The sequence below is a fragment of the Podarcis erhardii genome, assembly GCF_964252035.2.
Source record: "Podarcis erhardii genome assembly, chromosome: 8".
Taxonomy (NCBI): Eukaryota; Metazoa; Chordata; class Lepidosauria; order Squamata; family Lacertidae; genus Podarcis; species Podarcis erhardii.
In genome coordinates this window covers 53,725,990-53,969,782 of record NC_138499.1, presented here as the reverse complement: position 1 = coordinate 53,969,782, position 243,793 = coordinate 53,725,990, and the positions used below count along the sequence as shown (strand labels likewise).

The 243,793-nt window shown below is 40.6% G+C and overlaps 3 protein-coding genes across 5 annotated transcripts; 2 read left to right on the top strand and 1 right to left on the bottom strand.

The window, feature by feature from the left end:
* Positions 1-255: 255 nt before the first annotated feature.
* Positions 256-99,656, bottom strand: CCDC102B (coiled-coil domain containing 102B). 3 transcript variants are annotated; one of them, XM_081875117.1, is made up of 9 exons: positions 97,725-99,656; positions 82,930-83,069; positions 62,655-63,258; positions 62,334-62,551; positions 60,386-60,494; positions 51,980-52,096; positions 45,128-45,337; positions 16,864-17,034; positions 256-1,980 (listed from the first exon to the last, which is right to left on the bottom strand). In XM_081875117.1, exons 3-9 carry the CDS (start codon positions 63,228-63,230, stop codon positions 1,924-1,926), a joined length of 1,458 nt encoding a protein of 485 aa, XP_081731243.1. In that variant the 5' UTR covers positions 63,231-63,258; positions 82,930-83,069; positions 97,725-99,656; the 3' UTR covers positions 256-1,923. The 3 variants fall into 3 exon arrangements, with proteins under 3 accessions (XP_081731243.1, XP_081731242.1, XP_081731244.1); XM_081875116.1 differs by lacking the exon at positions 97,725-99,656 and having other exon boundaries at positions 82,930-83,336; XM_081875118.1 differs by lacking the exons at positions 45,128-45,337; positions 97,725-99,656 and having other exon boundaries at positions 82,930-83,336.
* A 106-nt stretch (positions 99,657-99,762) lies between these two features.
* TMX3 (thioredoxin related transmembrane protein 3) lies at positions 99,763-125,458 on the top strand. The gene is made up of 16 exons (XM_081875120.1): positions 99,763-99,929; positions 101,008-101,062; positions 103,517-103,556; positions 104,357-104,480; positions 105,619-105,664; positions 106,003-106,083; positions 107,514-107,613; positions 108,545-108,622; positions 111,317-111,383; positions 112,969-113,067; positions 113,815-113,872; positions 115,156-115,209; positions 117,251-117,307; positions 119,217-119,346; positions 119,680-119,748; positions 122,100-125,458. The coding sequence occupies exons 1-16, from the start codon at positions 99,875-99,877 to the stop codon at positions 122,364-122,366; spliced, it is 1,380 nt and encodes a 459-aa protein (XP_081731246.1). The 5' UTR covers positions 99,763-99,874; the 3' UTR covers positions 122,367-125,458.
* Positions 125,459-145,655: 20,197 nt separating this feature from the next.
* LOC309349289 (protein-glutamine gamma-glutamyltransferase 5-like) lies at positions 145,656-163,333 on the top strand. Its single transcript, XM_081875093.1, has 13 exons — positions 145,656-145,688; positions 148,896-149,075; positions 150,023-150,265; positions 151,338-151,456; positions 152,887-153,015; positions 154,740-154,917; positions 157,853-157,985; positions 158,375-158,478; positions 159,414-159,656; positions 159,754-160,080; positions 161,365-161,525; positions 162,556-162,689; positions 163,097-163,333. Exons 1-13 carry the CDS (start codon positions 145,682-145,684, stop codon positions 163,272-163,274), a joined length of 2,136 nt encoding a protein of 711 aa, XP_081731219.1. The 5' UTR covers positions 145,656-145,681; the 3' UTR covers positions 163,275-163,333.
* Positions 163,334-243,793: the final 80,460 nt, after the last annotated feature.

Below are 243,793 nucleotides of genomic sequence, written 5' to 3'. Positions count from 1 at the left end.
AAGGGTCTGAGGATCAAGTCCATTGAGAGCTTGGCAGGGCTTTGGATCTGAAACCTGTCTTTTTGTGAATGGAGACTCTTTCCAGGAGTGGAAAGGCAACTTTGGAACAAACAGTCGAGAAGGAAAGAAAAAGAAGAAACACAATATCTTGACAGATGTTATAAATTAGTAGATGCACATTTTTCAGCCTAACTGCACAGCAGGTTTACAAGACAGAGCGAACAAAATAACACAAACATATAAAGGAACTACTAATATGGCTACCAAAATATTTATTTTCATGTATTTGCAGCTTCACAAAAGTCTAATATATCCTCAGGAAAACTAACACTTCCTGCCCACTTACAAATCACTTTTGAATATTTTAGGGGCTCCATTCCAGTTACTTTATTATGCCATAGGTGTGGAAGCAAAGAGTACACAATTAGCTCTTTAATATTGATATAGTTTTTAAAGCTTTTATACAAAAGTATGTATTTAAAAGAAAAGTTGCTTCAATCTCATCACAGTCTGGGATTTCACTGACCACAATGGAAATTACTTCTAGGTAGACATGCATAAGATTTCACTGTTAATTTGGCTGATGTATGATAATTGCAAAAATGATTATTCTTATTTTACAAAAATGTTACCTCTCAAGATACAGAGAACATCTGTCTATGAAAATACAAAGAAATAATCAAGACGACAAAAGGTGTACGCTAACCATGTTGGTAACATTTCGTACATATTCCAGTTGCCCCCTTGGGTGAGGTTAAGGTAAGTGATACCTCACTGCAACATTAATTCTGAATTATTTGGTTACATTTCAGAAAAAAGTAATTAAAATTTAATATACAATCTCAAAGTTCATTCACAAGACTTCATTACATCTAATTTTTATTTTAATTATTTTTGTTGCATGAAGGACTTGGGCAGCAGGCCACAGAATATTTCCCTACATTTCAGTATGAGACAGCTCAAGCAATAAAAATTGGGGGCATTTTGTCATTAAACGTGTCAATACTTTAGCAATGAGGTGGAATAGTGACCTTTTAATGATGTCCGGTTCTTAGGTTACCCAGAATAATTGTATTCATATTTCCTTTTTGAACAAGATTATAAAAAATGGCCACTTTTAATTATAATAAAATAATGAAGCTATTTGCATTAAAATAATGAACTTTTGTGAATTCTTGAACCTTCCTTTTTTTCTTTCTCTTTTGTATGCTTCTTAAATTTGGTTGTGATGCAAATGTACATATCAACTGGCAGTGGTGATAAAATGCACGGATGTTTTCATCTATCTGCTGTGGAAGACCATGGGTGATGATGTTCACACTTTATTTGCAAACTTGTCGTTAGCTGGTTTATGGAGACAAATACTAGATTCTAGGAAAAGATTGATATTCAGCAGTGCCTCCTGTTGCCCTCCACATTCATTTACTGTAGGTATGGGGAATCGATGGCTCACCAGATTATTTGGAATCCAACTCCTATCAGCCCCAGCCAGCATGGTGGCCAGCAGTCTGGGATGAGTTGTAGTCCATCAACATGGAGGGCCACAGATCCCCTGTCACTGCAGAGGAAACAGCAGCCTACTCACTCTAAGGGCCAGAATGGTGTGTGTGTGTGTGTGTGTGTGTGAGAGAGAGAGAGAGAGAGAGAGAGAGAGAGGGGGGGGGCATTGCACCACTCCTTCACTTGTCCTTTAAGAAGAGGCCAGAGATAATGTGTTTGAAGGTATAGCAGTGATGCGATGCAGTTTTTCTCCTCCGCTGTTCTCCATTCTGTCTCATTTTGGGTTTATTTTTTTGACTGGGCAGTAGAACAGATAATGTCATCACGGCAAGATGAGAAGGTGACGAGGGAGAAGGAGGCCAGGTGGTTTGGGAAAGTGTCGCGAACCCACCAGCTTCGGTGTTGTCAGGAGGAATTATCAGTTCAATGAGGAAATGGATTGTGGGTAAAACTTCTCTCCTTTCCTGTCTCTGAAGGTTTCTGTTAATGAAAGAGAAGGAACAAAATAATGTCTATGTGTTGAATATCATTCTTGGCTCTTTACTTTGAACTAGAACGTGCACACTGGAAAAAATAAAGTATGAAGCAGAGTCTCTGCTTCTGAAGCAAAAACCCACATTATGCTTTGCACTGGAGTGGACAGTTCATTCTGCTGTTAGCTTATTTAGATAACTATAATTTTAGAGTTATGAAAATATATCCTGCAAAAAATATCCACTTGAGCCACAGCGACAACTTAATTGAAGGAGTTTGAGCAGATTCATCTCCTATTGACCTCACTCTTGGTAGAATATTTATGTCCCCTGCATAACCGTTCACTGTCTGAACCACATCTGCATATGCAAAAATATAAATAAATAAATAAAACCAGTACTTTCTCTTTCCTTTCCCTTTTTTTCTGCCATGACCCTGAGTTGAAGGAAGACTAACACTCTAGGGATCACTTCCAAAAAATAAATAAATGCTTGGTTATTATACAAATGTCAGGGCAGTTGGCAGAACAGCACCCTAAAGGGAAAAATGAGAAGGCAAGGTTTTCAGGATGATTTATGGTCTGTGTCCTTTCTGAAGTGAGATAAAATGCCTAGGGAGATATGCAACCCACTTGCTGACCTTGCTGAGATATGTCAGAACAGCAACAGGCTCATGAAGCAAACTCTCAAATGGCAAAAGAGTAACTTATTTATGATTTTTGTCAACCTTCTTTAATACTAAACAATCGATAAGCAATGATACCGTCCTTGCTTACCATCACAGGCTGGGGAGGTAGCTAAGGCTTCCCCCCCCTCTCTCTTTCACACCCACCCACCCACACCCACCCACCTATAAAGAAAAGTTATCTCCCACTTGAAACTTGACTTCTCAATATAACATCTGGTCAGCCTCTCCACAGCCTAGTGCAGGAATTCTGCTAGCAGAGAGTGACCTTTGGATCCCACTCAGGATCTGGAAACTCTATTACAGGATCTAATAAATGGTAACACAATAGCAATGGTTTGTTTACTTGCATATTTTCTGATATGGTCTTCTGATATGCTTTTCAGCAGTTTATACAAGGCAGACAACCTCTGTGCAAATAAGTGAATGGACACAATCTGGACGTTAAAAATAGAATCATACAAAAAAAGAAGAAGAGGGGATTGCTGAATCTTCCAAGACATTGCATCTGTGACATTTCTTCCCCCCTTTAAACTGGGAATAAGAGGATAAAATGGGTACTGATTACTAAACTTCTGAGTGTTTCTTAAGGCTTGAATAAGGATTCTCTCACTAACTAAAGTCATTATTTAGCACTGATGCTTTAATGTTTCAGAAACAATGTACACATATTTTGTGAACTAGCTACTCCTGATATAATTAATTCTTACCTTGTTAACTAAAGTGTTTGCGCACCAGATCTTTCATCTGAAATTCCATCCTTTATTCATTTTTTGCACATTTGATCTAGTCTAATATATTCATATTTATCATCACTACTTTCCCAGTCCATAGGCATAGGATAACATTGTCCATAAAAGCATAATCACAGTTTCATTTCCGTTACTGTTGAATGGCAGGGTCATTATCTCAATATAATGGGTTCACAGTGGGCTCCAAAATCATTGTGTTGATCCTGTACATTACCTTTCTCTTTCAAATAGTACAGGTAGTGATTACCATGCATTGCATTGCAAAAGTACTGTGCATCATTAGGAAGGCAGCTTGAGTTGATATACTTGGGCCAAATGGAAATTATCTTTTTGAAGGACTCTTTCTAAACTACTTTTCTTTGTATACGGGTCCCCTTCCCAGTGGTAGAGCACACACATGGCATGCAAAACATACCCAGGACCAGATTCCACATTCTCTGACCACCAGCACTAGCACTGTTGTGTTAGTGTAAGGACAAGAATAATGGTTGCATGATATGAAATCCAGTGCAACAGTTGCACGAGAGGAAGCTTGTTGTGCAACAGGTTGAGCAACAGGAAGTATTAGGGCTACAACAATCTCATATCATGCAACTGTCCTGTTTTGAGCGGGACATTCTGAATTTAAATAAGTCATCCTGCTCTCCGATTGGATTTCGGAATGTCATGGGATCCATGTGTCCTCCCTTGGGCAGCTGCTGCTGAGGAGCGTAACTTTCTGTTCTTCTTTTTGCAGTGAAAGAAGGTGGCCTCAGTGGCTGCCGGGAGAAGCTGGACTCTCCTCCAATCAGTGTGTGGCAGGGAGCAGAGAAACGTTGATGGGATGGGATGGTGCAGTAAGGAAGCAAGGACAGCCGTCTGCTTCACCTTGCCCAGCACTGCTGGAGTGCGCAGAACGCAAGGCCCTATGAACTCAGTGAGAAGGTGGTGGCAATGCACAAAAAAGGAGTGGGTCTTGTGGACAGCAGGGGCGTGCCACCACAGAGGGAACAGGAAGCAAAGGGGCTCTGGGTGCTCTCTGTCCTTGACTGTTCAACAGCGGCTCCCCCCCCCCCTTCTAGGTTGGCGCTGAGGAAGTTATGGCCTCCGCTGCCCCCTCATGTGCCAGAGCCCAGAGGAGGAGAGGTGCAGAATGGCCACCATTTTTTCTCTTTGCCAATACGACCTCTGGATCAGGCCTCAGCCAGAATTGGAGCTGTGGCCTGGTAGCACTGGGCCGACGCTGCTCCTCCCCTCCGCTGCTTCCATCCCCAGCAGTTAGACTTGCGCCCATGTCCCGGATCCAAAGTTGAAAATGTTGGAAGGCATACGATCTGTTGTGCAACCCGCCACAAAAACGACACTGGCTTCCTGGATGGACCTTTTCTTGCACAACTAATACACTGCTAAGGGACTGTAACTTAGCTGAATTCCTTTCTCAGTTTCAATCCCCGGTATCTCCAGATAGGGCTGGGAGAAAATCCTGTCTAAAATCCTGGACGATCAGTATAGACAGTACTGAAAAGGTGGGTCAATACTCTGACTCGCTCCTCAATAAGCCATCATGTTCTTGCAGCTCTTCATGGTTTTAAATAATGAAGAAGGTGCATGGCGTTTTGCTAAAAAACACAATCAATATATTACTTATAAACAAGTGAGTTTTTAAAGATAAGAGCCTATATAGTATAAGACTTTTTACTCCATGAAGTACTAAAAAATTTTTTGCACCACCACTATTGCATATCTTAAATGTACGAAGGTTGCTTTTACTGCTCAGTATACATTTGGTAAAACTGACTACAGCGATGCACACTGTAATACCAGCTTAGACTCCATATGCTTGTTACCAGGGGAAAATGATGCTGAAGTTATTTTGGGCTGCAATATTTTTGGGCCATCTTAATTGCCTACCTTTGCTAAGCAATCGACACTCACTTGTGATTTGTTTGTTGGAAATACTTCTGCTTTCACCATCTGTACATTGCAGCAAATGATGAGGACCATAAGAATGCATTATGAAACCAAAGAGTCTAGGGAAAATCTGTCAAAGTTACCTAATCACGTATGTGCAATCGTATCAAGCTGCTTTTGCAATGTAAGCTGCGGCAGAGCTGGGGGTGGAAGAAAAGTTAATGACTGAACAAGGAACTTTGACAAACTTGTATATCTGCAACTTTTATTTAGTAAGCAAGTCATGCATTTTTCTCTCTGTGTGTATGTATATATATATAGACCTCGTCGAAACGTCGCCTAGACACCCCAACTTTTACACGGGAAGACACCCGAGGACACCAAAACCTGCATATATATATATATATATATATATATATATATATATATATATGTGTGTGTGTGTGTGTGTGTATATGTGTGTGTATATATATGTATATATATGTGTGTGTGTGTGTATATATATTTAGGATGATTGTTAAAACAGAGAAAATTGAACAAGTTTTGGTGGTTAGCATGTGAGGCTGCAAATATTAGCCACTTCTCACATCTGCACCATCTCCCTTGCCTTTTGTGACTTTCCATGCACATATAACCCTGTGGCTGATGCCTGGGCTTATATAAGGTTCCCAAGATCTTTCTCTGGCATTGTGGGCTACTGAATCTCAGGTAGTAATGCCATTGCCTGAGACTTCAGAGAACCACTGCTACTTAAAGGAGGTGGTACTGGGCTATTTGAATTGGCTTGAATATAAGCCAGTGCTACATGCACATCTATATCCCTTCTTTCACACACTTCCTCATCCCTCATCACACACACCCTTTATACACGCACCCTTAAAACTCTTGTACCTGACTGCTAGCAGGGTCCCCCCATACCCTCCAACATTTATCTGATGAAAATAGGGACATCCCATTCCATAACAATAATTTTACTATTTATACCCCACACATCTTACTGGGTTGCCCCAGCCACTCTGGGCAGCTTCCAACATATATAAAAACATAATAAAACACTAAACATTTTAAAAACTTCACTATACAGGATTGCCTTCAGACGGCTTGGGGGTTGGATAGCTCCATACCCTCCAACATTTCTCCAATGAAAATAGGGACATCCTAAGGAAAAGTGGGACATTCTGGATCAAATCAGAAACTGGGATGGCTTTTCTAAATCAGCGACATCCCTGGAAGAAAGGGGCACTTGGAGGGTCTGTTCCCCTGGCTGCCTTGTAATGGAAAGTTGTTTAGGAAGTCCAAGCCAAAGATTGCCTCTGGTCTCTATAGTAGCCCTTTGTGCATGAAATCTGATAATAATATTACTGCTGGAAATAATTTGATTGCTAACATGCCTACATGCTTTCTCCAACTCAAAGGAGAAAACTCTGGCAGAGGGAGGAAGCGTAATAATGCAGCATTTATCGCACTGATGCTGTAAAATTATTACAGAGTGATGACAGTGGAGGCCTCCTGGATGTGTAGTTTTTGTAAGTTATTAATGACCAGCTGTGTCTGCTTTAGCTGTGCTGTTTTATGGTCAAGCCAAACAATAGTTATAGAATCCTAAACAGGATTTTGTAAGCACAGGATAGTTCTTTTATAGAACACCTGTTTTATCCTGAAACGAGAGAGAGAGAGAGAGGGAGAAATGCAATGAAGGAGACTTAAATCTTCATAAAAACATTTTGGAGGTGGCTTGCTGAATTTTGCTAACTCAAGACACATTGGTTTTGGAAAGGGAAGAGCATCTGTTGGATTTTATTATATAATGAAAATGTTTATATTGCCATGACACAGTGAGATTTTTTTCCTGGCCTTTTACAGTCTAGTGTACAGAACATCCATCACTGCCAAGAACATGCCATTAGGTTTATTAGAATAAATTCAGCATTTAAAGGCAAGCACTTGGGTTTTATTGAGATAATCCACCAAAATCTCATCAAATGTGCCTCTGGAGACAATCGTAGTCACAACATCAACTTTCGTTTCAAAGGGCATGGCTAATTACGAGAGGATCACTCAAAGAGAAACTAAATCTTGAGGGATATTGGATGTGTTATTAAATCAGTCTTCATACATTATGAGCCACATGTTCAATCAACACAAATAAGGAGGGTGGTATCGTGGTGAAAAGCCCCGCCCCATCTATGACATTCATTGAACTATTAACCAAGTGCTGGCCCCTTCCCTTTGATCTATTCATATTTACAGTACAGCTGTACAGCTGCATACACAGCTTTGCTGAAGTCTTCAGTGAACAGGCGTAGGTTGGGGTGGGGCAGAGTATTCATGGATTGAAAGCCACCAGGGAACTTTAGTTGTTAGTATACACATATTTACAATAAAAAATATACATATGGATCATAAGAAGGGCTGGTGCACAGCAGCTTCAACTGATTCAGTCACCTATTGCATCTTTCTGACCCTTGAGAGAAGCAAAGACTGCAGCTTGGGAGCTACCCAACCATTGAAAATCTAGAGTTTAAGTACTATTGGGAGCCAACTATTCCCTATGGAGCAGGAAGAGGTCTTCCTGGATGAATGGTTTTTTTTCCCTTTCTACCTTTGTTTATTTCCTGCAAGTTTCTCTCTGCTTATAATTCTGTTTATTTCACATAGTTTGAATTTGAGAAGACACAACCCCAGTGAGAAATGGCTAACTGGTTATCTGAATGTTTCCTGAATCATGAGTTTACTTTCAGAGGAAAATACTATTGTTTATGTGAAACCCAATTCTTTCTTATGTGTGATAATTAAACTTTGCTGGTAACACAGAATTTGTGTGTTAGTCTTTACATTAAGTATTAGGAGTTCAGGGTATTTATGCATGCCTTTCAGGTCACATTATTTAAATAAAGACTAGTAGCAGGGTCAAGATAATTCATAATGGAGGTCTCTTTTTCTATCAAGTTATGCCAACCACTCTGTTGCTATGACCAACAGCCATAAACCATGCAAAAAAATTTCCAAATTGGCACAAACAATTACAACTGAAATACAGTGGAATATAGTAAGATTTCGATGCCTATATCAATGCACTTTTTTGTCTGAAAAAAGTGAAAGACATCCTTTCCAATATGATTTGCCATATTTAGTTGAAATATATATGAGCCCTAAGAAACAAGGAAATTGTACCACACACAGCCAGGATAAATATTCTAGATTACTCGATGGAATTTGCATACTGCTTCCAATAAAATGCTAGGCAAATCATTGGAAAAGCAATGAAGTCTCACCATGATTTAAAAGCCCTATTAGGAATTGACAACTGAAAATCTGGAATGAAATCTAATAATGGTAAATCATTTATAACAAGCACTAATATTCTACCATGCACATTTTTTAATGGGGCTGCCACAGCATGTGTCCCCTTATGGCATCTTGCACAGCACAGGACCCATAACTAAACATTTCTGAGCACCCTGCATGTTCAGGGTGCAACTGAGCATGCATGCTAGTGGCGAAGTATATCACAATGCTGTTTTCAATGACAACTGATACAGGTCTGACTCTTTAATGAATTAAGTTGTTATTTATCCATTTTCTTTGTGCTCTTATCCTGGGATAGTCTCGAAATCTGATGAGATTACTAAGGCATGGTTCCTTGCAAAAACAGAAGCTTGTGTTTGCCAGCAGATGGAAAGCAGTCTGAGGCTTGAGAGAGTGAGCATAATGGATGACTATAACTAATTCAGGTCTGCATCACTCAGGATGCCCAACCAGCAGATGGTTAGCAATCCCCATGGTTTTGCAGTCCCAGGAAGGTGGTGTAGTGAAGTATTTGATAAACCACCATACATGGCTGATATGGCATATTGAGCTTAACAGATCACAAGTGCAGGGTTGCCAGGGTTCAAACAGTGAAAATCTGGACAGAAAAGTTGTTGAGCTCTCCCCCCCCCCGACATTTAGCCAGTTTCTACCCAGACACTGCAGCCGACTGCAGTATTCTGGATATGTCTGGGAAATTTCAGATGTATGGCAACCCTACACAAGTGATGCTGGCCTCACTGTAATGCAATACACTGGAGAAGTAAATTCCATAAATTGCACTCTGTTATGAGTATACCCTATATCTCATTTTTTGTCTGTGTGGAATGTGTGTGCCCTGTGCTTCATGTATTTCCTATTGAGGGAAAATGGTTCCAGAAACAAAGGCTCCCCTCCTTTTGGATGCTTTGAAGAATTGGAAAGCAGAACAAAATACCATTTCCTCCAGATGAAGGATTTAAAGTGATGAGCAGCACAATCTACCTTAGTTGACTGATTCACAGTAACTAGCCCACTAGATTCCATACCATTTAGATTCCATACCATTTAAGGCTATGCACACATAATACCCCCAAAACATGACATGATAGTGCCATTATTGCCTGCAGTATAAGCATTATTTCTTACGTTGTGATAAAGTCTGTGCTCAGTCAGGTCTTCCTGGTTTAGATAGCATTCAAAAACTGTGAGCCTGTTTGACTACAGATGTTACTGAGAAAGCAAAAGCAAAACAACACAGTGGACCAAAGACTATAATGATTCTATATTGCCATATCTCTGAAAATCTATACACAGCTCAAAGTAAAGAAACTGCTTCTAGTGACTTTTAAATAACAACAACTACTCTTACATAAGGCTACTCAATTGCATTGTCCTCTGGATGGCTCACAAACACAAAATATTAACACACAATAACATAAAAGAATCATATAATAAAATAGCAACTTGTGACCTAAAGATTTCCAGCAGAGAGCAGGAAAACAACCAGATAGCTTAAAAAAAATTAAAAAAATACACAGCACATAAGCAATGGTTCAAAACAAAAATATCACAGGTTCTGTAAAAGACCTGGGAAGGAGAAAAAAGTCTTTAAGGTGTTTTTAAGAAACTGAAATTGATGTACTTTAATTTAATTTTATGTTTGATGTACCCCATGCTGGAATTGTTTGTCTGATGACAGATAAGTAAAGAATAAAAATATATATAAAAATAAAGAAAATAAGGAAGGTGTTAGGTGAACCTATCAGGGGAGGAAATGCTACAACCAGGGTACCAACACCAAGAAGGCCACTTCCCTGGTGCACAGCTGCCTCACTTCACATGCTGAAGGCTCCTGGATTGGATATCCTTCAGATGATATCATGGTTTGGATAGGTATATGACAGAGAATGCCCTTACTTTTAAACAGGACTTGTGGGCTATCATGAATAGTAAAACCTTCCTGTCTTTTATTCCATATTATTGTGTTTTATTCCATATTATTGGGTTTATTTTTGGGAGGGATATAACAGCAAACCTGCAATGCATCTCATTAGCTGCAATTTTAACAAGTTTACAGTCACAGAAGCTTTTTTAAAAATGGCATTGTTAGTGGAGTCCCTAAGAAATAATAAAACATTTCCCAGCCAGATGGCTCAGTCACACTAAAGGAGTTGAGAGAATAAAGCTCTGCAAAGTGGAGCAATTAAGAGAACTGCCAACCGGCATGCTACCTATCCTGTTTGTGACCTCCCAAATCTCTGAGGTTATTGAGAGAATTTGCAAGAAGCTGCGTCTAAATGGGACCGGCTTAAATCCTGCTTTTGTTTATTTACTTATGCATATGTGCATATTATATTTAAATGGACACACACACACACACATCCTTGCAAATTTTAAACTAAAGCATCCTAGGAAAGATAGCTCAATCATATGGCTTCAGCGAAAGTCCTGCACAAATGTATTCTGGCCTCACAACATTTTTAAAGAAGCACAATTAAATATTTGAGCAGAAATAAGGATTCACGTCAAAAGCTGTGAAAGTGATTAATTTCCTAGACGTGCCTGCTGTGCATTCGAGCTTCATAATTTGTCAAGGAAAAAGGACCATTAGGTGTGATTTATGAATTTAAAAAGAATTGTTCATTTCAGCTGCATCAGGTACAGAAACGTTGTTGTGGGGAATCTGCTAAACTGTTCTCATGTACGCACATAGGAATTTAACAATAAATGAAAGGTTAAAAGTTGGCAGAGTAAGCCCATGAAAGATTACCACGTCTGCCCCGCAGTAACCTTGTGGTGATTCATGAGATAGCCTGAACGGTTAAGATTTTGCTGTGAATCTAAGAGATATAAATGGTTAATATCTCTAAAACTTCAGTACTTTAGCATGGTAACACTTCATAGTACGGGGAGAGACATGCTAATGGATCTGAAAAGGTAAAGATGCTCCACCCAACATGGGATGGAATACATAACCTGTAGAAGGAAGAGCAGTAGAAGAAGAATCTGAAGAGCCTTATCTGGAATGGATGGCACAACAGGGACATAACAAGGGTGCACAAGGCCCAGAAGTTTCTGAACAATGTGGGCATATTACACATGAGTGTGGGCATTCCACAATTACAGTAGGTTCGTAATAACATTGGAGTGCTCCTGTGGTTCAGGCATATGTTGAATCCAGAAAGGTATCCACACACGAGAGATGTGCTAAGCAGAAATAATTGGTGATGTGCCAGGTTGATTGAAAATTATCAAAAATTCTCTGTTCTATTCCCAGAGATAGGTGATTCTTAGAATTGCATGCTTAATAAAGATCCTTGAGGCTATGAAGAGTGATTGAGAGAACTTTGAATCAAAAATGCTTGTCTATGTATATAAATCTGAGAAAGGGGCAGTATTTTATCTGATGCTTATGTGGAAATACATGTCTTGGAGATCCAGGGCCAGAAATTACACAACAGAAGGATCATGGGCCAGAGGGAGAGGGAGCTTTCCTCAATGTTTCCATCTCACAAGGGAATTTATACTGGACCCTTAAGGAAAGAAGAAAAAGCCCTGGAGAAGAATAGCTGCAGAAATTAATGGAATATGCAGAAATGGTGAAACTTACCGAAAGAATAAGAAATCATGATAACAAACTTTTTATTAAGAAATGAAAATGGTTTGTTGAATATTTACAAACAAATTGCAAACAGATTAAGAAATTAGCAGGACTACTGGAAAAACCTGCAGTTTCTTTGCTATCTATCTATATATCTATCTGAATAGATTGAGACAATTTGGGATTTGCAGGGAGAGATGAAAACAATTTTAAGGAACTGCAAAAAGAGAGGGAGAGAAGTTGACATTCAAAATGTCAGAATTACTGTTGATTGTTTTCTGAAATGTTTTCTTTTTTGTTATAATTGAAAATTGTAGATAGATAGATGATAGATAGATGATAGATAGATGATAGATAGATGATAGATAGATAGATAGATAGATAGATAGATAGAGATAGATGATAGATAGATAGATGATGATAGATAGATAGATAGATAGATAGAGAGAGAGAGAGAGATGATAGATAGATAGATGATGATAGATAGATAGATAGATAGATGATAGATGATAGATAGATAGATAGATGATAGATAGATAGATAGATAGATAGATAGATAGATAGATAGATGATAGATAGATATAGATAGATGATAGATAGATAGATAGATAGATAGATGATAGATAGATAATTGATAGATTGATAGATGATAGATAGATAGACAGATAGATACTGAACCTTTATTCACTTGAATGAGTTCCCCACTCTCCTTCATTGAGAAGAAAGTTGCATGAACTGTTTTCATCATTGAATACCCTCTCTTCAATTTCTCACTCCACTTCCAAGATTGAGGAAAGACAACAGCAATGAAACCAAAACTATCCAACGTCCCTTGTTGGTAGAGAAGTGGTTCCCATGGGATTATTGACAACTTCTGCTGGAACCTTTCTAATATGGATGTTTGTTCTGCCAGGAGCTAAAGCATGTTTAGCCTTAGATAGAATAATCATGATCAGCAGGACCAGGTCTTGCTTCAGGAGTCAATGCTGATGAACAGCCTTCATACCTGCCTTTGTTTTGGCCAGCTTAGAAAGCTTGCTCAGATCCCCACACATTGGGGATTTCTTAGGCACCTCCTTATTGGGCTTTATGGAGGTTGGGGGCATTTATCTGAAGGAAAAGATCTGTGCACCTTGTGATCTCAAAGCTTCCCAAAATCTAACAAACTGTAATGCCTGCTCATTGTGGGTGGGAGGCAGAGTTGTAGTGCTGCTGAACTGACCCTGGGAAATACCTTCAAATGCAGGAAAGTAGGCCTGGCTGATTTTGACTCAAAGCCAGAATTGAAACAGCAGCGTCTTAAGGATTCCAAGAGGTCTCCCTAAGAGATTGATCCTGGTCCTATGGGCCCTGGGATGCTAGCTGTGTAGAGGGGGAAGGAGAAGGAGAGGTATGTTGTTTGGAGAAGCAGAAGAGAAAGCAAAAGAGTGAAGAACATCAGGTTGAAGAGAGAGACAAGAGAGAGCAGCAGAGGGAAGAAGAGTGATTTTGGAGGAAGGCAAGGGGAAGCAGAAGAGTGGAGAAGGCAATCAGGAAGACAAATGAGAAAAGGAAAAAGAAGGGACAAATAGAGCAGCCTCCACCACTGAAAAATAGTGAAACTCACAGCAGGGAACAGGAGTAACTGTCCAAGGAACTGTGAAAGTGACTTTATGGTACTGACAGACCTAAGTGAAAGTTAGGATCAAAACTTATATTGCATTTGGCCTATATAACTATATTTGCTATTTGGTTATTCATTTCTTGTTATCTGGGGAACAATATGAAACACTCCACTTCAGGAGCCTATGCTGGCAGTAGATTCCACACAGCTGGGCAAGGAGTCACCTCCACATCTTATCCAAACACCCTCCTGCATATTGCTCTGTCCATTAAATATCTGCCTGTCTATAACTATATATTTGACCCTCACCTTAGTTACTAAACCTTATGGCTTTACAGCACCTTAGCAGTTTTAGAGAAGGACATAAGAGAATAACTTTAAAACCTGGATTTTCTCTCCACCCTAGCTTGCTTAGTAAACTTTTGGCAAACTGTATGTGTCCCTAAATCTATAGTAAGTTGGGCTGTGGTGGCATCATCAAACTGGGCTTCTTCGCCCCACACTCTTCACACTTTCTTAAGATCAGTGGCGTAGCGTGGGTTGTCAGCACCCGGGGCAAGGCAAGTAATTTGCGCCCCCTAACCCATGGATTATAGTAGGGGCAGAGAGCTGCGAGTGCGAGCGCACCCCCCCCCCAGATCTTGCGCCCGGTGTGGCCAGCCCCCCCTGCACCCCCACGCTACGCCACTGCTTAAGATGTCCCACTACTTGAATCAATCAACAGCTGAATATTGCCTCATGATGAGAAAGAACACAAATGAATTGTGATTTTCACTCTTGCTCAGAAAAGAGAAGACACAACTCTTTGTTCCATAGTGGGTAAAGATGAAGTAAGTGGACAATGCACCAAGTCTACCCCTTGACTGAGATGCTTTACCTCAAAAGATCCCTGTCAGGTGAATAAGAAAGAGCACTGTGGGCACCAATGCTCCAGAAGGTTCTGGAAAGTGGGCTGTGCACGCACCGCCTGCACACTGTGAGTCAATACAAAGTCCATGATGGATAACTTGACTTGTTTAAGGAGCAGAATAAATCAAATTTTAGTATAAACGGTATAAAATAATACTGACAGTATAAAAGCAGCATGGGAAATTAAGTTAGGCAGAATTAAATTATCCCATCTGAAATTAAGCCAGATTCTGCCCTCAATTAACATAGCACAACCCCCAAAATCGATGGGTGGAATTTGGCCAGAATTTGCTTGAACCCCTAATGCCATAGGACTTAATAATTAAGAGTGGTCAGGACCTCAGTTTTGTGCATCATCCAAAGACATATTAATGTACTTTCTATTATAAAAAAACAATCAATATATTATCTTTAAAATGCTGACTGCTGCAGAATTGCTTCCAGTTTTCTAAATTCCAAGAAAGTAGCATCTGACTTCTCCCTAAGTCTAGAACAAACACCAATCTTTCACTTTTTGGCCAGTCATTGGATATGCCCACACTATCAGAACTTTAATTCTACAGTGAACAAATTTAAGTGAATTGGTAAACTAGTGGCTTAAACTGGCTTAATCCAAGATGTAGGTAACAATCCTGCAGGTAGTTCCATGTGCTACAGTCCCGACTGAGCAGTTCTGAGTATATTACAGCCGGAACAATGGTAAACCTGAGACTTCTCTTAAGAAAAATGTGTCTTGAATCTAAAAAGAAAGTCTTCTTACAATTAAATGATGCATTGTAAACACCTAGCCATCTTTCTCCTCCCATCCACCTATAAGCAAGGGGTAAGTAATTATGCTTTTGACATTTTCAAGGAAGTCACTTGTCAGTAGGTGTTTTATTTCATAGTAATAAGAAGCTCATGCAATTTACCAAACATACATTTTTAATGGATCTAGATATAAAATTGCACTGGTTATTTACTGTCATATCTAATTGGAATATTTTTTTAAACAATCAAGTGTTTTCTAATTATTGTCTATATTGCTCTTGGTATTAGTTTTATAGATCTTTAAGGCTTTGGGACCATAAGGCCTAGCTAGCTTGACCATAAATGATTAGCCCTTTTTTTCCTTTTCTTGTGAAAACCAATTTAAGTGAAGATGTGACCATGCCCACAGGCCAACAGAGCTGAATTAATGAACCTTAAATGAATTGTAAATATTTTTTTTACAGGCAAGTTCTGAAGCATGCCAAGTTTCAAACTACAGAGAGGTCCTGAGGCAATTTTGTACTTGCAAGTGAGTGAATTACAGAAGCTGGTTCTGGTTGGTCCAGTCATCCCTTTGCAAGGACACCACAACAAGATTTAGCAGAGAACTCCGCTGCTAAGGGTGGGCACTGACAACCATTTTCACTTCTGAGTGCCATGGGCATACACTTACTTTTTTTTTTTTTTTTACTAATAGGGGTTTGTGGATGTGTCGTCACAAGGGAGGCCCTGTGGAGATTGCCACTTTTCCTAGCATGGCTTTGTGCTTCTATAGCTGCCTCACTGGCAGAAGGTGGTAACGCATAACCTGTTAAAGGTCTACCTGTCATGCAGCTGTTAAAGGTGAAACAAACTAACTAACAAACAAACAAACAAACCCCCGCATGAGGACCCCAGCTCAAAAGTTTGTGAAAACCGTTCATTAGACCATTCCTCATAGAAGTTGCACATGAAGTGGCCCACAGTTCAATAGAATAGAATGAACATCTTCTAGCTGATAATGGTATTTATTCATTAAAAGTAACAGAGATTTTTCAAACTGAAATATTATTTGGCCTGGTTGGGGACAAAAATTCATTGTGGTCTAAAATTATTTTCTTCTGGGAAGGGGAAAAGTTAACGTGTACAGGACTTTAAGATTGCTGTCACATTTTGCAGGGGAGTTCAGATTAATTTTTGGACAACCGGTTTATATGCAAGAAATTAATCTTACAAATCCAGAGCATTTCTGAAGCAGACCTGAGTACACACAGCGATGAGAGAAGGTACAGGTGTGGAGAAGGGAAATAAAATTGGTCAAACTATGGCCCATTTCTCTAGTAACCTTGATAACATATAAATGATTTGAAATGCATTGTCATTTATTTGCATACTTAATGTTTATCTGATAACAATTACAATCTAAGTACCTTGCTTTCTGCCTCTTTTAATTTTCTTCTTAGATCTTCAATCCGAATGCTCAGCTGCTTTGCTTCTGCCTTATGCTGCTCCGCCTTCTTTCTTGTTTGTGTCAGTTCTGCCAATATGTCTTGGTCCTGCTTGTATAGCTCACCATCACTGCATGGCAGATCCACAAAGTCCTTATAACAAATCCAACATAAACACTGAATCAGTGGGGAAAGTAAACATGTTTTGGTGACTACATCCTCCAGTTCTGATAATATGGTGAATTGCTCAGGTGCAATGCCTTACAAATCAGGGTAATTACACTTCCATACGCATTTGCAATGGGAGTTTTTGGAGGCAAGCACCCAATTCATATGGTTAAACATAGACATTCACACATCCATCCATTTCTATATGGGTTGCTGCTAAAGTGAATTTTGCATTACTCTGACCAATTTTGAAGAAAACCCTAAGAGCTTTGATTTAAAAAAAATACTGGCAACATGTTTCAGGAGAGTATACAAATGGAATGAATGTGATTCCTATTTAGGGACTGTGTTCCAAAGTATAATGATCGTAAAACACTGTTGTGAAGAAAAATATTGGGGTAGTTTATAATGGTATTCTATTGGCTCTGATGCCGGCAAAGGAAACATCTCCATTGGTGTCTAGCCTCTTCTCCTGCTGTAGCTGCAGGGAAATGTCAGGGTCGTCTATGATAATGTCAGGAGTACAGCTGTGGAAAATTAAATGACATTTTAATCAAGAGACACCAGAGCTGTTACAGTTATACTGAAGAATCTTTCCATCCATGCATTAGAGCCTCTGCAGTTCTCATTTCAACCCAATATTAAAATAAAGTTCTTCTGCCTCTGGAACATTTTAGTAAATGAAAATCTGTGCACACACCTGCTTTCTTCAGCCAACTTCTCATTTAAGTCAAGTATGCACTTTCATGACTCATTGAGCCTTCTCCTCAGTATTAAAGCAATAATAATTTCTTCATAAATTGCAAAGGGGCTCCAACCCAAACAGTGGAACAGCTAGCTCAAGGATAACCAAGCTAAAAAGTTTTGTTCTTGATAGTACTAATGTGCATGGTATCTTCCAATCGTGATCATATTTAAGTGTTTTCCTCCTGCTGTTTTTAAGAATTCCTAGTGAGATTGCTTTGGAAAGGCATAAGTGCATTGCATAGAAGGATAGTAGCCAGAAGGAATTGGGGGTGACGAGTTATCATCAGAGAATCAGCTTACAAACTCAGGACATGGACTCAAGCATTTGTAGTTAAAACATCAGGGGTGTGATGCAAAGTGGACATTAAGGGCATCGCCTAGTGTGTTAGAATGTGGCCCCTGTGAAATGCCTGTGTGTGTGTGTGTGTGTTGTACAGGGGTGAATATTTAAAGCTCAGCCTGGATAGGATGGAGAAAAAGTCAAACATAAAGGCAGATGGGAAATGCAGTGGTACCTCAGGTTACATATGCTTCAGGTTACATACGCTTCAGGTTACACACTCCGCTAACCCAGAAATAGTGCTTCAGGTTAACAACATTGCTTCAGGATAAGAACAGAAATCGGGCTCTGGCGGCGCAGCAGCAGCAGGAGGCCCCATTAGCTAAAGTGGTGCTTCAGGTTAAGAACAGTTTCAGGTTAAGAACGGACCTCCGGAACGAATTAAGTACTTAACCTGAGGTACCACTGTAGCAAGTTAGGAATGGATGGATCAGGCTCAGCTTGGTTTGTGCAGGTTTTGCACACTATCAATAGTATGGTCTAATCCACATTACCACCCAGATATTTCTGCTTCTTGCTTCCTCATGTTTCACATGACACATGTCTAGCAATGCCACCACTTTTGCTCTTAATTCCATGATTTCTCAGACCACTTATAGGAGGACTTTTTAAAAAAACAAAACTGAGATTATCGCTCATGAGCTATACATTTCCATGTGAACCACCCAAACACTTTTATTGCTATTTTTAGTGCTTTTGATTGTTCATAACATTTTTAATGCTATTTCTCAATGCACACCTCCATCTGTGCTTCATTGGGAAACCCTTCCCCACAAAACCTCACTTTTAAGAGGGATTGTTGGGAGAAATGAGTATGATTGTGATCTCGTTCTTTTTGGCAGCACAGCTCCCCACCTCAGCCAATATAGCCCAAAGTGAGTCCTTATTGAGCATGAAATGCTGGGTCCTTGTAAATGGCTGGGGATGGGGCCAGAAGCCCACCCTTTCCAGGAACTCTTGGTGTAGCTGGGCCATGGGGAAGGTAGATTTCCCCTCAGTTATTTAACTCTCACAGGTTAATGAGATAGGAATCTTGCCCTTAACTTGCGTAAGGAAAAATATATTGGACATCTGAAAGTAGTCTGTGGAGAGGGGGACCTCCCCACCCCCACCACTAGTGAACTTAGGGTAAAAGGGTTCTTGCTGTGGGGCGGAAATCCCCACAGGCATTTATGTGGGTCTAGCCTCTTCTGTCCCCCTGTGCAAGTTCATGAAAGGCCAGCACAGCTTTCAGTCTCTCTGCAGATGTATTGTTTAAAATGTTGATGAAGTTGTGACGCTCAGTTTACGTGCTTCTTTTTGCCAGGCTATGGGTGCCGTCAGGCCTGTGCAGAGTGGTAAGGTGGGGGGGAGGCAGATGGGTACACTTGCCCCGGGCCTCAGAGAACTAAGCCAGCCAGCCCCCCCCCCGAATGGGACAGCCATGCAGTTGACACTTTTACCAATCAACATGCCATAAATATTCATGCTGATTTGAAGAATTCACTGAGCCATCTAGTACACAAATGCAGCAGGTGAGGCAGCAACAAAACGAGACAGTGAAAGCCACCATTTCTCCAAGACACCATGCAGAGCCATGGAAAACAAGAAACAGGGCAAGGATAAAGCAATGATTTTGTTTTGCATTATGCTCTATAGTCTAGCAAGCCCTCTTCCCCATTAGGAGCAATCCTCTGGTCACAGAAGGGAAGGTGAAAGATGACATGATGGAACCAAAGCTTTTTTGGTAGTAATTTACATGAGTAGATGGAACATTTTTTGCTCATAATTGACATGATTGACAGCTGTCAGCTGAAAACAGGTAGTCAAGTTAGCACATCTTCTCTATGGCTGCAGCCAGAGCACTGCCATACATGGCGGGTTAATATGCATGTGAATAAAAGGGCATTCACTTTATAGAAGACTATCAAAACTTTGAATATGAAACAAACAAACAAAAGCCAGAGCAATTCAAATGTTCATGTCAAACATAACAATAAAACAGGGGGGGTACAGCTGTAGGGGAGGCGATTTAATAATTAGATGTGGAATGTGTTTGTGTTTGGTATCAAAAGTCTTAAAATATTCCTCCTTTTTTTTTTTTTTTTTGCTTTCAAAATGGGGGAGGGCAGAAAGCCCCACTACATCCTGAGCCGTACCCACTACAATGCAACAACTGCTGCAGCTCCCTCCATAGTTACAATCAGCGTTAATTGTGCTGTTTTTACAAAGGCAAGACACAGTCGGAAGACAAATAATGCTCCACGGCTCAATAAAGGCGATGGGACGACTCAGCTTCTATAACTGGAAACTGTTTGATTGCTTCATGCTGCTAAGCCTTGTTACACTCCAGCTGTGTTTAATAGGGAGCACTCACAAGAACAGTTATTCTTGCATGGAAACAAGTTGACTTGAGTACTGTATGTATTGACACTATAATCCAATCTATGGCTTTGGAAAGAAAATGAGCTCAAGTCATCAACTTCTGCCCCATTTCCCCCTACCCCAACTCACAAAGAAAATACATAAGCAGGAAGGCTTGGTGCTGCTTCTGAGTTTTCTGCAGCTCTAGTCAAATGGATTAAAGATGCTGTTGCTGCCTGCAGCCAAGAGGTCTAGAAAATATGCAGAGTGGCATTCGACTGACATTTGACATACGTTGCAAAATAGCCCAATACGTATTTTTCAGCAAACTCAAGACAGAACTCACAAGGTACTTCATGGGGGGGGGGGTTAAGATTGCTAAACATCATATAATAGATCTAACTTGGTTCTGAAAAATGAGTCAGATCAGAAGGACACAGAAAGAGATTGGGCTGTTTCTCAAAGCTGCAAGTCTAATCTTGTGGCTGGTGCACACTCCTAAAATATAACATTTCACAACTGTTATTTCCCAAAAGAGATCGTTTTACCTTATTTTATGCACTTTCCTTCTCTCTAATTTAAATGGAGGTCACCATATCTGCAGCCTGGATCACCCCTACCAACTCTATGCCAGCACCTCAATTCTTCCCTTTCTTGCATTGCTGTGTGTCTCCTGCTTCCCTATGGCTCGAAGCGCCCCCAGTGAAGCTTGCAGTGAAGAGGCTTCAAATATACAGCTGCTGGATGTTCCTTCAAACCATAGGTGTAGGCAATTTTAGCTTAGTGAACCATCATGTGATTTTATTACTACCCTAATAAATCCATTACCACGTTCTGAAACACATTACACTTGCCATTTCAAATATAAGTGCAAAGGAACTCTTATGCTTTTGACATTGCTCTTTGGAATGGTTTCCTTTCACCTAAGCTGTGGCACTTAGAATCATAGAATGAGGATCATCTGGTCCAACTCCCTGCAGTGCAGAAATACACAGCTGTCCCATACAGGGATCAAGCCTGCAACCTTGGCATTATCAACAGCACTTATGGTGTTTAGCGTGAGAACACTTCGTTTTAACTTCTGAATATTGCCACAGGACAATTGCCATTGTTGACATTTCCATTCCACCTTAAGGAATAGACATGGGATTGTTGCGTGTCACATGTCTGTTTGCATTCCAGCACAGTAAGCTGGAAACTTCCATTGTGTAATAATAATAATAATAATAATAATAATAATAATAATAATAATAATAATAATAATTTATTATTTATACCCCGCCCATCTGGCTGAGTTTCCCCAGCCACTCTGGGCGGCTCCCAATCAGTATTAAAAACAATACAGCATTACATATTATAGCTTTTGTATAGCTTTTGCCTTTGCATTTTCTCTCTGAGACAACATGAGAGAGTTGACGTTTCTTTGTCCCAATTTATGATTAATAAATCTGTAGTTGTAGTATGCTTCCACAAGCCTCACGCCTATTCTGTGTGCACAGTGCGATCTGCTGATAGCGTGTCCTGGCTCAGAAGCCTGGGTCACTGATTTACGTCGGAGAAGAAGTGATGGTCTTCGCAGCGGGACGGCTGGAAGGGAATGGCCCAGCTGGGCCTTGCTAGCTGGCCTCCTGGCCCTCTGCATGTTGACACACCATACAGCAGAGTTGAGTTTCAGTCTAAATGAATAGTCTTTCTTAATGTTACACATATGCACTGGTAGCTTACTGTCAACTGAAGAGGTAAATTTGAACTGATTAGCAAGAATTCATTCTCCCAGTTGTTCAGCACTAGCAATAAAATGTGTCCCCAACCCCGCATCTCCATCTTACTTCTAAATTAGGCTCCTGAGATTAAGGAAGAAGGAATGAATTTATATGGAACTAAATTTTCGATCGGGACGCGGGTGGTGCTGTGGGTTAAACGACAGAGCCTAGGACTTGCCGATCAGAAGGTCGGCGGTTCAAATCTCCGCGACGGGGTGAGCTCCCATTGCTCGGTCCCTGCTCCTGCCCACCTAGCAGTTCAAAAGCACATCAAAGTGCAAGTAGATAAATAGGTACCGCTCCGGCAGGAAGGTAAACGGCGTTTCTGTGCACTGCTCTGGTTCGCCAGAATCAGCTTAGTCATGCTGGCCACATGACCCGGAAGCTGTACGCCGGCTCCCTCGGCCAATAAAGCGAGATGAGCGCCGCAACCCCAGAGTCGGTCACGACTGGACCTAATGGTCAAGGGTCCCTTTACCTTTACCTTAAATATTCGACCTGGGCTGAGTATGTGCTGGTGGTTCCCAACTCTAATGTAGAATGAACATATGGCTTCTAATGTCAAAAGAGATTATTTTTTTTTTAAGATAGAGATCTCCTACCTTATTCACTCCAGAATATTTCATGAAAGCAGTTGCCTTCAAACAGTTTATTCCTGTAGAATTATGGGCTGTAATTCTTTTTACAAGGATCTCTAGGGTTCTTGTCAATTTTTGCTATAAAAGTCATGTAATTTGTGACAGAACATCTCTAAATCTAGGATGTCTGGCAAAATCTACTGCAGAGGAAAGCATCTAAATATAACTTACAAGTCAGCTCTGTGCTCTGGGCTTAGGAAACTATGCACTGATGGAAGGGACACCCCCCCCACACACACCTTCCTTTCTTTTGAAGCTGAAGATAAATAGTGCTGTGCTGCAGAAGGACTGTGGAAGACCCAGTTGCTTCCAGACAACTAGTTTAATTCATCAATCACTGATTTGTTTGTGGGGATGCTAGATGATATTGCAATGCAGATACTCCACAACCATGCTATGGTTCTTTTCACACTCCCTTATCTGATGGCAGATAAAGTGAAAAAGGGCGAAAGGGTTAAAAAAACCCAGAATATTAATTTAGGTATCTGCAGAAATATATTGCTTCACCTTAGGAAATATGATCCATGAAAGTTGTGAAGGTTGAAAATCCAATGCACTTGAAAAATTATGCTAGAAAATGCTGATGCTGGCTACATGAAAGCCAATACTGTACTGGTTTATAATTTTACCAATGTTTAAACAAGCTAATAGTTTTGCTGGTTAATGCATTTCTGTTTCAGTCTCATTGACAAGTTTTTATGAAGGCAGGAGGATCAATATTTTAACCCCAATCCACAAACATGTTCAACATTATAACTTGCCTTGCAACATATTCATTCCCAAACAGTCATAGCAGAAGGGTTTTGAGGTTCCTGCTGAAGTTAATGGGACTGTCGGCTTAATTGAAATATTTCATTAATATGATATGGGTCACAACACAAGAGACTGCAGCATGCTATTGAACTAGAGCTTTTTATAACACAGCATATTTTGATATACCAAATGCTAGTGCATAGCACTTCACCTCCAAGACAGAGAAAAGAAGGGTCCAGTTCACGTGAATTGCAAGGATGAATCCAAAGGTGAAAAGTTAAAAATATTTTCATTGAGGAAGTCAGGAGGGGTGAGGAAGGAGCTTCAGGTTGGAGCCAAACAAATTTAGAGCACAAAACAATTATGCGAAGAAACTTCAAAAAGAAGTAATGAATATTCGGTATCAGTCAATACCTATCCCAGCCAAAGACTTTCTGTATACTCAGATGTTCTGCAGAGGGCTCCTGCTGTCTGAAGCAAGGTAGGTGACAAGTGAAGGGTGGGCTTTCTTGGCGGTTTGTTTTAGTTCACCATTTATGGATAAATTCTCACACCTCAATTGCTAGGCAAACTGTAAAACAAGTGTGTAGTAACAAGGATGTCCAAACCTTGTGGGTTTTCTCTCTCGTGAGTCCAACAGGTATGGCATTGACATTAAATTGTAAAATAACAGCCAGGTTCAGACATCATGTTAAGTCAAATTGTGGCTTTCCAGGAATGTGAGAGGCTCTTACATCCACAACGATCCTCTTCAGCCCCCACCCTTTTGATCTCGTGTTACAATGTGCTGAACCAAATCTTGGATTATCATCTTAGCTTAACCTGGGCTCATGGTTGAACTCTCTCCTCACTAACCATGTGTTATATAGCCAAGAACAAATCTTGGCTCAAGAAAGCACTGGCATTTCTTTTTTACATAGGTATCCCTAAAGCTTTCCACGACATCAGTGATATGCCAAGTTGACAAAAGATATCTTATGACATGTTTTCATCCAAGAACATAAGAATTATTGCCACACATACCACTTAACAAGGGATATTGTCATGCATCATTTAAAAACATAAACATGGGGGGATGGACATGTAATGCACCGCCTTCCACTGTTTCAGTCATCTAAATATGCAGTTCTGTAGTCAATGTGAAAGAAGTAATAATAATGAGGACTGCCTACTCCGTAAAAAGAACTTACTGTTCTAAAAGCATTTGGGTTTTTTTAAATACTAGAATAGCATCAGTTGCTTAGAGACAATGTCTAAAACCCTCTAATGGTATTTGAAAAATCAATATTAGAGATGCCAGAAAATCAAGCTAAAGATTATGAAATGTAACAAATAACACAACATCCACAGAGAAACAAATCACATTTTAGTGACCCAGGGGCCATTTCTCTTATATTCCCTTGATGACTTTGTAATTACTGTCTGCCCACTGTTGAGCCCCACACTCCTTAATCTCCCCTCAAAAACCATTGGGCTGGATTCATACGGCTTCATTTTCTTCTGCCATAAGATTATCATTTCAGTGCAGGTAGAAGGTAGCATCTCTCAAATTCTCTCTCTCTGTGTGTGTGTGTATGTCTTCCCCGCTCCCAGCCGTTCACATCAGCAAGGCTTAAATTTGCTTCTGTTTGGGTTCATACCAGGGAGTGTTGACAGGGCGAGCATGTCTTTGCCCTGTGAGAAGATTTTCCCATCTTGGCTGGAGATGAATTAGGAACCTCTTAAGGACTCAGTGTGAAGCTGGTATGAGGAACAGCACACCCAACATAAGTATCTTATAACAATACTCCCCCCCCCTTTCAGAATAAGTTCACTTCACACTTGAGCTGGCTTTGCCATGCTGATACTGCAGCTTCTAAAAAAGAAGATCAGCTGAATGCATTCAAGTAAAGAAGTTTAAAATGATCTCAGATCATAATGCTGCACTATACATCACAGTGTTATATGCCTTTTTTCAAAAGGCATGCCACAGCTCTCACTAATCTATAGTATCTAGAAGCGGATGGCATTCAGCAGTAAATGTAATAAACTTTTGTGGAACAACAACAGCACCGGCAAAAAGAAAAATGGACATGGAACTATTTTCCCAGAAAAGATTCTGATTGACTGAAAGGATAAAGAAGCCAAAACATTTCCTCAAATAGGAAATATGATTGCATAGACATGTTTCAATAAAGCTGCATTGTCAGCATATTCTAGCAGGAAGTGTTTACCGATTAGCAATAAGGGTTTGATCAAGTATCGGGGGAAATGAAATCTCTGGAACTTGAGAGAGATTGAAAGGAATTGGGGGGGGGTTATGATAAAAAGGATTGCAAAGAAAGAAATGGGGGAGGGGGAAACAAGCAACAGATTAGGAATGGGCAAAATTTGTTGGAGAATTCCACAGATTAGCTCCTTCTCCAGCCGACTCTCCACCTAGGTCTCACCCAGAACTCAGTGAAGCTACCTGATAGCAGGAAGAGCTCCAGAGGTTCCCTAGAATTAGCTGATCTCCTTAGGCCACTGAGATCCTGCCTGGTGGTTGAACTAGGGTGAGGAGAGCCAGGTTTAATTACTGGGGCAGTTACTGTACTTCAGCACAAGCTACTTAACATGGCAGGGCGATGATGATAATAAAGTGAGTGGGGAATGATGATTCAGCAGTACCCGATCTTTGCTGTTCTGCTTTATGCTAGAATAGCAACCTTGCTTCCAGCCTTCTAACACCAACATTTTTGCTCCTGTGGGCACATTTGCAAACCAAAGAAACTGTCACAAGCAGTACAGACATACCACAAACACCAAGCAACCTATTCTATCGGCTACAACAGAGTGCTTCCTTGAAGCCAAATTCCAGTGGGTCGCAGCCAGAGAGGTGAGATCCCATGGACATCATGTAAGGCCTTAGTGAGCACATATGTACCTCAATTATATTTTAGCTTAATTTGCTGCATGCAGTTACTTATCTTTTTTCGTAAATTAACCACAGCTGTCAGAGGCAGGAAGCTGTTACTGGAATCCCAGTATACAGCATGTGGCTGATCTCTTTCCTCCCCAGCCACAGTACATCCTGGAATAAATGGCCCTTATCTATACAGTTACAAGGGTTGGTTGAAAAAGAGAAAAGAACAAAAATGGCCATTTGCAACAATGGGAGCTTCCCTTCTGAATCTTGTAGCTGCGTGCTGGGAGAAGTGCAGGTTCAGGGTGCCATGGCTAGGGATGAAAGGATTAAAATCAATGGCTGTAGTTCATTTAGAACTGTAACTGCACAATATGCATTAAGCATAATGACCCTAAGCTAGATTGTTTGCTCCCTATGGACCATCAAAAGAACACTCGCCCAAAAGAAAGGACTCCAGAAATCCTTTTCCTACACTGTAAGACCGCTTCCATTTCAGAATTTGACTCTGAAACATTGATCCTGTAAAACTTGTCACCTTTCAGCAGCAATGAAAGCATAGCAAATGTCCTGTAGGAGCTGTTACAGTAAGAGCTTGCTTCTGTAACAGAAGTGATATATTTGATAGCTACAACTGAAAATACATGTAAAGATTGGTGGAGAGAGAGAGAGAGAGAGGAAATGGAATCTGAATCTGTGCCAAGCATTTTACAGACTTCTTCAGCACATAATGTCAGTTTCTATTGGCTATGAAGTATTATTGAGAGAGTATTTGGATTGGTGAACAAAACTGACCACACTGATGAAGTAAAGGCACGACATTAGGGAGAATTAAAATCCTGACATTTTGAAAATCAAAAGTGACTTCATAACCAGAGAAGCCATTAACTAGGGCAATGTCAGGCAACTTGAAACTGCCCCCCCCCCATTTTTTTCTTTAAATTGCAAGGGGGGAAATGTCATTAAATTTCACAATCCTGGTTCAGAATATGAATTTACCCTGCATGCAATATGTGGAAGCATCTTCTGAATATGTTTTCTATAGCTTGTAACATAAAACAAGACTCTGCAGAGGCATATACAGTGGATTTAATGAAATCTACTTTAAAAAAATAGCCTGAGTCACAGCTCAGTCAAAGCTAAATAGGGGAGGAGGAATGGAGGAGTGTGCTGCTATAAATCATGGTTTATGAAGCCTTAGATGATCGTCCAAATGTGGCCACAAAGTTTATTATCTCTAGGTTTATACGTTTTCAACTCAATCATTTGTCAAACGTGTAGTCAGAAGTGACCTCTTAGTGAGTATTCTCATTATCAGTGGAAACCAATGAGTCTGAATGAGAGAGAAAAAATTGTATATGAATATGCTAAAAGGGTGGGATAATTAACTAATATTTACCATAGCAACTGTACAAGTCAACAGCTAACTGCAAGATAGATATGCTAAAAGATTCCTTTAGATAAGCATATTTTACGCCCACGAAAAACCACTACCCTCTTCCTGATACATTACAGATAAAATATTCTTTCTTCCTGCACCATCTATCTATCTATCTATCTATCTATCTATCTATCTATCTATCATCTATCTATCTATCTATCTATCATCTATCTATCATCTATCATCTATCTGCTGGGGTAAACTATATGCAAAACATCCTGGAACTGATTTGCATTACTTAAAATGCAAAGTATTAATTAGTTTTTTATTCAGTTTAAAGCACTGATATGCTGCTTTGTATTACCACTAAGCAGCATCTGTATAGCGAGGGCCAAGTCCTCTCTTCCTGGTTCACTCCAAACACCATTGGTGCTTGTCAAGCGTTCCTGTTGAATGCTTGAAAAACCTCTGGAGTTTTAGGGAGATTTTTTTAAAAGCATTTCCTGGGAATACTTGAAGCCTGAAAAGGTGACCTCTGTAAGTTTGCCCTCCCTTTCTCCCTAAGCAAACACACACACATCATCATCATCTTGAGAGTCACTAGGCACTACTCACAGAGCCTCTTCTCAGCTGAGATTGGTGCTCCAAGCACCTTGTCCTGCCACAGATCAGGGGGCTTTTCAAGCTTTGAAAGCTCCATTTTTCAGTGAAGTAAAACCTGCCCAACCTTGCCAGCTACCTGTTTTCTGCTAGGCAGGGCTCTATTTTGTTTGAAGGAGGAGGATGCTGAGTTGGGCAATGGCGGGGACAGGGTAAAAATCCCCTTTCAAATTGGGCCAAGCTAGAATGAGACCAGGCTGATTCACAATACAAGCGCCCCTCGTTCAAAGTCTTGCACCATCTCTAATTTGAACTTACAATTAGCAAACAGCTAAAATGCTTGACTGAATCCATAAATCAAACAGTCAAGGCAAGACTCTTTAAGATAATATTATAACCAAGGACTTATTTCACCACCAGGCTTTTTGCTACAGGGTGACCTTTCAGTATGTTTTTCCATCTGCTTCAAGAAGCCCTGTTTTCTGAAGTATCTCAATGTTCCATTATAATATGCAGGATACATACCACATTAGATAGATAGATAGATAGATAGATAGATAGATAGATAGATGATAGATAGATAGATAGATAGATAGATGATAGATAGATAATAGATGATAGATAGATAGATGATAGATAGATAGATAGATAGATAGATAGATAGATAGATAGATAGATGATAGATAGATTAGATAGATAGATGATAGATAGATGATAGATAGAGATAGATAGAGATAGATGATAGATGATGATAGATGATAGATGATGATAGATGATAGATGATAGATGATAGATAGATAGATAGATATAGATATAGAAACCTTTTCCAACTCTACCTAGAGATGCCAGCAATTGAACCAAGAGCTTTATGTGCCAAGTATATGATTTACATTTCTGTCCATGTATGAATGGGTTGGAGAAAGTTATATGACACTTGCCCAATCCATTCTCCAAGTGCTTATTGTTCCCAATTGCTAATTTCAAATTTGTCAGAGTTAAATAAAAGCAATTTCCATATGTAAAGACTGGCTATTTCTAAACAGTTAAACTTCAAGGCAACTACTTATATAGTGATCAAAATATATAGTCAGAGCATTCAGGAAGCGTGTGACTCAGTTCCTACCCTGTTCCTATTGTTTTTAACTTCCCTGTGATCTAGGGTCCTTGTTTCTTTTAGATAGCTTTTAAGGATTTTTTTTATTGCATTTGTAGTTTGTGTTGCATTTGTGTATTTTCTTTCTTTCTTTTGTGAGCCACCTTGAACTTTTTAGGAAAGTTGGGATATAAATAAAATAAATTCTGTTCCTACCCCATTACACATACTGATCACTTGACCCCAGCTACTGAAGCTCCCTCTGTTTCTAACAAGCCTTCTCTGGCATCTTTTAGAGACCTGCTTCCCAGTAAACATTATCCAAGTAGCTGAGGTTTGATTACAGAATTGATCTTTAACTAGTTTCATCAGTTTTTGTTTGATTGACATGTGACCTTCTGCATCCCGAAAACGCAGCACTTTTTGCTGAATAATTTGCTCCATGAGAATGATTTATGGAAATATGCTAGTATGCTTCATTTAACATGATTTTTTAAATAATAATAATAATAATAATTTAAAGGCTACATTGGTTGTTCAACAATTCTAACTTACCTGCATTTTTAAAGATGCTACTAAACCTCACATGCACACTGTGAAATGTGTCTCCTTGCAGACCTCCTGAGATCTGTGACCATATATTTGGGTCACTAGTAATAAATCCCTTATAATTTATTTATAAGATGGGTCTCTTGATCTGTAACATTTTGGAAATAGCAAGCACCTGCATAGAGATTGCTGCTGGGGTAGGTAATAACAAAAACTGTGAAAGGCAGACTTGGAATTTTAAACGTCTCAGCTGACTGCCTTTCTACATTAACCTTCTGAACACCTCAATCTTATAGTGGCGGCGAACTACTTTTTGCCCACATGGCTTTCCTTTTCTACTTACCCTCAAGACATCTCCCCACCACAACGCCCCCGCCCATCTTCCTGAATATGCAAGAACATGTTATTTGGTGTAGCATTCTGAACACATGGGTTTTGATCCTATGATAAATTTCTTGTTTATTTATAGTGGGAATGAGATACAGTTGGGGCTTTTCTTTTCGGACAGAGCTCACCAGAACTCTGCTCCGGCACCTCTCAGGTGAAAGAGAACAAGCCAAGGGAGAAGTTCATGGTGAGCTCCGGCACCTCTTTTTCTAGAAAATACATGGGTAGATCTACACACAGGAAAAAATGCTATAAATAAGTCATAAATTAAATCGTTTAACCAAAGGAAAAAAAACGCTATGTGAAATCACATGGAAAGGTTTTGTGCTCTACATCGCCATCTGGTGTTGCATGCTTGTAATGCATTCAAAACACCATTTTATTTTTTTTACTACAGTAATGTAGCTGAGTCCCATGCTCACACTCAGACAGAAGCATTAATCTGCACTTTTAGCATTAAGCTGCACAATTTCAGTAAGAAAGTAACCTCACATGGATGACCACAAAGAGAGGATGGTGATGTGCTATGTGCACATACTACACAATGTATAAAGGTTCTGAATATGTGAATGAATGATTTTCATTGACATGAAACTGAAACTGGGTGGAGATCTTGGCCAAGTTCTAGGAGTGTAACTACTGAAACACAATTCATTTTATTACATTTTATATCCACCTTTTGTCCATGACAGAACTGAACATAGTGTGCCACATAAGGTTCCCAGTGGCTTCCCATCCAGACCATGGCCAAACTCAGAACTGTTCAGCAGCAATGAAGTGCCTTTCGAACCTAGACCAGGTTGACTGCCAAATAAACCCTCCTGTTTCTGCAGACGGTTTTACCAATATGCATGGCCAATGGCCATGTGTTCAACCTGACACATCACGGAATCATTATTTATGTATTTATAGTATTTATACTATATTGTCCACCAATTCAGTATTTCCATGGCACCTTACAAGTAGTCTATCTTTAATAAGAGGGAACTTTTATAAAGTGAGACGTGCTTTAAGTTTAACCTTTCTTTAAAGCAAAAATGTAACCCAATTCTATGCCTTTGACTCCGCAGATTTCCCCCCTCCCTTTGCTGTAAACCACTGGAAGTAGACTATAGACTGTGACACATAATTTTAAAAAAGAGCAAGGTTTTATAGGAGTTACTAAATGTCCCACCAAATAATTAATGGCCATGTGCTACTTTAATGAAAAAAGGACACCGTTATATGAGCACATAATTCTGATGTTGTACAGGAATTTCCTCAACATTTATGACAAATACCTTGAGGCAACATTGTATCAGCATGCTCCGGTAAGCCACGCTATTAAAATCAGTTATGAACCATTATCTAATAGGAAGCAGCACCTGTACTATAAACCAACTTGACTGCATGCACAGCATAATGATACCAAGAGAATTGTGCATTCAGCTGGTGCATTTTCCTGTACCGTTTTACTAGGATAAGGCATTTGTTAAGGCCTTTCCTTCCATTATTTCTCTACTGGTGCTGGCAACCTTCAGCAATAAGGTTTGCATCAGTATGACCTGGCAGGGCCTAGGCAATTTGCATGTAATAAATACAATGCATAATGGCTTTATGGTAGACATATTGGGGTTATTTAGCAACATTTCATTCTAAACCTGTTACCGTCAAGCCCTTGGAGACCCTGAAATATGGATTAGAAACCTTCCAATTATTTACCTCCATGTATCCAATCATTTTACATCTTGGGTCCTTTGTGTGAGTGCATTCTTTTTCTCTCTTTCTGAAAGCATGAAGGCTATGAATTCAGTCTCAGGTATTCTCTTTTTCAATGCTCTTTTAAGAAGGAAAGCATGGTCGGTTTTAATACGTTTTATGAAGTGTTTTCTCAGTAGTGAAGAGAAGGGACAAAGCTGAAGTTAGCCCTGTTCTTTTAAGGAAACGCTCCCTGTTTTCAAATAGCAAGTAGTCAGGGATGGAATTTGGTCTTTCAAATTTCAGTGGCAAGGCCTAAATTTGGTGTCGCCCTTTGCCTCTCACCTGCTGGTCTGCTCAGTTCACTACTTCACAGTTGTGGCACCCTGTGGCACCCCCTAGGCTCATTCCCCACTGCAGCAGAACCAGTCACGTTTCCTAAAATTTTCCTATGATGCAGTTCACTACACATGCCATAGATCAGGCATGTCCAACTCCCAAGAGACTGTGATCTACTCCCACTATATAAAAAATCTGGCAGTGATCTAACCATTGGATTGACCAAAGTTGTTGAGCTCCCCCCCTCCTTTTGGCCGATTGACCCAGATCGACCAGGGACCTTCCGCGACCAACTGGTAGATCACGATCGACCGGTTGGACATTCCTGCCATAGATTATTGATTTACTCAGTGGTCATCAAGATTCTCTAGAGATGACTGGTTTACTCAGCATTCATCTTGATTTGCTTGCAAGAAGCTTACACAGAGGTTAGACTATGTCTTATCTTTTATGGAGCATTAATTCTGATTTGTTTGCAGAGAGATTATACACCAGTGACTATTCATCCAGAATTGCTGGGGTGTTTACATGTTTTCCCATATGGAAACCAAAAGAAGCAATGATGGAGCAGAGTGCTTAGCCCTTTCCCTCTTCTCTGCTCTGAATTAACTCCCAGTTGTCTGCAAAGGAAGCTTCCCTTGTAAACATGCTTCTGTAACCACAAACTAAAACATCCACTGGGGTGTGGAGAAGGTATAACTTGAAGAAAAGAAACCCAGCCAGCATGGAAGGGGGGTAAGCAGGGATTTGGGGAAAGTTGCAGGGCAGAAAAACTTTTGACACTGAAGCCTCACCGTATTAAAATAATTTTATTGCACTTTTTCTTTAAATGAACAAAAGTAGGAGCTACACACACACACAGCCCTGTGTGTGCAAAGTTTGGGGCGGGGACACAACATATTAAAATATACTGTTGGGAACCTGTTGGCTTGCTTTGGGAAATCTAGGTTATTTCATGGCATTTTGAATGAATGAATGAAATTTTATTTGCGTCAGCCATAGCAACAAAAAAACATTGTGATATACACAAAACAAAACAAAAAGTTTAGGATCCTGAATCAGCAGTCAGATAGTGGACTTTTTCTGATTGCCCCAGCTAAAAGCCTTGCAACCTTTGCTGTCATCTGTTCCTCTTGATCTGCCAGGACACTGTGGCAGTGGTTGGGTGACCTGGAATAGACAATATTTTGTATTTTGTAGTTATACTAGAGTTGCCATGTGTCCAAAATTTCCTGGACATAGCCGGTATTCAGTTAACCTTTTTTTTTTTTTGAGATTTTACAAAAAAAGAGGTCAACAACTTTGCCTAAAACCATTGTGTCCACATATCTATTATTAGGAGTCTCACCTTTTTCATAAAAGAAAAGCTACAGATTCAGGAGATTTTTAGATTGGGGACGGGGAGCAACTAGGATGAGGGCTATGATTGCCACCCTGTGTTTCTTTGGGAGAAAGGGAAGGATTATCATCATCACCACCACCAATATGTTGTGAAGCAGAGTTTGTTGCTACTACAACTCTGTTGAATCCTATTAAACACTTTTTTAAAACTGCACTTCATTTGTCATATACTATACAGTGGTACCTCGGGTTACATACGCTTCAGGTTACAGACTCCGCTAACCCAGAAATAGTACCTCAGGTTAAGAACTTTGCTTCAGGATGAGAACAGAAATCATGCAGCGGTGGAGCGGCAGCAGCAGGAGGCCCCATTAGCTAAAGTGGTGCTTCAGGTGAAGAACAGTTTCAGGTTAAGAACGAACCTCCAGAACGAATTAAGTGCTTAACCCGAGGTACCACTGTATAAACCTTATGTTTGTTAGCAATAATCTAGTAAGGATAATGCTATTACTAAGTTTATATTGACAATCCAGTTTATAGATAAGTTTCCACTTAAGTGCATCTAAGTGTGTCTCACATGAAACAGTAGCTAAGCTTTCTTTCCACACTGAGTTCTTGTAAGGAAAAATTAAAATAATGAGAAATTGCATCTCATCTAATGAGAATTCATTAGTTTGTACATCATAGGCTAGGTTTTTGAGGTGTTTTTTCCTTCCTCGGGGGCAATTTTTTTATATATAATCAAAGAGTTAGGAGGCATTTCATGTAATGAAGCATGAAATAATGTTGGCTCTCCTAAGATTAATTTTCCCTGCATACATTGCGGCCCATTAATGTAAAGAAACAGACGGTGCATAATGACAGAGTCATCTGTGGAAGAGGTTTCAGCTGTCACACAGGAGGGGGAAAATAAAGAGAATTTTTCTGCTGTGCTTGCCATAAATTTTGAAAATCTAACACATGATGACTGCAGAGCTTTTATTTGATCAAAATACCAGGCAACTTGTCTTTTACCCTTAAAAGACAAAGATTTCACCCATCACCCTGTGAAAGGAAACTAACACATGAGGAGTCTATGAGATTGCTGGTCAGGGAAACCTATTGGTGGTTGAGATGATGGCTCAATAGAATATTGTTAAGATTCTGTCTGCCATTGGAGGCAAAGTCTCTCAGACTGAAAAAGGTATATGGATTGGTATTACTACAGTAACAAACAAATAAGTTTCCAAACTCATGAATTGGCACAATTCCTTTTGTGTCCCTTTATAAGAGATGCTCATTCACATGCTCTTTTCCTCTCTCTCCCAGCCCTCGTTGTTCCACCAAAAGCCAGTAAAAACTCTTGTTTTTCCCCTCACCCTTCTCTTTCCTGCTTATAGTCTTGCCTGCACCCAGCAACTCCCCTTACGCTCTGCAGCCTCCTTGTTTTTGGATCTTTTTGGTCACTTCTTTTTTAAAAAAAGAATGGCTATGATCTCCTTAATATATTAATTAATAGTATTAATTGTGTATTTGGTTATATATATTTAATTAAATATATTACTTGTCTGTATGAAATAATGTTAACAATATTGCAAAATTCAATTAAGTGTGTGGCCCCGGGTTCTGTGTCAAAGTACTCTTGTGGCCCACTTGTACTGAGAGGTTGGATTGCCCTGGGTTATACTGAGAGGCAGTGACTATCCCTGGGTTACCCAGTGAGCTTCATGTCTGAGTAGGGAACCCTCTGACCACTACAACACACTGGTTTTCAACATAAGCCTTTCTGGAAATACCCATGTGCAAGTCTATTGAAGTTAGTGTTAGTTATGTACAATATAAGGCCAGAAAAAATCAACTTCCAGAGTTTCCTCTTTATCTATTTTCCTGACCTACATATTGCAAAATAAATTGCATGCACTGGCAAATATTCTCCGATGGAACATAATTCCCCCTTCCCAGCTGAGAAACAGTTTTAAACTATTGTTTGTTTGTTTATAGATTTCATAGGCTGCTTTTCAGGAAAACCTGACAAAATGATTTCTATAGAGCATCAAATCAATGAAACAGTAAAGGCAAGATACAGGAGAGGGAAAACCTGTTTGAACGTCATATTTCTTCTCCCTCTAGGGCAGGGAAGGCAAACCTTTGGCCCTTCGGATATTGTTAGACTCAATTTGACCAACCCCAGCTAGCAGACCCAGATGTGATAGGTACATCTGGAGAGCTACTGATTCCCCAACCCTGCTCTTAGGGAAGGACGATTGTTGAATAGTCTGATGGTGTCAGTTTGGAGAGGGAGAGGTCACTTCAGTTAGAACACCAGCAGTTTTATGGTGGGCAGTTCAGCAACTTCCCACTCATTCCTGTTATACAGTGGAACCTGGGATTACAGCGGGGATTTGTTTTGGAGGCCCCGCCGCAACCCGAAAATGATGCACATCAAAGTGCCGCGTCTATGCATGTGCGAAGCATAATTTAGCACTTCTGAGCATGTGCGAGTGGCGAACCTGGAAGTAACCCATTCCGGTACCTCCGGGTTTGCCGCAGACGTTCGGCGAAGCAGACGCAAATGGAGGCGGACACAGAACGAGGTTTGACTGTACCTATTATTTGCTGTTGAAGCCCTTCACAGAAATAGATCCATGCTCAGGAGTATTCAGCCCTTAAGGATGAAACACGGTCACCAGAGAGTCCTCCCCACTGCTGGTTTCTGCCCCTTTCCCTCATATGGGGAAATTTCCTTGGATAGTGGGGGGGGGGGGACTGGCAGATATATCAGGCTGCAGGTGAGCTCGGTATGAACTGGGCTTGAACTCTGAACAACTTTTAGTTTGAAGGGGAGACTAGATGCTGAACTCTCCCAATTTTGAAGTTGCTGATATTATAAATAACAAATCTCCAGCTTTCTACAAACACTAAGTATTCACATTCTGTCATTATTATTAACACTCTTCGTGATTTGTGAAGCAATTCATCAAGTTCATCTTTCATGAGATATTGCACTACTGTATAATAATAAATCTACCCATTTGTTTTCTTCCTCCTCAAATCCCATAAAATGTTATTACTCCTGCTTTCTTTATGCATTTCACAGCTTGTATAACTACCCACAGTACAATGCAGAACAGCTTACTTTACTCCTCTGCCCTTGCCAATCAAGGCCTTGGCTTAGTCATTCTTAGTATCTACTGTAAAGTTTGGATCTATCTAATTACTCATAGTTATCTTGGCAATGTAAAGTTAAACTTAACATCAGCTGCACTACCTCCATTGGTTGATATTTTTCTCTGTTAAAATGAAGCATATTTTGAGGTAAAATTGCAAAAGCATTTCCTGAGATGTAAGTCATCAGTTTACACACTCATGTGAAGACAAAGTCACAACCTTTCTGCTCTGCAGGGAGGTGGGACCGATTCATATGGTCCACCCCTGCCACTTAATGGATCCAAATGGTTTCCAAAAAGTGGTAGGGGATGTTTTATCCCATGCTGACGGCCTCTCAGCTGATTCCCTGGTGGTCCGCTGGAATGTGGAGTTAACCAGGGACATTGACTGTCAGGCTCCGAAGCACCCTCTCCAATTGCATGGAGCCCAGACAGCCCCATGGTTTTCCCCAGAGTGAGGGAGATGAAACAATCACTGAGACAGCAAGAGCACCAGCAGCAGAAAACTCATTCTGAATCTGACCAAACACGGGTTAGAGCTCAACATCGAGCCTACCAAGTGGCAATAGTGACGGCGAAAAGGACCTTCTTCACCACCTCTATTGCATCTGCAGAAAACAGCAGCAGGAGACTCTTTCAGGTGGTTTGCAATCTAACAGAACCACCTCTACCACCAGTGCCTGGTGAGAACCCCAAGATCTCCTGCAATGATTTTGCAAAGTTTTTTGCAGATAAAGTTGCTCAGATTTGGAAAGAGGTAGGTGCCACAGTAGGAGCAGGGTTGGGGCAGGAGAGTGCCAGAGTCCTGTCTAGTTAAGTTGTGTGGGATCAGTTCCAATCTGTTGCCTCCAAGGATGTGGACAGGCTGCTTGGATGAGTGAAACCGACCACCTGTCTCCTTGATCCTTGACTATCCTGGCTCATAAAAGCGAGCTGGGAAGGACTGGGCAATGGGCTTTGTGGGGTGGTGAATGCTTCCCTCTGTGAGGGAGCCTTCCCATACCCACTGAAAGAGGTGGTTATGAAACTGCTTCTTAAAAACTATCTTTGGACCCAGCCAATATGGCCAACTATTGCTCAGTCTCAAATCTTCCATTCCTGAGCAAGGTGATTGAGCGGATGGTCGCTGAGCAGCTCCAGACATGCCTGCTGGATGCAGACCATTGGATCCTTCCCAATCAGGATTCAGGCCTCATCATGAGACTGAAACTGCCTTGGTCGCACTGATTGATGATCTCCAGCAGGCGAAGGACAAAGTGAAAGCTCTTTCCTAGTTCTGCTGGATCTCTCAGCGGCCTTTGATACTATTGACCATGACATACTTCTGGACTGTCTAGAGGAGCTGGGAGCTGGGTGCACTGTTATACAGTGGTTCTGCTCCTTCCTTCTGGACTGTGTCCAGAAAGTGGGGGGGATGAGTGTTCAGACCCCTGGGCTCTCACTTGTGGGGTGCCTCAGGGCTCTGCCCTTGCAGTGCCCCACACTACCTTCCACAATGTCCTTGATTGTCCCCAATTCTCTGGAGCTGATTAGGGAGGCTGCAGATGTGGATAGGGAATTACACAGATACATAGTGATCTGTAGGGAGATATATACAAGAGTCATGTATTTTGCGCAAGAACTTACTCATGCATCCACTATTTTCAAAGTTGCCTTCAGGGAGTGGTAATGTATTTTCTTATCCTACGGGAGCATTTTCCGAAAGTTAGCAAATAGGGCTATAATGCACCTGTGAAGCATTTTTTTTTTTTTTAAAAAGTACAATATTAATATTAAATGTGTACTGGATATGTGATCTGCAATTTTGATTAAACCAATGAAGGCAAATGTATATATACATTAACAAACCAACTTTTCTACTGCGGTGGCACAGCCTACTTTCAGGTCATATTGCCATGCAATGTGTTTTATTTATTTATAGCCACTCATTAGAAAAGCAATCCTTATGATTCAGATCAGGAAAAGCCAAAGTCCTCCCCCATTCCACTCAAGAATACAGAGTGATCATTATTTCTTTTTCCTCATTATGAATGGCAGGCCAGGACATCCATTGTGGAAGAGTTCCCACACCATGCGAGTGGAGGAATATGCTTTCCTCTTCCTAAGCGTCTCCAGTGCCATGGATCAGAGGTTAGGATTGCACTTCTAACATATTAAATGTCCCTCTAATGCCGGATATATGAAATAAACAGGAAAAACTGAACAACAATTTCTAGCAGTATTTTGAATCAAGACTGATTTATCTATATTCAGAAGTCATAGATATAAATATATGCAATGGCGCTTGCATTTCAAAGAAATGTCAAAACATGAGTGATAAGCATAGATTTAACGTTTCCATTTCAGACAGAATTAATTGATTATCACAATGCCTCTGGTCTCCTTTTAAATATCCGTGTCCCGATCACTAGAATATAAATTGCCCATATAAACTTTCTACAATCTCACCTTCAATCCCCACTTTTGAAATTAAACTATTCTATTCACACATTTCAGAAGAATGTCTGAAAGTGGTTAGATTTAAATGTAAATGAGCTGGGGCCATCATAAAATGGAATTTCATCAGAAGTTCATGAAATAGACACCTTGGAAAGTTCAGTTCAGCTGCTAAAAATGATCACACTATAGTTTTTGATAACCAGCTTAACCACTAACATTGAAGCAGGACACAAATGGCTTTTAGAAGTCAAACAGAAAACATGAAACATTCTGGTCCCAGGAAAGCATGCAGCCATGACAAAACTGTAAAGCAGGCCGTATGAAGTACAAAATGTATCTAGCATGATTACTTGCAAATGAACTGTTCCTATATCTAAATAATATGTGTGGGCTCCAGGAGATGGGCGCTTGGAAGGACTGGTGAACTGGGAGAGCCTGCAATAGCCAGGAGACGAGAGTCAGAGGCAGGAGAAGCTGCAGGACTGGAGAGTGAAGAACAGGTGCAGGAGGAGGAAGAGACTGGTTAGACTGGTGTAGCATCAAGGGCTTCCACCCTTCCTTCTCCTGCCTCCACACATTGAGAGCCGGTGTAAAGACTCCACACATGTGCTTGCGGTCATAGGGAGGTGTCTGAAAAATGAGATGGGTGGGCACTGTGCACATGCGTATGGAGAGCCATCTCAGGCAGCCTTTCATTGTGGGAGCAACCTTATTTCTAGAGGAGCTGGGAGGGCCCTTGCGAATGCGCATATACGAGTTCTTCTTGGGAAGGTTCTGGAGCCAGTGCATGCTCCCGTTACTAGATAGGCATGTTTTCTTTCTGTCTGTCTCTCCCTCTTTCCTGTCACTCCTCCTCCTCCTGGCTTTGGTGAGCAAGACTTTCCAGAGAGCTCTCCCTGCTCTCCCACCTAGCAACCCCCAGAATTCGGTGCCCGGGTGCCCCGCACCCCTTGTCAGTAATTTGTTCTCTCATTGCTGGATCATGTGATCCTTATTTACATTCCATACTGTGTCATGTCCTATACAGGCTTATCAGGACAACAAATCATGCTTAGCTTTGCTTAATTCTGATGAGTGGACCCGCCCAAGATGGCGGCTGTAACAACTTCTCCTCCGTGAACCCTCCTGGATTACAAACCTTTTATAGCCTTTTACAGCCTTTTATAGCCGTTTTTATAGCTGTTTTTGCTAGACTTTTAATTATCTTACCTCTGTTAGAAGTTTTAACCGTTTTATCGCTACTGTTGGCCAGTCTTGGCCAATATACGTATTAACAAGGATATTCAAACCTTCTGCTGAGAAAGCCTGCTGCTGATTAGAAACGCCGCCTTGAAGACTGGGCTATGTTGAGCAGTGGAGGAGTGAAGGGTGTAAGCAAGGAACCAAATACTTGCAGATCAAGTTATGTCATGCAAGGGATTGTATCCACAGGGAGCTCATAAATGTGTCCTATATGCCAGGAAAGGAAATTCCTGCTGATTTGTTATCAAAAGTTGTTAACAAAGAACAACTGAGTGTATTTGTAAATAAGCTGCAACTCTGCTAAAGTCTGCAGCAATGATGTCATGAAATGGGGGAGGATGTCAGTACTAATTCATTCTCTCATTGCTGGATCATGTGATCCTTATTTACATTCCATACTGATGGAAGTGTGGGAACGGAAACTCAGACCAGAGAACTTCCATTCTTTGTGCTCTTGTTCTTCTGCTTTTTGTTCCCTACTCTCGAACAGAGAAGATGCATGTGTGAGACCCTGTTCACACTAGCCATGTTAAATAAACAAAAATTCGTGATGCCGCATACCTACACAGTCTCGCTTCTTGCGGAACTCTGCTAACGCATGCCCACAGCTCCACTGGATGTGGGTCGCAGTCTCTTCTATACCGGGGATGTACAGAAACACCCCCCCCCCATGGTAAAGATGGCACTGCATGTAGGCAGAGTTGTTCCCTGCTTGCATGCAGCCCAGGTGGGGGAGATACATAAGCAGAGGCTGGAGGCGGGGCCTCGCTGTTGCTGCATTGGGTGCACACCTAGGAGTAGCTAAGAGACCCGGGATTGATAAACATGCCCTTTCCTAATTTGTAAATGTACTTTTGACAATAAGGAGTTAATTCCTCACTATGGACAGGTCTGCTGGCTAAGAATGAATGATCTCATGCTATACATTAGGCTAAATGAAATTGTCCCATTTTAGGGAGGTGGGAAGTGTTTGCAAGTGAATGCATTGGGTGGAGAACAGGTATAACTGATGGGGCTGATGACCCAGTGACTCTGATGAACCTGCATGGGCTCCACTTTGTATCTGAAAGCAAATGGACCTCCTTACACTGCTTGTGTCCCATCCCCCCTGCTACCACTGCATCCCTTTTCTCTTTTCTCTCTGCAACAGCATACGGTATCAGTTTGTAAGCCGATTAGTTAGGTCATTGGAAACTTAGCCAGATAAACTCACTATATCGTTGGAAATTAAAATACATCTAATGCTTCTAGTCTGAATCTCCCCCCCCCCCCCCACCTTCCAACCATCTATTTAATCCAGATCAAATGATGGTAGTCATCAATTTGTTATTCTTGACATGGGAAAGCTTGTAACCCATATATGTATTTAAAGATAAGCTATGAGCTGCTATGATCGCAAATATAGTTTTAGGGAAATGTTTTTTAAAACATAGATATGAATTTCCATGTGAATGATATATTTCTCTGCTTTCAGCCTGTCATATGAGTAGTTAAAAGTTGAAGTATATAAAACTTGCATAGGCCATGTAAAGCATTTTGATTCCTATGTTTTATATCTCTAATAAAATACAGTAAAACCACATTTTCTACAGTCATACATAATATGTTTGAAAAAAACTGTAGGTTGTTTTTTAAAAGTTTCAAGTACAGTGAAGATTAGATTTGATACACATCTTTCATGCAATCAAGGCAGCTGTCTAAAAAACTTGGCAGTAGGGCTAAAGCGAAATATGATATATACCAGTCATAGAAACTGTAGATGGAAAGGTGGAAAAGTAATAATGCGTTATTCTATCACAGTAAAGGGGTCAACACAAAAGCCTGGTGAAATAAAACCCGTATTTTGTTTGTAGTATAGTCTAAAAGTTTCATGTAACTGGAGTCTCTCCATGGAACAGAGAAATGCACAGTTGGTCCAAATTCAGATATAATCTTGTCTCAACATTTATCCCCAAGGTATTGTGCTCATGATCAGAAAGAGAAGGCTACACACTTCTCTATTTTTCTTTACACACTTCGGCTATTTTTCTTTCAGTGACAACAAGAAACACTGCTAAAGCTAGGGAGGAACAGTCACACTAGTTACTTATTTAAGGGTGGGAGTCTATTATCTGAGGTATATATCTCAGAGGTAGCAACTCTGATATGGAATCATAGAATTGTAGAATTGGAAGAGACCCTGAGGATCATCTAGTCCAGCCTCCTGCAATGTCCATAGGCTGGTTCTTGTGCAGAAAACAGTGGTGTTGAAAAAGCTGGTTTAGAACTGTGTTTGTATGAATGGAGCTCCCATGACTGACTCTCTCTTTTCCTTTCCTTTGTAAATAGTTCTATTGTCAATCACTTGATTGTTGGCGTCCAAGTGGGAATTTGAAATCAAATGTAGGTTGGACCAGCTACAGGACCAAACTTGATAAGACACCAATCACACAATTACAAGTGTTGTTGTTGTTGTTGTTGTTGTTGTTGTTGTTGTTGTTGTTGTTGTTGTTGTTGTTTTAATATAAATAGCAAGCACAAGGGTGCTGATCTGAACTGGGACCCTGACACAGGATAGGGACCTTTTACCTTTTATCCTTTCCCTGGTTCTCAGTCTTGATCAAGCCCCAATACCTGCTATGTGCATAAAGGGGAAAGCTCCCATTCATGGCGTTATTTAAAAAGCTAATTGCTTGAATGGTGTCTCATTTAGTTTGGCCTTGAGGCAGCTGCCCAAGTGAGCAATAATGCATGGAACTACTACAAACATTGAGAATAATTGCTGCTCCTCCAGACCAGTGAATGCAAAGTTAGTAAGAACTTAAAAAATAAATAAATGCTTGCCTTGTAAATGCTACCCCCAAACTTTTTCCTTTGGCTTCTTGATTTTAGCTTGGGATGGATTTTTCCAAATCTCACATCCTTTTTGTTCTGTGGTGTCTCCTGTTCAAGCTGGTTCCCCCTTTCTCTAGACTTAGTTCCTTAGTTCTCCACTTCCCTTTCTCTTAGGTCTACAACAGGGGTACCCAATATGCTGCCCCTCAAATGTTGCTGGACCTCAACTTCTATCAGCTCCATGTAGCACAACTATTGACTAAGAATAATGGGAGTTAGAGACATTAACACCTGGAGGGCACAACACTGGCTATCCACCTATCCCAGCTCTATATCTTTGGTGGTTTCTAGCCTGCCTAGAAAATGGAAACCTAAAGACTTCTTTGACTAACGAGTAAATTGCACAGTCTTTGTACTTTGGGGTGTTGAGGGCTGGATATTCTGTTGTTTTTCTGGTGTACCTTTAAAGCCAGCCTGACTTAAACCCCACAAACCATTCCAACAGCAACAACTGGATCCTCGAACTCTTAGACTTGCATGCCATCCTTTGCATTTGGCGAGAGGGATAAATGCCTCTATGTAAATGCAGAATTCCACCCCCACCCCCCAGTATTGTATTGACAGTCAGCCCAAAGCTCCTGTGATAGCATCTGGCACTGTTGAGCACTGACACCGCTCATTTTACAAATTAAGCACTGGCAACACATCCAATGAAGATAAATGATCTTCTGTTCATGCTACATTATCTTGTCGTTTTATTTTATTTTTTCCCATAAGATGTGGTCCTGGTCTGGGCTACCAAAAAGAAGCAATTCAAAACAAACTCTAAACACACGAGAGGAATTTATTTGATCAGTGTCCTGATCCACTCTAACTCTATTGCTTCTTAATAGTGTTATGATCATCCAGATATAGCAGTCTTATAGGCTGCTATAGATATGCTTTCATGAATATCCTGGTGATTTACAATGCAAGCTATTGTCTGAAATCATGAATATCACATATAACCATAGCAGATCATGCACAAACAGCCAATGTGGATGCATCCTATAAAATTCTGTTTGGCTGACCCACTGCAAAAACCCCTGACTTTTGGCAGACTGCTAAAGCAATTATCTTCAAATATTCATTGAAAAATAAGTGCTTTTTTATAGCTATAATAATATTCCTTTGATGCTTATTTGTACTATTATTGTGTGAAGTATAAATATAATTAATAACATGTTTAATGCAGAAATCATGACCGGGTAATTGATATTTTATGCAGAAAAGAATGCTGATAATAAATTCAATTAAAGCTCCCTTCTGCTATGAGTTGTGTCAGGTGGCATCATGTGTAGAAAAGGGTCCCACCACTGGCTCCACCTCCAAAATTATGCAGCTTTTAGGCTCCACTGCAATGTTCACACATTAGGTGTAGAACTCTGTAGAATGTGCAGGTTTCTAGCTTGGATGCAGGTCTCTGTATAGGCACTTTCTCCATAAGAGAGCCCCATCTAAAATGTGGAAGTCAGGGATGAGGATGAAATGTGGGAGAAGTATGTGCTACAGCTCAAACTACCCCTTGCCGAAATGCTTGAATTAAGTAACTAAGCATCATACCTTATTTCCCCCCAGCAGTTCACTGTATGGCATCTTGAGATCTCCACACAGATGAATTGCAGGCAATTTACTTTTTCTGTCCAGAAGATCTTGAAGATCCTTCATCTTGGCCTTTAATCTTCTGTTGTCTATACCCAGTTCTTGATTTTCTATTTCAAGGTTTTTTCTTCTTTCCCATACTGATGTACTTTCAGCCTGTGGTATTTCCGTCTGGAAAATGGAAGAGGAGGATGGCAGAATCTGTGAAGACAAGAACCCTTTTCCTGGAAAAGACACACAGCTGTAGGCAAATTAAACTTGTGGGCCCATGCAACTATTATGCAGGCAAATTAATCCAGGGTTCTTAATATGCTTGAGATGTCAAACAGCTATGACATACAGAACAGCTCCCAGGATTCTGCTGGGATTTATGCATGGAGCTCCTAGCTCCTTATATACTGTTACATGTCTTTATGCTATATGGTTTATTTATACATATATATAACCTGACGCTACAGTGTAGGGCTTCAAAGCATTACACTGCAAGAGAATCCCATCTCGCCCACTGCTGCAGTCTCCCAATTCAAAGCAGGTACCGTAGTCCACATTGTGCTCTGGCCCCACTCTCTTACTTGCTTTTAACAGACCGATACCTTTCCCCCTTGATCATGCCACAGAAAGCTGAAATCCTAAAACTTCCTCCTAACAAAATTTCTAGCCTTGTCTACTGACTACCAATCTCAGAGCTCAGGGTGGAGCTCCACCCATTTGCACAGAGAGTCTCTGCTTTGCTGATGGCCCATCTCCTTGTCTTTGTTCTCTGTTAATGTCCTATCTGTCAGGTGATCTCCTAACAAGGGAAGATGAATCCAGCTACTAAGAGTCTGACTTCCAGTTTAACTCTACAAGCATTAAATAAATTCTAACACCTATTAAATCCATAAATTATAGGTGTCTTGAACCCACAAACTCATAACAATACAGAGAGACATACATACTGTCTTTTCGTAACTTGGTATCATCTGATGGGTCATACAGATGAAAAGAAGCAGTATCTGAAGCCAGGTTTATTGATTTCTTAGACTAGCTTGCATTTTTCATTGTTCGTACTATCAGCACAAAAGTATAGAAGATGTAAACTCTGGCCAAACCCAGGATATTTATCTATCTATCTATCTATCTATCTATCTATCTATCTATCTATCTATCTATCCCTGCCTTTCCAATATATTTTTTAATGAAGACTAGTATGGTGGCAAAGAGTAACCATTTAAAAAACAACATCCTATTGCTCACTAGTTATGGCTAGTCGAAGACATACATGGAGATGTTAGGAAACAAGTTAGGAAATGAAAAACAGTCTTGTCAGCTGATTAGTCCATGTGATCTGTGGATCCTTTGAAAATATAAGTACTGCAACACGAGGAGTACTCAGATGAAGCTTCTCACACCTTAAAAACATTCCAGAGGGACATTGCAGCTAGCGATGGACAACTGCCATTTTGGATTTTCCTCATTTTCTCATTTTTCCAATCTCATTTTTTGCAGCACTTTATAATATTTTTTTTCTTAAAGTCCTTATGGAAATTCACCAGCATTTCTTTTAATATATTCATTTTTATGCAATGTTACCTAATGCACATATTTTTACAAGCAATGTCCCTATTTTCTGTGTTATTTTCACTAATATATATGTGCTTTGTGCATATTTTGGGGTTGGAGAACTGAATTGCATAATTTGGAGAAGTGTGAAGTTTGAAGGCTAATGATTGAAGCTGGAAGACTGCTTTTCATAAAAAGCAAACAGAACTAGCAGGCAAATGTTACCAACATCTGCTGTAGAATGTTTAGTTCGGTCCTCAATTTCCATCCTAAGCAATTCATCTTTCTGCAATGCTGACTAATCAATGTAATTTTTATTCTTCACTGGATTCAGGAAAGGAAAGAAATTACAAAAGCACCCAAGAGTGAATCCCAGCCAAACTATTAGGCAGGTAGGACTGCCTGACACATAGATATGGGGTAAAAAGGCAAGTATATTTATCCTGGACATCTGAGAAATTTCAGTTCACATATCCAAAAAATTTACTTGAATAAAAAGATTTTTTTCTACTAAATGGATTTTTTCTATTAAATGGATTGCTTTTCTTCAGTTTGAAGACTGAATTGCAATAAAGTAAATACCTAAAATAATGCGGGGACTACATCTTTGTGTAGTCCCCACAGAACAAAACACACAGAACACACAAAGATTGGCCTAGAATTTGTGTACAAGCTTTGATATGATACAGAACTCTTTCCAAGGCTATATGTTTGGGAACATTTCGAAATGTTCCAAAGACATGTTCTACTTATCCAGGCTTCCTCAACTCAGCCGTCCAGATGTTTTTGGCCTACAACTCCCATGATCCCTAGGTAGCAGGACCAGTGGTCAGGGATGATGGGAATTGTTATCTCAAAACATCTGGAGGGCCGAGGTTGAGGAAGCCTGTACTTATCTATTACATTAAGGCTTTTCTTTATTTTTTGATTGGAGAGAGGACATTTTACTTATTATTGTAGCGGAGGCATGGTTCTTCAGACTGTAAAATGATGCCTGCTAATAATGATTTAATAGAAATGTTGTGATTAATACACAACAGCTTGCTTACCTTTTTATATTTCCAAGTACTTTCCCCCCAGGCAAGCTCATTCCTAATATCTGAGGGGAATAATGCCTTGGGGGAGTTGGGAGAGACTAAGATTTCATTCAGAAGTGGGGAATATTGTATTAGCATCTTCATAGAATCATAGAATCATGGAAGAGACCACAAGGGCCATCGAGTCCAACCCCCTGCCAAGCAGGAAACACCATCAGAGCACTCCTGATATATGGTTGTCAAGCCTCTGCTTAAAGACCTCCAAAGAAGGAGACTCCACCACTCCTCCACTGTCGAACAGCTCTTACTGTCAGGAAGTTCTTCCTAATGTTTAGGTGGAATCTTCTTTCTTGTAGTTTGGATCCATTGCTCCGTGTCCGCTTCTCTGGAGCAGCAGAAAACAACCTTTCTCCCTCCTCTATGTGACATCCTTTTATATATTTGAACATGGCTATCATATCACCCCTTAACCTCCTCTTCTCCAGGCCAAACATGCCCAGCTCCCTCAGCCGTTCCTCATAAGGCATCGCTTCCAGGCCCTTGACCATCTTGGTTGCCCTCCTCTGGACACGTTCCAGTTTGTAAGTGTCCTTCTTGAACACATCTTCATTTTGCTTTCATTTCAACCTGCAGTAGTGGTTGCTTTCTGGAAGTATGGCTTTCTGACCAATATACTAGCACATCATGCTAAATTTCAGTCACACCTATGAGTGTGCTGTGACACACAACAAATGTCATTGGGCAATGTTGCTACTCTCTCACCCTTTCCATATGTGTGTGCTTCTTTTCCCTGTATGCTTTCTCCCATAAAATAGGCAGGAAAGAACTGTATGCTCGTCTACTCCCCCTAATTTTGTCACTTTACCCCCGTAGTTTTCTGGGTTAATGGATTTGCAAATAATTTTTTTCCCCTGGAAGCAATTAACACGGAAATGAGCTCTCAACTTCCTCTAGATTCCCAGAAGTGGGATTTACATTGTATGAAAGCTCAAATATAATGTGGAAATTAAGAGTTAGGGCAAGCATCCCCAAACTCGGCCCTTCAGATGTTTTGGGACTACAATTCCCATCATCCCTAGCTAACAGGACCAGTGGTCAGGGATGATGGGAATTGTAGTCCCAAAAACATCTGGAGGGCCGAGTTTGGGGATGCACCAAATAAATTGCTGTGTGAATGCAACCTAGGAACAGAAGGTGGTGGGAGAAACATAGGAAACCGCCTCTTAGTGAGTTTGACCATTGGTTCATCTAGTTCAGTAATGCCTACCTTGATTGTCAATGGCTCTCCAAAGTTTTAGACTGGGGCCCCTCTCAGCTCTACCTGAAGTTGCCTAGAACCCTCTTGCAAACAAAGCAGATGCTCTATCACTGAGCTATGACCATTCCCCCAAAGGAAAGGTTCCATTCTCCTCATCCATGTGCCCCTTTTGTTCTAAAATTGTCTCTTGCTTTATAAATAATTAGGGCAGTTTTTAAACAAATGACTCTGCAATTGTCATGCATGCTTTGAACCATAACCACTTGTGGGAACAACACTTGTGTGTGTATATGTGTGAATATATATATATATTCTTTTTACTACTTTACATAATAGAGAAGCCTATTCACAGCAGAGGAGGTTTGTTATTATCAATTTACTATGTTTCTGGGGGAAATTTTACTCTGATAACCCTTAGTGAATAGTCCATTTTTAATGCTCACCCTCTTTTTCTTCATAAACAAGCAACCCAAAAATGACCTAAAGACTTCCTACACCAGGGGGTCATGAATCCTTGTTAAAGACAACAGAGCGATGCCTCAGGCTATCCTGAACAACTACTGGCAAAACAGCTGTTTTAAATTTAAAGAGCTCAACAAGGACAAAATAAAATCAATACAAGACTATTAGTGTTCAAAAGAGCTATGCTACAATTGCACAGGTTTTAAATGAGAGGAGAGCAATCATATATGGTTTGCAGTGGGAAGCTACTTTGAAACAATAGTTTCTGAGGTATCCTGACTATACATTGATGACAGGTTGCATAGAGCAAATGACATCCAGAGAGTATTTTAATACCATTATGCCCTTGATAAGAACATCGGATCATCCACACTACTCATTTTATCTCATGTTTTGTCTCCCTTAAGACTTTTCCACGAGCCTGTTACCAGTTTCCCATTTCCAGGTCCATAAACACGGCAAGCAAGCTTTTGGCAGTAAACTAATACAATGGTTTCATCATGTTAAAATGTCTGAAAACAGCTGCTGTTGAAAATATACTGTCTGGGATGCCCAGTTGTGATCCTGTAAATCAGGCATGTCCAACAGGTAGATCGTGATCTACTGGCAGATCACGGGGTGCTCCTGGTAGATCTCTGGCCCCTCAGCAATCTCCCCCCACCCAAGAAAAAGCTCAGTAACAATGATCTGACAATGGGTAGATCACTGCCAGGTTTTTTTATACTGTGAGTAGATCGTAGTATATTGGGAGTTGGATGTCCCCTGCTGTAAATGAATGCTACTATTCCACTGTAGGCTCCAGCTTAAAGAAGGGCAAAGTCTTACCTATTATCCCATCCCTACTGTCCTAGACACCAACTCCCATGCTGCTTGAAATGGTCTCCCATTCTTGTTCAGAAGGCACAAGTGATCTACAGGGGGGACTGGCAAAAAAACACCTTCCTTCAGAAACTGTTTCCTGTGGCAACAGTGAGAGTTTTTTCTGTCTTGTTTCTCCATACAGCAGTGCAATGGGTATAATTTTCATCAGGATCAGTTAGAGGCAAGGGAAACATATTAAACCTCCCTTTTCTCCATACTGTCATCCTGATGAAAATCACACCTTGTTGCCTCCCTGTGTGGGGTTTATACACAGTGTGCTGTGGTTGGGTGCTGTCTGTTGGGTGCTTTTTCACATTAGTGAAAAAGTGAGGGAGAGGAAATACTTTTAATTTTCTATGAAGATACGCTAGAGAGAGATAAGGATTTGTGGCCAAAGATATTACCATATTTTTTCGTGTATAGCACGCCACTGTGTATAAGACGCCCCCTATTTTGGGGGATGCAAAATTTAGAAAATGGGGGGAGATTGCCCTGAGTTGTTGAGCTTTTTTGGGGGGGTGGCGGCCCAGAGTTGTCCAGCTTTTTTGGGGGGGGGGTGCTAGAAAATGCACGTATTGCAAAAGCCACCTATCCATGTATAAGATGAGCCCAAATTTTTAACATAGTTTTTAAGTAAGAAAGCATAATCTCATACACGGAAAAGTACGGTAAATTTGTCTTTTAGAAATTCCATAGTGAAAACTGTATCTTTAATGATTAGGAGTTCATGGTGTCCTAAATGACAAACTTTTCTCTCTTTTGTGAATGCTCTTACAATAACATGCTTGTGCAGAACTCTATTTTTTTTTGGGGGGGGGGGGACATTTTCTATATGAGTGTATTCAAGAACTCACACCTAATCTTAATCTCACAAAACTAAGAGTCCTACCTGAACTTCTCTACTCTCAGATAGTCATTTTAAAGTTTACACAAAGAAACTAAGGAGGGAAAATGGGTCTCTCAAATTGATTCATCCAAAGAACTTGTACATGGCCCTTCAGTCATGTATATATAAATCATTCTCCACTCTACCTTTTTAAAACCCCTTTTGTAGCAAACTATTCAAAGACAGTTACAGATAGGTAGCCGTGTTGGTCTGCCATAGTCAAAACAAAACAAATTCCTTCCAGTAGCACCTTAAAGACCAACTAAGTCAGTTCTTGGTATGAGCTTTCGTGTGCATGCACACTTCTTCAGATACCAGATTCTTCAGATATCTGAAGAAGTGTGCATGCACACGAAAGCTCATACCAAGAACTGACTTAGTTGGTCTTTAAGGTGCTACTAGAAGGAATTTGTTTTATTCAAAGACAGAATTTGTTGTTCTCCTTTCCCTCCCTTAATATCAACATTTATTCTAACTTCATTTTCTACAGATTCCCAAAGACAAAAATAACTGAATTTATGAAAATGTTTTTTAAAAACTCTTCAACCAATAGTTTTCCAACCAAGATGTACTGAATGTGCTCTTCCAATATGTTTTTTCAGACTCCTAATAGTCTCCCATAGAAACCTTCACCCCAATATAAATACTACTTACATCTAGGGTCCCATGTGTTCTGCATATATTTAGGAAAGCATATTTAAAATAATTCTAAGGGATCTATAAACTTTTGTTGTGTAAACACACACTTCAGAAATATCTAAACATACCTCTGCTTGTAAGTCCCAGATCTTCACAGAGTTCTGAGATTTGGGTCCAGTGTCTTCCTCTAAACCTTCTGTGATTCTTGTTACTTCAGTCTGATGTACATCATTATGTATACCAAACTGAAAAATAGAAGTTGGCTCATCACTGAAATATTAGGATATCATCTGCAAGCATCATCTGAACGATATTCTCTAGATGGCTTAAAACAGGGGTAAGGAAACAATTTTTTAGCCCTGAAGGCCACATTCTCTCATAGGCAAAAACAGGTTTGCTACATCTCAGTGGTGAACAGGTCCAGATGCAAAAGTAAACAGAGCAATGGCTGTGATGCTCACCTTTGCCCAGTAATTACATTCCAGCCATATAAAAGCCAGAGGTTTTAGGCACACCCACACCCACATTCTCTGTACTTCTCCCTGACAAGCAAGCAAGAGGCACTGTCACAATGCAAGAACACATTCCAGCCAGGCAAAATCATTCAAGGAGGATGTAGCCAATAGGTGAGCATATGGTCAGGAGAGAATCTCTAGGGTGAAAGAGAGAGGCCTGGAGGACCAGCTTTGTTCCTCTGCCCGAGGTTACTCTCCTTGGCTTAAAATATGCTGCTAAATAAACTCACTGGATTGTGACTCTTTATTTTAGCACATGAGTGAGATGATTAGGGAAACAGAAAGGAATGCAACATCACGCTAAGGAGATTGCTCCATCAGCACAAGTCTTTCTGCTTGCTTGGTAGAACGATCTCCCCTCTCTTCACCCTGTGCTCTGTTCTGGGGGGTTGTGCCCACTCTCCCAACCTGACCTGTGAAATTATGTGGGGAGGAGGTGAGAGAAGGGGGAAGTCCCATTGTGCTAGTGGGATTTCTTATGCTGCCTTCTGTAGCACAACAGCTTAGTTGAATTCTGCTCAAAGGCTGTAGCTCCTTCCCTGCATTGCATCTGTCATCACCTTCCACAACCTGGAGCCTGAATTTCTGAAGGTAGAAGATACTATGATACATGAGGAGGTTTAAAACCTTGTTTTCCAGGGTTTTAAAACACACAAGGAGCTCTCACAAGTGTAGAACACTTAAATTCATACCACCACTGCAAAGCTTAGCATAGGCAAACAGAAAACTCCAATTGTTATAGGCAATTATAGGCTGAAACTGTCACAAGGAATCACCCATTCTAATGTCACAGTTCAGCATAAACCAACACTACAACAGAGACAAAGAGAAAATAATGAGTATTTTTTCAAGCACAATTTTATGGAAGGAATGATGATTTGCTGGCCCATTCTTCTGTTTTGCCTCATTGACTCACAATAGCAAAATCCACATTGATTTTAATGAATGTGGATGGCCCCCTTTGAAAAGAACAGATTGGGAAAGCCAATCAAAAGTGCCAGGAGTGAAACTACTGTATTTTATTGCAAAATACAACATAAGAACAGATGTCAAATGCTTCAGTTTGGGGCCTAGCTGTCTAAGATGGGCCAGTATAAAGTATTAGTCCAGAAATGCACTTAGCAATAAAAGCATTAAGTTCCGAATTCCTCTTATCAGCACTGGATTCTTCATTATAAAAACTTGTAAAATCAGTGTATTTTTAAATATATATATTTATTTTTAAAAGCTTTTAGCTTGCTTTGTAAACAAGATTTGCTTCTCAAAGTGGCTCGAGGCCATGTACAAATAGAAATCCATAAAATCTAGCAATAAAACTAGTTAAAACCATTAAAATATCCAATTCCACCTCAGGAAGATACACGCCAGCATACCACCAAAGTAACCCACCCAGCTCCACAGAACAGCATCCAATACCTTAGACTGAGCTCCAAAGGCCATTGGGAAAAGTGGAATCTTTAAGACTCATTTAAATTTAACAAGGGAGGGGCTCGCCTGAGCTCACATGGAATCCAATTCCATAACTGGAGAGCCACCGGTTAAAAGGGGTCAATATTTTTACTTTTTACTTTCTCTTTTTTGGACTGCATAAATACCTAGGTTAGATTAACCATTAAGCAAAATAAGCACATGCTTAGAGCATCAAAGGAAGGTAGGCATCAGAGGAATTTTCCATTGCCAGATTTTTAATGTTAATGGTCACATTGATGGTTTAAGAAGCATTGTATACATGATGCTTGCAATAACAATCCATATCTATCCTGTCATTTCCCGTGAACATTTCTTATTTTTGATGTGTCTGCTGCCAAAATAGCTTTGATCCAAACTGAAGAAATAACGATGTAGCAACAATGTATACACACCCTTAGTCTGTAATCTTGTGTGCACTGACTAAGCCTCATTGAACTTCCAATTGAAGCAAATTCAGGATCAGGCCAGTAGGGTGTTACTTCTATGTGATGGAAAGATACTGTGAACATACCCGGAACTGATTTAGTGGGGGTCATGTTATATATGCTATCAGGGATTTATCATTCCATTCTGCTATAATAAAGTTTTTCCACATAGTGAAGAGAAGAATTTCCATCACAGGAAAGCAAAAACCACAATCCCGTGTATCACCTTGCTTCATTTAGATTGCTTTTGAGAACTTTGCGAATTTAGATTCCACAACTAGGCAGGGAAAGCTGGAGCCCCTGATGTTCATTCCAAATGGGATTTTTAAAGACTCATTAGCATGCTTTTCTAGTAGTTGATTGGATTATGACAGAAGAAACCAGCAGGGGTGGCAGTGGTAATAGATTATACAAACTGTGTTCAAAACCCTATGTAAATGGCAAAAATTGTTTCAGGCAAAGGGATTATAGCAATTATTTCTTCTAATTTAATTTGAAGTCTCCAAAGGGCAGCTGCTTTGGGGCATTCTGAACTAGAAGATCTGACGTAAAAACACGAGCTTTCATCTCTTAATTTGCCTCAATGACATCCTAACTTTGCAGGAAGCAGAAAGAGTCTTTGCTAATTCCCACATGTGTTTCAAGGTTTCACAACAGATATTTGGTTTACATTTCAAAGGATGGTGCCGTGCTTCCATCAAACGCAACGTTTTAATGGTACTTGAAACCACACTGTATTACTGTTGTTCATTGCCCCTTTGCTGCAAAGGATGGGAATGTGACAGCGGGGTATGCTTGGTTTTCATGATTTGAAGTTGAGTTTGCTTGTTTATTATTTAAAGGAAGCAACACTTCACTACAATCTTCCTAACATATGGAGCTTTGACAGTCATTAGGGAGATTGGTCTGACTCTTGCAAATCTTTCCTCCTATCCAACAGCTGGTGAAAGTACTTTCCTTCCCCCTACACACACTTATTCTGGGCAACAAACTTCCATGTGGAAAAAAGGGTGACAATCTTGAAGACAGCAGAAATCTAACTTGCAGCTGAGCAAGAATTCTAACAAAGATCAAACAGGTGGAGGGAAAACTAGGGTGTTTCTGAGCTGCAGATACATAAAAAACACAGGAAAGATCATGGAGGTGTTTGAGATTCCCTGGAGAAATGGCCCTTGTCTTATTGAAACAATTGTTGGTTTTTGCAACAACCCCTCAATCAGTCTTGGGAACATGTGGATTGCCCATTGGGGTGGACGTGCTACACTAGGTTGCTGGAAGGTGGGCCGGTGATGCTTATGAGAGGGAAAGAGGAGACAAGGTGGATGCGTCATCACAGTGCAAACACATCAGCAGGAGCGGCATATTGGCTCTGCTGGTTCATTTTCACTACACAGACCTCCTTGCCACATCACCCCTCTTCCTCTCCTCCTTCCCCGTAAGCATCAGTGATCCACCAGCCTGGAAGCTAGCATAGTGGCACCACCTCACCCCCTCCCAGTAAGCAGCAGTAACTCACTTGCTGGGAGGACAGGGAAACACCTCTGCCAGATGATACCTTGTGTTACTGCTCAGCCTTCTTCAATCTGGTGCCCTCCAGATTTGTTGGACAACTTCCATAAGCCCCAGCCAGTGTGACCAAGGATTAAAAAGAATGAATGTCATAGTCCAAAATATCTGAAGGCTACCTGCTTTGAGGACACTTTGATGGAAATTGGTGTCAATTCCACCCTTTTTTTTTTTTGCACAATTCTTAAAGGAGCAGGAACCTTGCCCACTTTTGCATTTGGCCACACTAATAATTGGCTGGCAAGCCAGGCAAACACATTCATTTCCTGCCCCTTTTTTGTGAAAGAAAAAGCCACTGCAAAGAGGCATGGTATATTGGGAAAACATTTTCAACAAACATCCTTCAGGGGGGAAAACGTCAAATGTCAAATGTGAATGAATTTATCTTTATGAAGAAGATAGAGTTTAACCCCTTTACGTTTCTGTTGCTGTTACATTATTAAACAATCTAAATTACATGATTATTATTTTTTTTTTAAAAAATGGGTTGTTATCTAATGTTGGGTCTACTCAGAATAGACATTAAGTTAATGGATATGACTAATTTAGGACTATTAATTTTAATGGGTCAACTCTGAGGATAACGTACATGGATACAACCTTAAGCACAGATCATGTATTACCCACACATCTCACAGACACATCTATATCTACCAAGCTGGAAAGAGGTTTCCCCGCTCTTCTTTTAATTTTGCAGAGGAGGAAGCATATTGGTTCTCCATACAATCGCCAGCATACAGCTCCATAAAACATAAAGGCTGAACTAAATCAAGTTGTGCTTTAAATAAGACACAGAGAAAAGATGCTTGAATGAGTCTCTTCCATGCCCTTCTTTTGTTTCAAAGTTGATACAGTTCTGTTTACATTCTAACTTGTTTGATTTTTTTTTTTAAGTAAAAGAAATACATAGTTTCAGGAGCTGTATGGAAGAACAAATCTAACTTCTCTTCTTTCTACATACTTAATTAAGCAGGTGTGGATGTATGTTTACATTTGCAGCAGGTGTGGGTACTTATCTGAACACTGTACACAGAATTTCAATGCATGATTGTAGGGTTGTATGTTTACATTCTATTTGCCAAGTGGAGGAGAAAACTGCTTTTAAATTATCACATTACGAAACAGCCAAGGCTTCAAGATGGTGGACCTTTTGCACCCCCTATTGATTCAGTTTCATTCCTTAGTTTCTCAGCTTCAGGAGTTAGCAAGCCCGATTTGATGGCTTTCTAAAAAGTTCTATAATTCACACTGAAGCCTACTGCTGATCATGGTAGTAAAATAATATTTAACGCAAGCATGGGAAAACTGTGGCCTTCCAAATGTTGAAAGACTCCAAACTCCTACCATCAGCCCCAGTTACCATGGTCAAGGGTCAGGGATTATGAAAGTTGTAGTCCAGCAACACCCAAAGGCAGAAGTATAGGGCATGGTAGGGTAGAGATGCTTACCTGATCTCCTGGCAGGTGAGTTACTAAAGATGGTGGGGTGAAACACTGGGAATGGTGGCACAGTGACAATGGACCAGGAAAAGTGCTGGATTTAATTGACTGGTGCATTTGCACTGTAGTGACCTTGCCCCCACCTCGCCCCTCCCCTGCTAGTGACCAGCAGTGTCTCATCTGCCAGGAGGTCTGGGAAGTGTCTGCAACTCATCACACCCTCCACTACTGTCTGGAGGGTCACCAGTTCCCCACTCCTGCTTTTGTGCTAAGATTGAAGGGCCACAATCCAAAGTTCCATGTTAACCTTCTTACTGTATCTCTACCTGTTGCCTTGCTAGTTTCTGCAGAGGGGCACTCAGCTTTCTAAGTAAGCGGGGCATAAAGGGCTACAGTGGGTGGACATGAAGCAAAAGAGGATAGGGCTTCTGTCCTCTCCATTTAAACTACAAACGCTACAATCATCTTTTCTACACAACTACCAAAGATGCAAGAATCTGCCCCTGGCAACCATTTTGAATCTGGCACCCCTAAGTAGGAAGGAAGGTGGGACTCCAGACACTCAAGAAGTTGCTATGTTCTTCTTGAGCTTTTTGGGTGTCATCAGTGTGAGATTAAGCCCCCCCACCACCACTTTAACTGTTCAAGCAGTTATCTCGGGCACTTAGGACTCTATTAATCTAGGTCAGGGTAACCAATGTAGTGCCCTCCTGATGTCTAACATTGGCCATGCTAGCTGAAGTTGATGTGAGTTGAACCCCAACAACAGTTTGAATACAGCACATTGGAAACTTCTGATCTAGGTAGACATATAAACTTGAAAATAAATAAATCTACGAAAACAGTGATCTCTGAGAACAGGACAGAAATGAAATACAGTGGAACCTCGGGTTGTGAACGTGATCCGTGCAGGAGGCACATTCACAACCCACAGCGCCGTGTCTGCGCACGCACAGGTATTCAGTGCTTCTGTGCATGCGCAAAGCGCAATTTAGCGCTTCTGCACATGCATGAGCACTGAAACCCAAAAGTAACCCACTCTGGTACTTCCGGGTTCGGTGTGGTGCGCAACCCGAAATCGCATAACCTGAAGCACCTGTAACCCGAGGTACCACTGTAGACAGCTGTTCATGTGGAATAAAATCTTCCATTAATCTACTGACAGTGTTTCCATGCTCAAATTATACTTAGTCAGGTGCAGTTTTTTTATAAACTGGACCATTTTTTTTATTATGTTGGAAGCATCTCCAAAATCTCTTTTAACATTTTTCTCTACATTGGAATCCCAATCATTTGATCCTCTCATCATGTTCTATGACGGAGACATACCTAGGTTGCTTCAAACATAATTTAAAAACCGATTTAACCTTTAACAAGCCATATTGATGTAGATCTTGAAGATGCAATATTCTTTTGGATAAAATGAAGCATCTGAAATCACCCTAAGGAAGCATTATGGTGATTTATAGTTGCACCATACATTTTACAAGCAATTTATCCTGCAGCTGAAAGACCTACTGAACACACATGTCGCATTTCAAAATAATTTCCATCCATCCTTGATTAAACAAAATCCAGATACACTCTTTCTGTTCAGTCTGATAATTTGCCTTAATTTACCTATGTAACCTAGCTATGTTTTCTATAAGATTAAGAGAAAAATTATTATTGAGAACATACTATATCATCCAGCAATGCAATTACATGTAAGTGCTAATACAAATAGCTATATATTCAAATCACAAATACAGCCTTTCAAAAAAAAGAAAAGAAAAGAAAAACCTAACATAAAGCAATTTTATAATGAGCAAATACATTTTCTAGGGAGGGGAGAGAATTCATGCTATTGGCAACAAAGCATTTGCAAGTCTATACTGCTCACCAGTGGTCAGTGAAGGAACCTGCAAGTTTCTTGGACTAAAATGAACACTGTTCTTAATCATCACTTCCATAGGACTAGCAGAGAACAGACATATATTATAATATCTGGGAACAGCATCTTCTTTGCAGGTTAGTGTGTATAAGTTTGCAGCTTTCGATGGATGCTCACATTATTACTATTTTATATATGTACTGCCCTTCCCACCCTATTTCAGAAGGCACATAAACTCAGACCTGAATTCTAATCAAGGATAATAATATTATAACGAGACTTAACATTGAATATTATGTTTTTATGACTACTAGAAGCTGTGCATTAAGTGCAGTGGGCCCAAGACTGTCTCACAACTGAGATTAGACAGGCATTCCCCTTCATGCTCATGATTAAGGGCATTCTTGTTCCAGCAGTTAATTTCAAGGCAGTGTTCAGTTTTATGTTTATTGCTTTATTGTTTCCTTTTCTATGGTTTGTTTTGATGTCCACAGCTGAGAAATGTGAACGATTAATCAGCATATAACTGTCTTAAATAAATGATAGTATATATGAAGGTCTGAAACCTGAGCAAGTTCTCTGGAGAGGCTATATTTCTATCGCAAGATCCTACTAATTATTTCATAGGTTCCATTTTAGAGCATTAAAAAGTTAGTTGCCACTAGATTTTCATTATCGTTTCATTTTCTATAGCACACAATCTATACACAATTTGCTAAAAATGACCTTCAGCAGGTGCATTAGGTATCATGTATGGAAGTGTAATCTATTTTACCTTATAGTAGAACCCCATGGGATTGTTGTTGTTGTTGTTGTTGTTGTTGTAGAGCAATATATGTAAAAAGCTGTGTTCAGATGATCATATCTTGGTTTATTACATTTATATCCCAGCTGTCTTCTATAAGGGATCCCAATGCAGTGTACATATAGATCTGAGGCAGTAACTCTGACCTTCTAACTTTGATGCAGACACAGCTTCAGAAGGGTGGTGGACATGTGTTTTTTCAAACCACACCCTGGGAATAATTACTGAATTTTCCATGTTAAATCAGACGGAAGGTGGGTTGAAAGCAGGGTAGGGCCTAGTCATGGAAATGTAATAAAACATGGAAGATGTATTCATTTCTACTTCGGCATAACTCATAATCTGCATCTTAGGTTTGTACGTATGGGAGAGCAAGACAACAAAAGAGAAGAAATTTATTTATTTTTCAGTTACCCATGGTAACTGCCTTTTGCAACCTACCTGCTTTAGACTCTGCTGTTTGGACTTTCTTAGCTCCTCATATTTCCATTTCCACAGAATTTTTTCTGACTTCAGCTTTTCTATCTCTTTCTCCAGAGATAAGCGGATTCTGCAGTGTTACAAGAATGATAACAAACAATACTTTAAAATATTGCATGGGTTCCAGGACTATATTCTTCAAAATGCGGAAGGGTTTTGTTGCAGTTCTTGTGCTAGGGAGAATGGCATTTTCAAAAGCAATGGGCAGCCCAATCCTGCATCCAGGTGAGCTAAAGCATGTGCAGTTTTAATCCTAGTGGCTGCTGCTAGACCTAGTGGCTGCTGTTGTTGAAACACACTGGAAGAAGACAAAGGGCTTCTCCACACTTCCACTTGTCCCAGGGGAGCCAACTTGGGCCACAGGATGCTTTCCAAGATCTTGCAAAACCTAAGAAGTTGCATGGGGGCCCTGCAGTGTGGGTGCACCCACAACAATGGTAGGGTGCTCTGGCACCCAGAGCCTCCTATAGTTGGCACCCCTGTGCCTTCCAAGCAGTTTCCCACTTGTCCCACGCCTTCTGGGCATGGGTCCATGTGCTTTTGCCTTTGCCATGCCACTTTCCCCTGGAATACCTGCTCTTTTGCGATAGAGATCAGAACAAACCCAATCGCCATTTGTTCTGATGCAACGCTAAAGATCAGATTTCCCCATGGGATACTGAATACAGTCATACCTTGGTTTTCAAACAGCTTAGTTCTCAAATGTTTTGGCTCCCCGAACGCTGCAAACCCGGAAGTGACTGTTCCGGTTTGAGCACTATTTTTGGAACCCGAATGTCCGACGGGGCTTTCGGTTGGCTGCAGGAGCTTCCTGCAGCCATTCAGAAGCCGTGCTTTGGTTTCCGAATGTTTTAGAAGTCGAACAGGCTCACAGAATGGATTCCATTCAACTTCCAAGGTATGACTGTACTTACTTACACATTACTCATGTGAAGGGGCAACATGGATACAAAGGAACTGCAGGGTTGCACAGTTCCTTGTAGCCTCTTTAGTGTTGAGAGATAACTTCTGAAGTGGGAAGACATTTTTATCCATACAGGCTCCCTGCATGTTTTAGAATCGAGAAGGAAGGATGCTTTAAAAACTTGTATCCGTATCAGGGCCCTGGATGAGATGACCATCAAGGTCCCCTTCAATGCTGTCATTCTATCTGAATGGCATTGACTGCCAGTTGGATGTTTTTAATGTAGAATGGTAGCTTCAGTTCCATGATAGTTTCAGTTACATAGATTCCATAGGTGTATTTCAGTGAACAGACAAATCTGAGACTTGGGTCCATCGCTCTGCCACTGTCAGCCCTCCAGTAACTAGCAAGATAGGGGTGAAGCTGGAAATAATCACAGGACAGGATAACATGCCATATTGCTAATTTAATTTCATATGTTTGTGTGCAGGACCAAGCTGGGGAACAACTGTATGCAGGGACACTGTTGCTACACTCTTGAACTGGTTCTTAATATGATATTCTCTCTGGGTAAGAATGTCCTCTTGTTTATGTCTCTCATCCTTGCCCACTTTTGGTACTGAATAACTGAATAAATATTTGCCATCATTAGCAACAGCTGCCAACAGTACATACCAGAATAAATCACACTCAACACCACTGCTCTGTCAATAGTAAGTTCTTAAAATGCTGCACAGTGGAGCAGACAGTAGGATTTGTAAGAACATTTCATAAAGGCATGTTACTCTTTTTCCAGGTTGTTGACAGGCACTATCTCGCAAAGTTAATAAGAAAGATAAATGGGGGAAATAAGAACTAGTCCCCAATGAATTTGGCATTGGAACTAGACTTTTCACTACCTGCGAAATACACTGTAATTCTATTCCAAAATTGGCCCGTTAAAAGTTTTTCTTGGAGAAAAATGTGGGGATTTTTTTAACAAAAGGAAATATGTCATTAACTTACTTTTGCTCCTTCTGCAAGATTTTCCTTGATTCATGAAGATGCAAATGCAACACAGAAATATGTACTACTTCATCGTCCTGAGATCTGGTTTCATTCTCTTTGCTTGTGTTTGGATTTTCCAGAAAAACTGATGTGTGTTTGCCTCTGGAATCAAGAATCTCCAAATTGATTATTTTATCTTGGTGGTCTCCTAAAGGGTTTTCAGTCGCATAAACTTCCTGAAATGAAAAAGTGAGTAAAGGATTGCAGCCTCAGAATGTTTAGAACTGTGGTGGGAATTGGTTCATTTTTGTGATTTAAAAAAGACCCATATTTATTTACCTGACAGAGACTTTCTACTTCAAAAATCTTGTTGTTCTGGGCATGTTTAACAGGCTCTTTTTCCAGAGATGCTAAATGGTCCTCTGTCATCAAACACATTTCAGAAAAAGCAAAGCTCTTTTTCCTCACATTCCTGGCTTCCACATCTTCATTTTCTGTGAGTAAACATTGGTTTATTTTTTTCAGGGCACTCAGCTCTTTCATTGAGGCTTCCAGCTTAAGCTTCAGTTGCCTCCCTTCTTCACGGGCTTTATTTCTTTCAGCTCTGACTTTGCTCCATTTCTCACGCCAGTTGGCCGTGCAGTCTGACCACCAACGCATGGTCTTCTCCATTTGGGCTGCCCTAGCCTTGGCTTCTTCAAGCTCTCGAAGCCGTAACTCCTCACAAATTTCCCAGTCGCTGCTGTTATAAATATACACAGAGGGACGGTAGGATGGGGGTGGATGTATTCTTGGCGATACGACACTGAAGTTGCAGGTGCTACATGCTTTTGTACAGTTCTGTGCTTCAACATCATGGGGCTCCCTTAGTTGGTTTCTAAGGAGCTGCTTGTTACAGACAGAGTCAAAATTCATGTCTCAGGTGATTCACTTGTTTCCACACCTTAAGCAAAAAAGGAAGGCTAAATTTATAAACATATTGTAATGGTTCTAGGGGTTGCTCGTGCGTAAGCAGGTACCTATCTCCCCGGCTGGGTGCAAACACCTGGCTGGGTTGCCAAAGTGAACCTTTTTCTGTCCGGACAGCCACTCACCCGTGGCTGACTCAATCGCTGGCAGAATCTGTGAGTGGGCGTTTCTTAAACTTCTTCCAGCAAAGAAGTTCTTTGACGCCTAGTCTCCGCCTACCCTCTCTGCGCGGAAGCCTTCTGCGCAGGGAGGGCGTGGGCAACGGAGGACCCCTACTCTCCCCGCTGGTCCCAGGCAAGGAGTCATGAGGCCGCCTCGCCACTTCCCCCACCTGCCCCCCTTCTCCACTGGTGCTACGCTGATTCTCTTCCCCAGAAGATGGGCTACTCCTCCCGATACCTGGACGCTCTCTGGAATCCCTCTGGCTTTTGCTCTCCCCCTCCAGTACTGATGGCAGTTCCCTGACATCCACCCCCTCCTCAGGACCCCCCTCACCCCTGGCACAATCTTCCGATACCTCCTCCTCTCTCTCATCGACCTCATCTTCTGAGGATTCAAAACCAGCCTCCCATCCCCTCGTATCTCTTCCAGCTGGTCGAGCCTCCCAGTTTGATTCTTCTCCCTCGGACACCTCCCCCTCCCCCCTCCTCCTCGGAGGCAGGAAACCCCACAAAGTCCCCTTCGTCGTCTGTGGTTCCGAATTCTTCCTCCTAGAATCTAGCTAGTGGTTTAGGTCTATCCGGGAACAAACTATGAAACTCTTTCACCAGATACCCATCCATGATTGATTCCGCAGGGACCCAAGTGTTTTCCAACCTGGGTTCTCCCTCCCAGGCTACCAAGTACTCTACCTGGTGACCCCGCCACCTCGAATCGAGTATTTCTGTGGCTTCGCTACAGAGTGCCCTCTACTCTACCAGCGGATGGGTGGTAACCCCTCCCTCCCTTCCTGGGAATTCCCGCCCCTCCCTGTACTGTGAGAGTAGGGAACTATGGAACACCGGATGTATCTTCATGCTGTCGGGCAACTTGAGTTTGAACGCCACTGGGTTGACCTGCTGTATTACCTCAAAAGGCCCCAGTCGCCTAGGCTGCAACTTCTTGCACCCTCCCTTTAGGGGCAACCCTTGGGATGACAACCACACCCGGTCTCCCACCCATATGGCCTCCCCCTCCCGACGGTGCCTGCCTGCCTGCCTCTTGTAAACTTCCTTAGCCCTCTCCAAGTTCAGCCTGAGTTGCTGGTGTAAGGCCTCCATTTCTTCGGCAAATTGCTCAGCCGCAGGTACACTCCATCCTTCCTCCCCCCTCGCTGGGAAGGCCCTGGGGTGACACCCGTAATTGGCCATGAAAGGGCTCATTCCCATGAACACGTGTTCAGCATAGTTGTACGCAAATTCAGCCAAAGCCAATTTCTCTACCCAGTCGTTCCGCCTCTCGCTGACATAGCAGAGTAGGTACTGCTGGAGTATACCGTTCGCTCTTTCGGCCTGCCTGTTGGTTTCTGGGTGCCGTGCCATCGAGAAGCTCACCTCAACCTGCAGCAAGCTCATGAGCCTCCGCCAGAACCGGGAAGTAAATTGTTTTCCGCGATCTGAGATTACCCTCAATGGGGTGCCATGCAGCCTGAAAACGTGGTCCACAAACAGCCTGGCTGTCTCCTCTGCCGACACTGCGTGCGAACACGCTACGAAATGGCACATTTTAGTCAGCAGATCGACCACCACCATGACCGCTGTCTTCCCCCTTGACTTGGGCAGATCTGTCATAAAATCAATGGACACCACCTCCCAGGGCCTTTCCAGTGTTGGTAAGGGTTCCAGTAACCCTGCGGGGCAGTCCTTTCCCCCTTTGCCCTCTGGCACTGGTCGCACCCTCGTACTCCTCGTACTCCTCCTCATATTCTCGTACATCCTCCCTCACCTTTGGCCACCAGAATTGCCTAGTAACTAGTAGCATGGTCTTGTGCTGTCCAAAGTGCCCAGCTGTTGGATTGTCATGGAGCTGCCTCAGTATTTTGCCCCTCAACGTCTCTCCTGGTACATACAGTGCCCCCTTGTAGTACAGTAGCCCTTCCTTTTCCGAAAACCCCCCATTGTCTCCCTTTCCACCTCTGAGCCCCCTGATTTTAGTCTGAGCAAACTCATCGTCTTGGGTGAGCCCTGCTAGCTCTCGTTTACCTACCAACGTTCCCCCACATGCCCACCGGTCCTCGGGGAACACGTGCCTGGCCTCCAGAGGCCCTTCCCCCTCCATGCATTCTGGTTTTCTGGAGAGTGCATCCGCCCTAACATTCCCCCCCCCAGCACGTATTGTATCTCGAAATGCCAAGTAAATCGCAAGCAGTTCTCGGTCATACACGGTTATTTTTGCTCCGACTTACTCAACTTCCGGGAGAAAAAGCCGCACGGTCTTCAGTTCTCCTTGGACCCAGGTTGCAACAATACTGCTCCAATGGTGCGGTTGGACGCGTCCGTCTCCAGTCTCATGGGCTTCTCCAGATCCACGTGCAGGAGATGCTCTTCCGAGGCAAACGCCTTCTTCAATTTCTCAAAGGATTGCTGCGCCTCCTCTGTCCATGCGAACTTCTTTTTACTACTAAGACAATCCATAATGGGTGCTGTCAAGTGGGCGAAGTTCCTTATGAACTTCCTGTAGAAGTTGCTGAAGCCTAGGAACCTCTGCACATCCTATCGGTTTTTGGGGGCCTTCCATTCCAGCACTGCCTTCACCTTGCCTGGATCCATGGCCAGTCCCTTGTCTGACAACCTGTATCCTAGGAACTTGACCTCCCTAGCGTGGAATTGGCATTTTTCCAGCTTGACCCACAACTGATGCTTCTTCAATCTCTGTAGCACCTCCCTGATGTCCTTGACATGTTGTGCTTCATTCTCCGAATATATTAAGACGTCATCCAAAAAGGCCACGCAATTCTTGTACAGCAGTGGCCCCAGCACATGGTGCATGAAGGATTGAAAGCAGGCGGACCCCGATTGTAATCCAAATGGCATAACTAAATACTCAAAAGCCCCCAGGTGGGTGAACATGTTCATTTTCCATTCGTCCCCCTCCCGTATTCTAATCAGATTGTATGCCCCCCTTAGGTCCAGTTTGGTAAAAATCTTTCCCTGCCTCACACGTGTCATAATATCGTTGATTCTGGGCATTGGGAAAGTCACGGGTTCTGACACCAAATTCAAATGGCGGTAGTCCACCACAAGTCTGGGCTGATTAGTTGATTTTTTGTCTACAAAGAACACTGGACTCCCCCCCCCCAGCGCCTTCGATTCCCTTATGAAGCCCCTTTTCAAGTTCTTGTCAATAAACTGCCTCAACTCCTCCATCTCCCGGTCGGACATGGCGTACAGCCTACCCACCGGTAACTGGGCCCCCAGAAGCAGGTTGATTGGGCAGTCATATGGTCTGGGGGGGCAGTCTATCCGCCTCTCTCTCGCTGAACACCTCCTTCAAATCTGCATATTGTGGTGGCACCCACCCCTTTTTCTCCAGGGCCGCCCCAGCCACCCTGGCCACAGTCATTCTTGGTTCTTTTCCTCCCAGGCAGTGTTCTAAACAGTAAGCTGACCCAAAGGTGAGCGACCGCTGATGCCATGACACCCCTGGGTCATGTAGCGCCAGCCAGCTCATTCCTAGTATTATTGGGAATCCCGCCAGCGTGGCCACGTGAAAGGCCATGGTTTCTGTGTGCCTGGAAACACCGCATTGGCGGTGTCTGGTGTGTCACTTCCCCTCCCAATAGTTCCCTGCCATCAATGGTGGTCACCTGCAAGGGAAAATCTAGTGGCAACAGGTGGAGCTGGTGCTCCAGAGTGAAGTCTCTACTGAAGAAATTACACGAGCTGCCAGAATCCAGCAGCCCATCCACCTTGACTGGGTGCCCATTTGGGAGTTCTCGACCACTTCAATGGCTATAGCTGCCTTGGGAGGGTCAGGCCGGGGCACTTCTATTGGTTGCTGGCCTGGCTGCTGCCCCTGCTGGTTGACAGGCAGGCTTTCTCGTTTCCCTGCACCGGCCCCTCCTCCCCTTCTCGTTGTGGCCTGCAGCCCCCATCATGCCTTGCCAGGCCTTTCGTTGGAGACAGACCTTTGCAAAATGTCCTGGCCGCTGACAGAGGGAAGACTTCTTGGTAGTTTTCCACTCCTTCCCCTCCCTTTTCCGGCCTTCACTAGCGTTTGAAACTTCGTGCACGCTCCATCAATTTCCATCGGCTCTGCCACCTGGGAAGGCTCCCTTGGCATTTCAGGAATGCGTTTGCCATGGAAACATTCCCCTCTTATCTCCCGCTTTTCCTGAGCCCGCGCTTCCTGGCGTACACCAATCACAAGCACAGTCTTTGTGAGCTCATCCATCAACCGCGGGTGGGGCGCTCGGGACAACTTGTCTTTCACTTCGGGATCCAAACCTGCCTCAAACAGCATTTGTACTGGTTCAGAGTCCAGGTTCCACCCAAGCTTGTGCACTAACATCTCAAAACGCGACCAGTAGCTTCTGACGGACAGGCTCCTCTGCTTGCACCCCATCAGCTCCCTCCATGTCACGCTTTGCTCAATCTCGCTGGAGAACATCACGTCCATTGCCTGGTAAAAATTTTTAAGATCTTTCAATGCATCATTCCCCGTTGCCATCAAGGGCCTGATCCATTCGCGCGCTCCATCCTGCAGATGTCCAACAATGTACGCCACCCTCTCCCCGTCATCAGCAAAGTCATTTTTCTGCAATTCCAAAGCGTATTGAATTTCCGTTCGGAAAGCATTGTTGTCTTGGGGCTTTCCTCCAAACTTATTTACCAGCCCCGGGACCTTCCTCCCTATCGGGGTGGCTCTGACCTGTGCATCCTGAACCCGCCTCTCCTCCGGCCGTGCTGACAGGGTAGCGACATGTGCCTCCAGGTCTCGATTCCTCTGTCTCTCCAGCTGGCCCTGTTTGGCTCATCGTGCTGCCTCCCCGGGGCTGCGCACAAGCAACGTCAGGGACTCACGGATTGCTGTAATGGTTCTAGGGGTTGCTCGTGCGTAAGCAGGTACCCATCTCCCCGGCAGGTTACCCATCTCGTGCGTAAGCAGGTACCCATCTCCCTGGCAGGTACCCATCCTCCCCGGCAAACACCTGGCTTTTGCTCTCCCCTCCAGTACTGATGGCAGTTCCCTGACACATATTAACAAAACAAGCCCAGGTTCAAGAGGCAAAGTAAGCCCCAGATTGATAGAACTATTAATAATGCATTATTCTAATTCAGTGCAAATATTTCACTGCATCTAACATGACAGTCATCACTGACTTAACTTACAAACAGTGCTGGATTTATGTATAAGCTAAACAAGCTATAGCTTAGGGCCCCACTCTTTTGGGGGGCCCCCAAAAATGTAAAGAAAAAAACCCACTGGATGTACACTTCCAAAATATAAGATAAAAAACAAATAAAATAAAACCTACATACAGCAACAGTGTTTTTCAGTGTATTTCAGTTCAACAGTTCAACAATTACTTTGATGAAATACTGGTACATATTTTGTTATGTGCAAATGGTTTTAGATACCTATGAGGTCTATAAATTACCATATAGCTTATATTCAACACAAAAAACAGCGATAATTTGTTGTTGACAAAGGACAGCTGGACATATAAAGGGCCCCATTACCTTCAGTAGCCTAGGGCCTCATCAAACCTAAATCTGGCCCTGCTTACAAAGGCTCTTGTGGCACCTTAAAGGCTAGCACATTAATTATAGCAGAAGCAAAAACTTATTGTTCAGTCTTGTTGAGCTTCTGTGGATTAGATTCCATGTCATGTATAAAGTACAGTCTTCAGCTGGCAGTTGTAAACATGGGTGTAAAGAGAACAACATTTATAAAAGTTGGATTTAAATTACAATGGCCTGGATCCAATTAACCTGGTGCACTAGCGGAAGCCAGCACACAAGGGTCACCCACTAATGAAGTCATATTCTTTTCAGCTCTGGATAGGGGCAATAGCTTTCTGTTCTTCTGCAGTTATTGATTTACTAAGCATTCATTTGATATCACTGCCCCTAAATCCATGCTCAAGATTCAGGGAACCCCCAGAACAACATACAGGGGGAGAAGGGGGGTCATTCCGTCTGGCAAGCAGAAATGCTTCTGCTCAGAAAACACTAAATTCCTCCCAATGAAATGCAAAAAGTACAGAGTTGCATTCAGGGTTGTTTTTAATGCTAGGACCTTGGGTTGAAAGGCAGGTAACAACAACAACAAATAATAATAATTCAGAATGAATGCACTTAATGAATGCACTTAAGTTAGCCATGCCTATTCACTTCAACAGGTCTACTCTGAGAAGGGCTAGTCTGTCCATTCAAGTGCATAATAAGCACAGTGGCCCTTCACACCATCAGGAATTGGTGATAGCGCAATTGGTGATATCATATGAATGCTTTGTAAATTCATGCCTGCAGAAGAGCAAAAAGCCATTGCCCCTATCCAGAGCTGAAAAGAATAGGACCGAACTGCTTGAAAAGTGGTAATTCAGCTATGTTATGTTGGAGTGTTCCTTTAAAGTTCCTTTATTAATTTATATAGCCAAAGTTAATTTACTTTTTGTCTAAACAAACCTAATTTGATAAGACAATCTATTATGTGGAATCAGACTTGTAACTGCCCTTCTCTTCTCATCACCCATTAGAATGTGATTTGTCCTCCTGAGTCAAGTTTCAAACACAATCAGATTTTTTAAAAGTGTCCATTGTTCCTTTTTTTTTTTACCACTCCTCTATTGCCAAGCATGAAGAACCTTACTGATCATTGCATAGCATGGTCTGTGTGGCAGCTGTAAGGTCAAACAACTATTTGGACTATTTCTTAGAACCATGTCATTGCAGAATGAATGGAGAGGGGAGAAATAGCCATTTTAAGAGGAATGCCTCCTTATGTATCTAGTATTACACACCATATACCTACAGGCCATCAAAATATTTCATGTCTATAGTTTCTCTCCACTCTCAGTTTATAAATTACTGAGACAATGTGGTAGCCTACCTAAAGATATTTATATTTCCACTTAAAGTGTCCACGTTATACTTTATAGCCTAAAAATGTTTCCAAGTGTATAAGATCAGACCAAAAGCCAAAGAAAAGAAAATATATACAATTCCCTATCCAGAACATAGATAAAACTCATCCAACACTGCTTTGTTCTCCCACTGAGTTTGATAGATTCTGCAGCTGAGTTCAGCTGACAGCATTCACAGTCTGAAGACCACCCAGATGACTAAAGAAAGCATTGAGTTTGTCAGTCCTGTTTCCTGGAAATGTTGCCCTTGAGATTGGGGGACTGAAACCCTCCAAAGTCTCAAGAACATAAATATATTATATTAAAGTACACAAAATATAAAGGATACACAATTTTGAATTTGCAATTTTGAGGTTGCAAATTACATCTGCCCATCACCAAACAAAAAGACAGTTGTGAATGTCAAATGTCACACAATTTAAACTGCCCTTTATCAGCAGAAGGAAAAACTGCACACCATTATTATTATTATTATTATTATTATTATTATTATTAAATTCATACTCTCCTTATATGCCCAAAGGGTTTCTAGGCAGGTAACAACTATAAAATCAATTATAAAACAATCACACAATACACAATGACAATTCCATCAGACCATCATAACAACCTTCCTTAAAATCCAAAATTTAAAAAGTGAGTTAAAAACAATTAGAACTCTTTAAAAACAGCGAAAACAGTAAGATCAGAAGTTCAAATTCAGAAGCAGTTTACCTAAACAAATGTGTCCTCAGGAGGCAGAGGTACTGATTGGCACCTCTCGTATTTCAGCAGGGAGGGCATTCCACAACACTGGTACCACAAATGAATAAGCCTGCCATCGTCAAAACAAAATAAAAATTTTTTTCTTTCCAGTAGCACCTTAAAGACCAACTGAGTTAGTTCTAGGTATGAGCTTTCGTGTGCATGCACACTTCTTCAGATACACTGAAACAGAAGTCACCGGATCTTTCTATATAGTGAGAAGGTGGGGAGGGGTATTACTCAGAAGGGTGGTGGGAATGGGTGTTTGGCAGATAGCTGCGATGAGCCTGTTGACGACTCTTAACGACTGCAATAGGTCTAACAGGAAAAAGCAAGGGGTGAGAAGGTGAAAAATGGCTTTGTCATGTATAATGAGATAAGAATCCAATGTCTTTGTTCAAACCAGGTCTCTCCATAGTTTTAAGTTTGGTGATAAGTTGCAATTCAGCAGCTTCTCTTTCCAGTCTATTTCTGAAATTCCTGCCATCGTGTTACCACAAACCAGTAATAATCAGGCTGCAGGCAAACTAACTCGGTGCCATTGATTAGTTGATTGCAATGTCCTTACTCGGCAGTGCAGGAGAATATTTTCCCCCAGGTAACCTGGTCCAGATTTATTTAGAGCTCTGTATGTGCATATGCAATGTGTACACTGCGTGAACACCAACTTGGTGACTAACAGGCAGTCATTACAGATCCCTCAGCACTGGCATGATAGGAACCTGATAAGGAACACCTCTCATCACTTGGGCTGCGGCCTCTGGACCAGCTACATGGGCAGCCATGCTGCACTAGCATCACAAAGATCTAGCTAAAGCCTCCCGCTATCAATTTCTCATTTGCTCTCTTCCATTTACTCTTCAAAGAGCTTCAGAGCGGTTTGCAGTTTTTCTAGAAGGAAAAAAGAGGAGACGGACCCCCCCCCTCAAATAGTGTTGCAATATATCACAAACTTTGAGAGGCAGAGAATGCCCAACAGGTTTCTGTTTTCACCTGCTTTGTTGGCAAAGGGCTATAAATTGCTGAATTCTGGGGCAGGTACCCTTTGGTGACAGATATTCAAAGTCACAAAATATGCATCAGTGTAGAAATATAGGCTGTTCGACCTTTAAAATATGCCCTTGTGAGTTCCAAAACTCCTCTCTTCCCCTAGCATAGATAAAGACCACTCACTTGGTAAGTTAAAAATGGCTTACTTACAAACTTTCCAAAGGTTGGATTCATGGGTTTTCCATACAGCATTCAGAAAAAGTTGCACAGCCAGCAAAACTTGGCTTAGTTACAGTAATGAAAGTTCCTGCATTATTGGTGTGGGAACTCAAGAGTGACTTGTAAGAGTCATGGTCTGAGCTTCTTGGGTAGACTGAAGGCTTGATTACCTAGTCCCTCTCAAGGTGAGCTAAGCCTGGCAGAACAGCTTACTCTGTGGTCTTAACCCCATCATGCATTAATTAGACTTAAGCATGTTGGTTATATTAGACTGGTTATCCCACAGAATACAGGTTCAGTTTTTTATGTCTCTGATAAATACATTTTATACATCACAGCACCATTTCTGGGCTTTGTGTGTGATAAACAGGGGTGGGGGGAGGCACATATGGAAAAACCATAATTATGATCAGATGACTTTTCAGGGAGGGATTATGGTTTAGAAGGGAGGGATTATGATTATAAAATGAACCCACCAGGTGAAAAATGCAATTCTCTGTGCAGAGATTTGGCCATATGGATGAATTGTATTAAATGTTTTGCATTAGGAATTGTTTTTAATAACATACAGCAGATGAGATATTACTTCCCAATGGTTCAGTTCTACATAGCTGGAAACATTTTCCCCCTGGCATCGTGCACTGCTATGATGCTTCTTCCCATGCCTCTTACCCTACATGGGCACATGAGATAATTAAGAGAATGCACTGAATAAAATGCGTCATGCACTGTAGCCTAGAAGGGCTGCTGACACAGTCCATTGGTGATACTAGATATTTGGTTAGCCTGGGGCTATAGACCAATTATAAGCAGATGGGTCTATACTCTAGGGATTGTCTGCAGACAGCAAAACTTCTCTAAGTGCATTCTGCAGATGAAATTCTGTAGCAGTGAACTTGCATGTGCAAAAATTCAGTTGATTGGCATGCAGTGACTCCATGACAGCCTGTTTATCAGGGAGATCACATTATTGGCAAAACACCTAAAAAAGAGGACTTGTCTACCAAGGAAAGGCAAATCTGGAGACAATTTACTTAAAATAAATTACAATTGACTTCAGAAGCAATTAGTTACATTCCTGAATCTCCTCAGATGTTAAGCCAATAAATCCCATCCACCAACAATATGATTTCATACATTTCTCTCTCTCTGCTAAATCAGTAACCAAGGATAAAAGTTGAATGTACATGGGTCTTTGATTTAAAGTGGCTTTGACACATCCTGTGACAAAGGACTGCCTGCAAATCATCCATTGGTGGTGCTATTACTGGACTGTATTTAGCTAATTTCTACTCTGAGTAAGCCCACTGAAATGAAAAGACCTAAGTTAGTCATAGCCCATTAATTTCTATAGGGCTACTTGGAGTATGACCAATGTTGGATACAACCCACCTCCTTTGATTTGCCTTATTTTGAGAGCAGGATATAGGAGAATTGGCCAGATGAGATATTGTTCCTACACTGCATGGGGCAAGATTACATTTCAGTAAAGAGCAATAAATGGAAATCCATCAGCATACAGTTTTTGTTTTTAAAAAGAAAAATATACAGAGACAATGGGGCAATTTCCCAGTGCTTTTAGAATCTAATATTTTAAAGAGGATTAACACTGTTTCAAACTATGAAGGGGTGGTGTATTTTTATTACAACAATTAGTATAGCATGTATAGGCCGCCACTCTTTCCTCAAAGTGGCTTACAGTTAATAAAATCCAAAAACTATATATATTATACATCTCTCTCTCTCTCAATATATATCAATCAGTTTATTGGACTAGTCAAAGGCCATGAGAATTTCATTACCTAGATACCTAACTACCTACTCACTTATATTTTTCATTTATTCTGACTTCCTCTTGCAGCACAAGGTAAATGAGGAGATTGTGTGATACCACCTCTTACCTTCTCTTTGTGAAGTAGAGACAAAAGGCACAGGTTTTATACATGAAATTAATATGTACTCAGGCCCCAGAATAATGGCCCCAGTATGAGCCATTTTGGGAATGGTTTTCAAACCATTCAGCCTAGTTTGAATTGCATATGGTGAATTGTGTTCATGAAATAATTTGCGACATGCCCAGACAACCAGAAAACCTGTTACTAACTTGTGATACTTTTAGCATCACACTTGCATCTGGGCACATGAAAACATAAAAGAGGGAGCCCAATGTTAGGTCCAATTTGGAATGTACATTTGTTACCCAGCACTAAATTACTGCATCCATTTGTTGAAAAATTCTAGATCACCATACCCATTAAAACAGTGTTCAATGAATGGAATATAATTATAAAGCTCTAGCTTGTCAGCCTCTAGACCTGACGTCAACTGCTAGACGTCAGGTGTGTTTCTTGTGGCTGATTAGCTGCTTTCCCTGTGCAAAGGTCAGAGGGGGCAGGGTTTCTGTTGAGGCAGGTGATTAGCTGTGGGAGGAGCTTATCAGAGCTTGCAGGGCAGCGGAGTGCGCAGTTTGATCCATCTTTTAGATTTAGGGGAACTAGTCTCAAATGTTTGTTGGGGGAGACCTAGGGTTTTTTTGGGGGGGGGGGTTATTTGTCCTGTCTGCACGCTTCTTATGATGGAGGACCGCTGTAGCCACCCCCAACGACACGTTCTCAAGATGGAGAGTGAGGGAACAGCTGCAGTCGCCTGCGGTTCCTGTGCAATGTTTGCCATCTTGCCAAAGGTTGCAGGCAGCTTCAGAATTTTCTTATGCTTCTCTGCTTCATTGGGTTCCATTTGTGGGAAGTGAGAAAATACTGTGCATGATGTTGTCACAGCACATATTTTAATTAAATGGCACTGGAGATACGAGGGAGGAAATGAAGTGGCCATACATTCTCTTTAACATGTGGTCTTCCCATATCAAATTCTTTCTGGCCATCCTTTTCCCATTGGACTGTTAGTTTGATCTTATGCATACATTTTTTGCAAGTCAAAATAAAAATAATAAAAAATAAAAAATTGTCCAGTAGCACCTTATAAACCAACTAAGTTTGTTCTCGTATAAGCTTTTGCGTGCATGCACACTTCTTCAGATTTTTTGAAAGGTTTGTCCTAGCTTCTCAAGTGATGCAGACCCAAAGGGGGCCCAAGCCTCATGCTCAAAGACAGGAAGGGATCGTCCTTAGACTCAAGGAATATACAAGTGGGAGAAGACTGTTGCATTCACATGTCCTGCTTGTGAGCATTTCATAGATAGCTGGTTGCTCACTATTAGCGCTTTTGGGATCAATTCTGCCCCACTGGTATGAGTGGGGGAAAATATACTTATAAGGTGCTAGGGGTCAAAGTGCCCCTACAAAATGTTGTTTAAATATCTTTCTGCTGTGCCTGTTCTGTCCATTTTGTGTGAGAAAGTCACATATTAGGTATATAAAAAAATACTAGGGGTACACATTGTTGACAAGGTTTGGTTCCAGCCCCAACCCGGTCATTCAGGAAATCTCAATTCAATCGGGGCTGAAGGTGGGGCACAGGAAGAGGAGGAAGTCTCTGCACTAATGGGACAACTTCTTGGATACAATCCTAGGTGTATTGCTATTGAGCAGGATCATCCGCTTGCCCCCCAAATGGTATTTGTGTCCACCATGCTTCCAGAAAGCTAGATCAGTAGTTCTTAAACCATAGTGTGGTGGGGAACAGTTAAACAGTGTTGACGTTGTTTACCTGGACTGAACTGCTGTGGCCATGAGGCCAGGGTCACACAGCTTTCTAGCATTGTTTCCCAGCTACTCTAGCGTATTTTTGGCAGTCTACGGCATTTTCTTGCCTTAAAGTCACCACACAGATAGATGTTTGAAAAGTTCAAAATTGAAATTCAACTTCTACATTTTGATGTGATGTGATATACAGTGGTACCTCAGGTTAAGAACTTAATTCGTTCTGGAGGTCCGTTCTTAACCTGAAACTGTTCTTAACCTGAGGTACCACTTTAGCTAATGTGGCCTCCTGCCGCCGCCACTCAATTTCTGTTCTCATCCTGAAGCAAAGTTCTTAACCTGAGGTACTATTTCTGGGTTAGCGGAGTCTGTAACCTGGTGTCTGTAACCTGAAGCGTCTGTAATCCGAGGTACCGCTGTATATAGATATATGAGCTATAGACATGAATGGAAGAGAACAGAACACTAGATTGATTACTGTATTACTTGGAGTAATTCTGCTCTGTATAATGTTCTAGTGGTGGTTTTAGGTTTTACTGTATGTTTATGGGATGAAGGGCAGTTCAGAAATGAAACTAATAAGCAAACAAACAAATAAAATAAGAGGTTTCTTTGATATTTTAACTGCAGCCACATGTATAGCTGGAGAGACAACTGCTTTTTAATTTACAGTCCTAGTGATATGAGATGGAATGTTAAAGAAATCTTTGACGCTTTACCTTTCCCCTCTATCCTCCCAGCTCTCCTGCTATGGGCACAGTGACCATGTGAAAATACAGCACAGATCACTGGTGGTCTCTCTACCACAGGCTAAAAATCACAGAGCTAGCTTTCTTGCAAGTTGTCCAACAGCCACATACTCCGTTTCATGTTGGGCCACTGGTTCCAAACTGATTCCTGTCGAGCACCATTCCCCAAATGAACTATGGTGTGAATAATCCAGAGTGTATTGTGCTCTCACATTCTATACAACAAAATAACAGAACTGCCAGCATGTTTGGAAACTATGGAAATAATATTATGTTAGCATTCTTTCAGCAGAACCAGATGGACTACAGAATGCCTTCTGCAAACAGGAAAGAGATTTTCATTATTCAGGTCTTCTCAGTCATCAACTACTAGATTGAAGGCTGTTGTCTATCCTTCATAGTTCTTCTCAAACCAGGCATAAAATTGTAATTATTTCCAGAAGACTTGGAAGCTGTAATAGAGAAGACTTCTGAGATTTAATACATTCAATATATAAAGACACTTTCCATATTTATATTGTAATTACTTGCAAATACAAGACTTAAATAAATTAGGTACTAGTCAAAATATTCCTAATTGTTTCATAATTTAACCATCAAATGCATTTCCTGTTAGGATACAATTGTAAGTAGTTTAAAATGTCTAGTTTATTATCATGCAAATATGACTAATTTATTTGTATATCTATTTCCATTAAATTCATATCTTTCCTTCATTTATGTGAACAATGACAACTTTGATGAAGGACTAAAGAGAAGGGATGAGGGAAGAAAACCTTTCTTGCTGTTGTTTCCATAATGTACGTAAAGGAAAGGTAAAAAGTACTGAGAGGAAGAAGCCCGGTCAATTCTCCTGTTTGGAGAGCCATCTCCCTTCCCATTTAACTTAATAACACATGTTTAGATAGGCATGGTATGTAATCAGGGTGTGTGTGTTGTAAAACAGAGCATCATGGCACAATAAAATCTAATTTATTCTAAAAACAAAAGACTGTTCTTAATTAGATTTACAGTGCAATCTTTTCTCAGAAAGGGAAGTTCCATTTTGAACAATGAGGATTAATCCCTCGTCAGTGGGTTTGGGATTGAACCCTTCTCTGTGCTAAATAAATCATCAAGCTTGGCGACACTTTACAAAGTATTAAAGAAAAGGCCCCTGACCTGAGTAGCTTAGAAACTACATTCAATGCAGCGAAGAAAAAGTTGCAGACAGATGTAGACTGACAAAAGAACAAGTGTTTATCACATTTACATGAACATAGGCTTTACTATGGCTCAGTAGGGAAACTCAGGCCTGGGGCCAAAAGTAGCCCTCCAGACCACTGTATCTGGCCCTCAGGACTCTCATTGGACCAGGTGACCTCCTTAGATGACACCCCCTATCCACAACTCTCCTCTTATCAGTCCTGTTCTGCTATCACAAGTGTTTTTGCTTGACTGGATTGTGTCCTTGAACTGTGATCATACCTCTTGCTTTCCTCAATGGAGAAATATGTGTCTGTAGGTGGAGGAACCTCTGACTTTTACACGGCTGAAATATGGCCAGCTGTACAAATGCCACACCTACTGATCCATCTACTTTTGGCCTTTGCCCAGCCCACCGCTAGCATATGACCTCCCAGAGGGTTCCATGAGAGAGAGAAAGTGGCCCCCAGGCTGCAAAAGGTCCAGCCCCTTTGTGGTAGGGTATTAGATAAAGGGATTTGAAGATACGTGACACAGTTCTCAGGCTGAAGCTGGTCTCACCATTTCAAATGCCTCAATGAAAGACCACCTGGGAGTCATCTGTAAGCCACTTTGAGCTCTTTGAAGGAAGTATAATAGAAAAAAATTGCTAAAGTTCACTCTCAAAAGGAAACATCTGCATAGCAGAATCCTTCTGAAAACAGGTAGTGTCCAGAAATTTTCTGAAATATGAATCCAATAGCATCTATATCTGAATGTATTATGCACAAGCTGCTTTCGAAAGAAGCCACTTGGGGGGGTTGGCTGTCACCCATAGTTTGTTTATTATTTTTTTTAAGGGCAAGAAAGTAAAGGGGAAAAAATATTTTTTCAGGGGGAGGCAACTATAAGTGAATTAGAGAGAATATACAGCTGGCAGGAGGTAAATGGCTCGTGTTCATCCAGCAACTTGTTATTGAATTAAACTAATTCTGATATTATCTGAAATTGGAAACCTGTAAGCATTAAAAGGAACATCTGGTAAGCCACTAGGACTTGAAAATTCTCAATCCATTACAAATCTAATATAGAATCAATCTGCATATCATTAGGTTTGTGAAATGAGGCCCCAAGCTAGATATCACCTGCCTAGAGTTATTCCCTCTCCTCTTGGGACAACGACTTGTATGCAAAGAAACTAAGGTTTAATATAGAGCAGACTCATTGGAATTAATGAACCTAAAAGTATCCATTTCAATGGGTTTACTCAGAGAAAAACTAAGCTAACTAACTCTTCAAGCTTCACTTTCTATCCAACCCAAGTTCTAAGCATGTTGTTGTTGTTGTTTAGTCGTTTAGTCGTGTCCGACTCTTCATGACCCCATGGACCAGAGCATGCCAGACACTCCTGTCTTCCACTGCCTCCCTCAGTTTAGTCAAACTCATGCTGGTAGCTTCGAGAACACTGTCCAACCATCTCGTCCTCTGTCGTCCCCTTCTCCTTGTGCCCTCCATCTTGCCTAACATCAGGGTCTTTTCCAGGGAGTCTTCTCTTCTCATGAGGTGGCCAAAGTATTGGAGTCTCAGCTTCACAGTGAGCACTTCTAAGCATAGAGTTGTAAAAAAGGTTTATGGAACTAAAACTGCAATCCTATGAGCACTTATTTAGGGAAAGAGTCCACTGAATCCAATGGAAATTTCCTCAAAATATGGAACCAGATTTCACGGCTGTTTTGGATCCTATTCTATATTACTGGATCAAGATACCATTTTTGCTCGCTTGTTTGTTTAGCATCTCATATTTAGTGTGGGGAAATATTAGTCTGAAACTCACATCTGCTTTCCCCCATTATACTTTTCCAGGTGACCCATTCCAAACATATGTAAAGATAATGCCATTTTGTTGGCACTACATAGCAAAAATACATTTTCATCACAGGCCAGCTGAGCAAAAGATTTCAGAAATAACTGTTCTCTTACATCACCGGCAATGATTAAAGGTTAAACAAAGGTAAAGCAAGAGAAAAACTGCCCTACAAAAACCAGGCCTGTATGCTGGGCTACAGTCGTATAAGAGGTCAGTCCAAATCAGATATCGGAAGCAGTTGTACTGTTCCTCGCACCTTCTCCAATTACGACAAACTCTTCCACCGATCAAAACCAGACTGAACTTGGACACTAAGATACACCATTTTCCTCCACACGGCTTTTTTCTCTACAAAGAGGACTTTTTCCAACCTCCAACTCATATAAATGCAGTGAGTTTTCCTTCCTTTCAAATACATCGTTCAACATGGTGTCAAGTCTGATTAGCAGAAGGCAGGTTCATCAACAGTAAATAATTTGATGTGTTAAGGGAAAGTGATTCCATGAAGAAGTGACATTCTGTTAAGTAACTAGCAGGTCGAGTACTGCATTTTAAATCATATGCTCTACCCGAAAAGGGAAATGTACTGAGACATATGCTTACAGCTACAGTGAGATGAAATAGTCCTGGCAGTAAATCAAAAGTGTTGGGTAAAACAGATGTGTGAAGCACAACTGCTTGGGCTTCATATATAAAAAGAGGAGTTATTTCATTATTTTGATATGTATACAATACAGGATAAATTTCCTTTTCACACCCTGGAAACCCGTCTTCAGTATTTTTACAGTGCTAAACCATTTCTGTTGTCTGTGATACCAGAAGTGCAGAATATATATGCAACTGAATTTCTGAGTTACCGTTCCACCAGCCAGTTCTGATTTTCTGGTGCTTGTGTGTGTCTGCTGATATGCCTTACAACATGAGGCTGTCAAACGTGTTCCCTGCAGAGTTCTGAAGAGCTCTAGGTTTGTTTGGTTAAAGCAGAGCAACATAGATTTTTCTTTAAAAAACAAAACAAAAATACCTCAAATGAAGCTTCTAACTTTTTTTTTAAAAAAAACCTGCTTCTGTGCTTTAAGAAAATAAAAATCCAGAACTCTTCAGTGCTTCACAGACAAGAAAGTTCACTTCTTGCAAAACTCAGGGAGCTGGAGAAACATCAGACAGAAAAAATCATAGACATGGAAAAAGTCAGAGAAACAAAGCAAAAGAGACCTCTTGTGGGAGCCCTGATCTGACACAAGGTGGGTAGTGACATCTGGCTTCAACTCAAAAGGGGAAAGAAGATCCCACCCAAATCACCCAGTTATTTGGCCCACACATTCTGATGATCTGGGATCCTTACTGGAGATCACAGCCTGGAGCGCCATTTGCTGGGACCGTTCTGCTTAGAGTTTTCTGCATCAAGAATCATCTTGGACTAAAGGAAAACAGCACATAAGTGTACTACAGTATCATCTGCAGACAAAAGAACTCTGCAGCAGTGATCTGGTATCAAGTGCCCTGAAACCTCTAGAGCAAGTTATGGCCATCATCTTATGGGGGGACCCCATATGCATCCATTTCCACTATGTTGGTTTTTTGCCCTTAATATGGTCGTACAGCACACTGTGCGCACTGAATAATCAGTCAAATCCTCCTATCGAAATGGTAATTTGCTAGGAAGGCAGTGCAGCTGCATTCCAGACCCAGCAGTGCTTTCCAATATTTGTCTTGGCATAAGCTATGGATCTGATCTTCCCCTATAAATATTTATTTATTTGCAACGTATCAAAAAGATGTCATCATCGCTTGACAACCACCGGGGCTTTTACTGTTCTCCGAGGACATGATAATGGCATCCATTTACTAAATTTGAGAATGTGAGACATGTTCTCTACAGCTGTTCCAGAATATTGCGAAACTCCTCTTTCCTGGAAGCTTGCAAAACCTAAAAAGCAATGTAAGATCTTTGAAACTGGGCTGCTGCTCTCCCCCTGCCCTTCTCCCCAAGTGAGGGGGTTCAGGATTTATGAGACAGGGTTATTTGAGCACTGCATTTTCCCAACAAGCATGTAAATGACAAATTATCTATCAACCTAGGATTTGAGGAAAGATTACGGTTGCCTCTGAAAATCTGAAAGAACTTGCAATATGGCCCAAATGGTTTATGGATAATATGGAACATATTGTGGGAGAGTGTCACTGAAGGAATTTCCTGGTCAGATTTTTGCTGATGCCACCAACAGATGTATTCTCATTTAGTTTGGGATGATAGCTCTGTTCATATTATTGCATCAATTTAATTGTGTTGCACTACATCAGCAGGGACATTTGAAACTTTGCCCCTGCTTTGCAATTCTGCCCTACTATATCAAGGTAAACCAAATTTCTATTATTAGGCATCAATGGTAACTTTGCCTACTGGTGTCAACAGCTTATTCTCAAAGATCCAAAAGCAAACAGCAACCCTTTCTACTCACAGTCAAGTGAGGGCGTTGTTTTGTTTTGTTTTGTTTGTTGTTGTTATTCTGAATTGCTGAAACCAGCCTTTTTAAAAAAGGAAACAATTTAAAAAAACAGAGAAACAGTCTGCCTATAGTAATTTTTCAAAAGACCATCAAGATTTTTAGAATTACATGCTGCACATTTTAAGCTAAAAGCACCCTGCCTGCACGGTGTCCTAACAAAGTGCCAGAGTCCAAAGAGATCAGAATATGAGCAATATTCATTGAATATCACAAGCTATCCTAGATGCTAACACTTTTTTCTACTTAATGGAGGGAAAAAAGAACTGTGTGACATATTTTGTTATATATACATTTATAGCATTCTAGGTTGCTATTGCTTGATTTATAAAAAGGCACAAAACACTAAACTTTAGAAATGAGCATAAACATTAAGTACTTAATACCTAAAACATAAAAGGGATGAAAATTTTGCCAGGCACATTAAATAAACACTGAGAGTAATTGAGCATGCTTCAAATTTTAAACATTAAAAATAATTTCATATAATGCCATAAAAGTTATTACCAAGAGAGCTGAAACAAATGGGAGATGAAATCTAGTTAAGTCCAGTTTAATAATACATTCAAAATCTTCTCCCTCACTTGCACCACTCTCCTATCTTCTCTTCATTTCTGTCACAAACAACTGACAACATCAGTTTTTTAAAAAAGAGATATAAAGAGACAAACACCCCTTACCCTGTGGGTTTGAGGAGCTGTTCTTGCTTCTCAGTGTTACAGACATGAGTAAACAAGAGAATTTCCTGCATCTTTTTCTCATCTGCACGGCTCTGGGGGCCGGCCAACAGGCTTATTTCCAGCATTAAAGCCACTCCACACTAAATGGAAAAGAAATTCCTATTGGCCAGGCTTTATCAAAACTAATACCACAACACATTTCTTTTAATACAATGGCATTAAGCCAATATAAAAATTTTTCTGGTTCCCCTAGTCTACCACTAAGCTTTACTAACATCTCCTTGCCCTCGCTTGTGCAACGTATGAGTAAATCCCTATCACTTTACAGAGAATAAATCTCACAAATGGGAGGGGGGCAGTTATACACTCTCCTTTGTGTTACTTTTAATAAATGCCTACGTTTTACATATCCTCATACCACACTCAAGGTAGATTTGCACTGTATTGTGCTTATTTGTAAAGCAAAATAATAATGTATATGCACAGTCTTGCAAGTGTACACTGTAATATGTGAAGCAGAAAACAGTATTTGTAAATATCTCAAAACACACAGTAGACATGTATGCTTTAGGTCCCTGTCATCTGTCCACTAAAAGTTCACATATAACTGCTTTATTTGTAGACTTCTTTCTCTTAGCAAAGGATTCTATGCTTCTGAAGGACACACTAATATTTGAATTGCAGATCTGGGACAGCCACTTCTACAGATTTTGCCCTTTCCCTTAGAGGTGCCACACATGTACCAAAGAGCATACACATGTGCACTCATGGTGTAACTTAATCTGTAAGTTTCTCCCAAACAGTTGGAGATTCTGTAGAGGCCACATACCCTAGGAGAAGACTGATATTCTAGATCCACTTCAATCATGATTCAAGCCCAGTATTGATACAGAAAGTGCCTTGGTTTTCCTGTAAGATGACCTGTATCAGGAGAACACAACTGTTGATTCGCCTTGATTTTTCAGCTGCTTTGGATAACCACAACCGCGGTACATATTGTTATATATTTTCCTTAGTATCATGTGCTGAGGGAATAAAGCTTGGCGCATACTTTAGGGAGATATGTGGAGAGATCGGTCCATGGGGCTGTAATTTATCTGCTGTGTTAAAGAGATAAATATGTAACGTGAGACAACTACATGTTTTGTATCTGCAGTAATTGACAATGGGTAAATGTTTAGGAAGAATGCTCTATGTTGCCAGGGAGATTCAGAATTTTAAGTATATTTATGTTTCTATTTAATTCTGGTTATATATAATTTTATTCAGGTTTGTGTAAATTTGATTTCTTTTAACACTAATTCAAACCCAAGGGTAAATGCAATATATCTGGAACGTTCAGAATTTAAAGTTTGTTTTGTTGAACATGGTTTCATTTGGGTCTGTGTCAGCCTTATCTATGTTAACTTGTGTTACTTTCATATAGATATGTAAGTTCACTTTGTTAAGCTCTGGTTTTGTGATGGTCTGATGACTAGAGACAAATAGCGAAATCTGATTTGTTTAATGAAGTGTGTGGTTGTTGTTGTTGTTGCTTTAGCGTGCCTTAAGATTGGCCAGCAGGTGCCAGTTCCTGATTTATCTCTTTGTTCAGCTTGCTGAGAACCAGCACAGTATCAGCATCGCCATACATTCTCTTCAAATGCACCAATTGCACTGTTAAACTATTCCACAACCTCACTGCATATCTACAAGTGTAAGGCAGGTACTGGATCTCTGCTTATGTCGTAATAGTTTTTATTTTTAAGTTTTTCCAGATTTTTTTTATTGGTTTTCCAAATTTATAGCAAACAAATAAAACAAAAACATCAAAAACAAACAAACAAACATTTATCTTAACTATAATTATTCCACTTTTGTTAACATTGTTAGGTGACTTCCTCAAATCCCCCTGGCTGAGTTTCCATATCAATCATTGTAGCAGTTTTCCAAAACTATTTTCACACAAAATTTACTTAGTCAATTAACATCTTTCTTTCTTTTCATTTTAACTTTAAACATAATATTCTACAACTTCACATATTTAAATCGCAGGCTTATATTTGTAAGTAATTCTATTTAAGTTATCTTAACATATTTAACTAAATAATCTTTAATTTTTTTCCATTCCTCTTGATACTCCTCCTCCTTCTGGTCACAGACTCTTCTGGTCAGGTCGGCTAGCTCTGAAAAATCCATCATCTTCATCTGCCATTCCTCCACTGTTGGTACTTCTTGTGATTTCCAATTTTTGGCCAGCAAAATTCTAGCTGCAGTTGTGGCATACAAAAACAATCTAACATCTTTCTTGGGCAATTCCAAACCTATTATTCCAAGAAGAAAGGCCTCTGGTTTCTTAATAAATGTATATTTCAACATTTTTTTCAATTCATTATATATCTTTTCCCAGAAGTCTTTCACCTTGGGACAGGTCCACCACATATGATAAAATGTTCCTTCTTTTTCTTTACATTTCCAACATAAAATGTCACTTATGATAGATTTTTGCTAGTTTTACAGGGGTTAGGTATATCATTTTCATGACATTTTCATTTAACAGCGTACATGCAGTGAACTTGACCCCTTTTCTCCACAACCTTTCCCAATCTTCAAACATTATATTGTGTCTAACATCTCTTGCCCAATCTATCATCACAGATTATGTCGTAATAGTTTTTTAAAGATCTTAACATTGAGGGAGTGATCCTGGGCTGAAGTTTAGGACTTATTTCTGACTGAACCTGTCTGAGCTGAGTTCAGCTGCATCCTAAACTGCTCCTTAGGTTTGAAACATTAAAGTGGATTAAAGTGTTTCGTCACCCTAGTGCAAAAAGAATACAGTTGGAAAGTGATGGGGAAATGCACTGAAAAGTGTGGGATCAATGAATAACAGGAGGATATGCAAACACTCCACAAGCCAATCAGGATGAATGCTCAACCGGACATAGTCTAACCTCTTTGCAAGCTTTGTACAAGCCAATCAATATGAACGCTCAATAAACAGGTGATCCGGAGGAACCCTTAATGATTTGGGTAGTCTAATCTGCTTTCAGTTGATGCTGGTTTTATATTTTTTTAAGTTGAGGTTGTAACTATTATTGACATTTTAATGTTGATCTGGAAATGTTGTTGTATTGCTATTGTTTTAGTTAATTATTTATGTATATGTAGTTGTTAATTGTCTTATTAACAACTTATTGTTTTAGTTAATTATTTATGTATATGTTGTTGTTAATTGTCTTGAGAAGATTTTCACTTTTTAAGCAGCATAATTTTTAAAAGAAACACTGAGCCTGTGATTTTATGCACACTGTAAAATATTATACTGATTTCCCCCACTACTGAGCTTGTGTTATTTTGCAAAACACAACATAAAATTGGAGTACTAGAACAAGTTGCCTGGGTTGGTGTACAGCATCTATTCCTGGGAGATTTGAAAAATAGGTTAGATGAGCCTTTAACTCAATTAATTTAGGGGAACTGGCACCCCCCACAAGGGAGCTGTTCTCTGACCAGTATTATTTTCATAACCAGAGTAGGCATTTCTTTTGAGTTGTTTATAGGCATTGTGCAGAGCTGATGGCTCACACAAAGTCTCCTCTATACATCAAACCCCAGTTAGGCAAGCCTGTCACCGGTGCACATGCTTCCATTAGTGGACTCCCTTGTGTATTAGGTCTGGCCCTTTGTTTATTGGAAATGTAATTTTTGGGCTAGATGTACAAGGAAGTAATTGAGAAACATGAAAGCAAATGTAAAACTAAACGGGATTACATTCTCAAACAAATTCTTACAACAGACCATTACTCTCATATATCTTCTAACTTGCTCTCCCTCTCCAAAAACGCTGCATGTGCTCCTTAAATCATCTAACATGAAGAGGATGGTTTTAACTTTGCTGTTTTGTACTTTGCTCCTCCCTGAAGCTGTGTGAACTTAAGAAAAACACTTTATTTTAAAGAACATTCTCTTTCACCATGAACTCTGGACTTTTCAACAGTTTTGAAAAGCACAGACCTTAGATCTGTCTTGAGACACAGAGGACACGTTCAAGGCGTATACATTTTGGCTCACATAGGAAAGTAACATAAAATTAAGAAAACCATCCGGAGAGAAATAAATATTTGATCAAACAACATGCAAGACTTGTGTGCCAAGACCTGTACAATACGCAAAACAAGTTTTCCATGACTGAGATTTTTACAACAAACACAAACACTTCAGACAACAAGGCAATGTGCACTTAGACTCTTTATTTAACATTTCCTGTAAAATCTCATGGAATTGAAAAGCTTTATTCTAAATTCCACAAAGACACATTTGCCAGAGAAGACAACTGGGGAATCTTTACTTTAGAAGGAATCACTCATCAACTGGCTGATTAGAATATAATGTTGATAGCTCAAACTACATGGTTTGATGGATGGCTATTTCTACAGCATCAGTTGTGCTGCTCATCTCCTCACTAAAGTCAGGGTGGATTTCCTTCTGTTCTGGTACATTTCATCTCTGGCTATATGCCAAGCAGAATTTTACAGGGCAGTTCATATTAGCAGTGGGAGCATTAACAGGAAGGAGAAAAGCAAAACTCTGAGTCCCTTAACAGTAAAATCCAGCTCTAGGCAGATACAAAGGAAAAAGATGATTAATCCAAAACTTACAGAAGACAAGGAAAAAGTATTTAATTTTCCTTGGAGTATTAACCTAGGTCAAAAGTCACTTAGAACAGCAGAAGTCAGCATTTCTAAAATAGATGCAAATATGTTGCCATTTCTCATTAATATGTTTTTTTTGTACATGTCTCATTGATAAATGTGTCAATAACATGTTTTTGGTACATAATGTCATTGTATGATAACTCAGCCTTCCTACACTGAACACATACTCTTAAAGAAGCCCACATTTCATTTGGTGCTGGGATTGGACCCTAATCCTTTTATCCATTCTGAACATAAGAAAAACGCATATCTCTGTAAGAAAATGTGGTAGTAGCTGATGTGGTCTCTTGGTTTCTGCCCTGAACTCCACAACTGAAACTCTTGCATGTGAGCAGGAAGAAATCTTTATTCTAGGCTAGCAATAGTTCAGGTCAGACTTCAGGTGCAAAATGCCAAAGGCATGGCTAGACAGATCAAGAGCAGCATCAGGGGTCCAAGACTGGACAAGAGCTGCAAAGATTTGTTGACAAACAGGCATGCCCCTCCCGCCAGCCTTTAAAGATGCATCTTGCTCACTCACAAGAACTTCCCTGCAAGACTGATTTCCTTGGAGGAGCAGGCTTCCCTGGCGGGCATGGGTTTGTATCCAATAGCAAAGGTAGCACAACATTCGTGGTGATGAGAAAGAGGTCACCCTGTGGCCTTCTCCTTTGCCAACTGCCCAGCTTTCTTTGATGCTCTCCCCTATTGCCTCTGTCAACACCCTTGGGCTGCTCCCCACTAAGGGCATCCTCCATGCCCTCCGTCTCTGACAGCTTATCTGGCAGCAACTGCTGCCCCATCTTCTGGTCATTCGGGATTTTGTGACCCAAGGCAGTAGCTGCCTTTCCCACTATGATCAGGTGGCTGATAGTGGGGCACACAACCACATGATTTTGTAGTCCTATCTTTTTTCTCCTCTTTTAGCCATGTTGTGACAGGCACCCACAACATTTTCTGATAATTCAAAATGAGCTCACTGGCTCAAAAAAATTTGATGACCCCTGCTCTAGGTCTTCCATGAAACTGTGTCAAATGTCAATTTTTAAGCTCACAGGAAAAATAACAAATCAAAGCACATTCATTCCAGTAGGAGTTAGGCATCATTCGCCACTGAAAGCAATAGGACTTAAATTCACTTAATTTTCAGTCAGTTGTGCCCCATGTATTTCAACAATTGAGATCCCCCCTCACCAAAAACCTTCCCCTACAGACAATAAGTTCCCAAAGGGTTTCCCATTTTCATTCCAACAGCAACTCAGACATAATACTCATTTCTGGATGACTGAATCTAAGTATTGCTTTTATGTTTTCGTTTCATTCATGGTGGAGAGAATAACTGCAAAACTGAACCTTTTCAAAGGGCAGTCTTGCAAATCATTTTGCTTTTGAGTACTAATCCCTTTACAACATAAAATTTATGGGAAACTATTTGGCTCAAAAGATTAATGTAGCTTCTAATTTTGCATCATAGTGGCTTATTTGGTCATATTTCAGTAATTACAATCATATGGTATCCTCCCACACTGACAAAGTTTGAAACTGGAAATATTTAATCTAAAGGAAGAAATAAGAATCTATATGTCCACAATCAAACTATAGCCTAGGGCCCACCAGCACAGATGTTTAAAGTGGGAGTCTATAGCTTTGGGCTTGTGCACTCTCCCGCCTATTCCTTCATACACACTGAAATAATCCCTGTTCGGTTTCGAATAAACCACAATTTCCACTTACATATATTTGGAATACTGTGGCTTATTTGAATTGTGGTTAGTTCAGAGAAACCAGGATGCTGAGTGGTGGTCTGAGACATGAGTGTCACCAGGATTCTCTGGGCCCAGTACACTGTATGTGGAATGGGCCTCTGACCCACTCATCAAAGAGGGGACAGATTTGCATTAAATTTGCACATGCATTGTCTTTTTATCTTTGCTGCTACTAGGGATATCAAAGAAATTCAATTAAAATGGGTTTTCAAGCAGATTTCCATCAGTCTACCCATTCAAGCCCTCACATAGATTTGTGCTATGAACAGTTTTTTGCCTTAGTTGTGGTGTTTTTTTAGTAAATGTGCACATAAATAGATACATACTCATCGATGTATAATTGCTGCTCTCCTGAAAGGGGTCTCATTGCTTTTCTTTTTTTTTCTGAAACATTGTTTATTGAACCTGAGTGCATTTAACTTGTCGTGCTTTTCATATGGAAAAGATGTCAACTCTTTCGCTACCTGTTGATTTTATCTGTTCCCCTATGAAAGCTTCTCCTGGAACGTAAGGCGCTACCAGACTCTTGTAGCTTTCATTTTTACTGCAACAGAGTTAATGTGGCTGCTTGCCTGAATATCCGGATACTGGGAAGTTCCTAGTGACTCTACACATTCAAATGGGAGGTAGATGTGCAGAGTTTAAAATGTGTGACTTAGAAGCTGAAGTCAATGCAGAGTGAAGGACCATCAGCTGGAGAGAGACAGACTAATTAGAAGCAAAAACAGATGAGAGCGAATTTGAGAGGGAAGTTGTCATTCATATCCTCCGTGCTATTTTTCTGGAAAAAGAGCTGCCAGAACTCACCAGGAACACCTCCCTTATTTTCTTAGAAGAGCAATGGCGCCTACCTGAGAGGTGCCGGAACTGAGTTCCTGCGGGTTCTGGCTGAAGAAAAGCCCTGCCCATGGGGATTATACAACCCAGGACACAAAGAGTAAAATATCAGCAGGGTGCTAAATTATCATTCCTGATCCCTGGAATCAGGAAATGAGATGTAATTAAGTTAATACTGAATTTAAAATTGAGATAGCAAAACTGCCATCCTAGCCCACCTCCACAACACCCCTAGCAAAACTGCCACATTGAACTGGGATTAAGCCAAACTCAAACTATACAGAAAGGAGCTTTGCACAAACAGTCAATCCTCAGAACAAATACAGGAAGACCACATTGCTAACCTTTGACCTCAGGCAATGTCCATATTAATGCTAGAGGGAAGAACTAGTCTAGAAGGAATTAAAACTTGGAATTTATTCTCCTTATGAACTATGAAGGTCACTAAATCCAAATCCCTTGACATGAACACTTGATCACGTTCCCTAGTAAATTATAGGTCCTTAGGAGGCATTATAGTTTATCTGCATGATAAAACTGAAAGAAAATACAGACTACAGCTGGAAAGACTATTTTGCTATTTTGCTATTGGTAGCTAATTTCCACCACTGCCTTAGAGTAAAGTTGAACGTGGCACTCCTTTACTGAACTGAAATTTAAATATTATAGCTAAAACAATAAATAAATACATAAATAATAGGATCATTTTTCCTTTTCCAAGGAATGTTCAGTGTGAATAGAAGAGACTGTTGCGTCTTTATGATATATGGTTTATTTACACATATATACAACCCGAACATAATATGGGGGGGGGGCGGTTTCCCTGCAACATTAATCATCCAAAAGGTCTTGCTTCTCCCATAGTCACAGCCTTGGATCCAGACCCAATCAAGCATAACAATGAGGATGATAATATTTTACTTATACCCTGCTCATCCAACAGGGGTGCCCCAACCAGCATGGCTTGCAGCCTGCTTTTAGCTCAGCTGTCACACAACTACTCTCCTATTGTTCTTCTATCTGCCAGCCAGGTGGAAAGGGGAAAGGCCCACCCATGTGGCACCGAGCAACTTCTTTGGTTATGCTAAGCATTGTGCTGGAGGAGACTCTTGAGAGTCCCATGGACTGCAAAAAGATCAAACCTATCCATTCTGAAGGAAATCAACCCTGAGTTCTCACTGGAAGGACAGATCCTGAAGCTGAGGCTCCAATACTTTGGCCACCTTATGAGAAGAGAAGAAGAAGAAGAGTTTGGATTTGATATCCCGCCTTTCACTCCCCTTCAGGAGTCTCAAAGCAGCTAACATTCTCCTTTCCCTTCCTCCCCCACAACAAACACTCTGTGAGGTGAGTGGGGCTGAGAGACTTCAAAGAAGTGTGACTGGCCCAAGGTCACCCAGGAGCGGCGACGTGAACCCGGTTCCCCAGATTACGATACTACCGCTCTTAACCACTACACCACACTGAGAAGACTCCCTGGAAAGGACCCTGAAGTTGGGAAAGATTGAGGACACAAGGAGAAGGGGACGACAGAGGACGAGATGGTTGGACAGTGTTCTCGAAGCTACTAACATGAGTTTGACCAAACTGCGGGAGGCAGTGGAAGACAGGAGTGCCTGGCATGCTCTGTTCCATGGGTCACGAAGAGTCGGACACGACTAAACGACTGAACAACAACAACAACAAGCATTGTGCCTAAGTAGCCAGCTAAAGTCATTGTCTTAAGATTGCCTGGTTCAGCAATAGAATCTTTTATCAGATTTTAACCCCTACTGGGACCCCAAGAACTGGAAGGGAATCAGGACAGCATTCAGACTGACCCGCCACAAACTTACAACAGCATTAAAACAAACCACAATAGCAAACAAAACCTTCAATTCTAAAAATGGGTACAAAACAGGCAAAAACACCACTAGTTTCCCCTCTAGTACATATGTGCATCCTGAACACCCTCTGTTTCCCCCAAGGCCTCCCAGCTCTGAATTGGGTTTGGAAAGTTGGCAGAGAGCCTAGCAGCTTTCTTGAAAACCCATTCAGATGGGAGGCACATGCAGCCTTGGAAGGCATATGTAGACTTCTTGCTGACCGTCAGGCTGAGGAACTGAAACTGGACTCTTAAGTAGTACTCTCACTGTTTTCCTTAAACAAAGAGAATGTGCAATTGCTTCCATAGCTCACAAGATTCCAACTTCAAAGCAACTGTCAGAATAGAGCAACTAGTATCTCTCAGGACTGCAGTTCATACAGGAAAAAGAAAGAAAGAAAACCATGTGCCACAAGTGTTTCAAAGATGAGGATTTCACTGAAGAAAATACATGGAGACAATAAGTTATCTTGCAAAGTACCGTAGGGAAAATATTGACAATTCTTTTTCAACACTCTGCCTCCAAAAATGATATAATTTCTCAGAGAGCAAAGTGTTTATTGCATCAATATAGGGTCTTAAAAGCTAAAGCAATATGGCACAACAGCTGTATAGGTTGTGAAGAGATTAAACATATGTGAGACATGTCTGCAGCATCCCATGTACATCCTGTCAGAGGTCAAATTTGTATTATCTTCAGTCAAAAGCTGCCAAAGAAAATTAGATGCTCATACAATTGACAGTAGACTGAAAGTGTGATGATAGTTACTTTCTTGCAGCTGTTTTATGTTTCTATTTCTGCAGTGTAGTTTTAAAAAATGCAGTACGTGTGTATTTTCATTGTTTTATACATTATGGCCCATGGCCAATATGACATCAGTTATTTGTACACACTGTCTTAAACATTTCCATGTTGGTGTAACAAATTTCAACCCACCCTTTTCATTTCCTGTTTCTATGTACTGATACCATGTTAAGTACTGTAATTTAAATCATTTATTAGCATCGCTTATTAAAGTAGCCTAGGAATCAACTCATTAGATTGCAGTGATTAAAATGCTGAAGTAGGATCACCTCCCCCCCAAAAAAACAACAACACCTGCTGTGTGATACTATAATTAAGGTAATATTCATGAATCTTGGAGAAAGCCTCACATTGCGCATTTTAAGGAAAATATGCTGGGATGATGTAATCTTTTGGAGAAACTCTCATATTAGAAACACGCTCCACCATCTGCTCCAAAACAAGACATTTGACCTGTTGGGTATGTATAATAAATTGTTTTGTCTTTGTTAAGGCTTCATAGACTAATGGAATGAATGTAATCTTTATTGCTATTCAAATGTTAAAAATAGAAAACATAATAAACAAAATTAAAATGTTAGTAAATGCAAAAAGTTAGGTTTAAAATGAAAAGTGAATGTTTATGTTTGAAGCCTTAGCCATGCATCACTGAAAAAGGAATTAGATATTGCAACACACTATTATAATTATGCAGAAATCAATAAAAAAAATTAAGAAATGCACTGTTCATTAGATCAGGAAATGGTTAAGTTTGCTGCATTTAAGTGGTGTGATATATGCATTTTGGCAACTATCTTATCTTCTGGCTACAGGCCAAGCACTCAAATGAAAATAATAAACTAATGGGATAGCACATATGCCGAGATTTATCATTCCAAAATGTTAAGTGCAACATTTTTTGCCAACTTTATGAAGAATGGACAAACATACTTTAGTGGTTACAGATGCTATTTTGCTTTCCAAAGAAAAATTAGATTAATGTTGGAGGTAAAACTATTGTATATAGCAGTTAAGAAACATATTTGGTATCAACTTATTCTATAGGCTAATCTCAATCATGGTACAATTTCAGCATTTGACTTACTCCTCCAAAACCCACTGACGCCACCGCAAAAACTCCCATAGAGTTCAATTTGCTTCAGAGGGTCAGGAATATAATAGAAAGGAAACTCACTTGATGTAACGAATTGCACTTCCAAATAAACTTTCTAATGTATATCTTCCTCAAAGTTTCTATGGATTGTTCATTTTGAGGCAAATTTCATAAATAATCATAAAAATAATTTAAATCACACCCCAACATAACTTTTAAATGCAATTATTTGTTCCTTTCATGAGTGATCCCATGTGTACCACCTACTGGACATGATTCAACTAAGTTGATGTGAGAATGGAATAAAGTCCACTCATGCAACGGGACTTTCCTGTATCTCCTCTTCTGCACTCCCTAACTCTGTTCTGGGGGGGGGGGGGGTAAACCCAAGGATGAGTGAAGTTTAACAGAAAATTAACATAACATAGTCATATCACAGTGGCCAACCACACAGACATGAGAAGCCCAAAGTCAGGATCAGAGCTCAATAGATCAGAGCTGAGGCAGGGGCCTGTGAGGCTCCTTAGAACCTTCTCGGGTTTGGTAGTAATAATGGACTCTTTTGTAAATGTACCTGAGTCTCCTGTGTCATCTGGAGAGCAGATCCAGCCTAGGAGTGGACTGAAAACCAAACAGGTAAGCTCCCCTCCCCCATAATTAACCACACCACAGGCTATTTCAGTTACCATGCCAAAGAACAGTAACACATCACACAAATCTAATGCAGCTGGACACACCATTCCAATAAATTAATGCTTTGCACGATGGGCATGTGTAGGGCAGACCACAACATTAAAACTTTTCAAATGTTTGCAAGCTAGCTATGTAGGTGTTCCAAGTACTGCTTTTCAGTGACCTATATGACCACCATCAATTTTAAAATATCTTTGAAGTTTGGATGGCTATAACAAAGTAAATTCAGTGGCATATGCCTTTGCATGGAACAGAAAGTACAAGAGGGGTACTTTGGCTATTTCTACCTTTGTTTTACTAGAGGCATCTCTCTTCTAAAAAAATACATATATCACATTTTGATCAAAGGGATCAACTTTAAATAGAATTCTGGGAGATTGAATGGATAGAATTCATTTTATGCGTCCATTTTTATTGCACTAAGAATATAAAGTATTTTTTCCCACAAAAATGAAAGAAAAGGAGCACAGATGGTAAAGGGTTTCCCAGTTGGTTTTCTTCAGACTTTCCACATGGTTAATATCTCTTCATACCCCCGTTTCTGCTAACAGCAGGGTGCTGCTATATCTGCAGCCAGCTTGGACAATTTCAAGATGACTGTACTAAACATGTTTTATTTTGAAATCTCAAGACATTGTCAGTCTCATTCACAAGCCAACAAAACTTTGTGTTTTATAGATTAAATGTCAGAAGAGAGGACACTGAGTTTGGTAAACTCAGTTGGATACTGGAAGGTTTAAACATAAGTTTCATTTCAGTGTCAAAGTGGCTCCCGGAGCATTCACAGAGAATATCACAAATCTTTCTTCAGCAGAAGATTTGGCACAAAAGTTGTTTTCTGGACTGTAGAATAAATGTTCTGCCAGATTTCTCATAAAGTCTCAACTCTGCATCCATGTTTACAAAGTTCTATGTAGTTGTGACCCTTTTGTTTTATTTTATGAGTGAAAATAATAACTGCTTCAGACATTTTTTTTATCAACAAGAAAGTCAGGATCACAATCAGTGTCTATTCCAGCATGTCTATGGAAGAGGTCTTTTTATTTCCTTTTGAGAGTCACATTTGTTCAGGGCATTGGGTAGTGACCTTTCTACAATTCTCTTATTTTCTCCTCTCTTTGACATTCCCTTTCCCCTTGTTATGTAGTCTGATAGCCATATGAAATTAGGCCAAGGGCCACAAGCTTTCTATCTCTGGTCTATCCATTACAGTCTTATACAAGTATGCAACGTGAAAACACTTCAGTAATTTGCAATACAAGTGCAATTCGATAAGTACAGAAAACTAACTAACCACATTGTTACTGTGCAGAGGTTTCTGCACTTTTAAATGTTTGGTTAAAAAAATGCAACACAGACCACCAGTTTTAGCTTTATGGTGTTCTGCGGTTGCTGTTGCTTCAGTCCTTAGTTATTGACTTGTTCTGTTACTCTGCAGTAAATACCTATTTGTCCATGTAATCCTGAAGCATTTCATCACTAATTCCTAGTTCTTTATCCATGGAAGTAGATGGCTAAACTGCTTTTAGTCGCAAAAGCATATTCAGATGGGCATTGTTTCAAAAAGTCAATAAAACATTTTATCTTTTCCTTGGTTTTACATTTTTCTCTTAAGAAAAAAATTGTTTCTTAAAAAAATACTTATTGAAGACTGGGAAGTTTTCTGTTGTGTGCAATTTCACACTTAAAAATCCAGATAAATCATAGAAATCTACACATATAAATGACCTTGAAGCTTGTTCATGCCATATCAAACTGAATCTCAGTAGTACTGGCACCCAGTGGCGTAGCGTGGGGGGTGCAGGGGGGGCCGGCCGCACTGGGCGCAACTTCTGGGGTTAGGGCAAATCCACGGGTTAGGGGGCGCAAATCACTTGCCTTGCCCCGGGTGCTGACAACCCACGCTACGCCACTGCTGGCACCTATATAAATTACAGAACTACAGTGGTACCTCGGGTTAAGAACTTAATTCGTTCTGCAGGTCTGTTCTTAACCCGAAACTGTTCTTAACCTGAAGCACCACTTTAGCTAATGGGGCCTCCCGCGGCCACTGCGCGATTTCTGTTCTCATCCTGAAGCAAAGTTCTTAACCCGAGATACTATTTCTGGGTTAGCGGAGCCTGTAACCTGAAGCGTCTGTAACCCGATTTACCACTGCATAGAGCTATGTAAACGATCATTTATATTAATGCAAGCTATTGTGTGCCTTTACTGTACCAATGTGGATTAAAAATATTTTAAAATATCTCAGAAAGCATCGCAATGAGTTTGATGTGGTTTTAGGGGCCAAATGACTGGCAGTCTTTCAACCAGAACACTGGTGAAAATGGCAACATAAAGAAGTGATGTACATTCTGAACTTCTGAAGCTGCCTTTAAAATCAAGCAAAACAAAGCTTATACAGTAGCACATAACACTCTGAAGATTCAGCATAATGGCACAGTGCACTGGTAACCATTCTTTAAAACAGAACTTCAGACATTAGCAAACCCACTCAGCTAAAGAGCTTCAATTGCTAGCACTACCTAAATCACTTTAATGCATCTTCAAACACATCCCACAGCTTACTTTCCCTCCAAGTAAAATGATTTAACTGCATGCAAAATGTGGCACAGTTGAAAAAAAGCCCAACAGTAATAGTCTTTCCATTTAACAATAAAATACCATTGGCTGTATGATCTCTTAACACAGCAATCCTAAACACACTTAATTTTTTTAAAAATGGCTTTACTGAACTTATTTCTAAATTAATGTTCATATAAACATATTTAAGAGAGGGTGTAAGATGGGAAGAGCAGTCCTAACCCTCCCCAGTGACTGATCTGAGCAACATAGCCATTGCTGCATCTGAAGCCTTGTCAGGTCCTGCTGGTTGGGGCAGAGGAGTGTTACTTTTTCATTGCACTGACTCCAGGCTGGTGCAACAAAGAGGCCCAAATCAGGCCCTCACTTTGCAATGAATATTCATTGTGTGCTTAGTCACATTCAATATCCTGGCAAGCAAGCAACAGAAAACAATGATCCCAGACAGGATACTGACAAGGCACTCTAGACACTATACCATTGCCTCTCCAATCCTCTCCCACTTTCTTCTGGCTGACTCCATGAGTACCCACAACTCCCAACTGCTGACCAATGCCCAGCCATATATATGCTTCTGGCCTATCTAGTCCAGACTCAGCCAATCACACTGTCCAACTGAAAATTCTCAACCTGCCTCCACCAACCAAATATGCATATCTTCTATCCAGGGCTGGGCTACCTATGAGGCAACTGCCTCAGGTAACAGAATCCACAGGGGCTGCAGATCCCTTGTTCCTGATATAGATCTTCACTCTTTCCTTCTTCACTGATGGGGAGGGGGGGGTGCCTCTTTATCGTTGCCTCAGGTGCCAAAATGTCTTGGGCCACTTCTGCTTCTATCTCCCTTCTGCATACTGAGAATTCTAACACCAATCCTTCTGCACACAGCTGTCAGTTAAGGCCCCAAGCAAGTTAACTAACTTTCACCAGACAGAAAACTTCTCAGATCAAATACATTACAATGTGCAATGCAATACAAATGCCAGGACATGTTAAACAATATCCATTAAAACGTTCAAATAAGCAGGATTTCTTCCCAGATAGTAAGAGAAATCATTAAATCATGACTTACTTCTTCTTCTCAGAAGTGAGCTATAAATCATATGAAAACTTCCCTTCAATCCTCTCTACCTTGAATTCAATTGGTCTTTCTTGATTCAATTTATTTTACTACAAGCACATCCATTACTTTCTCAAGGTGGCATCTTGGCAGCAATATGGCTAAGGAGCAAAGTTTGTTCTGCAGGTTTAACAGTACCAGCTTAAGAGCCTTTGGAACATTCTTGCACTAGGTCTATGAATCTACATAAATTAGTGAGGGCATCCCTGTTGGAGGTTCATCAAAAATTTTGCATTTGAAGGGAATGTATTAAGAAGTCTATTTGTAGATATACTTACTACATGTCATTTGGACGTTAGAAGAGATTATTTTTTTCTTTCCAAATCCAGCATTCTAACCTGCAATGTGGGACCTAGACTTCAGAGGAAAGCAAGATAGATCAATTGAGTTTAAGCGCAGCATAAGCTACCATGATCCATCTTGAACAGAGATAACTTGGCTCATTGTTCTTCATATTCAGAAGTTCTGTAATGGGTTGTAGGTGGAGCTGCCTTTGACTAAGGTACTACTGGCCTGGCTAAAGGGCATATATTTTTGTAGAGCTGTGCTGGATGCCTGTCTGTTTCAGGACATGATTCAAAGTTCTGGAACTTATCCATCAAAGCATAAGTGACTTGAGACTGGGTACCTAAAAGATCACCGCCTAACTTATGGGTCTGCCCAAATATTACTTTCCTTATCTGAATCCTTGCTTTGGGCCATCCTGCCACCCAGCTAAGTAACTCCTAGTTGTTGTACAACAATCAGTGCTCTACAACTGTAAGCTATAAGTGGTGGAATTGCAATGGGCTGATTCCACTGGACTGGAATTGCTGTGCTAACTTTCAGATCTCATGCACGTGCGTGTACATTAAATTGATGATGGAAGGCATGAGGAATGGGCAGTATGTTAGAAGTATGCGAGCCGCGTTAAAACCGAGCCTGGCCCAAAAGTTCGCGCTCGACGAGAAATCACAGGCGGCCAAAAACCCGAACGGGCACCATCTGCCAGCGCCACAAGATGTCCTTCTAACATAACGAATGAAGAAGCAAACAAACCAAATGGAAACACTTTTACCGCCCCAAGGCGCTTAAAGTTTTTCGAACGGATTAGGCTTTTGTAACGTTTCGATGAGGGGACGTGCGGGTGTTCCGGATAAAATGGAGGGGGGGGGAGTTGGGAGGTTCTCCTCTTTTGTCGTCTTCGTCACAACCTCGGCGACGTTTCTTTCCTCAACCCGCATGGCCCAGAACCGGCCCCGGGACCGAGTGGCTCCCCCCGCCGCGGGGGTCTCCCTCGCCCCCCTCCTCCTCCTCCTCCTCTCCGGCGCGCCGCGGCCTTGCTGGCAACCCGAAGCCGGAGATGGTGGAGCGTCGCTTAGCAACCGCCCCTCCCGCTTCCAAACAGCGGAGGCAACCGCTGGAGCCGGAGCCGCCGGGCGCATGCTCCGTGGGGCCGGGCGGCGGGGTTGTGGCTCCGCTTCCCCTTCCGGCCGCCGCTTCGCTTGGGTCCACCAGCTCCTGTCAGTATGGCAGAAGGGAGGAGAAGAGAGCGGCGGAGGGGCCCGCTCCTGTGGGCGGCAGGTAGTCGCCATGGAGGAGGGAGTGGGAAGCATATGGCGGGAGCGGAAGAGGGTCTGGGGGCGGCCAGGGGGCGGGTGGGTATGAATGGAAGGGGGGGGGCAAGGGGTTGCTTAAGGGCCGAGGCTTCCCCTGCCTGCCTGGGAAGGGAAATGGCTGCGGGGGGGGGGGGGGGCTGCTGGGGAAGGCGAGGCCGAGGCGCAAATGTCTGGGGCGGGGCGCGTTTTGGGGGACCCCGTGGTGGCCACCTGCTGCAGTTTTGGTAAAGGTCTGGGCCTCTTCTTGGCCGAGGGAGGAGTCTGAGGAAACGAGGCCCCACCCATTGGGACCCACAGAGGGGCAGGCGGCACATGGCACCTGCTGCCTGCTTGGCCATAGAATCAAGTGGCGGGGGGGGGGGTGTGACAATGGGCAGCTGCCACTCTCTCCAGCTTCTTCCCCATCTCGGTTTTTGTGGGAAGTACAGTAGGTGAGGGCGAGAGGCAGCTGTGGCTCTGCCCGCCTGTGTTTTTTTTTTAATCTTCCTCTCTCTGGGTGGGATGGCAAGGAGGATGGAGCCAGCAGGCCTGCCCATAAAGAGCAGGTGGGCTGGGAATGGCAACAGCTGATCCAGCAAGGCCTCCTCTTGCTTGCTGTCTTTTGTTTCTTGGCCAGAGGTGACATAGCGTTGAGGACTCTGGCTTTATTTCTTCACTGTAAAGAGGAAGGGGAAGATGTGCAAGAGGGGGAAGAGTTAGCAGTACTTTGCCACTCAGAGAGAAAGGGGGGGGGGGGTAAACAAGCAAGCAGAGTTGTTCTTGCCTATATATGCATCCTATTTCTGCCTTTTCCTCTTGGCTTCTCAAGGAGACAGTGAGCAAGCAGGTAGAGCTTCCCAGGGAGAGAGGGCAATGGTCAAGTGATCATCAAATATCCTGAAACATTAAAACAGGTGGAACATGGTTTGGGGTCCATTAGAACTGGAGAGAAGTGAGACTTAGGTGGAAGCTAATTGTAGGGGTGTTGCGGAGGTGGGATAGACAAGATATGAACAGACATTAGTATGCATATGAGACCAAGATAAACTCTCTTTTTTTGCTAGTTGCGGCATTTATTTTGGTAGTTGATGCATCTTTCGTGGAAGACTTAGATGACTCGTAAGTATGCAGTGTTTTTATTGTAGATGATGACTTTAGACATTATTTGAATCCATATATCACATGTAGATGTTTTTCTGGTATTCATTGGCAGGTCACTTCATGCAGCATGCTCTTCTTACACATGAGTATGTTGCAGAGTCCAAATGCATAAAAGTCAGTCACCTTGTCATGCACACATGGACCTTCTCTGTGGTAGGAAACACAAAAGTGTTCAAAAAGAAATGGGGTTGTAGTGGGGGTGAGCTACAGAGAGAAGCAGGGAGGCAAAGTCCCTTTGTGCAAGCAGAAATTCACTTGTTTGGTGTGGGATTCCATACATAATTTCTTGCCCACATTGCTGATATTTAAGAGGAGAAAACTAAACACAAATCAGATGCAAGAATGCTTCCTGAACCTGACTGCCCTTGTGGATCCTGCCACCCAATGCTGTTTCCTCGCCTTGCCTCTAGAGTGGGTTAGCCCTGCATCCACTATTTTTTTAAAAAAATCACTTTGCTAGCAGCTGTGAAGCATGTTGCAATCTCCAGTGACACAGCAACAAACTGTCAGAAAAGTGCACACAATGTGAATGTCAAATTGGGTTGGTATTGCCCTTTCAGCAATTTACCTCCACCAGCTGCTTGGTGCCAATAAAGCTCATCAGAAATATCTCATCTCTTAGACACTTAGTTAAGCTGCTGACCCAACTTTCAGACTTGCAGAACAGTCTGGGCTCAGATACTGGCTTCATCAAAACTGTTTCTCTGTCTGGTTTTGAGTTACAGGCATCTAAATAGCCATGTTCCCGCTATTATTATTATTATTTATTAAATTTGTATACTGCCCTTCATCTGAAGATCACAGGGCAGTTCACAACATAAAAATAAAAAATGAGAACACCAAATAATCAAACAAAAACAAACACAAACCTATAGCCACCATCCCCACCCCCCCAAAACACATAAGCATTTCAGATCAGGGCTGTGAAGCAGGGGAATGGAATTTATAGCTTTTCTTTTTTCAATTTTCCCTTTAAAAATTGCCACCCCAAATACTGCATGTTATAGTATTTGTTGCTTGCAGCTGCTTTTACAAGGGGGTAAGTGGGTGTGGGCACACAGGATACTAGTCTCCTTATCTTGCCTAGTTTGTCTGTAATTTAAATATAGAATCATAGAATCTTAGAGTTGAAAGGGACCCAAAGGGTCATCTAGTCCAACTCCCTGCAATTCAGGAATCTCAGCTAAAGCATCCATGACAGATGGCCATCTAACCTCTGTTTAAAAACCTCCAAAGAAGGAGAGTCCACCTCTCGGGGGAGTCTGTTCCACTGCTGAACAGCTCTTACTGTCAGAATTTTTTTCTAAATGTTTAGTCGGAATCTCCTTTCTTGCAACTTGAAGCCATTGGTCCTTCCATCCATAGCAGGAGAAATCAAGCATGCTCCCTCCTCCATGTGACAGCCCTTCATATATTTGAAGATGGCTATCATATCTCCTCTCAGTCTCCTCTTTTCCAGGCTAAACATACCCAGCTCCTTCAAGCACTCATAAAGTTTACCTTCCAGACCCTTGATCATCTTGGTTGCCCTCCTCTGCACATGTTCCAGCTTGTTAACATCCTTCTTAAATTGTGGTGCCCAGAACTGGACACAGTATTCAAAGTGTCGTCTGACTAAGGCAGAATAGAGTGGTACTATTACTTCCCTTGATCTTGACACCATACTTCTCTTCATGCAGCCTAGAACAGGGTTAGCTTTTTTTTGCTGCATCATTTTGTATTTGTTTGCTCTTACAGTAATGAAGACCCAACTGAAATACATTTGACTGGTTAAAAAAAATAACTTGTTCTTACAGTTGTAATTTTAAGTTTGATTTATATTGCATATATCTTGCAGATTGCATGCTGCACTTTTACATATTAAAACACTTTAGAAATGTAAGAAATGGACTGTAAAGTAACAGAATACACAAAGTAAATGTTGTGAGCTGTATATATAGTCTATGCCAACAAAATAGTGATGTAGCGGTTGTTTACCTTTATAGATATCAGATAACTAATCTGTAATTTGTGTTGGCAAATAATTAGTTGACCTTAATCGCATGCTCAGAAGTATCATATGCCTGGAACATGTTAACCCATTTTAGCTTTTTAAGCCTCTTACAAATTATTTAAGACCTATTAATTTTGGTGGTGGTTGCTACTATTACTAATAATAATAAGCATATTTTCTTGTATTGCTTAAGTGCATAGGTAAAAACATTTTTAGTGTGGTCGTCGATATTTGTGATCTATTGCTAGTCCACACAATAATGGTTTTCATGAAGGATGGGAATGATTAATATTCTGTTAACAGCAAGGTATAAAAGAGTCTTCAGTAGTAAAAACAAGCTCTTCTCTTGCTTTTGTATTATTTTAATAAAATGCAAAATACTTGTCAAGCATATTTAATCAGTTATGCTTCTTTCTTAGGTTTAAAGAGAACCGTAAAGATGACATTTGGCTTGTAGATGTGAGTATAACAGCAAAAAAGCAAAACAAACAAACCCCACACCACAAAACTATTCAAAAACAAATTTTATCTCTGTTTAAAAATAGCTTCTACATTCATGCTTATCTTAATTTCCATGGAAGAAAAACATAAGTTATAAATACAATACAATACAATGAATTATACTTATCCGGAGTGGATTCTTATAATACATGAGGGTTTAATGTAGGTACTTGTTGCTGTGTGGCCCTAATAAAAAAGATTCCATTGTTGAAAAATCTGGAGTACAGATCTGGAGTAATTATGTTGATGGGCAGATAAACTCTTTGTAATGATATGATAACCCAAAAATTGCTTTGATTCAAGTTGACTGCATACAATTTTGCTTTGCATGTGTGTTGTATCATATATAAAAAATAGTAGTGAACAATATGCTACACTACTGCACATTGAAGTATTACCTGGACAGCACTGTTAATATGCAGCATTTTAAAGACATAGATACATGAATTTTTAGTTCGCTTTTATTTATTTTTTCAATTAGTATAATTTTTGTTGAGTTTTTAATTTTCAGAATAATGCCCTGTAACTGAATTGATACTCTACTATCCAAGCAGCTACTGGAAGAATTCATTTTGTTGTAGAAGTGTAATGATGAGCAAACTCAAAATGTACTGCTAAATAAACAAATTTTGTGTGCATTTGAGAAATGTGGTAGTTTCCATCTGTCCCCATGGGTGGTTTCATATACAAGTACATGTTTAATAGTTTCTCCAAAGACTTCACTGGCTATGCTTATTTTTGTGTGTGTGTGTTCTCAGTTTTATGCACCATGGTGTGGCCATTGCAAGAAGTTGGAACCGGTGTGGAATGAAGTTGGTAAAGAGATGGGAAGCACTGGTTCACCAGTCAAAGTTGGGAAGATGGATGCAACTTCTTATTCTAGTAAGTGCTTTAGTAAGGTCTTCTGATCTGTGTTAGAATTTATACTCTTTGAAAGTAACATGAAAGCCAGTAAGTTAACCAAACACATATAAGCAAATTCAGTGTTGGTACAAAGCTCAGTGGGGAAATTGGCATGGCCTCTTGGCCTCTATTCTTTCATGGAAGGATGCACATCATCTGACAGCCTGTTCCTATAGATATAGGATTACCGTATTTTTCGTGCCATAGGACGCTCCATCCCATAGGACGCACCTAGTTTTTTGGGGGGGAAATAAAGGAAAAATTTTTTCCCTTTATTTCCCCCCCCAAAAGCGGGTCGGGGAAACCGAACCAGGCCGAGGAACGGCGCTGCGCCTCCCTGCTGTCCCCCGAGCTTGTGGGGCTGGCCGATGTCTGCCTCAGGCGGCAGGCTGCTATCCGCAGCGTGGGGAGCCCTGCGGGGAACTCCTGCAGGGCTCCCCACGCTGCGGATGTCTGCCCGGCGCACGGGGCGCTCTGCTTCAGGGCGCCCCGCCTGCCGGGCGGCAGGCTGCTATCCGCAGCGTGGGGAGCCCTGCGGAGAACTCCCACAGGGCTGCCCAGGCTGCGGATGTGCTCCCGAAGCGCCGGGCGCTCTGCTTTCAGGGCGCCCGACGCTCCGGGAAGCAGGCTGCTATCCGCAGCCTAGACATCCCTGCCGGACCTCCTGCAGGGCTGCCCAGGCTGTGGATGTGCTCCCGAAGCGCCGGGCGCTCTGCTTTCAGGGCGCCCGACGCTCCGGGAACCAGGCTGCTATCCGCAGCCTAGACATCCCTGCCGGACCTCCTGCAGGGCTGCCTAGGCTGCAGATGTCTTCCTGAAGCCTGGAGAGTGAGAGGGGTCGGTGCGCACCGACCCCTCTCGCTCTCCAAGCTTCAGCGAAAGCCTGCATTCGCCCCATAGGACGCACCCAGATTTCCCCTTCATTTTTGGAGGGGGAAAAGTGCGTCCTATGGGGCGAAAAATACGGTATATATGCAACAGTTTGTATGTTATAAAAATGTCTGCTGCTGTTTGTTTGCCACTACAAGAAATGCCAGTAATACATTTTTGAATATTGTAATTGTATTAATTAAAAATGCCCTTTTAAATGCTTGGTTATACTACTGTTTGTTTGTAGGCATTGCCTCTGAATTTGGAGTTCGAGGCTATCCAACAATTAAACTGTAAGTAGAATTTTGTGTCTTGTATATTAAAACTTTAGTGCTTTGTAGTATCATTAGTGTCTCTTGTGCAAAGTGTTCCATTCTGATGTATTGGACCATTATTTAAGTTTCTTCTTTGTTCACCACTCCTGATTCACCTAAAAGCTAACTGATGTTGTGAGGAACATCATCGCTGCTTAGCTGGCCCTCCCACTGCAGTAAGGCTATTGAAATACGTTGCTACTGTGTGTTCATAAAATGTGAGCCCTGGGTTGAACTTTTTCCAGTTAACTGTATGTGCTAAAAATATTGCAGCACTTGAAATATTCATCCAAGATGTTGACTATTATTTTACGTAGGTTAAAGGGTGATTTGGCATACAACTATAGAGGACCCAGGACCAAAGATGATATTGTTGAGTTTGCAAACAGAGTAGCAGGGTGAGTATTTATAGCGTCAGTTTTGTATGGCATGTGGAGTGGAGAGTATGTGGCAACAGTTGAATGTGGGTGACTTAGCCCATGGTACACTATACAAGCAAAGTGGCTTAATGTCATAAGACAATTGATTATAGTATGCTGAGGTAGCTCATAATTCTATTTCATAATACATAAATATATGTATATAGAAAGAGTGATTCTGTGAAGTGACATCTTGACTTCTAAAATCCATCCAAGTAATGTGTTTAATCTAGCATGCATGCATGAGCCCTTGAATCTGTTGCAGGTATCATATTCCACCACCCCTATGCCTCTCTAAACCGTCCTTTAGTTTTCTTTACAAAGCCTTTAGATTTCAGTCTTACAAACTGTTCACATAGCTCAGCCCATGAATATCCTGGTCTTGACAGGCAGTATGATTACATGAAAAGATTTGTCACCCAAAGCCGCTTGTTTAATAAGTTATTAATATATGTGCTTGTCATTCCAAGGTCAGTTCCTTCTTATTCTGTCAGAAGGAGGGGGGAGATCTTTGTTGTTGTTCCAGAAAATTTGTGAGATAGAAAAATTAAGCTACAGTTGTTGATTAACTGTCAGTTAATAACAGCACTTTTTCCAGACATCTCTTTTGTGCCTTAGTCGGTAGTAACCTATAGTTGTCACAAGACGTTAAGATAAAATTTAGCCACCTTATTTCACCTTATTGTGATGTCTGCATGGAACTATTTGGACTTTAGCAGCTATTTCTTTAACAAATGCCTGTGATCAATTCCTAGAAGTCTTACAACATCTTGAAAAACATAGCTATCATAGTAGGAAACGCTGGGAGAAAATACATCTAACAACATGATGAAATTACACTACAGTTCTTAATTAAGTCTTTAAAATGTTTCTATATTGACTCCAGTAATGATGCAACTATAGAACACAGTTGCTGAACTGGAAAGGATGATGTAACATTTCCTAATAATTATTAGATGCTAGATGCTAGCAGGATTTCCCTTCCCCCATTTAAAAAAAACAAGCCTTTATTTTGCTTGGTCAAGGCAAATGTTCACTAATGATTTTCATGTGTTCTCCTCAGTTTCTAAACACTTAGATAATTTCTTAGTGTAGTCATCTGATACTTGAAAGTGCATCCTTTTAAAAAATGAAAATAAAGGTTTTTGGTGGATAATGCCAGTACATGAGGTTAGCACATTGTAGTTGATTCCCTACCCCCCACCCCAATGTCCACATATAGAAATATGTGTAAGTGTTGAAATATTTACAAGAGAAGACAAACTGGTGTGATTCAGCACTCCTGTATTGAGTTCTCATTGGTCTTAGATTTAAAGGTGTTTAAAATTATCAGTACAGTACTCAGAGACAGCAATTGGAAACTGCTTTTCTTGCTCCTATTTATCTGTTTTCTTTATTTTATTCTTCAGGCCTATTATTCGACCCCTCCCTAGCCAGCAGATGTTTGAACATGTGCAAAAGAGGCATCGTGTATTTTTTCTTTACATTGGTGGAGAATCTCCACTGAAGGTTTGAAACTTCATTTAAATTATTGTTTGCTGATTCCAAAAGAGTATTACATTTTAATGCATGCTTCCTAAGATTGTTCTGGTAGCTGGCATCTCAACCCCAAGTAATTTCACCAAATCTGCAAGGGTACTTAAAGTTGCAGCTTTGGGAAAATAAATAAATAAATATATTTAGTGCAGTGAGGTAGATATATTTAGATTCATAGAATTGTAGAGTTGGATTTAATGATGCTATGATGAGAGAAATCAGTGTTATTCCCTTGAAGAAGAAGATTCCTAGAAACTGAGTTGTTAATCTCCTGGAAGTACAAAAATGGGCCTGTGGATTGTGCCTCTGGGATTTCATACCATAACTTACCCTGCAAATTGGAGGAATGGTGTGGGAGGGAATGGACGAATAAGAGTGCTACTGCTGATGCATGACATCATGAGGATCAGCTGGCAGTAGACACACACATTGACATAGCATGACTATGTTGAGACACAGTCACAAGTACTTAAGGCCAGGGTCGGGAACTTGAAGCCGAAGGTCTTGAGGTTGCTTTCAGATTAGTTTTGTGGGGACTGTGGGGAGCAGAGAGGAAGAGAAACATGAGGGGAAAGGAAGGGGAAGCTAGAATAAATGGAGAGATGAGAAATTTAAAAATTTCCTCTGCAAGTGATCAGTAGCCATATGCTAAGAGTGATCTGTCCCTTCTCCGGCAGCCTCCTGGGAAGCAAGGATGGGTGAGAGAAAGGAAAGGCTGTTCCTCTATGACTTCAGGCCCCAACACCAGCATGCAGCTCTCAACCCAAAAAGGTTCCTTGCCCCTGCTTTGGTGAATGAGGAACCAACATTTAGCAGTGAAATAAGCAACATTGTATTTTTGTTTTGCTATGTTTATTATGAAGATTGAGAAACTGTTTTAAAATGTCTATTTGTATTTCCACAGGAAAAATACATAGAAGTTGCTTCCGAACTAATTGTTTATACCTACTTTTTTTCTGCCTCAGAAGAGATACTACCTGAGGTAAATTTATTCAAGAATGTATGTAAATAAACACTGTTAGATTACCGTTAAAAATGTTTGAGGTGGTGGTGGTGGGGTGTTTTCATGTTTTGTTTTGTTTTGTTTTGTTTTGGTATGCTTTACATGAATGCAAGTAAGAGTTGTCATTTGAAGTCTTTCTCCGCAATCGGAAATGAGCCATTTAGGTGTGACAATGCAGTATGTCCAGTTACGGCTTTGTGAAGTAGCCACAGCTGGTAAGGCAAGGCACTGTTAAATTTCAGCTCCATTGGCTGTGGAATCAGCACCATCTAAATTTAAGAAGAGACTCTTATTGGGCACACAGTTTCGTTGCACATGTTCTGTTTAGGTCTGTCTTTCCTTGAGGTCTTTGGAAAGGGGGATGGGGCTGATTCCGGTTCTGATTTTTCTTTGTGTGCAAGGTAGACATGGAGCTGTTGGGAGTATAATTCTGTCATGTTCTTGTTGCTACTTGACAAGGGAAAATGGAAACAGAACAGCTTCAATCACCCAATGGGAGACCATGGGTGATGAAAGTGATTTGTAGAGGATAGGATAGTAATGTTTACTTAAATTATTGGAGATTGCAATGGTAAGGCTGGAATTTAACATCATGCCTTGCCAGACAGAACAGTCTCCCTTCTCCTCCTCTTGCATGCTGTTCTGTGGGTTCTCCTGACACACCCAAGTGGATTTGTGGGATCAGGAGTGTAGGGGCGAAAGCCTCATTGCTCTAGTGAAAGCCTTTGCAGTGACTTTCGCTAGCACACCTGGTTAGTGGAAACTGGTCCTAAGTCTTCTCAATAATATTTTGTATCATTCTCTCTCTCTTTCTCTCTCTCTCTGTGTATATGTATATGTGTGTATATATAGAGAGAGAGAGAGACCCAGTGTTCCTTTACAGTTAGTGTTGCTCATTCACAAATCTATGCTGTAGTGCACTTAAGATAGTTAGATCTCCCTAGTTTGCATTCTGATGCAAAAAGAAGTTTAAAAGATGCACTCTATGCTAGTTATATTTGGGGAGGAAATGTAAATACTTTACCAGCCCACTTTAATACTATACAAAGATTTTTTTAAATGTGATTTTCCCCATTGTGCTGTCATTGTTTTGGGTGGCAGATGTATTATAAAAGTTAGATCCTCTCATGAAGATGACCACAGTGGTGGTGGTGAGGTTCAAGGTAAAGTTCAAAAGACAATTCCTTGCATTTTTATTCTTTGACAGCATAGCTGCATTATTTCATGTGTGTGTGTGTGAGAGAGAGAGAGAGAGAGAGAGAGAGAGAGAAAGAGAGAGAGAGAGAGAGAGAGAGAGAGAGAGTGTGTCACCTTTAGGGCTTGGTACACAAAAAGCAATGAGGCTATTTTCATGTACACAAGGCATCATCTATTGTCACTGCTGGCTTGCAGTTTGTCCCACGTTGTGCTAATTTTTTTACTATCCTCAGGGTTTGAAACTGCAAAAAATAGGAACAATAGAATTTTAAATTATCTAGAGAATAAAAGAACTAAGGCCAAAATCCCTTTAAAAAACAGGTTCTCATTTTTAATAGGAAAAGTACACCATGCTTTTACACTAGAATTTTTCTAGAAGTGTCAAGAACACCTTACTTGAACATAGGCATTGCATATCTATGATATAGCAAACAAAAATCTTAACATTTATTCACCAGCTAGCTTCGTTATGTAACACACAAACCTTTTAATCGTTACAGATACTAAATTGGAAAATCAAAGCTAAATTTCTGATTTGTTGAATAACTTGAGCTATAAAAGTACAGTGGTACCTCAGGTTACATACGCTTCAGGTTACAGACTCCGCTAACCCAGAAATAGTACCTCGGGTTAAGAACTTTGCTTCAGGATGAGAACAGAAATTGCGCGGTGGCGGCGGCAGGAGTTCCCATTAGCGAAAGTGGTGCTTCAGGTTAAGAACAGTTTCAGGTTAAGAACGGACCTCCGGAACAAATTAAGTACGTAACCAGAGGTACCACTGTACAAAAATAAAATTTCCTCATACCCAACCTCCTTTCTTAACAGAACATTTCTGCACACAATTTATTTTTTGGTATTGTCAGTTTTTTCCTTCAAAAATGTTGCCTATCTTTTATGTCATCCAACTGGGGAAAGAGATTGGGAAGAATATCTGCATTAGAGGTGCATGGTCAGTGTATTAGGTTGTGATGCTTACTCTTAATTTTATGTATTAATTACAATTTATATCCTGCTTTTCTGCATATTGCACCCAAGGCAGCTAACAGCAATACAAATGAAAAATATAATGAGCCCAAATAACAGACTGAGAAAGCAAATAGAACCCATAAACCAGTCAAAGAAACCAACAGATGTAACTTTTTAACTTACAGGTCATCATAATATATTTTGATGTGACGTCAGCCTGACAAGCCAATGCTAATTTAAAATTAAAATCTTCACCTGTTGAAAGAGATACATTAAAGAGGGTGGTGATATAGGCATCTCTAGGCAGGAGACGCCATGGTGCTTTTCTTTTTTTTTACACCTTCACACTGTTTGTTTTTATTCAGTGACTTTGTGTTTTATGAATATTTATAAGCCACTTCATGGTCTATAACTGAAAAGTAGAATCAATAAAAAATTGGGAAATATAAATGTAACCTGAAAGTTTCTTTGTGCCATTAAAGTGTTTGCTTTATCTTTTTTATCTTTCAGTATGTGACACTCCCTGAGATGCCAGCTGTTATAGTTTTCAAAGATGGAACTTATTTTGTGTATGATGGTAAGTTATAGATCTAGAGTATTATGTCAGTAACATGTATTGCATTCCTCCCCCTGCATTTTTAGGATTCTAGCCCTAATACGTCTCAGTCTAGATGCTGTTACATACTTCTCAAAAATATCAAAATGTGTGTTGATTGTGCACAGTCATGCTGGCTCAAACTGTGACTTGCATCTGTGTCATTTGCTTCAAAGTAGGTTGTTCCTCGTATTTATTAATTATAAACAGGCACTCTGTAAGTTTCAGTTGTGCACACGGTGCTTTGTTAGGCCTGGTGTATATTTTAATTCCCTCCCCAGGTTTTCTTTTCCAGTTGACTTGGGATTCTATAGCAGTTCTGGGGTTCCTTCCCATTAATATTTTTACCTGAAGTTGTTGTTGGTCTGGTAGTTCTACAAAATTTGAAGTTCCCCAAAGTCTGCTGACACTCCTTTCTTCTTCCTGGATGTCCACTTTGGTTACATGTGGGTTTGGATTCAGACCTACTCTTCCATAATAATAATAATAATAATAATTTATTATTTATACCCCGCCCATCTGGCTGGGCCTCCCCAGCCACTCTGGGCGGCTTCCATAAAAACCAAAAATACAGTAAAATATCACACGTTAAAAACTTCCCTGAACAGGGCTGCCTTAAGATGTCTTCTGAATGTCAGGTAGTTGTTTATCGCTTTGACATCTGCTGGAAGGGCGTTCCACAGGGCGGGGGCCACTACCGAGAAGGCCCTCTGCCTGGTTCCCTGTAGCTTTGCTTCTCGCAATGAGGGAACCGCCAGAAGGCCCTCGGCGCTGGACCTCAGCGTCCGGGCAGAATGATGGGGGTGGAGACGCTCCTTCAGGTATACTGGACCGAGGCCGTTTAGGGCTTTAAAGGTCAGCACCAACACTTTGAATTGTGCTCGGAAACATACTGGAAGGGCTCCTTCCGTTTATGGAAATGAGTCAGATCCAGTAGAGGCTGCATCTCTGCTTACTGAAACTCACAGTGACAGAAGAGGGAGAAGGCTATTTGGGTAGTTGTCACTTAGCTGCACCACCTGCCCTGAAGAGTACCTTAATCCTCTGCAGCAGATTATAAAGGGGGCTGCCATTGAGTGGGACAATTGGCTAAAATTGCCTTTCGCCTACAGAATAATCCATTTTTGAGTTCCACTCTGAGCAATTTTGAGTCCAAACAGTAGACTGACACTTGGAGAAACAGTATGCTCTTAGTATGTCCAACCAGTAGATTGTGATCTACCGGTAGATCCCCGGCTGATCCTCGTAGATCGCGGGATCCTTATTGTGTACAAAAGGTTACGGGGGGAAAGCTAAAAAAACTCTGTGCAATCCTCCCTCTGAAACGCTCAACAACTCTGGGCACTTCCTTCCTAAAAAATGCTCAACAACTCTGGTCAATCCACCCACCCCACACACACTCCTCCTCCCTCCAATGACAATGGGTAGATCACTGCCAGTTTTTTTTATACTGGGAGTAGATCACAGTCTCTTGGGAGTTGGACATGCCTGGTATATATGATAGTGTTAGAAGAAGGCATGAGCATTTTATTTTTTCTTTCACTGTCCCCCCCCCTTTTTTTTAAAGAATATGAAGATGGTGATTTGTCATCCTGGATAAGCAAGGAGAGATTTCAGGGGTATCTTAATGTTGATGGATTTACTCTGTATGAACTTGGAGACACAGGTAAGATGACCTTCCTTCAGAAATTAATTGTACGCTACGTTAACACTTTTGTATGTAAAGTCCACTGCAATTTTAAAAAGCTGCTTTATGTTCTACTATGCCTGGGAAACATCAAAGGATTTTATGGATTATGGATTTTCCACTGATGCATGTCCCTTCTTCAGATCCTGCTTGAATGATGCCAAACATTCACACCATTTCTAATGCTAGTAATCAGCACTCTTCAAAACTCCCTTCCTATGGAAAGCTAAATCTAGGCTAGAACTCCTCTCCCAGACATGATAACTTTCCGTGGGCAGCAAATTTCAGTCTTGTAATCCCCACATATTTTGAAATGGGACAGTTCTCCTGTAACAGTAACCTACTTGAACAATGAATTATTATAGGTGATAGGCATTGTGTAGGACACACAAAGAATAACTTCAGAAGAAAGTTTAATAGTAGTGGTGGAGTTTCCAGCTTAAATATTCTATTCTGCTCCATGCCTTCCATCAAGGTATGTTGTAGCTTGTGTATCTGTAAGACCTTTCCATTTGAGAAAGTGCTTTGTGGTTGAGGATGAGTAGTGTTTTATTTTCAGTAGCATTTCCCATTTCTGGAGCATATGGCAATGCTTTTATATATATATATAAAATAATGGTTACAAGATAGCTGTTCTGTTTTCTTTGGGGATGGGAGGTTACTTAAATAAGAAGCATCTTTCTGTAGACATATCCTAAATTTAGTTCTATGTCTTTTGCTTTTTAGGAAAACTTGTGGCTATTGCAATTATTGATGATAAAAACACTTCTGTTGAACATATTAGGTATGTTGGTGTGTATACGTGATAAAACATAACAAACTATTTAGAAAATGACACCTCTTGAACATCATGCTGCATGAACCCTCCTCCAATCCCTAACTTGTCTGTTGTTGGACTACATTGTTTAAAAACTAATATAAAAGGAAGCTGCACATCAAAAACAAGCCATAGGTTTATTCAGATATTATTAATAAAGGGAAAAGGGTATGGTCCTATGTACAGTTACAGTGGTACCTCAGGTTAAGTATTTAATTCGTTCCGGAGGTCTGTACTTAACCTGAAACTGTTCTTAACCTGAGGCACCACTTTAGCTAATGGGGCCTCCCGCTGCCGCTGCGCTGCCGGAGCACGATTTCTGTTCTCATCCTGAAGCAAAGTTCTTAACCTGAAGCACTATTTCTGGGTTAGCGGAGTCTGTAACCTGAAGCGTATGTAACCCGAGGTACCACTGTACTAGGAATTAATTCCCGCTGAACTCACCATTCATGGGATCAGGTTTCCCTTTTCTTTTTTTCGCCAATTTTCTATTGATTTTCCAAATTATTACAAATTAAACCAAATTAATTTAATTTAATACAATCTCATTTTTTAAAAAAGCCTGGTTTCCTATCCCGTTACAAGCCATGTCCAAGATGCATCTCCACTGCTCCATCCATTGTCGCTTCAGTCTCTAGCTGACATCATTTCACTTGCCATTATTGTCCATTCGTTCAGCTGCCCTTTTATCACCCTTTTAATCAGATAGGATTGAGCTGTATGTCATACATATGAAGCTTCTGTATTGAAGGGCACAGACAAATACAGTCATACCTTGGTTGTCAAATGGAATCCGTTCCGGAAGTCCATTCGACTTCCGAAAATGTTTGAAAACCAAGGCACGGCTTCTGATTGGCTGCCGGAGCTTCCTGCACTCAATCGGGAGCTGCGGAAGCCGCATCAGATGTTCGGCTTCCAAAGAACGTTTGCAAACCGTGGCGTTTGGAAGCCAAAACGGACAAGTACCAAGGCATTCAACAACCAAGGTATGACGGTACTCGTATAGTATGTAGTGGCACAAAACTGAGTAGAATCTTGATTTCTTGTAAATCGGGAGCCATGGAGCATTCTAGATGTAATGACCATTACCATACCTTGGCCTTCATAAACAGGCTTTATGTTTAGGTACTCTCTTATCTCCATGGCCCAATGTGTTTCATTGCTGAATGTACAGCAATGCTGTACAATACTATTGCTGAATAGATTCTGTTTATATTTGTGGAAATACTGTGAAATGTTTCTTTTTACAGGTTGAAGTCTATTATGCAGGATGTTGCCAAAAATTATAGAGACCATTTTCATAGGTACATGCATATATTTAATCACTTGTTAATTGTTCCTCATCGTGTGTTAAGTGGGTTGAAGAAATACTGCAAATTCTAGTAGTTTTGACCGTGACAGTTAACAAATCCATTCATAATAGCTAGGTAATCTTAAGACTATATACACAAATTGCCCACATTTAGGAGAAAAGTAGAAGAAACTAAGCTTTAGGGATTGCATATGTTTTGAAAATGTGTGTGTGCCCCATTTTCTTTAAAAAAAGACTTTTAAAATACCCTAACACATGTATGTCACACATTTGCTCTCTGGCGGAGCACCTTCTGATGTCAAGATAGAATAGAAACTAGGTTCTTCATTGAAAAAGTATACATTCACAAATAACTGTAATGAGAAATAAGTAATATTGAGATGGAAAAGCTCTTTCGTTTTATTAGATCTCTAATATGTGTGCAGATCGGTTTACCATATTGACATCAATTTAAGCTGTAATTATTAGCCACTTGAAAATACAAATATTAGCTCATGCAAAGCAAGATACTTTTGCCTTTTTAAAGCTTTCAGATATATGAACAGACTGCCAGATCCTTAATGGCTGTAGCTAGATGTTTATCCTGGCACTACTTTTCTGAGAATAGTTTCCTGGTCCAAAGGGACCAAGGTACAGGAGATAGCAAAGCTGTACAACAATGTTGCTACCCATGGGTTTTGTTCAACTAAGGGCAGCTCTTCTGGAGGTTGTAAATTACTTGTGCGCAAATGATGAAGCGTGAGAGTGGTTTAGGGGAATGCAGAAGCAATCTAAACAACTCTCCCCTTTTTATCTAAGACAGTGCATTCAACATTTACTAGGACAGTTAAATTCTTTACCAAGAAAAAGGAAATGTGCAGAATTAATTTTGTGTACTCCATATTCAGTTCCTAATTTTTAATTTTGTTCTTGTTGTGGGGAGGGGCAAGGGGTTGTGCTAGTAGGCACTGGAGTGCCCCCTCACATTCCTGGCCACTACTAGTAGCATTGTTTGGCCTGTCCAGTTTCTTAGGCTCCAATAGCTCACAGGGACATAAGATCCAACTGTTTAAACAAAATATGCACCCAGTTCCATGCTTTTGCCTAGCTATGGGTTGCATCCAATGCTCTGTTAGCAGAGTTCTGCTTGCACATTGAGACTTCCATTTCCTCTCTTCCCCCTGTGTATTCATAAAATCTGCACACATAGGAGAGGAGGAAGAAAGTGTGTTGTGTGAGCAGAGCTGCAGCACTGGATATGACCCTGTGTTAGCAAGTCCTCCTCACAAATACAGTTGCTGAAATTAGTCCATTTTTTATAATTTGAAGTAACTACCATACACAAGATTCTAGCAGTGGATAATTCATAGAAGTAGAGCACCTGACCTCTTGTACACTGCTTTGGAAGAGTTGTACTAAAGGGTGGTTTGTAACTAAAATGAATGGATTAGATACTGCTTTAGAACTGTTTGTTTATTGTCCACACTTTCCACTTAGCCAAGAAAATATAGTGGAAATAAAAGTGCAGGAAAGTATAAAATGTGATTAATTGGTGTGATCTATATTAAGAGGAGAGTATCGCTAGAACTTTGAAAAGTAATAAGCGTGTTAGGAGTGATAATACAAAAGAACTTTTTGTTGTGGGTTTCATGCTAAGTCACACATCCCTTAAATCAGGATCCCTAATTCCCCCACTCTCCATGGGTTGATGAGACCGCCCTAATAACAAAAGGTGATTTAACACCTGACAGAGTTCAGGTGAAGTAGCTGTTACCACTGATCAGTGTGGTAACAGTAACTTCCTTTAAAGACACACTTTCCCTGCCGGTCAGCTGATTGGCTCTGGGAGCAGGGATTCAAAGGAGCTTGCTGTAACTGCTGATCAGCAGTTGCAGCAAATCTGTTTGGCAGAAGCAGTTTCGATTCAAACTGCTGCCTCCAAATGAGGAACCTCCAAGTTTGCCTCCAAGTTCTCCAAATATAGATGGATACAACTTGCTGTCATTTTTTAAAAGTTAGGTTTAATTAACAATTTGTATTTTGACTCTTCACAGGAGCTTCCAGTTTGGCCATATGGATGGTAATGAATACATGAATAGTTTACTAATGGAGTAAGTATGTTTTTGAGATTTCATGCTGTTAATATCATTTGTGTAGCAAGGTTTATATTTTGAAACTCTGTTCTTGTGTTTGCTGTAAGCAGGTTACAAATATCTGTAGAAAGAGAGCATATAAACTTGGTAGATGTGTGAAAGTTGATCAGTACATGCATTGGTTTTGCACTGTGTAGGATGAGATACTCTGCCCAGTGATTGCCGTCACAAGAATGGATTCAGCATGTTCCCTTCATGGAATCACTGTGAACCCTGGAAATTTATCATATGAATTGTCTGTGCCAAAGTTACATATACTTGTCCTAATTTTATGATTTGTACTGTTTTGTGTGTGTTTGCATTTGTGTTTAAAATAAATAGCACTTGGATATGGCCCTTCAATATGCATTAAAACCATTTTACTTTTAAAGAGAACACTTTCATTATATATAAAACCTAGATATTTAAAGTTTGTATATAACTTTTTCCACTAGATGGCAGGATGGGATAGTAAATGGAGAGAGAAAAGGCACATAAATGGGAGCTGAACATGAAATACACACACACACACACACACACACACACACACACACTGATTGAGGCTTATATATACTGTGAAATGATTACACACCATTAAGGAGAAAAACGTATTAGGAACTTAGGACTTTGTTTTACATGCTTGATGGATTTTGAATTTCAGCTATTGTTGCTGAGCTTTTGTGGCCTAGAAGAGGTGTATAAAGCTCTCAAATCTCTCTTTGAGAGGATTCAGAAGGGCAGCTCCGGGTTGTGTTCCATTGTTTCAGCAGAGAAATAACCCTTATTGTTCCTGAATAGAGGCTCAAATTACACCAACGCTTAAGGCTTCGAAGATTACATCTGTCTGATACCTATGTTTCCCAGTAGAAATGAGGCCATTCCTGCAGATCAGGCATGTCCAACTGGTCGAAAGCTCAACAACTTTGCTGAAGGCTTCCCCCAAAAAGCTCAACAACTTTGGTCAATCCAATGGGTAGATCACTGCCAGTTTTTTTATAGTGGGAGTAGATCGCAGTCTCTTGGGAGTTGGATATGCCTGCTGTAGATAATGAGAAACCATGCTTAGCTCTCCTTGGCTTGGTCCACTTGACAAATTACAATATTATTCCAAATGTAGCCTGTAGATATAGTTGGCAAAAGACATGCTGCTGGAGACTATAGCAAATGGTACTTTTGGGCATGTTGTAGAAGTTAGTAGCTAGCTACAGTGGCAGTCTAGGGGAATCAGATTTCTGTCTATCAAGGTTGTCTTCATTCTGCTCTAGATACCATGACTTGCTGGCTACTAGTATAGTCTTCGAAAGCACGTCAAAGTGCAAGTAGATAAATAGGTACCTTCCGGCGGGAAGGTAAATGGCGTTTCTGTGTGCTGCTCTAGTTCGCCAGAAGCGGCTTAGTCATGCTGGCCACATGACCCGGAAGCTGTCTGCAGATTAACACTGGCTCCCTCGGTCTATAGAGCGAGATGAGCGCCACAACTCCAGAGTCGTCCGCAACTGGACCTAATGATTAGGGGTACCTTTACCTTTACCTTTAGTGTAGTCTTGTCCAGATTCACTTGTTGTATCTGCTGTCCCCCCTCATTGTTAAGCATTGGAAAAGTGGACTATGAAACCTTTGTCAGAAGCAAGATGGTTAAAGCTGAACCTTGTATGATATTTCAGTGTCATAGGAATGTGGCAAATACTCCACTACCACCACCTCATTTGGTCTTCCTGCAAGAAATGAGTTGAATCACTTGTTCAGATACTATAGATAGGATAGTTGCAAAGTCAAGTTGCCAAGAAGCTTTTATAGTTCTTAGGTGCTCTATTAATAAATTGAATGCTGATAACTGATAGCTTTTTTCTTTTTTTAGTTCCTGACTTGTTCGATTTTACTGTTTCAGTGATCTGAAAATTCCCACTATAGTTGTATTGAACACATCCAATCAACAGTATTTCCTACCTCATAAAACTATTGAGAGTACTGAAGATATGGTTCAGTTCATTAATGAGATCCTGGAAGGCACTGCAGAAGTAAGCCTTTCTCTTTTATTCAAAATCTCTTTAACCAGTTCTTGAACTGCTCAAAGACCTAACAGTTTGTTGGCTATCTTACTTCATTTCTGTTTTCTGATTTGAATGTGCAGTACCAATGTTCCTTGAAAAACAAGAGTCGCTGGAAAGAACTAACATTAGAGACAGCCTGGGGACAGGTCCTTGCAAAGGACCCCAAGAATGTCACAAGAAAATAATTTTCCCCTTCAATGGAAAAACATTATATATCAGACTTCATGGTGAAGAAAGGTGGATGCAAGCTGAAATATAATTGACTAGTGCTAATGCCTGTTTTTACCTTTGAAATTTTAGGCACACGGTGGAGATGGAATTCTTCAACGGATCAAGAGAATAATTTATGATGCTAAGTCTACTGTAGGAGTAAGTAATGTCCCATCTCTGTTAGATAATGTCTAAACGTATATCAGATATAAAATAGGGACAGTACCTGCCAAACATCCAGCATATTAAGGTCCTCAGGTTACCCATCCTAACATCAATATCTAATTTGATCACATGATTTTGGGTGCTGGGTTCTGTATTTTAAAGAAGTTTGTTACAATATATCTACTTTTGAAACACACATCTTGGCATCAGGAACCCAGACATTTGGCAACCCATATCAGCAGTGTTGCTTTTGGCAATTTCCCTTAAAAATAGCTCAAAAACTTCCCTTTTTAAACATTTATTTTTAGATTTCTGGCAAAACTTTAAAAAGCTCATGAACTTTGGCTGAAAAAAAGTTCAATAACTTTTCTGTCCGGATTTTCACTTTTTGAATACGCCAACCCTAGCTTAGATGGAGAGATGGATCACAGAAACCCTTTGAAAATCAGCTTCCCCCTTTAAAGTGCTCTCCATGGAGTCAAGCAATAATCCTTGTGTTGACTGCTGCCATGAGTTTCCAAGACAGTGATAGCTATTCCCAGCAGCTGCAGGCGTTGCGTGTCAAGCCCTGAAACCCACCCCCATGGAAATAAAGACACAAAGGAGACAGAATTTAGTTTAAAGGTTAATGGGCAAATTTAGGCTACAACTTTATTGAGTACACAAATGTGACTGGTATTGGCTTAGGCATTGGTATCTAATGACTATAACTGGCTCCTGCCACCCAGCAGGTAGCCTGCAAAGCGTAAACTACCAGCAGAGGGAGCTCCAACAATGGCTATTGACTGGTGCTCACCTCTGGGGTTCCCGGGGGTCCTGGCATGGCCCTAGCTCCTCCCCAGGCTTCGGCCGAGATCCAAGCCCCCGGATTCTTTTAACAGAATACCCTATCAAATGGAGGGGCAGGTAATGGCCACACCTCCCCTCCCCACATTCCCCTAAACCAATGCCTAACCACCAAACCTTACAAAGTTGTGACGATTCTAAGAGGTAGGCAAAAACACAGCAGCCGCTGCCAATCTGCCACATTAGAAAAAAATCCTACCTGGCCCCTGTTCCAAAACAGGAGTCCAAAGCAAGGTCTGACCCCAACCTAACAAGGGGTGGTGAGTGTTCGGCAGCACAAAGCAAGAGGAGGTCCCCACGACGTGCTTCTGTTTAAATACTCTACTCCCAATCAGGCCACCACGCTGATTGGCTAAAAGCCAGTGGCAAGATCGTGGCACCACTGGCTGGAGCGGGGCAAAGCCCCTCCTCCATGCCGGTTGCGGGGAGTCCTGGGGCTGTGCGCAACATGGACCCTCGGTTAGGAGAATCCAACTTGTAGAGATATACAATATGTACTACTGGTAATCCATGTGACAACTACTGCTAAAAGAAGCAGCATTTGTTCAGATCTTTAGCAGATGCTTCAAGAACCCTTAAAACTCACTTGTCAACTGGTTCAGCTACCTCCTCTCTGTACTCACAGCACATCTGGAAACCTGAATGTTGTTGTTGGCCTGCCAGAAACAAACAGCCAACACAAGAACAATAAGTTACATATAGGTCTGTGCACATATTTCCATAAAGACATAAAATCTGTTTTGGGGGCAAAGACTGCATAGATGTACACAAAACTTAGTTTGTGGAATTGCCCTAAAATAGAATAACAATTATAATGGCTTCAGGTAGGTAGCTGTGTTGGTCTGACGAAGTATGCATGCACATGAAAGCTCATACCCAGAACAATCTTGGTTGGTCTCTAAGGTGCTACTGGACAATTTTTTAAATTATAATGGAGTTAATTTGGTCTTAACTTGATGAATCAAAGATGTTTGCGGGGAGAGTACATCAGCTTAACACACTGTAAATATCAGAAGCTTTTAAATGAAAGACAAGTCCTACTAAATGCACGCTCCTATCCACGTCTGTGCAAAAGCTTAAGTCCCATTGAGTTCAGTGGGACTTAGCCCCAGGTAAGTGTTTTAGCACTGTAGCTTTAGTAACATTTGCTGCTTCTTATCCACTTGATATGCTGAATGCCGACCTTCGAGATTTTCACAACCGCCAACTTCATCGGTTCATAAACTCCCTTTAAAATAAAGTCTTTAGGTGAGCGATCTCCACTTGCCTGATGTTTCCAGGAACTGCTAAGTATGTAATTCCCACTGTGTTTTTCTGCATTTTATTTCCCTCTGACTTACTCTTTACAAACCCCCTTCCCCAAAACCATGTGTAGATATACCTGCAGCTCAGGAAAACACTCCATATATCTGATGGACCGTATTCCGTGAAAGCTTATGCATTGATATATTTGTCAGATGTTGTCAAATTGTCACTAACAGCTAACCATTTCTCAACAGTCTGTTTTCAAGAGTTCCCCCCTTCTGGGCTGCTTTCTCTTTGGTCTACCACTGGGTGTCATCAGCATCATGTGTTACGGAATTTGTATGGCTGACTCTGATGGAAGATCAGATGAAGCGGAAGCATCTAAGAAGGAAAGTACAGGGCGGGAACTGACTGATGAAGGCACTGAAGAAGAACAAGAGGAAGAAAACAGTGAGAACCGTCTAGAATTTCCAGGTGGCGAGCAAGAACAGAAAACTATATTTGAAAAGAAAAAAGACTAAATTGCTTAATTAAAAAAAAGTAGAATTTCAAAATATAGACTTATTTATTGAATTCATCTATTTACCTGTGACCTTCAGAGATGATGAACTTTTTGTTTTACATGCATGTGTTCCAATTGCTTGGCCATGAAGAAGAATAAGTGGAAGTCTGGGTTTCAGAGTCCTTTACTATCTTTATCCTGCTGAAAAGAAATCAAATTAAGGGATGTATATATGAGCTATTTTACAGTGATGCACACTGAAGTTTTCTTCTTTTCTAGCTACTGATTTTCTTCTTTTCTAGCTACTGAGAACTGGTTAACAATTATTTTAACTATGTGGCCAAAGTAAATAAAACATTTAAAAAGGACTGCAGGAATGTTCTCAGCCTAGAGTGAAATATGTAAATGGGGAAACATACCTTTGGGACATTACATAAATGCTTTTAAAAATAGTTAGTATTGCTTTGAAAAGCAATACATACTTCATTTTATTTCATTTTTTGTTTTTTTAATAAAAAGATGTAAATTTTAGATAATCTGTTACAGAAGTCTCATGGCAGTGCTAAACACAGGTATTGCCGTCTCTCTTTAGTTGTTTTTTTTGCAATTTTAATATTCTTCAAAGTAGTATTTGCTTACTGGGTCCATTTGCTATTGCATTATATTGGTCCAATATGGTTCATTATTAAAAAATCACTTCTCTATTTAACTTAAAAGGAAAAAAACCTTGCTTTTAGATGAGATTTCCCCTAATCTTGACAAAACTGAAGGTTTCATTTGCTCATGACAAAATTAGTGGAATATTTTTTTCTGTGTGTCTACTGCATGATTAATGACAAGTGTTTCTTCAATATGCCAAAATATTTTTAAAGGTGGGTTAAATCTTGCAACAACTGTGACTTCTACAAGTGAAAAACACATAAACAAATATTTTATTGGCTTGTTATCAGTGATATCTGCATTTGACATCTCAACTACATGTTGATTGGACAGAGCAATTTAATTATCTGAAGGACTGTTAACACTTCTAGAAAAGGGGGGTATTTGTCGGTGCAGTACATTTTCATTAACTGTTAAATCACATAAGTCATCTCTAATACGGTCCCTTGACATTGAAAGCAACTAAGCTCTCTCCAGAGTTAAGATCTCAAGGGATAAGCTATAAGATGGTGTTTGGAGTATTGATACCATGGTGATTACCATAGCAACCAAACCTATGCTGCTCATTTTCAGAACTACGGCTATGTCACATCCAGTTGGAAAACTGAAAAATAAAAGCTTCCCAGCTTGTGAGTCTTGGTAAAGCAGTTTGGTATAATATGTATCGCTACATATGTACATTCTCAAAAAAGAAATTTTAAGCTTGGATAAAAAAAGTTTTAAGGAATTAAGACTAGAAGATAGAATTTTTTGTCCTCCTGAAGATAGGGAAACCCTGTAGTACTTTAAAGCTAATCAACTTTCTAAAACATTCTAAGCAAACTAATTCGATTTACATAGTTTTGTTATTTAGAAGGAAATTAAGCCGATAATAACACAGCTGTTTTGAAAATGCATGGGTTTTAAAAGTAGGGTTCTCCTTGATAAAAATGAATGTTGATTTTCAAAATAGGAAGAGATGAGAAATGGAAAAGTGTTTAGCACTTTCACTGACAGTTGTTCTTTGCCCAAAGAATAAATTGCTGAGATTTAATTTATAGTTACCAGAAATATTCTAGCTGTGACAGTTTGGCTTTATAAAGAAACTTTGTTCTGGCTTTTGTTTAAATTTAAACCAGGTTGTGTTGGTTCTGAACACTGATAGAAGTTATAAATGGTATTTTGTTTGAGGCAAGGTTCAACTCTTGTCATGTCATGCGTAGTTGGTTTTTCACATAATTGAGGTTTTGTCCAATGCTGCAAAACTCCTCTATGCTTTAAGCATCAAAAGCATAAAATGAGCTGGATTTTTAGGACGGAGAGAAGAGGTTTTAGACCGTACCAGGATAGCATTTCTATTTTGTTGGTGTTATATGTTGTTTACAGAAGTAGTGAATGTCAGCACAAAAAATCTGAATTCATCTACTATTTCACACGACTTATTAATTTTGTGTTCTTATAGCTTTCTTTTAGATACAAATAACAGCTACATGCTATATAGTAGTTTTTCTAGTGCTGAATCTTGAGAGCATGCTTTCAACAACAACAAAATCCTAGCATTTATACCAATTTATAGGATGTTAAGCAGAGTTAGAGTGGTTTGGACAGTGGCAGTTAAAATAGGTATATGTTTGCCATCCAGCATATGGAATGTCAAACTCCCTGGCGTTTACTGAACTCAAGTGTACTGCCATTTCACTTCAGCTTCATAACACTGCAGTTAAAGTAGATTTAACTGAGCATTCCCCCTTTTATCTTGGGAATGAATAACTTGCGGTATAAAACAAAATGACTATTTTTTTTTTGATCATGTAAAGAGCTCCACACAGTCAGGTGTCTATTTTAACTTGAATGGAAGTGCTCCAATTTTATTTTACTTTGTTGAATTTATCAGCTGTAAATATGGGGGGGGGGGCTTGTGTTTGTTTTTGTTTTTTTTACAATAATAAAACATTTAAAAGTACTGCTTTTCACTCCTTGGTGCTCTATTTGCACGTAGTTTGACATATATAATAGAGAAGAGATAGAAGAAACTGGGATCAGGCCAGCATTCTCTTTCCCACATGACTTTTGAAACCCACAAGATGACATTGGCCACAGCCTTCTCCCACTGTTGTTCCCCAGCAATTGGCATTCTAAGGCCCACTGCAACTGCTGTTGTTAAAGGTAATAATTAGCCATCATGACTGGTAGCCATTGTAATAGCCTTATCTTCCATGAATTTGTCTATTGCTCTTTAAAAGCCCTCTAGGCTGGGAACCATATTGTGATAATGAATTCCATATTTTAGCCATGTGAAGAATTTTGTATGTGTGTGTACGGGATTTAGCATTATGGAATGATCCAGGTTCTAGTATATGTGGCAACCTCTCTATCAACTTTCTCCACACTATGGCATACTTTTATACAACTTTGTACTGTGTTTCCTTCCCCTTACTTGAATTTTTCCTAAATAAAAGAACACCAAATACACGTTGTCTTCATAGGGGAGTTTCTTCAGCCCCTTAATCATTTTACACTTCTTCAATGCCCTTTTTGAGAGGAAGCAACCAGAAATGCACACAGTATTCCAAGTATAGTAATAACGTATGTTTGTGTAAAGGTACTATAATAATGGGAATTTAATTTTAGATCTAATAACCCCTAGTAAGGAATTCTCCTTTTTCATGGTTGTTGCTCAGTCGCTCAAGGTTTTCATTGAGCCTCCACCATGACTCCCAAGATCTCTTTTCTGGTCAGTTGAGACTAGCTCAAACCACATTGGTGTATATGTAAAATTGGAAGGGAAAGTGCCCCCAACGTACTAGCATAAGGTGTCCATTTAATGCATATATTGGTAGAAATGCTACATAAATTTGCTTTGAAAAAATGTATCTGTTGGGCAAAATTGCATACAAAAAATTGCACGAAGGTTTTCATGAGGGTTTTAAAAATAATAATGATCAGGAACTCATGTGGAAATGAAAAACTGAATTTAAGATTAGAATAATAAGAAATGGAAAAGCTGAAATTTTCATGTTTTCTCATCCCGAGGCGGGATAAACGGCCATAAACACACAATTGGCATGTCTTCAGAGGAACATGTTGGCATCAGTCAGGCTTACAGCATGAAAGAATTACCTTGAAAAATACTCACCTTGTGTGAGTTTAATGTGCCCTGTATACACAATGATATAATATTCAATCATGAACTGTATTTTCCATAGTTTCTTAAAAAACATAACCAGGGAAGAAAGCAATATACAATAATGAAATGCCTTATAAATCCGCTATGTTGTGGGGAAATGTTTTTTCCTTACAGTAGTGCATGTTTTGTAAAGGATCATCAAGAGGGATGCTGTCAGTGCTACTAAACAGAAGGGTGTTTTGTATTTGTTACCTCTGATGTACAAAGCAGAAGCACAGCACTTCCTTTCAATAGGTCATAATCATCTGTCATCCGCAGCGGGAAAAAGCAAACCTATTGGCACAACACTTGTCAGATGTTCTGATATGCGGGCGCATTAAAGTAGAAGACATTTGGTTGTTTATCTGAGACCTCTATTCTTGTAAACAAGGAAGTAGGCTATATCCCTGTGGTCTGACTTACCTCTTTATGATAGGGATTCTCAAGTGCTAGGAAGAATATAATCAATTTGATCCAAATTTTACTGCTTGTGGGGCTTGGGAAAGCATAGATTCTCCTTTGGCCCACCTACTATTCCACAGTGTCTCTGCTTTGTTGATCTCTGAACTGCACAGAATGAAAGGCATTTCAGCTTCTATTCCATAAGGAAAGACCATTTTTGGCCAATATACCAGATCTCACAAGAAGGAGAAATGGGTGTGTGACTGTGTTTTTAGGCAAGAACTATCAATCCTTAGCTGATGGAGTACTGAGAATATTTCCTTGCACACATTTACCCAGTGGGACTGATTTTTATTTTTATTTTGCTACATGGTTGCAAATATGGCCTTTAATGACCACGTTTCAGAAGACATTTTCTACTGGTACAGTTGTTTTGAGTAGGCGACTTCTCTGTTTAAAAACATTTGCAAGTGGGAGAGGTTCTGCTCTTTTGATTAAAAGGAATACTGGGGTTAATCTAAGTGTGTACCTTTTGTGCAGATCCAGCACCCTGTCAAAGGTGAATACTCATCAATTATCTCTGGAAATTCGTATTAATGCTGTAGTAGCTGCTCAAACATTGCCTCTTGTGTAAATTCATAGTAGAGGTGCACTGTCCAAAGGCCAAGCAGACGAGACTGGCAGAATATTTGTGGCAGCCACAAAACTCACTGGGCAACCTTGGGCCAATCACTATCTTTCAGCCTAGAAATACCTCATATGGTGGCTGTGAGGATGAAATGTGGAAAGGGAGAACCATGCACCCCACCTTGAGGTCCTTGGAGGAAAGGGAATATAAATGTCATGATCAATATATCAACTGCAGCAAAGAAAGTAGATGCAAATAGATAGCTTGAGGGATAAACAGGCAGTGCCTGCTATTCACACCGGGAAAACCATTGAGACTTACTACTGTATACCGTAATAAGGAAAAGGAAAGCTTCTTTATCTCTTAGCCCTCTCATTATTGGGATAAGTGAACTGGCTAGAGCTGGCACTCCCAATGCCAAGAGGATAAAACTAACCAATAAAATAAATATACCTTTGAAGGAATGCAGTTCTGCTCATGCAGGACAGTGTTGGTAAGTCTCCAAATGATGATGATGATTATATTTATACCTGTCCATAGTAAAATACCAAACATTAAAAACTTCCTGATACAGGGTTGCCTTCAGATGTCTTCTAAAAGTTATATACAGTGGTACCTCTGGTTAAGTACCTAATTCGTTCCGGAGGTCCGTTCTTAACCTGAAACTGTTCTTAACCTGAAACACCACTTTAGCTAATGGGGCCTCCCGCTGCCGCCGCGCCACCGGAGCACGATTTCTGTTCTCATCCTGAAGCAAAGTTCTTAACCCGAGGTACTATTTCTGGGTTAGCGGAGTCTTTAACCTGAAGCGTATGTAACCTGAACCATATGTAACCCGAGATACCACTGTAGTTGTGTAGTTGGTACTGTTTGGTGGAGTAGTTGCGGATACAGTACGCAATAAGCAAATGGACCCCAGACCACCCCAAGCTTGGTGCCTGAGGAAAGTCATCCAGGTTCCCTGCAAGGAATTTTGTTTGTGTTTTATATTAGTCACTGCATGAGAATTAATAATTTATTTCGTGTCCAGTCGGGCTAGCATTTTGTTTCATGTTTCTGTTGGAAATTACAAACTGCAGAGAAAATTTTTTATTTCCTAGTATTAGGTCAAGTTCAAGGTACAGGTAATATGCAAAGATGGTTTAGAATATGTAATTTTTTTTTCTTTTTTAAAACAAGCAAACATCATCCTGCCAACAACCCACCTGCTATTACAAGGATTTATTTGACGGAAATGCTGTTTCTTTAAGAAATGTCAGGCTGTTTAGTATGCAACATTTGGCCCAAGGATCTTTATTTAGTCTGAACGGCTGTAAAGGAAATGGAATTATTCAAGGTTGTTTCAGCTTATCAGATGAAGCTTCTCAATATATGTATGCTACCCATGTAAGAGTTTTTTTTGATCCTTAGTGCTCTGTGTGCGTTAGCTTGGGGTTGTCAACGTTGAGTTTCCTACATGTAAAAAGCCTGCATTTACAGAGAAACTTGAGATTTGGCTTTAGGAATTTGTGCTTCAGTTAACAAAGAATTCATTAACACCTCCATTCAGTGCACATGAAGGCAGATAAGCAACAACTGAATAATTTTGTCTTGACCTTCAGTGATAAACATATTCAAGCAAATTACTACTTTCCCTCTAGCCAAATGTTAATTTCTGTGATTAAAGTACTGCACACACCAACTTATCATTTTGCCACTACTGTTGATCATACATGCATGCAGTTGTTCGATGAATAATTATAAGATTGTTAATTAGAACATGGGGCATATATATTCCTCTCCTCTCCCATGTATTCACTGGCAGAGGGTTGTTTTTTTTTTTTTTTAATGCCCCTAATGACTCCATTAATTATTAACAAGATCTGGAAATAACAGCATTTATTCCACTTGTAATAGCAAAGAAAAAGAAATACTGCTTAAAATCATTTTGTGAATGGAGGACAAGTATTGAAGGCAACGAGGTCTATTTTCCTTCCCTTGGCAAAATTATTTGCTCCTCAGCCAATGCTTTCATTACCTACTAAAAGGCATGTGATGTGTTCCTCCTGTTGCCACTTGGATCACTCTGGAAACTGGCTGTGTGTGGCGTCGGCGAACTTTTCACTCAACTGAATAGTGTGAAATGTCATGGGAACATGTGGGAAGATCCAATCCACGTGGCCCAAGTACATGGAACATCTGCCAAACAGACAGTTTGGCAAGTGGTCCAGTTGGCAGATGGAAAAGAAGGAGCAGTCATGACACATAAATGCAAACTTGTTGGCAGGGGTGACGGTACTGATGTTGGCACTGACGTGTGGCTGTAGGACTGCCGACCCAAGTGGAGACTGGTGATGGAGCCCTTTTGCTCAAGGCAGACCAGGACAAGTCCAGGCACTCAGCAAGAGAAGGCAGAACAGAACACAAATGATGGCTGGTTATTGGACTGGCCTATTTTCTGCCATCCAAATTTCTAATACAGGAACAGCTACAAGCAGCACCATTGAATGTTGTGGAGCCACTTCAAACCTGACCAGCAAAAGAGGAATAAGAGGGAGGGCAAATTGGTTGCCCCATCTCCTGGCATGATGTATTAGATTAAGGGTATAAGGGCCAAAAATTAAAATGCTGGATTATTTTTTTAACGTGTATATCAGCTTCACAAATGTCTCTTCCTGCACAACCAAGAAGATGAAGATTTGGGTGTAAGGGCTGCAGCTTAATTAAATATACATAATTCAAAAGACTGCAGCAGAAAGATTGATAATCTGTGCAGGCATCCTATTTGGGTCAGAACTTAAAGAATAGAACCCTGGTCTCCCTCGAGCGTAACCCCACCCTGGTTCCAAGCCATGGATTGGAAGGTTAATTGGTATGTGTCTTGCCCATTCCTTCTCGCCCACAGGTGTGTAAGTGCCCCATTATTACCTCCACCTTTATCCTGTTGTCAATTAGCGCTGGATTTGGGGCAGCACAGGTGGCTCCCCCGCACAACGTGGTGAGCCGAGGGGCTGCAAAATTGAGAAGATCCATAATTGAGAAGATCCATTTGGGGGCACCAAATTTTGGCCTTGTACAAAAGATGCCCAAAGTCTGCCCCTGTCTCTAACTTTCAGAAGTATGCAGCCCCCAAAGCCCAAGGGACACCCCTCCCTGTTCCACCCCGAAGCCAGCCAGTGATTAGAGGTAGATTAGGACATGCCCCTTTATGAAGCTGATGCCTCCAGTGCTTACCATGACAGCAAATTGTTTTAACTGATTTTAATATCATAGTTTTGCACTGATACCATTAGCCCTGGCCCTGATGGTGAAGGGCAAGTAAGAATCTAGATTATGATGCTAATAAGAAATAATAATAATAATAATAATAATAATAATAATAATAATAATAATAGAAGATAATGATAAGATTGTATTGTATTTCTTTCTCCCTGGCCACACAACAGCCTCCTAGGTGAGTCCAGAGCAGAGTGTTTTCCACAATGAAAGCATCATAAAGGGGACTTTCTTTCCCAGATCCTCATTATAATGTGCAGATCTCTGTATATGACCTCTGTTCTAAAAGTTGTTGGTGCTTTGCCGATGGAGTTTAGAACTGTGCTCAAGTTTTGCAGTCTTAAATTATGATCTACACTTCTAATTTTACACCTGCTCTTCATCAAGGTCACTGTCGATGCTAAGGTTTGTGTGCGAGAGAGTTTTAATGAGAATATAATAAACATACAACTGATGCTATGATTGAGGAGCTTGATTAGGCACAAGGGCTAAAAATGTATCCAATGGTTTTTTGTTTGTCAAGAAAGGGCAATTCTGTGTCTGTAATATATGAATAAAACATTAGCTAGGTCATTAAAATGCATTGCTAACTATTGCTCTCTTAGAATTGTCATCTATTCATGAATGCATGGAACTGAAACGCTATTAATATTAATCGCAAAAACATTGCATCTTTACATTTCTATAAATGGATCAAACAGGTAATTTATTTTCCTGAAAAATTGGAAAGAGAAAGGGGCTTCTCAAACTTTTCTTCTGTAAGGCAGCTTGTTCGTGACTGTACTGTCCTATGTAATCATAGTGTCCTAAGGAATTATTATTAAATTGAAGAGATTTGGATGGAGGTCTTATGGCTACATGGGAGAATAAGTGTGTGGGTTGATGGGGTCTATTTGTACTGATTGAAAGCTGCAACTATACTCAAGGTGTTAAAAGCAGGGTTTCAGAAGCAAGCTAAACTTCGTTTGACCCCACAGGATGTGCTGAATTTAAAACAGGGACTCCCATCCTAAACATACTTACCTGGGAGTAAGTCCTATTGAATTCTGTGGTTCCTGTTTCTAAGGGATGGTTGAGTCTGTTAATTTCTTTCACTTTTTTAAAGACCTTATGAAAATTTGTCCTTATTTTAGTGCAAATTTCTCTTAATACGCTCATTTTTGCAATGTAATTTACTGTAAAACAATGCAGTTTTGTATGTTGTTTTCATCAATATATACATTTTCATAATTTATATATACATTCATAAATATATACATGCATAAATATATACATATATACAGACACTTTAACCCCTGTTTATGCATTTCTGTGCAAAATCTTGGCTGTAGAACTGCATTGCAAAATCTGGAGAACAGCGGATTTCAAAAGATGGCTGTTTGGTTCCTCCATTGTTTCATAAAGTATGAATTAGGTAGGTTTGCCTTTAGATGCAAACTGAGATGAAATTTTCTCACACCCATGTTCAAAGTAGATATTTTACTACATGGTTTTCACAATATTTGTATTTTTAAACACTGACAGTTTTACCTGATTTTGAGCACAATTTCAAGAAATTAAATGCGAAAGAGTTCACAATTTTTTGTTGAGGGTCAACTTAATGATGCCTGAAAGACACCACATGCTGAAGGGGGTATAGGTGAAAATTAACATCCATTTTAGGTGTCAAAGTAAGTAAAAAGATGTTTTCTGTACTGAATGCCATAGTTGCACTGGTCTTAGGTTAGGGCCAACTATTCATCAGCAACTTTGAACTTTATTGTATAGCCGTGTATATTTGAAATGCCATGACGTATTAAAATATCAGTTATTTTAATCAGAAAGCCTGTGCTGGCGCAACGTCTGCACTGCAGAGTATCAATAATATTCACATTACTAAACACTGGCATTTAGGGATATTAATTTCAATGCCTCATATATTAAAGAGTTCCTTTGGGTAATCATTGGAGAGTTTCAGCATCCAAGAACTGCAACAACAGCTGTTAGTTGGGTAACTCCAATCAACCCTGCTTAGTATATACATTAAAAGCAGGTTGGAGCTTTTTCAAAAGAGGCAAAGTGGTTAATCTTTAAAACTTAGCTCTATAATAAACTATTGTGGCTAATTTGGCACTCATATCCAAAGTCATGCAGTGCCATATCTTACTAGTTTATGCTGGCAGCAAGGCCTTGTCATGGACCAGAAACTGAATAGTGTGGTCAACATGCTAGCAACAATGCAAAGCACGTTATTCAAGGGAAGATGGGAAATCTTTTAAATAGAATCCACTATACAGCATCATCTTTGCCAAAAGGGCATTAGGGGTTAAAGAAAGCTAATTCAACCATCTCCATGTGTCTTGTCCTACATGTTTTGAGATGGGCAATGATGGTTACTCACCAGCAAGGAAAATCATTCTTGAAACAATCAAAGGCATTGACTTGTTCATCATTGTTTTGTATATTCCAGGACTAAACTTCGATGTTCCAGCAAAATCAGCAGCCTGCTAAACCCCCATTAGAGGGAGGTGATTACAGCTCTATTTTGAGTAAAGCTCTAGTGCAGTGGTTTTTCAAATGTACTAACTTCATAGGGAAAACTACATTAATTTATCTGTTCAGGAACCTCTAACTGCCTGACCCAGAGCTGAAGGTACGTTGGTCCTCACCATCATGTGGAATGAAATGTGAGTTTGGCCTAGACCTAGAACATACACAACATTCTCACATGGCTTTGTATTGCAAGGGGAGATTGTTGATGATGGGCCAGATTTTTGCCTGCCATCTGCAATGTTCACCTGAATAACTGCAGATTTCCCCATAGTGTGACGAAAATGCCCTGGTAAATTATTTGAACTGCAACTTGCAATTCAGTAGTCAACCACATGCTCAATACTCAACAGGTGAGATGTCACCTGTGTATAAACCCTGAGAAATTTGAAAATGTGCTAGAAATAATAATGTCTCTCTGCCTTTGTATGCTCTAGTGGCACAGGTGCAAGAAGAGACTCATTTCATGTGCACTGGATCTGTGAATCCAATGAAGAAGATTTATTCATGCATACATAAATAGTTGTAAAACCCTATAACTTCTGTTTTCCTAACTGAAGCCATGCAAATTGGTTTCGGCTAAATACTTTGGAAAGAGGTGGAACTCTAGCAAAACCTGAAACTACACCTTCCAATAAAATGCCATGCAAAAGTTATGCAAGGCATAATGAGCAGGAAAATTACAGTGCAGTGAAACATCTGCCAGTTACAGCAATCAGAAGAATCCTAGCCTTTGTAAACAAGCTTATAAAAGTGTGGAGACTCCCAAATATGCTCAAGATGAAATAGCAACTGGAGGTGGAAAGGATACCTGATTTTTTTCACATCAGTTACGACAAAACTACTTATTTGCAAACTCCCGGATGATGCTTTTATATGCTTATTTGCTTACTTTCAAATATATTCATGTTACTTTTTGTAATACCAAACTGAGTATTTGAAAAATATCTGCTAGTGAAAAGATGTGTTTAGTATTACCGGTGGTAACATGTGTAGTATTACCTGTATACCTGAACGAGCGTCTCCACCCCCATCATTCAGCCCAGACACTAAGGTCCAGCGCCGAGGGCCTTCTAGCAGTTCCCTCACTGTGAGAAGTGAGGTTACAGAGAACCAGGCAGAGGGTCTTCTTGGTAGTGGCGCCTGCCCTGTGGAACGCCCTCCCAACAGATGTCAAGACAATAAGAAACTATCTTACTTTCAAAAGACATCTGAAGGCAGCCCTGTTTAGAGAGGTTTTTAATGTTTAATGCTGTACAGTAGTACCTCGGGATGCAAACGGGATCTGTTCCGGAGCCCCGTTCACATCCTGAATAGAACGTAAGATGCGATGGTGCATCTGCATGTGCACAGGTCACGTTTTGCCGCTTCCGTGCATGCACGTGATGTCATTTTGAGCATCTGCGCATGTGTGAGCGGTGAAACCCGGAAGTAATGCGCTCCGTTACTTCTGGGTTGCCGCGGAGCGTAACCCAAAAGCGCTCAACCCATGCACATTCAACCTGAGGTATGACTGTATTGTGTTTTTAATATTTGGTTGGGAGCCGCCCAGAGTGGCTGGGGAAACCCAGCCAGATGGGTGGGGTATAAATAATAAATTATTATTATTAGCAGTAGTAGTATTATGAAGCCTGCAGGGCATTTTACATCGGCTCTCTAGGTCACCATACTTAAGTAAAATATGTTTCAAGAGGCAGACCCAATGGGGAGGCTGATAACTTACATCTGGTGTAAGGAGATTGAGGTCTCGCCTGCTACAGTGATATGTGCATGGACTGATTTACATTAGTGGATTTGCTCAGTTCCTAGTGTTCGTTTTCTACAGAATGGGATGATTGGGCTGAAAAGATGACTGATGTAGCAGCATGGATGATACCACTCCAAGCTGCATTTTCATTAAATGACTATTAGTTTAAAAATCTCTGCAAATAGACCTCCAGCACTGGAAGCAAAATGTGGTGATAAAAGCCTTCCTGTTACATGTGCCAGTTTTATTTTTATGAGGTGTTTTATTATGTGGGCACACATTCCAAAGCCACATGCCTCACCTGTATTATGAAGTAGTACAGTCCATTCTACAATTCCATCATTCTACCTCTTATTCCTATCTCATTCTGCTGCATGTGTTGACCTACCATAAATAATTGGATTTTCTTATCATGCATGATCAATTTGCTTTGACAATGTATTTTACCCCAAATGGAACTGTGCACGCGTTTCTACTGCAATTTCTGTTCATTTTGAACATTTGAAGAGAGTGGCTCATGCCTTAAATTTGTGTCACAAGTCTTTAAAAGTACCAAAGAACTTCCTTATTTGGTGTGTGTGTGTGTGTGTGTGTGTGTGTTTTAATAAAACCAAAGAAAGTTACTTTTGTTCTCATTTCAAAGCTCATGTTTCTATAGGAAGTACTTGGACAGTTTGGATCTTTCTTCAAGTGGGTATACAAAACAGAATAAAAAGGCCTTTTGTGAAGGTAATAATCAAAACAATCTGTTGCAACTCCAATAAAAGTATTTAGGATGATAAAGTCAAAAGTAAATAGAAAAGCTGTAATGGCTCACAGGTTCCAAGGATGGGAAAGATCCCAAGAATCTAAAAATACTTCCCTTTCTGATTTTGTCTGCATTTTATAACGTATGAATAGCACTTCGCCATCTGCACTATGCATTTAAAGTGCTATTGTGCCACTTTGAAGAGTCATGGCTCCCTCCAAAAAATCCTGGGAACTAAAGGCAGGTGGAAGGGGAAGCTCTGCCCTGGTGGGAGGCCAGCTGAGCTGGCAAAAGAGAACAATCCTAGAGGACCGCAGATCCCAAAATAGTAAGTAGGAAAATGACATCGTTTACTCCAAGGCACCACTTCCTAGGAGAAAAGAACCAGGTATAAGGGGTGTCTGTATTTATATGAAAGCAATTTTCCTTTATTTAGATCAATTTACTGCTCAAGATCTAAATTTGACATGTTAGGCAGGGTTGTGTATGGGGCAAACTTTTTGCTCAAGATTCAGCAAGCTTTGTAGTTAAGTGAATAGATTCTGAGATCAAAGTGTGGAAACTGTTTTCTAATAGGATGCTGGGGTTAGAACTGGGCAACGCAGGATGAGAAAATTGTTGAATAGCCTTGGCTGGTTGGTTGTATGGTTATCAATATAATGTCCATTGCTAGGAATAATATGACTCAAAGGGCCTGGGAGATTTTATAAATGATCAGAAAAAAGGACAGTTACAATGACCCCTACCAAGGGAAAGATTCCCATGGTGGGCATATAGTTATTTGGCATATTATCATTCTATTGTCTTGCCACATTCTGTGAAACCATTTTACCATAGTTCTCTACCTGATCAGAAATGTAGGCAATGGTCATCTCTAGCCATAAACTTGTGGGGGGGCTTCTAGGCTGTCAGACATGTAGGAATTTCTACCTCTGAGCCTGATTGATCACCCGTCCCTGACTTATTGTAAAGCAGATTTGAAATTTCTAAGGAAATGTTTTTTCTGGAATTTCTGGGAGGGGTGTTTTTCATAGGTGATTGTGCAGAATGTTATGTAGGAGAGAGAAGGAGATACTACTGTCACTTGCAGCAACAATAAAAAAAGCTGTGTTACTATCGCTGCTAATATTGAGAAAATGGAGAATGTATGATGGGGTGTGTGTGAAATATTTGTGCACAACTCTTGCCCTGGTAGAAGCAGTGGCTGATGGTGCTTTGAGTGCCTTTCTCCAGCTTAATAATACATTCCTTGCTCCTTTTCTGGTAGCAAAAGCACTCTGAAGCACATAAACATTGCAATTCATGTATATTACGGTGCTCCTCTAAAACTCTCAGTGTCACTGTCATTTTCTAACATTTCTCCAAAAGTTCCATTCCGTTGTTTGTGAATGTGGATTTGGCTGCTGTGATTGCTCTTTCCTGTTCTTCAGATTTTGCTTCCTTTTTAATTAGGTAGTGTAAAAATGGCAGCTATGCACAACCTGTTGCTTTAGCAGGAACATCTCTTGGTAGATTCAAAGCCTGTTATAGGCTTTTCATTATGTACTGCAGACTGTGTTGCTTTATGAAAGTCTTAGAACATTAAGCATAGTTATTTGGTTTTCATCAAAACAGCAAGGATGGACTAACATGGATGTAGCGGGGGGGGGGGATGTCAGGGGGCATCTGCCACCCTCAGATCAAGAAAACAATAGAAATACTTAACTAATTGACCAATCATGTCCGTTCTGCGCCCCCAACCAAGTCCTGTCCCCTAACAAAAATCCTTGCTACACCCATGTAGACTGAGTAATAATAATGTCAGCTGACCCAGTTCAATCACAGTAGTTGTGGAGACAGGTACTCCATGTTTGAGATAGAGCTTTCCATACACTTCCTTGGGGAAAATGTTTTATCTGAAACTAAAAGCCAAGGTAAGGATAAACAGAATTGGTCTCACGTGCTCAAGGGCCTCCATGATGCTGTGACAAGAGACCTCTTCTGCTAAACTTTCCACTTGACCAACAACCATGAGAAAATTGACAAGTAGAAAAGCAATACTGGCAGTCACACACACCAAAACACTATCCAGGACAAATCTTCAGAGTGCTGCTGTGATGATTGTGACTGCCTTGCTGGTTTAGTGTAGCTGTTGATAAGGTTAACCATATGCTAACCCTTTCTCTTAAGCCAGCAATGCAGGTTCTGATGGTGATAATCTTTTCAATGGTGTGCATAAGTTAAGTGCACTTGGCATGTAGATTCCAGTGCAGGAGAGGGCGACTGAAGAGGTAATCAAGGATATCTACATGGAAACTTCAAAAAATGTTGTTAACCATGAAGTGTTTGCTTCCCCACTTCCCCAATCTGTGAAATGCGAATAACAGTGACCTTCTTCCTTAACAAATTTGCTTTGAAGGTGACAGGGAAAAGCATATTTAGAAGAAGAAGAAGAAGAAGAAGAAGAAGAAGAAGAAGAAGAAGAAGAAGAAGAAGTAGTAGTTTGGATTTGATATCCCGCTTTATCACTACCCGAAGGAGTCTCAAAGCAGCTAACATTCTCCCTTCCCTTCCTCCCCCACAACAAACATTCTGTGAGGTGAGTGGGGCTGAGAGACTTCAGAGAAGTGTGACTAGCCCAAGGTCAGCCAGCAGCTGCATGTGGAGGAACAGGAAAGCAAACCCAGTTCACCAGATTACTGCTGGTCGACTGCTCTTAACCACTACACTACACCACACTGTGAAAGTGATATATAAAGTAATAATAAACTTTGGATTATTTCTAATTGCCCCTTTTGTTTTGCCACAAAACCTATATGTATCCAATTGGAGGAGAGGCATATGATACTAGGAAAAGAAAGCTAATTCTGTCTTGCAGTTTTGGTTTAATCATCGTCGTTATGCTTGGTTATATTTTTAGTCATCATGAATACTACAGCTTGAGTTTTCTTTCCCATGGAAATTAAAACAGAGCTATATTTTACCATAATAGAGAAATGGCAAACTCTGTTACCTATGATAACTCAGTTCTTAGTTATATGTGTTTAGTTATAAGCTGCAAAATGATAGATGAAGCCATTTTTTGAAAGTGAGAGATTATAAAGATTAAAGACTGTGGTGACTTATCAAAATCTCTAATGCTTCCTTTTTGCTGTTGCTTTTAATTCTTATCAGTGACACAGCATAAACTCCAACATATTGGATTGAAATGCCATTTATTTTTATATAGTCCCACTATTGTGCAGAAAAATATTGAATTTTGTAATTCGATGAACCAACATCCTACTGAGCATTAGTTATAGAGGCAAATAAAACTCAATATGCTGTGTCATAATGGAAGATAAAATTAGGGGAAACAGTTCACCAGCATTATTTGGAGTGGTAGCCAAACATAATTTGGCCCATAAAACATGAAACTCGGGCATTTTTTGATAGGGGAGAAATGTCCTAATTGAATAATATGCAAGCCATAGTAACAAATTATATCAATTACTGCTAATCTTGGCTGTTACCAGAGTAATTCAACCATGTGAGAGAAGCACACTTGGTCCCGCTGAAGCCATACATATTATATTTCTCTCCCGCAGCCTAAGTTGAGAGTGTCTCATGAGCAGGCATTCCAACAATCCTATGTTATTTTCCTCATGAGGCTGTGCCAATGGGATAACTTTTCATGGCAAATTTTAAATGTATGAATTTGAGTATTGTGTGAGAGATAATATTCTTGGTGCACACAGCAAAATGACCAACTCCCATGACCCACTGACAAAGAAATAAGGTAGTTTGAATGATGCAAAATGGTCATCACAACGGCATGTTGCCCATGAAGTCATATCAGCATAGCTGTAACTGTGTTGTCTGCTGTAGCAAAAACGAAGTGCCTCGTTGCATCTTAAACAGAGTTACAGTGGTACCTTGGGTTACAGACGCTTCAAGTTACAGACGCTTCAGGTTACAGACTCCACTAACCCAGAAATAGTACCTCGGGTTAAGAACTTTGCTTCAGGATGAGAACAGAAATCGCACAGCTGCGGCAGCGTGGCAGCAGCAGGAGGCCCCATTAGCTAAAGTGGTGCTTCAGGTTATGAACAGTTTCAGGTTAAGAATGGACCTCCAGAATGAATTAAGTTCTTAACCCGAGGTACCACTGTATTGTAGTATTTAGAGTTTCAGCAAATGCAGGCAGTAAGCAAAATCCTTGGTTGGGGTGTGTGTGTGTGTGTGTGTGTGTGTTTGGGTATAAAAATGGGAGCAGGGCAAAATGACAGTGAAATACAGAAGGTGCAATGTTTGTTTACGTTATGCACTCTGTCAAAGGCTGATGTGTATTGGGAGGTGCATCGCATTATTCATTGAATCTTTGCTAGACTTAGCACAGAAAGGCGTACAGGTCAATTCAGTGAATATGATCTAGAAGAAGATCTCAGATTTTCCTCAGAGACTCTATGTTTATATTCTTACATTAAGTAATTTCAAAAACATCTTTGCTGAGGTGTGTCAGGAGAAATGCTACGTAACTGCAAGAAGATTTTTAATTTCCCCTAAATTGGCTTCCCACTCAGAAAACAGTCTGGGTTATTTTTGAAAGAATGTCTGAAAGGAAGGAAGACCTCAAATAAATTAATATTAGCTTTCAGGACTTTGATCTAAAAGGATCTGCTTTCTAGCTACTCTTTCCTTCTGTCTCCAGTCACCTAAACATTCATCCTTTTGTATCATGTGTGGATATCTCAGTTTGGTTTTATGTTGTAGATTGTTTTGCTGCCCATTGTCTGTGGATTGTTTTTATGTGCACAGCTTAGAAATACAAATAATAATAATTTCCGCTTTGCCTATCTAGATGGATCAGGGGTATAATGATAGAACAATCTCATAGGACCCAGAGGAGGAGCTAGCTGTGCACCTGGGGGGGGGGCTAGCCACCCACAGGGGCGGGGCAAGCAGCGAGCATCCCATAGGGGTGGCAATGTCACCCCCCCCCTCAGGGATGACACCCGGGGCAGGGCAGGCTGCACCCACCACACTCCCCTTCCTCCGCCAGTGATAGGACCATAGAAATCTGCTTCAGAAAGTGACTCTTTCCCATCCCTACCTGGAGATTCTGGGGAATGAACCTGCAACCCTCTACTGCTGAACGAAAGCCCTTCCTCTGTTCATTCTCCTCCATGTTCTTCTTGCTAAGAGAAGTCTGCTTTCTTTTGATGTTTTGCCAGCCTGCTTTTTCTTTTCTTTTAACTTGTTTTTTTTTTAAAGTTAGAATTGTCCAATTATAATAAATAGCCTAGAAGCTATTTAACGCTGATGTTACCAAAATTACTACATCAGATTTCACTGGCTGTTTTGAGTCTATAATAACGTAATGGTTTCAACCATTGCAAGGTGGCAAAAAAACCAAAAACACCCCAGGCCTCGTATATCCTTGTGCCTTTCTTTTGTGTGATCTTATGCCATTAAATAATGCAGGTTACAACATGCCAGGACTTTCTCTTTGACAGAAGAAACACACAGTCACACACGGCATTGTCACTCATTTAATTGATTGGACGTTTGTATTCTTTCCTAACAATGCCAGAAATATACAGAAATGATTTCTCTCATATTTTTCCAAGCAGAAAATGTAATGACATAAACTGGATTAAGCATGTAATATCCTTATATCTGCTGCTGCTCCTAATTTAGTATTCAATCATTATAATACAGGTCCTATATCCATATGTGTATACAAATGATGACATTGTCGGTAGAGATGGACTAGCTCCCATTGGTTTGACTTGGTCAGGTCCATCAAATCCAAGTCTCTTTCAAAATAAATAAATAAATAACCTCTGCCTCCACTTCCAAATTTGGAACTGTTGTGCTCCTGATTGCACCACTATATCTCCCCTGGGAACTGGGTGCTGCAGCATAGATAACAAAGAAGGCTGGCTTGTGGTTTTCCTGGGAACATCTCCCTGGCTACTGTTGTAGCACATGACGTAGAATGACACTTGTTAATTCAACAATCTTTTTTCTTTGTTATTGTTCTTACATGTAATACAATCATGGAATGCTTTCCATTAAGAACATAAGACAAGCCTGATGGATCAGGTCAATGGCCCATCCAGTCCAGCATACTGTTCTCACAGAGGCCAACCAGATGTATGTGGGGAGCTGGTGTCAGAGACGGGCAAGACACTGATGAATGTGTATTGGAGGAGGGGAGGGATGCAGTCTGACTTGAGAGAGGAGGTCAGTGATTTGTGGGGAGATGTCAGTGATTTGCAAGGAGGCAAGAGTCGGAAGGAGAGGAAGCTTCAGAGCTGGAGGGTGGAGCACAAGATGGGAGACCCATCCAGATAAAGGGTAAAGGGACCCCTGACCATTAGGTCCACTTGTGACCGTGCGGCGTTCATCTCGCTTTATTGGCCAAGGGAGCCAGCGTACAGCTTCCGGATCATGTGGCCAGCATGACTAAGCTGCTTCTGGCGAACCAGAGCAGCGCACGGAAACGCCGTTTACCTTCCAACCAGAGTGGTACCTATTTATCTACTTGCACTTGACGTGCTTTTGAACTGCTAGGTTGGGAGGAGCAGGGACCGAGCAACAGGAGCTCACCCCGTCACGGGGATTCAAACCACCAACCTTCTGATCGGCAAGTCCTAGGCTTTGTGGTTTAACCCACAGCGCCACCCGCGTCCCATGGGTGGGGTATAAATAGTTACCGTCACTGCCACCTGTGGGAGTGCGTTCCATAGTTCATGTGTTGCAAAAATATTTTCTCTTATCTGCACCAAATATTTCAACATTCCTCTGAGATATTATTCAACTTCAAGTCCCATCAGCCCCAAATAACATGTCCAACGGTCATGAACGAAGGGAGTTGTAGTCCAATAACATCTGAGGGACACAGATTAGCAAGTTCTGCCCTATAGTTTTGAGAATGAAAAATAAGAGGGGCAGGACACACAAGAGATTTTATGATTTTAGAAGCAATAAACAGATAATTTTTCTCCACCATTCATAATGCAAGGCTTTGGGATCAGCTGATAGCATGTAGTAGAATCAGATTTTGTTGTCAGGAGTTTATGTGACTAGAATTATTAGTATTTTCATCAGCAATTATTAAGGAATAAATTGTACCTAATAGGCTAGCAGCGTTGTAATTCTGAAATAGTCACTCTTACTTAATGAAGAGACACAAGGACTGCTTTCTTTAAGTAGCAAAATGTTTTGTTTGATTAAACGTTAATGAGATTTAGGCAAATAATGACCGCTAGTTATTTATATTCAATTGACCGACTATTTCATTATTGCAAATTAGGATTCTGATATCTGAAAAGTTTATGGCACGTTGCATCTGACGAGATTGCCCACCAAAACAAAGTCACCACTGGAAGAATTGTGTATCTAAGGTTGCAGGTCTAACCACACTTTTATGTAATCATCTTCATCCAAGCACATTTATCAGGATTTAGTAGTAAATTTACCTGGTATTTACTTCCATGTAAGCCTGCTTAGGTTATCACCCAATAGTTTTGAGAGGTCTATTGCATGCAGAATATTATGGAAAACTCCCACCCTGCTTTCTTGTTCTACAGCCAAACTCTACTCTTGAAGGTATATGGGAGGTATAGTCTTTGTTCTTGGTGCAAAATGCCTGGATTGAGGCCAATATGTTTTTGGACCAGGTCTGTGGTCCCTTATCTTTGGTCCTAATTTTCACCTTTAACCAGCTTACACAATGTGACCTACTTATGAAGCATGAGGAAATAACTTGCACAAGTCACGATACAGAGGTTTCTGAGTTTGGAATGTACCCTGCTCACAAAGGTTGATAAGACTCTGCCCCCTCATCGTACATGACAGCATTCATGCAAAATGTCCACTTGCATAATCTTCCAAATGTGCAAGTCAGATGCGGCAGGTACTATAGCTCAATCGGTTTCCTGGATGTGCTTGTATAGAAGCTTGTGAAGTGGCTTGGATGTTCATTCAGAGAGTCTTCAGTGTACTCCACCATACTCTCACCTTAACATTTTAGATGGGAGCAATATCAAGGCTAGCATGGGCCAAGCAATCTATATAACCAGAAGTATGATGACAGTGAGAGTTGTCTTATACTTAGGGATGGGGGGGGGGGAATTCGGTTTGTATACCATCTTCACCTAATTTGCACTTCTCAAGGTAATACACAATCTGAAATGCAGCTCTCCTTAAATATCTGAATTTCTTCAGATTTTGCATTGCGGTTCTCTAACCGAAATGGTTCTCTAACCGAAATGGTCAATACATCTAACCTTCCCCCTCAAACTTTGTGCAAACAAGTTAGGGTAAATGCTCAATAGATGGGCCACCTGGAAGCAAGCTAAGGTACCTGAGTTTGATGGCATTCTACTGCAATTGGGGGGGGGGGGATATTTATGATAGGGTATACATTTCACTCACATTCTCTTTGTTTCATTTAATATGTGTATTAGTCAAATAAAGTTGTAGAGGACAAGCTTTGCCCTGTAACTATATTACTAGCTTCTGTCTTGTTTTATGACATAAAAATCTAACATCAAAGAATCCTGTCTGGGAAATGCCCAGACTCGCTGGCTTCAAAGAGCCAAAACTGGTTTTTTGGTGGGGTTTTTTGTGCACCGGAAATTCTTCTATGGTATTGTGCATGCCTACATAGCAAATCAGTAGAAAGCTCCAGGCAGCATTTCAACCAGCTCACAGCACAACAGTAGGTCCCAATGAATTCAGTGCAGCTTCCTCTTGGAATTCAGTGCAGCTTCCTCCACAATAGTAAAGGCTAGCACAAGTTTACATTCTTATGTCCTGCTTTGTGAGGATAAAGCCTTGACCACACAATCTCTTACTGGCCTGATTCAAATTTTCCTCATTCTCCACCCCTCACCCTCTGTTTCTGTCTTACACACATTTTCAGCAGAATCCTCTTCCCAAACCCAATGTGCCACATTTCAGGCTCCAAGAACATGAAGTAACCATCCTTATGCTTCAGCCAAGAACCTTTTAACTGTAAAGATATACAGCAGCCCGAAAAATAGTTATGTTTTCACTTTGAACAGATAGAACTGTGATAATATTGAAGAAATCATTGAAGGAGAAAGCAGTTTTAGAAGTAATAACATCCAGGAGCTGAAGCATTAGGTTAGAAAGAAGAAAAGAACTGTCTGCCTTAACATGTCAGAGAGCAGCTAATTTCAAAGTTGAGTTGTCAAAATTCTCCATGCTTACAGTTTGTCTACAAGTAGTAATTGGAGACAAAGTGAACCTTACTCTGATGGGAACAAATCTACCCCACATCTCCAAAATATGTCTCCTCTTAACAGATTTGCACCAAATGTCACAGAGAATAGGGTTTACTTCCAGTGAATTAAAATATAGAAGATGGTACATTTTCCTCAAAGTAAGGGAAGGGAAGGTTTGTCTAAATTTAAGGATGTGCAATTTGCACAGAATGCCAAATATCAGTTCATCCAAATCTGTAAGAAGACATCTAGTGTCTCTCCTCTCCCTCAGTAAAATAAATCCTGGAAGTATTTTCCTCACAAAAACATTAAATGACAAAATGGTTGTGACACTAAAAGGTGGCATTGAAATCAGGTGTTCCATTTGACTGGCAGGGCTACAGTTTCTCAAGAGTCATTTCTATGTCTCAAGTGAAATGGCTGCTGAGAAAAATCTATTCATGGTGGAACTAAAGTGGTCATGACAGCTTATCCTTAGTTTATCATTCACAGCTGGTGAACTAAATGAATTTATGCCAAGTAAGCTCTTACTTCTAACAAAGTAACAAAATAAGGAGATAATTGCAAAAGAAGCTTAAGCTTTTCACAGTTTGATGCAAACATATTAAATGGTGTGACTGACCTTATGTAATACCATAACTGAACTCATAAATGTCAGCAAACATATTCTTTAAAGCAATCAATTATCTGGGCAGCTACAAATTCCACAGCAAGAAAGCAAACAGTTCTTCTCTTGCTTCAACATCAGTGGTGAGTCTGGCTTACCAATGCTTGGATTCTAAAATAATTTTCTGGAATGTTTTATGAGCTTCAGTAGGAACTTGAGTGAAACCTCACCCTAACCACTGTAGCTTTGCATGTATGATAGGCTTGGGGTTGTTTTATTAGGAGTATAAATGCTGCTAGATGGAACTGAATTTGGCTGAGAGAACATCAAAAAACTTTGATGACGATTGTGTGTCTCTCAACAGAACAACAGAACTTACTGAAAATCCACTTGTGATGGAAGGTAACTACATTTGAGCTTTCATGTTCCAATCTTAAATGTTTGTTTTGCCATAATATTAATAGAAAATTGACATGGCATTGTGCTTTGTAAGTTTAATATTTGGAACAGCAGTTGGACGCTAATTGAATAGGATGCTGAGTTGCTGAGTTATTTGTTGGTGCAGCTATTGTGTCAATAGCAAAGGCACAGGGAAATGAAAATTGCTAGCATGAACCAGACTATTGGTCCATTTAGCTCAAGTTAACTGGATGTGCTAAGGAAACTCAAAAGAAATAATGATGGCATTTGTTTTCCCCTTCTTTGAACATGGAGGTTCTGTTTCTGGCTGTTGCAGCCAGTTGTCTGATGGACAAGTGAACATACAGAAAGTTTAAGAAAATATGCAGATTGCTTCTGTTACATAATTTTAGGCTGTCATTATTCACATCCTTATCCCATTCTGTATGTATAGCTCAACATTTAGCAGTCATAATATTTTATATTGTTCTGATGGCTTTTTATATTATATTTTTAATGGGTGGTTTCCCATGTTGTTACTGTGCGGATGGAAGGCATCCATCAGTGGAATGGGAAGGAATGCAATTTTGGGTTATTTCCCTTGCCCAAACAGCCCCCTCATGCTTTTCTCTAAATCTACTCTAGAGTGTTAGTGAAGTCCAACTTTACGAGAAGATCTGGCAAGATTGGGGGGGGGACGACTTGCAAAACAAAAAAACCCACCCCCTTTCCCATTCCATCAGCAGAACAGCACCACTAGATTTCATCCTTTGCATATTTTATCAATGCCATCAACTGCTTTAGCACTTCTGCATTGAAAAAGTGATGAGAGCCAAGGTGCTAAAATGAGCACAAAGACAACATATAGCACCCAGTATGGGGGAACCAGCTGTGCGGCCCTAAATCCGGTTATGTTTGTATAATCAGAGGCAATAGGCTGTGTTTCCATCTAGTACGGATACTTTTAAAGGAAATAAAATATTGTCTTCTAGTGAATGGAAGCCAAAGTTAGGTGGCATGAGAGACATCATCACTACAGTGTGACATTGAATCAGTACTATTAGAAGCACAGCTCTAAGATCAGAATTTGCTAATGTCTTGCAGTGCATGGCAAATAGGAACTTTATATACTAAGCTGTGCATGTAAATGCATGATTAACCTGCAATGTCCCTTACATTGACATCGCGATTGATTTCATCAGAGCATTTCCAGACTCATGCAGAGCAGTTACACAAGAAAACTAATCGTTCTGTACAAAGGGTTGCAAACCTGACATTACACAGCATTAGTAGAAGAAGATCAAAGCTGGTTAAGCTTTGCACCTGAGGAGTGTGAAAATATAAAACTCTGTCTCCTGCCATCTTTCCTTTTTTAAAACAGCCCTTGAAATGCACATGGAGCAGAGCAGCATATTGCATACATTTGTTCAAGGAATTTCCAGGATACGATAGAAAAACACACACACATAGATGCAGAGATATAGCTACATAACTTCTAGATGGAGTGGTCTAGCAGCTTAAACCATGACAAGGGTGAGGAACCTGAGGCCCCTCAGATGTTCTAGGACCAATAGTCAGGGATGATGGGAATTGTAGTCCAATAATCTCTGGAGGACCCTGAGTGGATGTGAAACATAGTTAAAGTATGATGTATGCTGACATTAAATTTGTACACTCTAGAGAAGAAGAGTCCCCTTGGGAAGCTGTGATGCTTTTTATCTCTCAAAACAGTATAGTATTATGCACCTTCTTCTAACAGTCAATGAATAACAGCCTGTTCCTGAGGGAACAGTCTGAGTGGTATGTTGCAGCAGAGACAGCACCTTTAGGTGACATCTTATGGCATCTAAAAGATAATAAATTTATTGCGGCATAATCTTTTGTGGGCACCTTAATCAGAAGCATAATGTAGTCCCCTAAGGAAGCAGACAGTGCACTTCAGTCTTGTTTAATTACTTCTGTTGCTAAACTTGGATGGATTATACAAAGCCTCAAAACTTTGTTAAAAAATATGTTAACACTAAGCTCCACAAAAATTCATAAACAAAAGGTAATAAGTGTCGTAAATAATAAATTCCTCGTGGAAAAACTATATAAAAGATAATGAAATCCATTTTAATCTTCTGGAGCAACCTTTCAGTGCAAGAAAAGAGAGCATTCTCTTTCATTTGTCAACACCTCAGTTTTTGTTTGTTGATTCAAATGACAATTTTGAAAAATGCTAATAGCCACATGTAGAGAAAGGGGGTGGGGAGGAGACAGATGGACAGACAGGTGTGTTTGTTTGTTTGTTTGTGTGTTTGTCACAGCAAAAGCATAGAATGGAACCTTGTGTTCCTTCAAAGAAGCATTTGGGTTCCATTATATGCTTTAGCTTAATTGATTCAAGATGTACCTTGTGGTGCTCAGCATACCCCCCCCCCCCAGGAATAATTGTATGGATTACAATAGGATGTGGAAATCAGAAAAAGGGACTTTTTTCATTAAGGATAATAACATGTCTATTCCTTGCAGTTTGAAAATGATTAAAAGAGACATATGAAACTAACGCAGAAACAAAAATGTGTGCATATTTATTGCTTTCCTTAGCCTTCTTCACATCTTCAAAAGTGTGGCTTGTCAATGTGTCACAGTGAATGGGTTTGTGGGAGCTCTCCTCCCTCTCTTCCCCGCACAATGTTTTGGTCGGACCTGGATACACAAAGCTGGTGCTCATATATACCCATATGTTATGCAGGGTCTGTACATGTGCCTGGTTATGAAGGCATGAAAAAACATTTTTCTGGAAAGATTATTGCGGGGGGTTGGGCTGGTTCTGATTTTTAATTTGCTGCAGACTAAGTACAACATCCTAATAAAAACTGTTATGTTAATCACATTCAACTCAGAAATTTTAATTAACCACCACTGTCTTGTTGCTGATGTGCTTCTCAGGTTCACATCAGAGCTAAACAAAACTATGGCACACTCATTGGGTTGGACTCAGAAGTTCCTTGTATAAGAAGACAGATATGTTTGTTTTTCCTGAAGTTCCCCTAACCCTCAGAATCCGTGTTCAGAGAATATTAGAGCCCCATACTATTTATGGAGCAGTGGAGGAGATATTGGAAGTCCCATATCACTCATGGTGCTGCTAAGTTGGGGGGGGGTATTTTAAAAATTATTTTAAATATTCATTAATCGGTCCCATCATTATTTGTTTTCCTGCAGTCCTTGAGGTGAAAAATGTAGACTTAAACTGTGCTCAGAACTGCAACAACCATCACACACAGTTTTTTAGTTCTAATAAACTAATTGTGAGAAGAGGTCAGCTGTTTGTGTTCTATGTGCATTTCCAAAACCGAGAATGGGATGATGAGAAGGACAAGATCACATTCACGGTGGCAACAGGTAATTCTTTTATATGATAACAAACGTGCTCCATAAAGTCACTAGAGGTCTTATGTTAAAAGCTTTAGTGTTTAGGGAGAACTTCTGTTTACTGTATTCCGAATGGTTAAGTACCACCGATTTAGAGCTTTTGTTACAATCAGGTGGTATGTGAATTTTGTTAAATAAAATGTATCATACAGGATTGATGATCTTTGAGCTACTTCATATCTATTTTCTCTGGATTAGCTGATGTTGGCACTGTTGTGACAAAGAGTCGTATTCATAGAGGTCTGCAGAGCTTTTTCTGTCAAAGGAAAACACTGAATGAACATGAAAAAAATTCATTTTCATGGAACTATTCATAGAATTCCCTTAATACACTTCGATGGCTCACACAGATAGATAACCTTTCTGAATATTTCAGTAAGCCAAAAACAACCTGTGTGTTGACTTGTGCAGCTTTAGCCTATGCTTGTTTACTCAAAGTAAGTTTCTGTGATTTCAGACAAGGTTACTCCCAAGTAAATAGGCATAGGATTGTTATTGCATTGAATGTATGGGGTGAAATTGCAAAAAACAAAAACAAAAGCCAAACCAAACCAAACTAAACCACTATATATATATATATATATATATATAATTGCATGCAGTTATTAGAAAAAATGAAAAGAACAGACACCACTTACTTTCAGAATTTAGTAAAAAGAGATCCATACATATTGTATCATGTTCATTCTTTGATCTTCAGAGGACCTTAATTCTAAAGATACAAATCTTTGCTCATCTTTGGAAGCCAGCCATTATCTTCATTCATTCTCCTATGGTTCTTTGAAGTTCAGCATCGTATTAATCTCACAAATCCTATATAAAGTTTTGCATCTTTATTCTTTCACCAACAATTGTAAATAAGTTTAGGCAAAACAGTTCTTGCGTTCACTTCCTTTTTGAACAACTTTCTTAAACAGGTCCGAAACCCTGCGAATCTCTTGGAACAAAGAGCACCTTTCCTTTAGGGAAATGTCCAAATCAAAGCCACTGGAATGCTTGCTACAAACTCCATAATGAACAAAGCCTCCATGTCAGTCTGTTCCCTCCCGCCAGTGCCTGTATTGGCTACTACACTCTGAATATGTGTCTTGTGTCATGTGAACACGCAAGAACCCAACATCTGGGAGACTTTTATGTTCTCTTCAACCCTTGGTGTTCTGGTAAGAATCAATAAGAAACTCCTTGTCTGGATAGTCTTGCTAAGCAAGTGCCTACAGACACAGACAATTTGTGAGAATGTGTATTTCTGTAGTAGTAGTAGTAGTGGTGAGGACAGACTTTTGAGTTGAGTCAGGAAAAAACATATATATATAAGCAGATATTAGGCATGGGAGTACGTGGGATGTTAACACATCACATGCTTGTATACAGAAACAAATCTACTGTATTAGCACACTCAAGGTAGTATCATACGATTAATGAAACTCTGGAAATGGTATTAGACCTTTTTGTATTTAATTTTAATTTTTTTTCCCCATTTTTTCCTAATTTGAAATTAACATTTTACAAACTTATTAACATCCAATGACTTCCCTTCTTCTCTTTCCATGGTTCATTTTAAATATCTTCCATTCCTGCATATTTTACTCTAACCATTCAAGTCAGTTTTCCATTTTTACACCATTCAAACATTAATTACACGGTTGAATTCATCTTAATGCCACCAGCGTTTTCAGTTGTGTACAATTATCTTTCATATACTGTATTCAATAAACATTTTCCACTCTTCTTTAAATATATGTCCTTCTTGCTCTCTTATTCTATGTGCTAGACCTGCAAGTTCTACATATTCTAACATCTTAAGCTGCCAGTCCTCTTTGTCTGGGACCTTGCTCATTTTTCATTTTTGGGCTAACAAAACACGGGCCTGGTATTAGACATATTTTTACCGAACCATTCCTTAAACTGTAGCTATTGAAAGCAGTACTGCAAAGCAGCCATTTTGTTTATCCATTATTTGATGGATTCATTTGCAGCATGTAGATCCAAATTGGTTTGCCATATTTAAAGCATCCTTGATATTAGAGGCCTGTCCCAAAGGTATGATAATAAGGGGTCATTTACATATGCAACAAAATGATCTCATCACAGCTGAATGCATGAACTGCCTGTACTGGGGAAAATATAAATCTCATGCCTGATCTGGTATGTCAGAGCTGGTGTAAATTTTATGAAAATTCTGCCCTTGATATTGGAACTTGTTCAGAGACCTTGTCTATATTGTTTTCTCAGATGACCCTGTCTATTTAGACAACCAAGCTCACAGAGAAGAGTATGTCCTGAATGAGCATGGGATTGTATTCCAGGGGCTTCCCAAACACGTAACTTCTCATCCATGGTATTTTGGACAGGTAAATGCAAGATTATGGTTCTTGAATGTATTATGAGTTTCACCTTAGTCTTTAGATTAGATTAATTATACTCTTGGACACAAATTGTCTATGGAAAAAGAGACGTACATAAAGTGCTTTCTATCCAATGGCTGTAGCCAGTGTTGCATATTTAAAAGTAAAATTCCCACACACTCTTTCATGGCAGTAAGCCCCGCTGAATCAGTAGGAGTTACTTCCATATAGTTACTTCCATGTACACACAGTTTCACAAATGGAGGGTGTGTTCATTGACTTAGTCCAAGCCTGTGAGTTAGTCCTTTGTCTGCAAGCCTCAGTGGAAGATAAATAAGAATATTGCCCAGGCAGCAGCTACCCCGGTCTCCAAATACACAGGTGTTTTTAAAACAGGTAGAAGCATTCATTTTTGTACCCTTAAGTTTATATAACTTGGGGCCGAATTGCAAGTGAAACCCTGTGCATGTTTACTCAGAAGTAAGTCCCACGGTGTTTGATGGGGTTTGGTCTCGAGTAAAGTGTTTAGGGTTTGATGGGGTTTGGTCTCGAGTAAAGTGTTTAGGGTTGTGGCTTCAATTTTGTGAAATTAGTGGAGTATCTTTCCTAGTAAGTGTTTTGCCTTGTTGTACATACATCCTTGTGTGTCTTATTGTATATTCATCTAATGGACAAGGCTCCCCAGATAGGAAAAAAGCCACAATAAACTTGATAAACCTTATGTCTCTTTCTTACTAAAGGATAGCCTTTAGTAATATGGCATCCTGAGTGAGGACAAAATTTGGCTGCAAATGTTTCTTATTTTCACAATCATTCCTTTTGGTACAATTGCTTTTTAATGAATATTCTCAGTAGGTACCCATATAAATATAGGTTTAAGATGATAATAATAATAATGATGATGATGATGATGATGATGATGATGATGATGTGCCCCCTTGCCTCAGTACCCTGTGGGGGAGAACTGCCTGAACTGCCCTAAATCAATTGCTGCTTCATTATTTCCTTAAAATGAAAGAATAACCTTCACTGAAGCTTTGCAGCATGTACATTCATTTACATTTTAATCATTATTTGCCGAACCAGTTCAGTTAGAAGTTTCATGGGGGGGGGGGTGGAATTTATTGGTTGTTAGCTCTAATGCAAAGCCATCCTGTTCAAATTTCAAAAATGGCACTAACTCAACAAAGACTTGAAAAGCAAAGTGAGAAGCAGTTATTTCTACTTATATTTAGCTAATCTACATTTCTTGATGTCAGCTGCATTTATTGATTGATTGATTGATTGACTGATTGATTGATTGTTGCCTCACATTTCCAGTTCTACAGATTCCTGGCAGTCCAGTAGTTGTCCTCTGCTATAACAGGGAAATTTTTGTTCTGAATATTTGTGTCACAAATGCCTTCAAAATGAGTGCTCATATTTTGTGTGTTTAGTTCCAAGATGGCATTCTGGATATTTGTCTGAAAATTCTGGACACAAGTACAAACTTCCTTCGTGATCCTGGCATGGATTATTCCTGTCGCAATGATCCCGCGTACATCAGCAGGGTGTTGAACAGTATGGTAAAGTTTGAGTACAGGACGTTTAATTGACTCTTGTGGATATGTTTGCCTATAACCACTCTTGGCATTGGTTTACCTCTGTCTCTCCAGTCATTACTAGCTGCTGGCTCATCACAAATCTGTCAGCAGGCACAACCCCAGAGAAATTCCTAGGAAATGTGTGTTTGGCTTATGTAAATTGCTAAATTGCCCACTGATAGTCAGCTTTGCAAACGTGACTGTGCCTGTCTTTGTTAACGTGGGGGAAATGGTTGTTATGATGATTGGAGAACAGTAGTACATCTCTTAAATGACAGCTCCCTGGCCCCGATAAATATCTCTTAAATCCCTGGCAGCAATAAGAACTGCAACAAACATTTATATATAAATATATATGAAAAATCACCCACCACAATCACCTTTAATAAGAAGCATATGAATTTCTATTCCTAATAGTTTTCTGCTATGTTTCAGAAACCCATCTGACTTCTCCTAGACACTAAGCATTTGGTGTTGTTGGTTCCATGCTGTGGAATGCTGTTCCAAAAGAGATTTGGCAGAGATCCTTGCTGGCAATTTTCTAATATCTCTCAAAGTTCTTTTTATGCTACCTGGCCTATTCAGTTGTTTAGTTGCCGCCCAAGATGGGCCAGTCATTTTTATGATTGTTTTGCATTGCTTTTATCGTATCTTAGTTTTACACCTGTATGTATCTTTATGCACTCCATTGATATTTTATATGAGTGGGTACTTTGTAAAAAATATATATATTAAAAAACAACAACAGGGTTCTGGATGGTAGGATTAGAAGCCAAGAGATGAAAGTGATGAAATAATATAAAATCTCACCCTACAAAGGGAGGTTTCAGGATGGGGGTGGGAAGAGAGAGAAGAATATGGCCTGCAATGCATGTACCCTGTGCTTCAGTATTGCTAAATGTATGGACATATTAGTGACCGGATGAGGACCATTGGGAGCTCTATGGAAATATTTCTGAGCATTCTATGAATAGAATATAATAGCAATATTTTTTAAAAAAGAAAAGAGGTACGCATTGCTATTTATTTTTAATTTCCCTGGAGTTTTGTCTAAACAGCTCTTAGTCAAATTTAATTTCTTCACACAAACACACATAAAAAGTCCTGTGCATGCAGATGATGTATTACATACCAGGGTAATGTATAGTGAATTTTAAATTCACTTACTGTGGAGTGGGGGAAAGTCAGAGCACCATGTGCCATTGCCCACCATAAAGGGACCACCATTACTTGTTCTGATACTTCAGGCTGACTATAGCAACTGAATGTGATCCAAACTCTGTTTTCTCTTTGTCTCACCCCCCCCTTTAAAAAAAAAGCCTGTACAATTTCAACTGGGATTTGCTTATTTTAATCTTGTAAAACAACATGTAGATGACTGATTCTCTGTAAATAGTTATATGAATGTCCATCTTCTCATGGCCAAAAGCAGAGAGCAATGGCCTCTGAAAAACGGTATGCCTGCTGTATAGTATAATAAGAACTGAGCAGGTGAATTTGTGCTTTAATCTATTGCATTTACATGCATCTCTCCCAGGTCAAGATTAATTGTTTCAGGTATATGTTAGTCACATACTGTTGCCTTTTATGATAGGGATGATCATTGTGCATGAAGTGATGTATGTTGATTCCGTGGAACGTTCAAGATGGGTATGGCAAGGTTTTCACTCTTGAAAATTGAGCACCAGCACCTTTCTTCTTTTCAGATCTGTTGCCATAAGAAGAAAAGCATTCTGAAACTTCCACCCAGTAATAACTACTTGCAGGGACACAATCCTTTAATGTGGAATGGAAGTGCCCTTATCCTCCGCCAGTGGTTTCAGAGCAAGTGCAAGCCTGTCAAATATGGGTACTGCGGGACTTTTGCTTCGGTCATGTGTACAGGTAGGGGGCATGAATGGTCCTAACAGAAAAATGCTTTCTCAGATGCAGATGGCAACTTCTAAATTCAACAAAAATTTAAATGGCGTCTGTTTGGTGTGGTGGGATGACACCCAGTAATGTCAGATAAAGAACTATCCCCCCTAAAAAAGAATGCTAGTTATTAAAAATGTACAGAGTAGAAAGGCTGAAATCCTACTATTTCTACATAGCTCATGTCAGTTGGTAGAGCATGAGATTCTTAGTCTCCGGGTTGTGGGTTCAAGCCCCACATTGGGCAAAAGATTCTTGAATTGCAGAGGGCTGGAGTAGATGAACCTTGTGGTCCTTTCCAACTCAACAATTCAATGATTCTACTATTTCCACCCATACATGAACATTTAGTAAAGAACAAAAAACCAAGTCAGAGAGTATAGCAACATAAGGAGGAAAGGAAGTATAATAACAAAATACATTTTGCAATTCAGGAGGGTAGTCTTCTCAAGGAATGGTGTGAGACTGAATTGTCCTAGTATTTGGTATGCAGTGCTCCCCATCATGCCCAGGAACATAGGAAGTGCTGTCTGTCAAGTCAGATCACTGGTCTAGCTGGATCAGTATTGTTGTTGACATGAACTGATAGCAGGTCTCCTGCATTTCAAACAGTCAGTCAGTCAAATTTATTGCTTATAGCCAAAGGCTGCTGCAATGTATACAATATCATTCAATAGAATATATACTAATTTGATACAAAAACTTAAAAACATTTATATTGTCAAAACATCACCTAATCTGCACAAAGCTATAGAAACTCCTTAATATACAAATTGAAACATTAGACAATAAAATTTATAAGCTAAAATCACATAAAATAGACAATTATGTACAAAGTTTAGTGAGAAAAATACAGCTTGGTGTAGATGGGGTCAAATAAGTTTATCTCCTTTACAGTTGATAGCTATCTCGGTTATATATATATTTTCTAATTTTCCTGGCGGCAGTTGCAAAAAGTGCTACACGCCAGGTCACATACTTATCAATGTCTGCAAGGAGATATAGAATCATGTCAGGAGGATTCTGGCCAGGGGACCTTATCATTATAGGTGTCAAAAACCGTTCTCTTGCTTCAGTATATAAGGGGCAGCGCAAGATATAATGCGTAAGGTCCTCTAATTCAGGGACACTTCAAACAGGGCTTTCCCCCTACACTTCTCTGGAGATGTCAAGGATCAAATAGTTTTACATAAAAAGTATGTGCTCTACCACTGAGCTGTGGCTTTCCCTAAGCACAAGCGTGCTTGAAACACCATGGCTATTTCTGAGCAGAACATTAGTGTGCAGATTCCATGTGCTCCCAAAATGTACCTGACTTTAGCATGATAACTGCATGTTCTCTCTAAAGCAGGGAATCAGGAATAGCCCAATTTGCAGTAGTTAAATTAACCTCATTAGATGGCAAATTTTGGTACCTTTAAAGGCCACAGGTTACTAGCCACTAGGGTACTCCTGGCATTGGGTTTGGATGAATCCTGAGACAAAGCAGAATGCCTTGGAGTTATTTTGAGCTTGTCAATGGCAAAGTAGGTTATCTGCTGAAAGCAAAAGGAATGCTTTTTAGCGTTTCATAGCCAGTGGGGGATGATAGAAAAAGTGAATGCAAAGACCAGGAAGAACTTCATTTATTTACTAGCTGCATTTGAAAACTTTTACAGGAAATATTCAAATAATATAAAAAGGCTGTGAACATTAGATTTACATTAAACAGGATAAAGATGAATGAATTGTTGAAGCAACTGGGAAATTAACTGTAAGATGTGCTGAATATTATTGGCCATTTGTATAATAGATAAAAGTAGACAGTAAAAAAATGTCTGCCATATACAGAAATGTCTGGGGTTACAGAAACACATTGCCAAAGCTGCAGTAGTCTATTTCCTGCCCTGATGTTATAAAACCATCTGTGCTGCTGACATATGCTGCTGGTTAGATTGTCAAGTAAATATACAGAAATCAGGGTGAAGCGAATTCTTACTACAAAAGCCTTAGAATCCATTTACAAATATGTCACTGGGTCATATCATTTCCTAACACATTGGCTGTTCATAATAGAAGTAACATAGTAATCTGAGACTGTGTGCAACCCATACATTTAAAACACATTACTTTCACCAAAACATCCTGAGAATTTTAGTTTGTTAAGGATGCTAGGTATTGTAGCTCTGTGAAGGATAAACTACTGTTTCCGGGATTCTTTGAGGGAAGCAATGTGATTTCAATGTATGATGCATAAGCAGATTAAAGTTAAATAGTTATCCACAAACAGGACTGAAGCCAAGATGGGCCAATGAGAAGTAAGAAGAAGGTATCTGCATGATATGAAGTAGTACAAACTTTAAAAACAAAGGGAGCAAAAAAAACTCAATGGCCATGCTCAGTGATGTTGAACAGTCATAGGAAGTTGAGTATCAGTTAGAAAAGAAAAAACAACTGAATTACCCTGCTTGAGCCCTTATTAGGTTAGCCAATATTGTGTCATTCAAGAACTCATTGACCATGAGGTATGAAAATGATGGGACACCACATTGTGATGACACCTCCTTGGCTACCCTTGGCTTACAACATCCTGGAAGAGGGCAGACTGACTGGATCGCTGAACAGGAGCAAACCTGTTAGGGGCTGAGCCTGTGTTGCAGTGGTATATATGTGTTAAAAGAGTCATACTCTTCCAACTATAGATACACTTGACTAGGCTTTCCTTGGAAATAACACATGCAGTTTGATAAGCAGGTGGTTTGTTGCCTGAACTACCAAAGTCTATGTAGCCTGAGTACTTATGGCTTTGTTGCAAATAGTTACGTGGTTTTTGCTGAGTTAGGAAGGCAAGTTTTCTATCTCAGTGTGTATGTGTCTGTGTGCAGAACATATAATATCAGTGTTTGGGTATTTCATCTGTTTACAGTTATGAGATGTTTGGGAATCCCAAGCCGAGTCGTCACAGGCTTCTATTGCGCTTTGAATGCTGTTGATCCTCTCACCGTCCAGGAGGTTTATGACTATACAGGCAAAACTTTAAGTGGCAAAGAACACATCTGGTAAGTGAGCAACAACAGAGTTGTTGAAGAATAAAATCAGAGAACTGGAGAAGCTTCAGCATGAGAGTGACCAAGGATTCACAAGTATGGCTAATGATAACTGCACTTATGATGATGTCCACTATATCAGCTACAGTCTCCATTGTAAAATAATAAAAACATTCATTTTCTTTAAAAGTAGTTACTTTCTTGGAGCCCTAAAGTCAAATTAAAATTCTAAATAAATAAATGTAAATCCAAAAGCATTTTCTAAATGATACTCAATCTTTGTACTGGCATTTCATACAACATGGGATCTTTTATCCTAAATCATTACTGAATGATCAGGTTTCTTCAGAATTAGCTTTGTATTTTGACACAGGAAGTGTCTGAATTTCTGTATTCTACAGGGTACATCATTGCTGGAATGAATCTTGGATGGCCCGAAAAGACATAAACCAAGCTATGAGTGACTGGCAATATCTGGATCCGACACCTATAGAAACTAGTAAAGGTAAATGAAGCCTCTTTTACAGGGCTTTTTTTCCATCCCAAACTCACCGGAACTCAGTTTTGGCACCTCTCAGGTGGGCTCCATTGCCATTATAAGAGAACAAGGGAGGCATTTATGGTGAGTTCTGGGACCTCTTTTTCTAGAAAAAGAGCACTGCTCTTTCCCAATCTAGAGATAATCATGTGTAAGAAGGCATTGCAAATTATTAGTAACCCGCAAATAATAACTGATGGACAAAGAGAAGAGAGCTGGATATTATCTCCTTTAGTATGGCAGATTGTAATATGCCTCTTCCTCTAAACTCTGAAGTGCTGGTGAGGCTGCATTAGTAGGCCCCAGTCCACATGCAAGGTGTCCAACCTGTAGCTGCATTGTAGGTACCATATGGTCTGGAACTCAGCAGCATGGGAAGGGTTAGTGCTTCAGTGGCTTCCATGCTGTCAGCCAGCATAATATGAGTATTAGTCCCACAAATTGAATTTGTCTCATACCAACAGCAAAAACAGGAGATTTAGCAAAGCAGTCATATATGGCTAGTGTTAAGCTTGGCAGGTAATAAGTTGCACGACTACGTTAGACTGCAAACATGATAGCCATTTCCCAGTATGGATAACCAGTATGGTGTCCCTCAGATGTTGCGGATGCTGGCTGGAGCTGATGGGAGTTGGAATCCACCAATATATGGAGAGTACCATTTTGGTTATTCATGCCTACAAACTTTCATAGGAGGTTCTTTCTTTCTTTCTTTCTTTCTTTCTTTCTTTCTTTCTTTCTTCTTTCTTTCTTTCTTTCTTTCTTTCTTTCTTTCTTTCTTTGGATGAAGCTGGATTCTCAGGGATTGCCAGCTGTATTGTTAAGATAAATACGGATTCTTAAAGTTTAGGATAGTGATCAATCAGACTAACATTGAACATGTTTGTCTTTGTTTACCTTAGGATTAGTGTGCAGTGGCCCTATCTGGGTCAAAAGCATCAGAGATGGAGATGTGGATACTGATTCTGATGGCCCTCATGTATTTTGTATGCTAAATGCAAGGAGTACAGCCTGGGTTTCTCAAGGTAGAGGCAAGAAGACAAAACTGCACTGTGATATCTGGCCTTGTGGGCAATGCATCAGCACCAAAAGTGTTGGCGGAGATTTGCGTGAGGATGTCACTGATGCTTACAAGCATGAATTAGGTAATGACCAATTTTAATGAGAATAACTGAAGTTTAACATGTTGATATAGTAAAGTGAAAAGTGATCATTGGAGATATGTTATTTGCCCCCAACCAGGTTCTCTGCAAGAGAAAAAAGCCTTCTATAAAGCTTGCAGAAAAATCAATTCTCAATACCTCAATGCTCCCAATTCTGAAATCGACAAAGATATAGCATCCCAGAGAAACAAAACTTTGAAAGACACTGGGGTGACAATGAAATTTAAGATGGCTAATTGTCCCCTTTATGGTCAAGATGTTCAAATAAAGTGGATGCTTGAAAACTTGTCGAATGAGGCTAAAGACAGGAAATTCAACCTTTGTGCTCAGGGAATGATATATAATGGCTGTTCACTGGATCCAATCTGGAAAGACTGTGTGCATGTTACACTTGGCCCCAAAGAAGGTAAGTTTTAACTATTTATTTATTTAATTTATTTATATATACTGTCTTAATGCAGCATATTAAAATAAAAATCTATTATAAAGCCCAGGGACAATTAAAAAATCTTCATCTGACACTCAACGTTTTGGTATACAACAGGCATGTTTTGGGACTACAACTCCCATCATCCCTAGCTAACAGGACCAGTGGTCAGGGATGATGGGAATTGTAGTCCCAAAACATCTAGCGGGCCAAGTTTGGCCATGCCTGGTGTACAGCAACCCCCTGCTGCCTCAGTTTAATTAGCCAAAAGCCTGGAAGAAGACACATGTTTTTGCCTGGTACAAAAAGATATGTTATGAAGGTGCCAGGCAGTCCTTCCTGGGGAAAGATTTCCACAAGCATTCCATGAACACGATGCTACAATCAAGCAGCCTCTTACCTATCTCGTATCAGATGCTAGGAGTACCTGGAAAAACACATTGAGATTTTTGTAATGCAGTACCCAAATGTATGTTTGGAGAGCAAATGAGGATTCAAATTTAGATAATTTGAAATCATGCATTTGGACCCGTCTTCTGCCATTTGGTGACATTTACTGAGAGCTATTAATCTGAAATATAAAGTGAAAAAGAGCATTGCACTCCCACAAATTAGCTGTACGTTCTGGTAATATAAATTTCACTTGGAAAACATGAACATGCAAAAACTGCTTTGGAATTGCATGTAAAACACTCTCAAGTTTTCTCTTTGTTTCAACAAATAGCTCTATCAGATCTAGAGAATGTTCACCATCTAACACTCTGATCCTATAATCATTACTTGTAAAGAAATCCTACTAATTTATAGAATTTACATTTAGGCAACTCTGCTTAGGCTGCAATTTATGACGGAGTCATCCATCCTTTATACAGCAGGCATCAGACCCACTTGTTCTACATTATTGACAATCATTTAATAATCTATCACTTGAACATTTAGATTTGGTTCCGTAAGCGATAACATGTTTCACAAAATAACCTTCCTCAAACTGGTGCTCTCTAAAGTACGATTCCCATAAGCCCCATCTAGCATGTCTTGGATGACAGTAATTGTTTTCAGAAACATCTGGAAGACATCAGGTTGCAGAAAGCTCAAATGATTTGACTTTTATGTTATTGTTTATGTTTCTCTTGTCACAATTTCCCTCAAAATGACTCACTGATGAGACTCAAGCCAACCCTTAGAATGGAGAGGAATTCTTGAAATTCTCTAGAATGGAAATTCTGACTCTAAAAAGCATGTTCAATACATTTTGCCTTACAGTGAAGACGATTAAGATAGAGATACCCTATGAAAGTTATGGATCACACCTTTGTGATTATAATATTATGAGGCTAGCAGCTGTCTCAATGCCAGAGCCTAAGGGAGAAATCATGATGGTGGAGAGAGATATCCTGATTGACAGCCTTCCCATTGAGATAAAGGTAAAGATCATTTGGCCCTTACAGTAAACAAGCAATGGCAGTCTCAGGCAATTTGGCAAGCGGATAACTGAAGTCATGAGGATAACTGAAGTCAATATCTGTTTACCTTGGAGGAGAGAGCATAAAAGATATATAATATTTTTGTGGCATTTGCTTATTTTTAATGTCTTCATGGTGCTAAATAGTTCATATTTCAATATTGTGTGAACTGCTCAGAAGTCTTTATTGACTGAGGGGGAAGGGTCAGCAAATGGTCTAAAAATTACACACACACACACACAGAGAGAGAGAGAGAGAGAGAGAGAAGAAAATCATACCAAACAGCAGATCTGCCATTCCACATCATATCCCTATACTGTCGGATCCCCTTCATCTGTGTGTGAAGCTCCAAATCTTTTGTGTGTGTGTACACAAACACAAACCCACAGAGAACAGTAGTGGCTCATGTGGTGTGGCAGAACCATGAAATTGCCCTCCTCTTGCCAGTATCACTACACCTTACCTGAATGGGGATGGGACAGGGCAGAAGCCATACAATGAACCAGCAAGAGCACCAATTCACATAACCTATCTTCACTCTGTACCAGCACTATCAAGGTAGCTCTACCTCACAACACTGGCTGCTTACCCGCCATACACTTCCCTTTAGCTGGAGAAGGTGGAATCCAATTCTCTTTCCTAAGATGCCTTTTCCATTCTAAACATGCAAGATATATCACTACATCAAGATACCCTTTCCTAACACTTATCTCTTGCAAAAACTCACCAATTGACCATTAAGGATGATTACCCAGTAATATACCTAATGGTCAGCATTAGCAATATACTAATTAGTATAACAATGTAAAAACAAGTTAAAAAAATAAAAAAATAGTCTAGTAGCACCTTAGAGACCTACTAAGTAAAAGGTGCTGCTAGACTATTTTTTATTTTTTATAATTGTTATAATTTTAAAATTTATTTCGCCTGCATCAGACCAACATGGCTACCTACCTGAATGTAAAAACAAGTGCTCATTTTTTCCAAATAGGTTTTAAACTATCCGAAATTGAATGCACCATGTTCAGCTGAAGTCACCTTCTCTAATCCCCTCAAAGAAGATCTCAAGAACTGTGTGCTGCACTTGGAGGGTTATGGACTGTTTGGTGAGCCAATCGCTACTGAGTAAGTTAATCCACAGTTTTGGTTTGCATCTTGAGGTTATCTGTGGTTCCTGTTTCCACCTTCACTCCTGCTGTCAGCTATGAAGTTCCACACTGTAGCTTTAATGACAATGTTCACTGAGCCTGCGTTCATCCCATGCATTTAAAGCACATGATTTTCCCCAAGGAATTATGGGAATTGTAGTTCACCCCTCAAAGGGCTACAGTTCGTAGCACCTTTAACACACTATGATTCTCAGAATTGCTTGAGGGGGGGGGGTCATGTGCTTTAAATGTAGTGTGTAATGTCGTTTGTGACGTCCTGTAGTCAAAGAGGTCAACTCATCAATCAACCAAAGGTGGTTTGCCTAAATCATTGCATGTACAAATATCATCACATGCACCCTCTCTCCTTTATCTCTTCTGCAGACTGGGAACACTGGCTGCTAATCACAAGGCACAAACTTGTGTTGAGTTTACTCCATATAGGAATGGCAAACACCGATTCATTGCCAATGTCAGCTGCAACAAGTTCTGTAACTGCAAAGGATATGCCAACGTAGACATGGGGAATCCCCCACCAACCTCTGGAGAAGGAGGAGCATAAGTAATACAAGAGGGAAAACACTGAATCTGTAAATAATAAAGATATGTTTTGTAGTTCTATCATAAGGAGTTGGATAATCTCAAGGTGTATGGTTTGTATCTTATATGTATCTCACAGAACAAAATAACTTTTTAGGCTACCCTAAATGTCAAAGGCCACTTCACAAAACTCTACTGACCATTCCAGAAATGTGTTTTGACAATTGCTGGATCATTATTTGCTCAAATACAATTTGCAAATTTTCCTGAGAATACTGAGATATTTCCACATTCTGAAACTGACTTGTAAGATATAAAATTACACATGTATTTGAAAGATGGTTATAAATCCAGACATTCTTTAAGATTCTAGATTCCAGTGATAGAGCAGGGTATAGTTTGACATATTTGTATTCTTGCATATATTTTAAATGCCCTTCTACTGATGTCAAGCTATATATATTTTAAATGCCCTTCTACTGATGTCAAGCTATATAGCAAACCCAACTGAAGTAAATGGGAATTTAACATGAATTATGAAGTATTGTATCCCTTGCTAGCTCTACTTCACAATTTTACATTAAAATGTTATGTTCAGGGTCTCAGAGATACACAAAGTTCAGAGGAGAAGATCTAAGACACACAGAGCTCTCAACTTGGAGCTCTGCACAAATAAAAGTAGGTTAGTATTATTCCTGTGATCACCTTCCACAGTCACATAATTGTACAATCACTGGAATGGAAATGATACCTGCTGCTAGGAATCACAGGTAGACAGAGTGCTGTTGCACTCATATAAAGCTTGCAGGTTTCCCACAGGCATTTCACCAGCCACTGTGAGAACAGGATACTGCAGAAGAAGTTATTCATGTATGCTACAATGGCGGCTAGCATCTTACTAGTCCAAAAATGGATGGACGACAAGATACCAACGGAGGAAGAATGGCAAGTTAAACTTATGGAATACACAGAAATGGCAAAACTTACAGGAAGACTTAGAGACAATGACAATAGGGACTTGAAAAAAAAGACTGGGAACTGTTTATGTTGTATCTACAGAAACATTGTAAAGAATGAACTTACTAGCAGGGTTTGAGTAAACACAACTATGAAAACAAGTGTAAAGGTTAAGAAACAATAATATGCAAATTAATCAAGTGAAAGAAAAAATGGTATTAAAATGATAAGAATTAAGAGTATTTAGCAAGAAGATTATAAAAAAGAAGATAAAAATTAAGCAGAAGTAGCACATATTTAAAGAACCAGGAGGGGAAGTTGAGAGAAGTCGCAAGGTAGAGGGAGTTCTATTTTCTTCTTTTTTTTCTTTTTCTTTTATATGATAAATGTGTTGAATGTTAAATTGTAAAATCAAATAAAAATTTATATATATAAAAAAGAGAACAGGATACTGGACTAGATGAGCCATTGGCCCAATTCAGTAGGCTGTTCTAATGTTATGATCAAAAGGCCACCTGTGCCACAACTTTCTACAGTCACATTCAAGATTCTCTCCCGATTTGACCCATATAATCCAAACTATATTGTGCCACAAGGAGAGAGTAAATCTGAAATGGTTTTAGCAGAACAATAGTTTCAGATGGCTCAGGGCATGTTTCTCATTCCTGATTGTGTCTGCTTTTTAGGCTGTTGCAAATAAAGATACATTAAGGATGATGCAAAGGCCAGGCAGTCACTCCAATGAATGAAATGCTTGTTGGTCTGCTAAGAGTTGACTTGACCCTTGATCAAACAGTCTGCCTGCAATCTTATGCACACTTTCCTGGGAGCAAGCCCACTCAAAAACAGGGGAATGTATGCAAGCATGCATAAGATTGCACTGTAAAGTACCCTTAAAAAGGTAAAGGGACCCCTGACCATTAGGCCCAGTCGTGGCCATCTCTGGGGTTGCAGCACTCATCTCACTTTATTGGCCGAGGGAGCTGGCATACAGCTTCCAGGTCATGTGGCCAGCATGACTAAGCCGCTTCTGGCGAACCGAGGGAGCTGGCGTACAGCTTCCAGGTCATGTGGCCAGCATGACTAAGCCACTTCTGGTGAACCAGAGCAGCGCATGGAAATGCTGTTTACCTTCCTGCCAAAGCAGTACCTATTTATCTACTTGCACTTTGACGTGCTTTTGAACTGCTAGGTTGGCAGGAGCAGGGACCAAGCAACAGGAGCTCACCCCGTCGTGGGGATTCGAACCGCTGACCTTCTGATCAGCAAGTCCTAGGCTCTGTGGTTTAACCCACAGCGCCAACCGCGTCCCTTAAAGTACCCTTAGATTGCCCCTTTCTTAAATCACTGCAATGCAATCCCAGTTGCATGGATATTCCTAATTGGGGGCCAAAGCAAGTTTGAGTGCAAGATAAATAAATTCACAGGAAGCAGTTCCTTTTTGATTTTGGCTTGCAGACTGACTAATATATGTCCAGGGAAAAGCTGCTTTGGGGTTTTTTGGGTGTTGAGTTTGCTTTGAGGTTAGTCTTCCCTGTGGTGTGCTGGCATCTGCTCACCCACGATACCTGCTCAATTGTACATGCACAAATAAAAAGATTATTATAAAAACTCCACAAGTATCCAGTGCTCTCTTTTCTAAAAGAAATGAGGACTGTAAAGGCTGCACAGAATTTCCCACTGTGCAGAAAACAAAGAATAAGAAACAGTGTCATTTTCAGACAATAACAGTTTCCAAGTCTTAGGGTTGCCCATTTATTTGTGTTCTATCATGGTAGCTACTTACAATTTTGTCTTGGCTTCTTGTTTGTCACATTCTGCTCTGTCATGCACTGAATATTATTTGCTCCTTAAAATCTCCCTCCCATTGTTTTCAGATATAATGCATGCATGTCCTTTGCATGAAAATTAAAGGTTTGAAAAAAATGCTACCTCTTTTCAGACTGAATGCTCTTTTCCAGTTAAGCTTACATACTGCATACACATGTGTGACCTCATTCAGAAATGAGAAACCAGAGAAGTAATGCACAGGGATCAGGGATGCCTAAAGAATTACCATCATAAGGAGCAAGATTACCCTTTCATCCTTGCCAAGAATTTGATTAGTTTGCCCTGTTGTAATTAGTTAGATGTGATCAATAGCCTTTTATTTATTGCCATTCAGTGAGTTTCACTGTGAAAATTTCCTTTGCATGAAAGAGAATAAAGATTCAAAACACGAACAGCAATTCACGCTCTCTTTAGAGATCTTCAAAGGTAGAAGCAAGCCACCCACAGGGACTTTGAACTGAGGACTTTCACTTAGTTCTCACTACTAAAATGCTCATTTCCCCCCTCATTAAAAGTTAGCAACGATGAAGCAAATAGTTGCAGTTTGAGACCACAGTGATGCCTATACAGACCAATTCAATCCATTGAAACTGGAGGCTCTCATATGATTGGCAATGACTTTGTGGCAAAGCGTAGTATCCATAGGTAAGAATATCTGGTAAAAAGTAACTTTCCCCTGTCCTTTCCTTTGGAAACTTTACCAACTAATGGGAAGAGCTCAAGCTTTATTCAAGATAGAAACAGGTTTTTTAAAATACAAAATGAAAGCATGAAGGTTCTGGCTGTTGAATTAAGAGCCAGACGTCAAATGCTACTATTGCACTATGAAAGAGTAGACGGGGGACGGGGATCTGGGTAGATATTTATAAAACAAAGACCTGTGATCTAGATATCTCATTCTTACTTCATTCCCTTAATTTTTTTCTAACCTATCAAAGTGAATATGACATTGAGAAGTTATAATAACTTTATGTTGCTCTGGCTTTCCCGGTAAATTGAAGATTGCGGAAGATTATTCGTCTGGAAGGGGAAAACCCCATCCCTGTGAAACAATGCTCCCAGCAAAGGCAATTTTTCAGCAGTGCTCATGTGGTTATCCTATTAGTTTCTTCTCTTCAATAATGTATTAAGTGTGTAAATAACTGTCAGCAGAATGGACCTGTGTTTCTTAAGTATTTTGAAGCCATATCCTCTAGCATCTCATTACCTTAGTAAATGGTTCAGAGGAATGTGGTACTTAAACTGTGCAGTGAAAAGGGGTCATTGCTGTCCCCAAGGCTTTTCTGAGCAAGGCACTAATGAAGGTGTTATAATCCTTGAGTAGAGCACCTGTTATCCTTTCACCTAAAGAAAAGAAGCTGTTTGTTTGGAAAGAGCAGTGGAGTTCAACTTTCCCACCACTTTAGCAAGCAGACAATAGCCGGGTAATGGGAAAACTCAAGGTGATTATAAGAATGCTGCTCAGGAAGGCAATATCTACAAATCTTTGCTTTGACATTCCAGAAATGAATAGCTCTGACAACTGCAAGCTTATTTCCAAACCACAACAGATTAGCTGTTTTCACTTACTTCATCAAAGCCTGAAAATGGATCTGACTATAGCCTCTTTCATCCTGGCCCTGCCTCCAAAGTTGCTTGGCTCCCCATCCCCTGCTTCTGCAGGACAGCAGTCCAGGCATGTAGATGACTGGGCTCGACTACAACCTTGTCTTTTAACCTGCATATGTCCATAACCTGATCTAATACAGGGTCATTATGCATGGGGGGAAACTGCATGAGCTTGGAGCACAGCACAGCTTCTTGCATTTGGGTGATAATTTAGGGGTTTTTGTTGAGGGTTCTGTTGCTGTTAGAATTTGTCTAATCCACTTTTGAAGCCATCCAAGTTTGTGGCCATCACTGTATTTTGTGTGAGCGAATTCCATATTTTAACTATGCACAACATGCACCTAATCCACACACAAATCTGTGAGATGTGGGCCGTATCATTTTATAGAAGAATTTGTAAAGATTGAATTTCTTGAGCATCTCTACTTGTGAATCCCATCTTCACATCGGCATTCCTTTCCTAGCACAGATAGTAGCCCAACCCTTTATGTCTTCATTATTTTCTGCAACCACTTGTAACACTTCCTTCCTCTAGGCTCTTTATTATTATGTCTAAAACCCAACATTGCTTTCCTCATCAGTTCTGAACTTTTGCTCCCTTTCACCTCTTGTTCCCTTTTTCATCATCATCATCATCATCATCATCATCATCATCATCATCACTATATCTCACATCTAATCACTCTGCTACAGGATGTCTAATGCTCTCATTAGCAGAGCTGTGCTCAAAGCTTCTGCTTCCATTCACGGGTTCTTTTCTGTGTAGTGCTGAGTTTCTTCAGTGACTGAGTGTGCTCAGGACCCTGTAAGAAAGAAGCTTAGCAATGATAGCTGTCTAACTTGGCTTCTTCACACCTTTAGTGTCTCCTTACTGCTTTGAGCTTCTGTACAGCTTCTTGCAATAATGTGAGTTTAAGTTCATGCTCCTTTGTTCTTCCGAGAATTAGTAAAAAAAGAAAAAAGAAAATAACAAATATATTTTTTGTTATGTATGTGTTAGAAGCAGTAAAGGTCATTTGAGGGGAAAAGCAAGGGTCTACGTGCAATCTTGAACGTATTATGACAGCTGCAGTGAACTAATGAAATAACATGAGGGTAAAAATGTTTTCTTCCAAACATATCAAAAGATAGCCATCAATATGAGATACACAGTTGGATCCAGCTAAGTCCCTGTGTGAGTAGAATGACTTCAGCAAGCACAGCAGAACTCACCCCCTCTCTTCTCCCCCTGTAACCCCCTCAAATATTTTCTGGAGGGTTGGGGGACTTTGAAAAAGGCATATACCTTATATTGGCCATGATCTGTCATTAAATAAATTTATTCTGCATATTAGGATCCTCTTGCTCCTTTTCCTGAACAGTAGCAGTTGATTAGACTTTCACATCAGTAATCATATAGACCACAGGTCTTGTGACCTTCCAGATGTTACTGGACTCCAACCCACAGCATCTCTTACCATTGGCCGTGCTGGCTGGGACTGACAGGAGTTATAGTCCAATAACTTCTGGAGGGTCATAGGCTCCCCATCCCTGGCCTAGACAGTTTACAGGTGAGCTGCTGATGTTGCTTGCCAGGAGAGAAAGGGGGCAAGATGGAGATGAGTCAGTGCAGAGCAGATGCACTGGCAGGAGTGCTGGATTGGTTTGACTGGTGAATTTGCACTGTGCTGACCTCACCACTGCCTCCTCCCTCTCCTCCTCGTAATCAGCAGCAACTCACTACTGGGAGGTCGGCTAAGTGTTTCTGCGCTACCATTACTGTTGAAGAAGAAGAAGAAGTAGTTTTCCTCTGACTGGTTTATGTTCTTACGGGCCCAAGACCTGTGTCCTTCACATTGAAAACCATCCTAGGCCAACCTGATCCTGCTTGTTCTGCCTTTGGTCAGCATACAACTGAGTCCCACTGAGCACACTTATGCTTACTTCTGTAAGACTCCCATTCTCATTTGCAATAGAGTTCTTATGATGCTGACCTCAGTGCATGCTCACTTAACAAATGTTAATTCTTGGCCCAGCATCCAATGAAACTTGTACAAACATGACCAAGTTGCCACCTTAGTGATCCAGGTGGGCTATTGCCTGCTAGCCAGGCTCCCAAAGTGCCCAGAATATAGACAAACGAAGATATCAAATACCTTCATGGAAGACATTTCTGTTGGTGAGGGAGAACTGCTGCACAGGCAACCACATCCACTTCTAAGGGATTTTCATGGACTACTGATTTGATTGTGTGGTGTAATTCCCCTTTATAGACTAAGGCAGCAACAGGCCTTAGTCTGAAGCCCTCAGGGTAAGGGTCAAGTGATATGTAATAACTGGCCACTTTGTAGGAGTTATGCTATGGCATTATTTCCTGAGCAAAAGCTCTTAGAGTCATCTCTAGAAATAGAGAACAATAGGCTACTCTGTAAATGACAGAGCCTGGTCCTGTCAGAAAATAAAATGAAGTGAAATTGACAGGATTGTCATTTCACAGGTGGTTACATGGATTGGTTTCCATTTCCCCCTCTCAGTCTCAGTCTCTCCAGATGTCACTCTTCTTCTGCATTATCCTTTTTGTCCATAATTTGCTATTCAGATTCTAAGTTAGTCTTTTAACAACCTGATCTATATGTCAATTAGGTCCAGAGTATTTGGATTTTCACTGACAATTCCATTGAAGTTGTCAGGGTAAATCAACTTAAACTGGTTTGTGGATAAGGATGTCAGGTGCTGAGCTTTATCTTTAATTAAACTTTGCTGAATCATAATTGCTTTTTAATTCAGGTATGTAGCCGTGTTGGTCTGATGCAGTCAAAAAAAAAAAAAAAAAAAAAATTGTCCAGTAGCACCTTTGAGACCAACTAAGTTTGTTCTAAGGTGCTACTGGACATTTTTATTTATTTATTTCATTTATTTCAATTGCTTTTTAAAATATCTTTTTTCTGTTACCACCGGGGGAATAATGGGTTCATTCTGCCTCTACTCCCCACATTTCCCCCTGTTAATTCCCTTTTATGTATTGGTCTAAGTCCAGAGTAGGCTGATGGGAGTTGTAGTCCTACAACAAATGGAGGAACCATGTTGACTGTCACGGCTATAAACCACTTTTACACTTCTAGTGGCTTGGCAACATGAATCTCATAAGAGCAAAAGTAGTGGTACCTCAATACATTAAAAAATGTAGAAGCTAGAGAAGGCAAAATAATAATAATAATAAAAAAATTAAAAGATGGGGAAATATCCTATAAAGAATATCCACATATTTTTAATACAGTGATACCTCAGGTTAAGAACTTAATTCGTTCTGGAGGTCTGTTCTTAACCTGAAACTGTTCTTAACCTGAGGTACCACTTTAGCTAATGGGGCCTCCTGCTGCTGCCACGCCACCAGGGTACGATTTCAGTTCTCATCCTGAAGCAAAGTTCTTAACCCGAGGTACTATTTCTGGGTTAGCGGAGTCTGTAACCTGAAGCGTCTGTAACCTGAAGCATCTGTAACCCGAGGTACCACTGAACATTACTCAAACATGTATTTGAATGCTTCTGTGTTGCAAGCTATTTTTAATTTAGTGACTGTGGGTTTTTCCCCCAAAGCATGTGGAAGATGCTGAAAATTGAATTGTACACATTTCATCATTTTCTGCATTGGCAGCTGCTTGTGGGGGTAACCTCACTGTACACATGGAGAGGTCTGAAGTAAATATTTGTCAAATTAGAAAAGGGGGTTCCTGTAAAAGATCACCTGTAAGCTAATTTGATATTTATTTCTAAGGAGGGGTTTAACTTTAAAAACATGAATAAACCCCAACAACAACCAAATATAATTCTGCAAACAAACAAGCTTGAAGCTCCTTTGACCATTTTAACCCATCACCAGGGGCATTCATGCAGTCTGTCCTTTCCTGATACTTACTTCAGAAATCCCTCTGTTAGGTCCTCATTAAGGTGACTTGCTTGTAAACATCAGGGGATAGCCAAAGAATTGTAATGTAGGATTCTCAGTGTCTTGAGCTGAAGGCTCAGGCATGAAAATGTGTTTCTATGAAGACCCACTGCATGAACTGGACCCCCTCCCCCTGCTCCTGCCAATTGCATTAAGTGCCGTGTATTTATATTCCTGGAGCCTCTTCCTAGTTGTTGGCAGCTCAGATTGACAGCAGAACAACTTTAAATACACTTCCAATGAAGCACACACCTGCTCATTAAAAATAACGCTGGAGAGAACTCTGAGAGGTTTGGCAACACAGGCAGTTACTGTTAATGACTCAGGTTGCTTGACAGACATACAAGGATGCTAATGACCCCTATTGCCAATGTATTTGAATGCTTGATAAGTTAGTGCACCCTTAAACAGCTTCTCCTCCATCTCCAGCTTTCCCCTCTTTCAAATGTGAAAAAGGATAAGCAGCTGCTATAGAGAATTGGATACACCTGCTACCTCTTTAAGAGAGTAATATATGAATTGGCCCCTAAACTCAGCACTCAGTATGCGTGCGATGGTTGGGTCATTTGAAAAGTGTCCTCATAACTTTACTCCATTTCATGTATTGCATGTATTGCATTTCCTGAGCTGGGTATTTCCCTAGGGCTTTTTTTGGGGGGGGGAGGAGATAAGTTATTTTTAAGTTATTCTCCACCCCCCCCCAAAAAAAAATCATATTGTTCAAATCAGGAACAAGAGCTGTAGCTTTCTATTCTGTTGTCACTCACCAGAACAATGCACAATAAGAAATGGAGTTGCTGTTAGCCCTGAAGGGTCCAAAACTGATAAGTAACATTAACTGAAGAAAGCTAGGAACTTAGTCTGGTGCCTTGGAAAAGGAGGGTCAAGCACATGAGAATGCTGCTGATGGGAAAGGCAATGAAAAACTGAGTCTTCCCAATCTGTTCATGAAAAATATCAAAAAAAAGAGTTGAAAAGGTGGGCTGATTTTTACCACCACTATTTATAGCCCTGCATTGTTATCACTGGATGTCTCACTGTTCAGCACAGTAATAAGGCCACAAACAGACTGGGCACTAATATAATATACAACATGTATTAAAATAGGGAAAAATCCTGATGTAGGTAAAGTACACACATCTTTGAATCTGTTTATTAATAAATATATACTTCTTAAACACATGTACATATCAAAATAATCAACAGTAGTTCTTAAACATGTCATGTTGCGAAACCTTAGGTACTAAAATTTGAAAAATAGAGCTTTTAATTAAGTTTCAAATCTTACCCAGCTCTGTCAAAAAGATATTACGGCTAGCAAGTACACATGGCAGAAATGTATTTTTATTGATTATAATGACCATACTTTTATACAGTTCTGAAGACATATTTCAGGTAAAAATAACTCAACCATCTCATTAATTTAATTATCTCTAAACATTCCCAAGAGATTAAAATATACAAAGGAGGCTTACTTACAGACTGAAAATTATTTTCATCTTGCTCCTAATTATTATCTTTAGAAGTTTCTATGAGTTTCTATGAGAAGCAAGGACACATGTACATTTCTTCCAGATAATGTAGGTTTCAAATTTATGAATTAGTTTCTGATAAATCTTAACTCAAGGTTTTACTGCTACCTTATTGGGATGACATACATACCGTATATGCAGTTTATCGTGTCCATTGACCATTATTTATTGGCTAGTAAGTCATAAGTAAAACTTTAAGTATACCTTTGACCTTGAATGATTGATCTCCCAAGAGACTTCTGAACTTGAATATTTAAAATGTATCCAAGTTTTATCTCCACATTTTTTCACTGTGTAGAATAAAATCTAGACCATCAGTTGGGGGGGGGGCAATCCTATGACAGGATCCACCGGAATGAGCAGTTACAGATAGGTTGGTCTGCCATAGTCAAAACAAAAAATTCCTTCCAGTAGCACCTTAAAGACCAACTAAGTTAGTTCTAGGTATGAGCTTTCATGTGCATGCACACTTCTTCAGATACACTGAAACAGGAATGAGCAGTTTATGATGCAGTGAATCCCCAGCTCAGCTGGGCTCAGCCAGCATTCAGGCCCAAACTCCAATTCAACCAAAGATTTGCCAGTGTAATTTGCTCATTCTATCTCAGCCAGCCGAACCAAGGCTTATGTAGGTCCCTAAAATGGAGTTTTCTAGAGCAGGGTAGAGTGGAACTAGAAAAGGGGTATTTAGGCTGAATCCTAGACAGTCACATGACCTGGCAATCCAGCAGAGAACACTATTTTAAAGGTTTGTTTTCCCTCTCCCAGGCTCAGGCATCCCTATAGTCTGTCTTGAGTAGCACCCCCCCAACACACATCTGGATGTTCTGAGATAGGAATGCCAGGTGCACTGGGTTACCATAGCAACAGCAGCAAGCCTGAGTGTATGTCTTACATTGGTTCAAGACTGCAGAGATGAGTATAATCGTCTCAAGGGCATTGCTTTCATCAAGTCCTGTTGCAAATCCTGATGCTGTCCTGTTTGTGTGTCAGGGTCTGACTCTGAATCTGTGAGAGTCAATCAACGAGGCTGCCTAGAGCATGGTTTGAACCACAAAAAGACAGCATACAAATTAAATTATATATGTATTGCTACATGCCACCCCGGGGCACGGGTGGCGCTGTGGGTTAAACCACAGAGCCTAGGACTTGCCGATCAGAAGGTCGGCAGTTCGAATCCCCACGATGGGGTGAGCTTCTGTTGCTTGGTCCCAGCTCCTGCCAACCTAGCAGTTCGAAAGCACATCAAAGTGCAAGTAGATAAATAGGTACCGCTCTGGCGGAAAGGTAAACGGCGTTTCCGTGCGCTGCTCTGGTTCGCCAGAAGTGGCTTAGTCATGCTGGCCACATGACCCGGAAGCTGGACGCCGGCTCCCTCGGCCAATAAAGTGAGGTGAGTGCCGCAACCCCAGAGTCGGTCACGACTGGACCTAATGGTCTGGGGTCCCTTTACCTTTACTACATGCCACCCCAATCTCTGAATAGTGAGAGAATCTAGGGGTCCAGCTTATGCAGGCTTCCTGTTTCCTTTGGAATGAGGCACAGTGGAGAGGATGGTGTCTTTATGATATATGGTTTATTTACACATATATAAAACCTGAGCCTACAATGGAGGGATTCACAGCATTAACACCCAAAAGGAATCTTGTTTCTCCCACAGTCTTGGATAAAAGCAGAAAACAAATTTTGTGCGCTCTCTCTCTCTCTTTCTGCTTGGCATCTAGCTCATATCACTACAACTCTCTCTCATTTCTGGCTTTGTTTTACAGAAAGTGAGTTGAAGGAGGGGCTCCACCCATTGCCACATCACACAGTGCTCCTTCCTTTGTTCTCCTTAATGCAATATCTCATGCAATCACCTCATCAGGATGCTAGCCTGGTTTATAATTTAACACATACTAGATTCAGGTATTAGAAGGGTCTCTGCATACAGCCTACTTCCCCTACACACACACCCCAAACTCATAACAATAGTATGCAAGTCTCTCTCCCATGCAAGCCTTATTGTGTATGAGCTGGTTCTCATTCACAGCTCTTAATTTTAAAGCACAGCACAACAGAATGTAGAAAGGTATTTTCTGTTGTCCCGAATGTATTGTTTATCTGAATGAAAGGAGCTGCCCTATTTTCTGTCTTCCAGAGAGGTCTTTTTTTCCACCCTTGTCAGTTCCTCCGCCTCTTGCATGATTAAGCTTAGATCTGGGAAGACAGATTCCCACTGCCTTTGTATGTCAGCTCTTTCTACTTCCTCACTGTTCTTAATATTTCACCCCGCTTTTGGAAGTCAAAGACAATTATAATGATTCTGCCATCCTGCACAGTTTGACTCCTCCTCCTGCAGCTTTGCTCTACAGAGGATGATCTTCTTTTCTACCACATTCAGATGCAAAGTATAATAAGAATAATAGTTCGGAAGTGCAGGCTCCAAATGTTTAGCTTTAGGAAGTTGGTTTTTTAAAAAAATATATATGCAGGAATTCTAAAACATTAGCAATATTTATAAGGAAGCAAGTCCTTAAAAACAACTGCAACATTTCACATTTTTAGTTTGCATTGAACGCCAGATAGCAATATTAAATAATAATTTTCTGAGCGCAACATATATGTTTATATTTTTAGTTTTTATTCCGTTCTTTTTATTAGAAACAAAGTATCATTTTTGTTATTCCTTCTATTTAATCTCAAGTTTTCATATTAATACTCCAAATATATGGCAACACAATTCATTTTTCCTTTTAGTCCATTGTTAGATTGCAAAGAACATCATGGTAAGGGGTATCACTAGCTTGGTCCCCCCCCCCAGCCACTGTGTAACAGATTCTATCTTTAAAGCCTGTGCAATGCTGATTTTTCACTCTAGCACAACAAAGCTGTTCCATCCCCCACACCCAGCTATGACTTTTTGCAGTAAGGAAAGTGATGGGGAAAGTGTGGGATAACAGTTGCTTCAGGCAACATGTAACTTCCTGTATTGCTCCCCCTAGCGGCCACCCCAGTGGTCACCAAGCAGCAGAAGTTTCTTTTGGATCTCAGTGAACGGAAGGGCAGGCAAGCTATTAAGTGGAAGAAGAGATGTTTTTATTAATTGGTAAATGTTAGCAAAGAAACAGATTGCAGAACATAATTTGATAATTTGATAATTTAAAGCTAATAATATAGAATATAACATGAAACAACATATATAATCAATAGAATAATAGCTAAGATATACTCAGTAGAGTAACAGCTAAAATAAGCAAAGTAGCTTTAATTTATGGAAGAAAGCTCTGCAATTTGCCCCTTTGGTTTTTGAAGAACAGCTGGCCGACACAGCTCTCTGATTCGGCCCAACACATCCCACTGCTGCTGGGGGTCTCTGAAGCAGCATGCTGGCTACCCAACAGGATGGTTTCCTAATCAAGTCCAAAACACTGGCATCTTCCCTGAATGGTTCAAAGATGAGATCTCCAAGTCTTATCAGGCTGCTGGCCCTTGCATAATCTGTATCAAAGACCTCATGCCAAGCCAGCAACGGATGTTTCATGATGTAATTCTGTTCCCATCCTTGGATGTCGGCCTGAGAGCGGGCACGTGTGGAGACAGCCTTCCATCTGCATTCCTTGCTTAGCTGTGGTCAGCTCAAAATGAGGTTACTTCCCCTGATTCTCACGAAATAGCATGCAGCTGCATTGAAAGGCAGGAGCACCAGAAAACTGCTTATTCTCTGGCAATACACTTCCCTGCGAACAAACAAAAATGAATGGTCAGAGGATGCAGTCTAACCTCCCCACAAAGTTAGTTCTAGGTATGAGCTTTCGTGTGCATGCACACTTCTTCAGATACCTGAAGAAGTATCTGAAGAAGTGTGCATGCACACGAAAGCTCATACCTAGAACTAACTCAGTTGGTCTTTAAGGTGCTACTGGAAGGAATTTTTTTATTTTGTTTTGACCATGGCAGACCAACACGGCTACCTATCTATAACTCCCCACAAAGTTTGTGCAAACAAATCAGGATGAATGCTTGATAAAGTGGTTTGTAAGTCTAAGCTTGCTATGACTTTTAAAATCTTGCCGGTTGGGATTGCACTTTCCAACAGGGTTCAAATTGAAATGCTAATGTTGCAGACTCATGTAATAGCCCTGATTTTTGCATAATAAAAGGGTTGTTCTCCCATCCTCTGGAGTGCATTGGGGGCTTCACTCTTTCGAGCTCATGTCTTAAAACAGCAAATTAATTAATGTATGAACTGTGAAATAATAAACAGTTCAACCCTCAATACAAATGTTTAATGTAAAATGTTTTTCTTAAAGCGTCTTCAAAAACCAGAGTCCACTTACTTTACATACTTATCATTCTGGGTTCCACATCTTGCAGATGACACTGTGACCTTATACAGTCTGCATTTACTTATTCCGCAATGCACTGAAAACTGTTGCTTATATTTCTCTCTACCAGTTTTAATTCAGTCTATCAGGACAGCTTCTCAGTTCCTGTTGTCTTTGAGTGCCACAACTGCTTTCACCACCCCCATTAGTTTACGTCAGGGGTGGGGAACAAGATCTGGGGACTGTGTCAGATCCCTATGTCCCCTACCCCCATGGGCCCTATTGACAAGTGGCTGGGGTGCCCACCTGCCAATCATCTGATTTCAGGAAAACATCTGATGATGCTGTGCTTTGAAGCCCCAATAATCAGCTGACGGTTGAGACTTCAAAGTGTCATGGGTGGTGCTTTGAAGTGCCAAAGGCCAGCTAATTTTCAGGATGTGAAAGCACAGTGTAGTGCTCTTTTCAAGGCTGTTGCAACTCATACAGCTGTCAAAAATCACCGCCCGACCCCGGTAACACCATTAAGTCAGGGATCTATAACTGCCTCCTTGCACCATTGCACAGGAGTGATTTTCAGCAAGTGGTGAACTACTGAAGTTGCAATTGTTATGCAACTGATGCTCTAATGTTGAGTTGGTTGCAAGGACAGCAAAGGTTAAGAAGAAAGGATTGGATTATTTGATTGAACCAGTGCTGGGAGACTAGACCTAATCCACTGCTGTTGTTGTTTAACTCCTGATTGCTGCTGCTTTGTACTGGACAGCAGGGTAAAAGTTTAACATATATGTGGAATATCTATCTATCATCTATCTATCATCTATCTATCTATCTATCTATCATCTATCTATCTATCTATCTATCTATCTATCTATCTATCTATCTACCATCTATCTATCTATCTATCTATCTATCTATCTATCTATCATCTATCTATCATCTATCATCTATCTATCTATCTATCTATCTATCTATCTATCTATCTATCTATCTATCATCTATCTCAGTGTTTCCCAACCTTGGGCCTCCATCTGTTTTTGAACTACAATTCCCATCATCCCTGACCACTGGTCATGCTAGCTAGGGATGATGGGAGTTGTAGTCCAAAAACAGCTGGAGGCCCAAGGTTGGGAAACACTGATCTATCTATCATCTATCTATCTATCTATCTATCTATCTATCTATCTATCTATCTATCTATCATCTATCTATCTATCATCTATCATCTATCATCTCTCTATCTAACTTTAAAAGAGAGTTTCAAGCTATAAAGCAGGGGTAGGGAACCTCAGTCCAAGAGGCCATATGTGTTCCTACAAACTTCTCCATCTGACTCCCCGGACTTTGCCCAAGCCACACACAGCTCTCCCAAGCTGCACCGACTCTGCTACATGTCTTTCTCAAGCGTTTTGGCCTGGCTAGAATGTGGTCACGCCTCTTGTTTCCCTGGATGTAAATCTGTGCATTTTTGTACAAATGTTTTGCATGTCTGGCAAGGGAGCCAGCTATACACAAGTAAGATTCACTTGCATTGTCTGGCCCATTTTGGGGCTGTGACCACCCCCTGCCATTAGGATGTTACCTGTAAAAGAATATGGCTTTGGGGCTGAAAAACATCCTCTGACCCTGCTATAAAAAGCACAAAGGAGAATAGAAAAGCATTAAGGAAAGCTTATGTCACAGAAAGACCTAGCTGTTGGTTTTCTACACTGTAAAAGACAATGGAGTATCTTTTAGATGACTGTAGCAGGAGGTTTTGCATTGCCTTTAAATTATTTGGGGTATATGTTCTTTCTTTCTTTGTGGGCCCTGGAGAGAATGAGATGGAGGTGTGTTGGTAATGGAACCCTTAAAACTGATGTTGTCTTGAACAGATGGATCCTATAAAAACTCACTTAGTCAAACAGAAATGGACAAGGCACTGAAAGGAACCTCTTAGCAGAAGGTCATTTAGATTGTGAAACAGTCTGGGAGCTTTTAGAACATTTTGCGGGATTAATGGGGCAGTGAATCTTGCTCATTTCCCCCCAGTAATATTTCTCCTCCTCGCTCTCATCTTCCCTTCAAGACTATAGCTACCTTTCCCCCCCAGTGTGTTGTCAGTTAAATCAAATCAAACTCTTTCTCTCTAGGACATCAACACAAGTGAAATTCCATGCTGAGAAAAACATATGCTCTCACCACGTCAAGGTGTTGTGTGTTTTTTTTAAAAAAGGACAACTACAATATCCTTACAAACTGTATAATGTAAGCAAAGCATACAGTGATTCACACATAACCAAACTGTCTTTCTTCCTTGCATGATCAAAGTTTTAGAACTTGGGTGTTTTTGAATGGAAGAGCTACCTAACATGAATAAGTTGATCCCAGCCCTATTGGGGGAAGTTTTTCTCAAGCATTTACTATCCAGATGTTTTCTTCATGGAGCATCATAGTGATGCCCACTACCCAATAAACTCCTACAGCTTAAAAAGAGACTTGCATCAGACCACCAAAGATTTGGATGCTCTCAATGTTGATTGGCTCACTTCAGTATCCCATCCCTTAACACTTTACACCTGATTATGCACCCTATTTGGATGTTCACCGGCCTTCAATTTTGGGGGTGAATGTGGGGAGACTTACTGCACAGTTTAGAACTCTGCATAATCAAGGTTCTAAATCAAGCAAGGAACCGACTTGAGTAAAGGAGGCTCCCCAGATCTTTGCTGCAAAATTCTTGAAGAAAAATTTCTTAGCAATGTCACTTAAATAATACAGATGGTGTCAGAAGGGGAGAGACCCCAAACCCTGATAATACTTTATTGAGGAAACTGAACAAAACCAGTGTATGATTCAAGGAGAAAGGAACAGAGAGAATTTTGACTTTCTTACTTCAGGCCTTGTACACAGCAGGGAGATGTTCAATCAAATATATGGAGGAAAACTCATTCAGAACTCTGCAGCCAATCAGGACATGTACTACCTCAGCAAGCAACACACCACTCTGCCCAGTTGCTAAGCAACACTTCCTCCTCTCCACTAACAGAATTAACCTTTGCATAGAGAAAGTTATCTGCTGTTTCACTTCCAACACAATTAACATTCCAGGGGATTAGGGTTTAGCTCCCTGTTGTGTGTTTGCTTACATGTCAGTAGAATGAAAGAAGGCTAAATGAAAATAAAGCAATGACATGGTCCAAGGGAAGTCTATAGAACAAATTACACAGCAAGGTGAAACAGAATGCAAAGCTAATTTTGGTTCAGAGGTGTAATTTTGATTCTAAAACATTCTCTACCAAGTTCCTTCTGTAAGGTGCTTTTGTTGTCATTGGGGAGTTTCCATTCTGCATCCAGACTAGTTTCTGCTGGGCTGATTGGAGCTACTGATTCTGCTGCCGCTTGGTTATGATGGGAGTTAACTAGTTGCCAAAGAAAACTTACAAGATTCTTGTTCAAGCATTCCATGGATTCAATGAGATAGATCCATAGACAATTACAGGATGATATTGTGGAGCCTGGTATTTTGTCAGGGCTGTAATACTATATGACGGCTAGTAAAAGGCAAAGGTAAATGACCCCTGGACTGTTAAGTCCAGTAAAAGGTGACTCTGGGGTTGCGGCGATCATCTTGCTTCAGGCCGAGGGAGCTGGTGTTAGTCCACAGACAGCTTTCCAGGTCATATGGCCAGCAGTACCAAACCGCTTCTGGTGCAATGGAACACTGTGACAGAAACCAGAGCGCACAGAAACACTGTTTACCTTCCCACCACAGCGATACCTATTTATCTACTTGCACTGGTGTGCTTTCGAACTGCTAGGTTGGCCAAAGCTAAGCCTGGCCCTTTGGCCTCTCATTCAAGCAGCATTTTAAATTAAAAATAAAATAAAATGGAAGGCATACATTTCATCTATGGTTTCAAGCATATATGTAATGGCTTTGAATGTAAGAAACTCCAATGGGCCCAATTAAGTTATTGCTTGTCTCCACCACAGTTCAGTGTCAGGTCAGGGAAGAGTTTCTGATCTTTACCCAAAAAGATCAGCTTTCCTGAAGTAAAACATGGAAAGAAAGGGGACAGGAATAGCTTGCTCCAGATGGACTGTTTAGTAACTAGCTAATTGATATTGTAGCTTATATGCAAAATGGACTCATTTAAGGAACTTTTTTTGTGTAAAGGTGGAGGTGTGTTTTACATGTTAAAAGTACTGAATTCTAAAATTCTAAAGCTTTTTTCTAACGGGCAGTGTTGTTACAAAGGTTCATGGCTTTGTTTCTTTTTATGTAATCACTTTGGACATAGACTTTTCTTCCTCTTTGTCTTCTTGGTCTCTTCACTTTCCACCAATTCAACTGAATGTTTCTTATTTCAGGATACTTAGTGTAATGCAAGACTTATCCACTTGACTCTAGTGCTATGCCTACCTAAATGGTTAATATTTATGCAGCTTCTCCACAAATTGTTCTCGGTACAAGCAAGAAGAAACTCAATGCTAAACTGAAAAACTTGTGATGTTTGATCATTTATATTTATTTATTTATTACATTTACATCCCAGGTTTTACCATCGTGGAACCCATGACACTGATCTGGCACAAGGACTGCTGAGCTTCAACAGCTTATCCTGCTAATGTGCTTATAATGATTTTGCTGATGGAGGACCATACAGTGGCTAGTGGTTGTGAAATGGGGTTTGGACTCCTTTTTGTTCTTGTCTCTGTTTGGCTTTTCACTGCAATGAGAAGAATAACTTGCTTCATGGCCTCATCAATGCATTCCTCATTGTTTACGTAACCATTATCTAGATTTCCACGGCCTCCTCAAACATGGTAAACAGTGAAGACCTTTTTATTGAGTGATTGATTTAAATATTTATAAACTGCACTTTCATTTATAATATTATGGATAGTTATGGTTATGCGCTCTCTCTCTCTCGTGTGTGTGGTGTGTTACACATGCTCATCTGCACTGCTTCCCTTTCTATTTATGTGGGCAGAATGGCCAAAGAGAGATCTAACTTCACTATCTGAAGCAGAATAAATTATTTCCCCTTCATCTCATGGAAACTTTAAGTCACTAACTTGGGACCTAGGCACTTAAAGTGCATTTAAAATACCACCTTCTCCAGTACTTACTATGCCAGGCTTTGAGATTGGTGTGATTTATAATATACAGGGCAAGTTTCTGAGATTGGTGTGGGACATAATGCTCATGACCCCCCTGCCATGACATCAATAATAATTAACCAAATCAAAGATGAACATAGACACCAGAGTTCAGAGAGATCAAAATCTTTATTGCTTGACGTTTCTCATCATAGTTCAGAGAAATCAAAATCTTTACTGCTTGACATTTCTTAATGGAAGTAATATTCATTTAGTTTCTGGCATATTTTAGCCTACATTTTTCAACCTAGTCAAGGTTCTGTAATAATGTGCCCTTTATTCATCTGAGTATTCCCACATATGTGAATGTGGTCTTTTTGGCTAATCAAGTGGGATAATTGGTCGTGGTAAATTTTGGACCATGTATACATTTCCTCCCAAAGTCTTGCTTTGTAAGAAACCCTTCGATATCTCCTGGGTTTAGGAGTCTGTTTGCAGTGGCTTAATGTAATCTTAGCAGGACAGATTTAAATTGGAAATAAAGTTCAGAATCAGCATAGGTTGCTGAGAGAAACTGCACGAACCTGGCTAGATTAAAACACATCACAGATTTAACCTCTATTTCTTTTGAAGTATTGAAGCTATCCATTTGGTAGGTTGCCTAACAAAAAGCGGGCGTGCTTGAAACTATTTTCCATGAGACCCTTGCCCTTTCAAAGCTTTCAGCTGCTTGAAAATAATTGGCTGGCTCTAAAACTTAATAAAGAAAATCTATTTCTAGCCATTAGACAGTTGATCTAAGCTGTGTGAGTGTGTGTGAACAGAAATCTTGCTTCTCCAGTTTGTGCAATGCGGGAAGAATCAGATTCTCTAATCATCTGCAACTATAGGTTATCAAAGTCAGATGGGGCCTGCACCTCCATTAAGAACAAGTTTGTCATCAGGCATTACGAACTAGATTTCAAATTGGTAATGGCACATGAATTCAAGTATTGTACTGTATTTCATTTTATTAAAACTCTTTGCTTTCAAACCATCTTGGCTGTCTGTCCTGGACTACCTAATCCCTGCCTTGCAGGTTTTCCCCCCACCTGATCTGTCTTATTCCAGCTACAAAAGCTGAGGCTGCTGAACAGACTCTTGGCCTGAGGTGTTTTGGGATTCTTTGTTTGGGGCAGGGGGTGGTTGCTGTTGGTCTTTTGTAACTTTATTTCAGAGTTTGTTGTGATTTATATGAAAATTGTCAGATTGGTTTTGTATTTGTTGTTTATGACTACTTTTCTTAAGTTGTGGGGTTTTTTGTTTTCATATTTGAAGCTGCCTTGAACATGGCTTGAACAGGAGAAAGGCAGCAAACAAATAAAATTATATATGTATTGTTGCTCACCACTCCACTCTCCGAGCGGTGAGAGATTCCAGGGGTTCCAGGTTTGCCCAGGTTTTGTATTTCCTTTGGAAATGAGGCACAGCAGAGACTGTGGTGTCTTTATGATATGTAGTTTATTTACAGATATATATAACCTAAGCCTACGATGGAGGGGCTCACAGCATTACACTCTGTTTCTCCCATGGTTGCTGCCTTCAATTCAAAGTGTCAGCTCACATGGTGTTCTGACCCCGTCCCACCCCCCAGCTTGCAAACTGCAACACTATTTTTTCCTCTGATGTACATCAACCACAACTGCCATTCTGAAATGCCAACTCTGCTATCACAGAGTGGGGGTGGGTGGGTTTGCAGGCTTCTCCAATGGTGTTTCAAATATACACAATTTCAGTTAAACGTTCCCCCCCCCCACATAAATGGGGAATTGCCTTTAATGCACTTTTGTATGGGATTTATACTAATGCATGCACTTTTATGTAGCTTCCCTCAATATACTCTGTCTACACATTTTTGGGTTGAAGAACTGCATCAATATATGTGGGGAAGTGTGAATTTCAAAAGATAGTTGTGTTTCAGGTCATGTATTGGTTTGGGGAATTAGGTAGTCTTGTAATAAAATGCAGACTAAACCAAATCTGTTGTTGGCATCTGTCTGCCTCAGGAGACAATAGAGGAGTACACCCCCAGGAGAATGGATGGAGTATGCATGCACATTCAATTGCCTATCAGCGTCTATGGTTAAGTCCAGTCAAATGCAACTATGGGGTTGTGGCACTCATCTCGCTTTCAGGCTGAGGGAGCCAGCGTTTGTCCACAGACAGCTTTCCAGGTCATGTGGCCAGCATGACTAAACCACTTCTGGAACAACAGAACACCGTGACAGAAGCCAGAGCACACGGAAATGCCATTTACCTTCCCACCACAGCAGTACCTATTTATCTACTTGCACTGGCATGCTTTTGAGCTGCTAGGTTGGCAGGAGCTGGGACAGAGCAATGGGAGTTCACCTTGTTGCAGGGATTCAACCCGCCCACCTTCTGATAGGCAAGTCCAAGAGGCTCAGTGGTTTAGACCACAGCGCCATGCACTAACAGCGTCTGCATCACGCAGGAGATCACAGCCACAGATAGAGCCCAGTGATGGAAGCATACAGCTATATTGAGGCAGCAATGGGTGTTGAAATTTTGCACCCCTAACAATTTTGCACCCAGGACAGCCACCCCTGTGCCCCCCAATGCAAACCATTAGAGGGTTACAGCGCCTGCTGTGGCTGTAGAGACCAATACAGGAGAAACATGTTTTGTTGCAGCTGGGGCAGATGAAGGCATCTGATTGTGTTGATGCAAATGCACCATGGCATTCCTTTTCTCTGCACTCGTCACTGCTACGGATGCATGACCTGACTTTCTGTCTCCAGGCACACTGGTCATCTGCAAGGGATTCCCACATGGTGGGATTGATGCTGCCAACCTTCATGTCATGTTTGCAGACATCTTTGTAATGCAGAGCTAGGATTTCTGTTTCACAAATAAATAGTCGCTGCATAAGTAGTTCCCACATTCCTCACCTAGATTCCATGCCAGTGGCTCCCAGATTGATTTATCATTGCTACAAATTACTCATGAAGTAAGAGTGCACTGTTTTAATTACTGGAGCATGGAATAATTGCGTTAGAGGGTATTCATAGCAGTGGGAGATAAAATAATTTTATGACAATTAGAAAATGCAAGTTGCAAAAAGAATGATTGGGGAATAGTTTTCATTTAGCCACTTAAAAGGGTTACTTAGGGTGCTGTATTTTATTTTGACTGTGTTCCTTTTAAACCATTACCCCTTCTGGTAGGGCATTAATTTTTCAGACTTGTCTCTAGGTTAATGCAAATGTGATATATCTGTGTAAGGATGATTGAGATGTCTTCTAATATTCACATACAACTGTAGCAGGCATAATTTATTCAACTGCATGTGTGAATCATGAATAACTTTATCAAGGTATTGTACAGCATTCTCTAGAGAATGCCCGCATCCTTGTGAGGAGTATGGAGAGTTTCATTTGCATTTTGCAATTGAATTGGTATTTTCCCACAGGACTATACCAGAAATTTACCCTGTATATTATAAATCATACTTTCTGAGATCTTTGCTGAATAGTGGGAAGGATTTTCAGTTCCACTACTGCACAGGATGTACAAAAATAGTGTGATCCCAGCAGGCAGGACATCATGGGGATAGAGCCAGTCGCAAAGTCCCATACCTGGTTTATCTGTGATTGCCCCATGCTTGAACAATTTGTGAAAAGAATATTTATTACAACAACAACAACAACAACAACAACCACCACCACCAGATTTGTTAGTTGCTTGTCCAAAGGTCTCCAAGCAACTTACAACAATGTTAACAACACAGATAAATACAGTGGAACCTCGGCTTTCGAGTGTCTCAGAAGCTGAACGTTTTGGAAGCCGAATGCCGAAAACCAAAAGTAATTGCTTCCATTTTTGAATGCGCCTTGGAAGTTGAATGGCTTCCACTGCGTGTTTTTCTTTTTTTCTTGATGGATTTTGCCAACCGCCCATTGCTCCTCGGTTTTTGAACATTTCAGAAGTTGAACAGTCTTCTGGAACTGATTATGTTCGAAAACCGAGGTTCCACTGTATATAATAGTATAAAACAGAACAACTACTGATCCTTACCTTTAAGCATAGATGGGGAATCTTTTCCAAGAGACACATTCTATTCTAGGCAACCTTTTAGGGGACACAGATCAATTGTGGGCAGGGCCAAAAGCCAAAGTAGATGGAACAACAGATGCAAATTCTTACCTTTGTGTCATTTCTACATTTACTCACATACTCTTCTCTATCCAGGCAAGCAAGAGTCAGTATCAGAGTTCAGTGACAAATTCCAGTCAGGAAAAGACACTGAAACAAGGCTGGTAATGGATGTCATCAGGGGATATGGGGCCTGGCTGGGGAGGGTGCTTAGGCTGAGCAGAGTCCTGAGAGAGAGCCAGGCAGTGTTTTTGTGCCCTTCCCAGGCCCAAGGTTCCCCATCCCTACCTTATACAGTGGTACCTCGGGTTGCATACGCTTCAGGTTGCATACGCTTCAGGTTACAGACTCCGCTAACCCAGAAATAGTGCTTCAGGTTAAGAACTTTGCTTCAGGATGAGAACTGAAATCGTGCTCCGGCAGCGCAGCGGCAGCAGGAGACCCCATTAGCTAAAGTGATGCTTCAGGTTAAGAAAAGTTTCAGGTTAAGTATGGCCCACCAGAACAAATTAAGTACTTAACTCGAGGTACCACTGTACAGAAAAAAGTTTCCACAGTGTTGCGTTGCCCACTCAGAATGCTGCTGTGGCAGGAAAATCTATAGCCAGTAAATTTGTCCCTTCTATTCATGCTTGAATGGCACAGGTTTGGACCTTTTGTCATGCTGGTCTTTCTGTCAGATCCCATTGTTTCTTCTGGCCTACGTTTTTCTTTTTGCAGTTCTAGTCAGCTTTCTTTGGTCATTATGAATCTCAGCCAGACACTTACCTGCCCAAGAATTCCTCTCTTCCTCCCCAGCCTGCCAACAGTATACAACCTGTCGTATTATTAAATCCTTGTATGAATTCACACCTTTATCATTAGCCTTTTCTTTCCCCAACTTCTCCACCGTTTTCTTTGTGCCCATGTCCCCCCCCCCACCCCACAACCCTTCCACAAGCTTCCTGGAATTCAATCTCCTGCTAGCACTGCCATCTTCCCTCTCCCTGCCTGTCCAACTCGTGGGACATCTTCCCACTCATCTTTCTCCCCAAAGCATGTGCTGTCCTGTTGTGATGTTTGTAACTACAGTAATACTTTCTATTCCCAACAATATTCTTCTCTTTATTCTATATATTATACTAAATGTGTCCAGATTAATTTTGTTGCACTGACAAATAATGCATTCTGATAGATCCACAAAAACCCAAACCCTTGGAAATAGTATATCACTATCATCACAGTGTAATGAATGTTGACATGGAAAAGAAAAACAATGTTTTATCTTCTGAATGAGTTTGAAAATTTGAGCACTATTTCTCAGGAGACTGTTTGTCAAGAAGAGAGGATGAGAGCTAGACAACGTCAAAAGCCCTCCATCTTTCAATGAGGTGAGATTGTACTCTAAAGAACCCCTTGTGTATTTAATACAACAGATGCCTGTTCAGCTATGCACTAAAAATCTCTCCCATTTTTTTAAGCGTTATATCTTCTGTCAGATGTCTTTGTGGTACAAATCCATAAATGGTTGCCAGAACCTTTTAATTAGCCAAATGAACCATGACAGAAAGTAGATAACAGAGACATACAGATAATAATTTGTGAGCTTCAAAGTGAGGCTAGTTGCTGAATGGGAATTGTAGTACCAAGATTAGTTTAGGACTACTGAGGATTAGTCTCTCAGTCTGAGGTATCAACAGCCACATGTCAGCTTCTTGTTTATAACTGGCAAAGTGCTTCTCAAGATGATGCATGAACTTTATGCCTAACCAAACTGTCTAGAGTGGGCTGATACATCCATGATCTCTGCACTTATTTACCTTCACTTGCCCAGGTTTGAATTTAGGGTGGGAGGGGGCATCAACAGTGTGGTGCAACAGATGTAAAGACAGAAACAGCCCTCAAGTTGACTTGCTGTTGAGAACCACACACCGCATCTCTGGGGGAGAGAAGGAAGGAAGAAGCTTTCCTTGTGAGGGTCCATCAGAAGGTGGCCATGGAGACATTGACTTTCAGATAGTATCATGACCACAGCCTCAATGTCAGCAACTGACAGCTACACTGGAAGCTGTTGGCCTGTAAGTAATTACACCAACTGCACAATGCTGTCTGAGCCATCCCTACTTCCACTACCACCTCCCATTGGTCCATGATGAGGACAGGCATGTCCCTTTGCCACAAAATAAAATAAAATACTGTAAATAAAGCATCAAACCTCCTAGAAAACGCAGTGGAAAGTTTTCTGGCAGCTCAAGAGTACAGGTGATGGGAAGTGATTCTATCTTTTGATTTCCTTACTGGCAGCACCTGACCCAGCTTAGGGCACTCTGGTGTTTGTGTCAGAGATAAAAAGAGGCATGGCTGTGGCTGGTGGGGCATGCAGTGGTGGATGCCCCCCCCCAAGGGGGAGACGTGTGAGGGAGCCTTGACAAGATAACTCCATGACCGCCATTCAACCTACATACAGGATTTTAATTTTGTTACTGTCTCTATTCCTTCACAGTATATTAATTTAAAAGAATATACTGAGAATCATTTTGCTGCAAGGTTAAAAATTATGTACAAAGTGTGAAGGCATGATCTCTCTTTCTGTTCCCCCTTTATTACTTGCCTAAAATATATCCTGTGCATATTCATAGATTTCATGGTCAGAAGGTCACTTTTGAATATAATATAAGCCATGGATTTCACTCCTGTTAAGGTCAAGGAAATTGATTTATTAAAAAGAAAAACTGGTGAAGCTAAGGAATATTCAAATTGTCTCATACTGTGAGGGTGCTCAAAAATAACTTTGGAGTGCTTGCATAGAGCATAATACACTAGGAGATTACCCTCCCCTTTGCCCATATTCTCATGGAAGCAGTCTAAGACCTGCTTACACCTGCATGTTCATTACATAAAAGTATGACTTCAAGTGATGTTCTCTATCACAGACAATGACTATTAAAAAAAAACCCCCACACAATTCAGTGTAAAAGGAATGTTAGAAACCAGGACAGAAGCACTAACATTGTAATTGGGAAAATTAATACAATAATCCCCAGATCTCAATGCACCCCCACTCCTTTAAGTGATGTAAGTTTAGCATTTTCCACTCGTAATCTGATCAACACACTTGTGTATGCTCCCCTAAATTTATCCCCCATGCTGTGCCATACCAGTTTTGTACCTTAACTCTTTAATTCTGCTCTCCTTTTCCTTGCCAATATATGAATTTTGTTTGTCATCTTGTGGGAGAGAACTTTTAAAATAATATTAATTTCAGGATAGCAGGATTAGAACCCTTCACATTTTCCGCCTTGCCCTTGTGGTTAATATATGTTAAGAAACTGTTCAGATAGGGTTTTTTTTGGGGGGGGGATCAAGCCCTCTACCTGCATCCCCTTCCCCCATCAACAGATTTAAGTATTTCAGAAAGGGTAGAAGAGAAAGTACACTACTGATGATTAGTCTCTGGTATTTGCCATCACCCAGACAGGATGACTGTTCCAGACACTGATGTCTGATTACCTAGAGATTAATTGTAACCCTGTGCCGAAATGAAAGATACTTCCCAATCTTGGCCATCTCTCCTGTGTTAATAATGTAGGCTAGCACACTCCTTGTCATCTAGAATATATGGCAGGAACATCTCATTTCTCACTTTAACAAATGCTACAACACTTATCGTGTTATATCTCATCGAGGCTAGGGATTACTGTATTACTTTTCCATTTTGGGGGATTTACTTTCTCAGTTCTAACGTTCTGCAGATCAGGTCTGTCTCTGATGGTTAAATACAAAACATTGGACTAGAATCCTTATTAGGAACAAAAGCAAAACCTTCGGAAATAGCCTAAATCCTCATCACTCCAGAGATTGATGTACCCCACATCATGTGCTATGTATCCTACATCATCTGGGTTTGATATATTAGTAGACTATCTGATAATTTCTTTGATAGCATCTTCTGAAAACAGCTTGTTCGCCTACTTTACACATCACCGTCATTAAGATTCTGCTTAGTTGATGGTGGAACATTCCCTCATTCTGATCAATCTCACATCCCAATGCACATCTTAGTAAAATCAAAAGTACTGTGAGATTGTTGCCTGATTACTGTGGCGGGGGGGGGGGACTCCCACTGGGGATTTGCCTTAAAGCAAAGCTTGCTCATTGCCTGCAACTGGACAAAATAATGTTAATTGTTATGTACTGAGTTGAATAGGATCCAAAATGCAGCAGTCTGATTGGTCCTAGAACAATAGGATTCAGAATGCAGCAGCCTGATTGGTCCTAGAACAATGCAGCAGTATGATTGGTCCACAGGAGCCACCCAACCCAGCTCCAGGTGGAAGTGAATTCGCAACCTGATTGGCCTACAGGAAAATCCCAGAATTAGCGAATCATGTGCGGCCCATTGTGTAAATAATGTATATAAAGCAGATATTTTGGGGAAACTTTCATTCCTCCTCACCACTATGAGCTGAATAAAGATCATGAAATCCACTCTCGACTCTGTATATTTCATTAATATTTATGAATGTTCCAGGATAGCCACTGGATTCCCGTTTATGCAAACCATTGTTAGGAGGCATCTTCTTGAGACAAAGTCATCCCTGGAATGCTTTCAGCAAGAAAGCTATCACATCTGACAGCCCCCTTCCCTTAGGAGAAGGGCTGATATAAACTAGCTGTGCATGACAGATGGGGAGAGAATGAAACAGCAGTTTTGGTTGAGAGGCACTGAAACAGAAAGAACTGAACTAAAGGATGTGGAATCTTAATGGAATGAAGGGGCCTTCTCTTTGGCAATGTGGACATGATGCCAATAGGAGTTGACTGCAACTTGTATATTTGTAAATAAACTAGAAGTTACAAAAATGTCATAAATCTTTGGTGCTCTCTCCTCCAAAACAAGCTATTCACCAGCTGGCAAAATGAGGCGCATGTAACATATTACGTAAATAGACAGCAACAGTCAGATCAATCGTCATTTCAATATGCATTTGGGTTTGGATCTGATGTATGATTTCAGCCCCAATCAAGCCTTTGGCTAGATATGTAGAAGTCTGTTTCCACACAAAGCTCTCATTTACTAGATTATAGCAAATGTATTTTGCTTTGTTTTCAAAACTGCATTATCACTTTAATAATGCAGTTATAATTCACAACCTTTTTGGTTTTAGTTTTCTAGAAGCTTTAATCAAGGTTGGTGGCTATAGAACATGCTGTAATAACTTTGGATGAAATAAGATCTTGAAAGCAAAATGCACCACAGACTTCTAGTGGTTAATTGCTTTATCTGTACTTAGTCACTCCATAGGTGTAACATTGAACAATGAGTTAGCAACAATTGTTGCAACTTTTTTTTGTAAATCACAAAATTGCTGTGCAATGATACTTGTGCATAGCTATGGGTGAATCTGACAAATCTGTGTTTTTCTATTTTCTTGGTTTCTATATACATATTTGTGCATCTTATTTTCACTAATATTTATGCTTTGCCCAATATAATGCATGTTATTTTAAAGAATCTGTGCATTCTAATGCATACCTTAGTCAGTGTATTCATTTTTGTACATGTTAGAGTGATACCTCGGGTTAAGTACTTAATTCGTTCTGGAGGTCTGTTCTTAACCTGAAACTGTTCTTAATCTGAGGTACCACTTTAGCTAATGGGGCCTCCTGCTGCCACCACGCCGCTGGAGCACAATTTCTGTTCTCATCCTAAAGCAAAGTTCTTAACCCGAGGTAATATTTCTGGGTTAGCGGAGCCTGTAACCTGAAGCGTATGTAACCTGAAGCATATGTAACCCGAGGTACCACTGTACTTGGGTAGAGAACTGGATTGCGAAATACGGAGAAGAGCACATATTGAAGGTTGGCTGGGTTTTTTGGTTGACATGGTGTTTCAGAAAGTGTGAATTAGGTAGATTTACATTGAAATATGAATTGAACAGCATTTCTCTGCCAACTTACGCTTTTGGAAAAGAATATGGAATGCAATCTACAATTATGAGGGTCTCTGCAAAATTCCCTCTGAGTTTCTATTAATGCCATCCGGAACCAAGCCTCACAATCTTCTGTGAAACCTCCTTTCATTTCAAAGGACTCTTTGTAGGGATTACACTCAACATGTCATGTTAACATGTGTACACAGGGTGGGGATGGTGTGGAATTACAGAACTAGGAACATCAACAACTCCCTCTGTTCAGAAATGGTGCACCAGTAGAGAGAGGACATAAGCTTATCTTTGAGGTTTAACTCGGTTGATAATAAGCTCACTTTGGTGCCCGACAGCCCCTCTTTTCCCTGCAGCTCTCTTCCCATCTTCTCTCTGCCCTCCCCGATCAAGATTTACCTTTAAAGAAAAAGTGCAAGACAACAACAACCCTGAAAGCAGCTGGTGACAACAGAAGGTTTGCAATATAACAAAATATCACTGACAAAACAGAATTTCAATTATGCCCAGAGGTCTCCCTTGCAACCAAGAAAGCCATCCTGCTGGTTGACCCCAGAGGCTCCAGATGTGGGCAGTGTTGCTTCCAAGCCACAGGACCCATTTTGATTGTTATTGTTATACATCCATCACTTTTCATATATGTCCAAAGGTGATGCAGAAATATAATAAAAGCAGGTAAAACACAGCTGACAATTTTATTTCCCAGAAGGTGGAAGAGCAACTAGGGGATCATCTATCTTGGATGTGGTCCTCACCAACATGGAGGAACTGATCAATGAAATGGAAGAACTAGGTGCCTTGGAAGGAAGTGGCAGTATTCTCAGATTTTATGATACAGTGGCAAGGGAAAGTTGAGTGTAGTCAGACATGCACTTTGGACTTTAAGAAGAGTTATCTCAAAAAGGGTCAGGAACTATTGAGTGAAATTCTATGGTTAGAAATACTCAAAAAGAAGGGAGTCCAAGATGGATTTAAAGATGAAATATTGAAGGCACAAATGCAGACAATTCCAACAAGAAAAGCAGGAGGCATCTAAGGAAACCAATATGGCTGCATAAGGAGCTTGCAGATGAGCTGAGATTTAAGAAGGTGGCAAGTATAAGAAAGAGGGGAAAACACAGGAAGAGTATACATGAATAGTTAACAGCTGCAGGGAGTAGGCCAGATGGGCATAAGCCTAGAAAAACCTCAGGCTTACAAGAGAGGTGAAAAATGAATACTTCTTTAGCCATGTTTGTAAAAGTTAAAGGTAAAGGACCCCTGGATGGTTAAGTTCAGTCAAAGGCAACTATGGGGTTGCGGCGCTCATCTCGCTTCAGGCTGAGGGAGCCGGGTCATGTGGCCAGCATGACTAAACCACTTCTGAGGCAACCAAATACTGTGATGGAAGCCAGAGCACACGGAAACACCATTTACCTTCCCACCGCAGCGGTACCTGTTTATCTACTCACACTGGTGTGCTTTCGAACTGTTAGGTTGGCAGAAGCTGGGACAGAGCAATGGGAGCTCACCCATCACATGGACTTGAACTGCCAACCTTCCGATTGGCATGCCCAAGAAGCTCAGTGGTTTAGACCACAGCGCCACCAGTGTCCTGGCTATGTTTGAACAACAAGAAGAGCAAGCAAGTAGCAGGTCCTCTGCATGGGGAAGGTGAAGAAAAGCTATTGGCTGACAGGGAGAAGGCAGAACAGCTTAACACCTCCTTTGACTCTGTCTTCATCCTAAGGAAAGCAGTGCCTGGTGATAACATCAGATAACATTCTCTGATCCTCCACGGTGATAAATACGTAAAAAAAATTCTAACGCTTATCTTCTCTTGGATTTGTATCCATGCATGCACAACAATGCTGCACACTTACTTTTCATTCCTTAATGTGGGAAGGAATGCTTCACCAATGATAAATGTCAGTTTCAACAGCACTAATATTATAATTGGACAGACCATCTGAACCTATTTAGAGCTGCCACACCAATATTCTCAACTAACTCTCCTCCCTATTGGTAAGTGCCAACGACCTGCTGTGCTGGGAAGCTGTGAGAGCAACAATGCCCTGCCTATGACACATCAACAGCTGCAACTAATAGAAGGGTAGTAAATTGTTAGCAATAATTTAGCATCAGCCTTGGGTAATGGGCCAGCCCAGGGTCCTGAACCCCTGGCCTACCTGGTGGCAGGTCAGTATGTCAAGTTCAGAGTTCAATGACCAGGGGTCAATCCATGCAAGCAAAATCCAAAGTCCATGGTCCAAAAGTCAAGTAGTGCAGTCCAGGGTCAAGCCAAGTCTGAAGTCCAGCAGTCAGGATACAGCCCTGAATCAAACCCAAAGCACAGTCCTTATTTTTTAAAAAAAATATTTATTAAAGTTTTAAAGGTTACAGAAAGAAAAGAAAAAGAATTAAACATAACAAAACCATACGATACAATACAAAGACAAAAATACTACATATACATAACAAAAACAATTAAAAGGGAAAAAAACAAAAAAACCCACATCCAATACTTTCAATGTTATTAACTTTCATTTACTTGTTTCAGCAACCTCCTCACACCTCCCTTTTTTTGTATTCCACTTCGATTAATTATCTCAGCAAATCCTTTCCATCTTCCTCAATTTTCTGTCTAATCATTTAACTTAACAATTTCTAACATTATTTTTTCCTTTAATCCTTGTATCAGCAATTCCTTTCCCTCTTTCTCTATTTTCTGTCATATAAATGTCTTAACATATTTTTAATCTTATTTTCCATTAAAACTAGTATACTTATTTAAGCTTAACTCCTTAAAACATTTCCACTAAGGCCATAAAATTTCATTCCAACATTTTTCTATCACTCATTAATTTTACAATATTTCTATATATAAACTTTAAATTTTCCAATCTTCTTCCACCATCTCCTCTCCCCGGTCTCGGACTCTGCCAGTCACTTCCGTCAACTCCATACACTCCATCAACCTGGAGATCTTATGTCCGAGGCTCTTAACTCTTTTCCACGTCCCTTCTGCAGGTCTTCTTCATATTCTTTGATGCTAAAGAGCAGATCTCGGGGAAACTCCGATCTAACAATGCTTTTATTCCTTCTCGACAGGTCAGCCAAATTTCCATAGTTAAAGCTAAGATCCATAAAGTATTTCAGGGCATGTTTCAAGATTCCTCCAAATCCAAAGGCCCCCAGAACTCCAATCTCCTCCTGACCCAAGTCCATGTCCCAAAAGTCAGTTAATCCCTGCATGGAGGGATCTTTCCAACTTTCCTTTTCCAGTCCAGGCCGGGCTCCGATCCTCAAAATCTGACTTTTTCTAGTTTCAATCATAAAAGGTCTCAACTTATAGTTCTCAATTTGCCTCTGTAAGGCTGAGGCTCCCACTTGTATTACTTTAGGTTCGACAACAACAACTTTCTCCTTCTCCTTTTCCACAATTTGTCCTGCTAAAGTAAATTCCTGTACCAAATCCTGAATAATTTCTGTATTGGTGCTCACTTTTTGTCCCAAATTAATCACTTTTTGCCCCAAGTTATCAATTTTAGTAGTCAAAACATCTGTCTTCTTTTGAAGTTGTTCCAACGAGTAGCTTATCTTACATAATGCAATCACCAAGGCTTCTCCTGCCGACATTCTTAAATGGTCCAAGGTCAATCCCTGATTCTCACAGTTCTTATCATGCAGCTGGAGATTCCCCAGCTCCACTCTTGTAACAGTTTCAAAAGCTCCCTCTAGAGGGAAACAGTCTCCACTTGTATCAATCCTTTCAAGCACAGTTCAAAAAGTAAAGTTAGTTTCAATTTTCAGTTACTTTTCCTCCTTTTTAAACGCAGAAGAGGACAATGGAAACAATATATTTCTCTTATTTAACTGTCAACATACGTTCTCTTCACTGTCAATGAACTCTCCCAAAATGTCAATCTACTGGCAGCCCGTTTCTAGGTTCAGAGCAGTGGTAATTTAATTTTTATCACTCTCTCCTGAAGGCTACACAATCCAAAATTTTCCCCCTCTTCTCCTGCTTCCAAGGGGGGTTTAATGATTTCAATCGATGGAAGTTTAATCCTTTACATAAGGCTTTCTAAGACCTTAGCTTGCAGCTTCTTTGCTTCAATCTATTTACAAAAGGGGAAGGCGGACTTTCTGTTTTGACCTTCCCGTTTTGATACCAAATTAAGACGTTTGTAAATCCAATTTTCCGTTCTACTCACGGGTAGTTGTTTGAAGTCAAATTGTCCACAGGAAAAGGTCAGCGCTCTCCAGCAACAGCACCACGCCACTCACCCCACGTCGCTCCGGATCCCCAAAACTGGGTTTCCCTGCGAGCAGGGGAGGCGCAAAGGATGCCAGCCGAATCCCACGTTCACAAGCTTCTCCCGCCTGTGATTTTAGTGGGTCTCCGCCTTCGCCGTGGCGGTCAGACCCTGATTTCCACGGAGCAAATTCCTCCCAATCGGAGGAACTCCGCAATTGCCGGAGGCACCAACCCGGAAGCCCCAAAGCACAGTCCTGTAGAGGTACAGGCACATCCAAGCTGAGGCCCATCAACATAGGCAGCTGAGCAGACACAGCACCTCAGCTCTGCTTCCCTTTTGTACTTTGTATGCTGATTTCAACATCTGGGCTTGATGAGGCAGGTGACCCTCACCTGTTCCAAGCCTACTCCAGCTGAGGAATCACACACTTCCTTCCACAGATAGCGAGCCCCACCTGGCCAGCAAGAAAGCCGGACTGTAAGCTCTTGCTTGCCTCAGCCTTCTAGAGTGCCATTACCACTGCTCCCTATACCTCAGAGCATAGGCATAGGCAAACTTGGTCCTCCAGAGTTTTGGGACTACAACTGCCATTATCCCTAGCTAACAGGACCAGTAGTCAGGGATGATGGGAGTTGTAGTCCCAAAACATCTGGAGGGCCGAGTTTGCCTATGCCTGCCTCAGAGCCTGCTGTGTTCGTGGAGACTGGTCTCTGGCTCTGATGAGGGGTCCTGATGCTCTTGTTCCTGTGCATCAACCCTCATTCACTCACCCCCTCCACCCCCCTGGGAATACTTCCTTCGCCATCCTCTGCTTGCTCCAGTGCATCCCAATCCTGGCTGCACCCCTCACTGGGTTCCTCTTCCTCCTTTCCATCCTCCCCATTGTCCTGCCAATTCATGACACCCACATATTAATTGCATACACATCCCATTGTTGCCCATAAGCATCTTTGGGTCAGAGTCTACATCTTTATGTAGTTACTAACATGGTACAAAGCATGAACTGCTTGAGTAAGTTTAAAAAGGAACTGCACTCTGACATTTATTTGCTAGAACAGTGAATAGGGCCTGTATGTTTGCATTGTATTATGTAACTTCTGTTTTTTCCTGGATATTACATTTTGTATTTGGCTCATCATCTTCAAGGGATAATATCTGAGTTCTTAATAGTTTTCTTTTGGGAACTGGTAGGTGGTATAAAGGAAGGTGCATATTTGTCAATTTTAGAGATGCCTAATGATCCTCTTTCTTCCGTTTTTGCACATGCTGTGTTTAAAAAGGGGTTGCATTCAACCTGCATTTGGATTCTGATAAGATTCAGGCAGCATACATATATTCTTGATCAACTGACTCCTTTTAACAAGTACTCACAAAGGGCATTACTTGCGGAAGCCAAACAGAGTATTTGGATAACAAGCTGTCATTTCTAAGGAAGCAGATATTGTTTATGGGGAAGCTGGTGCCGTGACTTGTGTTCTGAATGAAGCTGTCTTGTTTATATTGGCAGGTACCCCCTGGGATGTTTTAGGGGCAGTTTGGAAGTTATTATAGTGTTGAAATGCAAAATAAGTCAAGGCTTTGTTATTTCTCAGGTAAAATGCACCTGAGATCAACTTTGCTCATTTCCTGAGTTCACTACTAGCTGTAATGATTAAGTGGAAGGCCTTGGATTAGTCCTAAATGTAAAAAGGAAGTTGCTGTAAGGTACAAAACATAGATATGATGTGCTTTTGACAGCTACTCTTGTTGACAAGAATGATGTCTATTTGTAACCTGATGCTTCTTTTTGGCCTTGGGGGAAAGTATTAGGGAGACAATATGGAAGTATTTTCTGGTCAAGTAGTTTTGGTGACAGTAAACGTTATGCCTAGGCTAGAATTTTGCAGGACTAAAAATATAAAAATCGACATTAATTTGTTTAATTCAGGAAAACTCATATATTGTTGCTATATGAAGTACCTGTTATGTTTTCTTTATGTCTAAAACCTTCTTTATTCCACTGCCTAAGAAATCTGTTAAAAATGTCCTGATTTAGAACAAATATTTATTTTAAAGGGTAGGGAAACTTCAAGCTATTGCCTCAGTTTGTTCTAAACCACAGTTTCCCATTTTGCTCTAATTCAGGAAACTGTAGCTTACATAAAACACAATTAACTAGCAATGAGGGAAACTGAATAATTCAAGCAGTGGTACATTCTTTTTCCTAAGTAGTTTTATTCTTCAGTGAACCGAAAAGAATAAGAATGTCTGAAAGCAGAATGTTTTATATAATTTTAAAATCTGTTTTCATGGATATTATTATTTTGGAATGTTTATATAACATTTGCCTAAGAGGTATATTTTGTTGATATAGGTTTATCTAAAAGAAAAATAATAGGAAAAGGAAGATTGTGTTTCATAAAGATTAACACTTTGCATGCAAAATCAAAGGTCAGAAGAAATGGTAATAACCCATCTATAAATACCTGGGAAAAATGAGATTTAAATGCAGAGGATTAATATTTCATTTCTTTAAAACATTAACAGCAATGCTTTGTCCCTGGGCTCTTCTTAGAATCTCAGAAAATCTTTACTTTTTTCTCAAGTACACATATCACTCGCAATGTGCAAGGATAAACTTGATATTATTAGAACAGCAAATATGTTAGGATTTGCAAACAGTAAAGTCCAAATCCATTATGCCTGTTACACCGTTTTTATAAATCAAGTTTTAAGGTGGAAGTTTTAGAGTATGAATATTGCAGTAAATTCAGGTCATGATATACTGCCTGCACTTTGATGCTTACCTTTCCCTGTTTTGCTGGCAATGTATATTTTTATTTTCTATTAATATTCTGAAATACAGTAATGCAGACATTCCTTTTCTTAGCAGCTAGCGATTGTGAATATCCCCCAATGCTTTAAAATATAATTATTTGCTTGCAGTAAATAACAGTGCTGGCAACATTCATAGCCATGGCCTCCCTTTTTATATCAGTGCTACAGCTGAAGACACATGACAGTAGCCTTTCTGAATATCAGCAGGTCTTTCCAGCGGTGGAGGAAGCCTCTCGGGCACCTGGGGTGAACCACTCATGGGGGGGGGGGCAAACCGCTAATAGGGGCGGGATGGCATGGGGCGCGCGGCACCCATCCGGATGGGACATGCAACACCCATTGGGACAGGGCACCCGTGGGGCCTCAGCTGCCCTACAGCTGCAGGGAAGCAGCGGGTGGATAGAGCGAAGCCTGCGGGCACCTGAAACGTGTGGCTCAGGCGCACTGCAGGCCCCCTCAGTGAGTGCCGCCAACCATTTTGTCACCCCCCTCACAGTGACACCCAGGGCACACCGCCCCCTGCCTACGCCCGTGGGTCTTGCTCTGGTCAGTGTTTGGACAGAAAGACTACCTAGGAACATTCATCTGTATGAATCACTTTGACATCGTTTGGAAAAAGATGGGGTGATAATGTGATAATAATCAATACTCCATTCCTTTTCCCCACATAAACCTGCCTGAACCCTCAGGTCCTGTGTGGTTCATACTGCTGTATGAAAGTGTAACACATTTTTACAAACCACCCCAATCTTTAAGCGGTGTCAGATTCCAGGGATACCAGGCATGCTTACCACAGTTTCTGTTTCCTTTCGGCAAGGAGGCACAGCAGAGACTGTGGTGTCTTTATGACATATGATTTATTTACACATATACACAACCTGAGTCTAGATAGAGGGAGGGCAGAACATTCACATTCCAAGAGGGTCTCTTGGAAGGCACAGCAACATTGGGGTCTAAAACACAGAAGCCACCATGTTCTCTGTCTCTTTGGTACAGTCAACCCACATGGTGCTCTTGGCTTTTCTTCTTCCTAGTTGCTACTAACAGACTCCAATGAACTTTTCCTCTCATCCACAGCAGGCAAACTGAAATCATAAACCCATTTTTGTCTCTGCCCACTAACACACAGTTGGAGGAGGCCTCCCACCCCTCTGCCTGGGAATAATCATAATCATAATCATAATCATAATCATAATCATAATCATAATCATAATCATAATCATAATCATAATAAATTTATTATTTGTACCCTACCCATCTGGCTGGGTTTCCCCAGCCACTATGGGAGGCTTCCAACAAGATTAAAAATACATTAAAATGTCACACATTAAAAACTTCCCTAAACAGTAGAGTAACTACTTCATCAAATGTCCATTATCTTTCTTTTGTTCTACAAGATGGCTCTTCTGCAAGGTGATCTCCTGATCAGGAAAGGCTAGTGAAGCCTGTATATTAACCCTGCTAAATCTGATGTCTGGCACCTTATCTTAATACTCCAAGTATTGGCTAAAGGATAATATTTACTAAATCTAGGAATTAGGAGGAGGAGTACCCCGCACCCAAGAGTTTAGGAGATCATTGCCCCTCCACACCAAAACATAGCACTATGATCTGGTCAGGCCCCACAGTAGTGCTGTTCTGGCATTAACGTGGCCTGGGGAAAATATCTCTAAAAAATTGGTTACTCATGCTATACTCAATTATATCCCATGCTGTGGATTTTAGAATCGTAGAACTGTAGAGCTAGAAAGGAACACAGAAATCTCAACTAGATCATACATGATATATGGCCACCCAACCTCTGCTTAAAACTCTTGAAGGAAGAAGAGTCCACCACCTGTTGTGGGATTCTGTTCCACTGCCAAACAGCTAAAGTTCTTCCTGAGGTTTAGTCAGAATCTCCTTTCTTACAATATGAACCCATTGGTTCAGGTCCTAGCCTCAGGAGCAGGAGAAAACAAGTTTGCTCCATCCTCCATATGACAGGCCTTTAGATATTTGCAGACTGCTATCATATCTCCTCTCAGTCTCTCTTCACCAAGCTAAATTCCCTCAGCCATTCCTCATAAGGCTTGGTTTCCCTCTTGATGGAGGGGGAAAATAATTGGACTTTGTGTACACTGTTGGTGGCCAAGAGGCTTGTGTTACAGCACTGGAAAGGGGTGCATGTCCTTCCCCAAATTTCTCATGGGTGATGTGGAGGGCAGCTACATGAGAAAGGGCCTTTTTCTGCTGTGGCTCTTCATCTTTAGAATGTCCTCCCTAGGGAAATGTGCTTCACCCCAAGTGTAATATCTTTTTTTGGCCAATCTTAAGACCATTTTTGTACAACTTTCTTTAAAAAATACAGTTTCATGCCTTGGAGAAATATGGATGCGTGTGTTTATTGTATTTAAGAACTCAGTGTTCTTAATGTAGTTTATCTCTATAGTCAATGAATTGAATGGAACAGATACTTCTTAAACACTTCATCAAAATCTTCTTGGGGGGAAACAAACAGTTCTGAAAGATATCCATAAGATATCTTATGGATTCCTCTGGATACATCTGGCAAATCAATCATTAGTGTAAATCATAATAACTGCAGGGCTTCACTCAAAGAAACAAACTTTACTCAAGAAACAAAAGCAAACTTTTCGTTTTTCTAAAGCTATCAGAAGACATATTTATTTAAATATAGTAAGCAAGCTTGAATATTAAGTATAAAAAAAACAGAGCATCATGAAATATTATCCAAAGTTACTGAAAAGCAGGGTAGTTCTTAGTAGTCCTTATGTGTCCAGTGTAGTTCTTAAAACAATTTATGTCAGTTGCCTTGTCAGTTTCACTCCAATCAGTTGCGAGGTTGGTGCCTTGTACATTTCTTTCCTTAGGGTATTACTCGTTGCTTGGTTAATATATAGTGAGAATTCCTCAGAATGCTGATTGCTTTAAAATATATCCAAGCATCGCTCCTGTCAGCTACTCCTTAATTGCTTTTCACTGATATATGGTAAACAAAATAAAGGGTAATAGTTGAAAGTGATGACTCCCTAATTTACTCCAAACCGATACACATTGTGGCTTAGCACACACTGTATATTTTCAACCATTTCTTTAACCTGCTATGCAGCAGAAAATGTAAGAATATTTCAACCTGTGAGGGGAAAGGATCAGTGGAACCATTTGAGATTTAAGTGAAGCTACTATGAGGGAAGTGAAAGACCAGTTTAGCTGGTGAGAAAACTGGTGGCAGAAATAGGAAGCTGAGTCTCCTATCCTTTTCTTGCATTTTATTTCTTTCTCTTTGCTGATAAGAGATTTTTTTTCCACATAAGCTTTTAGATCCATTAAGGAAAAATACTCATATAAAGGTTTTTCAATAAATAATCAAGTGAATGATCTCAAATATAGAAAGCAATTCCAAATCAAAAACTTGCCTGGTTGGTTCCTCAATCTTCTAGATCACTGCCAACGAAAATACTTTCATTGAGAGTAAAGTGGGGTTAGCATTAAGGAAATTCTAGCCTGGAAAAAAGCTGGCTTGGGTGCCTCCAAACATGTTGATTCAAAATATAGCTGGGAATTAAGAGCTGGTCAAAGTTCTACACTGATGCAGATAATTATGAATGCTGGCAACATTGTTAGTCCATAATGTGTGTGATTCTCATTAAACTTTGCAGAAGAAGAACTCTGAAATTCAAATCATTGCTGACTCGTTTTCTCTTACACAAAGCAAATATATTCTTTGACAAAGTCGAGGGGTGACATTTAAAAAAAATCAAAAAAATCCTTCTGCTATTTGTTCTATTCCTGATAGGGCAATTTTGCTTGCAGTCAATTATTTAGATCAGCTTGATCAGTAATACAGTGAATTGTTTCCAGCTTTTTTCCAGGGTGATTATGCAGTCATGGAAGGATGAATCATGCTGAATCCCCAAGCATTTTAGTAAGCTGCTAATGCACCGTGGAAATATATACCACCTACACTCTAACTTTCATTCTATTGATTTAAATTGAATGTGTCTAACTGACGGCAACACAGCAGGTGCTGCTGAGAATCAAAAGCAGAAGGATTTAATGAGCCTAACATTGCATTAGTTGGTTAAGCATTATTTTTAATTGCACCGTGTTTCTGGATTTTCAATGCACTGTTATTTGTAGAAAATCTGGTAGGAAGGACCGCCTTCCTCTCCTCTTCCTTTCCAATATGTACTGCTAGGTGGTTCTGGAAGGCTTATTCTGCCACTAACTTCAGTAACAATAAAGGTGAATCCAAGTGACCATGCAACATGTACACTGGCAAAGCATGGGGTGATAAACTGTCATTGAGGAATGACACGTGTGCTTAATGTTCTGTTTCATTTCTTAGGTTTGAGATAGTTTTTGTGTGTGTGTTGGGGGGGTACACATACATGGATATACACACATGGGCACACGGACACATCTACTCAAAACCCAGTATGCTTTCCTCCACTTTATGCCCCCCATTGTTTCTCTAAACAGCCTTTTCTGGTTGCCTCTTCTTTCACTTTAGTTGTAATATGGATGAGGGACCACATAGTGAATGGAGTGAGGTGACAAAAATACAGAGCTCATGGAAACTAAATCAACTGAAGATCATGCCTCCTGGATACATGATCACCATTCACCAGGTTTGGTAACATCATCATCATCATCATTAATTCAATTCAATTCATTAATTCAATTTATACCGCCCTTTATCAAAACATCCCAGGGTGGTGTACAATATTAAAAACTCATTACAGAACACCAATAATAAAAACATAACAAAAAGCATAATAACAGACTGCATAATAGTAAAACAGTCATAATAACAACAGCCCTCTATAACAACAGCCCTCTTCTCCAATCTTTAACAGGTTTTGGATTAATTAATGGCCAAAGGCCTGGGTAAAGTGGAATGTTTTTACCTGGCACCTAAAGACACATAATCATTTGTGAGGGAAGCTGAAATGGTCTGAAGACCATGCTTCCTGAATGGATGATTATAGCAACTTTGGGTCTTAAGAAGTAAGTGTATATCATGTTGTTTTATGTTAACTTTCATTGTCCCTGCCCTGGGGTAAATAGTAGTGTGTATGAATGTCTGATATAAAAATAATAATGGTTGATTTCCAACTACGTCATACTCAGAGTAGGCCTATTGAAATCAATGGCTTTAGACCATTGGTCAGGGGTTTCCTCAACAAAGCTTCTAGGTAAACATTGGAAGCCATGTTGAAAATATCCTACACTTTTCCCATAAAAAGAATGACCAGATTCCTACCAATTTATGACATACTTTTTTTTAAACAACAACTTGTGTTAACTCTCCGTTGTTATTGGAGACCTGAGGTTAATTAAATCTTTTTTTAATGTTCCAGTAAAATTAAAGCATTTTTAAATCCAATTGCTTTTAGGAGGAGGGTTAATTCTACTATTCTGCTTAACTCTGCTATTGAAATCAAAGCAAATTTGGCTCCAAGTCCCAATTGTTTTTGCTCATTTTCTTTGACACCAGAATCTAACTTCATCTAAAATATCTCTGAAGACGAAGTATTCAAATTGCCCTTACATGGCAACTTGTTTGAAACTAATTAGATATAGCTGTATGTTACCGCACAACACTTTGAATCATAAGCAGCATTCATATTTGTGGATAATTATTTCTTTCTGGGTGAACGTTTTTCTACTTGGTTTCCAGCAACTGGTGATTAAGTGCCAAAACATGATCGGGTCAGCCACATGGCACATCTTCTACTGCAATCAACACTTTTAGATTGCAGATTGCATGCTTCAATGCTCCCACATATTAAAATACCTCTGGTACATACAAATTAACCTGTTAAAGAGAAGATATAACTAACTATAACCTTTTTTTTTTTTTTTTTTTTTGCTTGTGTGCAGCTTTTGTACATGCAGGGAGCTTCTTATATGGAAAAGAAATATTCACACATGAAATCCCCCACCTGCTGTCTGAACATTAGAGCCTAGGCTGAATTGACAGTGGTGTTTATTAGTTTGATTTAAATAATAAAGCTAATTGCTGTAGATAAGTAGTTACTATTTAAACTTCAGACAACAACAAAAAAGGGTACAGTCCAGCCAAAGTTAATCTCTCATAAGTTTGATACCCAATAAGAGAGTTCAGAATGCTTTGAAATATTTCCCAGTGAAACAAAACAAAATTTAAAAGTGCTTCGTTTTGGCTGGGGGATGAAAGCCCAATTTTTTAAAAAATGCAAAAGTTTCACAAATAAAAAGGGAAACAGAATTCCTTGCTTGTTACCAACATCAATTTAATAAAAAGGACAACAAGCAACTTGTTTTTCCCATATGAAGACATAGTAATACATGACTAGTTTTGCTTTCTGCCCTCAGCTTGCAGTGCAGAGACATACGTTTATGTAGTCAAAGAAAGGAAACCAAATGTCACTAAAGCTGTCACTTTTTGTAATCCCTTTGAGCAGTCTACTATGATGCGCTGTCAACCTTTCTGATAAGATGATCTTCTAAACACGGTTGATCTACTCTCCAGTTGCAGGGCTCAACTGAGACTTCTGATGCTGCGTTATTTTCAGTCTTGCTGCTAAGAAAGTCCACCCACATCTTTTTCCACATTCAGATTTGCACGCTATCCATCCATGACAATGATACCAGCTTCAGGTTTAGGGTAGAAGGTGATTCCCCCTCAGTTCTTACAAATGCAATTTTGTTGCCTCAAAACTGTTCTGGTGGGTTGAGGGGACCCTTCAGCACAGTCTGAGATGTGGGTTAGAGGCTATACCAATGGGCAATTAGTAAAATCTCCTCCATCCTCTAGTACAGGTTAGCCAACATGGTGGCCTCTAGATGTTATTGCTGTCCAACGCCCACTAGCCCCAGCAGCATGGCCCATAGTGATGGGACCTGGAGTTCAACAACATCTGTAGGCCACATTGACCCTCCCTGCTCTAGTAGGAGTCTCTGCTGCATTACAGAGGGAAATTCAGGATCCCAGCCATTGTATACATGAACAAACTCAAACACACAAAATAAAGATAATAATAAGATTGCAGTCATCATGTGCATTGTGGGTACTTATCATTGTTACATTCAATTTACTGGAATAAGGAGCTGATATTCTGTTTGCCCTAGAGCTGTACATAGCAGTCTGAATAATTTCCCAACCTCTTATTTTCCAGCAGAAAACAATTACTATGAGTTTACATAATGACTAAATTAATTAACAGTGCAAATATTAGCCTTCAGAGTATGCTTGATAGTGCCAGAATGTCAGGGCCAAATCAAGCAACTGTTTACTGCTCCTGAAAAATACTGTGGCAGTATGAATCTGAAGGATGCTCTGAATTTTTGACGTTTATGTTGGGACCAGTGTATGTGGAAAATCTTTCTTTTTCTACTGTGGCACCAACAAAAAAACAACAACCTCTGCTTCTGAAGCTGTCATTAGCGATGGGAGGGGGACTTCCATTGGCACCAAAGGATCCTTCTGTCTTAGAGCTAACAGTACCTTGGAGCCACAGCACAAGTGGAAGGATACAAATCCTTCCACATGCTATGGTCCTGATCCTGATCATTCCTGTGTCTGCTTAAAAAAACATTCTATGATGTTTCAGTGATACATTTTTCCATCCGTTGTAGTAACTTTGTCCCTTAATCTTGAATATGCCTAAGACTCTGATTCAATATAATGTCAATACAGTGGTGCCTCGCAAGACGAAAATAATCCGTTCTGCGAGTCTCTTCGTCTAGCGTTTTTTTCGTCTTGCGAAGCATCCCTATTAGCGGATTAGCGGATTAGCGCTATTAGCGGCTTAGCGGCTTAGAAAAAGGGGGGAGGGGAAAAACTCGCAAGACTCGCAAGACGTTTTCGTCTTGCGAAGCAAGCCCATAAGGAAATTCATCTTGCGAAGCGCCTCGAAAAACGGAAAACCCTTTCGTCTAGCGGGTTTTTCGTCTTGCGAGGCATTCGTCTTGCAGGGCACCACTGTAATAATAATAAAAGTTGCAATTGATACTATACTGGTGGAGATAACTAGGAACCCTCACTGTCCATATGACTTATGAGTTTCCCCAACTGCTCACATGGCTAACATAGGGGATCTACTCAGCCAATTGAATAATAACACAACAGTTGTTGCTGCAGAAAACGAGTCCTCAGGGCTGATGAATAGCTGACCTTTTTTCCACCTTGTTCCTCTAAGAAACAAAGGGTGAACAGCCATGTGAAAAGGCACATGTCTTGTTGATGATGCCACAGGGTCAGGGCATGTGAAGTCAGGTTTGGGATAATTCCTGATATGCATATTGTATCCTCAGAATACAGTGGTACCTCGGGTTAAGAACTTAATTTGTTCTGGAGGTCCGTTCTTAACCTGAAACTGTTCTTAACCTGAGGTACCATTTTAGCTAATAGGGCGTCCCGCTGCCGCCGCACCACCGCTGCACGATTTCTGTTCTCATCCTGAAGCAAAGTTATTAACCCGAGGTACTATTTCTGGGTTAGCGGAGTCTGTAACCTGAAGCGTCTGTAACCCGAGGTACCACTGTATATGAAAGTTGTATTCAACTATGTAGTATTCACAGAATACTTAAAATTAAATGCAAAGTCACTTGGGCTATGATCAAGAACTCAGACTTTTCTGGATATAACATTGCCCTTGGCAGTTGGCTTATGGTTATGAGTAATGTGTATTGCTCTGTTACCAAAATAGCCTTTCATATGTGTTAGGAAACAAGAGATTTGTCAGCAACTGTTTCATATTGTAAAACTAACCATTGCCTTCTCCAAGTACATTATGTCCTTTCTTTTTCCTGGCTTTGCTGCTATAAATACACAGCATGTTATCTTTTGGATTGAGGAGAAGGAGCATTCCCCACCCTGCCCAGTGTGGCTTTGGATACAGTCATGGGGACAGCTATATAAGACTAAGGCTTGACTAAACTACAGGAACAGTGACGGAATTGTTTGATGTAAATCTATTGCTTTTGAAAAGGGAACCAGGCAGAAGGCCTTCTCTGTAATGGTGCCTTCCCTGTGAAACACCCTCCCTTCAGATGTCAAACAGATAAAGAACCACATACTGTATTTTTCCGGGAACAACATGCCCCTGTGTATAAGATGCTCCCTGTTTTTGAGGATTCAAATTTAAGAAAATGGGGGGTTGGGAAAGCAGTGTGCAAATATCAATTTAAATCCATGAAAACAGGTGGGGCACTGTTTCTGGCAGTTATTTTCCAAACCATGTAGGGAGAGGACTGCCATATCATACTTTCCCAGTGTCTTGGGAAAAATGGGACATACCTTTTTTTGCATGAGATTGCGACAGCCATTTTAGATGCCGCACTCTTGCGCTGCTCTCTCATCCTGAAAAAAGTGCTGGGGGTGGGGCAAGAGCGAGGCATGGGACACATGACATCCTCAGGAGTGTATCCTGGAAGATGCCTATCCTGATTTGGGGTTTGAAAAAGTTGGACAGTATGCCACATGTGTCCCTACTCTTCCCTTTTCATGTGCTTATTTAACATGCAATCTGGTTACCCAGTCAGAACTCCACATACACTGGACTTGGGGTGGTGGTAGATTATGTAGAGCTCTACTAGCTCATGGCTCAGCTGGCCTCCCTTGGGCCATTGCCAGTGAAGATCCCTACAGTGGAAGCCACCAGAAAGTACCCAAATGGGGTACTCCAAGGGCAGGGAGGTGGGCAATGCAAAACTGGCCCAGGGTCCTCTAGATCTCAAGCCGGCCTTACTGCAATCAGTTGCAAGACAATACCAGGCCAGATCATCTTGTTCCCCACTGCCACCTTCCCAAACCCCCACTGGTGGTGGCAGGGAGCTTGCATTGCACTCTTAGTTAAATAATAATCAGGCATTTCAGCACAGCTCACGACTGAAGATTTCACTGAATGTCCTAGCATCAGCATTCAGTCTTGTTTACTTGCCCTTCAGTCCAATCTCGGTATCAATTCCCAGTACCTTTCCTTTCATTCCCTGAAAAGTGACAGCCTTGAAATCCCCAACTTGGAACAGTCAACTTCTTAAAAAGTCAGCTTATGACTATCATAATCATTCCTCTAACTTATTCTGCCTCCCTTTCCATTCCCCGTGTACACTCCGTGGTAAAATGGGAATTCAGAAGTCCACAAGGTAACAAGAGTCAATAATGTGTAGTTGCAAAAGTTCCCTTTGTTTGACAATTTTCCTGAAGACTGGAAGGATATATAAATATACAGCAGACAAATGGAATCCGTGGGGACCCTTTTAAAATCTTTATGAATATTTGAAAGGGCATCTGGATCTGTGGCTACACAGGGCAATCAATTGCTATGAATTTTTATTTCCCTGTGCACTTGATAGGAATGACATGACAGGTATGTCTTATCGGTAAGCTTCACTTAAAGAAACATGAGACTTCATTATGAAGCGTCTAGGGGAATTTCAAAGGCAGATAAATAACTTCATTTAAAGGGAAGGAGGAGCTGTAAGCTAATTATTGTAGCCATCTGAAAATGAATGATTCCGGTTATGATTAGAGGGCAAACAGTAATCTTTCAATCACTGCATTGCTCTTTGAAGTTTGAGGAAAGAATACTTTATGGTATGCTCTGGGGTCTGCTGAGCTGAATAACAGAAGAAGTTTTTTACATGGGTTTGAGATCAAGACTGGGAACAGGGGCCCTGAAGTAAAATAGCACTTTCTTACAACTCGGTGGATTGCTTTTCAGATTTTTCCCTCCGGAGACTGCCTGATAATATTTGCCTGTCTCAAAATATCTGGCTTCAGAATACCTAGCATTTCTCAAAAGCTGTCCTATGTAACTTTGGAATGCATCAGACATTCTCACTTTCATTTTGCACAACACAGTCCTTCACTAACTTGAATATTTACAAATGAGCTCACAATGATTCAGAATTCCACTGACACAAAGACACAAAGAGCCTGACCTTGTTGCTAGGGTAACTGGAACAAGAGTATCAATTTTATCTGTTCCAATCGTTCACCCCAATTTAAATCAGTTTCAGAGTTTTCATATGCCTAAGCACAGGCCTGTGTAGAGCTTGTCTGAGCCCTGGGGCAAGAGACTTGTTAGAATAAAGTTATAACCTCAAACAGCAAATGTCTGACAGGCCCCTAGTGGGGCTCCCTGAATAGCTTGGGTACTTTGCTGCCCCGCCCTATGCCCTATGCCCTATGCCCTATGCCCTATGCCCTATGCCCTATGCCCTATGCCCTATGCCCCATGCCCTATGCCCTATGCCCTATGCATGGGTCTGCCTAAGCAAAAGAAAGCAACATGAATCTATATCTCACATACAGTCCAACTTTTCCATGTCAAAAACTAGGACACACATCTTCTAAGATGTGGATCTTCTTGAATCCGCTCCTGGGCAAGTCACATGACCCGAGCCATGATCTCACCCTGAAAAAAAGTGCCTTTGGGGGAGCTGCAATCTTCTGTGGTGTCCCAAAGTGCATATTTTTGGGTGCCACACAAATTGCATGTCCCTAAAAAGCATCCCCCCCAGAAGCATTGAACATGAGATTGCAGCACCCAAAATGGACACGGTGATCTCGCATAAGAAAACGGGATGCCCCGTTTTCTCTGGGACACTTGGTGGGTATGTATCTGGATAATAATTTATTAAGAATAGTGGTGGAATGTGGAATATGCTTAAGTTCAAAGCAGTGGGTTGAATATAGTTACTGAGGGCCAGATTCAACTAAGTTGTGGCACTGGTGGAATCCAGTATCCAAAGTCCCTCTTTCCTCCCATCTCCTCTCCTGTGCAATCTCCAAAGCTTTCCCAAAGCTGGGTCTGCTGCCAGAGCAGACCATGGAGGAGGAAAGGAGAAATTGTTCTGTCTGGCAAACAGAAATGCTTAGTGTGGCTCTGAATCCCTCACTTAGGATCATGTATGAACTTATAGTTCTGCATCATTGTTCTTAGTGATAGAGTATGTTCTGTATTTCTTGCCTCAGTATGGACAAAAAATCAATACTTCTTGAATGTAACAGGTGCTTCTAAATGGGGCCTTAATACTATAAATATATCTTTGTGATATTGCAAATGGGTCGTTGACAACAGGGTTTTTCACTTGTCAGACCTCCCCTGGAAAGGGTAAATCTGGATTAAATGGGAGGAATTACAGGTTGGTGCTAATGATGCAAGAGTCACCAGTTTCACAATAAATAGCCCATCTGAAAGCACCCTTCACAATGAAGTATAGTCATACCTCGAGTTGAATGTGCTTCGGGTTGAGTGCGTTCAAGTTGTGCTCTGCGGCAACCCAGAAGTAACGGAGTGCGTTACTTCTGGGTTTCGCTGCTTGCACATGTGCAGACGCTCAAAATGACATCACGTGCATGTGAGGAAGTGGCGAAACACGACCCGTGCATGCAGAAACGCACCATCGCATCTTGCGTTCTGTTCGGGGTGCGAACGGGGCTCCGGAACGGATCCCGTTCGCATCCCAAGGTACCACTGTAAAAGTTACACTTTGTTGGTATGGGAGTATGCCTAAAATATACCAACAGAAGTAGGTGCAATAGAAAATATCACTTGGCTTGATGGCTCCTTTCCTATACTGATGTTGGGATGTTTGTATGACATCATCGCCTTCTCAACTTCATGTTCCTTTTAACCTCTTCCAAATAAGAGGAGTAAGTGGATTTTGACTGTTATGAGGGACAAAAGAGATTCACACCGTCCAGCATATCTTTCCATTCACTTCTCTGTCTTGCAACCTTTCATGCTGAAAGAGCCCTGAAATACAATGCAGCAGAGATTATTACGGCTATTAACCTAGCCACCAACTCAGCTAGCTAACCTCTGCCTATTGCCTGGGGAGCTGGGAGGAATAAATTCTGCTGAGATGGTATCATCCAGAGTGACAGGTCGCTATGGCTATGAGGAAAACCGATATGCATGGGATGAAATTGTTGTATTTAAAATGGAACGTCTAGAGAAATGCCCAAAAGATGTGAAACATTTTAATTAGGTTACGACCCCATCACCACCACCAAATAATGTGTTACTTCTTCTCTGACACCTTTAACAGCAACAGAAATTTTTCACTTTATTTACAGCCTGAGCTTTCAGCAACACTTAAGGAGCTTCTGTCTTAATATTGGCTGAGAGACATAATAAATGCCTCTGCGAGGACTTTATTCTACCTCAGGTTTATCTGTCAAGTCTTGATTGACAGCCCATTGTTTGAGGGTTACGGGGCGGGGGCTTTAGTCTCCTCTAGACTCAGTGCAGGAAAATACAAAGTTGAGATTTTTATTTAGATTTCTATATTGGACAAAGATTTGTTAGCTGAGGTACTGTTGACTTTTAATGAAAGGACAGCTACAGCTGACAATTGCTTTGTGATCACACATCAGATGTGCACATACTGCCTGAATGCCACTGGGCTGAACGCTGTATATTTATTGATTTTAAAATGGCATTTGATTCAATAAGTCATGGAAAAAGCTTTAGCAAAAGCTTAAAATTAGGGCATTAACACTTCTGCTCATTCTGAATAGCCTGGGTCAGATCTCATAATGAATGATGCCTGCACTTTTCTCCCATAGTCCCATTTTAAAAAAAGTCTCTTCAGGTACTTTGGGATATCACAAAAATGGCACAACTTGGAAGCTCAAAGGACTGTTATGTAACACATGACAATTGTTCCTGTAATGAGCAACTGCTCACTGCCACTGGCAAGAGAACATTATGCTCTGAGAAATTCTAAGTTTATGTTCAGAATAAATGAAGGAGGTTAACATTGTTTGCATAATCTGCACTTTCCCAAACAATGTGTGAACTGAAAAACAGGCATCTTTAAACATTTACAGTTCTCCAGCAATGTGTACAAAAATAATGTGTACAAAAAGGGTGCACAGAAATGCACATATTAGTGAAAATAACATACAGAAAACCATTATAGTAGGAGAAATTGTTTTGTAACAATGGCTATATCTGAAAAAAAATTCACATAAAAGGAGAAATTGCTGGTGAATTTTATAGAGAACTTTAAATTTTTAAAAAATTGCAAACAGAAATGTAGATAATACGGTGGTACCTCAGGTTAAGTACTTAATTCGTTCTGGAGGTCCGTTCTTAACCTGAAACTGTTTTTAACCTGAAGCACCACTTTAGTTAATGGGGCCTCCTGCTGCTGCACCGCCAGAGCACAATTTCTGTTCTCATCCTGAAGCACATTTCTTAACCTGAAGCACTATTTCTGGGTTAGCGGAGTCTGTAACCTGAAGCATATGTAACCTGAAGCGTATGTAACCTGAGGTACCACTGTACTGAGCTCGATTGACCTAAGGCTACTTCCCACATTCCTATTAAAATACAATCATAATCACAGAACAGTAAAAACAGCATACAAACATAGTTGCTGAATCAAATGTTTTAAAGAAAGCCGTATATAAAAAAAAGATAGCTTTGTATACAGCTGGCGGAGTACTGAAAATCAGAACACTGTATTTTAAAAACCAAACAATAATCACTTCAGAATAAAGAAAAGTTGACATTAAAAAAAATAATGAAACAAATTGCTGATGAAGAGGAATTGACTCCAAAGCACACTGCAACACAGCCTTATCTTTTTAGGTACTTATTGCACTTATAATTGCATTGAAGCTGTTGCTTGCTTATAATTGGTCTGTAACAAATGATATATTCTGAGAGGAAATATGGGGCTCTGTTGCAAACCATTAATTTTCATAGACGAAAAATTGATGCTGTGCACACACAATTTGCGTTCACATGACAGGAGCGCCTTTCCCGCTAGTGTAATTACAGTTGCCTCAACTAAACCAAATATCAACATTAGTTTAATTTGCGCCAGCTTTTGTCCTGAGATCTGAGTCACTGAGTCCCAAATAAATGGTGGCTTTACCCAATTGGCAAGGAAACTCCATTTTTGATAAAGATCTGACGTTTAATATGAATGGCTACAATGCTGCTCTCTGGATTGTGATGAATTGCCCTGCGTAGGTCTACTGAGATGACAAGATATTATTCCTAATCCTAGAGTTTCCGAGATCTATTATTTTTGAATAGGCTTGACAGCTGTGGGAGTGAAAAGGAAGACAGTGGTGGGAAGGGCAGAATTATTATACAATGGGCGTGGGTTGTTTTCCCACCAGCGGTACTGAAAATGCTAACACCAGAATAACTCTAAAGAGAGCTATTACCATGAACATTTTTTCTTGTCAGATGAAGGAAAAGATGTGCCAAGCAGGGATGCATACATCTGTAACATGCTAATACAATAAAGAATTCTGTTGCCTAACTAGCATCGCAAGAAACAAATCCTCACAAGAAGCAAAGATGGAAGTTGTCGCTTCTTTCTTCTCCTCATATGGAGGATTATAACATCTGAAGAGGTTGATTCACGCCTGCATGTATTATGTTTAGTGTGTGTGCATGTACCTTAAGGACTGCTTGAGCCCAGCTTGAGCCCCCAGATCATCGATGACAGTGCTGTTCATTGTCGTCTGTGTTACAGGCACCTGACTGGCTTCAATGAGAAGTCCGTCATTTCATGTTGTCAGTCTCACGCTCTGGAGTGCTCTTCCAGTGCACATTTGACAGACATCCTTGCCGTTAACTTTCAGGCACCTCTTGAGGACAGACAGGCCCATTTAGTCATGTACAATATCCTCATGATTAGCCAGTCATTGTAATGATTATTTTGTACTGTTGTTATTTTGGTAGCGCTCTCTCTCTCTCTCTCTCTCTCTCTCTCTCTCTCTCTCTCTCTCTCTTTGTCTATATCGTTGTGCACTGCCTTGATATTTTACATGAGCTGGTGGTACTGAAGATATTTCTATAAATAAATATGCAGTCAATTAAAACTGAGTTATTGTACCCTGCCCTGCAATCATGTGTGATGAAAGGTGGGTTGCTTTAAAAAATAAATAAACTAAAATAAACAAAATATTCTGTCTCGTGTGTGTGTGTGTGTTTCTGTTTCTGGTTTCCATCACTTGGTCACATCAGCCAGGCAGCCTGTGTGTCATGTCTCCAAGCCTCCCAAGGGTGCATGGACACAGCAGAAGAGTTATGAGTAATGAATGCAAGTGTCTAACAGGCTGTCAAAGCTGTTATAGCCTTTATGGGAAATGAATGGGGAGGTATTTTCCTTCTTTTTCCTCTGTGACACCAGCTGAAATGCAGTTACCCAGAGAGAGCTCCCACTGCTTGACTGACAAAATCCTTACAGAGTGTGGCTAGAAGACAGGAAGTACTGTGTGGAAATAGTTGAACTGTGTCCCCCACAACAGGGGTCCCTACATTTCCAAAATATTGATATTGTGTTTGCCATAGAAACACTTGCAAATATTGAAGGTTTATTGTTCTGTCAAAGAGTAAAGGTTTAGTCAACTCTCTTGCAAAACAGTATGTGTATGTTCTGGTAACCTTATTTTTAATACAAAACAAATTCCTTCCAGTAGCACCTTAAAGACCAACTAAGTCAGTTCTTGGTATGAGCTTTCGTGTGCATGCACACTTCTTCAGATACAGTGTATCTGAAGAAGTGTGCATGCACACGAAAGCTCATACCAAGAACTGACTTAGTTGGTCTTTAAGGTGCTACTGGAAGGAATTTGTTTTGTTTTGACTATGGCAGACCAACACGGCTACCTATCTGTAACTTATTTTTAATGGAAGGAAAGAAACACTCTCATGAAAGAAGAATAATGCTTCTCTTCTGGCTTCCTAATGTAGATTTTTTGCTCTTTTCCTTTTCTCTTTTCCAAAGTGGGCTTCTTTACTTACTCCTTTGCAGAAATTGAAAGAAGAAAGGTAAAAATTTCTAGTTGACAGTTCAGTCTTAGTTTCTATTCAGAAGTAAGCTTCTTGGAATTCAATGGGACTTACTCCAAAGTAAGCATGTCAAGGATAGCTGCCTTAAAGACTACAAAAGCAGCTGTCACAGTGGCTGAGATCAAGGAGACAGTTGCAATTTCTAAAGTATAGCTTGTGTGTGAAAAGGGGAGAAATGTTCCCTTTTAATTTGTCATAAAAGTCTTTTGTGGTCTTAATATAAAAAAGCAATTTTGAAAGCTGAGAGCTTGCTTGGTTCATCTGCAAATTGAATGAAATCCTTTAATTTGGGCAAACTGCCTAGGTAGCAGATGGAATTGTAGGGCAAGGGAGAATTGGGTGTTGTGTTGCCTTGACATTAGTGCTGTTCTTATTTTAACAGTATAATCCAGATGTGGGGAACTTTTGGCCCTCCAGATGTTGTTGGACTCCAACTACCATCTGCCACAGACAGCATGGCCAACAATATATGGTAGGACACAGGTTGCCCACTCTTGGTATAATGAAGAGGAATGATCCAAATAATTATGCCATCTTGGCTATGAGTCCTGCTCTATGCCTTGCTAGCCTTTTTGCACCTGTCCTGGGAGGGTAGGGCCGTGACTGACTCCAGCTACAAAAGCTGAGGCTGCTAAACAAACTCTTGGACTGGTGCATTGTTTAGGGGGCGTTATTTTGGTTTCTTGTTGCTATTATTAATATTAATTTTTGTATCTTCATTTGTAGATCTTATTGTGATTTATGTGGAAAATGGTCAGCCTCCTTGAGCAAAACATACACCTGGAGGCTTAGTTTGGTCGGAATTGAGTATACACTTCCAGAGTTAACGCTAAATAAATTACTTCTGGTAAATGAGCCACCACAGCTGCTAGAGGGCCATGGAAATTTATATCCCAGGTTTTTAAGACTCATCTACCCATTTACTATCTGAAATCAAAGCGATGCATTTGTTGCCAGATGTGAACTATATTGGCATTATTTCAGCTCTTGTACCCCACTACCACTACGTCTTGTGCTAGCCTATCATTCTTCTCCATATGGGCAGAAGGATACCCATAGGATTCAACACAGATGCTCAGGCATAACATAACTAAAAGCAGAGGGAAGACTAGATGGGGACATGCACACAGACCTCCATTATATGGATGGTAATGGTGTTCATGCATGCATCCATTCACATATATGGGATCAAGGGAGAAATGGGACTCTGTTGAGCCTTAAGAGAACCCCATGAGTTGAAGGGGTATTTTTTGTTTTTTGTTTAGTTTTCTTGAGCTCCCCTCACATCTCATAAAAAGTATGAGCCACTGTAGTAAGAAAACAGCCCTACCATGAGCAATGTAGTACTTTATAAACACTTGTTGCAAGATTATGATGTTATAGTCTCTTAAGACATTCTTAGCTCGTGAACAATGAAACAAGAGGACTGATTACTTTTAACAATATGATCACCTCTTCAGCATGCTTAAACTTAATTGCCTTTTCAATTTAACATTGTAACATTCCAGACAATGGGGAAAATTGAATATTCTCTAATTAGCCCAATGAGCTGTGCGGAATGTGGGAAGGAACACAGGGCAGCATAAGAACATTTTCATCAGTCTGCTTTTAATCAGATCTCACAATCACAAAAATGATTAGGAAGGGTTGTGGGAGACCAGTGCTCTGATTTGTTGTTGCTAGTGAGTAAACCTTGAAGGCAGGGTCAGCAGTAACACCTGGCATTCTCCAGCACTTACTGGGGTCCAGCACACCAGCAAGGTTCATAAAATTAATAATAACCTGGCTTCTGTTCTGAGCTGTGCCAGGTATGTGGTTCTAGTGACCATTTTAACATTCCACAATGCTCTAGAGCAGGAATAGCTAACATGGTGCCCTCCAGATGTTTTGAATTCCAGCTTCCATCATCCCTGTCACCATAAGCTGCTTGAGCCAACAGAATTCCAAAACATCTGAAGGGCACCATGCTGACTACATCTGCCCTAGGGTGATGCTATTTCAAGAGCACCACCGGAAAGTTAAATGGCAGGTAGACCCACCTGCCCAGTCCCGCTTGGAGAGTTGCTGCTGCTGTTGCTGCCTTGAGGGCAGGGACCATAAATGGAGAAGGTAAAACCACCAGGGGACACTTGGTTCAAAGCCACTCAAAATTAAGGTCTGTCTGGATTTCCTTTTTGCACCAGCAATTTTTCTAAGGAAGCTCCTAAAGAAGTACACTAGAATTTAACAAGGTTGTTTTTCTAGAGGAGGAGAGTAGGGTACATTACTTGTAGCCTTAATGCCAAACCTAATGCAGTGATCAATACTTATTGCTGTGATCTGTAAATTACACTAATGGATGCTGTGGGAAGTCCAGCCTCTGTGAGAACAGTTCTACTGTCATCCAGTGAATAATAATTTTTGTTTGCCTGTTCTTGATGTCATTCAGCAGAAACCTGGGGGTAAATGACATAATGGAGATTGTTCACTTTCATGCTTTTTGAAGAGAAAGGTACAGAATGTAAGGTTTTGCCAGTTTTCTTTAGTATCAATGTGTGGGGCAGGGGGGACAAGAGGAAGTTTGTATAATGAACCTGCTGTTGCCAAATGTCCTGTGCTTAGGACTCACACAAAAGAAAGAACAATATCACTCTGTGATGTTACAGAAATGTACTGCTCAGTCCTAAATCTTCTGCAAACATGCATCTAATGCTGAAGGCACAAACAACTCTGTATTTCAAGAGATTCACAAAAACTTGTCTCCCCATCCCCATGCACTATTATGCTTTGAGGGAAAATGATATTGCATATATAAGGCATTTATCCACACATGTACACACATAATTTTTCACATGAGTAGGGTTTCTGAATATCTAAGTTAGCCTATAGGACATATCTTAGCACAGATGCCTTGTATGCACTGCTCAAAGCGATGAGCACCTTGCTTTTGCTAATGGTGAACAGAAGAACAGTCTTGCTGTCTCAGGCCAGTAGCTCATCTAGTCCAACATCCTGTCCTCATAGTGGCCAATCAGATGCCTATGGGAAGCCAACAAGGAGAGCTGAGTGTGTCAGCACTCTTCCCTCCTGTGGTTTCCAGCAACTCGTATGCAGAAGCATCCTGCCCCCCAGCAATGAAGGTCAAACATGGTTAGTAGCCTCCATGAATTTGTCTTTTAAAGTCACCACAAATGGTGGTTACTTATTACTTTTCCCTCTGAAAGCATTGCTCCTATGGGCCTTCACAGATGGCACTGAGCTGTTGCTCATAAATTTGTCTACTGGACATCACCATTCTGTCTGTGCAATTGTTTAATTTTGGAATACCTTGCGCAGCAAATCATCATTTCTTAGCTCTTTGCTTTTGGGGATCCAAGAACACAGTGGAACTGGACTTCCACTTGTGCAATAGGGCTTCCCTCTCCTCTCCTCTCCTCTCCTTGTGTGTTTCCAAAGGCTGCTTGTGGGAGGCGGTTCCCTGGCCCTCTGGAGCAGATTTTGAAGATGTACTGGGTGGTGCAAGAGAGATGAGAGGGAAGTTCCATTGCGCCACTGGAAGTCTGCTGCGCTAGTGGAAGTGCAGTGCTAGAAACAGCCCACATTACTTTATTTTGGGACATTTTCCCATAGCTGCTGTGAACATGTACTCTTTGCTTCTGGAATTGAAAATCAGGAAGATTTGTTGCCATGGATCCATAAAAATCATACATATGGATAATCCACCCCCTACACACACCTAAAAACACTAAAGTCACTTTGCTGCCAGTTCTTTTTGTCTAACCATGGCACATTAGGGATTTTCTTTATTTTCTAAGAAAGTGAAGCTTTGCCTGCATGGCAATGATTATTACCTTCATGCACAAAATCAATTAGGATTTTACTTTCCCCTTGTCATTATCTTTCTAGCGCACAATAGAGTATGATCAATTCTGAGATTGTCGCCTCCTAATTATTAATCACTATCTGCTGCAAGCAGCTAGAATCTTTTTAGTCTTTTAGCTGTATATTATTTCGCTATTTCAGAGATAATTAACTCTTTCTGTAGTTTACACTGAGAGCCTTTTCAGATTACCTGTGGTATTTGTTCCTTGTTTTTATCACAGGAAAACTGCAATTCTGTACACACTTACTTGAGAGGAAGCCCCATTGCTATGAGGCTTACATCTGAGTGGGCCTGCAGGGGTTTGGATTGCAAAACACTCTTTTGTTACCTGTGTATTGGGGGCAGCGTTGGGATAAGAAAATTAGCATGAATTTTCTTTTGCGCATTCCCTTTATATTCACTCTCCAGATTTGGTGTTATCCCACTTTTCAAAAAGAATCAATGTCTGTCTTGCTAGTTTGGGGCATTATTTCCAACAGCCCTTGTTGCTTCTGCAATTGTTGTGGTTGCAAATCTCTGTGTACGAAAAGAGGAGGAGGTGAGGGAGGTACAATTTCAACCAATGGCATTTTAAACACTACATGACAAGATGCAGGATAAATGAGGCACGAAGAGTTGCAGAGGAGCATTTTATAAAGGACTCTAGAGATGCTGAAAACAGCAGCAATAGCTTCAGTACTGAGCAAAAGGTGGGTGAGCAGAGGTGGCTTCTGTTTTGGCTGGTGCTGCCACTGGCAGGAGAACAAATTAAGCCAGCATGGGAATAGGGATGTACAAACATTAGCCAGATATATCTGACAAATTCAACTGGAGCCCATGAAAACATTATGCTGTGCAAAGCTCTTTTTGTTCTTCTTCAGGATGTATATTTCCATTGACCCCTTTAGTTTAGCAGTCAACAGCTCCAGAATCTATGCATGCTTAAAATTTAACATGCCCGCCCTTGTACTATGTGTTTGAATCAAAGGCTGTACATGTGGTATGTCTCTGCACGTGTATTGTGTGTCAGCAGGACCACTCCTGCCATCTTGCCCTCAAAGTCTTCATGTTCTGCAGCTCTACTTCCCAAAGTCATATCATGTGTAAAGCCAGACATCAGGAAAGAGAACCTATCATTATATAGCTTTGTGTGTCTAGGCTCTCTTTTCTGACATTGTACATGATGAATAGATGTTGGGGATAGTGCCAGCAGACATGGTTTCAGCTCTCTGTTCCATAAGTATAGTTGATCCTTCAAGGTATAATGTCTCAATAAACATGGGGACATGATGACTCAGCTGGCATTTCATATGTGCTTGTGGCTCACTATGATCTGGATTAATGACTTGATCTTTGTGGGCTTTTGGAGGATCAGCCTTCCCAACCTTCCACCTGATGCCTTCCAGCTGCAGCCAACATGGCCACTGGTCAGGGATTATGGGAGGTAATGTCCAAAACATCAGGAGGACATCAGGTTTGGGTTGGATAATTTTGCTCCTGCTAGATATAGGGCAAATTGTATTTTTCATCCTTACAACTCTGTGAGTCTGCAATACCGGAAAGAAAAGAAGAAATAAATTAAAATTTATATAACTCTTACATAAGTCTTACATGTTTTATCACCTAAAATATAATGTGGGCTTTTTCTTTACACCTCAAGCTGAAGTTTGTAAACTAGTCAAGGTGATCTTTGGAAATCATTTAAAAGAAGAATTGCTTCCCTCTTGACTAGAGTTTATATATTTTACAGCCACTCTTTGCGCTGCTGTAACTATACTGTAAAGTTCTAGGGTATGTTGTGAAAGCATTGTGAGCAGGATATGACCCATCAGTAAAACCAGAAGGAAAATATCGGTAGTATTTCGACACAGGAGCAGTAAAGTTATTCCAGGGGGAGTAGAACAGCAAGTGAGGATGTTATAGGACACCAATATATGGCACTCATTAAATAAACCACAAGAAAATATTGAACAATTTGTAAGTTTAATAATCTGTATTTACTGTAAACTTCTATGGTGTATAAAGGGACTTCCGGATTTTACAAAAATCCATTTTCTGGGTTTTGGTAGCAGAGAGACTAGGTCCTTCTGGCTTTTTTAGAGTTCAGTAGAATATTTTTGTGCAAAGCCTTGAAATAAAACATTCATTTAGAAGTAACAGGATAAATTCCAGTTTTATTACACTAATCTGACAAACCGGGTGAATTTTTTAGATTACATACAAGCTCTCTATACACTGAGAGTTCCCTCTAATTAGCTGTGGGTGTGTGGCATATAAATATCTTCTAACACAAAGACAGATTATTCTCCATTTCCCATGCAAGTCTGGTAGGCAGAGCTTGGTACAGATAGATAGGAAATTCCCAATTTTTTACTTACTAGGGAGCAAACCAATTGTCCCTTGTTCAAAATATTGAAATAATGATATGATTTTTTTTGTTTATTATCTATTCATTGCTGTCAGAGCTGCCTCTAGGTCCCAGCTCACAGAGGACCAACGCCCGGTTGATGTAATGTACAAAAGTCCTTATTGAAGTTTAGTTTCCATTTCAAACCCCAGAGCGTGCAGCCCTACGTCTTGGCCCTAGACCGGCGAAGTCCCCTCTGAGTCACTACCCCTTCCACACCAGTTTAAGATCCTAGCCCGGCTCCACCTCCTGCGCTGTTCCTTCCTCCTCTGGGTCCTTCTGCCCCCTGGGGTTTCCTCCCTCCTGGACTCTTCTGATGCTGACCCCCCTGAGTCTTGCCCTTCCTTCCGGCGGGCTTTAGGACCTGGCTCCCTATCCGGGCTACCTGCTGTGCCGCTCGCCTGTACATTTGAACTTGGCGCGCACGCCCAGCCGGTGACTTTCCTCTTGACCGTTTCCCCGCTCTCCGATGGAGGCGTGGCCAATCCTGACTCATCTCCTCCCTCTGGTGGTGAGAAGACTGGTCCCGATGCCTGGGACTCCTCCCCCCCCACTACGCTCTGGTGGGGACGCTGGTCCTGATTTCCAACTGCTGCTCAGGGAGTCCCCGCTGGCCCCTTCCTTCTGGGGTTTCCCCCTTGGCACCCCCCTTGCCCTGGCCATCGGCGCTCCTCTCTGTGAATCCTCCGATTCGCTGGAGAGACTCGTGGAATCTCTCTGACCACTGTCACTGCCTACACCCCCCTCGGATTCCTCCTCCTCACTCTCCATTTGCTCCTTCTCCTGTGTCTCTGCTCCTGAACCCCTGACAATTGCCAATTTAGAAACTCTTGTTAGAGAGATTACTGTTTTTAAAATTTAGTTTTCATTAACTTATTAAGTGAGAGAGTTTTAATACAATGATTATTAGAAACTTTCTCATTGACAACCCCAAACATTTTTTAAAATGGTTTGCATAATGCATTAATCTACAAATTTAATCATCTGTAAACTGACTTATTGCCATTATAGATTTTTTTTCATGGTGCAAAAGGTAATTGGATTTGGTTATCACTAGCAATTTAAATCCCCTCCTCTCCAATAAGGGTATTGAGATGGCATAGTGGAAGAAAGGGCCATGCAGCCTGTTTTGCCACTTGAGGTGAAACGGGACTGTGCTGGCTCTCCATTCCTCCTTTGCTGTCGCTGCCCTGCTGCCGTCACCACACTTCTGTGACCTGCGCTTCATGGCAGTTTTGCCAACATCTTGTGAGATCTGGTTGTGCATCATGAGGTCTTGTGAGATCTCACTGGAAACTGGTGCCACTGCTGGAACCACTTCTCTGGTGGTGGCAGAGGTGAGGTGGGTGCTGTCTCTTGGGCTTCCACCATTTGTGGTGAGCACCTCACCTTGCCTCGTCAGGGGGCAGGGCCTTGGGAGGAAATGGAAAATGGTTATTGGCCCTCTCCCCTTCTTGTAGTGCCAGAGCCATGCCTGGTAGGCAGTTGAAGCTGGTTTATTAGGACAAATGGGGCGCTGCCTCACCAGCCTTGTTCTGCCTTTCAGCCAACCTTCTGCCATCTGTCTTTTTACTGGAGGTGGCAGTGGTGGTCAGCTTCCTCTCCCTTAGCTTCAGTGTAGCCATTGTAGAACTCAGCAGGGAGGAGGATGGAGGCAAAACTAGAATTTATTGTCTCTGTCTGTCATTTGCTCTGTCTCCATTTCCTGTTGGCCTCTCTGCCTTCCACCCTACCCATCCCAAAGGGCACCAGGTGCCACTGCTGGTAGGCTTGTTTAAGGAGGGAAGATGACTGGTTGTTACAGAGCCACTGTGGCCAAAACCTGTCTCCTCACAAGGTTGTGAAAGTGACATCTGCTACAGACAACAATGGTGGTTGAAAAAGACGGGGGTTTGAGAGTCTTTAGTTGCATGATGCTTGCCTGTTCAAGCCTGGTGGCAGGCCCGTTTTTGTTCTGATTGCTGTTCATTAGTAATCATGAGAACAAGAGATGTAAAGTTGAAATAATCTATTTCATTCCAGAAAGAGTTGTGTGGTTTCATTCTAGGGCAGTAACAGACTTTGATTGATTGTTGCATTCAGATTGATGCAGTACTTGAGGGAACTCTCTGTACATACACAGAAAATACCTGTGTAAAGGCCACTTCAATTATGCTTTCAGGTATACAAGAATAGTGTCGGCTCTTCAGAAAAATATGCTTCTTTTCCTTTCTCTCTCTTGCAGACTAGACGTTTCCTTGCCTTTTAAATTTCCTCTAATAAAATCAGGAAATGTCTTAACCAATGTTCGAGCCAGATTGCTTGTGGCTTTAATTAATTTGGCTTTTACTGTAATGACTTCTCAGTGTGAGGCCAGATTTATCAAAGTGCATTGCATTGTGCTGACTTCTAATGCTGTTATTCAATTTCAGAGACTTGGCATCAGTTTGAACTGCAAACCGTATTTCCATGAGTGATCCAAGAAAGAATTAGAAAGACAAAAAAATAAAATAAGTTATGCTCATTCCAAGAAGCAGGTTTTTGGCAGAATGTGAGCTTTCCTCAGGACAGGAAGGCCTTGCGCCCAGTAGTCTGCAGTGCCCAAATTAAAACCATATAGGAATGTGAATGGCTTATATGTAGAGGAACTGGAGCTCTAATTTTGTTTAGAAAATCCCTCTGAAGAAAAATGTTGGACCTATTAACACTTCTGGCTTCCTGTGTGCTCTTCTATCTAACACCAGGTGCCCCAGTCCTTGTGAGCCAAAGCTCCTCTGTTGGCTAGCAAGGCCAATCTTACACATTTAAAACATGGCGGCAGTTAAACCAGTGGCAGCTCAAAGGCTGTAATTACTGCTGCATGAACTCCTACTGAGACGTCACCTGATTACCTTTCTTGGTTCAATTTGCTAGAGTAAGAGAACTTTGAGACTGAAGAAGTATAAAGAAGTAAAAGAGAAAGAAGTGAACTGGACATGAACATAGGCAGTTGCCTTATATCAAACCAGACCACTGGCTCATATACACCAGGGGTAGCCAGTTGGGTGCCCTCTAGATGATGTAATAATAATAATAATACTTTTATTATTTATACTCCACCCATCTGGCAGGGTTGCCCCAGCTACTTAAGCCACATCATCCCTGACCATTGGCCATACTAGTTGAGGCAGATAGTTAAACAGCATTTCAAGGGCACCGTGTTGCCTTGGTCCAAACTGACTGGCCATGGGTCTCCAAGATTTTAGATAGGGGGACTCTCCCAGCCCTACCCGGAATGGCCAGGGATCAAACCTGAGACCTTCTGCATGAAAAGCATGTTCTCTATCACTGAGCTACAGCCATTTCAGGGGAGAATCATTAGTGCTCAGCCAAACAAGCTCTCTTTTATTTTAACAGTTTTTTCATACGGAGGTCTTAATTCGGGGATCATGGCAGTTCTTAAACATGATTGTCACATAAACATTAGGTGTTAGCAACACAGGGGACTTCATTCGTATCTCCAGCAATCTCTGGGTATAAGTATAGGCTTCTCCACTTGACTGAAATTTTCTACAGGAATATGTGATGCATCTGGTAATGGGATAACTAATAAGAGCTACTGATCATAATAGCTGGCTGCAGAAATTACAAGTGATATTAAGTAAGGCTTTGCTAATTACAGTATGACCTTCATGTTATGAAACACTTGGTGCTATATTATGGGACTGTGAAACATGAGATTCACCTTCTCCTTTTGTCCCATGCACTTTCTTTCTTTCCTTTTCAGACTTTTAAAGATTCACATCTATTCATCAATGAAAGACAATTAAATTATGATTCCTCCTCCTTGCTTTTTGAAAGCATCCTAACTTTTCCATTCCACTTTTGGTAAATTAATCTCTTTCATTAAAGCACTTCTCAATCTTAAGACAGCTACAAAAGATCAAAGTATTCAACATTATGCTATAATGAATTTTGCATGAATAAGTAGCAGTTTCAAGTATGGGAGCTTAAACTTTTCTATAAGCCAAACTTCAAAGGCTTTACAAGCATCTTTTAGAAATGCATTATGAAGAGCTTGGGGGAGTGTTGACATCTGCCTATTGTTCCTTTGCTGGAAATGCCTCATCGTCCACTTCACTTTGCTTAGAAGTGAGATGATGCTACACAGAGGGCACAATAAATGCGCATCAAATATATGTTTGGAGAGATAGTCTAGAGACAATCTTGCTTTTCATTTTTGTTGTCATCTGCATCATTTAAAATCCAGACCCTGCCCAGGCCTTTCTGTTTCTGGGCTGCACAATGATCCCAAGAGTAATTATCTTCTTTGTTATTAAGACAGAACACAAAATTAAATTGCTACCTTGTCAACATTTGTTATGTATAATAGAAGTGTTCAGTAGTGTTTAAATAATGTTGCACTCATTTTACTGTATCAAATGTCAGGGATGGGCAGGATGCTGATGAGTGTGTGCCGGGGATGGGGGGCAGCGATTTGTGGGGACCTGCACCAATCAGGAGACAAGAATCATAGAATTGCAGAGTTGGAAGGGAGCCCAAGGGCCATCTAGTCCACCCCCTGCAATGCAAGAATCTCAGCTAAAGAATCAGAAGCAGGGGAAGCTTCAGAGCTGGAGGGTGGAGCACAGGATGGGTCAGCAGAAGACGAGGAATAGGCAGGTCAGGCAAGTGATGGGCCAGGGGCTTCCCCACCCTCTCTTGCAGCACAGCCTTCCACAACAAGGAAGGAATTGAAAAGGGAAGAGCAGAGGAAGTTTCCATGTAGGCTCAGTCTCCAACTGTGTGCATACAGCCCATCGGGAAGGGGAATGGTCCCCTGTTGTTGCACATGCTTCATATAGTATGGACCTGGGAATACCTAGTCATTAAATAGGAGTGTGTAGATATCCAGATATTTAACCATCTGCCATGTGCATTCCTTTGGCTGAGAAGCGCCCTTGACATCAAATCACAGATGTTTTGGAACCGGTGGCACACAAGTCCTTAATCCCGTCTTGGATAGTGACCGTGATACACTTATGCAACAGTGAATATCACGACATAAATGAATGTAATAACATGAGAGTAATAATTAATTGCTCAACACATTTTTAATAAGGACCAAGCTTTTTCATGCAGTCGTCACTTGTTTACAGTAGCTTAAAGCAGCATGCTTTAATTTTCACTTATTTTTCAAGAAATGAACTTAAGCATCATTCTCAATGTTTTCTTCCAGATGTTCCGCCCCGGGGATTTTTCTGGGTTGTTCTCAGATGCATACCAGTGTTAATGCACGGTTCAGTTGATTCTCATTGCCCAAGTTTAAGCATGGGTGAATACATTTTCTCCATGAAGGCTGAAAAATGAAGAATTGTCGAGGTATCTGCAAGGCTGGTTGCTGATTGCACACATTTATATGTGTATGTGTGATATTATTAACATACATGCACACACATTTTCATATACAGCTGAGTAGCAGCCTGGCATAACACCTGGACACAACTGGAAATTACTATACTCTGTAGAACTCTCAGTGCTTGAGTGACAGAGGGGTTTGTCCACCCCCTTATCATTTCAGATCGCCCATTTATTACTATTTTCCCAAGGTTGTCAATCTTGCAGGGGGGAGGACAGGTATGATTTAGCTAAAATTGAAGTAATTGGGGATTTGGGTTTATAGTTTACACTAAGGGCCTACTGACCTTTTCATCCTATAATCTCAACATAATGTATTGTTGGTTTCATATTTTTTTTAAGTATTATTTTTGCACATCAGCAATTTATAACAGAGCAACATGTACTGTCTCTGTCATAGAGGGACAACAGAAATGTAAAAATAAAAAATCCCCTAGTTTTAAAATATATATTTTTTCCATCTGAGGCAGAAAATAGAAATCATTCAAGCAGGTTCGGTGGGAGTGGGGGCAGCTATGCACATTCTCCCCCCTCTTCATTTGCTTCTGGAGAGCTGTCTACCACCAGCAGAAGAGGCAGCAACATTGTTGGTAAAGAAAGGAAGAACTTAAACTCTGTAGCCTAATGAAAGCCAAGAAAAGTACTCTTCCTGAAAAATTCAACAAAAATACTCTGATCCTAAAAATGCACACACTCCTCCTTCAAAGCCTATAAAAGGTGCTCCTCAGTTTTGTGTGAAACCAATGGCCCCTCAACAGTGGGTGACCCTTGCCATCTCAGTTTTAGGATTATGGTCTGAATTTGACCATAAACCTGCTTGGTCTTCCTTTGCTCACTTTCCATTGTGGCTATGAGGTATTCCAGTTACACATGCTTGTTAACAATACATCTTTTAGGCCTTCTATCTCTTCAGTCCTGTTATCTACTTCTGATCTATGCTTTCATCTACACATTAATTCTCCTGTAAAGACTTGCTGGGTTTTTTTTAATGCATATTGCAAACATTTGCCCACTTCCTTCTTTTGATGTTGCTAAAAATGTTTCAGGTTTGGTAGGTGCAAATAACACACCTATTTTTTTGGTATTTTAAGGCACATATTCCATCTCAGGTTTGAATTAATTAGAACTCATTCTCATGAAACCATTGGGCAGCTCTTTCAAACTCTTCAAAAATGTAACTTTGTAATTTCTTTTTGTTCCCCCTTCCCTTTTCTGTTAACCACCCTGGAAACTTATGCTGAAGGGTGGTATAATATCTATCTATCTTTGAATATAATATATAACTATAAATGTAAAGCCATTCTACAAACCCCACTTTATTGATTACATTTATATCACACCACCCTTCGAGGAGCTCAAGATGACATAACAATGTTATCTGTGCTCTCTTCCCATTATATCTTCACGCTAGGTAATCTTCTGTGCTGGGTTATGCTGAGAGACAGCAACTGGTCCAAGCTTACCCTTTGACCTTCATGGCAGGGTGGGTATTCAAACAGTGGTCTCCCCATTCCTACTCTGATACTCTAATTGCTGCACCACAAGACTGTCAAGGCTTAGAACCACAGAAGAAAATAAACTGTGGCCCTTCCACACATCCTTCTAGTTCTGTATTCATTATTTTTTTGTGTTCATGCCAGTACTGGGGCAATTATACCTGTGGGTTTTTGGTTTATTTGGTTGAAGAATAAAAGGATAATTTGCTGGATGCTTAGATCCAGATTTGGGGCAAAGACCCTTTGTCAAGAGAGCCTCAGCAGAGATTTAAAATCACAAAACATGCAGCAAAGTAAAGTATGGTCTAGTTACTAGACCTTTAAAGTACCCCCTTCTAAATTATTTCCAAAGTTTTCCACTTCCCTTTAGCATAGAAAGACTTACACATTTGGTAAGTTAAAAATGGTTTACTTATAAATTCTTCAAAGGTCAGACTCATGTATTTTTCCATACAGCAGCAAGGAAACATAGGCAGTACAACTTAGTTTCAAAAATAGTAAGTGATTCTAAATTATTTGTATAGAAAACAAAGATGGCTTGATAAGGCTGAATGGTCAAAGCTTGGAGCATCAAGCTTCAGCATCCTTACTGTAAAGTTTCACATGGTGGAAGAAAAATGATGGAAAATGGGAGAACAAAAGTTGGTAGCCCTTTTTCCCAACGTGAGAGGGTGTGACCTCACTAAGTCTGGCAGGACAGCATACTCTATGGTCGTAACCCCTTCATGCATTAATTAGTGTTAAACATGTTGTTTATATGAGGATGGATATATCCTACAACACACAGTTTCACTTTCAATACTTTTTGTGTCTGCTAAAGGTTTGAGGCAGCCACACTGCTGCATTTCCAGTCATCTCCCTCCAAATGGCAATAATGTTGTAACATTAGGAAAGTGTTGCAGAACAACAAATAAAGTGGAATGATGGATAGGTGGCCCAATATAGATACACAGGCAATGCAGTATTATTGCACACCTGCAAAACAAACAAAAAACAATTACTCTGGAGGGGTCCTCAATAGGCCATGCTAGAAGAGTGGGAAAGCCTGAGTGGCAATGGTAGCTCTTCCATTCAGTTCTTGCTCTAAAAAAATAAACCCCAGGGCTTGATCAGAAATGAAGAGGTGGAGGAAGAGGTGGAGTTCTAGCAGCACCCCTGTCCTTGGGGCTGCAATATCAGGACTGATATTTCAAAGTCGCAGCAGCTGCAGCAGCCTTAACATTACTGCTTTAATTCAGTGAAGAAGAAAAAGGACTCAGTGACCTCAAAGAAGACAGTTGGGGCTTGTGGGATTACTGTGTACTTGTTCCCAGAAGACAAAACTATGTAGGGAAGGGACAAGTTCCAGATTCTGCTCAGTACTTTGCCAACTCCTGGGAACAATAATCAAAGACAGAGTTCTCTCAGGCAAAACAGCTGGGCTAGAAAAGCATAGGGGATGGGCTGGAATATGGCCCCACAGCCCAATTTGTCTAATAGACTGGGCCACCTGGAGAGACGCTTTATTTGAGCTTGTGAAATTTCCAATTCACCTTGGAGATATTTTTCTTCCCTTCATTCCTGCATGGCTCCAATAGGGATAGATTTCTTCCATAGCATATTAATACTGAGGGACTCTTAAGTGTATTTCTAATGATTAACAGAGTTTTTACTCAGCATCTACATATCCCCAAATCTTTTGCAATTGAATAGAAAGCTCTCTCCAGTGACTGCAGTTTAAGACCCAGTTTAAGAATAGCCAAGTAGTCTATTGAATAAAATAAAAAAAAGACTTGTGAGATATAGGGGATGAGCTTCAATTAAATGCCACCGTATGAGTCTAAAGTGTTCCACTGCTCCCAGTGGAAATAAATACTTTATAAAATTGTGCTAAATGGCTATGGGAACACCAAGGTCAAAAATCTTAGTTGCCTTAGATTCTCACTCATTTACCATCATGAAAATTCATCTTAGAGTTTAATCCTATGCAGATCTAATTAGAAATAAGATCCCTTGAGTTAAGAATATAGAAAGATGCCTTTCACGTAGATGAAACATGGGTCTATCTAGTGCACTACTGCTTACACTAATGGGACAGTGGCTGTCTGGGGGTTCAGAATCTTTTCTCGCCCTACTTGGAGATTGAATCTATCTGGGACTTTTTTCACGCAAAGCACATGGTCTATGACTGAACTACACCCCTGTCCCTGTGACTTCCATGAGCTAAGTGCAGACAATTCCAGTTTTATGCAGGCAAGCAATTATAAGCAGAACCAAATAAAAGGGTTGATAAGTAACTCAGGCAACCAGCCTGTGGGGGCAAGTGTTTATCCACCTGAACATAGGGAATGCATCCGTGAGGCACATTGCATATCTATACAGATAAAATGTTGAATGAAATGTCAGCCCTGAAGAGCCAGCATGATTCTTACCAAAAGCCTTGCCTACTCTATACATCCAGGATTTGTGAAGGCCTGGTTTAGCCTAAGGGCTTCTTATTGTTATAGCATGAACCTATTCCCTCCACTAACACCACCATGTAATATAGCAGGGGAGTTGCTTCTGAGAACACAACATGTGACAATCAGTTTGCAGCATCCCAGATATAATTAACTAACCTGAGTGAAATGTGATGGAGAAAACCCTATCCAACAATAACAAATTGCTTAACTAACATGTTACATTATATGAATTGCATAAACTTACATAAATTATGTAACTAGCACCCCAAACCTGCTTCCAGAAGCATCTGCCTCAAACTGACTGAGTTCAGATGTAATGCTAAGCCAAACGATGGCTTAGCATGAACTGAATTGAACCTGGTTGCAAAAGAGGTCATGGAACTCACCATGAATGCCTCCCTTGTTCTCTTATAATGGCAATGGTGTCCATCTGAGAGGTGCCAGAACTGAGTTCCAGTGAGTTTCGACTGAAAAAAGCCTTGACTGCAATATTCCTCCCTTAGTGCTGCTATTACCACTCCGCCCAAGGGTTAAGCCATGGTTTGCCTTAGCATTCAAACCTAGGCTCACGGTTTGTCTCACGCCAGAGAAACTACAAATGGTATACCAAGAACAAACAGCAGCAGGACTGGGAGAAGAGAGCTGTAGCTGCGAGCTTCATTCTGGGAACACACACATTAGTTCATTTCTGCTAAGCCGTGGTTTGACATAGCATTACATGTGATCTGGTCTTGTGGATTATCGTGGTAGCCAAATCTACATGCGTAGATCAGACTTGTGACTTGAGACCTTTCTCAACCACCATGTGTGCCCAGGTAGCAGGAATGTGATTTATTTATTTTATTTATTAAAAAAATATTTATATACCTCTGTATCATAAAAAAATCTCACTGCAGCTTATAACAGTATGAAAACATAATACATGAAGATGGTGGGAAGAACCTTCTCCCCACTTGACACTATTGTCATTTTATGAGGTTGGATACCCCAATAGGGCTACGAATAAAGCTGAATTTTACTTAGTTGCCTGTTAATTCAACACATCAGTTCCAAGTCACTCATTCTCAGATTCCACTGAAATTAATTGGAGAATATAGTCCTAATTATCTTAAATCCTAACAATTTCAACAAAGCATTTATTTGTTTAAATTTTATCCCTCAACATAACCCAAAAGAAAAAATCATACCTGCTATTTATACCAGGTGTTGACAAAAACCAATTTCCCAGTCAGTGAGTGATCAATAGCTTAACAAGGTGTTTCGTTTCCCCCATACATCTCAGAATCAGACTATCAATTCTCTCTCCCTCTCTTTTAATTCAGCAAGCAAAGATAAGGATAAGATAGGCATCATCTGCAATTAAAAAGACAGAAGGGAACTGTACCTTATTATTTATCAGCATGGTGTTTAAAATGTGAAATAATGAGGCTAGGAGGCTTCCTTATTAGTCCATCTATGGATTTATCAGAAACTGGAAATTAATATGCCTATGTAATTATATTCCCATAATAAGAAATCAATTGCAATTAGGTATGCTTCTCCTTGGATGTTGTGCATTGAATTGACCTATTCATTCGAATTAAAAAATCCATTCAGTTCTCATGTCAAAGTCATTTCAGTTGATACACAGTACTTTGGTACCCTTTCGGTACCCTGTGGCTCTTTTCATGGGCAACTGTGGGAACCAGCTCTTAAAAAGCTCGGGAAAGGACCAAACTATGTATACATGTGTGCACCGTATTTGACCCATTTACCAATAAAGCTGTTATGTACTGAGTTGAATAGGATCCAAACTGCAGCAGTCTGATTGGTCCTAGAACAATAGGATCCAAATTGCAGCAGTCTGATTGGTCCTAGAACAATAGGATTCAGAATGCAGCAGTCTGATTGGTCCTAGAACAATGCAGCAGTATGATTGGTTGGCAGGAACCACCCAATCATGCTCCAGATATAAGTGAATCCACAACCTGATTGGATTACAGTAGAATTCCAGAATTAGCCAATCATGTGCAGCCCATTGTGTAAATAATGTATATAAAGCAAATACTTTGAGGGGACTTTCATTCATTCCTCCTCACCACTATGAGCTGAATAAAGAGCATGAAATCACTTTGCGACTCTGAGTATATTTCAAAAGCAAATGTGGATGACGTGGTATTGTTCCTACTACAATGGGCACGTAGCAAAGAAGGGATGAAACTTACCCTTCTCCCCCTTGCTTTGCTGCACTGGGCCCTTTAAACCTCCCCCACCCACCCACACAGCCTAGCTTCAGTACAAGAAGTTCTACATCCTGAAAACAGAGCAGAATAAGCAAAAACAATAACTCAGCCAACTTTGAGCAAGCGATAAATTCCTCCTTAGCCCCAAAGTGACTGGAAATCTGATAGTGGAACAGACTGGCCAGGTGCAAAAGGTAGCCAAGGAGGTCACAGAGACCAATGAAGCCCATGGTTATACCCCAGACACATGTACTCATCTGCACACACATACACAGCAGTTCTCCCTGACTAGTGGCAGCAACACTTCCAGAAACAACATTCTGTGTCTTGCAGGAGAGAACAATTCAGGGTGAATACACTCCCCTTTCTTGAGAAGTGGAATTCACAGAGAAAGAATGAAGAACCCAAGTCCAGCTTGAAATGTCTCTGGTTAAAACACACACATACACAAACACACACATAGGTTCATTAGTGTTTATCTTTTCATTTACTGTGTTCTTATTTTGATAAGTTGTGTACATCAACAAACTCGAATAGCAAACATGTGATTAGGATAGGATGGCATTGAATAGGATGGCATGTGATTAATTGAATGGCATATGGTCAATAGCCTTGGTTGGTATGAAAACCTCAGGTAAGTTAAGTTTGGACTGCAGCCGTAAAGTCTCATTGATTTTAGTTGGGAAGTTAAATAGGTGCTTAACAGTGCAATCCTATACATGCCTGTACAGAAGTCTCATTATTTTCAATAGTGCTTACTCCCAGGTATTGGAGTTGCTGTATTGAATTGCAGGCTAAATCTGTCTCATCGAAATCAATGGGGCTTAAAATGCTTACTTTGGATGGAGCCTGGCTTTAGGAAATGTACCAGTGGGGGAGTGAACTGATTGTTTAGATCATTCAGGTGTTCATCAAATATTCTAGAAAAGTCTTGCAGTTCTGTTTTGTAGGCAAACACATAAAATATATTATATATTTTTTTAATTAAAAATGTTTTCAGACAGCTGGCAATGCAATTTAGAAGGCCTACTCAGTGTTCTGTTCATAACTTTGCTCTTAATCAAACACTGCATATTTACATATCCACTTGTGGTGTTCCATGAAACTTGTAATTATCATCTATTAAAGTGAAGTACTGTAAAATGAAAACTTCCTCCTGCTGTGATAAGGGCTGATTTGCTACAAAATCAGCTGATGCCACATGAGTAATGAGACTCCCTGCTATATTGGTTGAGCTGTGTTTAAAGTATAGTAAAATGGGTTGGCAAGAGAACTCACAGAATTTTTCAGAATGACAGGAGCACAGCGCAGGGAGATTAGCCACCTTCTGAGAGCATTCATCTACACCTCTTCCCTCGCATGAATTTAAGATGTCACTAACAAAACAGGGAACTACCTTCCATACGGCAGTCTCAAAAACTAGCACTGAACAGAACTGAAATCGAACTCACAATCCAGTATGTTAAGCTGTACGGACTCCTCATCTGAACTAATGTTAGGCTGTATAACTGTCCCACATTTTAAACAAAATTTCAAGCATTAGCGTTTGTGAAAGGATAATGAAATACCTACTTATTTACAGAGTTGCTATATCTAAGTACAGTGGTACTTAATTCGTTCCAGAGGTCTGTACTTAACCTGAAACTGTACTTAACCTGAAGTATCACTTTAGCTAATGGGGCCTCCAGCTGCTGCCGCGCCACCGGAGCACGATTTCTGTTCTCATCCTGAAGCAAAGTTCTTAACCTGAAGCACAATTTCTGGGTTAGCAGGGTCTGTAACCTGAAGCGTATGTAACCTGAAGCGTATGTAACCCGAGGTACCACTGTACAACATTACTAAGCAGTACATACCTAGAAGGTAAGCCCAGCTCCAACACTGAGTTGGGATTTGAACCCATGTCTCCTGAGTCAAATAATTTGTTGTGTCAATAAAAGTGAAATGTTGTGTGGGCAACAATCATTAAAACTGGTTGCTAGACTGCAGTTCTATAGCTTCTTACTTGGGAGTCAGTTGCATTGATTTCAATGGGACTTACTTCAAAATAGATGTGCATAGTGAGAATAAAACTCCCTAAATTCCCTTATAAGCTTTAATTGCGTGGACAGGCGGAGTCCCCAGATCCCGCGCGGTCCTCCCCGTCATGTGGAATAATGACTCAAGACAATGTGCTATGGGATTAAATTGGCCACAACTTTATTAAATTTCAAATGTGGGTAGACCTTGGCTCAGGCATTGGGCGTTCTCCCTCCCCAGTCCCCAGCCGGGGACCTAGGGAGCATCAGGGTTATCCAGTGTGTGTGGGGGGGATGGGCCGGCTCTGGAGAACATATGTTCAAGCAGAGATAGCCACCCCCGTTACGCCCCCGCCGCAGAGGAGAGCAATGACGACCTTTCGGCGTACGGTCAAAGCCTCCCTTCAGAAACCCCTTTAACGGGGAACCCTGGTATCGCCGCCGCAAAGAGGAAGATGGACTAAAGGATTCCGCCCAAGGCCTGATACCGCCAAAGTTGTGACATTTTGCTACGGGAAAGGCGAAACCTGCCAATGCAGGGAAATTCCTTTCCGGCCCTTTAACAGCGACCTTAACGTAGCAGCACCCGCATACCTGTGAATAAAAGTTAACCTGCAAAACCTGTGAATAAAAGTTAACCTGCAAAATAAGACATTAACTGAGGGTGGGTAGGGTGGGAGAAGCTCTGGAGCCAAGTGAGGATTCCTAGGTAAGATCCTCCCTCTATTGTGTGGGCAGGTAATCCCTCCCCTACCTGGCCTGGTCTCCTTGGCAACGCTTCCCCTCCAGGTATCCCACCTGAGGGAAGGCAAAGCCAAACCTATGCTGTTGGAGCCGCTCCAGATCTAGGGGCTGCGCACGTCCATGCAAAGGGCGCCCCCCATTTTAGGCAGGGAGCGGTCATTATTTTGCATCAAGCTCCCCAGAATATATTTTGTGTAACTTGAGAGGCTTCTAACTCTGAAAAATGTCTGGTACATTCGCTTCCAGTTTTCTGACCTATAAAGATCTCTAGGGGCAAAGTTAGAGGAACCATTTGACTTTTTTCCTCCCTGTTAAAGGACTGATACTTAAGAAGCTGAAATAGTCAGAAGACTGGAAAGAAAGCTAAGGAAAGTTTTTGACTCTACTATTTTCTGTGCCCTAATTTTTATTTTCCCCATGGGCTTGAATGTTGCCATGGCAGATATGCGCACCACTTACAAGAAATGCATCTTTCCCTCAAGAGGACTGAGAAATGAAGCTGGCATAAGCAACCCAGGGTAAGTTAAACCAGTGCAAAGTTACACCAAATCTAAATGCTGTTTAGTAGTGGGGCTGGTGCTGCTGTTCTACCTAAGCCTGGCAGAGGGAAAACAAGCCTTTAAAATGGTGTTCTGTGCCAGGTTGCCAGGTCATGTGACTGAGCTGAACACACTTTAGGATCCAGCCTAAATTCTCCCATTCTGTCCTGCCCCTGCCATGACCCTGAAATTCCCCTTTTGAGGGACTTGCAATGTCCTCTGCTCAGCCAGCTTTGGTTCTGCCGACTGAACCCTGGCATTGTTGGGATGAGAAAAAAATGGCATCTTTGACTGAGCTGGGGTTGAGGACTTCATCTCATCTGAGCTGCATCCAAAGCTGCTCATCCTGGCTGATCTCCCCATAGAATTTCACACTTTCTAGTTTTATCTGGTTTATTTTCCTGATAAATTGTAATGTCTGTAGTGAGGTTGTAAGCTCTAAAAACCGATTTGATGCCCATAAGCTCTTTTATTCCTTTAATCATATTTTTTATTCTTCGTGGCATGCTCAAGAGTTTTCTCTAAAGGACAACAATGCTGTTGAATTCTAATTATGTTAACATTTCCTTTGGAAACCTTATTATCTTTAAAAATTGGACAGATTTTTTTGTTTGCAACTTTTTTTACTTTTTTGGGTCATTCTATATCTTGCAGTATCACTGAGAGCAAACAGATGCTTTTAATGCAAAATATGTTGACCGCAAATATGTTTATCCAATACATAAAAAATGGAAATAATTCTATTTTTATTTGTGGTAGAGAGGAAAATAAATGACCCTATCCAGGAAAACCATTCCTACTGCTCCATCCAGTTTTCTGAAATAGCTGTGGATAGTCATAGTTTATGTGGAAGGGTTCTAAGAGTGAAGTTGAGGTCAAAGCCAACAAATACAATTGCTACAGGCTTTGGCATGAAGTCTGGGGGTTGTGTGGAAGTCACTGCCATTCAGTCTGAAATGTTGAGAACCATGCATCATGTTTACTCCATAGCAGCTGAATTTTGTGTAAGCACAGATGGGTTTGTGCCCAATAGTGACTTACAATGGTGTGCATGTTACCAACTGCTAAACTGCTTGTCTTCATTGTCCTGCCAGGTCTGAAAGTGTACTAGATTTCCATCTCCCTTTGGCAGGATAGATGCCCAACTTCCGATATGCCTGTAGGCACACCTTGGTCCGTGACCATGCTGTAAATGAATGTCTGTTTTCACTCACTGTTTTGTATTAGACTGCAATTATGTGTGCTTCATTGCATGCCTGGTAATTATAGCTCTTAGTTGATCATTGCTCGTTAGGGAAGAAGTTTTTGTCAGAATGTACAAAGTACTTATTACAAAGAGAGACAGATAATTTAAAGGCAAAACTGAAAAAGCTTAGATGAAACATTAATGATTTAGTAATGAAATTTTCATTCCTAGCAAAAGGGAAGTCACAGATTTCTAAAATAATATGTTTTGTGAGTAGCTAGTGTTAGTTGTTGAATATATATATATATATATATATATATATATATATATAATGACAAATTACCAATATTCCCATTTGTGTAGCTGAGTTAGGCTTTGTTCTCTTTCCATGCTTTCATATTCAGATTAGCCATCTTCCCTTCTTTCTCAGGAAGGTGCTCTTTTTATATTTGTTAGGCAAATGTTCTGCTTTGTTGAGAAGGACGGGTGGCTTTAGAGTAGAAAGCTGCCAATCATCCTGATCTGAATGGATGGTCCCCAAAGTCATTTTGCTTAGATTCATTTACAGTCATCTGATCGGAACGATTTTCACTTTTCATTTTGAAGCCAGCAATCATTTGCCAGTGCTGCCTTTTTATGCTACAGAGATATGAGGCAGAAACACCCAGAGATACAAAAGGCCTAAATACATTTATTTTGAAAGCTGAGTGACTCAATAGGAAAAAGGCAATGACTTATTTCACCTCTGTGACTATACTGAAAAGTACAGCCTAAAATGAAATAAAAGGTTCAGTTTCAATCTCCTTTGGTTCAGTAGTGCATGGGCATTTGCATCACAAACGATAGGGTCAAAGTTTAGTGCCGTATACTGCATATCCATCTCAATGCCTTTTATGAGGGCTGAGAGGCTGAATACTGCTATGATGGGGGTGTGCACATCTGTGGGTTTATTCACACTCACTTTTTGCCCTGCTCTTCCCCACCCCGCAAAAAACCCGCTCTTTAAAGCTGGATTATAGCAAACATCAGTTGGGGTTTTCCATGGATTGACATTTGCTCTGACTGAGCTTTAAAGAGCAGGTTTTTGTGGGGATAGCTCCGGGGGTGGGGGAAGCTGCTTGGACACAGAGCTTTAAATCGTGGACCATGCCTGGAAAGATGGGAGGAAAGGTAAGCCCTGTCTCAAGTTAAGAAATGAGAATGGATTCAGGACAAATACTAACATTCAGCACAGTGTGAACTTCTGGAGATAGTGACTACTGCTTGTCTGGCTGACTAGATGCTATTTTGTATTTTTTTAATGGAGTTTGCAGGGCAGTTTGCAGATTAAAATAACTGGAAAAATATTGACAGCATAATTGCAGTGCCAAACTGAACGCAACAACAGACTAAAAAGGTGAATCAACAGTACTTAATCTAAAAAGTAGATAGGGAATTTGGCTGCCAACTTATTATTGGGTCAAGTCCATATTGCAGAGATTAAGTTTGAAGTGACTGGAACTGTAAGAACAGACTCCTTTGGGAAGAAAATATTGTCCAGACCCATAAAAATATTATTCAAAGTTTACTTGCAGAAGTCTTCAAAAACAGAACAAAAGACATGTAGTGATACATGTCACTACATGTCTAACTCTTCGTGACCCCGTAGAATCGGACACGACTAAACGACTAAACGACTAAGCAACAACAACAATCCTTCCACGGTTAAATATAATTGGTTTAATTGACACTGAAATAGGATTGTCTGTGTACTGGTGAAAAAGTTTAACATGGGAAAATTCCATTGACACTAAAGAATAGCTCTCTCTGAGCTCTTGCCGTGGAAGGATACAAAGCCCTAAACAATATTGTAAGATCACCTCCTCCCTTACAGCTCCATTTGGTAACTGAGGTCATCTAAAGTGTCCCTCCTGATGGTTAAACTGGCAGTCACACATTTAGTGTGACAGCACCCACTGGAATGGAGGAAGTAGAGAGAAGTTGTTTGCCCTCTCACATAATGCTACTAAAATATAATTCACAAATCTGTATGCATCAGGGATGGGTAACATTTGCCCTTCAGATGTTGATGGGCTCCCCTTGATCATCTGGGTTGCCCTCTTCACTTTTGCAAGCCCTGCAATATCATTTTTGAGGTTTAGTGACCAGAACCAGTGCTTTTTATCTTTAAAAATGTTTAGGGGTACTCTGATTTTCCTACTCATATTGAAATACTGCCCCTCAATGAGGCCAAACTTAGATTCACAAAATGTTTAGGGGTATGCGTACCCATGCATCCCCGTCTCTTCCCCCCTGAAAAATGCACTGACCAGAACCATGAACAGCTTGTCAAATAAAAAGGTCTTTCCATGGTGATGAAAACATCAGTCTTAGCATGAGGTATGCCTTTCTGGGAAGAGTGTTCCATAAACATGGCAGGTGACACACAAGAGGTAAAATTAATCACCACCACCTCTGATTTCCTAAAGCTATTTGAAAGCTAGATCACAGAAAATTAGTAAGCTGCAAATGGGCAGAAACCACCTTTAAAAAATAGTCAGATGACCAACTCTGTTGTCAGTCTCCTTGCAAGGAGAAGTCCTTTTTATGAAAGTCCTTTTTTGCATTCAGAAAACTGGATAAATGTGATGTAGAATCATGACTTGTCCATCCATGCAACTGCAACAATTTGTGAAATATCTAAGTGATAGAAGGTCCTACCCACATAATCCCCATGTCCTTCAAAGTAAGGATTCTATAGGCTGAGTTGGTGAAAGCAAGGAGAAGTGGGCCCAGTGAGCTGGGTGGGCAGGATCTCACTTTGCATGGAATATACCTAGTTTGTAGAAAGAGTGAATAGGCTTGAGGAATTCAGATGGTTTCAAATCCCCTGAGCGCGGAGAGCCCTCCCATCAGATGTCAAGGAAATAAAAAACTATCTGACTTTTAGAATACATCTGAAGGCAACCCTGTTTAGGGATGTTTTTAATGTTTGGTTTTATCGTGTTTTTAATATTTTGTTGGGAGCCGCCCATAGTGGCTGGAGAAACCCAGCCAGATGGACGGGATGCAAATAATAAATTATTATTAAAATATTATTATTATAAATTTGAACAGGAGACCTGATATAATCTAAGGTTGGCACAGATGCAACAACAGAGATGATACAAGTACTGTAAGGACTGTTCTTGTCTTTTCTAACTCCCAGCAAGAGTTCAGGCTTCTTATGACTGCAGTGTTACAGCAGGACTGCTCAAGAAACCCTGGTGGAAATGGCAGACTAGCCCAGGCATAGTCAAATTTGGCCCTCCAGATGTTTTGGGGCGACAACTCCCATCATCCCTAGCTAACAGGACCAGTGTTCAGGAATGATGGGAATTGTAGTCCCGAAACATCTGGAGGGCTGAGTTTGCCTATGCTTGCACTAGCCTGTGATCCTAATACCCACTTACATTGGGGCAAGCTCCATTAAACACAGTGGGACTTACTCCTGAGTAAACATGGGTAGACTTGTGCTGTGTAGTGGATAAATTGTGGGAGGATGTCAATGGTTAAAATGCGGATGGAAATTTATGGCATAGAATTCTGTTCTTGTGGGCAAACATCACCCGCCCCACCCCCCTGCTAGTTTCCTGAGCATGCCAGAACTTGATGTACAAAATTGTAAGGCTATAACAGAATATTCAGAAATATATACTGTGCCACATTCCAGCTGAGCATCATTAATCAAAACAATTCTCTACATTTGGGAGAATAATTTTCTGATTTAGTTTGAACTCTAAAATCCATTTGTGCTGGTTAATGAGCAGTGTGTGTGTGTGTGTGTGTGTGTGTGTTACTGTGAGAGTTAGATGATTGATATATGAACTTAAGGATTCCAGATCTGAAAAGCAATCCTGTTCCCTGCCCTCCCTGCCTGAAATTCTGTGGTACAAAGATAAAGAGTAGTAAAAAGTCAAATGCAGATACAGTGCTCAAAATGCACCACTAGCCTAATGGAGTTATTGAACTCCCCCCCCCCCCCATGCCTTCAACCTTCAGGCTTTAACCTTGTTGAACCCTAAAAGATTTAGGCGACATAGAACGCCTATGCTTGCTGCTTAATTATTGGTGACTCGGTCACAAATGAAATCAGCACTGACTCATCTTCCCCATGGTGATATATTAAATGCATAATTTGCGAGGAAGGCTCTTTACCCTGTTCCTCGTGCACTTGGAAGTATTTATTTAATTGACTATTTTCATAGTCATCGTACTAGTTATTGCTCTTTAGAACAAAAGGCCTAAATATCTGATGGCCTCTCATAAACAAGGCAATGAATAATAAATGGAAAGATAATAAAAATGTCTTTAGATGGGGAAAGGTGATGTTCGCATCAGGGATAGCGCAGCTTCTCCAAATCAGAGCCATAAATAATCTGGCGTAAGAGGATTCAAAACATGAAATATAAACTAGGAACGGACGCATCCAGGTCCTGGCATAGAATAATGATATCATCCTCTTGCATTGGGGTCTGAATGCCTTCAAATATAGCATGGGTAGGCAAACTAAGGCCCGGGGGCTGAATCTGGACCAATCGCCTTCTAAATCTGGCCTGCGAACGGTCCGGGAATAAGCTGTTTTTAAATGAGTAGAATGTGTCCTTTTATTTAAAATGCGTCTCTGGGGTATTTGTAGGGCCTGTCTGATGTTTTTACATGAGTAGAATGTGTGCTTTTATTTAAAATGCATCTTTGGGTTATTTGTGGGGCATAGGAATTCATTCATTCCCCCCACCACAAAAATATAGTCCGGGCTCCCACAAAGTCTGAGGGATAGTGGACCGGCCCCTTGCTGGAAAAGTTTGCTGACCCCTGAAATATAGCATTGGAGGAGAAATTATTTTCAGTTTGCTTTTTGCTGCAAACCTACCTACTTCTCAAAACAACACACAAACCAAATTGTTTTGAAACTGGCAGCTCTTCAAATTTTGCCGCACAGTTAGTTTTCCAACCAAAGTATGTGTACAGAAATGCATATGTTAGGGGAAAGTACAAGTAACAATAGATATTTAGTTGAAAATAAGATATAAATATGCTTTAGCTTAAGAA

Excerpts from the sequence above, each read along its gene's own strand:
- CCDC102B (XM_081875117.1), bottom strand. The coding sequence starts at position 63,230 with ATGAATTTTGACTCTGTCTGTAACAAGCAGCTCCTTAGAAACCAACTA. Across the intron at positions 52,097-60,385 it reads AACAGCAGAGTCTAAAGCAG|TTTGGTATACATAATGATGT; the intron begins GTAGGTTGCAAA and ends TCTATTTTTCAG. Across the intron at positions 1,981-16,863 it reads TAAAAGAGGCAGAAAGCAAG|AAACCTTCAGAGACAGGAAA; the intron begins GTACTTAGATTG and ends TTTCATTAACAG.
- LOC309349289 (XM_081875093.1), top strand. Across the intron at positions 151,457-152,886 it reads ATCCATGGTATTTTGGACAG|TTCCAAGATGGCATTCTGGA; the intron begins GTAAATGCAAGA and ends TTGTGTGTTTAG. Across the intron at positions 157,986-158,374 it reads AGTGGCAAAGAACACATCTG|GGTACATCATTGCTGGAATG; the intron begins GTAAGTGAGCAA and ends TGTATTCTACAG.
- TMX3 (XM_081875120.1), top strand. The coding sequence starts at position 99,875 with ATGGCAGAAGGGAGGAGAAGAGAGCGGCGGAGGGGCCCGCTCCTGTGG. Across the intron at positions 113,068-113,814 it reads GTATGAACTTGGAGACACAG|GAAAACTTGTGGCTATTGCA; the intron begins GTAAGATGACCT and ends TTTGCTTTTTAG. Across the intron at positions 115,210-117,250 it reads TATAGAGACCATTTTCATAG|GAGCTTCCAGTTTGGCCATA; the intron begins GTACATGCATAT and ends GACTCTTCACAG.